Source organism: Melanotaenia boesemani, chromosome 17, assembly GCF_017639745.1.
Source record: "Melanotaenia boesemani isolate fMelBoe1 chromosome 17, fMelBoe1.pri, whole genome shotgun sequence".
NCBI lineage: Eukaryota > Metazoa > Chordata > Actinopteri > Atheriniformes > Melanotaeniidae > Melanotaenia > Melanotaenia boesemani.
The window spans coordinates 25,137,673-25,426,030 of NC_055698.1; the positions used below are offsets into that span (position 1 = coordinate 25,137,673).

Consider the following 288,358-nt stretch of genomic DNA (forward strand, 5'->3'; position numbering starts at 1 on the left):
GGTCATTGTCACCTGTGAGTCACGTACCAGTCTAGCCAATATGTGAGATCACATGATTCAAGGTGACAGTGGTTGGGAAAAGACACAAGGATGGGAGTCAAGGCTGTACTGTAAATGTCAGGTAGGCAATGCAATTTACACCTTAAATCTTTTGGCCCAATCACATCTGGTCAGGTAGATAAGGGTACAGCTGGCTGTGAAAACACAACAGAGCACAGGATTTACCACACCACACCAAAACTCACAGGGCACAGCTAGCCAAGTTGACAGTGGCCACCTCTAAAATCTGATTGGACACCACAGTTACCACCTCAGGTAATTGAGGAGGACAGAAATGTCTTTCCAGATATGAATCACCAGTGTCCCTACATCAGTTTAAAGTGTCCTTTAAAAATATTTCCAGAGAGATTTTAAGAGATTTCTGTCCCTGTGCAAGTACAACTACTAATGTTATGCAAGGCTGCCCCAAATGTTATCCTGAAGCTATCAGTGCTAATCTAGTTATATGGAAGCAGTAGATTAGTTTTAAGATAATGTAGGGAAGGCCAGCAAGGCTGCTAGTTGATTTCAAAGTAAGCTAGGTCATAAAAACTTGGAGAATTATAGCTTTTAACCAGTTTATAAGATAAAAGACAAAAAAATTGCGATATTTCAGACTTTTTTTTGTAAAGAGGAAGGACACAGATCAAACCAAAACAGACCACTGGTGTCAATAAATCCTTTCACACACCAATTCCATCCTATGGATGCAATGATGAACCACTTTCAAAGCCTTATTTGTCCATTCACACATAGACTAAACAGCTGGTTTACTCCTATGTCAGTGTGTCATTTTACAACTCGTTTTATTATTGCACAATCGCAGGTGTGACATTGTTGTTGTATAGCAGGAGTGCCCAAGTCCAGTCCTCAAGAGCTACTATCTTGCAACTTTTAGATACATCACTTCTCCAACACACCAGAATCAAACATGGCTCGTTACCAGGCCTCTGCGGGGCTGAATGGCAAGTGTATTGGAGAAAGGTTGTATCTAAAAGTTGCAGGATAGCTCTCGAGGACTGGACTTGGGCACCCCTGGTGTGATGTAAAGAAGTAATATCTGAGGTATTAAACTGTCCAAATAAAATGTTAAACTATTTTGACATATGTTGTAGTGCATGTAATTCACTGCTGATAGTTTACACGTTTAAATCCTGTGGTGTGCCAGTCACGTACACCATATCACACGCTCATGCCGCAATGCTGCCTAGATGTGTGACAGCACACATTAAGCAGGATGGTTCTGCCTCTGTTTCCATCTCATCTATCTGCTCAGAGCCAAATTACAGACGGTCAACTTTGAACTCCTATTCCGTCTCTTCACAAATCATAGATCTTAAAACAAAACAAGAGACTGAAAATGAAAATATCAATATCCTAAAAATCCCTAATAAATAAGAGAACAGGGTAATGACTTCAACTAAAGAAAAGAACCAAGTTCTCTTCATTAAAACTCAGTCATTTGTACCAGCATTTAAACTTTGCTAATTACATGAGAACACCACATAAACTGGTGTTTGAAAAGTCAAGCTTTCATAAACGTCTAAGGTCAGGTTGTTTAAAACATCTCTTTCACTTGCACAAACAATAACCAATAAATAGCCCAACATTATCCAAAATACTGTGTGACAGAACAAGCTAAGGGATAGTGGTGGGAAATTAATGCTGGGTTTAAATATAAGCATGTGTGCATGTTTGGTTTAGATGCATTAAGTTGACATGATACAAAAACAGTGAGGAGCACAAGTTGTACCCTTTGAAAAAGGCTGTGTTTTATTGAAATACAGCAGACATCAACAGGTTGTTTTGCTGACCTGGGCAACAGAAACAGAGCTTGAATACTTTTCAAACTGTGTAAAAACAAGTATTCATGGCTATTATTTTATCATTTTAACTCCGCAAACTTCAAAGACACTTTCAACCCAAACTGAGTCAACTCCACTTCATTTTGGGCTGATCAACCAAAGTGTTGTGAACAAAACAAAAACAAGCTGGTGCTCAACATCAATCTGGGTTTTCATTGCAAAAATGCTGGTACAGTAGGCAAAGTTTAAGGATCTGAAACAGCATTCAGGCCCATTTTTGTGCCCAGGGCTGGTTGTTTGATAGTAGCAGTAGTAGAAGAAGCAGAACCTCAGTTATGAAGCAGGGCTGGCCTCAACTCCCTTTATGAAGACATTTAAAGCACCTGGTTTCCTCAAAAAGGAATAAGAAGTTGTCTCTTTAAAAAAAAAAAAAAAAACTTTGACGTTATCTTTACCTTCTTTTGCCTGAGGGGAAAATTCACTTTAACCTTGTGAAAATGCTGCTGGTTGCTTCTTTGACAACTATTTTTATAGTACAAGGACACTTTCTTCCTAAAATAATGGGTTATCTGATTTGAAACTCAGGAAAGTTTTTGGGGATCATGATAAGTTGGCTAAATGCACAGCTTGCTCATTTGCATGAAAGAAGAAGAAGAAGAAAAAACAAATCAATCTGGCATAAATGGCTCAAAAAGGCAAAAACCTTGGGTGGGATCAGCCTTCCACTTTTCTTATAATAAAATACTTTTGTGCAAGTTTTGATTGTCTCAATTCTTAAAAAAATCAAGTGAAAAGTGATTTTAAATATAGTAAAGGGAAGATGATTGAAGCTTTAATCCATTGATTCACATGTGAAATGCCAGACATAATTTGAAAAAAGTGCCAGTGTGATTTAACAACTGAATACAGCTTCAGACTTTAGATGGTTTGAGACCCTCAATGTTTATTCAACAACAGGGGGGATCAAACAAGTGATTTCTTGTAAAACAAAAAAAAAATGCCAACATCTTGCTGCAGTTTTTTAGCACGAACGAACGAGTAGATACTGCTGAGCGTGAGTTTACGATATGCTCGAAAACAAAGATTTTTGGTTGCACACAATTGTTTTTTTTTTGTTTTTTTTTTTGTCATACTGACATTTCAGGGCCGTGATTAACAGCAAAATATCAAACAAACTGTAAAAATGCATTTTTCTTTTATGACTGGATTTGGGAAAAAATCCTTTACCACATTTTCTGTGAAAAATGAGCAAATGTGTGCTATCAAAGCAAATTTCAAGGAATGTCAACTGGTTTGTCCCGCGCCCTCGCTTCGATTGTAAGAACAGGAACTTTGCTGGTTATCGATACCTTAATTGCATAAAAGCTTTTGGAGGAAACCAGGTGCAGACATATATAAATTTCAGCCTGAACAAACAGAGCAAGTTTAAATTAAATAGAAGAAGGACTTGAGCACACAAGCTAAAGCTTAGTTTTCTTTTAGTATGAATAAATCCAGAGGGTTTGCCATTTATGAACGACAAACAGAGATGCTAGCCTACCAGCTAACCAGCCAAACCAGATTTGTGATTAGTTGCTAGCATGTTTGTAACAGAGCTGCTAGACTCCTTGTTAACCAGTCACAACAGTTCTTTAGCGTTGCTCACTTTTAAACTTTAGCAAGATTGTTGCAGAAGCTTCAGAGGCAAATTTTTCATGCTTTAAGTTTTGAGTCATCACTGCCAGAGGTCCTCAGTTCTGTCATGAAGCAGCTAATGCTCTAACAGACAACTTTTAAGTCATATAAAAGCAAAAAGAGCGTCACTATTAGCTTAGTAGCTTGTTAGCTTTCAATGGAATACCAGAGCCAATTTAAACATTAAAGTGAATTTATTGCTTTTATTCAAGCAAATACACATTTTACCAGCTGAGTACTGATGTAATCCCAGTAAATCAAATGTATTTATTCATTATTTTCTTTTTTATTTTTAAATACTTTTGACACTAGAGCAAAAAAGGCACAATTTCCAGTCCTGTTCCTGGTATGCTCAATTCTTTCCTCTTTCCACATTCAAATCCATGACATTTGTGTAACTCCTCAAAGCAAATACATTCAATCATTCATCAGAAAAATATTCAATCTAAACTATGCACTTGCAAAAATAAAACTCTCTTTGAATGCTTTCTAAGGCTGAGCGTCCACCAGGAGGCCCTCGCTGCAGCGCCGCTGTTTTGTTCAGGTTTTTGCAGAAGGACGTGCAGCAGTACAGCAAAGGAGAGCTCTTGGTGATGCTAAAGTTTATAAAACCACGAACACTTTAATCAGCAAAAGAAAATCACTTTTATTGACTCATACCGGCATTTGGAGCTGTGCACGAAGCTCCAGACTGCCGCTGAGCAATGACCCAGTGGACGGAGTTGAAAACCCTCCCCCCCAGTTGTTGAGGCCAGCCCTGGTTTGCATTTGTAAATACAGTATTTCAGATATATGTAATCTTATCTTTAAATCTGACCAGGACACTACAGCGGCAGAAGCAATACATAAAGAAGCTCATATTCTTTTTTTTTTTTTTTCTCTTTTTACTATTATTCTTTTTTTGTCGGAATGGAACTAGTTTCAACTAAGCCTACCAAGCCAACATGTAGTTATGTATCGAATAAAAGGCTATTTATCTTTTTTTGTTTACTTTTATTACAGGTGTGTATGATGGTGTGCAGGACGACAAAGAGAAAAAAGAACAAAGGTGGAAACAGAAAAAGGAAGAACAAGAACAAGACAAGATAGGGACAAAGAAAAGGTGAAAAGTAAGACAAAGTGAAAGAACATGAAAGAACAAGGAAAGAGAATAAAGTGTGATTCAGGCAGCATGATTCTGGATTGTGGGTTTTTGCTGTCGAGTTTGTGTGTTGTGTGATCGTTACCATTAAATCCATCTGCATTTGCCACCATTTGGGCAGTTTCTTAACTGCTTTTGTTGTTGTTGTTGTTTATCTCATGTTGTTCCTTCACGGTTTTCAACAAAGATTCACGACAGTCACTTGGTCATACAAGCATGTTCGTTGGAACAAGAAGTGCAGATTGGCTTAAGTTTCTTTTTCTTTTTTTTTTCCTTTGCTTTTCTTCAAAAAAAGGGTTCCAGACAGAGTGGCTACAATAATAATAATAATAATAATAATAATAATAATGATAATAATAATAATAATAATAATAATAATAATAGCACTTGACATTACTTCAGCACAGTAAAATAAAAAAAGAAAACAAAATCCAAAGGTGCTTTTCTGTGTTTTGTTCTTTTAAATCTGATTTGATGTGAAGTGAAGCCCCCCTCTTCCTCCATCCTTCCCTTCCTCCTCCTCCTCCTCATCTTCCTCCCACCTCTTCTCCTCTCACCAGGGGAGTGGCGGGCGGAAGTCCAGTGCTGGTTAGACGAAGAAGAAGTGATTGAAGTATTGCCAACTGGTCTGTGTCTTTTTCGTTTCTGTAGTGGTTCCACTCAGCTTCAGTACAAAAAGACGAGAAGGAGAGATGGGAAAAGAAAGAGGAGAAGAAAAAAAAAGGGATGTTGCACGCATACCGCTGCTGGCACCATGATTGTTTAAAAGTCCATCAACAACAACAACAATAAAAACAACAACAAACAAACAAAAAAGAAATGGTAAAAGAGCCGAGAAAGGGGTTAAAAAAAAAAGAAGGAGGGTTCTGGGGGGACGAATTGCTCCCATTTTACAAAATGTAACAAGATTTTTCCGCAAAATTTTACAAATCTGTATCAATGCAGGAAAACCAAACAAACAAACATATATATCCTATTTACAAGAAGAAGAAGAAGAAGAAGAAGAAGAAGAAGAAGAACCCTTTTTTTTTTAAAGTGTAGTGAGAATGCAGCAGATCCCAGCTTTGGCACTCGGCGTTTTTGTTTTTTTTTTCTTGTTTGTTTGTTTGTTTTAAATCCACCCTGTCTGTTGATTGGTCGGTGTGTAGTCACACTGCTGCAGGCACACATTCAGTACTCCGGCTCACCTTCCTCCTCATCCTCACATCTCCATGGCAACACAGGTCATGCACAACATCACCTCAGTCACGTCTGGTGGTCCATCCATCCGTCAAGTTCACGACATGCCAATTCCCCAGTTTCACCGATTCCACCAGACTAACTTTAAGGTAAAAGTTTGAGGGGCTTTTAAGGGTCTTATTGTAAAGTGCAGATCATCAGTTAGGTTGGTTATTAAAGGCAAAGTATAGAAAAAAAAAAACAACAACAGATTATTCAGGTCCAGGATGATTAAAAAAAGCAACACTTTCTTTAGAAGGGAAGGCAAGAAAGATTAAAATCTGCTTGTTAATTAATAAAACTTCCACTTAAAGGGAATGTTTGAGCTCTTAAAAGGAAAATTAAATATTGCTACAAAATCAAATAGGGAAGCTGCCTAAGCCTTAACATGTCAAACCTTTTCTTTCAAGTGTAGCTCAAGAGTTAAATATCAAATGAACTGCAGTTGTTAAGCAAATTTAGTGAACTGGTTTGTAAAGATAAAGGTGAAGTTTTGAATTGCTGACGTTTAAATAGATATTTTCATGTGCAAATAGCAAATGTGCATACAAATAGGGAATGTAAATGCACCGTATTCATTTATAATTTAAAATGACTGACAGATATGTGCTACACAGCTCTCCATTGGCACCAGGATGCTCATAAAAATGCATGTTAGGATACTGAAAGAGCTTCTGCTTGAAGAGAAGTTGAGAAATTTGATATTTTTGATAATTAATGATGCTGTCTGCATGGAATGTCATTTGTGAAATTGTGGAAAAAATATAAAGTAATATGACTTTCACGATAGATCTAAATTAATACTTTGAGATGAGTCAGTATCACTTAAGTTAAAATTATACATTAGAAAAACGTCGTAATTATGAGATAAATCAGAATCTTGATAGGACTCGAACCGCTCTTGCCTGGGTGAAAGTATGAATTTGCATATGAATTATCCCACCATGCCAACAGATGTCAACTTTGAAATTCTGGTCTGATGTCACAAAGTTTTGTTGCAGAAATTCAACAAAAAGTAGATTTTTACATGCCAGTAAAGCCATGTCATCAACTAATACACAACTCACTAAAGTAAACAACTATAAGGATTTTTATCAGTTTTATGACAGAACTATTTAACCTAACTTTAAGAAGTCATTAAAGTTAAATTTCACAGATTTAGGGTTGGATTTAGAATAAAAAGATGATTGAGGAAGGTTTGAGAAAGACAAATAGAAGGGATAATTTTTTTAACTTTTTGTACCTGACAATACATCAGATACAAAAAAATCTTATGCACTTTGACAAAAAGGAAACCATTAACTGTTCCCACCCAGTTAGATGTTCAAATGACAGCATTTTCCTGACCGCCTAAATAAGATTCAGCCATGGTTCTACTTCTCTAAAGGGAAATATGAACTTAAACCTGATAAAGTAAAACAGTAAATGCCTCAGAAAGAAGCTTCAGCACAATGATTATCTGCCACATCTTTGATCACTATGATTGTTTACAGCATTTTTCAAATCAGCCTCTCATTTAAAAGCTGCACCTCTTGGTAGTGTCTATGCACAGAGCCTTGCCTCTGCATATCCAGGGTGTGGCCTTGCTCCTACTTTGTTTTGTAATATTCACATCGCTGTGTGAACTCAAAGCTGAAGGGAGGGAAAGTGTAATTATCTTCAGGGATCGTGACCCTGAATTTCTCTTTGCACTCAGATTTCAATTTAGGTGCATGTTTGCTCATCTCTAAAATAAAATCTGCCTCCTCAGAGACCTCATCTTATTTAAACTCACTCTTTTGTTGCAATCGTTGGGGGCATTTCATGTCTAGAACAATGACGACAGTACCAACAACGTGACAAAGGAGGTTGCCGTGCATGACCTTGGATGCGACAATCAATAGCTAAAAACTGGTAAAAAAAAAAAAGAAAAAGAAAAAAATACAATATCTGTTAATTAAAAAAACTCTTTTTTTCTGTTGTTCCATTCTTCATTTTCTTTCCTCCTGTATGTTTCCAGCAGCAGTGACGGTGATGGCGGCAAATCCGATTCGCACCTAAAATCAACAGATGGGGAAGAGACAAAGAAAAGGAGAGGGGGGATGGAGAGGAAAATGAACTTAAAACTGTCAAACATTTTTGAACATAATAGAAATATCAGACTGACATGAACTCTGATCATTTTTTACTAAAAAACAAGGAACAACAAAACAAAACCGAGCAAACAAACAGTAACAAAAATCAGGAGAGAAGGGATTAAAAAGCAATTGTTGTGCCGGTAGCCGATGATCTGGTGCTGTTCTTAACTGGGACATGTTGTGAAATAAAGGCCGATCTGACCAGCCGGCACACTCCCCCCTAATCCATGTAAGAGGGAAAGTGTATTTAAAATTGCATTTTGTGTGGAAGTTATTTAAAAAGCCCTACAGTCGCTGTGATTATAGAAACACATTAAAAAGACATAGATTGGTTGTCGTTAAAAACACGTTACAACAAAATCCAGTATCTTCATATTGCTTTTACTAGGATAATGTACAGAATGATATTTGATTTTAAGAGCATATTAAATGTTATTTTACTAATAGCACACATTTCTAAAGCTTTTGTGATATTATTTTTGGTTTTATTTACATTTTCTGTCTCAAATTATCTACTTTGGATCCTGTCTTTTTAAAAGAACTTAAAAAACACCTGTCTGCTCTGATTGGTTAGCTTTGGCAGCAAGAAAGGTCCCTTTCCTTTAAGAAATTCCATCCAAAATGCAGAAGCTATGCAAATGTGTTATTATGTGACAGAAAAAAAGCCTGCAATCAGAAATCTATTCAGGAGCAACAGTATTTACCTTCAATAAAAAGCATGGAACACAAAAAGAAAATAAAAAGAGGAGATTCCCAAATATGTAAAAGGTCATTTAAACCATCTGAACATAACTGCTTTTTTTTAACTTTGCAAATGGAAGAAAGAAATTTGAGATTTGATGCTTTCTAAAGTGCTACCATTTATTTATACTGCCGATGCCAACAGAGCTCATTTAAAGTGGCAGTGATTATTTATTTTTATGTTAAAAATACATCAAAGGACATTTTTTCACACTGTCAAAGTTTATTTATGATCCACAAACTTTCTTAGAAAAATTTAAATCTTTCTCTTGACATTAAATAATGCTGCCGTTTTGGTAAACACTATCTCCCTGGTTCACGGGCCGTTTATGCTAAACGCGTAAGACAGATACGCAGACAAGACGAACAGTTTTGTCCATCTCCTGCGTTGGTTATATGTGTAATTAGGAGCTTAGCCCTCTGTTGCTTCACGCAGAAAATAGAGCAATACCGGAATTCGGGGGGGGCAATGCTCAGCAGAAGAGCTGACATGTGACCAGAAAAAAAGATGAGGAACAGGTAAATGGTCTGCACTTATATACTTATCCAAAGTGCTTTACATATACGTCACATTCACCCATTCACACACTGATGGCGGAAGCTGCCATGCAAGGCGCCGGCAACCCTTGGGCTGCAGGACGGCCACTCTACCCACTGAGCCATGCCGCCCCATGAAAACAAAAGCAACAACTGTAGAAATTGTGCAAGCTTAACAATGACTTAACAACAATGGCAACATAAAAGACACATGGAAGTATGAGGACAGCGACTTAACATATAAATAGATGGTACCTCTTCTGTTCAGCTGCTAACCTGTTTATTCAGTCATGCAACTGGTCACTATGGCTAACAAGAGCTGATAATCCGATACGACTGGTGGAAGTTGTGCTTCATCAGCTTCATATACACAAACAGCAGATGGAGCTGCGTTTTGGAAGTCTACATCCTGTCTGGATTATTGGAACACCTACCAAAGGGCTAATGATCAAATGGACTAGTAGGCAGTTTAGCTTCAGCTGCATGATGTCACTCAAAGGGACTTGTCAATAAAGAGGTACAAAATGGCATCAAGACAAACATTATAACTCAAAAGAGATGCAGAATTGCCACAAAGGAGGGATATATGAGGATGCATATAAACAAAAAAATAACTTTAAAAGTTGGACGAAACAGTTCCATCTTTGAAGAAACTAATGATCTTACTGTTGTTTTTAGGGATTTGTGCTCAGGATCAACCAATTTACAAGGTTTTAAAATATGTTACCAAGAAAAATAATAATTATTTAAGATCAACTTTCTTTTTTCCAGTGAGCTAACCGAGAAAGTTCTTTTCTTTTCATTGTTTTTCTATTTTTTTAAGCTGAATATGTCAAACTCCAATCATATTAAAAAATAAATACCCCACAAATTCATGCATTACCCCAGCTGCAGCTCTGACATTGGACTATTTTCTCCTGAAAAAGTGTGCCGATATTAATGGAAAACATCTGTGTTATGCTGATCATTGTCCTTTCTGATACAGAACAGCAGATAACAATAAAAAAAAAAAAATTCTGTAACACCTTTTTTATTAAAATATATCAAATTCTAATTACAAGGAGTGTGCGTCCTTTACAAAGGCTGTTGCAACACATTCTACTTTTATAAACTGATTATCTTTCCGCCATATGAATACACTACTTTGACAATACAGTTCAGAGCACAGTAGGAAATAATACAGATTTGATTAACATCGGGACTGTTGCTGCTTCAGGTAATAAGGCCCCTATAATTTGAATCTCTCTTCAAATCTTATATTACTGGAAAGAATTGTTACAAAAATTCCTTTTATATTAAAACTGATGGCACAAATCTATTAAAAAATAATGATTTTTAATCTTAATACACGTGGAAACAGGTAATTTTTGTGTCTGGTGCCTCTGTGTTTTACTTCATAATGATAACGGGGGGAGAAACACTGCAGCATTTTGGCAATTAAGCCTTCATCTATAAGCTATGCTGTTGATAAGTTATTATGGGACGCTGTGCTGTGCTCTGCTGATTAAATGACGCCTTGAGCTGCTGTGATTAGTGAGACAGGACAATGGATGGTGCACTTACACACACACATAAGCTGGGACATCGCACCACATCAATTTTCACTCCAGGGAATTTCTCCATAAATTGTTATGGCTCTCTAATATAATAATTTTTTATCACTTGTTCTTGGGGTCATCGTACCACTGAGATATATGTATATATATATATATATATATATCATCGCCTCTCGTTCATTTCATCCTGTGGGACTTCCAGATCCAGACGGACAAAATGGTAAAGGCAAACCAGCCGGACATTGTGGTGATGGACAAACAGCAGAGGAAAGCCATTGTGGTTGACATCGCAATACCAAGCGACTGCAACATCAGGAAAAAGGAACATGAGAAACTGGAGAAATAACAAGGCCTGAAAGAAGAACTTGAGAAGGCCTGGAAAGTGAAGGCAACAGTTGTGCCCGTGGTCATGGGAGCACTCGGGACAGTAACCCCCAAACTAAGAGAGATCCCAGGACAAACCCCAGACATCTCAGAGATGTCCTAGGAACAGCAAAGATACTGCGCAGAACCCTCAAGCTCCCAGGCCTCTGGTAGAGGACCCGAGCTTGGATGGATGAGACCGCCCACAGAGGGTGAGGGGACAAAATTTTTTTTATATATATATTTATATATATATAAATTACGAAATATATGACTGATGGAGAAAAAATAAAGTAAAAATAAAAACAGCAAAATTTTGATGAGAGGTAAATAAAATACACAACATATATGTTCACTGTTATGCTGAAGATTCCTGACTTAACTAAAATAATGTTTCTGAAATTACAAGCCTATGTTTGAGACATCACAGCCTGGATAACCTCTTTTTTATTATTATAAAACTGAAGACACTGCTTTTTAAATTTAAAACTACTACTAAACTCCTTCCATCCTCTCTTCTCTGAGCCCTCTCTAGCCAGTAAAAGTCTGTCAAATGTTGAGTCTTGGTTTATTTCTTGCTCTGCCACTTTCTCTCTTTCTTTTCCTCACTTCCTCTAATAACGTCTTCTTTCTTTGCTGAATCCACAATGGTACACATTTAAAACAGCCAGTATGTTGATATCCAGTTGCTAGCGTGTGACACAGCACCTTAAAGCAAAACACAGACGTCACATGATGGCCAGGGCTAGAACAAAAAGTTGTGCGATTTCTCAGCACCTGGATGCTGCAAGGCAAGAAATGCTTCGGGAATGTGCATAATGACTGTCAGTGTGCCATCTAAACAACTGATACACACAGAGTTCGCCTTAAAATTCGGAGAAAGATTCACATTAAAACTGAGTGGAGGTCTGTTCATGGTCCTTAAATTTTCTGGGCTTAAAATTGGTCTTTGGCTATCAGGCCTGACCTTTGTGAAACCAGCTCCAAACCTTAGTACATTGCACACATATAGGTATAATGTTCACAGTTTATGAACTTTGCTTCTTTGTGTGTTTTTGTGTTGGCAATATTTTTTTATTAATTAGTTTCTGCTTTTTTTAGTTGCTTTTAACCCTAAAAAGTGCTTCAAAAGTGTTATTTAAACAGTCAAACCTGAACACCCAGTAACTGAAGAGATCGATATTCACTACTGGAGATGGGATGGGAACTCCTTAAGTAAGAAAAACACCTTTAACTCCAAAGTTTCCATGTTACTTTGAAGACAAAGAGCAAAAAAAAAAAAAAAAAAAGGTTTGGACAAGAAGACACTCTTACTGATGAAAAGCACGAGCTGTTCCAAGCAACTGAACCTGCTGCTTCTCCAAAAAGTAACCACGTGGTTACAGATGCATGAATTAAAAGACAGAATTACCTCCCAAAACCTAAACAGGAATCCACTGACATGAAATTAATGTTAGGGCTATAAAAGACAGTTAAAAAAGTTGCAACAAGTTTTTGCAATTACTAGGCGATGAAAGAGGTTGAGAAAGTTAATGGTGTGGAAATAAAATATGCAAAGAATTAAAAATTATACCTGTAATTTATCAGTCTGAGTAAATGCATCTAAAACTTTCCTCAATATTAATAATGTTTAATTAAGCCTTTCTTCTTTTTATTTTTTATTTTTAATGGAGGGACATATTTCCTTTTTGAGGAAGGAAGCACCACATGAATAAATTTCAGCATTCTGGTATGACTTCTATCTGGAGCAAATTTTCGCATCAGCAGTGTTTGGTGGATTCCTGTAATCCACCTGCCACAGTTGGCATTCTGCGAGTCAAACTGATCCTGAAAGCGGACTTCAGCCTCAAATAAAAACTGGCACCTGAACTGAGAAGCTGCAGCCAAACTGCTTGAGTTTAGATAGCAGCTCATGTACATTTATCATTCTGCTCATGAATTGAATCACGACTGCCACGACATCTCCCCCAGCTCCTCTGATAAAACTACAATAAGATGAAGTTTTTTATGCATGTTTCACTTTGCTGCTACTGGTGATATTTACTGGAAAATGTCACAATTTGGCTGAACATGCATTAAGACATTAAAGTTTGATCCTATAATTTCTGTAGAAATATCCTGTTTGTAAATATATGATGGTGTGTGTGCTGTCCTTCAGTCTGACGTGAATGTTTGTGCAGAGGGGTGGAGGAGTTTGTGAGGCAGCTTGAGGAGATGGATTTGTCCTGCTGTTTTGTAGCAAATTAAACTACTCATCTGCCTGAATAAGACTTGAAATTATGCACCATTTTAGACAGGGTCACTTCACGAGAGAGGTGAGTCATCAAATAGATGTGCATTGTATTCTCAGGTTAACAGGCTCATCTTTTGCATTTTTTGCAGCAAAACCCAAAATGGTAATGGTTTAAAACAGCAGCAACAAACCAACCAAATCCACTTTTTCATATTATGTCTGGGGCAGCTTTCCCATGAAATGTTAGATGTGATTGTTAGTCAGTGGACAAAGCTGTCAAGAAGTCCTCAGAAGTCCACTGAGTTATTAGAAACAGGGATCCGAGTTAAGTTAAATGAAAAATGTACCTGATATAACTGCATCAGACTGTGGCCTTTTGTAGATATAGTTAAGTTTATATGAAAAAGTACAGAATGTCTTTCAATCTGGTTAAAATAACCATTCATCATAAAGATCCATAATAACTAAAGAGAACTACCAAGAATTTTGTGTTTTTTCCAAATGTGTGACAAACTGTACCCAATAAAAAGTTTTTGGTGTTTGGTGTTCATTACAACGAAGCTACATTACCACACTTCTGCCCCTCAGAGACACCATGCATCACCTTACCTTCACATTTACAGCATGCACTGCGATCCATTAGAGCAGTGTTGCCAAACTTTTTTCTGTTAGACCCCCTTTTTATTGGCAAAAATAATGCCAAGTCCCCCCCATCCCACTATCACATGCACCCCGATGCTTATGTCGAAATATGTTGAAATGTGCCACAAAATAGTCTTTTGTTTATTGGCTGATACTTCATTTATTGCAGTTAAAGTCATGTCAGTGGCAAAAGGAATTATCAATTCTTCTGCTATAGTGTGAGGTGTTTTAAACCAGGGAACTCTCTGCAAATTATTTCAGGTGAGTTGAGCTTTGAATGAGACAGATGCTGCTTTAGTAACACTACTCTATATGATAGTATATGATAGTTGACTGTCATTTATTTCTAAAGTAATCAGCAGGATTGTCTGTGTTCAGGATGTGAAGTCCCAAGGTGGTGCTGTAACTTGTTTGGCTTCATTATATCAGATGCTGATATTTTGAGACATACAACACACTGTGGTCTCACTTCATTATCCACCATTACCATTACTCGGTCAAGCTTAGGGCAAGATATGCCTCATCCTTTTTCCTTTTTTTTTTTTTGGTAGTTTAAATGTCTGTTGTTGAGTCATCAACATTTGTCCATTGGTACTTGGACAAATTTAAACATGATTTGCAAGCAGTGCAAAAACTATGAGTTTTATTTAGCCTAGCTAATTTAAAATTTGATGTCTTTTTTTTTAGCTTTACTTAAAAACTGGATTTTATCAGAATAAAAAGAGAAATTAGAATTAATCTGATATGAAATATTTGGATTTCATATCAAGCTACACTGTGGGTGCGGGTAGGCTTCACTTTACTTTAGATATTAATTCATAAAGGACAGTCAGACAAGATTTTTTAACCAGCACAGCTCTATAGGCGTTGCCTCTCAAACCCCCCTCTACCAAGGTTACCTTTTTCTTGTTTTATTTTTTGAGTGAAGAATTAACAGTGAATGGGACTGAAATCTGTCTTTATAAATTATAGCTTGACCGTTTTGACCTAACTCATGTTTAACAGCATTTCAGTTTTGTTAGAGAAAAAAAATTAGACAGCAGTCTATTTATCTTTTCAAAAGAAGAAATATTTTCACTCATTCCAACATTAATAACCTGAAAATGCAAACAAAAACTAGACCCCCGATTTGAAGTGTGTAAACAGAAGATACAGTAGCTTGCAAAACTGTTCACCACTCTTGGCATTTTTCCTATGTTGTTGCTTTACAACCTGGAATTAAAATTAATATTTGGGATGTTTTTATCATTCAGTTTACACAACATGCGAGCAACCTTGAAGATGCAAATTGCTTGATTTTGTGAGGCAAGCAAGAAATGATAAAAACTTGTGTGGTTTGTGTGCCTAACTATTCATCATCCTTAATGCCAGTACTTTGTAGAGCTACCTTTTGCAGCAATTACAGCTGCAAGTCTCTTTGGATATGTTTCTTTGAGCTTGGCACCTCTAACCTCTGGGATTTTCGCCCATTTACTCAAAGCAAAGCTGCTCCAGTTCTTTCAGGCTGGATGGGTTCTGCTGGTGCAATCTTTAAGTAATGGTCTGGATCATTCCAACACATTTAACCACTTGAGAGTTATTTTTTTTGTGTGTGTTTTGGTGGATGAACCTCTCCAAGCAGGGCTGTTGTAAGGCCATATTCTTTTTATTTTGTGACGATTGAGTTAATGGTACTCTGTGGAATTTTCAAGGTTTTGGACATAGACAGAGAACTTTGTCCCTGACCTGTTTAGAGAGCTCCTCGGCCTTCATAGCCGTTTGATATGAGAACATCTTTTCATTTACTGAGGCTGTATGATACTTGGATTGCATACAGGTGAAATTTAATTAATTAAAGGGGTAGTGCACCCTAAAATTTGTTTTCTTGAGCTTTAAATAACAGAGTATTGATTAATTGTGCTGAAAACCACCTATACTGTTGATAAAAATTAGTAATTTTTTCGTTTCTTTAAAAAACAGGATTTTGAGGGTAAATAATGGCTCATAACCAACCCTACAGGGTAAACCAGGTTTTGTTTGTCGTAATGTAGAGCCATGCTTGAAATAAGGACGCATGATAACATCATCTTGTCATCGATGATGTCTAAAAAACTTTAAAATTCAATCAGGATCAGATAAAAACTCAGCTCTGACTTGCAGGTAGGTAATTTGAGTAAGTCGCATTTGGCCTGGTTGTGGCTAGTTTTAAGATTATTACTGGGGAGGATCACCCCAGCTTATCAAATAGAATAGAAGTCTACATATCTCCCTTTAAAATGTTATGTTATTTTATGTTTTAATTTAATATTGTTCTTTTCATAAGTAACTGTAAATTTGGGTCATTGGGATAATACAGAAATTAGTAATATGTCAGATTCTCTGTTTACAAAACATGGTCAAATATTGGTATTGGCACTGGTAATCAAAACGAGTTAGAAAGTATCAGTCTGCAGATATATTGGAAAAATGCAATATCATTCACCCCAAGTGTTAGCTGGTACATATATATATATATATATATATATATATATATATAATGAAGTTAAATGAAGTTCCTTTGAATTCATCTGAGGGTGGAAAAAGGAGCAGAAATCCTTCTAAAATACCTCTGACATCAAGTGTTTCATTTGCAAAAATACATTCTTTCTTTTGGCTTTTAAGAGCGCTGCATATTGATTATTGATTTTAGCTGTCAGGTGCTGATTTTAAAAGCTTTAAAGTAGTGACAATCGTCCAAAACTGACAATGTAAGAAGTTCTGTTTTCACCTGCTTTCCACAACTGAGGAAATCATTTAAACAGATTGTATTTTTGATAAGCAAAAGGTAGGTAGAGACATTAAGACATTCAATCTTCTGTCAGAACAGACAGTGGATGGAACACGAAGCAGACTCTGTCATCACTCTTTGCCCTAGGCGGAGCTTTTTATCTATCAAACTTTGCCACACCAGGGGGTCTGCTGCTATTTTCGGCCTCCAATAAGGTTTTTTTTTTCCCTTTAATTTTCCTGAACTTAGTGTTTGTTACTGAGGAGTTGCAGCCAAAACTCAATCAGCTCCACACACACAGAAAGTGACTGGCTGGGGTACATTTGTTTGTTGCCTGGGATTGAGATGTTGGCTTCAACTCTAACAGAGTGGGGAGTGGAGGAGGGACACTGGGGACCAAAGAGGGCCTCATCAAGTCAAATCAGTTCTGGGTGGAAAAACCTGCAGCTACACATTCATTTTTACAGAAAATCTGTAGATACAGAGAGCGTAGCTTTTTTTTTTCAGATAACAGCATGAAAACAGTGTGATGGAGTGAAAGGTGTGTCTGGTAGTGATGACCTCACAGTGAAATGTCAACCAAACCTGCCGCTCCCTGCAGCTGTTTGGAGCTTTATAGAAAATTTCATCTTGCTATGGCTGCAGAAGGCAGATGTTTTTTAAATTAGAAACATTAAACAGGGCCACTGAGGGCTGTTTATTGAGAAGCATACAGAAAACAGGTACAGTTGGATAGATGCTGGTAAACACAATGGAGCAATTATCAACTAAAGAGCCAAATTTCTTTCCCAGGCATTACTTAGACAGGGAAAAAATAGCAAAAAAGTGTAACTGTTGGACGAAGATAATCATGTTTGATTAATTTGCTCCATAACTTCAGATTTCTGACATGTGTCATATCAATGCTCATGTTAAACTACTGATTTAATTTTCTTTGCAGAAGCTGGCTCTTTTTTTATTTTTTTAATAATGTGGTTCTTTTAGTCACAGAAGAATCTATTTTTAAAAAATATTCCAACAGATTGTCATTGCATCATGTCCACTGTGCAGTTACAGCCATCATATAAATTCAGTGCAAACTACATTGTGTGAGAGACACATGATGACCTGGCTACAATATTGTGTATGTAAGCTGCTGATTTCTGCTGAAATGTGGCAGCAACACACATACAACATGAAAAATGTCATGCATGTATTAATGTGCTTGCATTAGAAGTTGCAACTCTTTCTGTCTCTCCTTCTGTGCAGAGTTCTTTGTGCGGTCATAATAGGAACTACAGTCCACATAATACAGATTTCTGATGCCAGATTTGCTTCTTTGAATTTAAAAAGCTACATTTAGCTTGTTTGACTTTAATCTAGCCCGTTTAGGTTTGTTTCAGCCACTGTTACATTAATCAGCACTTAATACTATGGTGCTGTTAGCTGTTTCCTAACCTATTTAACCTAAGTTGGGGTGGCCAACTATGTGTGTGTTTTTTTTTATTTTTGACAAAGGATAGATGTTTCAAAACACTGCTGTATAGTAGATTTTAATGACCCAATTATTCACTTGGGGGGCCTGGTTTCAAAAGTTTGTGTTTTTAAGCTTCCAAAAATGCTGGTTCCATGTGAACAAAACATTCAGATGATAAATACATGGTGGATACACCTGAACTCGTCTACAAGCAGACATGACCTTAATTTTAACAATCACATAGCTTGTGTACAGTCCAAGCCTTGTGGACCCCATGCTCTTTGGGAGACCCTCTTGGGGATTTAGGGACTAGCTATATTACAGTTGGAGGTTTAATCAAATACACTGGCCTTTAAACTCAAACTAAGTATTTTTTGTAGAACTCAGGGGCTTTATCACTTCTCAGAGAACCTGAGAAAACCAGAACAAGAGTAGCTGTGAGTTTTGTTAACCAAACATACGTCAGATGCAAGAAAACATCCAACAAACTCTCACCGTTTATCCAGTCAGTCTTCCAGATGTGTCCTCTGCCATCTTCCTCTCTCTGTCCAGAAGCAGGTCTCGCCCTCTCCTTAAATGTCCGTCCTCCAGCCAGCTTCCGAAGACCTCCTGCGCTCCTCCCAAGACTCCCCCGTTCTGTCCCCCGTTCTTCAGCTCCGCCACGCTCTGCTGCCTCAGTCTGTTTGACCAGTTTTAACAGCACAGTTACAGTCACATCACTGACTCACATCAAGCTACTGAATCACTGCTGGACACCACCGATGAGTCCCACATGATGAATGTTTATGTGTTTATGCACCATCAGTGGGTGTTGTGGAGCAGACATTGATTAATGGTTTCCTGCTTTATTTGGACATCCTCTTCCTTTTGGATGTTCACGAAAATAAACATTCTTTTAAAACAGAATGTGAATGATAGTTAAGAATAAGATGTTAACTCAAGTCTAAACATACATATGTGATATCTGTGACATTTAAAGTATATCCAGCAGAAGTTGTCACTACTGAGTCAGTGTTATGTTTTCACATTGATCAGCCATAACATTAAAACTACTGACAGAAATGCTGCTTATTTAATTTAGTTGGGGAAACCTGCATCCTGACACTCATGTGAATGTTGTTTTTTTTTATTATTTTTAGTCCTATTTGAAATGAATTCATAGATCCATTATGATCTAACTTGACAATCAACTTCTTGCTCAGCTAAATACCAGGTGCAATAATTTTTTAGAAGGGCTAAATTATGGAATAACATTACTTATGTAGCAAACAAGTGCCCTAAGGTAGAAAGTTTTAAGAGATGTTTAAAAGATAATTTGGTTGCTGATGTATATTCTTTAATATATGCATGTATTTATACAAACATTGCTCTTTTTGTACAATTTGCATGTTTAATTTTAAATTGCCTAGCATAGGATATGTACCCCGATGTCTCCATGCACAGAACCGTGGGACTGGTTCTTTTTTTGTAGGGAAACCAGCATCCTGTTTACAGTAGTTCAGAAGTGGCCGTATTTATTTATTTTTTTATTTCTATTTATTTTTTTATTTTTGCAGAATATCTGATGAGTATTTGGTCTTTTTAACTTTTCACCAAGTCGTATCCTCGGCTGCAGCAGCAGCTTGTAATCAGTGGACAGAAAGGAAATAAACCAGCAGATTTTCACCCTCCTTTTCCCGGTTTCTTAGGCAGTGCAATGATAAATGCTTCACAGAGAACAGTAGACTTCTGCAGAAACTCTTCCAGGTGATGTGCTCCTGGCTGACCATAGTTTGGATATAAAGAAAATATTATTATGGATATAGAAAATGTTATTGGCTGCATCTGCAACAAGTACTGGATTTTAAATGAAATCGTACTGACCTGAATAACACTTGTGCAAAAGAAAACATCTCTTTCCTCGACAAGATTGTGACTCTTTGTGCTCTGATTAACATAAGTCCCAGTGTTCTATCATTCAGAACATTAAGGGCTGTTCACTCTTTTCAGAGGTTTAAGAGTGGAACTGACATCAGATCAGGTAAAGTTTTTTGGTATATTTTATTGTTCTAGAAATACTTCATCATATTTTTTCTTGCTTTCAAGTTTATATAACACGTGGCTGTCACTGTGATGTAAACTGGAACAAATGTATTTTACATTAGGAAATTAAAAAAAGATCACTAATCCCTCATTCCAATCTTCTCAGTTTTCTTTACCAGTGTTCTGCCATAGTTGAGTGTGTGTGTGCGTGTTTTTTTTTTAATTGTTTATAAAATCAGCAGCAGCCAGAATGATTTTAATGTGCTGTCAGTGCAGATTCATGCCGTGGTGTTTTGTACGGAGTCTGAAATCGCAGCTGACTCGTGGGAAGAATAAAACGCTTCCCCAAATTATTGTGTGGATATTGCTTTTCAACCTAATGGCTGTATTATCTGGCCAAACATGTCCCAAGCTGCTTGACGGAAAGGGAGACTAAATAAAGTCCTGTATATTCCTAGGTTAATGTCTTGAAAACAATGTTAATATGGCAACAATAACATAACAGTTTAAACCCATGAAGGGGAAGGAGGAAATTTATTTTGGGTCACAAGAAAAAGTGCCAGTGGATAGAAAATCTGAAACTACCATGAGAGCACTTAAATAAACACTGACTACACAAAATACTGGGGAGAAGTGAAACTGAAACTAAATTTTGGCCAGTATAATTAAATTTTTATTGACTTTTCTAATGAACTGTTGTCTTTTCTATAGTTTCATCTGTGTAATAAAGTGTTCATACTGATATATGTGGATTACGTTATACAGCAATCATGACACCACATCACTTGTTTGGGGTTTAATTATATGATTCTCAGCTAGCTGTATCAAATAATTCAAATAAGTTAAAAGTAAGTACAACTACAACAAAGTTTAAATGCTAAATTATCAGTCCTGCCTCCCTTTCTACTGTACTTTGCCTCAGTCACAAAGGTTAGTAACTATAGAAACTGAAGTCATGGCAAAGGTGGATGCCAACTACAGTACATTTATGTGTTTAAACAGGTTTTTAAAAAAAAAAAAAAAAAATCTGCTTAGCAAGTTTATCATCAGGCGACAACTTCCTGATTCACTAAATTTTAACTTCAAAGAGGAAAAGATTACTCTGACAACGTATTCTACAGGCTGTGAGTTTGATAGAAACGACAATGGAATAATCAGGTTAGTTTACAACTTCTAACAGGACCGTTTTAACTTTTCTCTGAAGAAATCAGGTTGCCCTAGCTGCAGCATCCTCAGCTACAATTAGCTTAAACACACGGGGGTTGTGTTATCATTGATGCTGAGCTGGAGCCAATTATAACCAATTAAAATCTGCATCTGCTGCAGACTCATTTGAAGTGGTACTCATTTAAACACTTTCACTTTACACTCAGTCAGATGTTAGCAATAGCTAGTAAGAGATATGATTGTTTAAATTTGATGGATCAAAAATATTTACTATATCGGAGTGTAAAAATAGGATGGGATATATTTGTCTTGTTTTCATTGTGGGAAAAATGTTGAAATCAAATCCTACTCGCTGAATTTCTTCTATTTGGATATAATGATTTCTATTCAAATATGTTAATAAAGTAGGTTAAAGCGAAAAGATAATTATCAGATCATATTGGTGAAGCAGTGCTAAAAAAGCAAAAGCCAAACATGGAGATGGTAAACATATTTTTTATGTGTTATATGAAAGTAACATCAAATGTATTTGACCATAATAGCATCCAACTTCTGAGGGTTAAAGGCTCCTCCTAACATTTACAGGTTTTATGAAGGCATGTCATCATCCTCTTGAAATGATATCCTAAGTCATTTATTATGTTTTTCTAAAACAAAAACTAATTTCTTTTCAGTATTTGGTTCACTTTTTAGTGCTTTTAGAAAAACTTAAAAAATAATTGCTTATGTTATTATTTTAAGAGGTTGACGATGGATGAAGAAACCGGACTCTTTCATGTAACCTAGTGTTGTGAAGAAATATCTAACCCCAAGATGGCAGTTTATCACAATGTTTCTCAACTGGGTGTTGCTACTCTAAGGCAGTGGTTCCTAACCTGGGGTCCCACAAGAGCACAGGGGGTCCCTGAGGCTTTGAACATTCACAGTCATTGTGATTAATGTCCACACACTTGCCCTATTTTAAGAAAGAAAAAAGTAAGTCTATATATGTTGTTAATTTACCTTTGGCTTAATAGAAGGACAGGACTCAGCCAGAATAGATTATTTATAGTGAGAATCTCACTTCTGAAAGTATAAAACCCAGCATGGTTTTAACGCAGGATGGGGAAGAGGTTTCATGGCTTTTTAGTATTTGCATGAAGGGGGTCCTCAAGGAAAATAGGTTGGGAACCACTGCTCTAAGGTATCATATAAAAAGAGTTAACTATGAGTAGTCTAGGTGTAACAGAGTGTGTGTAACAATGAGAGGATGTATACCGACACAAGGACAAATAAAAAAATCATTAAATGTGACAGAGAGACCCATCAACAAACAGTCAAACAAAATACATGAAAAACTCAAAAACTTTGATTCAAGTACCTGCCAGCAAACCGCTCTTGGAGCTCAGCATGCTGTTGACTCTTTGAACGCTGGTCCATCAGCCAGCCCAATTCAACATCCAGCACCTTACTGTTGTTTTTTACAGCTCCTTCCTGGCAGCGCTGGATGATGCTGGATGGAGTATTTTCAGGGGAACACACAGGCTGCCCCTGCCCTCCATTCATTCCATTGTTGTGAAAAAGTTCTGTCAGTTCCATGCTGCTGCTCTGCAGCCTTGTGTCTGTGAACCAGCGGGCGAGTTCGGAGCGTCCCGTCCGACCCTCCAGTTGGCTAAACTCCTCAGGGGAAGGCCACCGTGTTTGAGCAAAATCGTCCTTGAGGAGTGCCAGGGATCGGCTATCTGGAGGCACTGAGCAGGAATTCAGGTTGGGGATGGAGGGTGAAATGATGTTTGGGGCAATAATGGAGAGGCTGTGCAAAGGTGGAGGAGGGCTTTTTAGATTACCCACACTGGTACTTGTTTTGTGAATCCCATTTAGTTGTATAGTCTGAAGCTGCTGTTGCTGATGTAATGATTTCCCAGTAATGCCAGCAATACCACCGATACCCATCTTCTTGGTACCCATGGAGTTGAGAAGGGCTTGTTCCAGGTTGTCACGCAGTGCACGGCGCTCCACAAACCAGCTGTTGATTTCCTGATGAGACAGGCCAGTAGTGGCAGTCAGATTGTCCACATCACTATGTGTGGGGAAGCTATTTCGCAAAAAATTCTCCTCTAAGATCTTCAGCTGTTTTGCTGTTTTTCCTTTCATTCTTTCTAGCAAAGGGAACTGGGTCAGCACAGAAGACTTGTGGAGAAAATCTGGTTTTCGTGGTGCTGGTGTCTCCCCGCCATCAAGATCTATAATACCGTTGTTGTGGGTATCCTGGGACCATTTACCATTGGCTTCTGCAAGAGGACTGGCAACCTTGTCTCCTTTCGGGTAACTGGCTTTCAGCTCCATTCCTTGCTGTTCCTTAGGGAAGCCCTGAATCTGGGAAGAGGCTTTAGCTGGAGTGCGAATGGACTGAATAATAGTTGGCCTCCGTATTTGTGAGTTAATGAGCGGAGGGGAGTTCGGCAGATTTGAATCAGCAGCTGGCAAAGTGTGGGTATTAGCTTGCTTTTCTTTGGAAAAGATGTGAGGAGTACGAGGAACAAGTAAAGCGTTTTTAAATGGTGGTGCGAAGATAGGTGGAGGAGCTATCATTGGCCTTGTTAAGGACTCAGGAAACATCATGGAGGGCAGAGACACCAATGGTTTTGTTTTATGGTTTCCTGTTGTGGAGAGATTTTTCCCTTTGGATGACATAGATGGCGATGAAGACGATGGAGGTGGTGGTGGCATTAAAGGCACAGCAACTGATGGCCTCTTCATCTCTGCATTAACCAGAGGAGCTGCTACAGGTCTCTTCATCTCCACAGGAACAGGAGGTGGAGCCATTGGAAGGCGGTCTTTCTGAGGAGGAGGTGGTGGAGGAGGAGCCATTAGGACCTTGTCTTTAGGGTCACCAGAATGGGGGGCAACAGCCATGATGGGTCGCTTCAATTCTGGGCTGAATACTGACGTTAGGTGTGTTGTCAGGGATCGTTTAAGGGAGTGGCTGGAACCATGAGAGACTCCAGAAGTAGAGTTTGAGGTGACAACATTTAACCCATTGGATACACTCGTTCGAATGCGACCCGGATGCTCGACTGTTGTGTGGACAACGGGCTGCTTTGAAGCTTTGGTAGATGACTGAGAGATAGGGCTTGTAGGCAAGATGGTGAACGTGTGATGGGCAGGAGGAATAGAACCATTGAACATTTTCTTCCTGGCTTCCTCCACCTCCTCCGGGGACCAGGTGATGCCTTGCTTCAGCCGCTGGGTGGTGAACCAGACTTTGATCTGTTCCTCAGGGTGCTTGGAAGCAGCTGTAAGCCATGAAAGCTCAGCATGTGTTGGGTAAGGAAACTTATTAAATGAAGTGATCAGTGTCAGGTTGTCATCTAAAGATGGGTTATATTTGGTGGTGTTCAAGGGAACGGCTATTTTTGGTACAGAGTTAAAGTTGGGTGGGCGCTGGAGCATTGGGGTGACGTGGGAGAGCCCTTGGAGGATGGTAGGTTCAGGGAATATGACTGTTCCATTGATGTTCACTGCTGTGATTTGATCCTTCTGGATGAAGCCGTTCAGCTGGTTTTTCAGTTCAGTCCCTCCACAGAGCGACTGTACATGACCTGGGGTTTTTACCGTGGTAGATATGCAAGGTGAAAACACAGAGCTGCTGTCACTTTCACTTTGTTCATTTGTCATTTCGCATTGAGCTGAATTGTCTATGCCTTCGATTGTCTGTTCTAAGATAGTCTGATTGTTCATTTTTATCCTCTTAAACTTGAAGTTCGTCTCACCTGGGTGTTGGGTCTCATTGTGCTCTGTGAGCGAGTCAAACTTCTTGGTGTTGAAGTTACACACAGCACAGAGATACAGAGGATTCAGAATGACATTAGGGTGGCTGGAGTCCACATGTTCCTTAAAGTCATTCAGGTTCTGCGTCAAAAACGGGCAGTATTTGCACTCGTAGCCCCTTGGCTGCTTTTTCTGGGAAACCTGGTCAGATTTCATTCCTTCCTTTTCTTTCACCTCTACTGCTTCTGCACTTTTAAAGATCGGGGATTGATCCCCTTTACCGGTCTGCTCTTCTTGTTCTAATGGCTCAAAGTTTTGTTTTTCCACTTGTTTTGGAAACGTCTCTGGGTCTGGATTCACTAGAATCTCTTGCTGCATTTTTTCTGTTGGTTCAGATGAACCTGATCGTTCTTTTTCTGCCACAGTGTTGCCGCCCAGTGTTTCTATGTCCATCACCTCCTCTGGTTCATCTTGTTCTTCAGGCAGGTCGCTGATGACCTGGACCATGCGAGGGTTGGAGGACTTCCTACGACTGGACATGATGGCTGCTGCTGGTGGCGGTGGTGATAATGGGGGTGCTGGTGTTGCTGTCTGAATAGACGATATTGTGGTTTTTGGCTGCTGCTGCTGGTGGCCGAGGACGTCAGCGTGTCGGTTTTCAAGCAAACCTTACTGGGGTGGATTGTAGTTGATGGCTGTGGATACTGGCAGGTGAGTGGAGGTGGAGTCTCCAGCATGCAAGAGGGAGGGCGAGAACCGGCTGACGGTGCAGGCCCAGGACCGGCTGTGCAGTGGCGTCTCCCGCTCACTGGCAGCGTCAGCTACCGACCAGGGCGTCATGGGAGGGCATCACAGACAGCAGCGGCGCTCAAGCTGCAGATAAGAACAAAGATTATTTGTTATTACAGTTTGCATCAGGGATGTTGCCACTACAATAGAAAAGCTTCTACATTAGACAAATTGTTTTGAAGATATTGTATCATAATGTGCACTGGTTGCTTCAAATGCTTTTCCAGAAAGTGGAAGTTGAGGTAATAAATAGTTTCTAACATAATTATTGTGTTTTTAACCTCTATTATAGACAAATGAGTCTCACTGAGATGAAAGAGTACAATGAGAGTTGTAACATACTACGTTTATAGACATTTAACAAATGCATAGGAAGTTTATAGTAAATTAAAGAGTGAAATATCTTAATAAATTATTATTAAAACCAAAAAAATCAAAAGTTAGTAAAAACAATAATTATAATAATAATAATAAAATCTCTATATATCGTATAAAATTACTTTAAGATTCAGCTTTTGTTTGAAGCTATTCTGAAATTGTTTCCATGCAGAAGAAGCAGCATAATAAAAATTCAAGCCTTGTGACAGTAAACATTTAAAGAAAACATAATCAAACCAGATTTCTCACAAAGAAAAAAGAACTCTGAGTTAATCTGCTTCATCAGAGCTGCAGAGCAGCTTAATAACGTCTCAGAAAGCAAATAAGCCATTTTTATCCAAACTTAAACAATTGGAGAAGCTGTGGAGGTGATTCATGTGTAGCTTTTAATATGATAAGGAACCTTTTACACAGTGTGGCTGTCTGGTCATGACCTGATAACGCAACCAAAAATTGAAAAATGAAATTTAAACATAACCTGATTGATGCTTTCTATTTTTAGACTAACACCAGTATCAGTTTTTATGACAATAAACAACAACAAATATAAAGAAAATGTATTACTATTTGGAATTTTGGTTAGATACAGGTGAGTTTTTAATGGTTAAAAAATAAAAAACAACAACTTTGAAACCAGTTTATTAAACCTAAACTTATTTGCCAACATGGAGTTTCTATCAGTCCACAGACTTGACCTGCAGAGCTTCAGTCAGGTGTGTATAATTCAGAGACTGACAGTACATATGTTATTTAAGCTGATTATCAAACTACAGAAGAATTTGTAATTTTATAAGCTTTGATTTGAGGGTATTTACATATTTACATCCAAATTGGAGGATTAAACTCTTTAATATGTAGACATCTCTTTTTAAGGGGCTCAGATGTAACAGGTTAACTGAATCAAAGCTTTTTATTGACAAGTCTCAGATGTGTTTTCGTATTTTATCATCAGTTCAGCAGGTTCAGATAGAAGCAGCCAAGAAGACGGATTGGTGCTTACAGGATGGAAAGAAAATGACCCAAAACATACTGCAAAAGCAACCCAGTGGTTTTTCTGAGGATGAGAAGTGTAATGTTCTGCAGTCAGTCATCTGATCTCAACCTGATTGAGCGTTGTTTCACTTGTCAGCAAAACTAAAGGATAAAGACGCACAAAGAACAAGTCATCTGCAGTGAAGGCCCTGCTAAGCTATGTGAGAAGTATTTGAGACGTATATCTGGGGGAGAAAGTCAGAAAAACAAGCAGTTACTAAAGTTACCGTCCATAAAACATGGCAACACCATCTGAGGCAGAGCTAATTTATTTGTAACAGCTCGTTAAATGTGGGAGCTTTCAGCGCTGATTAGCAACATGACTTTCCCTTTCCTCTAAGGTCTGAACCAGATTTTAGTGTCTGTGTTAGTTTATATATAACAGAAGCTATGTCAGGTTGAGCGTAATCAGATAATGGCAAATGGCAAAGCTAGAAAGGCGGGAGTTAAAAATGAAGCCAGTCCAGCTGACGACTGACACGAAGAAGCTATTCTTTAAAAATAAATAAATAAATAAAATAAAAATGAGGGTGCCACTTAATCAGGACACTCTGTTCCAGGGCAATCACATGTAAATGCAATAAATTTTAAGAGTCCACAGAAAGTACAAAAGACAAAAGTCTCCAAACTCCAAACCCCATTAAAAAGACATTAGGTGTCTTTCATAGATCCGAGCAAAGACAACTTCATAGGATAATTACCCTGTAATCATGTAATAAGAGAGACTCAGTGATGAGATCTCTTGACAGCTATCATCCACACAATGGAACAGAGACAGTGAGGTAAAAACAGATGGGGAGGGAACGAAGAGGAGGGAGGAATAGGTATATAGGGATGGATAAATATGGGAGGAATGTAGGGGGTGGGGGCTATGGAGTAAATATACATGGATAAATAGCAAAACCTGGAAAACATGGAAATAAAGAGAAAGAAAAATAAGAAAAGTGATAAAAACTAGAATGAGAGATTGTGCCATGGGAGCGCAGGGATAAGTGAAAAGAAAGAAGGAAGAGTCTAAAAACTTCTGAGTTAATAAAGGAGAACAGGCACAAAGCAGATGAGGTTGTAACTAGGCCATGGCCTGGCAAACGGAGAGAACACAGGGAAAGAATGGAAACGAAGACGGGTGAGAAAAGGGAAGTACATAAACAGAAAGAGAGCGAGAGAAAAGAGTGCTGGAGTTTTTCAAGACGCCGATATGTAGAACGAGTAAGAGACTGAAGACAGGAGGAAATTTAACTGATAAAATTAGGTTTTGGTGTGTTTTCTATCAGTAAAGTTCAAGCTTTGAAAAGGTGCCCTAATCAGCAGGGGGGCGAGGGGTGGGTAAACATCCAATTGCCAGAAAAAAAAAGGAAACTGGGTATTTCAATGCTTAATTAGTAGTGGGCAAGCTGTTAATTTATCCCACGTGTCACTTAATGTTGAACATGTTTCATGCTTTCGCAGTCTTGATCAGCTTCTCATCGTCTGCTCCGGAGGGATATTTTATAGCTGCTGAGTATCCACAGCTTAGTCTGAATTGGTGCATTGTGCAATGAGACTGAACTAATCCCATCTTATTATAAATCTCATGCATTTACATTGCTGCTTACTTCCTACTTCAACTAATAAGATTTCTTCATACGGCAATCATAAAAATACAAGTGGTTCTGACTAGAGGTGGACAATTAGATGTTTAACTGATTGACAGAAAGCTGCTTCAGATGTCAGGACTTCATTTTTTTATAAGAAAACTAAACAACAAGATCAGTTGATTCAGCTGACCTGAGGATAAATATGGGAACCAACCCAAAGAGAGAAAATAGATGCTGGCAGCAACATTGTATGACCAGATACAGATCTTTATTTATTTATTTTTTACTGCTTTAGAGCAAATATTTTCCAAATTCCTGCAGCAATACAATATGAGAGGCAACAGTAATGGTAGCAAGCACGGGGCAAAGAGCAAGGGAGGAAGTGTGCAGCTTTAATAGACTGCCCGGATTGGACGTGTATAGTTGATATGTAGCATGAAATGTTTGAGGCAGATCACATGGATGCAGCACAACAGCTCCAATTGTCTGCCTGTACTAGCTCGCAGGCGTTGCTTCATTTCTTCACAACCACTACTTAAAGCAGCTTAGCACTGATGTTACATGGACGCATGATGTTATTTTCCAAAATGATGGTATAAAATACAAAGATTAAATATCAAACCTCATTATTGCATCTTAAATACGATCCTATAAACTGGCTATGAGTTGCTGTATATGTAAATTTATTTTGTGTTTAATTCCTTCCACAGACAGTGGAAATCCAGGGAATATGTTACATTTCAAATGAAACTGTCATACATAACTCCTAATTAAGAACACTCATGATTAAATATTTTAACCAGCACTGCCCCCATCAAGAAGACTACCTTGTTTAAGCATAAATTATTTAGATAATGCAGGTTGCATGGTGGTGTGGTGGTTAGCACCTCAGCCTCAAAGCAAGAAGGTCACAGGTTTGAGTCTTGGTTGGGAGAAGGTTCAAACAGTGGCCCTTCTTTGTGGAGTTTGCATGTTCTCCCCCACGACCCTGAACTGGAATGTGAAAGTGGTATAAAAGAATGAATGAATAATTAAATCATACAAAATGATAAATTATATTAAAATGATATATTACCTATACAACGTTCCTACTTGTGTCTTGTAGGCAATTACTGAGAACTGGTTGTGTTTGGTTAATAGCCTGTATAACAACAACAGTAATAATAATAATACATTAAAAACAGCTGAAAAGTGGAAATACAGCAGACAAACAGAAGAACTGAAAATGGGTTAAACATTGTATGCTTCAATTAAGTGCATGTGAGACCTTAAACTAATGAAAAACACGTGACCCGAGGGTACTCTCTCATTGATTTTGTAATGATCCTCTATGCGATGCAACGCTCTGCGTTCTTGGCCAGTCAGCATTGTTTTAACTTCTTTATTTATCCAGTAGGACTGGTCCTACACCTGTCAATCAAAATCACATCCCTAGTGCCCAAGTGTGAATGTGACGATGCTAAGCGGGTGACGTGTGACCAACCGATGGGAGCAGACAAAACTGAGTAAAAAGCGGCAGCTTCGTGGGAAATGAAAGAACATTTGGCAATTTCTTTTAGTAAAAATGGGAGATTAATGAGCTTGTTCCAGACCAACCTGATCTAAAAACTCTAACAGGTAAGTTGATTGACAGGTAAGTGATTTAGGAAAGACCTAAAGCCTCACAATTAGTGAGAGTAAATAAATAAAATAAGAGAACATTAAATAAAAAATAAATAAAAGATTTAAAAAAGGTGGTAAAGAATAGGTGCTAAGCTGGACTTCAAATACTGTGTACAGATTAACAAAAAGAAAAATAAATCAATCATCAGGTCATCCTAACGTGTAAAATTCTTTCAAATACTGTATTTCCATCTCCATTCATATATTGTCCTTCTGTGCATCTCTGTTTGCTTTAAATACTTTGCCAGAGACCCAGCTGCTGGGCAGAGGTAAAGTGGGAGTAGACAGGAAGGCAAATGGGAAAAGAGATAAAACAACAGGAAAACAAAAAGAGTGTAGGAGGATGAAGTGAAGAGCACAGAGAGCATTTGTATAGGAAGGGGTGGAGGAAGATATGTTTGTGTGCAGGAGCCAAAGAAGTAGCAAAAAAAGTACTGAGGATCAACCGTAAAGAGTTCAAGGAGAGAGGACATGGGAGTGTGGGAGGAGAGACAGAAATGAGAGATTAGAGGAGAGGGAAGGTCAGAGTAGGAGACTGAAAGAAAAGACAGAATTAAAAAAAACACACACACACACAAAAAAAAAACAAGAGATTGGATGGATGGGGGGGGGGGGGGGGGGGGGGGGGGGGGGGGGGGGGGGGGGGGGGGGGGGGGGGGGGGGGGGGGGGGGGGGCAGACGGAGCTGCAGGCCTGAAGCATTTAATTCAAGCAGCGATGGCGACCTCGCTTCCTGAGAAAGAGCGCTGTGGCTGCCAGCTCCAGAAAAAAAGAGAGAAAAGAAAAAAAAAAAAAAACACAACAGTGTCATGTTTTGCTGCATCACTGGATCGGCCTTGAGGACTCCGGGCCAACTTCTGACGAGAGGGAGTCATATGCCGCTTGGCTGCGTCCCATTTTGTTGGGCCCAGCTCCCCTCCGTGCAGCCTTGTAATTACTTGTACAGTATTTGTGTGCAGGGTGTGTTTGGAGCGCTGTAATTATAAAGGAAATAATAAAACTGCAGCAGTGTAAACAATTATTTGTCATTTTTGAGAGAGGCAGCAAATTTTCCTTTTGAGAAAAATGTGATAAAAAGCTGACAAACCTTTGTTAAAATCTTTCATTGGCAGAGGTTTAGCACCAGTTAAATAAATATATAAAAAAAAAGATCCCGGATTCTTTTCTTCTAAAGCTCAACACAACCAAATTTAAACCGGAATGTGGAACCAAAACTCTCCACTGAAAGTGACACCGAAGTAACTCGAGTAGATCGGCAGGGTGAATCAGGGTTCACTCAAGGTTTTACAGACAAAAAAGATGTGATTTTCTCCTCCATCAAGGGCAAAGAAAACCATCAGTCTAACCACAAAGTGTATTCATCTATCTATCTGACTTCAGGTTAGAATCAAAACAAGAAAGGGCACAGAAGAGTGTAGAAGAAGCTGAAAAACAACTCAAAAGATGAAAAAAAAAAAGGTAATGAGGAGATATCTTGGGAAATGAAATGACAAATTAGGAGGATGAAAGTCAGACTGGAAAGAGCCAAGTGTGCTAATAGGAGGGGTTAAAGACATTTCACTGGGACAAGGGCAAACTGAAAGGGTGATCGCTCAAGTCAAGGCTCTTCTTGTGATCAGCAGATACAATGATCCCACCTTGTGTGCACTTAAACTGTAAAACCAATCACCAGAGCCAGTCTTTGTGAAATGCGAAAAATGCCAGAATCATTCCTATATGTGTGGCATCATGAGGCTGAACCTTGAAGCAAACAATAATCAGAAGCACAGGACTCATGAGATCTCACCCAAACCCCTCCAGCTGTGCTTTGTTCCACTTTTACTCACAAAATCAACCTGCTGGCAAACCATTTCCTACCAAACACTTTAACTCCTAGTCCTTGTTCTCGAAGCTGCTCATCAGTAAGCCGTTTAACGATCAGTGTTGCATCCTTAAAAGTTTAATGTGCAAGGATATTCTTAGCAGGAAGTGTGTCCAATAACTTGCATTTGTGTTGCATGCTTGGGTTAAAATCTCTGACATTCAGTGTAAAGTGAGAAAACTGCTAATTCTTTCATTTTTTCTTCTAGATAGGATAAAACTTTGTCCCATCATGATAAAAGGAAGACATCACCAGAGCAAAGGAGCAAGTTGGGTGATTTGTTTTGAAGAGTGTCCATGCGTGGAAGAGGTCTGGGTGGTTGGACGGAAAGGCAAACCTTAAATTAGGGATAATTTTGTTTTGTTTTTGACAAGAACTGTTACAAACTCTTTGTGCATTTTCACTTTGGAGGATTGGACTGGGTGTCGGTTTGTAATGTGTCTGATCCACATAGAAGTGTGGCTGCAGGGTGTGGTCAAATCATGCATTTAGTCTCTTAACCCATTAAGAGCTGTTGTGTTTCCATTTGACAAGCTGTTACAATGGAGCACTTTTTATAAGACACATTTTTAAGGAATGAGAGCTTCATGGGGTATCAGTATCAGCAGTTGTATAAGTCCAAAAGATTGATACTGATCTAACCCACTGTTCTCACTGGCACCTTGGCCAGTACGACTTAAAAGACAGGCCAGAAACATTTACACAGATCAATGGGAAGAACCACCTGGGACCAAAGGAAGGACTGAAACTCGTGAATCTGCTTTCTTTTACAGTGGCGTTGCTCGGAAACTAAAAGCGCCCTGGTTTTGGAGTCCCCGTGACCCTCCTCCTCAGGCAGAGTCCTCATGAAGCACAAAAACTGCCAGCTTTATGTGTGTGGGTACGTGTTTCAATATAAGTCTGTGTGGATGCTAAATGATTGATCAAAGGATGCCTTTGTGTGGGCACCTCGTGGTGCTAATGCATCATTAACACAGTTGGTAGTATGACCCAGCTCTTCTGAGAGTGCCAGGCTATTTCCAGCAGCATGCTCTTCAGCTTATAGAGATCCAAATCTCACTTCTGTTACATAAGACTTCCGCGAAACCTACCAAAAAGGATGTCATGACTGGTTTTACCTCAGGTTATTTTAGCTGACTCTTTTGCAGGAGAGAAAAGGGGGGCCTGTAGAAATTACTTCTTTAATTACAGACAAAACTGCAATCCCCTCCTGAAAGATAATCCACCATAACAGGATTTTAAGTACATCTGGGCGATGCAAATAAAATCCAATCTCATGATAGTTTACCAAGCAGGTAGGGCCCTGAATGGTGGGGCTCTGTTTTAAATGGTGTAGATGATTTCCTTGTTGGGTTAAATGATTATGTGATGTCAAAAACTGAAAGAAAATTGTCAAGTGCCACAGCCCGTTAGTGACAGAAAAATGGCTATTAAATAATGACCATACCGTCCAACTGTTTTTCCACTAATTTGATACTAGTTACAGAAAGGCCTACTACCCCAAATACAAACCACTATTTAAGACTGATTATCTGGATAAAGTAAGATGCAAATTAAATTGATTAAGCTATTTGCACAGCTCCTGGATTAGATTTAAATATATTATTCCCCAGAACATATGGATAACCAGGTCTTAAAAAGAAACAATTTTAAAAGCTGCCAAAAATGGTTTGCACCTTACATGCACAGAGAAGTGGCAATTAAGAAAAGTGAGCCATATTTTGTCAAGGACCCTTTAAAAGGTGCCTGACTGGGTTCCAGTATCCCATGCTAGACAACAATAGCACTTTAAGTGTTAGATAACTTGAAGGCATTAAATATCAATAGATCGCAGCCGCACTTGACTGACAGATCTTGCAAGGCAATTTGGTGCACTGATCAGAAGGATAATAGTTTTTTATTGGCAGAAAGCCTTGACAAGAGTTGTGGACGACTGACTGGATAATTGGAGCACTGTTCTGTGCTTCGAGCTGACGATGTGTGTACAGTTGGCCAAACTCATGTAATGTTCAAGGTCACGCCTGCAGAGCTGAATATGAATGGCATAAATTAATGTATCCCCTTGTTGTAAATGTCCAATAATTTGCCCACTTTGCCTCCATCCGTCCTGACTTCATGTCTCTTTTTGTTCACTAGCTTTTACACAGATTAAAACTAAGCGTGCAGCAAACATTTTTCCACTTTTTATTTTAGAAATATACCTCCTAATGTTCTGCAAGTTTTACCATAGTCTAATCCATTTTTCTGGGGGGCAAGAGGACATCAGCCCTCCACTTTACAGCCTTGTCCCAAGCCTTGTTAGTAAGAGATCCCCACAGCCTCAAGTTTGATAATTATGAGTAGAATTAATGGAATTAATGGTTTTCAAGAAATGTTACGCCTCTTATATCTCACAAACAATCTTTGGCAGTAGTTCAGGAGTTCAGACTACACACAAACTGTACCAAATGCAAGTATTATTATTTGGTCTGTTATTTACTTGCATATGGAGTAAGTGTAAGTTCCAGCTGATACAAGTTGCCTTCAGCCACCTCTTTTATTTCAGACAATGAAAGTGAAGACCAGCGGCTAAAATGAGAAACCGCTTTCTAAATTTTTCTCATACTCGTCAATTTTTCCCCCATTAATTAATTGCAATCTTCATTTTCATATTAAATGAAATGGTGCAGACTTAAGCACACTGGTATGCTGCCCATACAATAACCCAGAGGATCCACTTTGATTCAAATAAATGCAAAAAAAAAAAACAGAAAAACATTATTTGTCAAATAATCAGCCTGTTGTCTGTTTGTAATGCCTGAATGTCATGCTTTTATTTCAGATTTGTGCAAAACTTGATGATGAGCTACTCTTCATTCCTTTATATTTTGATTCCAAGATTTTTGTAGTCTTTCAAAGTGTCCTTAAGTAGAGGCTCTCCAGATTTTCTGAAGGTCTTTTAAGGATTTCAACGGGACTTTTTTTCTTTTACTTCACAAATAACATTGACCGATGAATCATTTGCACATAAAACTGATGAACCTGTGTTTTGTCCACACATGCCAGATAACTTAACAAAGACCAATGTTAATTCTTGGCAGCTTGTTGCAAAGACATGATTTTTCCAAATTTCTTTAGTTACATCTATAAAAAACAGCCAACATCAACACAGTTTGACAGGAATAAAATAGTATACTGACATGAACAAAGATATTACCAAAGTTATTAGTTGAAAACTTAGCACACCTTAGTGTGTTGTGCAGTGTGTCCTTCAAACATTTGAGGAACTCTTTTAATCCAGCAAAAAACTGACACAGGACCTGAGCGATCAATCTGGAATTTCAGTTGTATGTTTACTGTTAACTGAAGCCTCAATTAAAATAATCTCCATAATCATTTTTGCCTATATTATAGGCCTCTGCTTGCAAAATTGCATACACATGATGAAATAATTATATCTCTGTTGAGCAAATGTTAAATACTGTTAAAGTTATAGTAAAGGAACACTTGTGAGATTTATTAAGATGTTTAAATAAATATTTATATACATATGTGTTACTGGTGAAGACTAAATGGCACATAGCACAAACGAAAAAGTTTCAGGCTTGCCTAACCCCCCCCCCCCCCCCCCCCCCCCCCCCCCAAAAAAAAAAAAAAAAAAACTTTCAGGGTTTATATGAAAACCGTTTAGGAATGATGCAGCTGCAGCTCTAAACCTCTATCAGATCATAATGCAATATGTGAACATTATTTCCTCAAAGATCAACTCAGATGAAGTGAAGCAAAACTAAATTATATAGATTTTAATACAGATAGTTCAGACATGGTCTCCAAAATGGTAATTTTGGCACGATTTGGCACCATTTTTGTCAAGGTCCCCAGTTGGAAAATCGCAGGTTTTAAAAGGCTAAGGAAGGGAAAGAAGTAGAAAAGACTGAACTGACTCCAGAACTGGACTGCAAATCTGCAGCAGCAGGTCTGTTAGCGTGATGAAGCCTTACAGAACTTAGAGAAATGACATAAAGGCTTTTCTCATACACTATGTTGACCTTCAAGCTTCTAAGTATTGTATAAACGCTGTTTTTACCTAAGACTTGTATTTCTATTTATGTTGGCACATTTCAGTAAACTACTTCATCCATTGGTTGTTCTAAAAAAAAATAAACAAGTAGCTCGAGAGTTCATGTAGACGTGAATGTGTGCATGCTCGTCTATGTTCACATAGAAACACAGACTTTAAAAGGTAGGGTGTAATTCTGTTTTCCTAAAAGAAACACTGAAAAACTAAATGTTTTTAGGAGTTTTGCTAAAATGGCAACTCTGTTCCTACACACACACACACACACACAGTAAGAATAGCTATTAAAAGCTACACTAATATGCTGATTCACACACATATGAAATCTCTGCGACCTCCAGCTGTCATGGTAGATGAACACAATACACATACAGAGTCACACACAGACATGCAAAGTTACACAAATACCCACTGGCTTCCATGGTTTAGTGATGCAGTGTGTGCACGCATGCACACACACAGACACACAATACACCTGATATTCTGTCAGTTCTCCCTCTGCAAGCTGCCGGTGCCCTGTGACAATGAAATCTGAATGAAATACAATTAACAGTTTTAAAGAACTTCATCAAGGCCAAAGTCTTCATCCAAACAGCCCAAGACCCCCAACATACAGGCACACACACCCCAGTGAACTCTGTCAGACAAAAAAATAGATAAATAAATAAATAACATCGTCCTTGGACGGAGAATCCAATCACTTCCATCTGTTAGAGGAACAGATAAATAATCGAGGCTAACAATGGCTCAACATTTTTAAAATTAATGACTTTCTCTTCTCTATTTTTTTTTTTTTTTTACTTTTTTTTTAACTTTTTTTTCCCTTTTCTTAAATGTGAGTTTACTGTTGTTGAAGCGTGCTGCTTTGCCCTCGTCAGTCCACAGCCATCCTCCTATCCTAAAATTTAATAGATGCAGTGACTCATTAAAAAGTGAAGGGGGGAGAGGAGGGAGGGGTGGAGAGGGAGGAGAAAGGTGGAGGGTGTGTGTGTGTGTTGGAGGGCGGGAAATAAAATTAGGAGCAACAGAGACAGCAAGAGAGAGGAGAGAGAGAGAGAGAGAGAGAGAGAGAGCACGATGCTTCAGTTCCATGGAGTTACCATAGCAACAGCAGCGCAGGAAAGCCGGCGAGGTGCCCTTCTGCCGTCGCAGCACCTCGCCGCCGAATATTAACCAGGCCTGTACGCTCAGGTGCTAATTAGGAGAAGAGGAGGGGAGGAGGAGGAGGGAGGTCAGTAGGGAGGAAGGGAGGGAGAGGAGAGGTCAGGAAGGTGTGGTAAAAAGGGAAGAGAGAAAAATAACATAAGAGGAGTAACAGAGGAGGTGTATAGAGGAGGTCAGGAAAGGGCAAGGATGAATGTAGGATAAAGATTCACTGATCAGCCAAAAACATAACAAGCTCTGACGGGCGAGGCTCGTTAGGATTACGTTCTGTTGGGAAGCCTCGGGTTCTGGCATCCATGCTGAGGAAACTTTAAGACATGCCAGACACCTGATGGAAATGCCGCTCCTCAACAGCAGAAAAAACTACTCACGACTGAGGAAACACCACCAAAAAGCACAAAGAGTGGACAAATCCAGATCAGAGTCTGATCCATGGAGGCCAGAACCAACAGGGCCCAAATGGTTCAAGACACCACATCGGATCAGAGCTGTTTTGTAAAATATCATGCAGGAATGTGTGGGGGGAGGGGAATTTAAGAAAAAATAAATGGAATAAGATATACGCGAAGCAAGAGGAAGAGATAGCAGGGCCAGGAGGTGAGAAAATTGATAAATGAAGAAAGATGAAAGGTAAAAAAGAGGTAATTGAGAGATGAAGGTAAGAAATGACTTGATAACGGCAAAGAGAAAAGAGGAAGATCAGAGAAAATTGGATCTTGTGGAAAGAAGAGAGGAAATTGAGAAATATAATGTCAAAGGTGAGAAATAAGGAGAATGAGAAAAATAGAGCGCAGGGTTTAAAATGTGAATATGAAGGAGGATTGAAGTAAAAAAAAGATGAATTAAGAAAACTGTACATTGTAAACAACAAGAAACACAAATACAGGTAAAAAGTTAATTAATTTCTTGGCAGAGGTGCTGGAAAAATACTGTAGAAAAAAATTCATTACAATATTAAAAATACAGGTTACACTTTTATATATTTTGTTTAATTTTTGCTTTAAAATGTTTTATTAAAGACATAACCGCATATAATATTAACACAGTCCATGGCAGGTCTGAGGACTTAGGCCAACACCAATTTAATATCAGAAATAAACTCATAGTAAAATAAATGAACTGAATAACTGAATAATTGAAAACGTACCACAACAATCTTTTTATGTTAAATGAAACTATATTTACTTTAAATATGATTTATTATGTAGAAATTTGATGTGTTTTCATAGTCACAGACATGTAAATTTACAGGTATTTTCTGTAATATTATTGACATTCACTCATATTTAAAAAAATACAGCAAAAAAAGAAAAAAAAACTGCTATAATATAGAAGTGTAGCTAATGGAGAAGTGAGGTGGAAGCATACGGTGAGAAAGTCAAGAAAAGTGCAAAAGTAGAGGAAACAAAATTAAGGAAGTCTCAGGTCAATCTGTTGGGCTGTGAAACGTCACAGGACAAAGGAGGTGAAAAAAGGCCAGACTGTGGAGTAACGATAGGAAAAAAACTGACGAGGATGACAATTAAAAGAAGGAAAAGAACAGGAAATGACAAGGTTTGTGGAGGTATAGAGAACGAGGGGATGAAAGGAGGTCTGAGTACATCTGTGTGCATGTGTTTATGTTAATCCTTCAAGACATTTCCTCCTCCTCCTCCTCTGCATGTTGTCATAGCATGTGTTTTAGCCTTAATTGTGATTTAGGTTGGTACATTTGAATTGTCACATAACATGTACATTTATCTGAGTGTACATACACCTGTCTCCGCAGGTGAATGTTCATGCCTTCACATAAGTGTGTGCTACCCTCTGTTAACGCAGCGACGTCTCCAAGCAGCCTTGAACTCCTACAAGCCCGGAGAGTCCATGCTATGACACAGACTTATATCCACTTGTAAATAGGTCAGAGCAGCCCCACCATGCTAACAACCGCTGAGCTGCCATTCAGCTTTGTATCGCATCATTTAACTCTGTGGTTCTCAAACCTTTTCTACTGTGCATTGGCATTTCTTCTTCTTCTTTATATTTTTTGGCGGTTGGCAAAAATTAATTGGTGCATTACTGCCACCAGGTGGTCTGGAGTGTGGACCAGAACGTTTCCAAAAGCCCACGTTGTCAAAACATTTGTCTGCTATATTTTCCCAATCCCATGCAGCCCCCCGTCATGTTGCCGCACTCCCCCAGGGGGCCCGCCCCCCAGTTTAAGAACCACTGATTTAACTAAATATTGCATGATGGTCAGAAAGAATAAAACAGTTTAAATGTACAAAAAGTAAGAAAATAAAAAAACCTGCGTCTCCTAAGATGCCACCCAAGCAACACCAAGTTGGGTACACCTGATCCACCTCTAACACTACTTACAGGTGGGATAGTGGTAATTAACTCCAAGAATGCAGCATGAGCTCATCGCTCACTCAAGTGCTGCATGCTAACACTTTAGCACTATGCTGACTGATGTCAAACTCAACTATAACACTGACACTAAAGTGGCAGTCCTCCCATGGCTGACACTTCTGCTTTCAGTTTGTACGTGTAACAGTGCACTCCTCATCCCCACTTTCATTTAACATATGAAATGACAGCCTGCTAAACTCAAGAACTCCAGTAATGGACTTTTTCTTGATGAGAGAGAAACTAACACATTACTCTGGAGAGTGATAATAGCAGCTGAGGTCACACTTCAGGTTTTATTTTACTGGGTAAAAGTTGACACTGTGTCATTGCTGGTATCCACTTTAAGCGATAGGGAGCTCAGTATCTTTAGTGAAATAAAGACACAAGTACACAATCTGGAAAGGTTCACATGCACTCAGTTTAATGTATTTGGATCAAAGGTTCCAACAAATGGCATATTTAAGAGACAAGCTAAGATGAAAATAAACTTGAGGAATTTTTCATATTCCCATTTAAAAGGAGCAATGACCATAGGAATCTATGCAGGGCTGCATGATCCAGTTCTACTTGTACTACACTGGCATGTGCTTCTTTAAATGTCTGGCTGGAGTTCAAAGTGTCACAATATTGAGCTCTAGTGACATTTGAAACCAACAATCAGGACTGTTAACCGTCACCTTAAAGTCTCCTTGCACAAGTACAATTTCCCCATTATTATGTTACACACCTCTCAACCACATAAAGTGTCAAACATACAGCAAGACCATGAAATAGCTGGAAAATGCTCTGTTGGCTAAGGAGAGAAAATTCCCTAAGGTACACCTCACAGGCAGACCTTTCTCAATCATGTTAGTTGACCCTCAGGACTTGAATTAAACTGTTTTGCTTAAGAAGGCTCTACATGCATGCCTGGGTTCCCTGATGACTTGAACTGCATGACAAATGCTGCACAGTTTATTTGACTTCATTTCATAAAAAATACTCCATGGGATTTGTGAATCCTTTTTTCTGCAGCAGAGATGTAGCAAAGACAGCATGATCTTACATGTTTATTGCACTGAAATTGTTTAATATCAAATGCAACTTTGAAGAACGTGTCAAACCTCAATTTTAGCAACACTTGCTATGTCATTTTTACTTGAGGAAGATCTTCTATGTGATGGCAAATGATACAAATTGAATATAGAAAATAAAGGTTCATACAGCCTTCTGGGAAAATGCAACTTCCATGAGCCTTAAGCCTAACACATCCATCTACACACTTTTAATCAGGCCATTTTCTCTATCATATACACTCACCTGCAACTTCATTTGGTAAAATTTTAATAGGGTGGACCTCCTCTCCCTTCAAAACTGGCTTAAATCTTGGTGGCATACATTCAACAAGATGTTTACGCTCCATACTGACACAATAGCATCATGCAGTTGCTGCAGATTTGCTAAATCTTCTATTGTCCAATTTGGGTGAGTCTGTGTAAATTTTAGCCTCAATTTCCTGTTTTTACCAGACAGTTATGGCACAAAGAGTGGTCTTCTTCTGCTGTAGCCCATCTGCTTTAAGTTTTAACATGTGGTTTCTTCAGAGATGGTCTTCCATATACCTTGGTTGGAACCAAGGCATGGTTGAAACCAGTTGTTATTTGTGTTACCATTGTCTTTCTATCATCTCCAACCAGTCTGCCTATTCTCCTCTAAAATACTTAGTCCAGTCTGTCTGACAACAACAACCATGCTGCATTGAAAGTCACTTAAATCCCACTTTTCCCCTCATTCTGAAGTTTGAACTCCAACAAGTTGTCTTGACCATGTATGCATGCACTGAGCTGTCGCCATGTAATTGGCTGAACAGAAAACTGGACTCCTGAACTTCAGGCATCCATATTACATATTGCTGACTTTATTTTCTGTATTTAATCTTAAAACAAACTCAGATTAAATAGCTAAATAAACTAGATTTCTTTTCTCAAAAATACTAAACAAAAACCTTCTGATCCTCGCCTCTGCTGATTGGCTGCTAACATGGCTGTACCACATATTATCCCTCAGGAGTCATCACTGAAATAAATGAAAAAAGGGTAAATTTGCAGTTTTGCATGATTACAGTTCTACATTTTGTCTAACTCTTTACAAAGATTTAAAGATAAAGTAAAATAAAGAATAAATTGAATTTTCCAGCCCTGAGAGAAAGATTTAAGTCAGTTTAAAGGACAGTTTAAGGCCTTGGTTCTAATTGCCTACGATAGTTAATGTTAGACTTCTTCAATATGCTCAGGAAAGCTCTCTCTCACTCATGCCTGAGTCCCTGCAGCCAACAGTTTAACATCAAACTAAAACAGTCACATGTGGGCTTAATGCTAAGTTGCCCACAAACTTTAGGCTGTACACAGTGAGCCATCTCATGAATACAAGGGTTGACATGTTTTTTAGGAGCGGAAGCGAGAGCTGGGAGGTCTAACTTTGGATTAACAAGTTCCTTTTAAGGTACAAAAAAAAACCAGAGTCAGTCTAGCTTGCAATCATCATCAAAAACAATTGATCAGTCTCTTGTTGCATCTTTGTTTCAACTCTTACTTCACACTCACTAAGATTACAGAGTGTTTCCTTCCTGCTGGGCACGACTTCGGCTGCTGTTTGAGGAATTCAAGCTTCATCTACTCGCCTCATTCAGAGTTTCTCTGCACAAGACTGCCCAAAATGAAAATGTAAATGAAAATAACCATCCAGCGATGGCACTCGGGCATGAAAGCGCTGCTGGGGGTGCACTGCATTCTTTCGAGGTAGGGTGGCGAGAAATGGTGGGGGTGGGGGTGGGGCTTCATCCTCTTCATCTGAATGGACAGGGATGGGACACCTCGCCGGAGAGAATTCCATTAGCATGGTTTCTGTGGAGGGTTTAACTGTCACATGGGCTGTAATGCTGCCTCAGAGGGACTTTACGGCCTGCCAAGAAAAATTTCTGGAGCCAGCCGTGGAGGGAGTCCTGCTGAGGAGGAAAAAACCCACTCAGGACTCCAGACTCCACAAAAAGACTTCTAATAAACTTTTATCAGTCACACTGCTTTACTCCAAACAAGATTTATCCCTGCATATTTCTCTATTCCCACTCCTTTTTTCCCACAGTTGCTTTTGAAAATATGGGGGGTTTGGCTCTGAAGTGATTTTTGGTCAGTCTGATCATGGGTGATGTCTGTATGACAAATGGAGGAACGTGATACAAATAAACAGGATGATGTTTAAACTGAAGTCGGATAACAAAATCTTTAATTTTGGGCTGGTTTTGTTGCCAAAGACCATCTGGTCAGCTGTCCTAAATGTACCACCCACTCATTATTTAAACAAAAGTTTTTTAACTGATCCACTGATGTTCCAACACCACTAACTGGTCTAATTAACCTTGTGAGTCTCACACAACTTTTGGTTTTTAAGGGGGATTCATGTTCACAGATTTAATAAGACCATTAAAAAACAGTAGGATGAAACATGAATATGAAAACAACACTTGGCATGTTTTTTTTTTTTTTAAATATATATTAACACAACAGTTTTTTTCACAGCAATACTGATATGAGACACAGCCCCCACAGCAGAGCCTCTTCCCTTCTTTATTCTTAATTTACACAGGGGAACAGTGAGGTAGAAGCCTAATTTAAAATATACAGTGCAACTAAGCAATTCACTACAACAGAATGAATACAATATGAACACAGAGAACAGTTTTAGTAAAGGAGGGGGCTGGGGAGGTGGGGAAATGAGCTTTAGTGCTGAATTAGTGAGAGAAGGGGCTCCATGGTGAGCACCAAGGTTTAATGAATGAACTCTGCCCCGAGTTATAAGGAGTGCTAATTTGGTGGGATAGACTGGAGTTGCAAACAATTGGCCAGAAAGTGATTTTTGACCAGAACTGAATTTGTCTGCCTGAAATGCTGCGAAGCTCCACTTCTGCTGCTGATTAATACATCTGAGATGGCTTTCTTCTGCACAAAACTGTTAAACACCAGCAAAAGCCAACAAATAAAAAGTTTCTCTTAGTAAAGAACAATGCAAAATGTTCAACATTTACGTTTATCAATATATCAATAATATACAGATAATAAGTTTATTATTTAGTAGGCCAAAACAAAATGAGCAGATATTTATAGACATCTACGACTGACACAATGTGTACAAACCGAACGAGCAGACTGTACTCAGCACAGGCTTCTGACTCTGCACCTCACAGAAAAGAGTTCAAATCTGAACTGAGGAATATCTTTGTGCTAAATCTTCATTTCGTATACATTAGATCCACTTAGCTCACTGCCAAAATAAACGTAAAAATCCAGTGTAAACATGTTGGTTATATGAAGAGAAGTCACTGTGCAACCATCACAAAAGATACTGCACTGAACATGTAAAAAAACAATGAGTATAATAACTTGGGAATTAAAAAAGGTTGGGATTTGCTCCTCTACACCTCCTCCAAACTACACTCAACTTTCTCCTTTATGTCAATGACGGCATTCAGCAGCTTCGTCCTGCTTGTTTCAAATGCTTCACGTCCTCCTCTGGTTTCGCACCGCTGTCGTGTCAACCATGTGCACGCTTCACGCACGACAGCAGCAGCTGACGAGGCAGAGGTGTGGAGAGAGAATGTAACCAAGCTTTGTGGGGTTCGCCTAACTGAGTAGTTAATAACAAAATGATAGACAGAGACAGGACATCTCGTTCTGCAGGGATCAAAATCTTTTATTAACGTGGAACTACAAATCCCACCAGCCTGTGCAACAGTCTTCCTCTTTACGGCAACTGAGAGGGGACACACTGTACCTCCTCCTCAACCCTAAAATATAACAGAATGAGATGGTATGTTACAGAAGGAATATTTATACTATCATGGCAATCTACACTATTATGGAGCTAAAACAAGTATTTAGAAGTCCTAGTCAGACAAGATCAGGTCTCTGCTCTTGCTGCAGCTGCACGGCCTTTGCCTCATGTGAAATCATTCCGCTTTCAGAGATCTAAAAATGCTGATGGCGATTATATTTTATACCAAACATAATTTATTTAAGTGCATTCTAGCCCCATAACAGAGACTTGAGCTTGAAGTTAAGGTGGATTTATACTCTGGAGTCTGCGTAAGGTCGGTTAAAGCGTCACCACCATATGCTCTGCGTAGGTGCGCGGAGGCTCAACTCGCACCTCTTTCATGACCTGAGGTGCATCCCTGCCTACAGCGCGGTTACAAGGAAGTGCTCCCTTGTGATTGGTTGGTTTGTGATTATGTGTTTCTGGATTTTTGAAGCTTCTTGCTGAATTTTTGTGGTTACCAAGGAAGAGAAACGGCAACATGATGCGGAACCATACGCTTGAGTACGAGAGCACATTTTCTGTACTGCGACGCTGAAGTATCTCCGCAGCAACAGACGCTGAACAGCGAACTTGCTCCAGAGCAGGTTGTGTTCTGGATAAGAGATCAGCGAGTATAAAAGAGCCACCTCCTGACCAATCAGATCTCACGAAAAATGGCCTGCCCATTTTTAGAAGATCCTGATGATGTTGGTGCACAGATAGTGAGAGGAGCACTTAGGAGAGAAAGAGTCTTTAGGGACACATCCAACCCGTTGGACTTTCCTGATGACATACTGTACCAAAGGTACAGATTTTCAACATGTGAGATACATGTGTCAGCTGAATATCAGATGACTTGTGCTCCTTTCATCCATACAACAGATACAGTAATAAAACCTTGTCACTGACCTCTCTGAATTATGTTTTTATATTTGTTCTTTAGTTGCTCCCAAGTCCTTTTAGCTCCACTGGGGTTGCTTCTGAAATGGAGGTTAATAATTATGATAAAATCTTTTTCACACATGACATAAGTACAGAACCATTGAGTTATGGAACACACAACTACCCGTGCATTCATGGTGGAGGAATTGATATTCCTAACATATAACATGCTCACATGGGAGTGGATCCTTTAAAGAACTGGGAAATATGACGTAAATAAAGCATTCCCAGACATGTTTGTGCTGTAATACAGAGATCTGAGTGCTGTCAGTTTATATTCTCCCATTAATTAATATTGGATAATCTGACAAACTTACGCATTAACGGAGTGGGCAGTTTTCTGCAGCATTCCTTTCTGGCTTTTGCTGCAGCAACAGTGTTGCTTTTAGCCTGAATTATACTTTTAAATTCTTCGTATTTTTGAAGAATAATAGTCTGCTCCTCCATGGTAAAGTACACTGCTCTGCAGGGTTTGCATGTTTGCGATTGGTCAGAACTTCCAAACACCACCCCTTTTATGTGAACGCGCACTAATTTTAATGGGAAAACCTTGGGTTGAGTTATAGAGTTGATAACCAGCTTCGTAGTACAACTTATCCAGATCCTGAATCTCTGGGTAAGTCAAGATAACGGAGAGAAATCCAGGGTATGTTAATCATGACATGGTTGTCAAGTCAATTCCTCCACTAATGGGCAATGCTAAGTTCAGAGTCCTGATCTTATTCTCTTGTTTGTTTCTTCTGCTGGTCATCTATCAGGTTTTCTGCTCAGCACTGCCGCTGCGATTAACCGTCGTATTGCTCCGTCTTCTATGTCAAGCAACAAATCGCTAAGCTCCCTGAAAACGGACCAAATTACATGCGTAACCGACGCAGGAGACGGACGAAACTGTCTGTCTGTCTGCATATTTGTCTTTTGTGTCAAGCATAAATGAGCCTTTAGACCTGAGGGGTGGGTGCAGAGGAAAGCGTTTATAGCGCTAATTAAATGAGAACAGGTAGTTGAGGAGGTGTTGATGAGCCGCCGGTTTTCAGCTTTAAGAAATAAATTAAATGTTAAATAATGTGGACACCCATAATATAAAGCCCTGCGGTTTTCTACCTTTTTATAGAGTTGTCCTCATCTTGTTATGCCCATGTCTTCTGGTTTAAATATCTACAATGAGCAACTTTTTGTTCATCTTTAGCTGTTTTTTTTTTTTTTATATATAACTTAAATGTTTACAATGCCAGCAGTCTTATATTACTGTCATTAATTAAATGCAAGACTATTTATTGATTGCCAGCCAATAGGAAAGTCTAGAGGTGAAACAGCAACAACATCTGAAACTCGACTCATCTTTAACTGCCAATGAAAACTAACTTGTTTACAGCTGAATTTATTTTCCAACAGGTTGAGGATTGATTCACACATCAGCATGAAATTAGTGTCTGCCACACTCCGGTCTGTCATATTTGATTGGCTGAATGTAAACATATTATCTGCTTGGCAATAACTTGGACAAGCTCTTATCTCACTTATGAGAAACCTGAAAGAGATGCGCTCCTGAGATTAGCCTGAATGTCGAGGCATTCACCTTATCTTGTTTACTGTTGGGCTTCTGTATCCTGCCTAAGCTCTGTTTCCATGGCAATATTAGGATTTTTTTCATCCTGAAATAATATGAATATTGTTTATTTGTGTTTAAATCAATTGGATATTGCCGATGTTCTGACTGGACTGATTTCTGAAAAGGTTTGATGTGCCTCATTTTTTCATTCTCACTTGTTTTTCCCCCAATTATTGATTCCCCAAGGTTTTCTATTCACCAAATTAAAATAAATAAATATACATAATTAAGCCTGTGGCCAAAATATGCTGTTTTTCTTCCATCTCTGGGAAAAAAAAAAATTGAGCGAACAAAATTCTCACTTTGCAAACCCTAATTTCACACAGGAAGGTCAGAGGTTAAAGTAGGCATTCACAATCTGTCTGAAGGACCACTGAGCAAGGACACATGTCTACACAGGGACCTTGAACTTGCACTGAGTGCAGCACATCAAGACCTTCTTTATCCTCCCTACTCAATCCCAAATAATTAACAATGGGAAAGCAAATATAAAGAAAACAAAAAGCAAACAAACAAGTGAAGAGCTGCATCTCAAAAAAGCTCATTTTAATTTCTAGGTATGAGCAGTGATGCACAAATAAGAGAGAAAAGAGGGCAGGAGGAGGGAGGAAAAAAATGCATCAAGGGGAGTGCTCAGGGGGCAGAGGTGGAGGAGAGAAAGTTGTGGGAGGAGCAGGAGAATAAGGAGACAAATTGAAAAACATGAGGTCAGTGACACAACACACATTACATTTACTATTTCTCTTCAGTTTCTATTAGACTTTAATCAAACAAGTTGCACCGCCTGCTCAGACCTGAATCACCTTCTGACAAGAGGAGGAAACACTCAGGGAGCAACTTTACTTTTAACAGTGTTTTCACTTTGAATGATGTATTAACACTCACTGGCCACTTTATTAGGCCCACCTGTTTAACTGCTTTTCAACACAAATGTCTACTCAGCCAATCATAAGACCGCAACTCAATGCACTTAGTCATGTAGACATGGTCAAGATGACCTAATGAAGTTCAAAGTGAGCATCAGAAGAGGGGAAAAAATTTGATTTGAATGACTTTACAAGTTGCATTGTTGTTGGTGCCAGGCGTACTGGTCTGAGTACTTCTGAAACTAATTAAATACTAGGATTTTCACACACAACCTTCTCTAGGGTTTCTGGAGAATGGTCTGAAAAAGAGCACAAGAAGCAACTGTAGAAAAAAAAATGCTTTGAGAGGTCAGAGGAGACTGATTGAAGAGACAATAGAAAGACAGCTGGTTTCCACTTTATTAAAGTTATTTTATTAAAGTAATTAGATACTAATAAAACACAGTTTTTAATGATATATTAAATGTTCCTGTCATATATTGTTTTATTTTGTTACACACTGCACCTTTAAATGTAAAAGAAACTGAGCAACAATGAAAAGAAAACATTTGGTATTTTGGTGTTGCTCAAACAGTTTTTGCTATGTCACTTTTTGGTAAGTATCAAAGTATTCAGCTGTTTTCCATCATGCAATATTTATGATATTTACTTTCTTTTTTATTCAACAGCTCATAATTCTTCTTTCACATGGCTTGCAGAAGGTATTTGTTAAAGTTGAGGGAATTATTTATTGGACACATAATATAATAATAAGTGATAAACCTTTTTAACTGATTTCAAGAAAATAAACTTTTAGTTAACATGAACAATACACAAGCTTTTTCCTTGACACACAAACTGACATATAGATATAATTTCCATTTGTTTTACAAAATAAAGGAACGTAGTGAAAAAGCCAAACTGTTGTCCAAAGCCTGAAGATCTTCATTCAACAATAGGACAAAGAAAAGCAAAAACTGAGATGTTATAGTGCGGAAATTTAGATGTTTTTGCTTTCAAACATTATAATTATCTCATCTCTGCTACATTTACATAATTACTCACAGGATCACCTGAGTTCTTAAGCACACAAATGTTTTAGTTCTGTTTTCCAAAGTCAGCTGTTGACCTTCATTAAATACTGTTGTCAGACTAAAAGAAATGTTTTCAGTTCACAGCTGGAACTCTTATCTTCACTTTTCTAAACGGCATACGTCATTAGAAATAAACTCTGCTGTACCAAATTGGAACCAGGATCCAGAAACCTTCTTGTGGTCTTTGCTTATTGAACTTTCTAACTGCTGCAGGTGTGGATTAAGACGTGAAAGACTCGACGTGAGATAGGAAGTGTTAGACAGCTGGTTCAGATTCAGCTCTGCAGGGAGCGCTCATGCTCAAAGCGCTCGTCGTTGAGATTTTATGCCACTATAATGTACACTGGCCAAAAGACATCCACATGGGGTTTTAAAGGAGCCGGTGATCAATACATCTGACCTCATTTCCTGAGCAGGTGGCTTTGAAGATTCACGTTTTGGTCTCTTCTGAAAACAAAAAAACATGCTTGTCTTGGTTTTTTCAGCTAATGGAAAAAAGAGAGCTGTTAATGTTACAATCCACAGCATCAACACATCTGAACTGATTCAAGGGTTTAATGGACCTAAAAATGTTTTAAATTTCCTGGATTGGTCATCATAGCAACTCCAGCTCTCCATCATCAATAAAAAAGTAAATGAGCATGCAGTTAATGTTTGACGTAGCTCCATATTCTTAGAGAATTAATAGGAAATCTGAAGAAGTTGTTTTTGTGGCTCATTGTGTACCCTCACACACTATATGCTGTTTCTTTCCTTTTTTTTTTTTTTGATTGGCCACTCGTGTGTAATAACTCTTCACTGATGATTCATAATGAACTTATTTGAGTGAATTACAGACCACTTCAAACTGATGGATGAGTGAAAAATAGAGAAAAAAGAAACTTTTGGGCTTTTATTCAAAGATACAAGTTTGACTGTAACTTAGTATCAAGAAGCAAAGTGGGAACTTTAAAATTTTTAAATGAAAATATAACTTAGAATTTATGATATACTGAATATAATATAATATTCAGAACAAAAAGTAAGGAAATTAGTGTTTGTTTAAATATTTCTCCCCTTTAATAATACCAGCTGTTGTATTTTACATTGTAGAAAATCCTAATTAGTCACCTTCACAAAAAAGTATAACTCATGAGGCTCATGCGTGGTATGAGCAACAAAGATAAACATGTGGGTAGAGCCCCAGCCATTTTCTCCCGATTGCATTCCCTCTGGTGTTAAGATTCAAGTGCTGCCAGGCGTTCATCCGTCACAGATGAATGACCAGCACCTAACCGAGATACATACATATCATAATGAGATTATGAAGGCAATAGTGATCCCTTACCTCCAGGATCTGGGACCTATCCCCATCCTTCAGGATGACAAAGCACTCCCCCACAGAGCCAAGGATTACAAAATACCTCCAGAAATACCTCCAGAGGATGAAATGACCTGCTGGGAGTCCAAACCTTGGGAATGCTGTTTATGCTAAAGTGACCAACACAACTACAGTGGATGACCTTCCACAACTCCTGGTTGTGGAATGGGATGCCATCCTTCAGCTAAATGTGACCAGGCTGGTGACCAGCATGAGGAGGAGGTACCAAACTGTTGTGGGTGCACATGGGCACACTACTGCAATCATCCAATCCACCCAAAAAACTCCAAACAAGCGTGAACACCGTCAGGAGAATATTGCTTGGGATTTTGGCACATTTTTTGAGTGGCACTACCCACACCTGTGCTGTGTTTCTCATTTTGCAGAAGCACAATCCCTACGAGTTATACCTTGTTGTAAACATGACTAATTAAACTTTCCAACGATATATATTACAAAACCAATTAGCAGTATAAATGGGGAAAAGCAATTGACCAAACACAAATTTACTTACTTTTTGTGATAAGTTTATTTTCTTTAAGCCATTTAGAGGATCAGGGACGGTATCCAGACACATGTTTCACGTGTGTTGCAATTAATTAGCAACCTTTCTAATGCACATCCTAAATGAACTAAAATCTTATCTAAACTACTTTGATGGGCACATTGAAAACAGGTGGATGGAACCATACTTAATCTTGTTGTTGTGTATATGCTATAGAATCTGAAACTATTAAATATCTAAACACAGCACATGATAACTTTTTTTTTAGCTTTTTTGTCTTTGCTAGCATAAAACAGAAAACACCATCAAACACATGCATCACCTCTGCACATTTCCCTGACACGCTGACAAAAACCACAGCGCAATTATAGTGCATTTGTCATTTCTCCCCGTGAGAGGACCATGGGGTCCGGGTTAATTAGGTTAAAATTCACCAAGAGTACACTTTGTTTTTGCATCTCAGAAAAATGTGCAGTACCTGGTGTTCTCCTGCTACATAATGAGAGTGTTAACTCACTCTGGAAATGTTTGATTTCAAGGTATCTGTACTGATGAGCTGCTTGAGTCCTCTGTTTGCCAGAATTTGCGCTCCAGCCGTTCAGGTTAGGAGGTTTTATGAGGGTTTCCTCGCATGCTCTCTTGTCATTTGGGCTTGTTGCAGCTATTTTAGTCAAAATAAAGTGATTATGAATATGCAAATTGAGTCATTTGCTAATTGTCACAGTCAGTCCCTCCCTGTCTGCAGCTCTTAATTAAACAGAAATTTTAGGAAAAACTCATTCTGAGCCAAAACATCCCTGTCAAAATGATGGTGGAGGGTCGTAGGTACACTGACTGTCCTAGAGTGAGACACTTAACTCAGTCTTAGCCCTCCTGCAGGCCCAGTCACCCCTTGATCTGGCTGCTACAACAAAAAACAAAGGTGGATAATCATACAACTTTCACACAAAATGGCTTCAAAATTTCTCAGAAGTGCCAAAGAAAAAAAAAAAAAAAAAAAAAAAAAAAAAATCACTCGTGCAACGACCTGCTGAGCATCTTCCAACATGGAGCATCGTCGCCGGCTGTTACCGAGACTCAGTAACTGGCTTTATTTACTGAGCGGTTTGTGAAATTTTGGCCAAAAACAGCAGGCTGCACGCAGCAGAGGACAGCACTGAACGGTGGCTGGTTTTAATAACACACACACATATACACACGCACACACACACACACATATCGAAGCGCTGACAAAACAAGCACGTACACATTAATATGCATGCACAATCAATGGGGAGCATGCAGGGATGCTGACACACACACACACACACACACACGTTAAGCTGCTCATTCTGATAGGTTAAGCTTTACTCCATTTGGTTAAATGTTTTGTTAAAGAAGAGCTACACCAGTGGAGGGAGGGAAAGAAAGGGGAAGAGGTGTAAATGGTGGGGGTCTCTGGCAGGAGGGGAGCAAGAAGCGAGGGGAGGATGAGAGTAGGAAGCAGGAAAAGAGCATACAAAAAAGGAGATGGTGGAGGTGAGAGCAGGGAATTGGAGGGATACAGAAATGAGATTTTTTTTTTAGAAAGAGAAGAAGGGAAAACAGAAAAAAGGACAATGGAAGATGGAAAAGAAGAAATAAAAATAGGAGGGATGTAAGGAAAGATTAAAACTGAGGAGACAAAAACCTGTTTCCATAGAAATATGGGGAAAGACCACTTGATATCACCTTACGTGGTGGTGGCACATAAGGGCCAATTCATCACATCTGTGCTCGTCTTTCTGAGGGTGCACCGTCTTAAAATCTGCTGTCAGCCCTCATCTGCGGGAGTCCACACAGATTCCCAAAATTCACTCGATAAAAGTTCTACTTTTTAGATTTGTGTGCAACAAGGTGAGGCTGTGCAAGAAAGTCTGGCATTATACACGCATTTATCTCTCTGAGGTGTACTGCCTTGTTTGATTGGTGTGGAAGCTGCAATGTGGTCCACAGAGGAAAGTGTCAGAAGGGAGCCACACACCTCAACACACGTAATATTTCCTAATCTTTCAGTTCCTGGGAGAAAAATCCCCTGTCGGTTTAAGTTTTGAATTCATTTGATCAAAATATATTTTAAGGCAGGAATTTTACTGGCTTAAAAAAGTAAGTCATTATTACTCTTTATTTCAGGCGTTATTTTGTCATGTTTAGGCTTCTAAATTACTTGATTAGATTTATGATGTTTTGACCAATGAAACCTCACAAAAAAGTAGAAAATAATTAAATAAATAAATGATAACAGAAGTCTATAGTTGCAGTGATGTGAATTAAAGTTATCCAATCTTAGAAGTGCTGGTGTCTCACCAATGTCTGGGGTGGGGCTTATCGCCGTGGTTACCTGGACAGTGTAGGAAAAGCTTGTTGTTTTCAGTGCTGCTTGCTGCAGCACCTGTGTGGTCCTATGTAATGTAATGTCAAAAGATTATCATTTCATGTACTTTTGTGAGATCAGGATTGGGAGGGACGGACTGAATGAAGAGCAATAAAAAATGATTAACATAAAAGGAGGATTGGCGTCAGAAGAAGAGACCGGAAGAACGGGGGTGGAAAATAAGGTGCAAGAAAAGCAAGGTAAGAGGGAAAACAACATGAAAGAATGAATACAAATACTAAGTCAAATGAATGAGGTAAAAAAAAATAAAAATAAAAAAAAAGACTAAAGGGAAAGGAGGAAAAACGGAAGAAAGTTATTCAGGCTGCAGCAAATGAAGGATAAAAGAGGAAATGAGAGGTAAGAAAGAACGATTGGACAAAACTGGATTGAAAGGAGACATTAAGATCTTCCTTTTTCTTCTTTTAAATAATGGAAGGAAAAAGACAAAAGAGGGAATAAGTAATGATAAAGGAAGGGAACAGAAAAGGAAATCATAGGAAGAAAGAGAAAGAGGAGGAGAGGTGAAAAAAAAGAGAGGTTGTAACCCAAAAGGAGATGAAGAGTCGAGGAGGTAAACCAAACAAGAGGAGTAGAGGAGCGCTGCCAGAAAAAAAGCAACAAGGAAGAAAATCAGGAGGAGGAGAGCTTGATGGAAGAAGTGAAGGAAGTAGGTTTGTCACGAGCTGGAGTAAAAGAGGAGTAGGAGAAAGAGGAAAATAGGAGGAGACAAGGGGGATAGACAGAAATGATGAAGGGATGAAAGGAGGGGGGAGAGTTGGGCTGGAAGGCCAAATAATGGAGCAGCTCATCTCATGGTGAATTTGAATGGAGGCTGAATTAATTTAAATCTCATCACGGCCCGCCCTCTAATACCTTATCAGTTCTGCACGGAGACAAGGGACGTAATCGCATTAGACCCGCCACTCTGCTCTACTGTGCTCTGCTACAAACACACACACTCACACACTCTACAACACACAGACACACACAGTACCTGTGCTGCTATGAGCAGCTGTTGTACACACACTGTGTAAGTACTGGTGAGCACACTGTCATGACGGTGGCGTGTGTGTGACTTCATGCTGTGTGTGCACGTGCATAAAAAGCAATACACCAACAAGCAGTGTGAAGAAATATCCCCAATGAGCACAAATCAGGAAGACAGCAGCATGAATGTAAAGACTCACACGCACAAATGTATTAGTGCTTCTATCATTGTGAGGACTCCCAGCAAAATCAACCCCCTAAATAGACCTGAATTCAACCACACCTAAACCTGATGCTGATGAAAACTAAAAACAAGTCCGAACTCTTAAACTGCCTTTTGAAATGCTGCCATAAAGTGCCAGAGGCCCGAAGAAGCTGACCGTCCCTATATGTCCTCACTAGCTAGATCCAAAATTCATGGTCCTCAGAAAGATGTACATACTATAAACTACAAACACACACACACAGAAACAAATAAACTAAAACACAGACAGCATGAAACACACACCCATTTGTGCAAGAACACACACTCAACACGGAAACACACTGACGAATGGGTGTAAAAGCACACACACTCGCACTCACACACGCTTTCGTATGGAGCAGGACGAGCCGAGCAGTTACCTTCTAGGGGAAAAGGCTCATGGGAAGTTATGCGCTTGGCTGTTGACATTGGCTGTGATGGGACAAGCAGCTTTACAACGCTGACTCCTCATACAGTACTCATGCTGAAATGGGCACACACACCTCGACTGTCGCCAAAAACACACACACATTCTAAACAAGATGGCGGGTGAGTTATAGGCTGCACACACTAAATCACACACACCAAACAAGATGGCTGAGAAAGTCTGTAAGGATGTCTTACCACTAAATGTTTTAGGTGTCAGGAATTGGAAAAGGAAAAAAAAAATACTCAAATATGCACCAAAATATAGATAGCTGAGGTTTAGAGAGTTGTTTTTCTGAGTCCTGTACATTTTGAAGATTTTTTTTTTATATATCTTGCTTATTACTACCAAAGTGATTCAATCAGTAACACTATATAATATGATAAGGGGGCTAAGACTGTGTTATTCTTGAGCTGTAAATTTTAATGAAAAAAAAAAAATAAATTGTACAAAAAATAAAAAGTATGAATATATCAGCATTTCAAACCAAAACTTCATTTTAAGGACATAAACAACTCAAATGCAACTATTGAGCTCCGAGGAATCAAAGTCTGTTAGGAGGATGGAGGGGTGGTAGTGGAGTAAATATTTTATAGCAATTACTCAAGAATAATATAAGGAAAGGTTGATTGTGTTCATTTTGCTGATAAAATATTTGTTATAAGAATAATGTAGAAAAACGAGAAAAAGTAAATAACAAAAGAGGGTGTCACATCATCCAGCCTAAAGAATGCTAAATCAAGTACCAAATGCATTACATTTTCAACAACCAATAGCAAGTGTTGGGTTAGGATTAGCACTAACAGCTAATATAATACTTGAAGAGTAAAAATGAGAAATATTGTCAAAGAAATGCAAAGTCAACATTTCCTGTGATGTCTGTTGCACATGTAAAGTCCATCTGTATTAAAAAATTAAAAGTCTGATGTTTAAAGTTTTAGAAGAGTTTTATTTCACTTTCATCTGAACAAAATGTCTTGCCAAATGTAAGGGGGGATAAGAAAGCCTTATTCTGATCAGGGACTGAGCAGTGGTTATCTGCGAAACCTCAAAAATTAAGGTTATCCAATGTAACAGGATGTAATAATTCAGCTCTGACATTAATGTTAAATGCATTAAAACTCTAGGAAAGCTTGAAAACAGCATTCACATCCAAATGCTATAAACGAGGTATAAATAGGTAGTGTATGAATTTCAAGGCTGGCTGAGAAAAGGCCAGCCTGCACTTGAACTTAGTGAAGGTTTTCTAACCTTTTTCAAAAGCCAAACTGAACGGTACAGCTAATTATAATTTTTGGAGAAATGTCACAAAAATTAATAGCTCCTGGCATTGAAACAAATTATTTCAATATTGAGGACATATAACAGTGATTTAATTTCTTAGTACAGCAAAATTTAAAAAAAAAAAAAAAAAAAAAAAAAAATGCTGAGGTCATTCCACAAATAATTAATTTATCTCCGAGGCTCTTACAAGGGCAACAGCAGAATAAGTCCCAAAACAACCAACTTAAATGGTTAAAAAAGAAGAGGTCAAAGACCAGAGCAGCTCTGTGCTCATAACAAAATTTAGTATTTTGGTAAGGAGAACCACATTGAAAAAAAATATTATAACTGAAATTTTAAGTTTAATGTCTAATTAAAATTTGATAACTTGTATAGCGAGAGATGAGTCAAAGCCACTGAATTTTTCCTCTGGTGTTTTACTTGTGCTTACTGAACATATCTATTGTGCGTAATGCTACATGATCAGTGAAATAAAGATCAGTGACAAGTCTGAAAATAATCAACTCAGAATTTCAACAGAGAACTTTTAGCTACCAGCTGTAAGCTGGTCATGAATCATGAATCTGCTTGCTACACACACTATGCATGTATTTTACACCTACCTGTGTAGGTTTAATCTTGACCAAATACTTATACAGCCTAAGCTCAAGTACCTTTAAAGATGCACTATGGAACTTCGGCTGATTTTTTCACTAACACGCTCCCTAACGCCCTAACGATGGCATCCATCTTGCATTCTATCTGTACTGTGAGCTCTCCAGCCAGTAAAAGACGGTCTTATGTTCCTCCGATAAGTTTTCTTGTTTTTCTATGCTAAATCAGCTGGTTGCTTGCATATGATGTGGTGCATAAAGCAAAACTCAGCCGCGACATAACGCAGTGTCCTGGAAGCAAAAGTTATGAAGTGGGGCTTCTCAGCCTCCGGATGCTCCTGGGCAGTGACAACTCCAGAAATGTACATAACAGATTTCACTGTGCCATCAAATAAGTCAGGAATATGGAGTTTTAAGGTTGGAAAGTTACGTAGTGCACCTTTAAAATTATGTCGCAATCTTACTAATTGTAAACAAAGCTGAAGAGTTTTTGTGACTAGTTAGCTGGCAGGTTAGCAGCTCTGTTGTTAACATGCAGGCAGTGAGTGACAAATCTAGTTTGTCCCACTGGATTTATTCACACTAAAACAAAACTAATTAAGATTTAGCTTGTGTGCTTAAGTCCTTTCTCTATTTCATTTAAACTTGCTCTATTTGTCCAGGGGGAAATTATACATGTCTGCATCTGTTTTTCTCCAAACGCTTCTATGCAATTGAGGTAACGTTAACCAAGAAAGTTCCAGCTTTTACAATCTTAGCTATGGGATGCGATAAACTAGTTCAGAAACACAGTTTAAAAGTTGGAAAGTTACACAATGCATCTTTAAATTACAACAAAGTAGCTGCAGTGAAAAAGCTATAAAAAAAAAAAAAAATAGGAAGTAGAAAAACAATACTCCAATGTTGTCTCAACTCCAAGGCTTGGGAGTTGGTAAACTATCCCCTGCATCCCTTTCAGCATTTTTACATGAACTGTGTGTTTGGTTGTTAAACAAGCTCTGAAGAATGATGTTTTCTGTTGCTGCCTATATTGGCACAACTGGATCACTGGTCTCATGCAGCTGTTGTTCCCTTCATATCACTGAACGTGATGATAACGGCCTAACCTGTCTTTTAAAAGGTGATGCTACAGGCTCTGAACCAGGAACAGAAATATGTTGTTAAAACCTGTTTTCATTCAGGTCTTCTTTATTCCGACATCTATTCTACAGCCATTTAGCTGACGCTTTTATCCAGACGCTCTTTTAATTCTTAGTAATGTTATACACTGCCAGTGAATAGAAGCAACCACATAACTTCTTGTTATTGAATGGCATCTACAATTTCTCCATGTTTATTTGGTCGAGGTGGGGTTTAATACCCTACACCTAACCCAGACTGCAAAAAAAGGTTCTTAAATACTTTCTCAATTGGAATTTAGGTTGTAAATTCCTGTGGCAGCGCCATTAAAAACCCATTAGAAGGCACATCTTTTAAGAATTACCACACTGGCTCAAGTGTAAATAAAATTTTCCAAGAAAGAGCGAGAAGAAGAAAAGAACACATCTCACCGCTGGCAGGTGAAGATATTCTGAGGATGGAAAAACTTCATCAAAACCAGATGAACTTTGGAAGGACTTATGCAACGAAACTGGCTGCTGTTTACTACATGTGGTAGTGTAAAAACCACTATTTCTTTCTTGAGTTCGCAGAATCAAGCTGAGCAGAACACACACACAGAAAAGCATGTGCGGATGACCTAATGAACCAGCCATGAACGTGTGTGGTTTACACTGCGGTTTATTCTCCCCTGAAAAAGCTCCTTGTAGGCTTTTCTGCATTTAAACAGTGGACACACGCCTGATGTGGTCAGTTTGCAAATGTTTTCTAAAAATCTTATGGTTTTTCTAATGATGCACTACAGCCGAGATAAGGTGAGCTATGTGGAAGTGCGTGGCCCCATTTAAAAAAGAATTCTTGAAGCAGGAAAAATTGTGAGAAAAAAAATACTCTATGAAAGTGTATTATTTTTCTGTTAAAACCACAAGTTACTGAAGATTAATATAATGTATTTTCCCTAAAAATAATAACTAAAAGAAGAAAAAAAAAACCTTCTATTTGATTTGTAATTTGGCTATAAGCAAGGTATTTTTGTAGATAAAAAGGACTCCGTTTGACTCAGAAATGTTATTGAATGCCACTTCAGTTCTTTTTAATAGCCAGAAAATCAATTTGAGCTCTTTTGATTTCTGTCTGTTGAGACTTCTGTAAAGTTAAATGCTGGTAAAAAAGAAATAATCAAAGAAAGATCGCATGATTCCAAAAGAGTATATTGAAATATAATAACAGATATGCTTGAAAAGATGATTGAAATTTACATTGTAACCTTCACAGTGAGTTGAAAACAACTTAAAGGCACTAAAGATCTGGGCTGAAGACTTAAAGTCAGCATATTAATCGATACTAGAAAACACGATAACAAACACACTGATTAAGACAGAGTTTACTGCAGATGATATACTGTTTAAAAAATCTTTAAAAATCAATATGTCAATTCAGTGTTCCTAGCTAGTGCAACATAATATTACCAGCCACTTTATTAGGTACTTTGCTAGTACCCCCCCACCCCCCTTCGCTGTCAGAATTACTTTAGTTCCTTTGGAACAATTCAATGTGTAGGAAACATTTCTCAGATATTTTGTTCCATTATGACATGATAACATCAAACAGTTGCTGCAGATTTGTTGCTGCACATCCACGAAGACAATCTCCTGTTCCACCACATTTCAAAGATGCTCTGTTACGTTGGGATCTGGTGACTGTGGAGGCCACTGGAGTACACTGAACTCATTGTCATGTTCAAGAAACCAGTTGGAGATGATTTGAGTTTTGCGACATGGTGCATTATCCGGCTGGAAGTAACCACTGAAAATGGGTTCATTGTGTTATGAAGGGATGGAAGTTGTCAGCAACAATAATTAGGTAGGCTGTGGTGTTAAAATGATGTTCAGTTGTTATTAAGAGGCCCAACGTTTGCCAAGAAAAATCCTCCACAGTATTTCACCACCACCAGCCTAACACAAGGCAGAGTGGATTCATGTTTTCATGTTGTTTCCACCAAATTCTGACCATAACATCAAAATGCTGCAGCTTGTGATTAAATCAGACTGAATCTGCAACATTTGCCTTTAAGAATGCATGCATCACTACTGATGCAAATTTCAAAATGTACATTTCAAGAATAACATTAAAAACTGAAACTCTGTTGAGCTCGAATTTTGTGTAGAGTTGGAGATGCACCTTTCAGGTGCTTTGATTTCTTTCTTCCTTTCAAATGTTCTGCAACAACATTTTCATTCTAGTTGATTGAGTTTTTATATTCTACAATCCTATATTTCTTGCTGCAGCTTCACTTTTCACTGTTTTAACATATGATTTGTTTAATTAAGACATCTAGAGTAAGGGTAATGCTTCTTCTACTTTGTAAATGTTTTAAGCTCATCTAAATAGTTGAAGCGAGTTAAAAATTCTGTCTTCAAACAACCTTACATTTATGCTAAACATATCTACTGACAATAGCCGTATTTACATGGATAAGTTATAATCAGTTTAATCAAGCCAATAAGAATAAAAAATGCCCCGTATTAACACTTAGGTCATGTTAAACTGATTTGATTCAGCTCAATCAGATTTGATTAAAAGTAAAATGGCAACACATACACAGTTAATCTGAATATTTTTTCTCTTGTAGGAATGAATATATTAGTTTTCCTTATGTGATTAAATCATGCAGCTTTAAGGTAACTATAACTAGCGATAAGGCTCACTTTCACATGTCAATCTGACTAAATTCTCTGAGATGTGTAAATACACATTAAATCTCTTTTTATAGTGAAGATTTAAACGCATTTAAATCACTAATCAGAATTATTTCACATAGAGCAAAAAGATACGTGTGTCTTCAAACATGATGTGAGAAACACTTTTCTAGAAGCACTGCCTCTTGCATGTCAAGGTAACACTAAATCATAGCCATGCCTGAAAACCTGCACACGTCTTAAAGACACACATCCTGTGTGGTTTGGATGAAAAAGGCATCTTTATAAACCATTCCAGCAAGACAAAAACGGCTGGATAAACCTTTTCCAGCTGACACTTCTGACATTTTACAGACAGAATGATAGATCAATTATAAAAACCTGCTGTCCGACTCAGCTGCGAGTCCGTACCAGAAGTTAGCTTAGAAACAGACCTCCTCTTCCCAAACCCTTCTATGTTTAAAGCCAACCAAGATGCACAAACAGCTACATGCACATACTTCTCTTGTAATAAAGCATCAGATAATAAGTGATGGATTTTTGTTAGCCAAGCCTGTTGGAGACAGAGGAAGACATGCTGGCTGCCAAATCAGTGTTTTCACAGCCTGAATCACAGCTTATCACTGATACTAGCCCAGGGAGGAAAACACACACACACAAACACACATAAATGATATGAGGCACCATAGGAGTGATATATGTGCACATGCATACATGCAACTGCTTCTGCACACGCATGTTAACATGAACTATGCATGTATACCTACCTACGTACACAAATGATACCTCACTACACTAACTTGTACTTAAACACACACACACACACAAGTTGGTGATCCCATGAGAAAGAGTCCAACCAAATCATAAACCTCCACAATGCAGGGACACAACTAAAATGTACCTGCATAGATGTAGAAACACATGACTAAAATTCAGACAGGACATGTGCAAAAATAATAAAAAAAAGCAAAAATCAGATAGTCACACCTGCATTTCTCCCCACCCTGTCCAGTCTCTTTCTTCAACACACACACACGCACACCAAAATATTCATGTTGAGTGGAGAGGAACAACAGTCGCCATCAGAGGGCCTTCTTCTCAGAGAAAAAAATGTCCCCCCCTTCTTCATCTTAGTCTGTCTCTGTCTACCTCTCTCTCCCTCTTTCTCCTGCTCTCCCCCTCTCAATTACTCCTCCGGTGCAGTTTGGGCTGTTTCCATGGCAACTCACCGAGTCCCATGGTCGCTTGAGGGAGAGAGTACTACCCCACTCGTCATGCCCAAAACACACACACACACACACACACACACACACACACACACACACACACACATATATATATATATATATATATATATATATATATATACATATGCATGTGTGTGAACCTCAGTCTCAATGCTTATGTGGTATTATTGCATGTGCTATCGGTGTGTGTGTGTGTGTGTTTTATTTTTCCCCAAATGATTGGAGTGGCCACCAAAAATAAAAAAAAAAATAAAATAAAAAAGAAGAAGAAAAAAAAAAAAAAACAACCAATTTGAGTCTGCCTCCGCCTTTGTCTTTGTGAGACACAGAAATGAATCCTGTGTGCTGCTCTTGTAGATGTTGATGATTACAGATTATAGAATCACAGATATTTGGAATCTCACTCTGGCTTATTACACAATAATAATTACAAACACATGAAACAGTCACGTCTAATCTAATGCGGTTTGACTGATTATTAGTATTTAGTGCGAAGCTGATCATATCTGCATTATTAAGGGAGCTACTCTAATCTAATTTCACATTTTTATGTATGAAGTCATTCGTCATTATTGGTCTGCGTTTCTGTTCAGAGCCCCGCCATGGTTTTGAAACCCTGGCAACATCTTCTTTCTTATTTGCAAAAACTGTCAAAATTTGCAATATAACAAGAAATTAATGAGCAAATACTGGCAGAAAGTATCGTGATTAAAGAAAATTTCATTATCTCCCTTTAAAAGAAAAGCAGAGTTAATGTCAAACTAGTGATTAAATGCTCTCTTGATTGATAAGATTTTACACAAAATAAAAAAATGATAATGAGATATTCATTACTTTATCACATGTCTTAAAAAAATGCTGGCATATTTATGTTCTCTTTACAGGAGGAAAATGAGAAAGACAGATCATCTTTCATTCTCTTTTTTTGTTAAAATCATTCAACAGGCAGTCTGAGAGGAGGAGACCGAGGGGTTGTAAAGAAGAAAGAAGATGGAGGAGACAGATAAAAGAAGAAGAGAAGAAGGAGAGGGCTAAGCAGGGGGGAAGCTGAAGATCTGTAGAGTGGTAGGAGGTGATGGAAGAAAGGAATGAAGAAAGAAAGAAGGGTAAAAAAACAGTAGTTAAGAAGAAGAGGACAGAAACTGGTTGGGAGAAGGAGGAGAAGGTTAAAGATGAAGGGAGTGGTATGGGGTAAAATAAAAGGTGGGCTCAGAGTGGAGGAGGAAAATGAGAGAGGGTGAAGGGAGGGGATGAAGGGGAGGACAAAGACAGAAAGAGATGGAAAACAGAGTAACAAAGGGAGTTAAAAGATAAATTTGAAAAAAAGAAAGTGAAAGAGGAAGAACTGAGAAAGAAGAGATGGGTTAATAAAATAAAAATGAACAGAAACAGAGGGAAAGGAAGAGGTTAAAAGATGAGGAAGGCGATAAAAAAACGTGATAAAAATCATTAAGAGAGGAGGAGAGGACAGTTAGAAAAGATTAGATAAAATTAGTGGGAGAAAAAGGAAAAAAGAGGAAGAAAAAGTAAAGGAAAAGAGGAGGAAGATGAGAATGATAGAAGAAGAAGAAAAAAAGGCAGGCTGGAAAGAGAAAAGATGAATGACTGACAGTTAGGGCTAGATAACGCCGCTAAGTCCCCGAATCCATTTGAATTTTAAATACTTTCTCAGATCGGCTAATCGGATAATTGTAATAATCTTTTATGCCGTGTCTACATGTACTTCTGAAATACCACATCAGAAAGCTCATTCTCTTCATTTACCGTCTGGTATCAGATTTATTTTGGAGCGCTTGTGTGTGTGGTGACGTCACTTCTTGTTAATTTGAAAACACTCTGTTGAACATGGCGGAGCCCACGGTCGTAGCGTTAGCTGCTAATGTAAAAGCTGCGAAAAAGCAGGTGAATTCAAAAAATCTGAATTTGGCGTCATCTCGGTGAAAGAAGCTGCCATTTGGGCATATAGGTGCCTGGTCACAGCTGTCTATCCTCCTTATTTATGAAGTTTCCTAGCCTTACATTTAGAATTTTTATAAACAGGTTTTTACGAATGCCATTTGAAAAATCCAAATTTGGCATTTTCTTAGCAAGAGAAGACGATTTTAGGCAGAAGGGACACTTGAAACCTTTCAATGTGTATACATATGTTAAGATCTTGTGGAGCATCAGTAAGTCATATGAAAGTAAGGTAACAGTTGTCACCGGAAAAATAGATTGATATTGGATTAAATACATTTTAATTAATAAAATCAATTAAGTAGATTTTTTTTTTTTTTTTTTTTTTACAGTTCTAAGAAAAATGTCCTAGTCTTACTCTTTCCTAATCCTTTCTCAACCAAAAAATTCCCTCCAACTTGCTCTCATGTTAACTTTCACCCACCTTTGTCTCATCATTTCTACCCATTTATTTCCTCCCTCCTCCCTCTCTCTCGCCCCCCTACTTCTCTTTGATTCGTTTTTCAAAAGCTGCCCAAACTCCTGCATCCTCCTGCTGCGTCTGTTTGTTTGTACATCAATAATATCTGGTGACAAACGGCGGCCTTTTCATCGCTTACATGCCAACCTGAAGCCTGACACACTCACTTTATTATTTCTTTTCATTTTCCTCTCTCTTGCCTTTTTTTTTTTGCAGAACGGTTGCTTCGACAGGTAGATGTCAAGTTCCTTTTTCTGTTGAGATAAAAACTCCTCCCCCTACAAGAAAAATCAAGTCAGATGATGGATAAAAAAAATAAATAAATAAAAAGAGCTGGACTCCACAGAAACAAAGACTTTAAAACATGGATAAAAGAATTAAATAATGTCAAAGTTCTCAAATGTTGTAAGACAGACAAATATAACGATAAGTAAAGCAGTCTGAGTGACAGTAGGTGAGTCTCACAGTTCAGTGTTATTTAAAGTTGCTTTGTTGTGTTCAATATGAATTCCATTAGAGAACCGCATGACTCAAACCAAACAATACAGATTCAATAAATAAATAAAACAAGAACATTCAGGCCTCAATGTTACACTTTTCAGCCACAAACCAAACTATATTCACAGAAACAAAACATTAAAATGGCACAACTGTGATTGAGAGGGTGTTTTTTTTCCCCTTTGACAGAAATTAAATAAAGGTTAACAACTTGTGGTGTGTTTACAAAGTGGCACTAGCTGTTTTATTTTTAAAAACTACTACCAACTGCTATATTAGGCTTGTTAACGCCAATAGCTCATTGGCCAATCAAATGGCAGCAACTCAATATATTTAAAAATAAAAAAAATTACTCATTCATCCATTTCTGTATTTTTCTCTTAGTGCACTTTGTATGTTTTTATTCCTCATTGCCTTATTTTTAAATGTTATTTTAATGTTGTAAAGTGTCCTTGGGGGTCTTGAAAGGTGTTTTGAAATAAAATGTATTATTATTATTATTAGTAGTAGTAGTATTATTATTATAGTCAAGATAACTTGCTGAAGTTCAGTCTATAAGAGGAAGAAAGGGGATTTTAGGATGCATTCACACCAGGATAGTCCAGAGACTCAGTTCGAGAGAAATGTCGCACCTTCGTGGTTTGTTTTGCTTTCAAATTGCATTTTACTCAAGAGGACCAACCCACTATGACCATGCCACACAGTCACAACACCTGCTTGCTATTGGGGGGAGCAATTCCCTGATATGACTGCTGATCAACAAGAGAGAAGAAAAAAATCAGGCTTATCGATCGACCAAGGCCAAAAGCAGCTCATTCACTGCAAGTAAAAAAATGGAGAAACAATAACTTTATTCAGTCTCGGGGCTCCTGCTTTTACTAACGTGGTTTTTACCAGAATCTGTCCAGTATGAGCAGCAGGAGAGGCAGGAAGTTATCCACCATGTTGCAGCACGTTGTGTCATACGTCATTGGAGATGATAACAAGACCAGCCACTGCTGATTCAAAGGACAGGAGGTGGAGAGGGTGAGCAGCTTCAAATAGAAGTTGGAAAAACGTTGACTAGTCCAATGAGTCTCCTTTTCAGCGCCACATTCAGATGGTAGCATCAGAATTTGGTGTAAACAACATGAACGCATGAATCCATCCTGCCTTGTCTCAAAAGGTCAGCCTGGAGATGGTGGTGTAATGGTGTAAAGGATATTTTCTTGACACGATCTCTTACCAGTTGAGCAAGATACAGACACCACAGCCTACCTCAGTATTGTTGCTGACCATGTCCATCCCTTTATGACCACAGAGTAGCATCTTCTGATGGCTACTTCCAGCAGGATAATGCACCATGTCACAAAGTTCAGATCATCTCCACCTGCTTTCTTAATCATGACAATAGGTTTACTGCACTCCAGTAGCTCTAACCTGGGACTTGCAGCTTGTACCTGATAAAGTAGACGGTCATGGCATAGAACACTTTCACTCGTTTTTCATATTTTTATGTTTATTTAGATATGGGTTGATAATGAAGAAAATTAAATCCGACAGGTGCCAAATCGATATCTTAACGTAACTGAAACCAGAACCTATTAACCAGATGCTTATGTTTTCTTTTTTAAGTATGGATGGAAAAGCTGGACATGAGACAATATTCTGATGATATAATGTTTACTCAAGTTCCATATAGTGCAAACCCTTCATATTATTGTTTGCATATTACTTGTGTGTGTTTCTCCTGGTAACACAGCGCTTCTTTTGCCTTTCCCTCTGTATTAGTCAACATCAAGTTTAGCTGCATTTCCTTATCATTTCTCCTCACTGTTATTAACTCAGCAATTTTACCCAAAACAAGTGACATTTAAAGAGAAAAAGAAAAAAAAACACAACCATAATTTTACTTACGGCAAGCAAACATCTTTATGTCCTTATGCTGTGAAATATATTGTAAATTTATTTATACATGCATTGTAATTACCAAGTTTAACTCAGTGATAAACAGGAAAAGAAAATCATAGATACATTTTTATACAACTTATATATTATGTAAATATAAAAGTGTGTGCATGTGTAAATATATATATATATATATATATATATATATATATATTTATATAATAAAAAATATTTAAAAGCCAAAAGTAAGATTTTTTTTATTTGATAAAATTTCAATTAAAAAACAATAAATTATGATAATACAATGAAAAACAATCCAAAGGAAAAAGAAATGTAATGCAAATTTTAAGCGGAATCTAGATGCACGCTCACAAGTCCTTTGCAGGACACTTTAATTATTCACTGATTATGATTAATAAAGTCTGGGCACAAAGCATCAGAGATGACTAACAACAACTTTCAGTAGCATAAAATATTGTTCTAATTTGCCCAACCTAAAACCTGTACAAACTTTCTATTTCCTTGCACTTTAAGTTTAACCACCCTGAGTATGAATCGGTTTCAAGCCTGGATGCATAAGAATTCTGTTACAATAACCAATAATTGTAAGTCTGACTGATCCCCTGACTGATTGGACCTATCTAAACGTATATGATCTAAAAGCTTACATGTATGAGACTGCACATCTTTAAACTAAGTTGGTTGCAAAAAAAAAAAAAAAAAAAGCTAAAAATGTTTTAACGGGGCAGATGTGTGAGCAGAACAGAAGCACTGGGACTCAGACACCTGCACACCTTGTGCAGGTACCCTACAAACCATTAGGAACGTGAACAACTTAGACCAAATCCCTCATTGGTTTACCATCTGTGAACGTAGCTAGGTGTGTTTGATAGAAAGGACGTTAAAAGCTGAAAATGCTGCTCTTTGCTTGAGATACACAACAGATCAAAAATGTATTTAAAAAAAAAAAGCCCGTTGTGAAAATGTTCTGCCTTAGGGGTTACACACACTGAATAAATAAATGTAGTACTTGAAACACAGCACTGAGGGTGTTCCAGGTGATGTTCCTGTTTTCTGAGACTAAAAAAAATGTGTCCCTGTGGACCGGCCTTAAGGCTGTGTTATATATGAGCTTGTTATGCATGATCAAATCCAAGTTTGTGTGTGTTTATGTGCATGTGTCCCTCTAAACTAGTGGTACCAACTGTGGAATAATTTTTCAGCCAAGTACCCCCTACAACCAGGGGTGTCAATTCAGTTTCAGTTTATTCACACACACACAGAGAACAACAACATTTGATGTGTACATTTTTACAGAGGTAGGGAAGTAAATGGGTCCCCCCAAGGTAGCTACTTATAATAGGGGGCCCAGTTTTCAACAAATAAAAGGTAATGGACATAAGAAGGAGCAAATATTCTGTGGTTATTTAATAATAAACAAGTAGGGGTGCAACAGAAACACAAAAACTAAATAAAACTATACTGTATAATCCCAATATTAAAGTACATTATATTAATATTTATGGTCAAAACATAATGGAACAATGCAACATAACAGAGGGAAGTCCCAACAACACAGTAATCTTAGAATGGAAAACTATTCATTAATAGACAAGTTCAAATATAATTATGAATTAGCCCAAGATTATTTGAATGATGATAAAAGTTGCATTTTTAGTTTTGTATGCGATTCCCTGTATACAATGCTAAAGATGGTACATTTAAGCATTTGTTTTTCCTGGTAATTTGTTTTTTATTTTTAGTGGCATAGGTGTGTGGAGGAAGGAAGATTGAAATGAGGTTGCACAATTTATGGTTACCTTTACGGACAACCTGGTATATTACACAAGCATTTTAAAAACAATTACACGCAGCAAGCCTTAAGAGATTAAAATTATGAAAAAGGGGTCTTGTAGGAGAATTAAACTTTGACCATGACAAGGCACGTATAACTTTCTTTTGAAGAATTTACAGCTCTTTTAGGGGAGTTGAAAATGTCTTATGCCATTAACATTTTTGCTCAGAGGCCATATACAGCACAAATGGACTGGACCAGTAAAACTACACCATAAAAATCTACAAATAATGAAAACTCTACATTTTCTGTTCTGTCTTAGTGCACTGTCATGTGTAGATATAAATTTACTTAAATAACTAATGAGAGCAAGTATACATTTTTATATTTGTTGTTAAAAAAATACAATTGTTTTATATATATATGTTTTTTTTTTTCTTTTCAAATACATCATATTTACTTTATATACTCTGCCTGGCCTAAAAAAAGTCACCAGCTGGGTCTAACCAAGCAAATAGATACAAGCCTCCTATTTAATAATTACTGCATGGCGATTATCTTTCAGCTGGAATCAAGTTATTTAACCCCAACTAATGCAATGAGTAGCTTCTCATTTCTTAAACAACCATGTAGAAAAACACATGCCATGGTCGTGGAAAAGATGTTACTCTGTTTAAGAAGGGTCAAATCATTGACATGCATCAAGTAGAGATAAAAATAAAGGAAATTCCAGAAACTACTAATATTGTGTTGAAAACGGTCCAACACATTATTAAAAACTGGAAGGAAAGAATTTCAGGAAAAAATGCGGTCGGAAAAGAAACCTGAATGATCATTTAAACATCTTGTGAAATCATTTAGAAGAAAAACAACAGTAGAACTCGGAGGTATGTTTAACAGCAAAAGTAACAATGTGAAGGAAACTGATTGGGACTGAATTTTGGGAATTTGCTGGGGTGCATAAAAATTGGACCTTGGAGCAATGAAAGCTCATGTGGTCTTGCGAGTCCAGATTTTTCCAGTTCCAGACTGATGGGCAGATCAGGGTCAGAAAAGAGGCAGATGAAGTGATGCAGCCATCATGCCTAGTGCCTACTGTAAAAGCCTGTGCACAAGATGCAATGCCTGGATTAATCAAGCTCATATTGTGAAACAGTGGTTCATTTTCACACATGGACTGGCCACCACGGAGTCCAGACCGGAACCCCACTTGACGATCTTTGGAACATGCTTGAGAAGGCTTTGTGCAGTGGTTGGACTCTTGCATCATCAACACCAGATCTTGGTGAAAAATTATTGCAACAATGAATGGAATCTTTTGACATTGCTGAAGTTTATTGAGACAACACCACAGCAAATGCTGCTGGAATCTACGCTAATGGTGGCCCAACAAAATATCACTGACCTTTTTATTTTGGTGGCAACATTTTTTTTTTTTTTTTTTTTTTTTGGGAAAAGGTCGTTTGTATTAAATCCATTTTATATTTGATAAAATACATTATATTTCTATTTTATATTTTAAGATATTTCAAGTTTTTTTTTTTATTTTTTATTTGTTATAGGTTTAGGGTTACCTGTTTGACATAATGTTGTTCTTATTTACCTATTTTACATATTTATATTACACATTCAGAGCAACTTACAAATCACAAAAGATCTACTAAATCCCAAAACATTTAATCACAGGTAACTGGTACTGAAAAGTGCAGTATATCACTTTATGATTAGAGTAACTTTTCAGTTATTCCAGTAACTTATTTCAAATATACATACATGCATTTCAAACTAAGGTCTATTAAGTAAAAAAAAAAAAAAAAAAAAACATAAAAAAAACAAGCTATCCCCCTTTTCCAGTTTCTTCATGTACCCTCCTGGAGTGTCGGGAAGAGACAAGGGACCAAGAGGTACATGGACCCCCATTTGCAAAACATTCTACTAAACTGTAAGGTAAAAAGAACATGTGACAAGCATTCAGTTCCCTATATCTAACCACACACACAAACACACACAGAGAATCGGCAGCCAAGCAGAGAAAATAGTTTGGCTGCACATCCTGTACTGCTTGTTTAGGCTCCACACAGAGAAACACCAAACTCTCTCGTCTCTGTTTCTTTGTCTCTTTTTCACTGTTTTGTTTCCTTTGTCCTTCTTTCTTTCACACACTTTACTTTCTCACACACACACACTGCTCTCCATGTGGACAAAGCCTTCATTCAGAGGAGGTTTTGGTCAAGCGGCTCGGCCTGCTGGTGAAACACAGGACCTGATCCAGATCTGACTGACTGGTTTTCATGTCTGATCGACCAGTTTGAACTTGTTTTATAACCTGGCTGACTGGTTTTTAGACTCAGCGTTTTCTACGCTAATTCAGCAAGATTTGGCAAATCTGGTTTTTCATTTGGAAGCTGGTTTATCTTCCCTGTTTTCTCTTTTTGTATGAGCCATTGGCTGATTATGAAGACTCACCTGCTGTTTTGCTCACTGCTCACTTGACAAAGTTTTTTCTAGTACTTATTAACTTGGAAATTTTGTTGATTATTTGACTTGAGTATTACTTGCTTGATTAATATTATCTAATATGGAACATAATCTCATTGGATTAAGAAAGAACTTAAAGGCCCCATATTATACAACAATTTCATATGGGTGTCAGAGGTTCAACAACATTGTTCTAAAGTATTTTACCCTAAATTCAGGCTTTGTCCTTAATTTCAGCCATTCCAAATGTGGCTCTAGTGAGCTCTATGGAGAACAGGCTGTTTCTGTGTCTGAACTTGAAAATGTTTGAGTGGTGCCTGTGCACGCCCCTCTCTGGGAAAAGATCTGGCTTTTGCTGGTGCCCGCTGGGTGATTTTAAAGGGCAGGTTCCCTTAGCCAGGGTGAGGGTTCAATGGCAGTATCCACTAACGGGGGCAGTGGTTATTTCCCTTTGTGAGGTCATAAAGGGAAAGATCTCAAAGTCACCCATTAGAGCACACATTCGCTAAAAAGTGGAGAAAGCAAGTGAGAGAGGTGACAGAATTTTCTCATTTTTGGGTCTCATACACAGGCTAAGAGGACACATATGACTGTTAGAAAACCTTTAGAAAGTGAATTTTGCATAATATGGGACCTTTAAAATAATGCTGATTGGCCTGGGATACAGGGAGCAGTGTCCAGGGAAGAATCTTAACAGAACCAATGAGAGAGCAGCCTCAGATCACTTATTTGCCAAAAGGTCACACATACACACCCATTCAGCTGGTGGTCCTTGTCCATTGAACTTACATATTTACATAGGTTATTATTTACCAAATTAAATTAATACGTAGGTATACCATATAGGTAATTGATTTAAATGTACTTAATAATTTTGCATTATCTAATTAATTTATTTTTAAGGGAGGTAGGTGTCTTGATGGGGGCGGTGCCCCGGTGCCCAATGCTGGTTAAAAGTACAATTTAACTAAATTGTTTTTTTAATTAAACTGACTTTATTATCACTAGAAGTCCCAGGAATTTTGATATCTCCCTAAAGTCCCAGAGAAGGGTCGAAAGACCTTTAGTCCAAACTGACGACTCTGCTGGCAAAAATTAGCATCTCTTCATTTGTAAATGCAGCCATTACCTGAGGAATGCACCCATTGCATCCAGCCCCTCCTTGTTACCTTGAAACGTCTGGTAAATTCTGTGGCAGTGGGGGATGGTGGGCTGAGGGGGATAAATAGTAGCTAGCTTCACCTCCAACAAATAGAAGGAAGCAAAATGCAGAGGCGGCTTACAACTCAGCAGGCATTGGACCTGATCCTCAGCGATACAAACCCTTGTGACTCAGATGGAGAAGAGATACAAATTCAGCTGGATTCGGACTCTGACTCTGAGCAGTCTTCAGGTAAGATTTGAAACTATTATTGAACTTTTTGGTATGACAAATTTCTTTCTTTCTGCTTTGTCCTGTACTGTGAGTTGCAACACTGGAATTTCTCCATTTTGGTACAAATAAAGGATTTTTTTAATCTTATTTCCAAAACATCCTATTTTCGTCCTCTGAAATTGTGAAATTGTTTACCTTGCAGATGATGAGACTGCTCCACTGCCAGAAAAGAGGGCTCGGTTGGGAAGTGAGAGGACAGAGATGGCTAAAGATGGCACAGTGTGGCATGAAGAACAGCTGGGGACATGTCTCAATTTCACCCCAATAGAACCATACGGCACAGATGGAGAGCCAACTGCTAAGGCCAGAAGAAGTATCCGGACTCGTCTTCAAAGCTTCTTCTGTTTTATAACACTTGAAATGCTTCGTAGCATTCAAGAATGGACCATTCAGCATGCACGGCAAAAGGAGCAGGCAGATTGGTTCATGAACCTCCCAGAACTAATGGCATTTATTGCAATTATTATCTTGCGGGGGGTGAAGAAAGTTCCATCACTACGTGACAATTGGTCAGCAGAGCTGGGAAACCCACGAATCATTGCTACTATGGCCCGAAACCGCTTCCAAAACATCATGCAACACCTACGCTTTGATAACATGTTCACACGCAGTGAGCGAGTGGAGACAAATAAGTTTGCTGCAATTTCTAATCTGTGGGAATCTTTTGTCAATAACTGCATCAGATCTTATAACCCTGGTCGACACATCACTATTGATCAACAGCTTTTCCCGACAAAGACTCGCTGCAGTTTTCTGCAGTACATTGCAACAAAACCGGACAAATTTGGCATTAAGTTTTGGCTGGCTTGTGACTTGAAATCAAAGTACATTTGCAATATCCTGCCATATCTTGGCAAGGACCCCAGTCGTCCCAGTGGAGAGAGACTCTCTGAGAGTGTAGTGATGAGGCTGATGGAGCCGTTCATGGATAAGGGCAGAACTGTAACAACAGACAATTTTTTTACATCGCTGTCCCTTGCGCAACGACTGCTTAGCCGGAAAACCACCATCCTTGGCACAGTCAACAAGATTCACCGGGAAATTCCTCAGTCAACTAGACAGAAGGACCACACTAAATTCACCACTCGAGTGTTTTCCACCACTGGTGCAACACTCACAGTATATGCGCCGAAACGGAAAAAGACTGTCTATCTTCTCAGCAGCATGCACAATGTGGTTGAGACTGAGAATACCACCAAAAGGAAGCCAAACACTGTCACACAATACAACACCACAAAGTGTGGTGTGGATGTGATGGACCAGATGGTGCGGGAGTACAGCGTGCGTGCAGGAACACGGAGATGGCCAGTCGCCGTGTTCTACAACATGATCGACATGGCGGCACTGAACGCTCATGTTCTTCATAAGGAATGCACCGGAGTGCAGGAGAGAAGAGTGGACTTCCTGGTTGAGCTCGCGAAAGAGTTGGCCAACTCTCATGTGAGTCAGAAGAAGGCACATAAGGAGCAACTGCTTCAGCAGCAACCTCCCACACCTAGCCCTGGGAAAAGGGCAAAATGTCAGGTCAACCATCGATGCAAGAACAATTGCGCAACTGTAAGATGTGTTGACTGCTACAAATACACATGTGGCAAATGCAGGATGGAGATACCATGGAAGTGCCAAGCATGTTTGGACTTAGCACAGACGGACTGCTGAAAGAGCAGAAAAGCCATTCACACAAGGGCATGCCACTGTAGCCTTGTGTAAATATTTGTGAAATTGTTTCATTACTTGCATTATTTTAACTGTTTTGTTGTTTTTTTTATGACAAAAATAAAAAGCATTGGAAAAAATTCACAGTTGTTCTTTTATATCTTTGTCATGTTGACATTTATGCCCTCTTGACTTAGACACTAATGCTTCTGGACATTTTACTCACAGACCCTGCCTGTACCACCACAATCAAAAAATGTTCATTTTAAATATTCAAAATTGTTCATTGCTTGGGCTTTTTGGACATAAGGTACATGAACATTGGGTTAGAAAGTTTGAAAAATTGGTCAAAAATTTTGAAAAATTTGTATTTTTTCATTTGTATGAAAAGAGGAGAGCTGGACCTTTTAAAGTGATTTTTAAAAAAAATATGAATTCATCATTTTGTCATATCATTCTAAATTGTTTGCTTTTTTATTGAAGGCCCACAATGATTATCTTTTTTTTTTCTTCTAAAAGCACACAAATGTGTCGAGGAGGTATATATCATATATCATATCAAATATATTTTTAATTATTTGAAATATACCAGAATGCAGGAAAACCTTTCTGAATCTGTTTGAGGTCTACTCCAATCTCATACTCAGGGGACCAAGCAGTGTCTCAAGCCAAGCTTTGGGCAAAAGTTGACAGTCAGGTTTCAAGAGTCTACAGTGTCTCCCCTAAGTATGCGCCCTCCTGGGGTGTGCCAGTAATTGACTCGTCTACAAACAAAAGAAGCTGTTCACAGCTTAAGACAGGATTTTAGCTAAAATCCTACTGGTCAATCGACCCATCTCTGGGTTGTAAAGGTAGAAAGGTCAATTGACCCCTCTCTGGGACTTCTAGTGTTAAGCACTCTGATTGTCTGTTATGGTGACTGACAGATGCAAATAGTGGGTGTTCTACATAAATTTAAATTTAGACAAATACATTGTTTTTTTTTTTTGTTTGTTTGTTTTTCTTTGGGGGGGGATAAACAAAGTTCAAGCTTGCAAAACTTTTGCTAGTATGAAAAAAATTTGAATTCCTGTGACTACCAGTAGAGATTCTGCAAAAAATGGAACCGCTTTAGTTACTGATTCTAAACTTTACTGGTTGCTTGGCTGCTACAGACTGCTGACCGACTGCATTTGCTGCCTGTTTGTGTGTCTGTGATAAAAGTTGCGAGAACAATACACACCATTTACTGCCAGATTGTGATGCAATCTGTGAGTAAGTATGTACATGGGTGTACATACAGCTTTTCAACATGATGCAATTATGAAACAAATATGTGACTGTCTATAGATTGTGGATACAAGTGTGTGTGTGCTTATGTGTGCAGTATGATGCAATGAAGATGCAGAGCAGCCAGCAGAAAGCAACTACATACTCCAATAAACAGATATCCTGGCATGGGGGGATGCATGTGTGGGAGAGGGAGTACTGTATTACTGCAAGTGTGTGCACTGTTGGTGCGTGAGTGACTGTGTAAACAAGTGTGAAAGAGAAAGACAATGAGACTGAGTACTACTACACATGCAAAGAGGAAAGAGTCTTAACAGGAGGCTCGTTACAGCAGCAGGGGAGATGAATGCATGCGTGTGTGTGTTAACCAGCTGGTGTTCCACATGTGTCCTGCAGAGCCAGTGAATCCAGCAGCGATCCACTCCTACGGTGGATCACTGCCCAGTGTGTGCATGTGTGTTTGTTAGCAAGGTCTATAAGTGTGTGTGTGCAAGCTTAAAAAGGACCTGCCATTTGGTGGGAGTGTGATGAATGTGTTAAGTATGTATGAGTCAGTTTATTTGTATACGTGTTTATCTAACCACTTGGTATCAGTGCAGTGAATCCCCCAATAGAGAACAGTACCTACAATACCCATACAGAGTTGGAACAAAAGTCAAGCTCAATGCAGTGATTTGAAATATGGTGAAACACAGTCATGTTATTTTGGAGATCAATAAAAAGAGTTAAATTGATGTGCTGTCTTAATCCGCCACACCGGAATGTGATTTGGCAACAATACATAAAGCATGATCTTATATTATTACTTTCTGTTTCTTAAATCGGCCAAAATGCTATTTACTATACTTATACTTCAGAATCAGACTGGAATAAAAAAAACATAATTCAGAATGAATCCAGTTAGTGAAGTTGAGACTTAAGGTGACTCCTTAACAAAAAACTATGTAACTAAATAAATAATTTAGTGAGAGTCAAGGCATGGCTCAGAGTCAACATAGTCTCTAAAGTTTGTTAAATTCACTGTCAGAAGCCAGAATTTTTTTGTTGTTCTCAAGGTGAGAAGAACTTTGTCTGGTAGTGGTGGTGCTGGGGGCTTTATGTGCAATGGACCTGGTGATTACTACTTAACAGGAAAATTCGTCCATGGCAGGGCAAGGTTATGCATGCAGCAGTATCAGTGTCTTTATATGCGTGGCAAATAAAACACTCAGCTTCACGTTTTTCTGCATTAACCACACCCACTTCAAATATCTGACCAATCACACAATGGATCTCAGATGCCCTATGAGAACACACTACAGCTCATGAACTCCCAAACCAGTCAAGAGAACAAAATGACATCATTTTGTTCTTGAGGTCTCAAGAACCCAAAGTACACAAACAAGTGTGATGGTTCGGGCGGAAACACAAAAAAATGCGTACCAACCTGTATCGAACCGGACTTGTTGGTGGAAACAGGGCTTACCTTACCTGTTTCCCCAAACTGAGAGTCCTGATGGAAAAGCTAAGCTAAAACACTGATTGAAGAGCTAAGCTAAAAGCTAATTGGAGGGGGTCATGGTAGGAGTAAAGTTTTTGTCAGCTAAAATCATTTAAACAAAAGTTGAAATTGGTTCGAGCGAAAGTTGTATTGTATATTTTTTTTATTAATGTGACAGCGACATGCTAAGCTAATGGCTAGTCAGAAGAAAATGTTATGATTTTCTAAACAGAGAATTGTGTGAAAAATAAACACTCAAGCATACTGAAACAAATGCTGATAACTACTGTAGTTTCTTAACCATTTCATACATAAATGCTTGACACCAACATATGATCTGGCTGTAATAAGTAAACAAATAGCTAATGTTAAGATTAGCCAGTAATGAAACGTCTCTCCTAAGTTTTTCATCTAATGTTCCTTCTGTATCGGTGTTTGCTCCTAGGTGTATGGTTATATTATAGTCAACTTTTGCCTTTTGTATGTATCAAGAGAAGTAGTGCAGAAGGGATGATCACTAACCTTGCAAATTTGCGCCGTAGTGTGATGTGCCACAGGTGAAAAGACTGCCGATCAAGAAGAGCCTCCAGCAGCTCCAAAACCTGTCATACAAATGTAGGTTTATAAGTAAATTTTAACAGTTTCTTAGCAACATAAATAATAAACCTATATTACTTTTATACATTAAATAACTATGACATATCTTATGTACAATATCACTTTTTTAAGGGACATAGATGAGCTATGGCAATGAAATAGTGAACCAAATGCAACATGATTACTGTAGATTACCACACAAAACATATAAATGTATAATTAATAACCTGGTGTGTTAAATTGTACAGCAGCTAAAAAGTCTCCAATGGTGCTGAGGAACTGACCAAAACCATGTTGGAAGTATTTTTTTTTTTTTTTTCACCAAGATCATTCCATCATTTAATCCTCTACACACAACTGCCTGTGCATTCAGCAGGGATTAATGAATCAGAGTGATTTTGGATCATCTGTTTCCACCTTCTGCAACCAGTGTAACTTTCCCTTTTCATTTACATTTTTATTTCAATTTCCATTGTCATTAATTAGTTTGACTTTGCATTCACCTCCCAAATATATATTTTAATAACAGTTTAAGCCTGGCTTTGTATTGTGTATCTGAGATAACTTATTTTTTACACAGTTTTATTCCCTGAATTAAAATAAGTCCTAGGATTAATACAGTAAGTCAGTTTGATTTAGTGTTGGAGTACCAATAAATTATAGTATAATGATGTTTAAGAAACTGATTGAGAAAGTGCTAATATAATTCCCATATTGATCATTTATTAACACAGTGAGAAAGCTTCAGTGTTGGTGAATCACTAAAATTAGTCACAGCATAAGTCAGTAAGTCAGCGTACCGATTGACTACTACGTGTGAATACAAGTTATTTTCTGGTGTAGTACTTCTACAGTGCAGATATATCATGCACGTACTAGAAGTATCTGTTATCACATTGTTGTACTTAAATATTTTCTGCTTGCAAGGTCAGATATTTACGAAGTGTAACTGTGTGTGCGTGTGTGGGGGTGTGTGTGTCCAGAGGCAGTGCAGTGGAGGGAAGCTAATCCACTAAAGTAACAGAGAACTGACAGAGTCAGGGGTCATTATCATTCACACATCGACGAACACAATACTCACAATGGTGGATCTGCAGGATCCATCCTTAACACACACACACATCAGATTTTGTTACACTGACACACACAATGTGTCTTAATTTTCATCTTGCTGTATCTATTTTCCTCCTCCTTTCTCTCTTATATACACACACGAAGCTGGAAAAACACTCCTTCCCAATTCAGCTCTTGTTCTGTCTGCACCTCCTCTCAACCAAACTAAACGTACAACAACCCAACCACCCACCCACCGACACACACACACACACACACACAACAGATGGGTTTTAATCTCCTGTTGCCATAAACAAACACAGAGAAAGAGACCACTGTGAGTCGCTGTAATTTCTTGTCATCCAACATCCTGTTAATTCCTTCAACAGCGTCAAACAAAACTCCTCCGTGTCCCACACACAGCAAAAACACCAAAACGCAAACAGGCATTGTCTTCGAACAGAGACGAGCAGAAAACAAGCTAATGCAGCACAGATGTAGGGCTGATCAGCTGATACTGCATGAAATCTGATATTTAGTACAAAACAAATTCAGTCGGTTAGTTTTTGCCACAACAACGTAGCAGTAAGGCAGGCCGGAAAACCTGCAGTGGTGCTTCCATGTTCTGCAGTCTGTACTGGTTTGGTTTCTGAGTTGGAAACCAGTTGCCATCCTGATAGCTGCTCGCTCAGTGTTTCCACAACAACAGGCAATTCTGGCATTAAAACAAGAAATCCCAAAGCCCCAACCCTCACTAAGTTAGCATCTGGACTGGTCTTAAAGAGCAATTTAACACAGTTCCCAAAGTCTTAATCTTGTTGCCAACCTTGTGGAGATAAGAAATCATAAATGAAAAGTTCTACTTAAAAGACTATTGCACATTGTAGAAATGGACACATCAGCATGCAGTTTTTTGTCATAAGAAAATGTTTTAAAATAATAGTGCTTTTAGTAAAGAATGAAGTTACACTCCCTCAGTGTGCTTGTGTTGTAATCCAAGCATCTCTGTTCGAAGAGAATTCCCACACCAGCTGTTTCATCTGTTTCTATCCAGATGCTGAGTGAATTGGAACCAAACATTTAAACAGTCGTTCAATGCAAATTTTTGCAAAAGGGCACTTCTGGTTTCATCTGGTTTGGGCTGAATAAAATAGTTCAGGCTGTAGTGTCATTAAAAAAGGCATTGTATAGGCAGTATGAAAAAAAAAAATCTGAAAAAAACAGGCAACACCTCAATATGCACAAAGCGGTTATGTTTACATTTAGACATTTTCTTTAACATACAGTGTTCTAATTTACAACTTGCAACTGCTAAACAGTGGAGAGTTGACTTCAAAGCAATCCTACTGCTTTGATTGTTACCCACTAAAGAAGTAAAATACTTTGCCAATCAATACTTCAGACACAGAGAAGGCACAGAAGAAAAGCAAAGACTAGTAAAGGCCTCCAAGTTGGCTCGTTTTCAGGTTTGGAACGCTGTATATTGCACCTTTTAATAAGTTATTCCTATGTGGCAACACTAGGGTTGAGTCAAGGCTTCCTGACTACATGCCGAAGTGTCCTTGGACAAGACACCCCACGCTGCGTCCCGATGTGTCTATTGGGGTATGAATGTATGTGACCGAGCAAAAGCATTTAGTAAATAATAGTAGAAGAGCTGTATGAGTGTATGCGTGAATAGGTGAATGTTACATGTCTTGTAAAGCACTTTGACTTATAGTTAGGTACGACTTATATATAATTTAACATTTTTTTAAATCCTAATTCATATTGACGGACATGAACCAAGTGGGGCTGGGCGATATGGCCTAAAAATAAAATCTCCGATTTTTTTTAACCAAATCCGATTTCCGATTTTAATCGATTTTCTTTCTTTTCTTTTACAAAACATAAATAAACGTATTAATAACATTTATTTGTTTATATAGATGAATGCCAGCAAAAAAAAAGCATATAATGTCATAGCTTTTCCACCATATAAACGACTTCATATCTTAGAAATATGCGACACAACTGCATCCGTGATCTCTTTCCATCTGGATCCCTATCATACAGGATCCACTGCAGAAATAATTCCACTGATGAAGGTTGTCTCTTAACTAGAGTTTGTGGGCTAAAGTTGACTTCTGCATCTCGTAGAGAGCAGCATTTCTCACTGCAGTTATACGCACAGTTAAATCCCAGGCATGAGTGAAGGGTCACTTTGCTGAAAATCTGTCAGACAAACACTGTTCTGGTGTGGAGGGAGGGCTAAGTCTGCTGCTAACTAACTATGGAAAAAAATCCAGATTTTCATAAAAATAAATCTCTAGAAATGGAAAATTCGATTTATTGGTTTTATCGATTAATCGCCCAGCCCTAGTACCAAGGAGTAAACATTACCATCTACAGCTACGAGAGAACGCTCTAGGCTTGTGATAACTACAGTATTTACTGGTCCTGTACAACTGAAAACTTAAACATTAACTTAAAGACAGCTGTATGTGTCTTTAACTTCAATAAACAGTTAACCTGGTTATTTAATATTTAACGTGAAACTTCATCAGTGGCAGGGTTGTGCATGCGGTGGTGTCGCTATCTTTAAATTGCAAATGCGTAGACATTTTCATACTTTCTCAGCACCTTAATCAGCTGTTTATTAGGTGTCTTAATAAAGTTTAAAAAATCCTAGAGAAAACCCTGGTGTTACGTTAACATACCAGACACATATCCAGCCTGTTGTTCTGTGTGCTATTGTGTAGTTGAATAACATGCCATTCCAGAAATCTTTGTTCTTGGTATTGGATTTTATGAAATTAATTTCTAAATAAATGCAACTTAAAGTCCAGTCGGATTTCTGTCTGTTTTTTTTTTCCTCTACATAACACATTTTATGACTGATGCGGCTTATACTCCAAATAAAACGTTAAATACAGTCCATTTACTAACTGATGGGAAAAGTTTAAAATTGTGTATTACTTTGTTTTGATCAGATGCACCGTAACATTGCATGCTTGGCCACAACTATTTATTGATAATACTGGATGGCTTTAAATGTGCATGTTACTATGTGCTACTTTGAAACTTATTTGAACCCATCTTAGTTTGCAATAGTTACTTGACATGTAAAAAATGCACAACAATGAGGCTGTTTTTTTAATTTTTTTTACCTTTTTTTATCTTTACACTACAACATGGGCATCCATTAAGTGTTAATTAAAATTTTTGTTTTCAAGATAAAACTATCTTCAGGTGAAAACTATTCATTGTTTTAAATGGCACAATTTCATTGTGCCCTTTTTTGTTTTATTGTTCTGAACACTGGATAACTGAAAAACTATCGTATGAATGTATGAAAATAGACATAATTTACAGGGGTTTTTATGTATTTGTTTATTTATAATTTTTATTTTAGCTTGTCTAAAATCTGCACATGTGGACGTAAATCTGACTTATAATCAGGGCTCTGAATGAACATCCGGCGACCCCTCAAATATGAGGCAAAATTAATTCTGGTGGATATAAATGAAAACTTACTGGCCAGTTTGGCAGGTGCTGAATAAAGCTAATTATTGTAGTTATTTGCCCTGGCAGTGTTATTGCTACAATGTCCAAGAACACCACTCCATGACGTATATGACGTATCATACATCGTCTGGTTGCATGCTGTTTACAAGCTACTGTATGAACAAAGTGCTGCCAAATGAGGAGCGAAATTTAAACAAAGTAAGTGCTGTTCAAAATTAACATCAAATGAAAATCATTTAGAGAAACAAGAATGATTAAATGCATTTAATTGCACCTATTATATGACTTAGTAACCCCCTAAAAAATTGAGCTACAGGGAATTGAATGTCTGGTAACTTTGGGAATCTACCAACTATGGGCTAAAGAAGTTAATTTAGAGCCCTGTTTATGACATCTATTTAAGTTAGGCATCATTGTTTTATTTTTATGAAAGAGTGCTAATAAAGTAATTCAATTCTGTCTAGAGTCCAACATGATGGCTGACTTTTTGGTTTAAATGGTGATCTGTTAAAGCAATGCACCAACTTTGCCTGATTCACTTGAACAAAAGCACAAAGGCAAGAGGAAGTGCTTCGGAAGATATCAAAGTTTCTGTACAATGCACTGCTGCTCTGCTGGAACTCCTCTTGCCCCCCGCTGGATGAATTACTTGAAGAGAATCAAGATGTTGTTACAGAGAAAACAAGCTCTGGCTTCTCAGAGAACATCAGCGAGTGTAATACTGCACAGATGTAGGCTCAGTACAACTCCCACTCTCTGCTCTGCTTTCAAGTAGAAGAAGCTGCTCGGAGAACAAACACTGACCAACACAATCATACTAAATCTCTGCTTTTCAGACCATGTCGCCAAGTACGAGTCCTTCTATTGTTTAGAATGTCTGTCTCTATTTCTCAAATGCAAAGAAACATGCACCAAATTCTTATTTTTAGCTGAAGGAAGAAGATCTAAAAGATTAGATGTAGTCGAAAACAAAACAGTGTAGCAGAAATAAACCAATCAGCTGCTGACCAGAAGCAGAGGATTTTCACCTTGATTGGTAGTCAGTTGATCAGTGTCGTCAGGTATATTTATGACTCTTTGCAATACACAAACAAATTCTTTCAGGAGTTCTGACATGTAAGTCATAAAAACCCCAGGCTTCCTCCAGGCATAGAAAAATAATTACTCATGTGTTACATTATGTATGGCATTTATATGAAGTTTTTACCTGGATGAAATCAGAAAAATCTTAGAAATCCATTAAAAATTCTATTGAATTCTTAAGGGTTTCTAACATCTGTGTAAAGACAGTTTTGATTTGAACCAAAACCATACTAAAGTTCAGTATCCAGATCCTAACGTATACAGTAAACTGCTCCAACAACCCAAACAAACAAGGCATGGTGCCAGCTGTTGCGCAACAGTGTTCAGGTTGGATTTCGCCTGCAGGCAAACATACTATTACTCAGTCCAGGTCTGGCTGCTTCTATTGTTTCAACCCTTAAGGAGTTTTTGTTGTTGTTGTTTCCTTTGGTGGAAAATTCATGCAGCATTAATGTAAATTAGATTCTCAGAAATCCAGCTTACAAAGGGGGAATGAGCAGGGGTAATACTGTACAGATGGAGCCTCAGTCCAAGTCCCACTTCTCTGCGTTTTCTACACTGATATTGCTCCATGCTCTAAGAGGAGGAAACTGAGCGATCAGGAGGGAGTTGAATTCACAACCGACCCCAAACAACGTCCAATCTTTGTGTGATTATACAACAGCAAAAGAAGAAAACAACACAATAAATCTGCTTTGAAAAGCATGTGCAAGTGTAAGAAAAGTCCATATTCAATGAAAACAGACAAGAAAATGCTACAAGAAATATCTAGAAATGTAGCACCACTCTTAACAAAAAGAGTAATTTCCCGGACTAGACTGTCATTTATGTCTCTTTCTACTCTGTTAGCCCACATCTAACATCTGAGAATTGAGAAAATCCTGCACTGCAAATGGGACTGAGGAAGAGCTCCTCCCCAAAAGCTCTTACCATCCTCCATCTTTAGCCCGCTCCCCTTAAACCTTCACCTCCAGCCCCTAAGCTGGGCATCTCAGGATTTAAAAAAAGCCAAAAGCCACTGCTCTAAAATGACTATTTCACTCCACAGTAACAAGCACAAACCAAGAGTCAAAAGATGACAACATAGACTGTACAGAGGCAGTGAGATTTATCATATTTGTCACATTTGTTGCATCAATTCTCACAAAAAAAGTAAATGTAAAGCAAATATTCACTGTTGCATCCTCTATGAGTTCTGGTTGTGCAAACACAATGTCTGCAGGGAAATGATGAACTTTCTGTGGAATCTGAAACCTTAAGATAACAAAGATCATTAGAGTTTGGCAATTTTTTTTTCTGCAAGAACTTAAAAAATTCAACAAGTTGCATGTTGTATTTTTTATCTGCACTATGTTTAGCCCCAGGAAAGATTTATTAGTTTTATAGTCAGAATGCAGAAAAAAAAATCTGACAGCGACAATCAATAGGGCATTTTTTTTCTCTACCCAGCTATCCTGTAACGCAGGGCATAGCCAACTGCATATTTCACTAACAGGCTTTGTATGTTTGAAGTCTGTGTAAAGAAAAGTTAAAGATTTGCTTGGCAACCCATTATTTTGTGCATATTAGACAGAAACCCAGATCTAGATGTAAACAATGGAGTGACAGCTTTTCAGGCTCTGGAATCGGCTCCCTCATGATCCATGCATTTTTAAGTTGAAACTTAAAACTTATTTATTTATAATTGCTTTTAATAATCAGTAGTATAGTCAAAATTTTATCTTAGTCTTTTTTATTCTGTTGGTTTCTCACTTTTTTACTGTTATGTTTTATTATTATCTAGTGTTTGCTTCTTTTTACTCATTTATATTTCTGTATTTGCTAGTGCAGTTGCTTTGATGTAGTATGTTTTCGAAGTTTTTACTTTTTCTATATAAAGTAGTATTATTATTAACTTGAGAGATGATTGAGAACTATTTGCACTGAATTGTAGAATTTATATCCAGTATTTACAAAAGATATTCCCTCATGTGGCACATTGAAGATGATGGTGGAGTGGACAAATGCTGAAACCAATTCATAAACCACATTATTTTTCACATTCAAACCATTCAGAAAGCCCTTGTGTCTGGTATTTATTTAGGCTTTTCCAATAATTTGGTCACACATGTATTCTGAAGACATTTCTATTATTTCCACCAGCTACAACATTGTAAATGGGCAGAATAAGACAAAAAAAAAAAGAAGTCCAGGAAATTAAATATTTCTGGAACAAAAAGCCCATCTGGGGTGCACTACAGCAGGCAGTTAGCAGATTGTGCTTCTGGATTAATCAGTGGACATAAAGAGAAAAATAAAATGAAATAAAAAAAAAACCTCCAACTGCATGGTGAAAAATAATCTGTTAACATTAAATCCTTAAATCTACATGTTAGGAAGCACTATGAGTATTCTGTAAAAGGGTGCTTTGTTCCATCAGCAGCCATATAGACAAAGCTTCAGCTGGATGTGCAGAGTAAATGCAGGTTGGGGAATCCTTCATAATATTTACCGAGTTTACTGACTTGGCTGATGGCTGTGTTTTCTTATCCTCTAACAGAGAGGGTGATTTGACTGATGCTCGTAACAGATTGCATCACAGCGGGGGACGAACTGAAACGGTTTACGCACCGCAGCTCTCCCTAAACTGTCTAACAGTGGCACCGCTCCACCTTGTAAATTTGGAATAGCAATTTTAGAAATTTCCCAGCAGTCCATCTCCAATTGGCTTGAACTGGAAATACTGTTTGATATCAGAGAGGTATCTCTGCTCAGAGTGAAGACCACCTCCGAAGAGCAGAAAAGTGATCTCAGCTTTTGGAAAGCAAACACACGCCACAGTCTTCAGGAAAACACCTGAGCACGTTAAAAACCTGTTTTTTATTCATAACCCAGTTACTTTACCAAGCCTTCTTTTTCCTCTTTCAGTCAGAGCTCTTAACTCCTTAACGTGATTTCATACATGCCATATAAATATGTATACCGCTTTGACATGTGATCCACAGCGAATCAACTGACATTGAGGTCTTTCTGCCACCACAAAAATGAAAATCAGCAAGAATATTATAAAACATCACACCACAAAATAGTGTGGTGAAGTGTCAGCAGAAAGCTAAAAGAAGGCTTACGTCTCATTTATAATAATGAAAACTAATTACTACAGATGTGCCGAAAAAACATCCAAAAGGCGCTGGTAGCGAAGGTGATAGTCTTTGCAGCTTCAGTTTGGTTTTCACACCAGAATCCGTCTTAACATCATCTTATCACGGTTCAGCCGCCACAAGGCGTTGATAAAGATGAGATTAAATATTTACCATGCTCTCAAGAGCATTAACCCATTCCACCATGGAAATAAAAATGCAACAGCGACTTTCTGAGGGTCGCAAAGCAAAGAAGTTGTCTCGTTCTACTGTGACTGCAATGGATGCAACACATTTGTTATGCTTTAAATGGGTAGAGTAATGCTATATATACTCTTTTAAACTGCTTTAATAAAATCACTGTCACTGCTTCATTGTGATGATAATAGTTGCCATTTACAGTTTAACTTAAGTGGAAGTAAATCTGTTTTATTGTTCATACATGTGGACATTAAAAAAAAAAAAAGGGGGGGGACTTGAGGGTTAAGCAACTTGTTTAAGCAGCAGGATTTACTTCATAGGGCCCATTCACACTGACACTGTTTGGCTCACTTTAAACAAACCCTGGTCTGCTTCTGCGGGTAGTATGGTTCTTTGGGGTAGTGGGAACATTCTCATTCTGGTGCTGGCCAAACAAGCACACCTGTAAAAATGGGGGTTGCGGTTCATTTGGAAGTGAACCCTGGTGCGCTTGGCTTGCAGTGTGAAAGCAAACAGGCCCTCCAGTGAACCAAAAAAAGGAAGTTACATAAAATATGATCTAGCACAACATGATGAATATCTCGCCGCCTCTCCTGCTGCTCATACCGGACAGACACCAAAGTATAAACAGAAAACCCAAAACCCAAGTTCATGCCCTTACCTAGGGTCACAAGCTATGGCTAGTAACTGAAAGAACATGATCGTGGATAGAAATGATTGAAATCAGTTCACCGGAGTCACCCAGTCTGTCACCCAGGTGGGGCTCAGAGTAGAACCTCTGTTCCTCTGCATCAAGAGGAGCCAGCTGAAGTGGCTTCTGACAAAGCATCTGGTTAGTACGCCTTCCTGGAAAGCTGTTTCAGACCAGGCTGATAGACTATGTCTTCCAGCTGACCAGGAACCCCCTGGTTGAGCTGGAAGAGGTGGCTGGGGAAAAAGGAAATCTGGGCTCCCCTTCTTAAGCTGCTTCCCCTGTGATCAAACATTGGATAAGCAGCAGAAAATGGATGGATGGATGGATATATAATTTTTGGAATCCACGTGGCCCAAAAGTTAACCCCTTCCATTTCCTTTTAGCACCAGATGTGGACCTCAGCTGTGTCTTAGTTAGAATAAAATAATTTAACTTACTTTTCAGCTCTAAAAATAAGCCACAGAAATAAAGGTATAGTATTCTGAGGGCCCAAACATGGCTCATATGATTAGGCCACCCACCACAGACTGAATGGTTTCCGTGAAGCCAAAAGAGATTCACTTCTATTAGGAAATAGGCACAGAATTTTCCAAATATTTCACCAATTAAAAGAAAAAAGAAAATTGGTGCTGTTGTATTTGCAAACACAACTATGTACCCAAAAGTCTTGTCTTTACTTTTCGAATGAATGAGTACTCAAGTGATTTACTACTGTACTCTCACGACAAGTAAGACTTGAAAATGACTGGTCAATGTCAAGGAGGCAGGAACTGCGACACTCAGAATTTTTAGTCTCTTGTTGAGCTCCACAACACTGCCTCCTTGACTCCTCATGGCATCTTTAGCAGCACGCTTTCATCCTATTAAATATCTTTCAACTCCACGCCTAAACTTTCTGCTGCAAGTTGCTTTTTTGTTGGGAATTTGTAGAGGTGAAAATTATCTTGATGACCATGAGGGTTTTTTTTTTCTTTCTTTTTTTTTTTTAACCCAGAATTCACTAAACATAACCAGATGCTTCATTTATATTAATGTAGGAATTTTTTGTCCATCTGTTGTGTGAAACCAAACCCGTGTCCTTAATAATGTCTCTCCTTTCCACTACCAAACTTCTAGCCTTCATTTCTAAAACGATTTGCCAATTATAAACAGAATTTCATTCAGACACCTTTGATCTCTAACAAATACAACTAAGAACTGAGTGCTTTGTTGGTGATTAATAAAGGGGCTAAATGTAGGTCATTTTAGCTTTCTCCTCCTCCATTCTGAACTCAGAAGAAGCATTTTCTCCATCTCTAATTGGATTAGTTACCTTTAAAATCTCTATTTCTACTCTCTCTTAAGCTTTTAAAAATGTGTAAAATATCCACCTTTCTGACACATCTCTGCCTAAAAGAGAAAGAAAATCCAGCTGGAAATTTGTTTTTTTTATCTTTATTTTTGAAGAAACACCCCTTGAGTGGCACTTAACAAAATTGAACAAATGTGTTGTGGATGGATGGGTGTGTGTATGGATGGATGATTCGGGGGAGGAGGAGAAGAAAGCTGTGAGGCAGACCTACCTTCCAGACTCAAATGGTCTAACACTCATTACTCTGAAAAACACTTGACTTCATCGTGGCCTCAATTATGCGGTGCTGGATAAACTCCACGGTTGCTGCTGTCGACGGACAGAGGGGGGCGTCTGGCGACAGCAGCTCGGCGGACTGGATGGAAAGTACATGCTGCTGCTGCTTAAACCCTGATCTCCTTATCTCTTATGGTGGAGAATCCCGAGTGGCTGAGAGCCAAAGAGACACCCCGACCTCCAGAGAAATAGAAGAAGAAAAAAACTAGAGCGTGATTTCGAGCTGATTCAAGCAGACCATTACAGATCCCCCATCTACGTACTTATAAACATAACATAGAAGTTTTTATAAATGTTTCCAAATGGTTTAAATTAATTTTGCAACAAGACCATCAGTATCAGAAATATTCTGAGAGATATCGAAACATTGCTGTCAAAGAGCCTAACCCTCTAGAAAGAACCCTCTTCAGGCTCAGGAAGAGTAAGGAAACCAAGGCCCTGATCTCAGCATTATGTTGTCTGTCTGAGAGACATGACAAGTTCTCCAACATACTAATCAGCCAGCTTGCTTTAAAACACTGTATGGAAAATGGACCAAAAAGAAAAATAAGATAAATGCTAAGCTTTGACCCTGGTGTGATAAGGTTTTTTTACAAATTAACTCAGAAAATGTCACCATTTTAATTATATCCATTTGAATTTAACTAACAGCTACACAAGCTGTGTTGATTTTTGTCAACAATTTAACATATTTGATAAGGAAATAGCCAGAAGAAATAAAAATACTGATTTTTTTCTTGGTAAATCGATTGACTGGCCAACAAAAATGGCCTATTTCTTAAATAATTTAGCATTTTTTAAGCAAAGTGGTTTAGAAAGTTTCTAGTTCAAGTTTTTAAAAGAAATTTATAACCCCAGGTTTATGGTGAGAGCTCTGATCTAAGAATTACTAATTTAATTACTAACTTAAATTTGCATAATGTTTCCATGTTTTGTATCAAACAACCACAAAACTAGTTTTCCCTAACTAGTTATTGAATTTATTTAATTACATACTTTAATGCAAGGGGTCTAACCCAAAACTTCCATGTTCACTCATCCCTCTGATGAAGGTATAAATAACTAAGTGACATGACTTTTCTGTTCATGCTAAAGAAAATTAACGTCAGTGTCATAAATTAGTCATTTAAAGTCCAATTTACAGCATTTGTTTGGCATCTAAAGGGTCAAATTACAGACAGGAACCAACTGAAAAGTCTTTACCTAACCCCACTGAGGAGCCAGTGTTTGTTGTGTCCCTTCTAGGCTATTGTAGTTACACTATAAGTGAGGGATCTTCAGTCCTGGTACTCGAGGGCTGGTGTCCAGCAGGTTTTAGAAGTTGCTTTGCTGCGGCACATCTGATTCAGAATCAGACTTGTGCAGAGCTTGACATCAAATTTGCACAAGTCTGCTAGTTGCTCATTGATTTGAGTCAGGTGTGTTGCAAAGGGAAACTTCTAAAACCTGCAGGACACCGGCCCTCGAGGACCAGGATGGATGATCCATATAGGTAACATTCAGTGTCAATGTTAAGGGTGACCATCCCGCAGGTTTTAGATGTTTTCCTGACTCAAATGATTGGATCACTGTACAGAACTTGACAAAAAACTGTTGGAGAAAACCATTTCATTTGAGTCAGGTGTGTTGCAGCAGGGAAACATCTAAAAGGACCAGAGTTGAAGATCCCTATCCCTAACTTCATCAAGTACAGCAGAACAAAACGTGCCCATCAGATTAACTTGTAAGTAATGATCACTGGACACTGCTGATATTTATAAGACTCAATCTCTACTTGTCATGAACTACCTGCTGCCTTTATCTGCTTTTTCTAAGCTTGAATATCTCTGGCTCACAGATTACATTGTGTCCTCATCTAACATTTTATCTCCTGCATCATCACTTAGACATCTGATTCCTTTTATTGTAATGCAGTGTGGTGCAACATGTTGTTTGGTTAAATTTAGTTAATACAATGTTTCTGAGACCTTATGTGTCACTTTATGGTAAAAAAAATATATATATACTTTCCTCAAAACCATGTTAAATTCAATCTGATACTTGTCTTCTGCCTAAAAGTTTAGGCAGAATACTTTTAAAAAACAAGGAGTTTCTTGGGTCAGGCATTAAAGAGTTAAATCACAAAGCTCTCCCTGCTTCATGTTTTCATTTCTGTAAACTATTAGCCTTGCAGGTTGCAAATAGTGAAATGAGTCCAGAGTTTATCCTTTCGGCAGCCTTGGTGGAGTTTCGTAAGAGTGAAGCCTAGCAGTTAGCACTGCCTTTCAGAGTAAAATTAGTAACAAAACATCCTGCTGTCATATCTGTGGTTGTTTTCAGTCATGTTTATGGTCAATACTCTGGCACAGAGGCGAAGACACTGTGTTCCTTCATATGTAACCACTGCACTTTTGATTTGATATAACTTTGAGATATTCATGGGAGCACTACGTCTTGTGATGTTAAAATGGATACAGTGTCTATGTAGATAAGAAGGGACACTGTGGGACAGATGAAGCTGATGATGAAGGCTGTTATATAATTCACAAAACAAGTAACTAATCGTTTCGTTACAGCGTCAAAAGTCACTTAGTGTTGAAAGGAACTTTTCATTTGACGATTATTCTGCAAGAACTTTTAAATTTCAGTATTTACACACATCAATGTGCAAAAGAAGACCAACAATGGGGGTTTGTATCTGTCCAAAGAGTTTAGATGGCACATTCTCAACTCACAACACCCACAAGCACATAATTTTACACAAGAAGGAGAAAAAAAAAGACGAAACCCAAAAGTTAAAAAAAAAACAACTTAGAACTCAAAGATCTCAGAGGAAGAGCCATAATCATACAACCACCAAGCAAAAAAAAAAACAAATTGATCAACCAGTCAAGTGTCTCCTGCTATAACCAGCTCTACTGAAGGTGCTCTGGTGGAAAACACACGTGTGCGCGCACAAAAACTCAGTGAAAGAGGCCAGCAATAATCCACCCGGCCACACTGACTGCCCACTCACACCTCCTCCACAGGTGTGTGTATATCTGTGTGTGGTGAGTCATTCTCTCCCACGTAGCCAATAACTCTAGCAGTGGATGTGGAGATCCCATCAGCCCTCGCACAATACCTGCTCCACTCCTCTCACTCCCACCGCTGACTCAGATTCTTGCTTGCTTCCTGCGCTCAGATTTTCAAACAAGCGTGCAGCATTTGGAGGCAACAGATGGCCGTTTTATGAGCATTATGATCAGAGAGTGACAACATTAGGGCATCACGTTAATTGTGCAGCCTTTGTTTTCTACATCTATAAACAGACAAACCAGGAGCATGCAGACATTCAGATCTGCTGCTGCTGAAACTGACGATGTGCAGTTAAGTATTTTAATCCATTGCATAATCAAGAATGAAAATCTCATTCTGCAGCCAAACATTATATACATGATATGTCTCTGTGGTAATAAAATTCTCACAGTTTTCAAATGATACAGAAGGTTTTTAATCAAATTTCAAAACGCTGAGGGTCGTGAAGTCATTCAACATGAAAACAATGAGCAGAGTTGCAATGGAAATAAGCAGAAGAGAAAACACAGCCAGTTATCAGGTGCAGAATGGTTTCTACAACCCCAGCCATTTGGTGGAAAGCCTTCAGTCGTGGTGCTTCATAGCACCTTAGATGCAAATATTTTTAGTCAGGATGACCCATGTGCAAACTGCACCCATCACCCCAGCGGTGGTAGCGTGGTGCTCCACCCCTTGAGCTCCATACAGCCAATTCAACAAAGCAGAAGGGCCATGAAAGCAAGCTGTCCTGGGCACCCAGCAGAGCTGGCACTGGCCTCCAGGTTGGCTGCAGCCCAGCAAAATTCAGAGGAAAAAAAAAGCACTGGACGGCAGCCAAATGGTGGTAAAATTTGGCTACAGTTGGTCAGGTTTTCTGCACTGGTAAACTCATCTGCAGCTGGTGGTCAACAACAGAAATCCACAATTTACTATGGTTAGGTGATAAAGTTCATTATAAAGAGGATTTAGAAAATTCTGGTATTTTTAGTAGTTTTCCAACATCTCCAAGATGTCACATGTTTCTGTTTTAACTCCAGAGACATTTCCACCGCACCAGTGTTTCACTGGGTGATGAAAACAAGTCCCTTTAGTGGCTCTGAATGCGACATGATAATTGATGGGTAATCCCTCTATTTCATCATCCTGTGGTTTTAAGTCATGTTAACTTCTTGTTTGTAGAGATGGCAGCGTTGCTCTGTCTGTTGGCTGGTGCACCAAAGAAAAAATACCTTTAAATCCTTCCCGTGAGCCTCAGATGTGAACAGCAAATACAGAATAACTAAGATGGTGATCAGTCTATCAACTAAATGCAAACATATTCATATTTTAAACCTGACTTTGCATTTATTTCCTCAGATTTGTGTTAATTTTAAACCCAACCAGTCAGCAGAGACTGATGTACTTTACTTATGATGCAGCATCATTTTGCACTGAAGCTGTCTTTGCATTGTTTTAAGTTTAAAAAACAAACAAAAAAATTTGATTACAGTTGTTATTGCACAAGTCAGCTCATAACCTACACAGCTCTTACAAGATCAATGACAATTCTTCCTGTTTTTGTCCTATGAGATACAGATTACTGAGCCTCACAGCAGAATTACTGAAATCACAGAGTAAACGAATCTTTAGGTGGAGCGTCAAAAACTGCGAACAGGACGCAATTAAGCGAAACGAAATAAAAGTGAATGTTGAAGCATGTGGCTTCTTTCATAGCTTCTGATGTTTAAAACCTCATATTTCCACCTGCATCAGGTTCTTTTAGCGTTTATATATTAATGCAAATGGATCACAGTTTTATGCATGGATGAACAGTTCACAAGTGTTACACTACAAAAGTCACTCACTTTACAGCCCGGTGGAATATACTTTAAAGTTTGCATGTTCAGTAGCTGAGTGCTGCGACATTAAACCTCATCTGGAAACACATCAGACGTCTCAGAGATGGAAAATAAATCAAAGCCTCAAATCAGCAAAGAAATTAAGAAAAAAAAATTGAGATCCAACTATTTAACTTTTAATTTTCTTGTTTTTAACCTCTTTCAGAAAATCATTTAACAACAAAATAGTCGCATTTTTTTTTTTCTACTTTTAAACTTTAAAAACAAAACAAACCAATTTAATTTCGTAATTTTTATGTAGGCACAAACTTTTGGGTTTTTATTGTACATTATTGCCTACTCCCTCAAAAGAAGCCAATTTAAAAAAATCAAATGTTTCATCATTTGCCCTGAAAATGAAGTTTCATCAAACTTGAGAAGAAGAAAAAAAATGCAACATTTGAGCGAAGAATAATACTGCTGCTGAAAATGGTATTAAAAGCCCCACCTTTATGAAAAAGTGTCAGAGTTAAAACTGAAAACCACAACTCACTGACAAAAGTAGCCCATGTTAAAAAATGGAAAGCGTAAAAACAATAAAAAACATTGTTGGTATAAATATTTGTTTGCTTGTTTAAAAGAGTTGTTTTCTAAATATCAGTATTTTAGTTTTTCTGTATTCATGATTCAATGCCAAAGTTTCTGCTTTTAGTTCAAGTTTGATTTTTATAAAGTCAAATTTTATGTATGAACTGTTTCAGTCCCATATGATGTAAATTAGTTTACTAGCTATTAATTTTAACTCTTTAATGTCTAATAAATCATATTTGATACATTCTGAGACCTATTGCATCACTTTAGATAAAAGGTTTGCTCAAAAACCTGTTATATACAATCTGATACTTGTCTTCTGCCCCCTAGTGGAAACCTTTTGCACTACAATTATTCTGACAGCTATAAATAGTATAAATTTTTGCAAATTATCAATTTTTTTTTTCCTTTTTTATTTTTTTAAGGTCAAATGAAAATTTTGGATTAAAAAAATACATACTGCCTATAATTTCTCAGATCAGGTGTTCAGGGATCAATGTGTGTGATTGCAAACAAGCTTTAAAGTGAGCTGAACTTGTGATTTTAGCCTCTGAAAAGTGAAAACTAAGCTAAAAACAGAAGCTAATTTAATAACTTGGAGTTGTTACAGGGAAATTCAATTCCGTTCATAATCCGCAGAGGCTAAAATTAACCATCCTTTCCATCTGAAGATAACAGCTTCCTTTTCTTGAGTTTATATTGAATCACAGACTTCTTTAGAGGTAATTACTTTGATTTGAGGGCATTTTCATTCTTTACAACTGCTCATTTTTCTGCAAGTTATTATTGCCAAACATAAACTGAACATAAACTGCAAAAATCTAAAAAGCACCACAACTGCTCCATGTGTGGTGACCAAGTTACCCCAAATATTTACACCCCCCATCTAGAGCAGCAGGCTGGACGCTGCCATGTTTGAAGCATTCATACTGGACCAGCTGAACTTCAGCTGAGGAGGAATCTACGCCCACACACACAGAAAACACACTCCTACCTGATTGAAAAATCATCTCAGAGTCTCCTCTTCCTTCCAGTCATCATTCCGGTTAGGAAGTATATGTCTCTTCTGCTCTTTTCCTCAAGAATCAAATCTATAGTTGTAATTTGGTCCTTTTACAGCTGGATCATTTCATATTTTCTCTCTAATATGACTTTCCCTTTTCGTCTTGTTTGCCTCCTCTCCAAAAACCAGCTCCCCCTCACTTCTACAGAATAGAGGAGCGCTGTGTTGAATTTTGGAAATGTCACATCTTTCAAAAGTTCCCCTCTGACTTTTTCCCTGAGGTACGTTCAGTAGAAAAACGGTGTCCTGGCCTACTCATCCAAAAAATAAATAAAAAAATCTCTCTGCCATCCAGGTGAGACTCTCTATTCCCACCATTACTCACCCTTTATTTGCTCTCTTCTCTTTTCACTTTTCTTTTATGTGCCTTGCATTATTAGCTGACTTTAAGACAACACTTTCCACTAAACATGTCACATTTTAGTCGTTAGGCTATACTAAAGCAAGACTGAGTAAATACATTCCACACAGAAACTCTCAAGTGCACACTGGTCCCATAAAGTAAATATCTAATGAGAGTTCAGGATTTTTAAGTGTTCAACAAAATTCTAGTTTTTGTCATCCCTTTCTGAAGAGGAGAAGGATTCAAAAGGGACAAGAGGAACATGGGAATTTGAGGCTAATGCATTACTCCAGTATAAAAAAAACATGTTCAAATACCTCCAGAGACGGAGCATATGAAGTCAAGACAATCTTCTTTTCAGTTTGTGTTGGGACGTTTTCCAGTGAAGCTTTAATTTCTTCAAAGGAAAAACTTCATTTCCTGTGGATGCTGATTTTTGCAGCTCTGTGTCGTGTCTTTCATCCCGTTTATGAACTGTAACTGGATAGGAATGACTCTTTTAGTAAATTTAATGTAAACAGTACCTCCTCTCTTCCTGCACCCTGACATCCAGGAGGATCTGGATCAGTTTCTCCTCCTGGATATTTCACTTTTCTGAGGATTCACTGCTGCAAACTGAGGCTCCAAACACATCTCTAGGATTTACACCAGCTTGCGTACATCCTCATCACTCTTCATTAAATCACAGAAATTTCACAGGTTTTAATCTTATAGGTTTTTCTCTCCATGCTTGATGGGATGTTATGAATAAAGTCCAGCGTTGACTTTTTGTCTTTTCCTTGTTTGATCTTGATATGTGCTCTGGAATCATTTCTAGCTGGAAGAATTTCCAGGAAAATGGAAATAAATGCAGAAAGGAGCCCTAAGAATACACACCAACGATTCAAAGAAACACGCAAACATAAATGTAAATATGATTTTTAAGGCAAAAACGGAGTTTGTACAATTTTTATAAGCTTGAAAATCAATATTTGGCCAAACTGAAAACTAGCTGAACCCTCTTAGAGAAACCACCTTGTAATTTATATAAGGATTCTTTAGGCTCTTTGGGCTTCTTGAAGGACATTTCAAAGCTCTTTTCTTGATATTCACTGCCATTCACAGATGATCCCACATGGCTTCAACAATGTTGAGGTCCAGGCTCTGGAGAGGCTCATCAGGTCGGTTTCAGACGATTTTCAGTCCAGTTCTTGTGTCATTTGGCATCCTTTTTCTCCCTGGTTTCATCCTCAAAATGACATTTTGACAGCCAACCTTCCATAGAGTCCATTTCTTAAATATATTTATTCTTATATATATGTATATATTTTATAGATGACTTTCATTTTTGTCTTTTTTTTATAGACCTGATACTTCTTATGTTGTCCTCCACTTGACCCTTTTTCCACATACTCTTTAAGGACACACTGCACAACATACCGAGATAGACCAGATTTTCAGTTAAAAACCTTTTCGGTAATTACTTTGTTGGTGTAAACATACCATTTTATTCCTGTCTAACTGTGTTAACATTGGCATTTTTCATAAATTCAACTAAATAAATTGGAGCAAATTATGTGTTTTTGCGTCAGTCTGCCTACAATTACAACTGGCTCTCTGCTAAGTTAACTGTTATGTGTGGACACAACACTGGTTCATCAGTTGAGTTTTCTGTCTTTTCTATGTTTGAATTATTTATATTTTAGACTTGAGTTGTCACAAATTTTCAGACATGCCGCTTCTTCTTTTGTCCTCCCTTTGTCCAGCTTCTTTTTCTGTTTTTTAATCGACACACCGCACACCAAGCTAAGTTTTCAGCTAACAACTGTTTGAGAATCACCCTGTTGGTACAAAAATACAATTCTATGTCTGTCAGATTGCTTTTTTCTTTGCAACCTAAGAAACAGAAACAAATGACAAGTCTTTGTGACAGGCTGCTTGTAACAAATTACCAGAGGATGCAAACTAAAATTGGTTTATTGCTCCATTTGTCTGTTATGTGTACACAAAGCACTAATTCATCCCTTGAGTTGGGTCCCCTATTTGTTCCACTGAAAATGCTCAGGTATGAGGACTGTGGTGAAAATGAATGAAAAGGCAGACAAAGCTCTTTCTGGGTTTATTTGTGCAAGTTTTAAACAAGTAGTCTGGCTATTCAGCTGAATAATAAAAGATCAGGATTTATTGGTTATTAATCGTTTTGGAGGTAAATACATTATGCTAAATCTGCAACACGATGCAATGAATGCCAATTTGTTTTTGCACACATCTGATGCTGACTTTGTTTTGTTGTCATGGGCAACTCAAGCCATCCAATTTGTCAACAAATCAGTAAATATCATTAAATCATTTCTCTGCTTTCAACATTCTGTCTCAGCACGACGCCTTTTGCTGTACAAATGCTCCAAAATCTAACAAACACATTATTTCGTATGGATTTTAAATAAATAAAACAGCCAAATCCTGACATGGAAAAGTTTAAATATTTGGAAGACTCAAACGAATACAAGATATTTGTTAAATTGATTTGAATTACCTGACTTTGCGAGTGAGATACAGTTAATGCGACCAAACATCTGATCCTCTTTCATACAGTTTAACACACCCTTTCAGGATAGAAAAAAAGGTTTGAGTTTGGCAAAGGATTTAAAAAAGGTCTACAAATTAGTTGAATGAAATGACTCCACTATTAAGTAAATCGTGTATAAGAGTCATTGACTTCAAATGACTGTAAGTTTGTTCTATAAAAAGAGAGAAAAAAAAATCTAAATTTCATCACAGGGTCTTTGGGGAGTTTTTGCAACTACTGGTGTCAAAGTGCTGCATCAACGATTAGACTGAGATTGCACAAACATGTCCTGCAAGGCAGACGTGCCAGGAAAAAGCATTTGTTGTCCAAAGAGAACATGAGAGCATTGTTTTTAACAAGCTGCACATACAAGATAAATAAAAGATTAATAAAATAAATAGATATTCTCAACTGAAGGAAGTAAAAGCAGATGTCAGAGACTAAAGCACACTGGAAAATAAAGAGGCTTTGCTTTTTAAGCATCAAATTTTAAGCCAAATTAAAAAAATTGTGCAGTAGCTAAATTTCACTTTTTAAGATGCATTTTAAGAAAAAATATATATTTACATCATCTTATTTCAAGCAAGCTAACTGAATGTAGATTAGTTAGATCAACATGAACTGTGTCTTTGTGATGAGCGTTATACATTTTAAGCTGATCCACTGATGAACCACACGACCCGTCCTTCAGCACAACGGTGAGAAAGGCTACGTTCACTCTGCAGGCAAAAAGTGAGCATTAACCAACTAGTTTTATATCTGGATACGTATCTGATGTTTTTCAAAGGGACTTCGGTCTGAACGGTCATGTCGTATTTTCTCCAACGTCTGCCATTGAAGGGAAACAGACGTCCTGAGGTGGGACGTTGCAAAGTGTAAACGATAGGTGAAACAGAGCATAATTTTGCCAGATCCGATTGATCCGGCTGGTATACACATGCTGACGTGTAGCGTCTGTGTGGGCCGTTAGGTCTGCTACAGATGGCGGTCGCTTCTGGGCTGTACGCTGTTCACACTGGAGTCTGATGCAGGTGGAATTTAAATTTATAATGTTAAAAAAATGACAAAAATAACATAAAGGATCTCAGGAAAACCCAAAACTGAGCATTAAGACCTACAGTGCGTAGGTAGTTGTATCAGTCTAGAAACTGTTTTAAAATGCATGCCCTCTAATTACCACTAAACACAGACAGGAAGCAAACTTTTTTTACATGTGGGGGGGCATCGGGTGCTTGAAAGCAGAGATAATTATTTACTTAGTAAGTTTTAAGTTTTGTACTACTTTCCATGTATAAATTTGACAGTATTAACTTGTATTTTTCCTCGTTTCTCAACTAACAAAGACGGCTGTTAATGGAAAGGGGACGTCCTGAATACCTGAAGCATGTAGCGATAACCTCTTCTTTTAATTCAAACAAATTATTGGTAGTTCGGCTACACGCAGGAGGTCAGTGATGGTTCTTCGAGGGCAAAGTTGCTTTGTCCGAACGAAGAATGAAAAGGTTTAAAATGGCTGAAGTTGACTCTGCAAAAAGGGTAAAACTTTGTCCATCTATCAAAAACTACAAATAGTTTGTTAGAACTACAAGATGAGGTCATCGCTCCATTGTTTGTGGTATTTAGGAAATTGTCTTTGCATTAACAGCCGACTTTTCTTCATTTATTTCAGGATTCGCATTTGTGTTTTACCACTTGCTGATTGAATTATGACATTTATGAATTAAAAGTTTGTTTTCACAATGTAAACATTTCCTAAATGTAATTTTACTTATTTATTTAATGTAAATGTGTTTTGCACATCTCAGCCACCGTAGTTTTTCCTTCCTGTTAAAAATCTGTAGCTGTCGCCCTCCGCCTGCGGGGAGTCAAGATTCCCTGCAATCTGATGATTTTCCTTAGCCAGGCGATTATTTTTTATGAATTGACTTGTATAAAAACTGATTAGATGACAATGAACTGACTCGAATTAATTTGTCTGTAAAGAGCCCTGAGATGATGATGTTGTAAACTAGCGTCATGCAAATAAAGCTGAACTGAATGGAATCGATACAAGTCAAATATCTGTATTCAGTCTTAAGTTATTCTTGACTAATCTCAAGAGTTTCAACAGATTTATTCAGCCCCTCTTTGTCTGTCCTCAGCAAATAGCTCACACACAGATACACCAAATCAACATATGTGGAAGGCTTGTTGAGTTATTTTAATATTTGTTGTAATATTTAACTTTTTATCAATAAAGCTCCTTCCAGCATGTTGTTGCTGCTGCAGGCAGAGAAAAGGAAAAGCCTGAGCATCGTTAGAGTAGCAGCCTGGCATCGTACAAACATCACCCTGAGTCACAGCAGATGGAGGTTCTTATTGGCTCGGGTCCCGCTAGTGGGTTTCTTCCTGTTGAAAGGAAGTTTCTCCTCTCCACTGTCGCCCACAAAGCAACTGATTATAGATTGGACAAATGAATTGGATTCATTGCATTATAATTAGGCTGCAGTGAATTACTGATCCTTTAAATTGCCTTTGGTCATGAATTGGGATGATAAAAATAAAACAGAATCTGAGCTGAAATTTCGACTTTTGTGAGACTATTTTACACCCACATTACATCAAAGCTGTTATTGCTCTCATGTGGTTTGCTTTTCCATCTATTTGCTTGTCCTCATGTTCATCCTGGTGTTCCTTATCAAGGTGGTCCATTTTTAAAAGCGGTTTTTAACTGAATATATATATTTTTTGTATTCCTATAGATACTTACTCACTTACACCTTGGCTATATCATTCCTGTATGGGTGCAGAATTATTCTCAAGAGCCTTTAAATTATTTGTACTCCATCGTAGATGTGTGTATTAAGAGTTATAAATCAATGCAGAATAAATAAAGTCTTTTCTGTTCTTATATTAAATAAAGTAATTGTGTTGCTTATATGATAATGTTTAATGAAAATAATACCGTAGTATTAAAACTGTTATTTTCTGCTCAAGAATATTACCACCTTCATGTTTAGGACCATGTTTCAAAGAGGATCAAATGTTTGCATATAGCTCATGTCTACTGACAACTGATTTATATTTTTGCAACAAAAATACAAAAGATTCTTTCCTTCTAATAACATTTTATGCAAACTTCCCCAATATTCAGTCTTAACAAGGCACACGGCTTTGAGTGTTTAAAAAAAAATGCTCTCCAGTGCCTCGCATGAGGGAAGAAGTTATAAACCGAGACTCAGATGGTGCAGGTGCTTCGCCCAAAGTAACATCTGTCATTGTTACTCACTGCGTCTCTGTTTACAAGTGCTTTTGAGGAACTGAAAGCCTCTTCTGAATCACAAGTGCAACATATTCATCAGCTGGAGAATGCACTTTTACACTACAGCGTTGCAATCATCTCCCCGGAGACTTTCATCAAAGGCAGCTGTGTATTTTAACTCCGTCATTATACTCCCAAGAAAAATTAATCTCGAGTTGTTCACACAGATAAAATGGCAGGTTTGAGACATAAAATGAAAATGCAAAGGCAGATTCCACTGCAGCTACAAGAGGAGGCTCAGCTGGCAAAATTTCACATAGCTGCAACATCAACAGCTCTGCAAAGTCATTTAACTTGTTTGTTCTTGGCTTGAGAAACACAAGACGCGACTCCTGGTGCTCCCTCCCGTGGGGCTGCCATTAAACAAACCAAACTAGACTCCTGCAAGCAAATGCCGAATGCCAAAATGTCATTAACTCATTTTGCAATCAAAGTTCAGCAACCTGTAAAAAAAAAATGTCACCCCTAAAAGTGGCAGGTACCAGCCAGAATGTCCCCCTCTGTGCTAAAAACAGGGTGAGTTAAGGTTTCTAAAGCCTATTTTTCACTCTTTCACTCAGAAAAATCAAAGAAGAAAAAGCATTTAATTAAATTATCATGCAAAGCTACTACAGGAAAACTGAAGTAAACAGGACATAACTGACAATGTCACTCTAAAAAGATGATCTAAAATAAAATAAAAACAAAACTGAAATACATTCATTTGAAACTGTTAATTTACATATGTGTCAGGTCTCTAATGTGTTATTAAAGCTGTGTTTCTCAAACCTTTTTCAACACTGGACACCGTGTGGACTCATTTTTCAGCCAAGTACCCCGTAAACCAGGGTTTCTATTTACATTTCAGCTCAGGGTCCACAAACAGCACAATCTGATCTCCAGTAAAATAACAGCATAATAAATATATAAATTAATTATATAAATTATGAAAAACTTCTCATTTCTCCCTTTGTTTCCGTTCCATGTTACAAGATCATTATCAAGAGCTTTAAATTTAGTGAACTATTAGAAAACATGAACAACCTGAAATTTATGGAGAGAAATAAGTACAGTTTCAACATTTTGTAATTATTCTTATTTACATATTTTATATCTATTTATTATTATTATTATTATTATTATTATTATTATTATTATTATATATTTCAGTTATATATTATTTCTATAAATATATACGTATAAATTAGTAAACAAAATATTTTATTTAAAATGTATTTATAAAATATTTTATATATTGAAATAAATTTTATTAACAGAAAATAATTATAATTTATATTTTATTATATACATTTCTATTTTATACTGTTTTTTTCCTTGTATGTATTCATCTCAGACCTATGATGTAAAATGTGAAAAACCTGTCAAGCATGTTGAAACTTGCAGCTTCCTGTTCTTGTAAAAACATCTCACCTTGTTCTGCTGGCGTATGCATGGTGTCTGCAGATCGATGCATTCAAGGACATGTTATATGTTTTAGTCACCGAATCTGGCAGTAAAAGTGTTCCAGCAGGAAAACCACAAAATATTTTTGTATGAGGCACCAACCAACCAGATTTAAAACCAGTTGTTGAGCTCACTGCACATTGTGTTAATGTCTTCTTGTGTGTCTATAATAAAAATTAAAAAGAAAAAAAAAAATACAAAACTTGGTACAACAACATTAAAATAAAGCACCTCTCACCAGGTGTCAGATGTGGCCGAGGTGCTGAAGCTATAAATGATATGTAAAAGATTTAAATCTGATTGTTTTCTTGTTTGAAAAAGCACCAAAAGAAGCGTGATAGAACCTGGCTGGCATGAAATTTGTTCTGGGATATGGACTGGGATTTTCCGCAATAGTTGGGCTGTGACTGATGAAGATCCAAAACAAATAAACAAATAATCTGTGTAAAATTTTGGCACTTACTCCACTTCCTCTAAGAGAAGGGGCTTCGCTGGAGGGGGCGGAGCTCTTCCTGAGATGTGACCTCCTCCTTCAAACACTGTCAGTTCTTCCTGATTTCTCTCTCTCTCTCTCTCTCTCTCTCTCTCAGTCTGCCGTCTTCTCAGTGGAACGTTTCTCAGACCAGTGGCACTCTGGGTAATCTGCCAGATTTTAAAGAGAAAAAAAGAGAGAAGGATGTCAGCGAAGGTGTCAAAGCAAACTGAAAGCTAAAGACAAATCAGATGTTCCGTACATATGCTGAGGTGTTGCTGTGAATTAAAACGCAGATTTGAAATTAATATATAGACGTGTAGCTGATGGTGTGTGTGTGTGTGTGTGTGTGTGTGTGATAGCAGGTAGGTGTGTATGATTGCATGACAGTATGTGTGAATGAAGGAGCAATTGGAACTTAGTATGTGAAATTAAAGTTGCTGTACAACTTGACTATAAATAATAATAATAATAATAATAATAATAAAGACTGTAGTTACCATGGAAACATGTGCCATAACAAGAGAAGCAATAAAGTGATAAATAAAAAGTGGGAAAGAAATACTGTAAGAAAAAAGCAGCAAATCAGAGGCCAGAGAAACCCTGTAGCAGCAGGACTCCCAAAGATGCAAACATCAACTTCATCATAGCTCCCAGCTATGATCTTTTCAGCAGGTGGCCTCTTATTGGTTAACAAAGACAGCAACACCTGCGATTCTGCATCCCAAAGTTTCTAGCTACCAGGTTTTAATAAAATGCATCTCAAAGTTACCGCTACTGGCGGCACTGATTTATAACATACAAGCTTAAACTCTAAACTATAAATCAAAGGGTCCATTCTCGGTTTAAAACTTCTGCATGTTTGCTAATTTCCACCTGCATCAGTGAACAGCTGAAAAAAAAACACCTGAAATTTTTTGGTTTCAAACCACCAGCAGACTTGGACCATAGCGCTTAGAAAACACAATGAAATGCGATTAGTTTATCACAAGATGGAGCATCCACACTATGCAAAACCTGATGGTGGCTTGCAGAGGGGCTTCATTGTTTTCTGTATTTAGCTACACAACGTGAAAACGCACAACAAAGAACAAGCAATACAAAACATACACAGCATGTACCCTTTATCCTAAACAATAAAAATAATGAATTTGAATGTTATAGTGCTTTTCAAGGCACCTGAAGCACTTAACAGTGACTCTATTATTCATTCATGTCACATTCATAATTGCAGACGGTAAGCTATATGTGCAGCTACAGTTACCCCGGGGCACACTGATGAAAACATGGCTGCCTATCACCACCATCGGCCTCTCGGACCACGACCGAGCACTCATTCATGTACCAGTGATACAGACAATGGATGAAATGTATTGGCCAAGGACACAATGACAGGTTTACTGCAATTTTATCTGTGTGAATATATATATATATATATATATATATATATATATATATATATATATACATATGTATACTTAAAATGAAACGTGCAAAGCTGCTGCAGGCTGATCCCGTCCTGGCTTACCATCAGATATTAATGCCTATTAATGGAGAATGTGGACAAAAACATTTAAAAAGTAGTGTAACCTGTTTCAGACTCATTGGAGAACAGACAGAGGTGAAAGTTAAAGTATGTAAAATAAAACTTTTACTTGAGGTCTATTCGGTTTGAGCCAGGGATATATTTTTTTTTATACTGTTTGGAACTCAAATGCAAATAAATGCATTGTTCCAGATATTACTAAAGATTGAGCTTACAATATTAATGTCTATTATTTGATTCAGTGGTCCACTAAAATACATTAAATTTAAAAATATGTGCCCCTTTTTCAATGGGCAAATATAATATATAAATATATATATAAAATATATAATTTTTCAATAGTATTTTTTCAAATAAAATACTATTAACAAATGCTTTTTGTCAACATCATGAAAACCAGCCATGTTATGCTACAGAAAGAAGAAGCTGTCATTTACCATAACAAGGCCACTGCATTAAAACAGCAGGGATCCGTCAAAATATCAAACCTGCCTTAGATTTTTTTAATTTATTTTTTTTCTTTTTATTGCAGTTCAGCGTGTTGCAAATCAAACAGGATATAATAAGACACCCAGCAGTGCAACATGTCAAGTTCAGAAAGTTTTATCTTTATGCAAAATTTCCCGGAGCACAGATTGGCAACCAAGGGTTCTCCTAAGCCTAATATAACACAAATAATGGCAGGAGCAGGACCTGCTGGAGCATGGATACAGCACTGCAGCGCCAATCAGCCCTGCCAGCTTGTGCGTGATTGCTGTATTCCGAGCTTTCAAGAAGCCATTCTACACCAGCAGGAAATGAACCACTTTTTCATTTGTCATTAGTGGTCAATCACTTTTAAATCCACATGCATGTTGTAAGAGGGAAGGAAAGATGGAGGGTCGACAACAAGCGAATGAACAAATGACAAGGAGAAGAAAAATGGTGATTTCAATGCCTGGAGAACAAATGTGTTGATATGTTTATCAAACACGGAGACCTGATGTGTCACATGTTTGTCTCTCATCAAAGCTTTGAATCATCATTTAGCACTGATGGTATAAATCGGATTAATTGCTCCTCTAAGGCTGTTTGTTTGCCTTATTATCTTATAAACTGCTCTTACACACGACTTTGTTTTTTCACTGCGGTGTGATTGTGAGTGTTGGTCTAATTGCTCGCAGCTGTCTGAGCGTAAAGCATGTGGCACCTTTGTATTCACATGCCTTGCATTATTTTAGTGCACAGCTCAGGGTCACATTGACTTCTTTTGAACCGAATCCTCAAATTTTTCAACTTCAACTTGAAACAAAAACGTCCTTTGGGGAACAGAGCAGTCATCGTTCACTACAGGCAACGCTCAGCAGCTTTTTGCTCTTAAACAAATTATTACTCCACAGAAAAAAATAAATAAATAAAAGCAAGCGATATTAGATTTCTGACTTTATTGAGTCTGATACAAAAACAAAACAGTGTAAAATCAATTCCAACCATTTTTAAATGTGGGGTTGTGTAATAAATCGCCACTGTGTATAGAGCTGTGTGATATGAACCAAAATTTATATCCTGGTGATCCTGGACAGCCACTCTGATCGCAGCTTGTAATCGCAATCTCACTCTTTCTGTCACTACCCACAGCTTGTGACCATAAATGAGGGTAGAAACGTAGATCGACCGGTGAATCGATAGCTTTGCCTCTCTGCTCAGCTCCTTCTTCACCTTGACAGACTAATGCATCACTACTGATCCGCCTGTAGATCTCCAGCTCCTACTAAATGTTCAGATTTAACTAAATGCCACATGTACAGCTTTACAATTACTTGAATTGAAATGATTACACTGAATTATAAAAATTGTTTGAAGACTAAATAAATAAAAACTATTTCAGGATTTCTTCTATATTTAGCCATGAACCTTTTCCAGTTTTTTCCTGTACAATTTCCACTCATTATTTTTACATAAGAAAGGTCAGAATGGCTTCAATTTCCACTCACATTTATCTCATTTGCACTCACCAAACTGTGAACGAGTTTTCATTTTATTTATTGTTCTATTTATTTTAATACTTTGCTCTACAGGGCAATATTTTGCATATATATACAGATCTTCCGAGTCTGAAATGTCCTATACAAACATGTCTATGCTGCAATACATTGCACAAATGGCAATGACACCTACAGAGTCTCCGTGTCCCCATCTCTGACCCTCCTCTAAAATCTCTGCTTAGACTAAATTTTATGCATCAGAAATAAAAACTACAATGTGGCATCTATTTCAGTCATTAAATGACTACAGATATAGCCTGACTCCACGGCATGTTTAAACTTAATTCTGCAGAAAATGTGTCCAATGTGATCCAACGATTTAATCTAGTTAAAATATTTCAGAAAATTATTTATAATTTATCAAGACCTCTTAATTTAACCCATCACTATCTAATCTAATTCAAATCTAAAAGGTGTGAGTAAAAGAGACTTTATTTCATTCACTTATAGTTTACACCTTTAACCTGCGCTGTCAAAAGGAAACCAGAGCCTTTCTGTGTGAGAGCTGCACTTATTTTACAATTTAGATTTAAAAAAAAAAAAAGAAATCATCATTAAAGAAAGCAAAGTATTATTTTTTTCACAACCATCCTCAAGTTATCGAGCTCCTTTAAGAGGGAATCACCAGCAGTGTTTTCCCCAGGATGTGATGAGTCCATGTGGTGTGTGTGTGTTCATCTGTGTGGGTTACTAAGGTTCTGTGCGTGAGTGGATGAGATCATCAGAGGACTGCAGCACCACAGAGAGAGACACACAGAGAGGGAGAGGGAAAGCACAACAGGTCTTTTCCAGAGAGTCTGGATCCCCCTCAGGACTGACCTCATCCTCCATCCGTCACAAACCTGATGCTAACCAGCTCTGAGTGTGTCTGCGCGGTACCCACACAGTGTTTGAAACTCCGAGGTGAGCAATGCTACATGTATAGAGGTTTTAAAAAAAATTAAAAGTGGCTTTTTTTTCCCCCCTGGAGTGGCTGTTCATACTATTACATCAATCTGAGAGTTAAATAACAAAATGTGGATATTTTTAACTGACAGTGAAATGAAAGTTGCCCCATTATTACCATTTTAGGACTTTATGTGTTCAGATAAAAAAAAAGGTAACACAAAGGTGTAATGTCAACTAGATGAATGGGATGTTGAGCAATAAGGTGAGATGGTACACCTGAGAAGCCATTTAGGGTTATTGGCTGCATCCACAACAAGCACAGGATTTTAAATGAAACGGTAGAGATCTGGATGACAATTCCATGTACACATGAGAACATCTCTTTCTTTTTACTTAAACAAGATGTAATAAATAAATTAAAAATGTGAAACTTTCATAACGTCCAGCCGACGTCCAGCAGCCGACAGTTTGAAGTCTTGCAGTTCTTCAGCATGAACATTTAATAATTACGAGTCTTTTGAAATCGTGACAGGTGTAGGAACTTATGTCTGAGGCTGAAACAGGTGGCAACGCATCTGCATCTGAACTTGTTCGGCAGCTTGTAATGATCAAGACTGATCACTGTGTGACAGATGTCTCCTGCTTTTTGGTTCTACCCCCCATGAGAACTGGATTCTGGGAAAAGTTATTTGACTGGTTCTTTCAGACTTACAAGAGAACTTTCTAACCAGACGTTGACCCTGACTTCTATAGCTGCTCACTGGCTGCAGCAAGCCTACCTACCTACAGCAACGCGACAGTCTCTGATGATTATAAACTTTCTTTGAAATACAAATACCTTCTTAAACTCGGAAACCTCTGGGATCCTGATACATATAAGCTGTATTTTGCTTTTTTTAAATAATTGAATTAAGAACATTTATCTTTCAGTGCTGAATGTAGGGTCTGATCATCTCACACATTTCATGTTATCTTCTTATTTTACACAAATCCCAGACTAACTTCCTTTTTTTTCTATTTATAGCAGCAGTTAGCAGATGATGTAATTGTGGAGTTTTTATTTGAGCTACTGTGACTGATCAGAGTTTAAGTGTCCGGTTTGTGTTCTGGCAGATATGGTCTTTGTCCTGCTCTGGTTTTTCTTTTAAGTGAGCTAATTCGCCATCATCATTTGCCAGAGCCAGATGTTTAGTTGCAGAGAAATAGCCATCGGAGGCATCTGTGTCCAAAAATGGTTGCAGCGGTGCTCCTCACTAAATCTGACATGTGCTGCACTTCCATGTTATTGTGAAGACGGATGGACATTGACAACTGAAAAAAATTGCCACCTGTTGTAGGCTAGTAGGAGCTGAAGTATTAAAAGGCTCTGGACAAACTGCTTGATAAGAGTTTTGACAAATACTGGTTTTGATTTGCAGTGTTGGTAGAGATACCAACCCTTAAACAATATGTCAAAAAGGTGGAGTATTTATATCTTATGCATCTTTATTTATTTATAGAAAAAGAAAGAAATCAGAGAAAAAGGACAACCTGCTTGATCGTCGTGCACAATTGTGCATGCTACTTATCTACTTATGGGTAACTGGGGAGATGGTATGGCCGATATATCAGGTGTGCAACATTGTCATCATCACGCCTTCTCTGATTCACACACATCTTGCAGAATCAGCACGAGATAATGCCAGCTTGTTCGGCCCATGTGTAAATGGCCAACGGTGGTTTAAAGAGGGGCTCATCATTGCAGCCATATGGTGGAACTGATGTGTTTCGCCATATGGCCATAAGGGGTTTGTATTTCACTGTCATTTACACACACAAGAATCTTACACCCATCTGTAAGCAGTAAAAACAGCCATGGCAGACCCTATTTTAACACCAGAGCTGTACTGAAGACAAAAAAATGGTTAAAGGGACAATTCAACATGTTTACATAAAATATTTCATTTTGTTTACGACTCAGAATCGAGCATTGGTGGAATACAACTTTGAGAAACTTGTAATATTCTAGTACACAACATTGTTTAATAATGTTACTTTTCATTCGAGTAGTGTTAATTTTTTTATATGATCTCATTTACATAAATGTTGGAACTCAGGATATTTCTGAGACCAAATTGACATTGGGACAATGCTACTGTTTCATGTTTATTAAAAGACTCAGATAACACTGTTACAAATTATGGTAAATCTTAAAATATAATGAAAAGAAACTAATACATACTTCACATTACATGCTGTGGAATAAACTACAGGATGTAATAAAACGTAGTTTTGTGCAGTTTTGCAGAAATATCCAACCTTTCTTGAAACATTGTAGCTTAAATGGTGTGAAGCATCTCTTTGCCTGGAGACAGCTAGGATAAGGATTTCCTGTTCCACCATTTGCACCATGCTTTGTCTTTGCCTTCTTCATTACTTTTTACGAGGTCCTGTAAACATGTGATTGAGGCATGATTCATAGCAACTGGTTTCACAGTCTGTAGCCATCTTTGTTTACTTTGATTCAATACAGAGGGACGCCTCCACAACCATCAGCTTCAGTCTCATATCCATAATTGGAACACTAAATTTCAAAAAGGTGTTGGAGAAGTAACTTTATTTTCCCAGATGTAATCACTGAACATCCGGCTTGACATTTGTTTCTTGCATCACTCCATTGTAGCCACCATAACCTACAGGCAATCTTTGCTTTCTAAAATCCAAGATATTGAAAATTTATTGTTACCAACATGTGCAATATCCAATATCTCAAAATTAATCATAATATTTCAAAGTTATTATGACTTGGAATGCAGCCCTCATCAGTGCACCCGCTGGGTGCACAGTATATTGATTTGTTTATATACCGTATTGATGCAATATTCAACAATGTTGCATACTGTACACTTTTATCATTGCCTTAAAGACTATTTTACCGTTTTGATGTTTGCCACATGGGCAAATCTAATGACACATGTTTAAAATCTTACATTAAATAATTTGTCTGAACAATCCATACAGATAATTCATTCGTAGCATATATTACTTTCCTACAAATGCAACTTTTCACTTTAGTATCTGTTAAGTGCTTCTGGACTGATGAAAAATCAGAACAGGCATTTTAGTCTGCCAAAGCGGGACGAGTGCAGAAATAAATGCATCTCTCTAAATGACGTGACCACCTCTCGAAGTCCTTTTAAAGAAGTTGAGGCTTCAAGCTGCACATGCAGCTGTGATGGTTTACATCAAAGGAAAAGTATGGAATGTATTAATGTCAGTGTAGTGTCTCAACGAGGACATATCAAATGTGTGGGTGTGATTCTTGTTGACTGATTCCGAATTAAGCCAGATGTTTTTGACCCTTAATGCTACATAAACTGATTTATACATATTTTTCTGCCCAAACATGTTCATGTTAAATCAAATCTTCCTTCAAGCAAGTCACGCATCTTTCCAGCTATATCACTGCCCTCTCACGTTCATCCGTACTGTACTGTGCGTTGAAGATCTTGCAGGCTGTTTGCATCATATGTGGGACTCCGCTCTCTCTGCTCTCTGTCACTACATGAGATGTATTCATATGTAAGTGTCAAAGTCACAGAGACAAATTCCTGCACGTGCCGCTCTTCCTGCAGCTCTGACGCAGGAAGCCTCAGATTAATGCGACAGTGGAGGACATGGCCTCAATCTATTTTCCTGTCCATACCTCTGCGCCAAAGAGTTGCTTAAAATATATTTAGGCTGCGCAGCTCATCTGGATATTTTGCATATCTTAATTAGAGCTTGCAAAAACATGCAAATGAGGCAGTCGGCCCCGATTAATTAGCTTTGTGGGTTTTCTCTTTAAGTGGCAGTGGTGAAGGGGTGTCTATCTGTCTCCCTTTCTCCTTTTTTCTTGACCTAACCTGAATTTAATCAATCAGGTCAATTAGTGAGGGGATTCTTGTTCACAGTAATAGACAGAAGAATGGATCTGAAAGTGCAGTGCCAGTTCATGTGAAACAACAGTGTCTGACTGGTTCCTGTCTTTTCACAAGTTTTTCTTACAATTACAGCATCACACTTCTACTCGCTGCCATAAAATGTTTGAAATTTTTTTGCCATTTCCAAAGGTCCACAGATACACATCAAAATATTAAATGAAAGACTGGTAAACTGCTATGATGAGTTGACCACAAATATACAGATATTTGCTTTAACCTCTTCCAGGCTAGGCCATTTTTATTTGCCTTCCTTCTGAAATGGCATTACTGGCATGACTAATTAAATGAAGTATATCACTACTACACGAGCTATATGTATAATCTTGGCTTAAAAAGAAAGCTGAGACATGTGAGATTACTACAGAAGTGTCAGAATCAAGATATGTGTTACTGTTTATACTCTATGCTAAATACAGGTATGAAGCTTTTTGTCCGTCTTCTGCATCTTTTACATGCGTAATTTGGTCAGTTTTGGGGGTTCTTGTGAATGTGTACACTGATGGAGCAAACAGAGTAGTACCACCAGAAACCGTGGGGGCAGTGTTGAGCATTTTAGCTGACGTGCAACCTGCAAAAGGAACAAAAAAAGAAGCCATAAGATATTTAATGGCCACACAGACCACCGCCATCTACTGCACTGCCTCTTTCTGAGAATGTACGTGGGGGCAAACTCTGGACTCTGTACTACTGTCAAGTATTGGCTAACAACCATGCCAACGCAAGGGATGCATGAAAGTATGAAGGCAGTGACATTTAAAATGGATGTTCCTTATTACATAAGTGAAGGGAGCATAAATGGACATTAAATCCAACTGGAACACAGTAGAAAATGTAAATGCTTATCTCCAACTAAAAGAAAACGCCATTGCTTTCAGTAGAAAACCAGAGGAAAGCAGCCCAGTTCATCTAGGAATTAGTAAAGTCTGGTGAGGAACTGTGCACAAATAGAAGTTTAAAAAAGTGAACCTGAGTAGTTTACACATTTTAAAGTAGGTATTATGCAGGTAGATGTTAGGAAACCATCAACCAGGTTCAGTGATCAACACCCCAAACAACCATCAGTCAGGAGAATCCAGGGATAGCCTCCAAATTCGCCTTAGAAACACCGTGATGATCCAGAGAAGTGAATCCCAAGATAGTACATCACAGGAAGAGTGAATACTTCATAATAAAACCACCTTCATGAGTCATTTCAAACAACGGCAGAGTCATAGGAAAGCACATTACTGAGTTTTTAGAGGTTGAATATAAGTTTTGAACACAAAAAAGCTAAATTAAGACATTTTGTGATGTTTTTATTTATTTATTTATTTTTTTTGGCTGCTAGCTCAGAGTTTTTGTTGCACAGTGATGAGACCGATATCTTTGTAATCAGCAGTCTGATGTCGTATGACACCTTGTTTGTGTGGTTTGCTTGAAATAGAGAAATTAGCAGAAGCGCTAAAGTGAACAGCGCTGTTCTCATGTTTTTGTTTTTACATAATTGGTTGGGGTTTGAATGGTGTTTTCTTTGGATAACAGTGCTTGGTAGCGCCTTTTAGCTGAGTTTCTCCAGGCCATTTTTGGTATGCTATATGTTAGGATTGGTGCTTGCATCTCATGCTGCTCCCTGTACAGGAGACTGGTTGAGATGAGGTTAAAGACAAATACTTTGCCCATTATTTACTTTTAAACCACAACTTTAAATTGACTTAAAATTTTAAACCACCACTGCTGACTGACAACATTTTAAATATTAAGGAATAGAGAACCAAAAACTTCCTGCTTGATTTTGGCTATATGACATCTCGTTTCAGAAACTGGGGGATTTCCACACAACAGTGATTCATGACCTGCAGGGAGACAACAAGCTCAGAATTTCTGAAGGAGGGTGTTTGCTGACAGATACAGTAATGCAGATGTATGTTTTCATTGTTTGATTTTTATTTTCTATTCTTGTTCTGTAATTTTACCTTAATCAAAGCAGTTTACATCATTTTAAAATAATTAAGACATGAAAACTTGAATATTCCCCAATATAAAAAGTGATGATATTTATATAAAAAAATCAATAAAGATGTGAAGACTAACAAAGCCTCACTCAATTATCTTTTTGAACTAATACATCTTCAGCCTGGCTTGACAGGATTTCATCCTGAAACACCCCAACCATAAAAAACAGTATTTTCTGTATTTTTACGTACACAAGTTTTTCTAATGTTCAGATACATATGTACTAATGTGCATCAAATGAAAGTCTGTTCATTCCTTTGGGAATCTTCCACCTTCCGTCTTTTACACACCTAAGATTTAATCTTTTAATTTATGCAGTGAGTTTTAGAGAAGTTTTATAAATGAAGTGGTGTTTAGGTAGCGAACTACTAGCTTAACAGCTAAACTGATTAAAATGTTCCCATCGTATTCAGGGAACATTGAGACTAAAATAATAGGAAGCTGTTCAGTGTATGGGGTACATGTTTTAATGTCTTTTGTTGCCAGGCAGACAGACCACTTTTAACTTACCTCTCCGCTTGCATAATTTCTGTTTCTGTAACTTCATGCCCTGATGATGCATAGAAAAAGTCTATTGCTTCTATTCTACCACATGACTTTTGTAGTTCAGCCACTTCTGGTGAACATATTGGTGTTCAAACAAACCAAAATGGCTAACATACAAGGAATAATTGAGCTGTTTGAGTATTTTCACAGTTTAGATTCAGGTTCTTGCACGAGCTACCTTAAAAAAAAGTTTATGATAGCATAGATCATTGTGCATTATCTAAGAAAGATGTAAGCATGAAAAGCTCAGACGTTTATAACTTCTTTCTGTGTGGATGGGTGAGAGCAGTTGGGATTAAGACCCTTCATGGCAAATCCTGGTTTGTTTCTGCTTGTGTAATAACACATTTTGGTCTTTTTACAGCTGCATTGCCATGTGTGTTTGGCATAAACAAATAGAGACCGATCAGGGTCTAGATCAGGGTTATTTAGGTCCTACGAGGTCCGCAATCCAGCAGGTTTTCCATGTATCCCTGCTTCAACACACCTGACTCAAATTAATTAGTCACTGTGCAGAACTCCATTGGCTGTTAGATCCATTTAATTTGATGCATATTTGCATTGAATAACCCTGGTCTAGATTCTTTGTAGGAGGCCAGTCTGTGGTGAAAACCATTTTTACTTAAGTTGAAATTAGCTCAACCCACGTATTTTCAGAAGCTTTTTGCTTAGCAAATGTATATTTGACAAAAAAAAAAATAAATAAATAAAAAAACAAAAGAAGAAAGCAGCTACATTTTCTAATTGCCCCATGAGATTCAATTTATTCACCAAGACAAGGACCTCAGTTGAAGTTCAGCGAAAACAAAGCGATCACTGCAATGTGGATGTGACTATATGTTAAATCCAGCTATTCCATAAAACTGCTTATATTATTATCGACCTCTGCTCAAGTTTATAAATCCAAAATAAAAAGCCTTAATAATTTACCTTTAAAGAGCATTTTTCATTTATCAAACTGATGTTCAGACCAAATATGTGGTGTTAAAGTAACACTACATAACTTTCCGACTTTTATGGCGCATTCACAACAGGACCGTACTGCAGACTCCGTTTGATAAGGTGGGGATTTCCAAAAAAGCTTGCACCTTCACTTGCTTTGGCTTGCTTTCACCAAAGCTCCTCGACCATGTCACACAGTAGCAACAGCTACTCAACAGGAGATATTCCCTAAACTGACCCCTAACCAAGAAGAAAGAAGAAAAACAGGCTTATTGATTGGCCAGGGCCAAAAAGTGTGAATGCATAGTAAAACGGCATGTTTCTGATTTGTTTTGATGTCACATTAAAATCCATTATGCATATCCCTGAAGCGGCTGTTACCCAACAGCATCCAGAGGCTGAGAAACCACAGCTCAAAACTTTTTATTTGTTCCGCTCCGTTACTATACAGCAGTATTCCACTTTACTGAACCGCACCACATGCTAGCAACTGGATATCAACACACTGGCTGTTTTTAATCGTGGCTCATTCAGGAAAGTAACCCAGGAGGATATCATCAGAGGAAGCGAGGAAAAGAAAGACAAAGGGACAGAGCAAGAAATAAGACAAGAGTCAAAATCCGACTGATTTTTATTGACTGAACATTGCTCAGAGGAGACAGAAGACATAAGACAGATGCTGAATTAGCCGTCAGCGAATCAGCGAGAAAGATGGTTAGTGGAATGCTTGGAATTTGCAAAATGAAAAGAATAAAGGAATAAGAGAGGCGTGTTTATGACTTTAACAGACAAAACCTTAAATATAATCAGCTTATTGTTACAAACTGGAAAAAACAGCACAAAACTCATTACCTTCAATACTGGATATTTGAGCTTTCAAAATTACTTTTAGTATTTATCAAAAGACAACAAAAGCTTTTTTTTGGGGGGGAGGGGGGGTAATAAGTTAAAAAAAAATAATCAAATAACTATTTCAGACAGGGTGAAAGCCATGATTTATTGATGATTATTTCATTGGCTCGTTCATTCCGCATTTAAATGATTATTCTTTTGATTTATAATACATTAAGAATCATACAGCTCTCCTAAAGGGTGATGTTTTCATTTGGGAAGGTTGATTTTATGCAACCAGCAGACTAAAATCTTAATGTCTTGAGTTCTTTCATATAAAAGCAAACATGATAAAAAAGGATCAAATGTGGGAAAAGATTCAAACTCCTGTTTCGGAATTTTGAGAGCATGTAAAACACCCGTTTTCCATCTGAACATAAAAGATCAACTAATGTAGAACACATCCTTCACTGACATATTGAGACAATTAGAGGCTGTTACAGAGAACAGTGTGCTCTTCCTTACTTCAAATCCTAACAATGATAAGGGCGGAATAACAAAGAGGCCACAGATTTCATTACTGATCTGGACAGCGGCAAATTCCTAGACAGTTATTGGTGAACAATAGCATAAACCTTGTGTTTGTGAGGACTCAATATGTTGGGATGACCAGTGCTCGACTGGGCTAATAACAGGATGGGACAAAGAGGCAACGAGCTGAACAAAGACGGTAAAAAAAAAAAAAAAAGCCTTCCCCACATGCTGAGAAAGTAATAAAAACAGACACAACAGCTGTGACTGATCTGGAAACATCGGGTTTGGAGGCACGTGTAGAGACACGCACACACACATAAATTTAAAAACATCTAATAAGATTTCATTGATTGTATTATGTCTGCTTGTGTGCCAAAGGTTTCCAGTGTAACAAATCTACAACAGAGTAATACCGTCTGAAAATGCCAATAACTGTCCGGCATTAATTCTGGAGCTACAAGCAGATGTTCGACTGTCCGGACAGTATATTTTCTGTTCTGCATTTCAGTCTTTGCCATCATCGTGACCAAAAGAACAGAGTGATCGTTATAAAGATTAAAGTATAAATGTCCTCTAATGCAGCTTAAAATGTTAGCTTGAACTCTAAATGACCCAGTCACAAACTGTGCTGTTGGCAAACTGCCATCATTGAAAGTATGTTGAATTTACAGTAGCATTTCCTCTGAACAGTGAACCCATGAGCAGACAATAAGCACTAAATTATTTCCTAAACTGAAGAAAAATTAATTATCTTGTCACTCCCAGGCAAGCTCTTAAGAGAATAAAGAATGTTTACTTTTTTCCTCTTTTCTAGATTTTTTACAATTTATTTGACAAAGACATCATGGATGTTGGCACATAGTTGAAAAATATGTAAATCAGGACTGAGTTCAGATTTGACTGAAATATGAGTCAGAGTTAGTGTGATTTTTGACAGAAATTGCAGCAATCAGAGGTTAAAAGCTTTAAAAATACTGAGGCAAATCAGCCGGCTGAACTACGAGTGGTTGAAAATATCTGTGGAAACAATTCATTGTCGAATTTGCAGTAAATTTAACTTAATAAATCAAAAGAAAAAAATCTATAAGTTAAACAATAAAAAGTATAATTTAACAAGCCTAATCATAAGGTCAATAAATTGAATTGATAATTTAAAGCCATTTAAATAGTAATAATAAAATATATTAAACAAGATTTTGTTTTTAATATTTTAAATTAATACAGCTCACTCTTATTTCCAAAAATGCAGCAGTTTTGTTGGAGATTCTGGTTTGTTTTAGCAGTAATGGTTAATGGCCACCAGGAGAATTGAGGAGCGTGGGTATGGTTACTCACTTCTCACCTTTATATTCCTGTTGTGGCATCACTTAACTCTTTGAGCCATGTGCTCATTACTTAGGCATCTGCTGAGAAATTGCACACCTATAATGGATTGAGTACATTTCTGCTACTGCAAGGTTTATTTGAATACTTTTGAAGTCATACTCCACATGTAACACTTGTGAGATTTGTTAAGATGTGTAACTATCTGCATGTCTGTTAGTGGTGAAGAATAAATTGAAATGGCACAGAGCACAACTGAAAAAGTTTCAGGCTTGCCTAAAATAAAAAAAAAAACAATGAGGAATAATGGAATGATGCAGCTGTAGCTCTGGAGTCCTGTTCATGACTAGTTTTTGAATCCTACTCCCACTAAAATTCTGACCATTACCTCCAGCTACAGCTGCCCGTCTCAGTCACTGCGTTCAAACCCAAACCACTCGCGCCGACTCATATATAGGCCAACTAAAATAAGTTTATATGTACTGTTCTATTAAAACAGTTTTATTAGTTGGACTATAATTAAAAGAAGAAATCAGAAAAATCAATGTATCAGTGCAGGGCTCTGCTCTAAATGTCTATCAAACCAGTACAATATGTGGACATCATCTCTGCATAGATGCAAAGATGCAATATCATTATTAAATACTGCTGTAACCATATGACCTACAATATACAAACAAATCAATATATTGTTCTAATCTCAAGTGGATCGATGAGGATGACCAGTGTTTCCACTACAAAAATTTGCAGCCATGATGGTACCAATGGTCGAAGGAGGTGGGGGTCACTGGCACTTTACCTATAAAGTGCCAAGTTGTGAAAGTTGAAAAGTGACCAATAAAGAATATCAGGGTCTGAAATTAACACTCGCCAGGCGCCAAATGCGAGTAAATTTTTCGTTTGGTGAGTAAATCTCAGAGGGCTATCCGCCAAATGGCAAGAAAATGTTTGTACCAAATTAGTCATTTTTTAAGTCTTCTTTTTGGTGGATTTCTTCTTTATGTTGCTCTGCTGTCGACACGCACGTACACAAACACGTACTGACGCAAACACTCGCACGAGACGCGAGAATGCGCTGCTGTATCAGTTCTGTTTACCGTTTAGCTAAGGATAATTAGGTAGGGTAAATATGTGGAGATTTTTAGCAGGAGCCGGCCAGCTTTTCAAAAGAAAGCATGGTGAACTGGAGGATAAATCAGCAGCTTACAGCCCCAACCAGAAAGTTCAGTGAAAAGTGATGGTTTGGATATAGCGGCTCCTTCTGTCTGCTTCACGGCCCGGTTCCGCTCGCTTCTCACACACTGACTGTAGGCGGTAACACACCTGCGCATGCTGCGCTGTCAGCACAGCAGCACTCTGTTGGACGCGATGTTAGCCTGTTAGCTTAGTTTAGCTGTTTTCAACCTGAAGGGTGACGACAGCTGCATAACGGGCGTGTTGTGACTACGATCAGCTGTCATCCGATTAACTTATCAATATAATAATAATGATACTTATTATTATTGTTAAAATAATAAAATAAATTTGCAGGACTAAGGAAATTATTACCCTACCAGCGAAAAAGGAAAAAAAAGGAAAACATTGCCATAAGCTAAAGGGACGTTCCACAATATTTACAAAGTTCCAAGAAAGGGTGGAAATTTCTGAAAAAATGCACAAACTATGATTTATGACAAAAAAGCTTTGCTGACTGACACCAAAACTTTAGGCCAACTGTGAAGCATGGTGGAGGAAGCATTGTGGTTTGGAGGCGCTTTGCTACCTTCAGGTCTGCAGCACCTGCTATTGTTCAGGAAGAATTAAATGAAAATTTGGAGCAGGAGTTTGCACACACACACACACACACATTATGCATTTGGGCACTATCTATTAACACAGATCATTCGCTTGCCCTTAACCCTAACCTCAAAAATGATTAAATTCTTAACCAGACCCTAAAAACAATTCTTAACCCTAAATAATTCACTTTATATAGCCAGCAGGAAAAAAAGCCAACTGTCCTCAGCAGAGGTTGTGCTGGACTTCTTCATTGTCTGTCATTTTGACTGACGGGGTCATAAAAAATCTGTCATAATCTATAAATACTGGTCACTTTCATTTTTAAACTGATCATAAAGACATATTCAATAGCACTTAATTTAAATTTTTTAAACTATTATACAGTCCAAACAAGCTGAACAGAAAATCCACTCAAAATAAGAACAGACGCACAGTCTCACACCTTCCTCCTGGTCTGCATGGACTTGAATTGTGTGCCCGCTTGTGCATGAGCAAATGTCTCAAGTGGGATTGGTGCAGAGACAATAATAATAATAATAATAATAATAATAATAATAATAATAATAATAATAATAATAATAATAACAAAATTATTAATAATAATAAAACATTTTATTTCTGGGCACCTTTCCTGACACTCAAGGTCACCTTACAGTCAAAGATACATAAAATACAATGAAAACAATGAGTTAAGTTAAAAGAACAAGAGAAAACATTAAAAATGAACAGCAGGACACAAGAGACGTGGGAGGATCATAGAGTAGCAGAGTTTGAAAAAAAGAGTCTTAAGTCTGGATCTGAAGACTGGAAGTGAGTCAGTACTGCGGAGGTCAGGGGGAAGTGAGTTCCATAACTGGGGAGCAGAGTAACTGAATGCCCCCCCACCCCATGGAGGTAAGATGTGAACGGGTTTATTGATGAGATCTGAGATATATGGAGGGACGAGATTATTGATGGCCCTGTAAGTGAGTAGTAAATTTTTAAATTGAATGCGGTATGAAACTGGAAGCCAAAGGAGCTGCTGCAGGACAGGTGTGGTGTGATGGGAAAATGGAGTCCCAGATATGACACGAGCAGATGAATTCTGAACCAGTTGCAAACGCAGTTTTGGACTTTTAGCTCAGACAGACGACTTTTCACATCTGTTTGGATGTTCTGGAGGCTGAATCTGTGCTGTGCTGCCACACTGGAAACTGGAATCACAAGTGCCTTTTCAACCAAAGCTTTAAAATCCAGGAATATTTCTCCAAGTGGAAGTGATCAGAAGTCGGCAAGAGGGGTTTCCTGATCCCTCGAGCACTCACTTCAGCGGGTGGAAATCCCGCAGCATGCGCTCCTTCTGCACCACCTGCACCGGTCTGTGACCTGTAGTGGTCACTTTTCCATGTAAAGCCAACGAGGTCTCGCATCAAGCGAGACAATAGCTAATCAGTATGTTGACTTGCTACCAACTGGTCAGAGGTGTAAATAGCAATCTATCAAAATGAAAGATGGCCTTCAGATATTTTTGTTAACGTTTAAAAATAAAAAACATTCAACAATGGAAAATATTTGGTTAACATGACCCCTGGTCCTCAGATTTCCAGCGGGTCCCCACAGGTTGGTGGGCAGTCACATTTTGGTCCTCATCATATAAGATAACAATCGGACACCCATCAGATAGCAAAGTTAACTTATATTCAACAAAAAGTTATGGTAAATTATTAAGAATCAATATTTCATGACACTAAATTTACTGCACTGAAATAAATTTACCTCTTTTATCTCAAATGTATGTAAGATATTATTATTGTCATCTGACAGCAAAAACAATGACTTCAAAATTGGCTATATTGCTGGCTATTGACTGGCCACCTACTGTATATCAGGGGTGTCAAATTCATTAAATTCCAGGGCCACAAAACAATTTGATCTCAAGTAGGAGGACCAGTAAAATGACAGCATGATAACGTATAAATAAAAATAACTCCAAATTTTTTCCTTTGTTCGAGTTCAAAAAATGATATTATCAGTATGTTTATATTTAATGAACAATTTTTTAACATAGACAAAACATAGACAACCTGAAGTTTCTTGAGAAAAATAAGTATATAAGGAGAATGTTTGTAACTTACAAATCATGATGGATCTAAAAAAGAAAATCACAAAACATTTAATCTCGACTATCTAGAAATAAAAAATAAAGAATTTCACATTATGAATAGAACATACATGTGCATTTCCACGTCTGTGTAGTAACCCTGACCACCTGAACTGGCTCACCTCGTAATACTAACAGAAGTAAGAAAGATTAAAACAAGCCATCTCCCTGCCTTGAAAATATTTTGTGTTTCAACATTCTAATATAAAATCTCATGTGGCCAAATTTAAAATTAAAGTATTTTTATTTTTAAAAATGAAGTTAACATCATCTGCAGTATTTCTCCCAAATTTCCCCGAGGACTCTCCAAAGGGATTAATAAAGTATTCCTATTTCTATTCTATTATTTTCACATTCACCAAATTCATCCTTTGGGCCAGATTAGACCCTCTGGCAGTCCGTTTTTGGACACCCCTGACCTTTGTCATCTTTACCAGGCTGATGACATCTACATATTTTCAATAAAATAAGATTAAAATGTTTTTTTTTTTTCTTTTCATTTCAACTGAATGTCATGAGGATCAGCATGAAAAGGTGATTTATCAAATATTTAAAGGAGATAAACCCACCGTTCTGCACCGCACAGACTGCAGGGGCCCTTCTGATAATGTCACAGCCATGACGACATGACTGTATCATGACCATCAGGAGTGATATGATTTCAAAATGGCATCTCGATCTTCTAAACAAAATGAGGTGCTCCTATGAAAGTGTGCAACGAAACCGTTGTCAAATACTGCACACACACTGAGCATGCCAAGATTTTAAATTTACTTTCAGTTCATTTGTATGCTAATTTATAGACTCAATAATAAAATCAAATTGTGAACAATAATGCATTTTACCGATATATGGGTATATTTACCCAGAAGAAATTATTGTTTGGGCATTTTAAACTTCACTAGATATTAATAGTTACAAATCAACAAACAATGGGGACTCTGTGAGCAAGCTGCAAAGAAACTCCACTTAATTTTTCTCCTCTATGTGTAGGAAATGACTTTGGTAAAAATGTATTTGATGCAGGCACATTTTGTCTTTGAATAACAAAGCACGAAAACTCACTGTTCCAAGTATTCAACACAACTGTACTCCATGTACAGCAGACAGGATGCAGACGGTAACCCTGACCCACATCAGAAAGAAAAAACACATTTGACAAATGAATGAGTCGATTAAGTGTTCTGATTTAATACTTAAATAGGCCGTCCACTGAAAGCTTTTAAGCCCCCCTTTAGATTTGTATAAATACAGCATCTAAATACTCAGGAGCTCAGGACATACCGTGCTGCTGGTTGGCGTTAATCAGGGGAACTGTTAATGGTGCCAACGTCACTGCTGCAGCTTCTCGCACATTCTGCGTTCTTTTAGTGATTAAACTGGCTGTGGCAAGGTTCAAGCTCCAGCTCAGGTTTGCTAATGAGCGAACAAACTGCCTCTAATAGGGCTGTGAATGCATAAACACACTAATGTGGCTGGTTGAAGTCCGACTGGCGCAATGTGCTGGTGCTGCCCAAGCCTGTTACCAGCCAATTACAGGACCAGTATGGCAGAGCTGAGGACTGGGTGAGGAGGATGGGGAGGAGGGGGTGATAGGCAGGGGAAGAAGCTCATCATTATAACTGCACATGCTCAGTGTGGCTCTGCTGAAGGGGGTGTGGTGCTCGTAGAGTGTGTGTAAAGGAGAAGAAGGGGGAGAGAAGCATGGGGTGGGTGGATGTTTGACTCCATTCCTCCTCGTCCATCCCCAGGGGATCACACATTGTTTGTACTGTATTTTTGCACCACATGACTTGCAGATTTTTTTTCTTTTTAAACATTTTTCTCCCCACCCTCCTTCTCCTGTCTCCCTCTTCCCACTGCGTGAGCACCGCTCTTGCCAGGCAGGAAAAGCTAAACAGCTGTGGCAGTGCCGAGCAGCTCCCTATTAACCATGGAATTATGCAAGCAGGAAATTCAAATAAGATGCAGATGAGTGGAAGAGCAAGGCTCCAACCAAATACCTCTTTCCTCATCAGAAAAAAAGAGGAAAACCTGATGGGAGCCTCCAGACTGCAGACCGACTCTGCCCTGCAGTATGTTTCCAAGTCCAGCAACTCTCCAACATTTCAACTCATTTAAAAATGGCATGCATTAGTAAAATAAATAAGATTAATGAATGCCTCCTTTGACAAGAAGCCTCTCGGCGCCAAAGGAAGGCAAAGAGTGCGGCTGTTTAAAGACGGAATATGTAATATTTTCACACCATTTAATGATCAACACATTAATCTTGAGACATTAATTATCTAAAACACACAAAACCGTCAACAGCGAGACAGTCAGGATCCATCAGTGTGTGCTGAAATTTTAATGTGATGATCCATCTGTCCGCTTCTAACATGAAATCTGCTGAATAATTGGGAAGGCAGTAAATAAAAGGTGCAGGACAGGAATAAAGGAATGATGGAATGTGTCAGTGTAACGAGAAGGTAATGCAGAGATACACAAGAAACCAAGACAAGAGGGGTGTGTTCACATAAGCCAACAAGCTGGTATGCTGCCAAAACAATGTGAAGTATTACGTGTCCACACTTCCTGTTCAGCTGGAGTATGTGCTCTTGGTTTAATGAGAATCCTTTTTAATACCACTAAAAGATAAATGACTGAATTTCCTGGGATCCTTTCAAGTTAAGTTTTGACTTTGTAGGTTGTTGTCATCTTAAAGAAGACATAATATCTTCAGGGCCTGCCTCTTTTGAGATCTGTTGTACTTAATAAACCTTACATAACTTTATTAGTAGTTTATCACATTTTTATTAGCCACAATCTCACTGAGAATCATGTGTTGAACCGGCCCAAGTTGTTAACGTAATTGCTGCCGGCCAGCGAATGACGTCACTGAGGACTCCTGTTGTAAATCTTCCGTCACACATTGACTCCATGAACTCTAAACTTCCCTACATTCATCTCTGGTTTAAGTTTTAGCAGCTAACACTGAGAAGTGGTACTTATATTTCCAATACTTCACCAACATTTGCATTTTCAACAGCAGTCACCTGTGATGTACTAATGGAGCATTCAATGAAAAATTAGGAACTTCAATTTCTAACTGGTAAAAATAGTAATACAAATAAAAAGGTCAATAAATAAGAAGCCAGATTTCCATGTCAGGGCATAATTAATAAAACTGGTAGAGCATAACTAGCTATATTTTTTAATATAGCCTATATATAATTTTAACATAATAGATAATGATGAGATCTGATGTCACCATTCAAAATGTGAACTGAACCCACTATGCATTTCGCATGTGTCCAAACTTTTGACTGGTACTGTGCAGTAAATGCAGCATCATCTTAAGGGTGCATTCAAACCAGCCTTTTTGATTCAAATCCTTGTCCGTTTGTTCGGAAAGTCCGTTTTGTTTGTGGAGTTGTGTGCGCGCAAACACTGGACTCGGTCTGCCTACAAATGCTAATCTTGATCCACTTCAAGTGGACCAAATACAGGAAGCGGACTACACAGTGAATTGCATAGTGGGTACAGTGCACGGCATTATGGGTAAATACAACCAAAATATCAGTGCATGTGGGAGAAATGTCTCACGGTCAGACGCGGAAGAAGTTCTGATGGAAATATGATCAACCCAAGACCGCTAGGATCTGATGCAGCTTCATGTTTTGCCATTCTGTGGTAGCACCAGAAGCCTAACACATGTCACGTTATTGAGACGATAAAATTTTTATGTTTTGGTATACCCACTGTTTGTTTCAATAAATTGTTCAAAATGAAGGACTTATCATTGCATGATTCTACTGAAACGCCCTACATCCATGATAAAATATCAGTGTAGCATTAACATTTTATATTTTCTGTAAATTTTACTGAAAACTTGAATAGCCCTAACTTGTTTTTAAGAGAAAAATTGCACCTAAAAAGGTGCAAGACAATAGTTCTTCCATTGCAGAATAAGCCTAAACAGGATGTGACTGGCTCTCACTAACGCTTTGAACCAAAATCAGCATGTTATGATGTGCAAAAGAAGGTCTTAGATCTCAGCTTGACCCATTACTGCCAGTAAATCAGTAAACACAGCTAACAAAGAAGAGGACAATCTGTTCTGATTGGATCATCACAACTCAATACTTTCAGTGAGTGGAATAATTTTAATATTTTTGCTGCACACATTAAAATAACCATGAAGAAGTAGAGGAACACCAGCGACAATCTTTCCTGCCTCCATTTCCCTACAGTCATCCTATGTAGAAGCCTGTAAGAAGGGCAAGATTTATATGCAAGGACATGCATATCCTTGCACTGATTTAATGATTGGCTTTCAGTCTGTAATGACAGAGATGGAGCACTATTACAAAATTCTGAAAAAAAAAGCAAGCTAGGGGGTAAGATAATCTCTTTGACCACAGACATTGCTGGAGGTTGGACACAGAGTGTGGCTACATTTTTATAAATGGATTGCATTTGATTTAATGCATAAAAAATTACATAGTAAAAATGAAAAGTGACTGTGGGACATCACTGAAATATTTCCACATGAAAAAGAAAACCTAACTAGGGCTGGAAGATATGGCAAAAAACGATTTATCAAAATAATCTTTACTATATTAATCAATCTTGATCAGAGCATAGAGTTTATTAATGTTAGTCATTTTAGAAGTGTACTAATATTGACTAATAATAACTAATAGAGTCTCATTTATGGTAAATTGTATTAAGGTGGTATGATATATTTATGCTCTACACATCTGCATATGGACATAGCCTTCCGTCTGTCTTCAGCATCTTCTACATGAGTAATTTGCTCCGCTGTTGGGTCTCTCACGATTGCAAATAGATCAGTACCACTGCAAACTGTGGGGGCAGTATTGAGCAGTGTAGCTCACACATGACCAGCAAAAGGAACAAAAAAGAAGAAGAAGCTGTGATCCAATTATTGGTCACACACTGCTGTCTACTGTGCTCTTTTTATGTCTCTTGTTGAGAATGAACATTATCATTACCCCCCACCTCTGTTTCCCATTGTCTGCCACTCACACTGGAAATCAGAAGTGAACGCTGATCTCTGCATTGCCTAACAACCATGCCAATGTAAAGTGAACTATCTATGAGTATAACACACTATGAGTATGTGCGCAGTGAAATATTTGATGTTTGACATACATAAAGACAGCATAAATTAGATTTAGGGGCATTGTTTTTTAGCGATGAAATATGAAACTGCTTCATTTTGAGGAATTTTTATAACGGGGTTGGCAGCCACAAATGATGAAATGATGATTATCAGTTTGATGCCTGCACTGCAAGCACTGGTGTACAGACTCCACATGTTCATAATAATCCAATAGCGTCTATAATTTTATATAGCTGATTTAGTTCTTATGTAACTTAAGTTTTAAGCGTACCTGACATGTTTCAATCACCAAAGTTGGGTCATGGAAGCAGTGGAGATCAGAAAGCGAACCCACGCAGTCATGAACGGGGATGAGGGGGCTTTCCAGCTTTCCCATACCTGGAGTAACATCCTTCAACTGCAAGCCGTATTTGCGGGTTCCCGCTGCCTCAGTGATGATGACATAATAACTAAATCCAATTTTTCGTGCTTTAGATGTAGTCACTGACCTTTCTAGCAGATTAAATAAATGAGTTGTTTCCTGTTTGAGGTAATCAACCAACGACAAGTTTGCACAGTTTTACTGAATCGAAAGCACTTCCACATTGCTGACATAGCAGGACCTTTGTTGCCAGCTACTTAGACAGTTTGGGACAACATTGTTCAGTTTCGGACTCACCCCTCTTTTCGTGGCTCTCTTAAGCTACAGTTGCGTTTTCCTAAGTTTCAGCTGAGTTTCCTTCCTCAGTCTGCAGGCAGCTGGCGGTTAGCAGCCATCTTAGAGGTGCATTACCCCCAACTAGTGGATTTAGAGTATTTAGCCTGATGAGCAGCTGACTTTGTACATGTATCAACTGAAAACGTGTCATGCGTATCATCAAGTTTAATGTCAATTTTATTGCTCAACCCTGGTCCCAATCAGACTGATTCAAACCATTTGTAATTAGCTGTGCACCAGATCATAATCTTTTGAGGTCTAAGTAAATCAATGGTACTTTAGATTTTTTTTCTCCAAGTTAAATTATAAATAGATTCCCCCAACAATTTTTTTTAAAGGTTCAGAACATTTTATTTCAGTCTGTATATCCACAATAACACCTGTCAGATTTTGTCACTGAGAACATGAAAAAAATGTGTATTTTCCTATTTTTCTGCTAGAAATACATTAAGAAAAATGTATTCGATACAAGCTGCCCACTTTTTATCTGATCCATCAGCAGGTCCTCTAACATGCAAAAGCATCTGCAAGGAGTAGAGAAAGAATGTGACAATATTTTCTTTTTCGAACCCTCTTGTAGGAAGTCTTTTCTCTGACCTTTGACTAACTCTCACTGTGGTTATTTGACGCAGTAAACTTCCGTTTCTGTGCTTCTCGTGCAGAAAACCTTGTAAGAAACTAATGCATTGTGACATTAAAAACCAGCCGACGTCCCAGATGACACAGCCGACTGACCTGACTTATCGTTATCATTTTCCCCTGTAGGATGAAGTGAGGTCTATTAATAGCAGTGTAGAAACTTGGCCTATAGCCGTACATTTGGCCTGGTTTCAATGCCGCACTGCACAGAACAGTAGGGAGAAAAAACAAGCTCACAAAAACGTATTGCCTGCCTTATATACTTTTTTTATACTATGCTTTTTTGTGACAGTAATAATGCAGTGACACTAATGTGTGCAGAAAAGCTTTAATATGGCTGCACAGAATCTAACAAGAGCCAATATGGAACCACGTCCTGAGCAACAGAATAATTATCCTTCAGTGTTGTTGCTGCAACCAGGCAAAACTCAAGACGGTGCTGTCGGTAAGGATCAGAGTGATGACACACACACACACACACACACACCCAAAACAGCGTGAGACCACTCTGATAGGCCTGAGAGCTGCAGGGAGTGAAGATGGAAAAGCAACCAATGGGACAGAGAATAGGTGGTCAGCCTACAGCTGCCAGCCAGTAAGAAAGGCAGATCCAACTCCCAAGAGGTGGAGCGTTCCGAGTTCTGCCTTCCTTGTTTTGTGTTTTTGGCTGGAACTGGGAGCCACATTCCTGCCGTTCCCTCTCTTCCATTCCTGGGCTGGTGGCTGGGTTCAATAGGTGAAGCAGGGAACTGTGGGAAACTAGGGGGAAGAGTGAATTGTGTATGTGTTGGGGGGGCAGCAGTGGCACGAACATGCATGTTTGAAAACCTCAGGAAAAGGCGCCGGTCAAGCAAAAATTAATGCCAGGGAAGAAAACACAAATCGGAAGGCAGATGGACTTCCAACAGGAACACAGTTCAGAATTTCAAGGACGATCATCAAATAAAACCTTGACAGTACTGTCAGAGGACACTTTGAAGGGCTCTCAGTTGGAAAACATTCAGTAAAATCCTTCAGTGTTTAGCACACAGACTGATCAGTCTGGTTACAACATTCATCTTGCGTATTTTAATTGCTCTGTTTTTACCACTCACAAATGTGCCAAGACAGTCCAAGAAACACTTTGGTTATGAGCTGCAGGATAACAAGTAATATCTTATAGGCATATCAGTCTGCACATACATGCATCTTAAACACTGGAATCCCATACTAAGTTTGCATTTATTTTTGTCCACGTCTCTCTGAGACTTTAACAAGGTGTGTGCATCGAGCAAGTTGGCTGATTAAACCAGCTTCAAGTCAGCCGACTGGGTCAAAATGATCTCAAGGTTTTATCTCAAAGCGTATGAACATAAATTCACCTTCTCTATTGACACTTGGTACATTTTTGCAATACTTTTCATAAAAAAAAAGTTTAAAACTCTTAACATTTTACCTTAACAAAAGGAGCTTATGCGGTTGGACCCTTAAAATCAATAAAATATTTAAATTGTGTCCTTGAACACAGCAAAACTTCCTGCATGCTGGAGCCATCAGCCTAGAGCAACTCCTAATAAAGTGTTGGGTCCACTGAGAGCACAGAGGTCAAAGGTCAAACGAAATATTTTTCAATGATCTTGGATGGGTAAGAGAATTGTGGAAATAAATAAATAAAAAGGGGTAGGAGGAGAGAAAGGTTTATATTTTTCCTTGGGGATGGAGGAGAGGGGGAGGAATCTGGAGACGGGAGGATGATTGAAGAGGAGTAAAATGGGGACGTGAGGTAGTTGTCGAACAGATTAGTTTTCAACCTCTAACACTCAGAGGAGAGCGGCAGCACTGTTCTGACAGGAGAGGGAAGGTCATTTCAGCTTTAAGGAGGCAGGATGAAAACTGGGGATTACTGTTGAAGACGAGTCAGGTTTAACAGGCTGGTCACAGCCTGATGATGCTTCTGTCAGACTATTCACCAGTCTGAGCAGCTTGTTTGCTTCTTTTTATTTAAGATTGTGTTTTTACAATATGAACAAGGAGTCTGTAACATCTCTGAGGTCTTTGCAGGTCCGATAATTCATGCCTGCAGATCCATCTGGTACACAAACTTCACACTTTATTGTTACTATCAAGTTAACAGCTAAATCCGCTGTTATAGATCATAAACTCTGGTCCTCGAACGCCACAGTCCGGCAGGCTTTAGATGTTTCCCTGCTGCTACACACCTGATTCTAATGAGATGGTTCTTCAAGAGCTTGCTGCCAATCTTTGCACAAGCTTCTTATTGACCCATTAATTCAAGTCATTAAGGCTCATTTATGCTCCCTTCCCAATGTAAATTGGGAAGTCGTCGTTATCATATGTCACCATCCTCATACTTCCACGAGTCTTTTAAGTTGCCATGGTTGTTAAGTCAATTCCTCCACTAGTGGGCAGTCCCTCGAGCCCACATCAGTTTAAAACACCAGTTGGTGGCAGTAATGCTCGGCTATAAAGTTGTTTCCAATCACCAAACACTCTAAACACTCACATTTCCTTTCATCAAAACTTTGAGCAATTTCTACAGCTGCTTTATTTTCTGTTTTTTTTTCTTCTTCTTCTTCTTCTTCTTCTTCTCGCCGATTGAATATCAGCTATGTGCAGCACTGCCCCCACAATTTCCAGTGGTATTGTTCCGTCTTCTGCATCAAGTGACGGCTAGCTAAGCTCCCTGACAACGGACCACATTACGCGGTATCCGACGCAGAAGACTGACAAAACTGTCCGCCCATCTGCGTAACCGCCTTCTGCGCCGAGCATGAATGGACCTTCCGTCTTTCACTCTGGCTTTAGTCTGTAAAACAGCTCTGTGCATTTTACACCTGACGATTACATATGGCAGCCCATAAATGTGTGTTGAGACAGCATTTCGAACACTGGCTAACTTAATGCGCTGCTCACGTCCAGTATTGTCATACAGGTTGTTCAGTCTTGTGCCAATTGGTTTCTCTTGGTGGGACTCTAAATTCAGGCTTAACCAATTCCATCAAACATGCATGTCTTTAGTTATCATCTTTGAGGTCCACTTTTTGTTTTTCACGTGTAACATCCAACTGCGGCAACAAAGCTCGTTACTGTGGATGGACTCTCTGTGCATACATACTAGCATTATCTGATACAAGTTACAATGGACCTCATTTCATGAAAGTGGTTCTCATATTTGTACTCCAAGATCTGACAATAGTGAAGCATTCTTCTGTTGTTTCTTATGGTTGACTTACAGTTTGGCAAACTGATCCACCTTGCGGTTGGAGTAACGACATACCACCAGCTGCTGGTTAAAACAAGACAGTCACATTCCAAGATTTTAGTAACATTAACTCTTCAATTTCTTGACTATTCCAAATATTGAGACTCATTACTCATCCCTGGCTCAAAAAAAAACATTTTGGGTGTGTATTACAGTGTGTTTAGTCCTTTCCTAAGTGCTTGACCAAAACATGTGTGTTTCATATTCTCACCTGAGAAAGTTCATGTTACTACTCTCTAGATTTCTTGAATTAATAGTTCACTTCCTGTCTTGCTGGCAGATGAATGACACATGCAACTTATTTTGAATCATCTTTCATCAATCATCAATCATCTTGTATATTTTAAAGAAGAAAGTTTAAATCCTATGGATACAGAGTTTGGTATTAGGCACCTCAATAAAAACCACTACAGATAAATAATTTGAGAACCTAAAACTATTCTTGTTTGTAATTTCTTTCTGGATCTGTCCACTAGACTGTCAGGTCTTGTTTAAATTGGTTATTGATTCACTCTCTGTCAAATCTACCATAATTCTTATGGCGTTCATGAAAATAAATGCAACTTTACAGTAGAAGTTTAGTTTGAGGTATGCTCAGTCATTTTGAAACTGAAAACAGACAGGAGGTTACTATCGGTCATAATGACTCAGTTTGAATACATCTGGTGGATCTCTGCTCCACTTACTATTCTGTCATTTTGGCAAGAAACCAACAAAGAGGTCTGGATGGTCTTTGGGGGGAAAAAAATTAAATTAACTTGGCAAATAAAAGAGCAAGGAGTGGCTGATGAATTTGGGAAAACCCATCTGCTGGTGAGGAAAGACAGAAGCTCATTTCCTGTCATGGTGATGAGTCAGGCAGAGAAATGGCAAAGTTCTGAGCTGCCTAAGCCTATAAATAGTCCCCATGGTTCACGCCTTGTCTACACTTCACCAAAACGTGGAATTTTCAACCAATAAAGCAGGAAACTGACGAGCCTGAGTTTGCACGCTCTTTGCTCAAAGTTTATATTTTCACTGCGTCTGTGAACACTGACAACAGCACACATACCACAGCGACGACAAGAAGACAGCCAGCAAAGTTAGAAAACACCACTATGATTATGTTGGACTAGTTTTCTGTCCAAGTTTACATTCTGCTTCCTCTGTAAGCTTTCCTGCAAGATTTCTGTTGTATACATATTGTCTAATGAAGCATAAATGCAGTCAAAATAACTATGAGTTGCAGAAGTTGGAAAAAAACCCCATTGTGTTAAAGTTCTATTAACTTTACGTCATAGTTCTAATGAAATTAGGATTTAAAACACCAGATGGAAATATTTGAGGCATGTTTCTAAAGCTGACATACAAGTTAAATCACTTTTCCTTTTCTTGACTAGCAGGACTTTAAATCCTCGTGGAAATCAAGATTTATAACATATTATTATAATTATTAAATAAATAATAATTTCTTAAGTGCAGCATTAGGCTGTATGTGATATCTAAACACAACTGATAATTTCACAATTTCATTGGACAAAGTATGGAATCATAGGAGTGCCTTAAACAAATAAATCTGGAAAAGAAAATAAATATAAATAAGAAAAATATAGACAAATGAAGCTATAAACAACATGAAAATAAAGAGCATATATAGCAAAATAGAAATAATTAATTGTAAGAGCCATCTAATTTTCCATTTATGGTTATTGTATATTTCAGAAAATTTTAATATATATATAAATATATATATATATATATATATATATATGTATGTATATTTCTTTTTGTGTGTTTAAATCACTATTCTTTTTCTTACATTGTTAAAAATATTTTTTCATTGATTTATATTAACATTATATGAAATGTTTATTTTCCCCATCCTTTTCTCTGGGGCCCTGTCGGCCCTCAATACATTTCCTTTTGGTTTCTTTAGGATTTTTAACGTATAAGCAGTTTAACAGACAGTTAAACATTGTGACATAAATTTATATTTATAGTATGTTTTGTTTTTATTTTATAATTTAATAGCACATTAATTGTTGAACCATATTTTTATTTCTGATTTACTTTTAATTTAGTCAGTTTCAGTCTGTATGCTTAGAAATAAAAACATAAGGAAATATGATAACAATTTCAACACAAAGACAATTATATTTATAACAAATGTAAAAAAAAAAATTCACACAAATATTTATAATTTATTTATTTGTTTTCTGGCACCCCTATAGTTCCATAACAAAGGAGAGAACTTAAGAGGAATTTAATCTGTGTTTATTAAAGATGCCTCATTCAGAGATGCACACACCAAATGCTTGCAAACTTTCTACGAAATACTAATTTAAATGGTAAAATAGCACACGGTGGGAGTTTAGCTCTCTATAAAAAATAAATAAAGTAAAGAATCCGTTTGCTCCAGCATATGCAGCAGTGCCTCTGCAGATGGAGAAAGAGGTCACTATGACAAATACCTGCAGAACACTGACCTGCATACAGCACATCTCTGCAGGGTGGAAACTAGGGGGAGGGGACTGTCCTGGGACTGTAGTTCAAACAGACTGGGGCCATGTTCACACAGCTTTACTGTAAAATTCCCTTTATGTTTGAGAATTGTTGACAACTACATTTAAAAAAGGAAAACAAAGTGAACTTCCTTCAGAAAACAAAGATGCTCATTAAACAACATACAAACATTCAACTATTTTTTTTCACCCTTTTTTTTTTTTTTTTTTTTTTTTTGTTTTAATCTGCTAAAAGAGCCAAGGTGGAGATGTGTGATTGCTAGTTTGTCTAGTTTCATCAAACATTTTGGAGTGTTTTTTGTAAGGTAAGAACCCACTCAGTTTTTTAAATCTCTTTCTGTAAAGTTATAAAATGCAGCATTAGCCTTGGTGAAGAAATGCTCCTCTTTGTCATTTTGATTGCCACCCAGTGATAAAACTCTTTCAGATATCAATGTGATGGAAATAAAGGGGGGAGAAGGAAAAGCAGGTGAAGTGAAGCTGGCATGCTCCAGTGCTGGATGACTCTTCTCTGGCAGGTGTTTTGGTTTTACTTTTTGTCTGCATCCTTTTGTTACATTGGAGTGAAAAGAAAAATAAATCCACCAGGTTGGTGAACAGCTGCTAGAACACAAACATCTGCACAAATGTCTTTGTGGCCATGCCGATGGAGGTCTGATCATCAGTCTGCTGCCCTTCAAAGAACTGAAACCTGAATCGGGCTTTTTTCTGAGATTTTTGGTGAGGATGATGCTTTAAACATTTAAAGGTGTGAGGTTTGGGTTACTCAACATGAAACAGCTTTAGACTTTCCCCTTTTTCTTTTTTTTTCTTTTTACAAGCACATGGTTTCTGTCTATTCCCATCTTCAAGGATTTTGCTGATTGGAGATCAGATTAAGCGTCAGTCAGCAGCTGAAGAGACAAATACCTCTTGTTTTTCCCTGATGATAAAAAAATGAATTTATTATGGCCAGTACATACAAGCAAACTCATGACTCACGCAGTTATGAAATTATCAGATGATTATCAATGCATTTTGAAGCTATTTTTTTTCTCTAGCATTCACGGTAATGCCTAAATTATTTACTAGCATTATCTTTTATTAATAGAAGACACAGAAGAGATGCAACCAGTTTGGTTGCATTTGACAAAATATATTGAAGCAATGAAAAAAAGAGTCAAAGGGAAGAGAAAAGTGTGTCTGTGACATATGATTCAGTGGTAAAGAGAAGGGGTGAGGCTCTTCAAGCACATCCCGATTCAATCCGATTACAATTCAGAGAAAACGTTTACTGACCACGAGCTATTTCTCCCAGCCAGGGTTGTATGTAATGGTTGTGTTTACCCACAATGCCTTTCACTGAACCCCCAATGACCTTTGGGTTGTAGTCTGCTTCCTGTATTTGGTTCACTTGAAGACAAAGACGCTCGAGAGTTAGTGACGTCATAACCAGGCGATTAGTGTTCCTGCTGCATCAATTCGGAATAAACAGCTCCAAAATAGCCTCCAAAACTGAACATCTACAATTACGCCGGATAAAACTAGAAAATCACAAACCAACTGTAAAAATGTGCAACATGTAATTATTAATAAGCCACACATACTGGTGCAACTTTTCAGGAACAAACACCATAACAGCATAATTAGTTATCAATAACAACAACTCTGTACTATTTACACAAGAAAATTAGAGGATACATAACATAATAGAAAAGAATTTAATAAAGACAACAAAGGTGCAGCCGTCTATAAATCTGGAGTCTCGGGGTCCTCTGCAACTAATGAGCTTGCAGTGAAAAAACTTCATTATTTTGTAATTTCCTGTTTGCAATTGCAAGCTGATTTCGATTTAAAAACAATGAATTGTTCAGCCCTACTGCTGGCCTTTGCCATCTTTTGCATTTGCTTCTTCTATATAATCATCATCATCTTTGCATTTAATATTAATTAAAAAAAGGAGAAAAGTTACTAAACTCTTTACATTTTTGGATCAATCCAGAATTGTCTATGCGTGCATCTTTATGCATTAAAGACTTGATTATTTCCCCACCTCTAATAATGACAAATGGATAAACCCTGTGCCTGCCACCTTTTCTCTGCAGCACACCACAGAAACAGCAGAACAGGATGCAGCAGGCAATGCCAGGCTTTTGGACATTCCATTAACAAGCTAACTCACTATATTTTATTACTGTAGTTGACACATTATTATCAGTAATCTTTTTCTTAAGCTCACAAAGTGGTACAGCGTGTTAGGGGGTCCACAGTGCATCTACAAGGCATCAATATAGAAAGTACATGCACAAGTCACACAACATAAAACAGGGAATTCACATGACTCACATCTTTTTAAGTGTGAGCCAAACTTAACTACTCTCATTTCCTGTGACTAAGCTATAAAAAGTATGAGATGTGTCAGAGAAATAATAATAACCAAAAAAATCCATTACAAAATAGTTTGCTGTGTTTGTAGTTTGGCACAGCTTGTGCACATGCACCAAATATGAGGTTAACAATGCATAGACAGAATATTTGGTGCATGCAAGCATTTATTTATTCATATGAGGGACGATGAAGCCTCTAATTAGGATTAAGAAATTACACTCGGAGTGAAGCAGAGCGGCTGCCTGGGATCACGAGTCATCACAGCTTTTCTGCTGGACCCAACACCTGTGCCTCCATCCCTGTGGGGACTGTGATTGGTTGGTTGGGCTCATCCTCTCACCGTGCACCTTTCTTAACCCATTAAGAGCAGATGCAACATATGGGTACACAGCACAGCACAACAGGTTAATAATCAGAGATTTGGCCAAAAAAGAAAAGCCAAAAACAAGCGACAATTTCTTTGCGACATTGCTGAGAGCAGCACTGGATAAAGAAATAAAGGTCTTAGTCAGAGACATACAGGGGCTTCTTCTCTTCTCATCAGCATGTTGAAACTGATTGCGCAGTTTTAAAAGGGGTTGAAAAAAATGATGTATTATGTGCGATCTAACGAAGGTGGACTTTAAACCAAACCAAGAATTGTAAAATAATCCATTATTTCTACATAAATCAGCTCAAGTTATATTGTGGGGCTTCTTGTGTCGTTTATCATGAGATAATCAGATAAAAAAAAAAAAACTACAGCTGCTGCAGAAGAGTGGGGCAGAGTTTTTAAATAAGGCTATGTCTTCTAAATACCGGTATCCACATCTGGAGCACCCTGACAAGTGATTCAAATCACTGACAGCTAAAGCAGCAGCGAAAGCCCTGCTCACATGTCTCATGCACAAAACACCAATTTAAACTCATAAATGAAAATGTCAGTAATATTGTTCTGAACACGCTGGGCTCCAGTAATCTGGTGTCTGCAGCTCCAGTGGATCATTTCAGAGTTCAGCGCTTTCCTCAAAGGAACTCCAGGGGATGAAAACCAGCAGTTAATAGTGATCTGAATTGGTTCTAATTTCTGACTCATTTCAGCTCCACGTCTTGGCCTCTGAAAGGAAACCCTGCCCTCATTCACACTGCTCTTTCTTTCTTAAGCTCTTTCAGTGCAACATAATAATAAAAAAAGATTTTCTTATTATTATTCACACAGGCTGCGCATACCAGCACATGTGAGCTTCATATCCTCAACACTGCAAGTAGCTCTTTGAGTTTACACTTTTCATTCACCCTTTCTATAGATCTTCCTGCTGGCTCATTTTTTTTCAAACCATCAGCTCTCTGATAACATACTCACATTTAATCCATTTCTCTTGATTGATGCTCCTAATCAGAGATCCTGCAGTTATTTAGGCATGCTCAGATCAGGTTATGTGATCGATGGGAGTATCACTTTTCATCCCAACTTCTTTAATTCCCCTGATATTATCTGTCTTTCCCAACAACTTCCCCTCTGAAAATCTAAAAAGGGGGCAGTTTGTGAAGTACAATAACGCTTTCACCGTTTGCATGTGAAGCAGATGCTTTCATTTGAGATGAATAAGTCTCCATCTGGGGGTATCGCATTCAGCACGTTTGGTGCGATGGTGGCCTCGGATGCAGGATGGTTTTGTTCAGCTGAGTGACTGAGGGCAAAAAGTGTCTCTACTAGCCTGAGATACATTTGTGCCCTTTTTCCCCCCTTTTACAATTCAGACAAAAACTTTCTTCTATAAAAAAAAGGGCAGAATCATTTCATTTTCCATGAAAAAGCCATCATGTGATTTATTGTCGACATACTGTGATGAAGGTTTGCTGGAAGCAGTTAATCCCTTCACGCTCGCTGGCCCAAATATAGGCAGAATGAAAATTCTGCAGCTGTACTTTGAATGGTATCTCTCCATACTTGGTCACCATTTGAAAAAGCACAAAACCTCACAATTTAAACAAAATATTAAAGATAAAATGCAACAAAAAGTAAGAGCACATCCAGCAAAACAGCAGCTTCTTACCTTCTTTGTGTGTAAAGGTGCTGAGCATTGAATCCATATGTGTCGCTCCCTAATTTAACTTGAAGAATCCAGTGATAAAAATGCCTCACAAGGGGGTCAGTATGACATATCTGGCTTCCCCATTCTCACTTAATAGCACCTTTTTGGCAATTTTCCCATCAATGTTTTCTGGCTGTGGCAGTGAAAGGTGTCATACACATTTTTAATCCCACCTAAAATGCTCTGATTGGTCAGCTGTTTTTTTTTTTTTTTTTTTTTTTTTACTTGGATGTGGGTGGTGATTCAGGTGGGACATCCTCTCAAGTTTTAAGTCACAGCTGTGAGTTTCCTCTGCAGTAAATTACAGGCCGCAATTGAGACACCTCTTATTTAAGCAGGATTGTTGCTATGCATCATGGGGGAAAAAAAAAAACAGCACGCTTCATTCCTCTGCGAGTCCCACCTGAATCAGACTACAACTGCATTTCGTTTCAGAAACCTTCCCTGGGCTTTGAAACAGAGCTGTTTTGTTTTAGAAGGCTGCAGCCAAGAAACAAATTTCCTATTTACACCGAGCCGCTGTGAACCACAGATGAAAACTGAAAGGACCCAGATTCCTGCGATTCCTAAATTTGGAGAGCAGCAGGTTGGCGTGATGTGGCTAATTCAGTCAGTCCAAAATGAAAATAGAAACTGACCAGAATTACATCCTCTGCCAAGCATTCAGGCTGCTGTGTACGTTCCTCCAACTCCTATTCCTGAGTTTCACTAAATAGACGTCCAGGAAAGTGTTTGACCCTTAAACTATGACACTTTAACACCTCAGTTTAAGCCCCGTGTAAAAACTTTTGGGTTTAAAAATCTTGATTTATAGCCAAAACTGCTGCTTTCTGAGGTCATAGTGATCTTGACCTTCGGACCGTCAAATTTAAATCAGTACATCCTCAGCTCCGAGTGAATATTGGTGCCAAATTTGAATTAATTCCTTCAGGATATTCCTGATATATTGTGCTCATGAATAAGAATTAAAATGGACAGCCTGTAATATTATGCAAAAAAATAATAATTAAAGAAAGAGAAACTTATTGTTATGTTTTGTTTACAGAATCACATTTCTACCCCGCAGGACTGAGAAATACCCATTTAACTCCAAGTTATACAACCAAAATCTGTCGGGCTTTGTAGGCGGACTTTGCAGCCGTCATGCTATAGTTTTCAGGAATGCAGCATTAATATTTGCATTGCACATGATTATATAAGAAGCAACGTGTCATCATTTCCCTCTCTCAAACTCACATGTACATCTCCATCCTCTGCTGCGCTGCTGCTTATCCTTTGCTGCTAACGGACCAGATGGCAGTAAAGACTGTTGTGACATCTATTTGCTCAAATTTCCTCAGAGCACGCCCACGTTTTCATCTCATCATTAATGCATAAGAACCACGTCTTCCTTCTCTGTGGCTATAGTGGAGATGGGCAGAGCCAGTTTGCAAGATTTGTTGGTTTTTTTTTTTTTTTTTTTGGTTTTTTTAAAGAGTTGCAAAAAATGATTTGAAAAGTTGCTGAAAGAAGCAACAAATACACTTAGCAGGCAATGGCAGCCAGGATCCGGTAGCCATTTCTGATTCGCATTTAAGGATGGAAATGACAAAAGGATTTTTAAAAAGAAAAGAAAATAAACTGTTGGATGGATCCATATCTAGGCATGTTTGTTTTTGTTATTTAGATTATATTGTGGTAACAGACAGATGATTGGCTGGATGCTCTGGCTGTACGGATCCCCATCTGCGATTTGCTGGATGGTTTGCTGTTCAACCAATCCCTGAGGCTCCTCAGCTCTTTAACTGCGCGGCTGACATCCATTCAGTGCAGCTGAGGCAGTTTTTAACAGCTTGCCATCTGAGGAATTTGGCTTTTACCGATGTGATCATATGATTTTTAACTACGTGGATTGTAAATGCTGGTGTGAATCATTAGTTTGGCCTCAGCCACTTGTACCAAGACTAAGTAGTAAAGCTTTATTTATTTATTTTTACCAGATTTCTGGACTGTTGAGTGAAGAGTTGGACAAGCTTCTAGCATAGCATATCTCTCTTTTTTTGTGATGTTTAACCCTTATTTTTGACCTGCCTGGTTTTTTAAATGTAAAAATACCTTAACAACTTTATTTATGAAACACTTTCATACAACCTCAGCTGAAACAAAGTGCTGTACATCAGTAATAAACAGTGTAAAAACATAAAAGAAATAATAAAAGGATAAAATACAACTACAAGTAAAAATGCATATAGAAGCTCAATTTTTTCAAGCAGTCAACATATTATTTTTTCTTCTTTAGTCTCCAAGTCTCATTTCTTAGATTATGGGGCTAAAATTATGTAAAATGAAAATTAATCAATAGATAAAGCAACATAAAGACCAATGAAAACAAAAAACTAAATTTATTACGAACAGTACTTTGTAGAAACAACACAGAGATTAACAGTGAGAAGCTTTATCTCTTCTGAATATCATTCTCAAAAGTCTTAGTTTTCATGGGGAAAAATGCTGGCATTAAACCAAACACACAACAGAAACTATTTACATATTTACACTTCATCTTCCAGGCATTTTTTGCTATTTACAATTATTTATGCTACTATTTACCTAATATATTCACAAAACCAACTCTAACTCAACTTGTTTTTGGCTCCATCATACATCTAAAACTTCTTCTTGGCTTTATTCCAGCCACAGAGGACCATATTTTTTCTCTTTTCTGACAAATAACTTTCTTGTCACTAGTTGTACTTTGCAAGCTCCTGATAGGACGTTACCACCAATTAGCAATCTAACTGGTTTAAAGTTTGACAGAGTGACATCATAATTTCCGAGTCAAAATAGAGGTGTCTTGGCAACACGATGGTGATAGCGACCTTTTTTTTTTTTTTTTCATTAATAAAGTGTTATAAATAATCATGTTATCGTGGATCAGTCATGGTGAATTTACCATATAGCAGGGATCTGCTGCTCCAGTCATTCTTTTATTGATGCTTTTCACAAATCAATAAATTAATCAGCTGATCCTGGTCTTAATGAGGTAGTTTTTAAATTTATATCTCATGAAAATGTTCTCCTACTACTTTCAGAATTTGACCACAAGTCCCCCCTAAAACACACACACACACAGACACACGCACACACAAAACTATATTTAAAGGACATCCGGGATCTTCTCTTCATTTTGGCATTCGAGTGGAACATCTTTGCATCCCTTTATGCAGCCACTCTGCCTCTCTGAAATACTCTTTAGTATCCATCTCATCTGCATTTGTAGTGAAGTATGCACTGGCCAACAAACTAACCCCCCCCCCCCCCCCCCCCAAATACACAACACACACACACATGCACATAGACTCTTTGGAAAAGCAGCTGTAACGTGGTGAATCCAAGCTTCGTGCTCTGTACGTCACAAACAGAACAAAATTTGTCGTTTTTCATGTTCAAAAAAAGAAATTGGAAGTCTTGGTTTTGCAGCTTGCTACAGATTCCTCTTTGAATATGCTAATGAGCAAATGCTGTATAGGCCAGAGATTGCAGGAGAGTGAGGGATGTTCAGGAACGTTGAAAAGAAGGCTGGAAATTTTAGTTTGGTCTGTGTGTCACTGAGCAGCTGTTCATTTAAGAGGTGTCATCTTGTAGTTAGTATCCAGATCTTCTTAATACACCCACTCCTGAGATCCCCAAAACAAAGGGTCCCAAAGGAGTAGGACAGGTCAGATGGGATATTCTGATCTGTCCCATTTTTTGCTTGTAGAAACTCAAGAAAATGCATGCTAACCCATCCCGTACCAACACAGACCTATTGGTGGAACCAGAGCTTGATACTCCCTTTACATATGTCTGTTTCAAACATCAGGGTCCTCACCCTGCCATGCATCCTTTACATTAGCAGTGCAGAGCTTAGACTTCACCTCCCAGTTTCCACACCAATAGTGAAGGTATCATAATAATGTTCATTCTCAGTAAGTGCACAGTAGACGGCAGTGGTCTGGGTGGCCATTATAAACATGGCAGCTTCTTCTTCTTTGTTCCTTTCATGGGTCACACGTCAGATATACTGCTCAACGACTGAGCAAACAGAGTAGTACCACCAGAAACTGCGGGGGCAGTGTTGAGCAGTACAGCTGATGTGCAACCAGCAAAAGGAACAAAGAAGATGCATTTAATAGCAATTTAATAGACCACCACCCTCTACTACGTTGCTGCTCTATATCTTTCTGAGAATGTACATTATGATAATCGCCTCCATCTTCGGCAAGTTTGCACTCTGAACTTTGCACTGCCTACTACCCTAACAACCATGCCAACATAAGATACATAAAAGTATGAGAGCAGTGGCATTTGAAATGGATATACCTCTTTAAGAATGTAAAGGGAGAATAAATAGGCCTTTAAAGTGACTGGTAATTTTTTCATGCCAGAAAACCCATGTTTCTACAGCTTCCACGTTCCCCTTCAGCTGAAAAGAAAGGCTGTAGTTTTATGTCACATGGAGTCTTTTTTATTACTGTCAAAATTTGATCCATTCGAGGTTGTCCTTTTTAAAATTCTAACGGAGACAAATTTAACTAGATTCTTATGTGGAAGTCATCGATCTTGGCATAGGATGGACTTTCTCTTGTCATACCATCATATAAATGACATCACATTTAAAAAAAAGTAAAAGTAACAAAGAAACAAGTGCAGCAAAAGAATTTTATAGTCTCCCAGTAGCCCAACAGAGTATGTAGGAAACTCATTTGATTTTCCTGCCACAGTGTGAGCGTGTTCATTAGCGGCTGCAGCTGAGGTTTTCACTTCGTTTCGGCAGTTTGAGGCGGCTCAGCGGAGGATTTGCTGTCAAGCAGCACAGACAAAGAGAAGATAACGGGCCGATGCAGATTCTGAGAGACACCCTTTCGCCTGCAAAAGTTGCCGGTTAGGAGCGCGGATCAGCTGGGAAGTTCCGGGAAAAGATCTGAGGATACTGGAAAACATCTCCCGTTACATTAAAAATGCAGAGCTCAAGTTCTCTTACGCAAGGCAGCTTCTTCTCCTGGTGGAGCTCATTGCAAAGCGGGGCCCGTGGTGTTAGCGGGGCGGCCTCCAGGTGTGAACACCAGGAAACATATGAATATCAATGAGGGCGCTGATGAAAATAAAGAGGAGGGGGGGGGGGATGTGCTCAGTGAGCTTTTTCTGGATAAATGAGGGTTTGAAACAAGGTTTAAATTAACGATCCAGACATGAAGATATTGGGGGGGGGTTCTCCAGCAATTCACAGTATGAGTGGGAAAGCTAATCTAAGATGCTTTTTTTTGTTTTTTTGCCCATCAGTGTTGCTGGTCACTCATGTGTTTAGTAATTGAGAAACACACACGCTGCTGGCTTTAATGAAAAAATAAGCAGTCTTTTCTATCTTCATGAATAAAAATGACTTCTTGGAGATTTAAGAAGCTAAATAAATAAATAAATATAAGAAGTGGTAACAAACGCAGCATCTGTTTTTGAAGTGGTTCACACTAAAATTAAATAGCTGAGAGAGAAAAAAGTGACACCTACTTTCACCAGATGATTGATGGCATAAAGCAGAAACAAATTTGGCTACTTTTTTTTTCCTAAAGAGTGTTAAAGCATGTCAAAACGACAGACTTTCAGCAGATCCTGCATACATTTAAGATCATTTTTCCTCCTTCAAAAGCAAACTTGCATTATTTTGGATAAGATCTGCTCCTTTATCTTTAAGCTGATTCCTCAGAAGTGTGATTGAGGATGCAGCATCACAACAGCGACACTTCTAGAAGCATAAATCCCGTTTTCTTTGCCACCCTGTCCACCGTAAAACTTCAGAGCAGGGTAATGATTTTTGGCACACTTCTCACTCTTAGGTTAAGACCAGACACATCCCATTAATACCAGATTTGTGTGTTAACGTTGGCTAAAACAGAAAACAGCCAAAAAAGATGCATCATCACACAAAGATGCAATGCTGAGAACAGACTTTTTGCACCAGAAAAAAAGTAAAAAATATACAGATTAACTAAAACTGACTGTGTATAAAACTGCATCTGATTCTTTAAGCTTGTGTGTCCCCTGGAAGGTGTTTCAGGTGTTTAGATGCTGCTGATGAAGCTCTGGACTACAGATCAACGTTAAACCAATTGGCCTGGAGGAGAGAAAACTGCAGCAAAAGCTAAAAAAAACAAACAAAAAAAAAACAAAAAAAAAAAAACAAGGCGACACACTTGTCATTGATTGGCCCGGACAGACACTTGATCATGTGGAGGATGACATGTTTACTTGTTGGCTTGTTTTCCTGTCGTACAGCTCCCTGCAGGGCTGGACACGGACCAGCTTTCTTTACCGCTCTTCCTGCAGACGGAAAGAAGTGAAGCCCATTTTTTTTTCATGTTACATTAATATTAATTACTTTACAGAGCTCACAGCTGACAAGCACACACCCACCACTGAGCTCGTCTCATCTCAACCAGAAAAATAACTCATTTGCATTTCTCTTTTTGTCATTATATTGAAGTTTGCTTTTATCCCTGCTTAGGCTATATTTTTGGGAGAACATGACATTCAAATGTAAAGTTAAAAAAAAAAAAAGAAAAGAAAACGATAAGTTGTCTACTTCACTTCCTGGTTTGACCTGTGTGAGTTTTCAGTGCTGGACAGGATTTTTTTTTCCTAAAAATATGAGCTCAGCTTGCAAAAAATTGTCCATCAACTAAAAGATTTTACTTATTTTTAGCAGCCAGGACGAGTTACTAAAACAGGACTTTTGCCACAGGACTCTCATGCTGTATTATCATGTCAATATGATGGCGGTCAATCATTTGTCAACCACACAGGTATTTGAGACGTCTCTGCTCAGCGCCAAAGCGACTGCAAAAAAAGGTACCTTTGAGCTGCTTGTGCAGCCTGTTAAACCAAAAAGATCACTTCAAAGTTGTCTTGTAAATGAAAATGGGATTGCAGAGGATTATTAAAGATACATTTCAAACTCTTGAGTAAAGTGGGTAGATAAATCAATAATGAAACAGTCTCTGAGCTGAATCATTCAGCGTGGCTCCGTCTGAGTCTTCTGAATCACTGACCACAACTCTCTACTAACTGATCCATTCAAGTATGCAGATTGAGGGCTCGGCTCATTGACTCATTCCCAGTTTGGAAAAACTACCAAGCAATCTAAGCTTCTAAGGGCAGAAGGAAGAGTGTCCTCTTCCTGTGCCAGAACCAGAAAAATTCAGAATGGTTATACAGGTTGCTGTAAGCTGACACATTTCTCCAGTTAGCTTTAGAAAAGACACTTTAAGCCTCTCAGGATTTTATCAGGTCAATCAAACTGTTCTTTTACAGGCAATACCTGGCAACTTTCCAACATTGCTGAGCTGAACCACTGTATACATATAATATAATATAAGAGATTAAAGTGTCTTCACGGTTAAATCTGACTTCTCATACCAACAGCTACAACAGAGTAGAGTTTGGGCTGAAGAGCAGTGTCATTCACAGCTGACTAGTTGGAGTCTACACCAAGATATTGGATTATTTATACAGATGGATCACAACTTTCTCAAATAGCCAAAATACTCCCACCTGCCTCTTTATTAGGTACTATTAGCTATTTGATTGTTTGTTAACACAAATAGCTCGTCAGCCAATCACAAAGCAGCAACTCAATGCATTCGGTTATGAAAACATGGTCAAAACAAGTTGACCTTGACTTAAATAACCACTGGTTCCAATCAAGGTATGCAGAATACCATTTCTGAACACAACACAGCCAACCTTGAGGTAGATGGGCCACCAGAGCAGACCACACTGGGTGCCACTGCTGAATCTGAAGCTACCCACAGACTCAACAAAACCCAATGCCTGGTCTGATGAGTCTCCATTGAGATGGTAGGGTCAGAACTGGGTGTAAACAACATAAAAGCATGGATCCATCCTGCCTTGTATCAACAGTTTGGGCTGCTGATGGTGTAATGGTGTGGGGTCTATCCCTTTATGGCCACAGTGTGCCATCTTCTGATGGCAGCCTCCAGCAGAATAATCCACAATGTCACAAAGCTCAGATCATCTCCAACTACTTTCTTGAACACGACAATGAGTTCACTGGTCTTCAATAGCCTCCACAGTCACCAGATCTCAATCTTTGGCTTTGGGATGTGGTGGAACATGAGATTCTCCTCATGGATGTGCAGCCGACACACCTGCAGCACCTGTGTGATGCTGTCATGTCAATAAGAAGGAAAATCTCTAAGGAATGTTTTCAACACGTTGTTGAATGTATGTCATGAATAATGAAGGTATTTTTGAAGGAAAAAAGTGACTCTAACCAACTACTAGCAAAGCGTACTTAATGAAACTGGCAGGCGGCTGAATGTGACAAAGGTTCCTGTCAAGAGGCGGGATATTTGGGCCACAAGTTAACGATCACTTACTGAAGAAGTGCTGAAAGCAGAAAAAATGAGCAAGCACAAGGCTCAACATCTGCAAGATAAAAGAACGGATTCATAAACAAGCAACATGGTTGTGGTTGCTACAGCAACGCAGGCCAACATCATTGTACATGAAATGAATGGCCAGGTTGTGTGCTTTATTCACCAGGAAAGACGTGGCAACAGGTTGCAATGTGGGAGTAGAACAAGCTTGTGGAAGTGATACTCCTTAGTTCCTGGTATTCATACTTATGGACCACCTACTATAACAGTGTTGCAGACTAAATATACCCCCTTCATGTCAACAGTATTCCCTGATGACATTGGCTTCCTTCAGTAGATATGTGGTCTGCAGCACAGCTGAGGCTGTTTAGAAATGTTATGAGAAACCTGACAAAGAGATCAAGGTGTTTTCTTGATGTGGTTGTACAGATGCAAACTCTTCATGCAAAACTTTTTGAAAGTCAGTATGGAAAATTTGCCAGGCAGAAATTTTTTAATGAGAAATCTTGAGCCTTATTCATTTCAGTAAAGTGAGTAAAAACATATCCTTGAAAGAGATATCCAAATTAATTTCAAGGAATCAGGAATAAATTTTGCAGAATGCACCAAAAAAAGACTTAATTTCTTGTTTGGAACGATATCAGGTGAAATGTGGCTGCTTGGTGTTCATGTTGACACAAAATCCCCCCTAAAAAAAAAAAAAAGAAAAAAAAAAAAACCTCCCAGTCGACGTGGAAAGTGGGTTTGGTCCAACAGCAGCAGCACAGACCCGATACAGCCAGCATGTGCGTCTGCGCTGAGTTTCCCCACGAAGAGCTCCAGCCACGAGATAGGGTGGACGCTATGACATACACACTCACACACAGAGTTTCTGGCCAACCCATGCTCCAGTGACTCACCACACATACACACACACACAGAGAAAATCACCACCACTTCACTCGCACACAACCGGACGTGCTCGTACTCTCCTTCCCAAACACACACCTACACACACGCAGCCTCCTACTATTTCATAAAGCACCAATAGCAACAGAAGTGCATGTGTGTGTGTTTTGAGCGTATGACTGAAATAAAAGCAACAAGGAGTGAGTGGCAGGAAAAAAAGAAAAGAAGAAGGCTGAACATGTGTGTGTGTGTGTGTGTGTGCAAGATGCAGCTGTTATGCATGCTTTCAGCGTGTGTGTGTGTGTGTGTGTATGTGAGAAATTAATAGCAATTTGACAGAGCGACAAAGGATGTGTGTGATGCTAGTTGTCGGATGGTGTATGTGTGAGTGTGTGAGGCTCTTATGGCTGTCATGAGCCCTCGTGACTGAATGCTGTTGAGGGCAATGCAAACCCAGAACGGAGTCCTTTCTTGTTGTGACAAATAATATGGGAAACACAGGTCCAGCTGAAGTTTTTCCACAATTTCGTGTCCAGCGCGAATGTGTAGATGTATAAGGAAATGTATATTGGGGTGACAGGTCAGGTAGCAATAGCAAATCACAGCTGTGCTTCCTAGGAATTGGCAAAATGTGTGTAAAAGACACAGCGGCTGTCAGAGCAGGAAGAGGAAAAGAGTGTGCGTGATGTGAGAGTAGTAGTGAGGAAAGGAAAGGGCACGAGAGCTGCATGCTGCGTGTGTGTGTGTGTGTGTGTGTGTGTTTGTGACAAATAAATAGCAGCCAAAGAGCAAGTGAGCACGGTCTGATTTGGAGACTGGCAGCATGACTGACTGATCCCTGCATCCATATCATAGGATTAAAAAGCTTGACACGGCACAGATACAATAGCATCAAAATATGAGACAAAAAGTCGGTCAATGGAAAAGGAAATGTGATTATGAACCAGAACAGGGGAGAGGAAGATAATATTTAAAAATAAAAAAAAATAAATAAAAAAAAAATGGCACAGTTTGAACATGAGCCATACAGTGGAGTGGCTGTTGGGAGGTGAATGCTAACGCTGTCACCGGGCAGTATAGAGAAAGGAGGAGGAGAAGGAGGAGGAGGAGCTCCTGCCAAATATGAGCCTCTCCAATGATTTCCAAGAGCCAAGACACACTTCAGTCACACTGTCAGGGATGTGGCGGAGGGTGAAACCTGCCCAAATTCAGTTTACACACCTGTTCTTCTAAGCCTGAAAGAAAAAATCCTCCTCCTGTATGTCCTTCAGTGTAAAATCTGACTACAGCAGGTCACACAAGGAATAAAAAAAAAACAAGGTTTTTATTGATAACATTTGTCTGACTGGTCACGATGGCATTTTCACTCGCAACCGCATCTCTGCATATGGCTTAAACCAGCCTGCCAGCTAGCTGCACCTAATTATTCATGATTTTATGTAACAAGATTTTGGGTAGGAAATTAGGTCAGGGAACATACAGCGCACAGAGTGTGTGAACTTGGAAAAAAAAGAAAAAGTTTGACTATAGACAGAATCAGGAGGAAGGGGGCTGCCATATAAACACAGTTCCATATACGCTTTCTAGGTCAACAAACCAGCTATAAATAAGTTTGTACAACAGTCAATTCCTTTATAAAAGCACCTGAAAGCCAGACTTACAACACTAGTTTCAGGCTACAGATTTTAAACATCTGATTAAAACGAGGTTAAATGCAAGACAAAGCGCTTCTCCACATGAACTAACTACAGATGTGCTGCTTTTCTCAAAATCTCCTTTAAAAGCTACCAAATACAGACTGCTGCTATGTACAGCGGTGCTTCAATGTAAAACCAGTAGAAAACCAGTCTGCCATTAACTGGCACCAAGTCAGCGTCTGCTTACCAAACAGGCAACCAGTCTTCTGGACCAAACCAGCAGCCGTTTGTATATTAACTTACACAAACACATAACCCAACAAACTTATTTTACTTATTTGCCTCCACATATTCTCGAAAAGGACGTAAATCCAATAAATAAAGCAGTTTAATAGCAAACTAATCTGCTGTACGTTACAACCGCGACTGTGGCACAGTTTTTATACGAACAATCCGCTTGGATATAAAACAGCCCGAAAAGCATCTCCGAGATAAGAAACAGTTTGTTTAAAGGCAGGTAAAAGGAAGAGTGAGTGAGTAACGTGAGCGTCTGCTTCGGTAAACTGTTTAAAAACAGTCCGCTGTAAGCAGAGAGTCTGTTTCTATACAGCCCGCTGACGGCGGCTTCACCTCAGATGACCCAACCAGCCAGACTGGCTGTCTGCTAGCTAGCCCCGTTTGAACCTACGTACAGCGGCAATAACAACACTTGAACCGACACCGCAACCCTAACAGCCACTGGCTCCGCCGTCACTCTGTCACCGAAAAAGAATATAAAAAAAAAAGAGAAAACTGCATTTTGTTTTTCTCTCTACTTGACTCGGCAGACTAACGCTGACTTGGGAGTGGAAGAAGTGAAGAGGAAACCAGCCAAAACAAATGCATTTCCCGACATGAAAGGATAACATCCAGAAACGGACAGCCACGTTTTGTGCTGTGGTGTGCGGGGGAAAGGCTAAAGCTAAAGCACTTAGCTTCACGGGGTTGCCCATCATTAGCGGGGGCTAACTGGCTAACGGTTAGCCTCCGCTGGCTAATAAATTTATTATGGGCACTTTCTCCGGGGGTGGAGGGGGGGACGGCAAAAGTTGGCTACCAGAAACATCGCGAACCGGATGACATTCACTTGTCTGACAACTGTTCTAAAACATAACCGAGGACTATGCAGTCACACAGCAACTAAAGTTACCTGACAACCAGGTATCTAACTGTTTTGATTCCAGTTTGGCTGCCGTGGATGTTTGCTGGGTGATAGCAAGGTGATTCCCACTCTGAGCGGCTGTGATGGAGGGGGACGGTCGCTAGCAGCAGCAGCCTGGGCAGGGAGAGCCAGTCAGCCAGGCTGCTAGTCTGGCTGCAAACAAGCCGCTCTAATAACTTCACTTTTGCGGTCACTTTGGTTAGGATTTCCCTCTAGGAGTTGAAAAAATAAGAAGTTTCCCTTGTGTCCTACCTGTGTGTAGTCTGTGGTTGCGAGGTGCGACAGGCTGGAAGTTGATTATTCCCAGATATCCAAAGTGGTGCGGTGCGGGGCGCATATAGCTAGCGCTGGGTACAGTAAAGATTGTAGCATAGCTAACCTAAAGACAACAGTAGAGAGGAGAAAAAAAACACCTCCTCGTTGCTCATAGGGGGGATCGACGACAAAAACCACATGATCTTTTACGTCAGCATATATTTGCATAGGATGCCAAATTTATGTTTCGCGTCCAGGTGACGTGAAAATGTACAGAAAAGTTTGGATTACAGCTTTGCCGGACGCTGGCACGGCTGGTCGGGTTGCGGTGGAGAGACGCAGGCATGTGAAAGCCATGCACCTCTGTTCCCCTCCAGCAGCCCCGATCTGCACCACTTTGCTGTTTCATGACTTACAGCATGGATGACTGTGATTAGCACTGGAAGCTTCCTATATACAAACAGCCGCTGTAGTGCTCCGCTCTGACTTTATAATGAATTTATTTAATGAAATGCCACTTTTATCCCATATTGTAACACCAATTTGCCTTTGCATCATCTTTAATGGGTTACTTCTCAGATGCGATGTATAGCAACCACTTATTAACTTGTTTATTTTCCTCAAACATATATATACATGCTACATTTAGAAGCGCGTGTTTGTGAGTTTAACACTTATTCAAAAAAAAAGAAAAACAACGCAAAGAAAAGACATGACAAGAAAATGATTTTTAGAAAAAGAAATAAAACAATAGAGGAAATACCAGCGCTCAAATTTCCTTGTAACACCTGTTTGATCCTGTGGCTGACCTCGCAAACAGCATCCTGCTCTGGTGCAGCAGCAGCATCTTCAGCCCGTTAAGCAGCTGGTAATAAATGAGCATCTAAAGAATTATGGAGTAATGCTTTAAAGGGAAGTGATGTGGGAGTGGTAGTAAAGTTTCTCCCCGTTCGTCAGACTGCTGTTTGCATTTCACCAGCTCATGCATTTTTGATAAATGGGCTTGTTGTTGCAGATCAGATGCAATAAATGTATAAACGTCTCCTTTACGCCGCTCTGAAAAGATGTCAGAGAGCGACACCGACAGGCGAATCTGGGAACTACACCATAGTTATTGTAAAGATCTTTATGTTTATTTTTAATTTAGCAAGTAATATCAAGATCAGGGGTGTTTTGTTAGCTTATTTTTTTTATTAATCAGATAATTAATTAAGTTTTAACTGAAATTCTAAAAAAAATTTACAAAATTGTTCCTTATTAATGATTATAATGAATCACTTTCTACCTTCACCAACTCACTTATTATTGATGAAATTAGAACTTTTTTTGTCAGTTTGATATCGCTTAAATATTGTTTAATGGTTTTGATATTTTCCTCCATAGAAAATCTTTGTCAATCACTACAACAAATACCTGGAGCTGATTTGTTTGGTTTGCCCCATTTGATTGTGTTTTATTTTTATTATTATTATTTTTTAAATGCTATATTTGCCATTCATATTTCTTTCAGAGACACATGTCTACATAATTATAACTGCTTGTACTTGTTGTGTTTTATATTGTCAGTATTATGTAAAACATTCTGAATCACTAGATGTTTAAAAGAAATTTTCAATCCTAATATAATTGATTGCATTTAATATGTTGCTGTAAATGAATGGTTAGGAGTTTAAAGTAAAATTCACCAAGAAACAGCCCATTAGGACATTGCCTATTTCAAAACATCAAATTATTTCAGGGCAAGCCTGTGAAAATAACACAGGGCCTTCAGAACAGGATCGATGTCACAGTCTGAACCATTTTTTGCTGAAGAGTTTTCAGCAATTGGAAGCTCTTGCCAGTGTCTCCAGAATACACAATCAGGTAATGTTGCCAGGCAAAAAGTGCCAGCTCTAACCAATAAGCACAGTTTTGGCCAACATTGCTTAGCAACAAAAGTTAAAAACTGAACCACTCAAGGTTTAAAGTAGTCTTTAAAATAGTAATCAAGAACCGCAGATCTCTTTCAGCAGATGAAAAGTGTTGGAGGAACAAATTGCCCTGCAGGACAGTCGAGACCTGGAAAGGAAAAGTTTGTCTCCCTTTGTGATTAAAAGAGTTCTTACTGTAGATGATTTTACATAATTTAATGATTGTTAAAGTTTGTTTCTCCACCACTAAGGACACAAATAAATAGAAGAAAATTGGGCTCCAAGGCAAAGATAAAAAATACAAAATCAGCGACATTGTTTATAGTTTTTGTAGCTGTTTTGGTTTTTGTAGTTTGTGGTTTTCTGGGGTTTTTTCTCCCTTTATTTATAATAGTCATATTCTCTTCCCAACAATATTTATGTTCAGACCAAATACTGGGGCTTTCCAGCTTCTAGGCCACTTTGGACTCCTGTAGGCCTGTTCTGTGATCCTTCCATGTCCAAAGAATTTTTTTTTTTTTTAAATTAAGACCCCTCAAACAGAGAACTTAAAGAAGTCGGCTTTGGTGACGAGCAACTTTCAAATGAGGAACCTCTGCTGAATGAAACCACTCTATAATGTTTCAGTTAACATCCACTAATTAACCAGGTGGTTATTAGAATTTTTTACACCACAGCATAAAACATGAAGATGTGTGAAAGAGAGAAAGAGATAATTAGCATATTACTGTGGTTTGGCAACAAAAACTATGACTAAAAAGACACTTTAATAAAAGGGGAAATCAGAGGAACAAAGAAGAGTTTTTAGCAGCGGTTAAATTAGTCAAACTATGACTTTGAAACTGCACATGATAAAGTGAAATCAGTGTGGTTTTTGGAGGTTGTGAGCTTCTTTTCTTGTCTTGTGACAGAGACACTTGCAGCCTCTGGCCTCCTCGTTGCAATTAATCAAATGAAGCGACCTGAACGAGGAAAAGAGAAGTTATTATTTGGTGTCACAGCTCAGCACACTGCCGGAGTGTTTGCACTGATGTGCTGAGGGCCTGTTTTCTTCCCTTTTTTGCCACTTTGAGCAGCTGTATTTGTAAGAATATAATAATGTGTTTATGCTGTTTGAATGTTACACATCTGGTAGACTGTTAACTAAACTCATGGGGATAAATAAAGTTGTTTGAATTGAAATGAATTTCTAAGAGCTGCTCATTTTAACATGATTTTTTGTTCAAATCTTTACAGTAATGAAAATGTGGTTATGGAAAGTAAATTTCTGCCAGTTTGCTGACATAAAGGTTACACACTGGAACAAAACAGGATTTAAATGACCTGTAGCATCATGATCCGGTACTAGGAAAGTAATGAAGCCCAATTAGGAGTTTCCATTCTCACATTTGTTAACCCTTTAAAACCAAAGTCTCCCAAGCTGTGGACTTTGAGAATGTGTGATGCCACACTGTGTTAAATGGTCTTTGTGAAGACTTCACCTGAAATGTCTGCTAAAATATCTCTAATTTAGTTCTGCTTCATGATATCAGAGTTGGTCTTTGCAGAGATAATGTTCACTTATGTACTATTTAGATCATCTAAAGGGATATTCAAATTCATCCTGAAAGTGTTTTTATTTTCATTTTAGACAAGCCTGATTTTCTCTCTCATATGTGCTATTTGCCGTCTTCATTTATTCTATACACACACATACTGGCATTCACACATTGTAGAGGTTACTCTGTCCGCCTCTGTGTGGATGGCAAGTGTAAGGATTTCTTTATCCAAACTTTAGGGTTCCTTTGGGTGATGCTTCCGTTTATTAGAAAATTTTAAGTTAAAAACTGGATTTTGTTCGTTACAACCCAAAAAGAATGAAAAAGTGCTGCTTTCGGTGGGTTTCTCATGGCTACAGTAAGAACTCCCCCACCATCCACCTATTCTATTTAAAATCACCTGTAGATAAAACGAAACCCATGCAACACAACCAGCTCAATACCCTCCAAACACAATACTATCCCAATTTGGTAAACAGATAAACTAAAAAAAAAGGTAAACATAAATGGCTTTTACACATATCTTAACAAATCTTATGAGTGTTCACTTTACAGTAACTCCAAAAGTGTTCAAATGGACCTTGTGGTTGCAGAGATTTATGCAACTTTTGCAGCAGAGGCCTAAAAGTTGGCATAAGGCTCAAAAGATTAACACAAAAATAATAATTTCCTAAACTTTACCAACTAGTTTATTTTCCTTAACCTCAGTCAAACACAACAAAAGTAAACTCCACTTTACAGGTGTGAGGACACCTGTGATGAATACTTTTCATCAAATATTTTGGGCCAGACTGTTTGTTGACAGCCTGGTTTTGGATTTATTTAAACCTGTAAAAAGTTTCTGTGGAAGTGTTTGATTTTTATCTTCATAATTTCCTTCTGAACACATTTGTTGTGAGTCATGAACTCCTGTTTGCAGTTTGATCGGGCTGCTGCAGAATCCTCGGCTCATGGAGGTTATGAGCCCTGGCTCTGGGCTTTTGGGCCGACACAGCGCTGCTCACTTTGACTTTGCAGACTTTATGTCGCAGCCAAAAAATCCAAAGCTTTTCAGAGGGATCGGAGCCAAACCAGATGGAAGTTCCTGTTTTTACAAAAAAACAACTAAACGATGACTGCAAAGTTACTCACACATAGATGTGCTTTGTTATCTAAGTTTGCCACAAAAAGTTTGTTAAACACAACCACAGTAATCTGGACTCGTGACCCAAATTGCATGAGTAGCTTTAAATCATATTTAGTCTTGTGAAGTCTAGTGAGGTCTCCTAATGCTTCTAATTGAAGGTCTTGGTGTCAATAGTTCTATTGTTAGAGTTAAGCCAAGCACAATCATTGCATTTAATGTGATAAAACAATAATTTAAGGATAAGCATGCAGGAGGCATTTTGTTGCATCAAGGTCATAGGAGTCTAGAGGTAAGACTTGTGTCTTCACGTGATCAAAGCAGAATGTGTTAAACTGGACTGGAAACAGTTAGCAAAAACATGACAGTAGAGGCATAAAACCTACGCTGGTCTCAGCATGTTTTGTCAGGTGATGTGATTAAAAAGTAATAAATGTCACCACGGCGTCGCCCATTGGATTGCGGGTTTATGTTTGGAAGCCTTTAGTTTAGCATTTTGGCCATTGGCATCTAGATTTATTCTTTTTTCAAGCCACATTAAGTGAGTAAAAACATTTGAAATACTCGACATTTCTCCGGGAGGTTCATTTTCATATCCTGTCATGTTATTGACCTGACCAAGAGATTATGTAAAACAGCAACATGGTTCCCTGAGGCAGTTTAGAAATGACCTTAAAAAGTTTCTAATGAGAGGAGTGATGGTATGCTGATGGTATTCTGCAGCCTATTTGTGAACCCTGGGAAGATTTAAAAGAATTTGAGTGGTAGATGTGGTAGCTGGAGACAAGAGCAGGTAGTTTGTCTAACTTTGTCAGGGTAATAAAATGTCACATGAGTGTAATATTCTCCTCTTGGCACAGAGATGGCACAAATGTGGTACAAATTTAATGCATTTTTTCATGTTTTAGTAGTTAAAAACATGCACATGAAAGGAGCTATATAAATAAACTTGCCTTCACATCAGTATAATCTAATTTAAAGGGTTTTTGATGAATTACTTTTTTAGTTTGTCATCTTTAATTGATAGAGTGATCAATACATTTTCTACAGACGCTTTTTATTTTCTTTGCAAGCTTATTCTTCAGTTTTCAGTTCTCCAATTTGAAGTAAAATGTGCATAATAATAATGAAAATGTTCAATGTTTAATTGCAATACAGACACTGTTCAACATATTCTGCTTGACTGCTGCAGAACTGTAGAGAAAAGAGACAAACATGCAAATGTGGGTTCATACAAAGACATAGACTAAATATAAAATCAGTCTTTTATGGACTTTAATAAAAAGACATTTGTTTGGTTGGTTATGTGTCATTATTTTCCACATCTAAAAGGATTAGTTTTTGAACAACTGATAATCACCTTTGGCACTGGCTTCAAAAATATTGTCTGATCTCAGGATGATATGTTGGTGGAGATTCTCAGTCATTCAGGTCCTGTTAATCTTAGGAACCTGAATAGGAACAATCAAATTTCTTTTATTGGTTCTTGAAGATGGTTCACCTCTTCTGAGAAAAAGGCTATTTCAGTTCTAAAGCAGCCTTTGGGATGAAAAGTAAAACATCTCCTCTAACAGGGAAAAGAAGTCCAGGTGCTTTTATTCAAACTCTTAAGATTTTAGGAGGAGAAAAAACGGTTGGCTTAAAGAGTAAGTTTTATTTAAAAACTGACATCCCACTCAACACATTTCATGTCTGTATATTTATATGACATATAAACTAACTGGTCACTTTATTAGGTCTACCTCTTTAATTGCTTAACACAATCACACGGCAGCAACTCAGTGCATTTAGGCATGTAGACATGGTCAAGTTGTTTGTATCAAACCGGCTGGTCTAAATATTTCAGAAACTGCTGATCTACTGGGATTCTACCATACAGCCATCTTTAGGGATTACAGAGAATAGTTCAGAAAAGAGAAAATGTCCAGTGAGCAGCAGCTGTCTGGACCAAAATATCTTGTTGATGTCAGAGGATTATAGGCAGACTGGTTGGAGATAACAGAAAGGCAATACTAACTCAAAAACTCACACTTGTTAAAATCAAGGTATGCAGAAAACTACCACTGGATGCACAACATGTCAAACCTTGAAGCAGAAGAGCTACAGCAACAGAAGACCACTATTAAATCTGAGGCTGCAGCTCAAATAAACTCACTAAAACTGGACAATGGAAGATGTAAAAATGTTGCCTGGTCTGATTCAGTCATGATTCAGCTGCAGCATTCAGATGGTAGGGTCAGGATTTGGTGTAAATCGCATGAAAGCATGGATCCATGCTGCATTGAATCAACAGTTACATTTTTTACTGTACATAAATATGGGAAACTGGGGTTGTTGTAAATCTACAACATAAATTGTAGGACTTAAACAGTTCAGGCTGCTGGTGGTGGTATAGTGGTCTGGGAAATATTTTCCTCTTATCTTGAAATAAGTAGAATTCAAGTAAATAATACAATTGATTCAGTTCAGTGAATTAATCATTTTCAAAATGATCCAAGAACTTTGTGCAAGTCATCCATCTTTAGCTAATTATTATGGAAACAGGTCACTGGGAGAACAGTCTAAACAGAGATCAGACCTTACTCTTCCCAGCCACTTCTTCCAGCTCTACCAGGTGGGGAAACTGAGATATTAAATGGGCTGCTGGGAGGTCTCCTCCCAGAGGGAATGTCTGAATAACCTCCTGCAGGTGGCAACCAGAGGGCATGTTGACCGGCTGCCTGAACCACCTCAACCAGCTCTTTGTAGCACAGCGGAGCAGTCACTGCATTCTGAGCCTCATTCCAGTAACTGAACCCTTCATCCACTTTCAAGGATAGGTGCATCTTTTAGAGGGAGCTTATTTCTACTTGTTGCACTTGTAATTTCATTCTGTCAGTCATTACTGAGAGCTCAGTGTCAGTCTAGGGTAGGAAGCTTTGCCTTCTGGCTCAGCTCTCTCTCCACAGAGATAAACTGTTACAGCGTCTACATCACTGCAGATGCTGCCCAAATCCACCACTTTATCTCCTGCTCTCATGAACAAGACCCAAGATACTTAAACTCCTCCACTTAGGGTATCAACTCACTCCTGACCTTGTGTGAGAAATCCACCTTTTTTTCAAATTTAAGACCATGGCTTCAGACTCGGAGGTACTAATTTTCATTCTGGCTGCTTCACATTCAGCTGCAAACCACCTTGCAGTGCTCTCTGGAGATTTCTCCCGAATACAGCTATCAATATCGTGTTCAACAAACACACATGCAATCTCCAGCTGACCCAAGTGGCAATTATATTCAAATGTTATGAAGAGAACCCCTACATTTTTAAAATAATATTTTTTTCAATGGGCTTCTGTTTCCTGATTTATATCCTAAATCTTTGTATTTCCATTTCTCATTATGAGGAGTTCTCATGTTGAGTCAGTCGGACAAAGAATCACCACTATACCAGCCATCTTTATCCTTTTACCTACCATTTCATTCATTCTGCATACTGAATATGTGTATCTTTCATTCTGTATATTCAGACAGTACAATGTAGGACAATGTGAGTTTCAGGGTCTTGGCCAAGGGCACTTTTACCTGCTGCTTTTGCCCACTAAGTCAGATAAACACACACCTCCATTTAGATACAAGATATAAAAATGACTGGGAAATAAAAAAAAAAAACAAGAAAAGAAAATAACATAAAAAACATAAAAGGCCCTTAAAGTAAATAAAAATAATAATATATATGAAAACTTTATTCAAATAGAGCTTATCTGAAGAAATGTTAGAACATAGCAGCAAATAAATCATAACTCAAGTAAGACAGTATATAATATAATAAAATTGTAAGGCAACATACTCAGTTAATGAATATAATCAGAAAAGTGAAATTAGGCCATCTCCTAAAAGTTAAAAAAAATCAATATACTGCATATATATATATATATACCTTTGGCAATGTAGATATAGAAATAGATAGTTTAAACCAGGGCTACTCAGTTCAGTCCAACAAGGGCCACAGGTTATTGGATCCAACAGCCTTTGAAGTTCAGGACAATGACTAATTAATCGGATAAAAAAATGAAAAATATCTGGAGCTCACTGATGGATTTATAGCTTTATTATGCAAACTTAGAGTACTAACATTTCGACACTTTCTGTGTCTTCATCAGTCACAAACACACCTGACTCATTAATCTGAATCAGGTGTGTTGGAGCAGGGAAACATTGAAAACCTGCAGGACTGCAGTCTGCGTGGGACCAAAATGAATAACCCCGGTTTAAAGGTAAAGTGCGTAAGAATTACTGGCAGCCTAAAGAGGAGCATTGAAATTCTTTCAAATGCCAAGCATAGTTGTGAATGGATGATGGCCGTCCAATCAGACACAACATAGTAAAAATTATGGCACAAATATGGCAGCTGCCATGAGTGCCATGTCCAGTCCTCGAGATCTACTCTCCTGCAACTTTTAGATGCATCCGTTCTCCAACAAACCTGAATCAAATGGATGAATTCCCTCTTCTGCATACCATTCAGCAGAGGCCTAGTAATGAGTCAGTAATTTAATTTAGATTTGTTGGAGAAGGGATGCATTTAAGCTGCATGATAGTAACTCTCGAGGAGTGGATTTGGCACCCCTGATGTAGACCCAGGGCAACTATGTACAAATGGCTCATTCCGAGAAAATGAAGACATACCAATTATTTTCATAAAGTGATTAGATAAAAATAAAAACACAGTTTTAAATATTATCTGATTATCTGATTCTGATTCTGATTATATTACATTTCTCTGTCAATGATCTTTGATTTTGTGGCTGATATGAAAAAATCTAATCAATGGCTGGTGAGGGTGGGACTGAAAGACAGCACAGAGGCTCTAATCATGGCAGCACAGGAGCAAGCCTTAAGTACTAGGGCAATAGAGACCCAGATTTACCACACCAGGCAGGATCTCAGGTGCAGGCTGTGCAAAGAGGCCCCTGAGACAATCCAACAACTAACAGGGTTTAAGATACCAGCAGGAAAAGAATACACAGAACACCATAAGCAAGTACCCGGCATAGTGTACGGAAACATCTGTACAGAATATGGACTGAAGACCTTGAGGAAAAATCTCCCAAGGCAGTGAAGAATAACAGAGCTAAGATCCTCTGGAACTTCTAGAAGCCTAAAGCTCCTAGGCCTCTGGTAGAAGACCCAAGCTTGGTACTCTATGTGTCATGGGTGTCAGAGAGTGTTTGGCAACGACAAATGTTGCACTTAGTTAATCAGAGCAGAGCAAGCTGTGAAAATAGTTATTTCATCAATTGTGGGGGAAGTCATAAATAAGTTGATTTTAAATGAAAGAAAGGATATGAATTTACTTAAAGGGTATCTTCACTCTCATGAAAGACTTTACCCAAACTTGAAAATTTGCAAAAAGATCAGGATGAGCTAACCGTTATGTGAGGCATCCAAGCAACAAATGGAATGAAGGACCATAACAATAGCGATTAAACCAGTTATTAATTTAGGACGTGGTCTGAAACAGACAACAAATCCAGCTGTGGTCTGTTTTCTCTCCATAATGAGGAGCCTCCTCTTCGTCTCCTCCTGCAGGTCACTTTGAGTGGCCGGCTTGGCTCGTCTTCTCTGTCGATGCTCATTAGGAAGTCACCTGCCTCACTCTGCTGCTCTGCTGTCCTCCTTGATGCTTTATTCATCACGAGGAGGAGGACAAGAGCAGTCTGCTGTCTGGACACATTTACATACAAATGAACTGAGGATTCATTATTAATGCTCTCTCACACACACACACACACACACACACACACACACACACACACACACACACATACCTACTTAGGCCACTTTTGGGGTCATATGACAGAACTCCCTACTTTTGGGGACACCACTTTCTGAATGGTTTAGAGAGAAGCTGCCACCATTTTCAGATGTGCAAGGATGCCCCCATTACCAAAATCACTTGATATTTTGGATTAAAGCAAGTTTTTTCCCCATCTGACTTTTAACCTGACCTTTGGGGACAAATCTCATTTAGGAAAACTTTGGGGACTTGGGCTAAACACAGATTCTGACAGAAGTAATCTTTGGGGTCTTTTGCAAGCCAGGGTGTTTGAGCTATTTATATATTATTAGAATTTGGTATTGTTTAGTTAGTATTTGGATTAGATTATTCTGAATTGATTTATTTGAATTTTATATATGCAATTTCCTCCTGGGATGCAAGTTCCCATGGGGATCAATAAAGTATTATTCTATTCTATTCTATACGATTACATTACATTAGAGCATTGGTAATGGACCAGAATACACCTGGATAGGCTGTTTTTTAAACCACAGGAGAGGCACAGATTAATTTCTTTTGTTTGTTAACATTTTTTGTTGGAACTTAACACAAAATGGGCATTACGTTTTCTTTGACATGAGCACACGCACAGAAGGACATTTGTTGCAGCCTCACTGATCTTTAATTCATTTTCATTTCATATTGAAGCTGAGGACAACATTGAGCTTCCAGAACTTCCAGAACTGTTTCTACCAACATATTTTTCTTCTTATGTTTAGTACATAACAAATGACTTGGTTAGTCAAATCTATAAAAATGAGGCAATGAATAATAAAAATGAATAATAAAACCTACCGAACCTACCACAACTTCCAAACTGAACATTGTCTAGCTTATCTTACCTTAACATTGTAGATAGAAGACATGTAGTATTATTTAAGTGCTTGTCTGCCTCTTCAGTGCAGTGATTCTATTTCTCACATAGTTTTTTACATCTGTCCATGTTCGTCCCTTCAGTGTCTCTGGTTCATTTTGCAGGCATAGCATGCAGTCGCGCTTGGCAGGAACTGTGAATGTTCTGATGAATTTCATCAGATGTTTCTCCACAGAACAAACTTCTCCTGCTTCCCATTTACGTCTGCCGCGTTTTTCTGCTGGTTCTGTGAAGAAAAGAATAAATTCAGTTCTCTTTCATAATATTCCGCTCGATGTCTCACTATGGGATGCAAGCCTCTCTGCAGCCCTCAGAAGCATTAATCTCATTACGCCAATCCTGATTGGCTGATGAACGTGTTAACGTATCCGTCCGCATCACGTAGTGCCATCTGCCTTAAATAGCTCATGCTGATGGACCAACTCATTCAAAAACCTCTTCTCACTCGGAGCATATCTTGCGTCCACGGCTAGTTAGCTCAACTGCTCACAGGCTGATCCTTTGGCTTTGGTCACCGAGCGCTACCTAGCTTGGACTCTTGGCTCTTTGGTCACACCATACCATAGTGCTTCCTTGCCCCTCCACGGTTCGGTCGCACTATCCTTGTCGCCCCACCACGGCGTCTCTGATATGGGAATATCTAATTTGTGTCCTAAAATGACCATCTGTATACTATTGGTGTTATATAACTGCTTGTTTTGTCCCAAGTGACCACCTGTATACTGTTTTTGTTATATTATTCTGCTTGTTTTGGGAACTGTGTAACTGCCTATCTTTGGAAGGGTGAGAAAAGGGTGTCTTGTAAATATGTTTATAAGACAGGATCTCAGGACTCATCCTCGCCTGTGGGAAAGGACCGGCCATCCTCTCTCTCATGCGATGTTGTGTTTTTTCTAAATAAGTATAAAGACGGGGAAATCCCACATCTCGGTAGAGTCTGCTGCGGGTTACGTACGAACGCCCAGCCGGGGTTTTCTAAGCCACTCTACCGGGATTGTTGGCTCTCCAGTCCGTGTCAAAGGTAGGGCAAGCTATGCTATGCTTATAAGGCTGAACCCATTGAGATGTAATGATGAGTGTCATGAGCTGCGGGGAATAAACCTGACACATTTATTCTAGCACTCTGACTTTGTGTGTTTCATCTGCCGACCACCACGAACCTCTAAAATCACACATTACAGTCTCGAGCACCGATGGTTAGCACACCAGCTAATTTCTCGGCCTCCCCACGGTTAGCACACCAGCTAGCTGCCTCTACTCCCTGCCTGCACACCAGCTTGCGAGGAATGGAGGCTAAAACCCCACACACCAGTGGGCTCGGAGACTCTGGGGCTCGTCCCTGTCACTGCAGGAACAAGATATCGAGCAGAGACCCACACCAGGTCTGCTCGAGTTGCCTGCGGCTACAACATGCCCGACTGGCCATCAATGTTCCCAGCTCGTGTCAACACTACTCGGTGTTCACTACGAAGAGTCTCCGCAGACGGCTAGCCCGCCAGGTTAGCCTGTCTGGGCAGGACCCCTATCTCCCCTCCGCCGGTGCTGAGGTCGAAGAGGAGGAGGAGAAGGGAGCTGCCGCGGTGGTGGTATCGCAGGCTGGCGCCAGCTGGGGCTCCCAGCTCGACGTAGCCACGGATTCCCCACCGTAGGAAGACGTCCTGGACTTGGACTACGGGGAAGAAGAAGATGTCGCCTCAAACCTCCTCATTTCCGAGGATGAAGAGAAGGACGACGTCTTCATCACTCCTACCCATGCTGCACAGCATGCGGCCTCCGTTGCTTCTCGGGATGAAGATGAGAGTGGCACACCAGCTTCTCCCCTCCCCAGCTCGGACATGCTTGACGTGTGTAAACGTGCGGCCGCCCGACTGGCCATCCTCTGTCCCGCGGTTGTAGCTGAGACCACAAGATCCCACTACAAAGGGAAGAGATTGCCCTTGGCCAAAAGTGCAATGAAGCAACTTCTCCCCGTCTTCCCAGAGCTGCTGGATGAAGTGACACGTTCATGGAAGGACCGTCCTTACAGCAGCAGGAGCCCGATTCCCGGGGCCTCGTCCCTCGATTGTGAGGCGTTGGAGAGCCTGGGCTTGCTCCGCATGCCTCCGATGGAGCCACCTGTTGCAGACCACCTTTACCCCCGGCTGTCTGCAGTGTCCTCCAGGAGTCCCAGCCTGCCGTCTAAATCTGACCGTTTTCAGTCGACCCTGACTGAGAAGGCTTATAAGGCAGCGGCGCTTTCGGCCCGGGCACTTAATGTCCTCTCCCTGCTCACTGCTTACCAAGCCGAATTGTGCGAGGATTTTGGACAAACACAGGACCCAGGAACGTGGGAGGAGATTCCGGTCATCACCGACCTATGTCTCTGCGTCCAACGCTGTGCGGTTCAGGCCACAGGCAGAGCGTTTGGGAACTATGGTGCTGCAGGAACGGGCTTGGTGGCTGAACCTTTGCCAACCTGTCGAATAGGGAGAAGGATGACATGCTGGACATGCCCACTGTCCTGGAGGGGATTTTTGGCTCTGCATTGGCTTCGATGCAACGGCGTTGTGAAGCCAAGAAGGAGGATGAAGCTCTCCAGCTCTGCCTCCCTCGGAAACCTCCTACTCCCTCTCCGCCTGTGCAGCGCAAAACCTTCATGCCAGCTGTTTCTCAGGTTTCACATTTCAAAATACCCAAACAGCCAAGGCCCCAGCCTGCCCAGCCTCCTCCACCCGGTCGGGCCGGCTGGTCTAAGAAGCCCTCGGCCTCTGTTGCAGCCCCGCCGGCTCCGCCCGCACAAGCTGCTAACTTCCAGGCCAGGAAGAAGAAACGGGCGGCCTGACAGCCCTGCATCTCGCCAGTTCAGCTAGATGTTCCTCGTTCTCTAGCTCCACCTGTTTGGCTTCCAAGCGTGCTCCCGGGGATATCTCTCGCCCCCGTCTCCCAGCTGCCACGGACCGTGCCGGAGCATGGGGAGAGGAACGGACATTTGTCAGCAGAGGTTTTGGCGGTTGCCCCTCTCAAACATCCACAAGCACGCACACACACATTAAGTTTGAAAATATTAAAATGTGTCCCCCCGCTGCAGCATCCAGGCCAAAGGCCGACGGCGCAGCTACCAAAAAAAGCCAAAATCATGAACAGCGCGGTGGCGGCGTCTGCCGCTGTCCCGGTGGAGGGCGGTTGCCCCTCCCGGGACAGTGGTAGCGGTGCACCCGTCACTGCGCTGTCATCTCGGACGTGGATGCACGGCGCAGTCCCGGAACCATTTCGCTGTTTCAGCGAGGGAGGGCGCTACCGCATCACAGATGGAGCCTACTATGGTGGACGGGCTGCAGGGTGCGCCTCCTCCCTCCCTCAGGTGGGAGAAGTGGGCCGCACACGCAGCCCCACCCTGGGTGTTAAGGACGATTTTGAGGGGATACAGGTTGCAGTTCGCCACCGTTCCCCCTCGTTTTGCCGGCATTTTGCATTCCCAGGCTCGAGGGGAGTCAGCCCACGTTTTACAGGGGGAAATCAGCTCCTTGTTAAACAAGGGAGCGATTTGTGTTGTACCTCCTGCACAGTGTCAGAGCGGGTATTACTCCAGGTATTTTCTGGTCCCCAAACGGGATTCGCCCTATCCTGGATCTTCGTGCTCTGAACAGATATCTCCGGAAATTAGGGCTGGGCGATTAATCGATAAAATCGATAAATCGAATTTTCTGTTTTCAGGAGATTTATTTTTATGAAAATCGGGATTTTTTTTACAGTTAGTTAGCAGCAGACTTAGCCCTCACTCCACACCAGAACGGTGTTTGTCTGACAGATTTTCAGTGAAGTGACCCTTCACTCATGCCTGGGATTTAGCTGTGCGTATAACTGCAGTGAGAAATGCTGTTCTCTATGAGATGCAAAGTGAACTTAACTCACAAACCCTAGTTAAGACAACCTTCATCAGGGGAATTATTTCTGCAGTGGATTCTGTACGATAAGGATCCAGATGGAAAGAGATCACGGATGCATTGTGTCTCATATTTCTATGTACGTTGTTTATATGGTGGAAAAGCTATGACATTATATGCTTAATTTTTGCTGGCATTCATCTATATAAACAAATAAATGTTTTTAATAAGTCTATTTATGTTTTGTAAAAGAAAAGAAAAAAAATCAATTAAAATCGGAAATCAGATTTGGTTATAAAAAGTCGGAGATTTTATTTTTAGGCCATATCACCCAGCCCTACCGGAAATACAAATTCAGGATGCTCACACACGCATCACTGTTGCGTCTTGTGCGACAGAACTATTGGTTCACTTCTGTCGACCTGAAGGACGCGTATTTCCACATCCCTATCTACCCTCCTCACAGAAAATTCCTGAGGTTCGCTTTCCAGGGGATTTGCTACGAGTAACGCGTGCTCTCTCTCTTAGACCACGGGTGTTCGTGCGGTGCAAGGAAGCGGCAATAGCTCCGCTGAGGAGCCAGGGCATCTGCTTGGCCACATACCTGGACGACTGGCTGCTGCTGGCACAGTCGGAGCAGGAGGCCAGGGCGCACACGCATGTTCTCGTGGAGCACCTGTCCGATCTGGGTTTTGTGATAAACACAGAAAAAAGCGTGCTGGCCCCAGTGGGCGCGGACCTACTGTCCAGAGGCGCGCCTGTATACGGGGAATGGACTCTGCATCCAGAGGTTGTGGGACAGATTTGGACTCGTTACGGTTGGGCCACAGTGGATCTGTTTGCATCAAGAGAAAATGCGCACTGCGCTCTGTTTTATTCTCTGCGCAGCATGGATGCTCCCCTGGGCGTAGACGCACTAGCGCACGTCTGGCCGCCCGGGCATCTTCATGCATTCCCTCCCCTGGCGTTGATACCCCCCACTCTGGCCAGAGTGAGGGAGTATGGCCACACACTGATATTGATAGCTCCGCTTTGGCCTGCCATGCATTGGCTGGCAGAGATATATCAGTTGTTGCATGCTCAGCCTTGGCAACTCCCACTACGCAGGGACCTGTTACTTCAGGGGAGGGGGACTGTCTTCCACTCACACCCAGAACGCCTGGCACTGTGGGCTTGGCCCCTGAGTGGCTCAGTCTGTCAGCTGTGGGACTCCCACAGCGGGTGATTTCCACTATACAGAGTACTCGAGCCCCCTCCACTAGATCTCTGTATGGTTCTAAGTGGGGGGGTCTTCGTGGAGTGGTGCAATAGACACAGCCACGTTCCTCTTCAGTGCCCAGTAGGGGTGATTTTGTTATTCTTGCAGGACCTGATTGACAGGAAGAAAGCCTTCTCCACGGTAAAAGTGTATTTGGCAAGCTATTGCTGCCTGTCATGTGGGGTTTGAGAAGCACATGGCGAGTCAGCACCCCTTGGTCTGCCGCTTTATGAAGGGCGCATGCAGGCTCCTTCCTGTGTCCAGACCGCTGGTACCACCGTGGGATCTGGCTGTGGTTCTGGAGGGTTAAGGGCTTAAGGGTCCTCCCTCTTACCGGGTATGATGGCGCCTGTGTTTGGCTTTGCCGCTGCCGGCAGCTGTCTGTCTAGCAAAGCGGCGTTACTGCTGCTTCTTGCTCTGCTGTTTTTGCTTAGTTCCACTAACGTTTTTGCTGCTATAGTTTACGACCGCCTGACACTTTTATCCATCGGATCTTTCATGATCGGAAAGGATACCTCATCTCCATGCGCTGGTGTTCTCCATTCTCAGCTCCCAGAGGCTGGTTTCTCATCTGGCGTCTCGGGATCACGCAGACCGCGGAGGAGAGGAAAAAGAGCTGGTGTCCAGGTGATGATCAGGTTGCTCTGGAAGCGTGGAGTGTCCGGTAAGCGACGTCGAGCGTTCATGGTCAACTGTGCTCGGTCGTTTTCCATGGGTGAGAGTTTTTCCTCCGCGTCCCTGCCTGGACATGCAGGGCCTGGACTTCTGAGGCCTTGCTATCTTCGGAGTGTTCATCCAAACTCTTCGTTTGCTTGGTCTCATTTTCCCGTTGTGAATGGATTACCAGAGAATCATGGAGTTAATCCACAGTTCCTGCGGCCCTTGACTCGGGCTGTCTCTGTAAAAAAAACAGGCCCCTCTGAACTTGGCTCTCCTGAATGCCCGATCTACATCAAATAAAACTTTTGTGTTGAACGATTTAATTCTCTCTAAAAATCTTGATTTCCTGCTTCTGACTGAAACCTGGCAGCGTTCCTCGGACTTTTCATCTCTCATTGAACTCTGCCCAGCTGGTTACTCCTTCATCGGTCAGCCTCGGACATCTGGCCGTGGAGGCGGAGTTGCTGCAGTTTTTAGGACCTGTTTTGCATGTCGATCCGTGAACGTCGGACACTTTGCTTCGTTTGAACTGCAACTGATTAAAGTGGGCGATACAAACCCCTTTTACTGCGCGATTGTCTACCGTCCACCTGGTCCAAACAGTCGGTTTTTAGTTGAATTTAGTGACTTTTTATCCTCCACTTTGAAGCTGTCCAGCCTGGTTATAGTTGGTGATTTTAACATACATGTTGATGATGACTTTGACCTCTTTGCCAGAGGTTTCATCAGTGTCATGGATTCTTTTAATTTTACCCAGCATGTGTCTGTGCCCACACATGCCAAAGGCCACACATTAGACCTTGTTTTTACTTTGGGGTTGAATATTGATTGTCTTTTTTCTGAGGACATTTTTATTTCTGATCACCTCTGTATTTTATTTAACTTGTCCTTTCCTTTTTTTTCGATCTCTCCTGTTCGGAGAGGTGAGCTCTCGTATCATCGACTCCTCTACTGCTGGTGTTTTTTCTGATGCTTTTGATTTAGTCTTAACCTCTGATGACGACTTTGATCGCTCCATTGATCTTTTTAATGATTTTAGTCTTTCCATTTTAGATAAAGTATGTCCTGTTAAAACTAGATTTGCTTCTGTTGCTAAGTTATCCCCTTGGTTAAACGACAGCACTCGCTGTCTAAAACACTGCTGTAGAAGAGCTGAGCGGTTGTGGAAGAAAACTGGTTTGCATGTCCACCTGCTTTGCTTGAAGGATCTCCTGGCTTCCTTTAATGACGCTGTTAAAGATGCAAGGGCTGCCTACTTCTCAGATCTAATCACAAAAAGTCGTGGTAATCCTAAAGTGTTATTTAACACCATTACTAAATTAATTACTCCTACTGCTCCTGCTGTGCCTATTGCTTCAAATGAGGATTGTGAAAAATTCCTAGCCTTTTTTTCTGATAAAGTAAAAACGGTGAGAAGCTCTTTGTCTCCATCAGCTGTGTTTCTGCCAGCTCCCAGTCCAGCTCGGCCTGTGATTATAGATAAATTTTCACCTGTTTCCTTATCCGAGCTGGTGACATTAGTTGGCTCAATGAAGGCATCTTCCTGCTCTCTTCATGTTCTACCTACATCCCTTTTTAAAGATGTCTTCCTGGCTAGTGGTCCCTGTGTCCTCACAATAATTAACTCCTCTCTGCTGCTTGGTCAAGTTCCTGACTATTTCAAGAATGCTGTCATTCATCCACTCTTAAAAAAACCCAAGCTCGATCCCTCCCTTTTTAGCAGCTATAGACCTATTTCACATTTGCCATTTATCTCTAAAATTTTAGAAAAAAATTGTTGCTAAGCAGCTTACAGCTGCTTTAGAGACGCATCATATCCTGGATCATTTCCAGTCTGGCTTTCGCAGGGCTCACTCCACTGAAACAGCCCTGCTCAGTCACCAATGACATCCTGATACAGAGCGATGCAGGTTGTTGCTCTGTGTTATTGTTACTGGACCTGACCTCAGCTTTTGACGCTCTAGATCATCGCATCCTGCTGGACAGGCTGAAACACTGGGTGGGGGTTTCAGGATCTGCTTTTAATTGGTTCTCCTCTTATCTCTCTGGGAGATTAGTCTCCGTGGCTGCTGCTAAGTTTAAATCCTCGTCTTCAGGTCTTGATTTTGGTGTTCCACAGGGGTCTGTTCTGGGTCCTTTATTGTTTATTTTATATTTGCTGCCTCTGCAGCACATTATTGGCTCTTTTAAAGATATTTATTATCATTGTTATGCTGATGATATTCAGCTTTTTATTTCTTTTAAACCTCAGGATGTTTTTAAGATTCAGACATTGCTTGGGTGTTTGGATGCTGTCAGGAGCTGGATGAATGACAACTTTCTTCAACTTAATGATGAAAAAACCGAGGTCCTTGTTTGTGCCCCTGACAGATTTTTACCTGAAATAGCTGAGAGTCTCGGCCCACTTGCCTCATGCATTAAGCCCTCGGTCAGGAACCTTGGGGTGACCCTTGACCCTGCAATGTCCTTGGATGCACATGTAAAATTACTTGCTCGCTCTTGTTTTTATCACCTCAAAAACATTGCTAAGCTGCGCACAGTTGTTTCATCATCTGAGATGGAGATGATCGTTCATGCCTTCATCTCATCCAGACTGGATTACTGTAATTCCCTCTTTACATGTTTAAACAAAAAATCGCTTGACCGTCTCCAGTTGGTTCAGAACGCTGCTGCAAGGCTGATAACTAAATCCCCCAAATTCACCCATGTCACTCCTCTACGAATCCAGCTGCACTGGCTGCCCATCTATTACAGGGTGCATTTTAAAATTCTGGTGTTTACCTATCAAGCCCTACATGACCAGGCACCTGAATACATCAGGGATCTCCTAAAGCTCTACGTGCCCAGCAGGTCCCTGAGATCGAGTCATCAGGATCTGCTGGTTGTTAATCCAACACGGCTGAGGACTAAGGGTGACAGAGCCTTTGCAGCAGTGGCTCCTGTCCTCTGGAACTCCCTTCCTCTAGGCCTGAAATCTGTGGACTCCATGATCTCTTTTAAAAAGCAGCTAAAACCATATCTTTTTAAATTTGCTTTTACTTAGTTTCATTTGTTTTTATTCTCTCTGTATTATTGTTATTTGGTGTTTTATCTTGTTGTTAAGCACTTTGTGATTTTATCTTGAAAGGTGCTATATAAATAAACATTTACTTACTTACTTACTTAGCCACTGGAGGGGGCAGATTTAAAACACGTCTCCCTCAAGACGGTGTTGTTGCTGGCTCTGGCGTCAGCTAAGCGGGTCAGCAACATCCATGCGCTTTCGGTGCACCCGACATGCGCCCAGTTTTTCCCGGGCGGTGTGAGAATGATTTTGATGCCCAACCTGGCTTTTGTGCCTAAGGTGGTGGGCTCATGTTCTCCTATTGATCTTGTGGCTTTCCCTGCCTCGTCAGGGGAATCGCGGTCACGTGATGCGGACGGATACGTTCACACATTCATCAGCCAATCAGGGTTGGCGTATTAGATTAATGCTTCTGAGGGCTGCAGAGAGGCTTGCATCCCATAGTGAGACATCTCGCTCATATTACTCAGAGAACCGGGGTTATGTAAATAACCTAAAGCTTTATGTAATAATATTGTAAGACATCACCATGAAGTGTTTGTTTTGTGTCAAACAATGTGAAAGCAGCTGATGCATCAGGCTAGGTAAAAGCCATCATTATGCTGTTATGGACTCTCTAGCAGTGGTCTTCCAGTTTGAATGCTGCTTTGCATGTAAAAGGTTTAAAAAGTGTAGCACCAAAAATAAATATATCCATTCTGTCTAAATCTGAACTTCTGTATGGAGAGAGATTAGCTTCATAGCAACCTTCATCACCTTGTTATAAGAGAAAGGACAAAATGATCATCATTCTCTTTGCACTGCATGTTGAAAATTTTAACCTTGTATAGGAGGAGTAGCAGAACGTGCTGGTGCTGATGGTGCCGATGATGCAGATGTGTCCACTCTGTGTTCCATTTCACTGCTGTTACATTCATCTTCTGAAGTGTCACTGGATTCTCCTTCATTGGATTGTGGCACTTTCTCTGGCAAAAGAGCAAGATGAATTTATAAAAACAGAAATATAAAATCAAGTATCCATACCCATGTTAATTACATCAAAAATTAAGAACATGCTCAAACCTTCAGGGTCTATTTCGATATCATCCAGCGTCATCCCTTTGTACTGCGACACAGTCCCCCTCTCCATGGCCAGGAGCACTTTGCTCATTCTAGCAAGCTGCAGAGTTCCCTGGGGCAGCCGATAGTATTGTCGGTGGATGCGAATATCATGGCCTAGGAAGTCAGCCAGTTGGTCAGACTCATTTTCCTCAAGGTTCAAGACCTGTGACATTGTTGCAATATGTTTTCGAAGTTTTGTTGAAGTCAGTGCTTCAGGGTGTTTGGCACCGCAGAGCTTGGTATACTTTTGAAGGCACTCGCCACCTCTGTAGGCTGACAAGGCTTCTGGTCTTCCAAACATGAATACATTCTCACTCGGTACATTGCAGTTTTCACGCATCTCAGCTAACAGCTCCATAGCAGTCACCATAGATGGTTTTAACAGGACAGGGACCATCCTCCCCCTTTTCCCTCGGATCTCCACTCTTGCAAAGTACTCACACATCTTCCTTTCGAAAGGAGTCAAGCAGATAGCCACATCATCATGCAACGCTGACTTGCTCCGGGACTTAAAGGCGGTCAGTAACATCCGTGACACCTCTCCTGCTCTTCGTCTGTTGAATGTAATGGCTAAAGCAAGCGTTACCTTAGCCAGGGCAGCATAGTTTTCTGGAGTGGGGGAGATTCTCAGCAATCTCTCTGAAACACGTTGCTCATTTTCCATGTAAAAGTTCAAGAGCTTCACGTCATGAGTAAATGGTAACACCTGTGGCATATTCCACTTTGCCTCCTTAAGAGTGTTTAGTGCTCCGGAGGAGATGAATTCTTCCCATCTACTGTCATGTATAGCTCTGTACCTTTTGGCATATTCTGTTGTGACATCATCCCCAATCATCATGGCATCACTCTCAACAATACTGGATATTTTTTTTAGACTGTGGCCAAGCTTGAGTGCTAAAGATGGGGTTTGGTATGTGTTGGTTTTGGTATCGTATCCTGCTGCCTTTTTCACTGCAGATATAACATGTGGGAAGTTTTTAGGAATGAAGAACTCCTTCACTTTCTTCAGTGGTGTAACTTTTTGAGCTACAAGGACCATTCTTCCAACTTCTCTCATCTTCTGTCGTATATAGTCGTCATAATTGTTCCCTTTATTTTTTAGTTTATTGAACATATATTGTCCAAGCTGCAGAATGCATTTATCATTCTGAACAACATTTGACACTTCATCATAGTTCATGTGTGTTAGTATTTTCTGCAGGCCTTCACTTATCTCAAAACCTACGGGCGTTGTCAGAGCACAGAGGGATCTAACTCTTTTTCGTCCCACTCTGGGTTCATCCTCTCTTGGCTTCTCATCACATGTTTTGATATGTTTCCACAGTGTTTTTTTTGAGTAAAGACCTTGACAATGAATACAGTGGATAAAGTCTTTCCCATTTCTAATGTCTTTTGTTCTGTAACGTGCAATGAGGTCTCCTCTTCCTTTCCTCACCACATCTGTATTGTGAGCAAAGTTTCCTCTATTCCTGAGAATGGCCAGCCGAACTCGCCGTTCTTTGGAATTTTGTGGATAAAAGAGTGCTTTTGCAACATCTGGTTTGTTGCAATGAACAGTTTGAAGGTGTCGGGAGATTTTTGCTGTTGGCTTGGAGCAATAAAGGCAGTAGTTTCTCTTGTCATACACTCGACGTCCCTGAGTACTTGTGGTAGACTGAACTTTAATTGAACTTTTGTCTTTCTCTGGGCTGAGAATCGAACTACTGTCTTTCTCAGGGTGGCAGTCGTTCCTCCTTTTCTGTGGGCTGAATGTCCATTTCTTCTTTTTTTCTGGGATGAATGATGATCCCATCTTCTTACTTGCTATATTTCTTTTTGTGCTACTTTCTTTGTCTGGGCTGTCTGTTGAGCGGCTTTCTTTGTCTGGGTTATTCGCCATCACCAATTGGGAAAATCGTACCCTCTGACGTGGTTTTTCAGGGGACAAAGACATGCTGACATCAGAGTCAACTCCATCAGTGTCAGGTACATAATCAACATCACTGTAGTCAGTATAACTGCTCTCATCCATTGATTCATCTGAAGTATCTTCTTTGCTCTAAAAACAAATGATGGCGTTTATGGATTATTGTAACCTTTATTTTTGCAACCTGTAATAAAGAATGCCTTACTCTAAAGCTATGCCCGCATGTTATTGCAGGAATCAGCCTGATTCAAGCACGTTCCAACAAAATGAAAACATAATGAATTGTTTTTGTGCAAAGGGGAATCAAGAATTGTGTCATAAAGGGTGAATCACTCTAAAGAAATTCAAGGTGATTTTCTTTTTATCATTTTTCCTTGAATTGAATAGGATTAGAGAAGAAAAGATCAAACCTGTCTTTGTCCAGACTTTAGTCTTGGGTTACACTTATGGTTCACTGCAGGATTAGAGGGAATATTCATTTCTGAGAATTTGGTAGTGGATGGTGGAGAAGTACAAACCTGGTAATTAGAACAGACATTGAAACAGCAATTAAAACTGTAAATTTATAATTTGGATATTCAAAATGAGAAGTAAATAAATGGAACATATAATTAATACGAATGGCAATTAAAACTATGTATATAACTGAGTTCCCCACCTTTAACCTAATTCACTTTATCAGACGGGAAAAAAGGTGTGTGGGAGAGGTGAGTAGCAAAGCAAGATTTAAATAGTGTGATACTGATATTGTTGGTGACAGATGTATATTAAGGCCAAGTAATAAGAAGTTATTGTCCATGCAAAGTAATAAGTCGTACACCTGGACTTAACTATAGCCATTTCCCACATATGCTAATGAATAAAAACTGACTTATCTTTCACAAGACAGACAGAAGAAGAAAGAAGAAGTAGTTAAAATGAGAAATGTAAAAACAAGTATGGTGATATAATTCTACCTGTAAAGACCTATATTATACTCACATTATCCAACTGTGCTAGCTGTTGATCAAGAAGCTCTCGCTGGCGCAAAAGAAAGGTACGGTGTCTTTCAATTTCATTGCGTTCTTCCTCTGAGGCCATGGAGCGTTCAAATGACTGAAATAAATTGAGTGAAAAACAATAGAATCAAATAACATGTGTCAATAACGTGTCAAAAAAAGACACTTAAACTCCCATTTCAAGCAGTTGTTGATTCCTAATTATAGTAAACTTTGATGATATTAAACTAACACAATGCAGAATCAGTTGAACTGCGTTTGTGTTGCTGCAAAGTAACATACCATATTGACGTTGGAAGACGAGTGTTCCACATGTTCGGCTGGAACCAGCGACTGATGACTGGTGTCTGAGTGGTCACCTGGTGATGGGGTGGCCACAGAAGAGGTGGAAATCTGCAGCTGGACAAAGGGAGAAACACCATGAGTGTTGTTGTGCAGGAAATTAATGATGGTGAGATGTTGTTCTGAGATGAAACCTGCTGAGACTCTTGTTATCTACGTCTTACCTACAATTGGGGACACTTGACACACATACACTTTCTAATTAAACCAAATTGGGGACACTCATGTATTTTTATGTCTTCACCAAAAATACAACAACATCTGATGCAACAACTCAACACAGACGATCACTATTTGGGCAAGAGAAGCACACTGAAGTATACAGCTCTCATAGCTACTGATCAAGTGGTTATTTAGGTGACTATGCGGATTAGGACCATATTTGTGGACAATGATACTGTTCATCCTCATACACTAGTGCAGAATTAGTTGAACTGCGTTTGTCTGTGTTGCTGCAAAGTAACATACCATATTGACATTGGAAGACGAGTGTTCCACATGTTCGGCAGGAACCAGCGACTGACGACTGGTGTCTGAGTGGTCACCTGGTGATGGGGTGGCCACAGAGGAGGTGGAAATCTGCAGCTGGACAAAGGGAGAAACACCATGAGTGTTGTTGTGCAGGAAATTAATGATGGTGAGATGTTGTTCTGAGATGAAACCTGCTGAGACTCTTGTTATCTACGTCTTACCTACAATTGGGGACACTTGACACACATACACTTTCTAATTAAACCAAATTGGGGACACTCATGTATTTTTATGTCTTCACCAAAAATACAACAACATCTGATGCAACAACTCAACACAGACGATCACTGTTTGGGCAAGAGAAGCACACTGAAGTATACAGCTCTCAATAGCTACTGATCAAGTGGTTATTTAGGTGACTATGCGGATTAGGACCATATTTGTGGACAATGATACTGTTCATCCTCATACACTAGTGCAGAATTAGTTGAACTGCGTTTGTCTGTGTTGCTGCAAAGTAACATACCATATTGACATTGGAAGACGAGTGTTCCACATGTTCAGCAGGAACCAGCGACTGATGACTGGTGTCTGAGTGGTCACCTGGTGATGGGGTGGCCACAGAGGAGGTGGAAATCTGCAGCTGGACAAAGGGAGAAACACCATGAGTGTTGTTGTGCAGGAAATTAATGATGGTGAGATGTTGTTCTGAGATGAAACCTGCTGAGACTCTTGTTATCTACGTCTTACCTACAATTGGGGACACTTGACACACATACACTTTCTAATTAAACCAAATTGGGGACTCTCATGTATTTTTATGTCTTCACCAAAAATACAACAACATCTGATGCAACAACTCAACACAGACGATCACTATTTGGGCAAGAGAAGCACACTGAAGTATACAGCTCTCAATAGCTACTGATCAAGTGGTTATTTAGGTGACTATGCGGATTAGGACCATATTTGTGGACAATGATACTGTTCATCCTCATACACTAGTGCAGAATTAGTTGAACTGCGTTTGTCTGTGTTGCTGCAAAGTAACATACCATATTGACATTGGAAGACGAGTGTTCCACATGTTCAGCAGGAACCAGCGACTGATGACTGGTGTCTGAGTGGTCACCTGGTGATGGGGTGGCCACAGAAGAGGTGGAAATCTGCAGCTGGACAAAGGGAGAAACACCATGAGTGTTGTTGTGCAGGAAATTAATGATGGTGAGATGTTGTTCTGAGATGAAACCTGCTGAGACTCTTGTTATCTACGTCTTACCTACAATTGGGGACACTTGACACACATACACTTTCTAATTAAACCAAATTGGGGACTCTCATGTATTTTTATGTCTTCACCAAAAATACAACATCTGATGCAACAACTCAACACAGACGATCACTATTTGGGCAAGAGAAGCACACTGAAGTATACAGCTCTCATATAGCCACTGATCAAGTGGTTATTTAGGTGACTATGCGGATTAGGACCATATTTGTGGACAATGATACTGTTCATCCTCATACACTAGTGCAGAATTAGTTGAACTGCGTTTGTCTGTGTTGCTGCAAAGTAACATACCATATTGACATTGGAAGACGAGTGTTCCACATGTTCAGCAGGAACCAGCGACTGACGACTGGTGTCTGAGTGGTCACCTGGTGATGGGGTGGCCACAGAAGAGGTGGAAATCTGCAGCTGGACAAAGGGAGAAACACCATGAGTGTTGTTGTGCAGGAAATTAATGATGGTGAGATGTTGTTCTGAGATGAAACCTGCTGAGACTCTTGTTATCTACGTCTTACCTACAATTGGGGACACTTGACACACATACACTTTCTAATTAAACCAAATTGGGGACTCTCATGTATTTTTATGTCTTCACCAAAAATACAACAACATCTGATGCAACAACTCAACACAGACGATCACTATTTGGGCAAGAGAAGCACACTGAAGTATACAGCTCTCAATAGCTACTGATCAAGTGGTTATTTAGGTGACTATGCGGATTAGGACCATATTTGTGGACAATGATACTGTTCATCCTCATACACTAGTGCAGAATTAGTTGAACTGCGTTTGTCTGTGTTGCTGCAAAGTAACATACCATATTGACATTGGAAGACGAGTGTTCCACATGTTCAGCAGGAACCAGCGACTGATGACTGGTGTCTGAGTGGTCACCTGGTGATGGGGTGGCCACAGAAGGAGGTGGAAATCTGCAGCTGGACAAAGGGAGAAACACCATGAGTGTTGTTGTGCAGGAAATTAATGATGGTGAGATGTTGTTCTGAGATGAAACCTGCTGAGACTCTTGTTATCTACGTCTTACCTACAATTGGGGACACTTGACACACATACACTTTCTAATTAAACCAAATTGGGGACTCTCATGTATTTTTATGTCTTCACCAAAAATACAACAACATCTGATGCAACAACTCAACACAGACGATCACTATTTGGGCAAGAGAAGCACACTGAAGTATACAGCTCTCAATAGCTACTGATCAAGTGGTTATTTAGGTGACTATGCGGATTAGGACCATATTTGTGGACAATGATACTGTTCATCCTCATACACTAGTGCAGAATTAGTTGAACTGCGTTTGTCTGTGTTGCTGCAAAGTAACATACCATATTGACATTGGAAGACGAGTGTTCCACATGTTCAGCAGGAACCAGCGACTGATGACTGGTGTCTGAGTGGTCACCTGGTGATGGGGTGGCCACAGAAGGAGGTGGAAATCTGCAGCTGGACAAAGGGAGAAACACCATGAGTGTTGTTGTGCAGGAAATTAATGATGGTGAGATGTTGTTCTGAGATGAAACCTGCTGAGACTCTTGTTATCTACGTCTTACCTACAATTGGGGACACTTGACACACATACACTTTCTAATTAAACCAAATTGGGGACTCTCATGTATTTTTATGTCTTCACCAAAAATACAACATCTGATGCAACAACTCAACACAGACGATCACTATTTGGGCAAGAGAAGCACACTGAAGTATACAGCTCTCAATAGCTACTGATCAAGTGGTTATTTAGGTGACTATGCGGATTAGGACCATATTTGTGGACAATGATACCGTTCATCCTCATACACTAGTGCAGAATTAGTTGAACTGCGTTTGTCTGTGTTGCTGCAAAGTAACATACCATATTGACATTGGAAGACGAGTGTTCCACATGTTCAGGCAGGAACCAGCGACTGACGACTGGTGTCTGAGTGGTCACCTGGTGATGGGGTGGCCACAGAAGAGGTGGAAATCTGCAGCTGGACAAAGGGAGAAACACCATGAGTGTTGTTGTGCAGGAAATTAATGATGGTGAGATGTTGTTCTGAGATGAAACCTGCTGAGACTCTTGTTATCTACGTCTTACCTACAATTGGGGACACTTGACACACATACACTTTCTAATTAAACCAAATTGGGGACACTCATGTATTTTTATGTCTTCACCAAAAATACAACAACATCTGATGCAACAACTCAACACAGACGATCACTATTTGGGCAAGAGAAGCACACTGAAGTATACAGCTCTCATATAGCCACTGATCAAGTGGTTATTTAGGTGACTATGCGGATTAGGACCATATTTGTGGACAATGATACTGTTCATCCTCATACACTAGTGCAGAATTAGTTGAACTGCGTTTGTCTGTGTTGCTGCAAAGTAACATACCATATTGACATTGGAAGACGAGTGTTCCACATGTTCGGCAGGAACCAGCGACTGACGACTGGTGTCTGAGTGGTCACCTGGTGATGGGGTGGCCACAGAAGAGGTGGAAATCTGCAGCTGGACAAAGGGAGAAACACCATGAGTGTTGTTGTGCAGGAAATTAATGATGGTGACATGTTGTTCTGAGATGAAACCTGCTGAGACTCTTGTTATCTACGTCTTACCTACAATTGGGGACACTTGACACACATACACTTTCTAATTAAACCAAATTGGGGACTCTCATGTATTTTTATGTCTTCACCAAAAATACAACAACATCTGATGCAACAACTCAACACAGACGATCACTATTTGGGCAAGAGAAGCACACTGAAGTATACAGCTCTCAATAGCTACTGATCAAGTGGTTATTTAGGTGACTATGCGGATTAGGACCATATTTGTGGACAATGATACTGTTCATCCTCATACACTAGTGCAGAATTAGTTGAACTGCGTTTGTCTGTGTTGCTGCAAAGTAACATACCATATTGACATTGGAAGACGAGTGTTCCACATGTTCGGCAGGAACCAGCGACTGACGACTGGTGTCTGAGTGGTCACCTGGTGATGGGGTGGCCACAGAAGGAGGTGGAAATCTGCAGCTGGACAAAGGGAGAAACACCATGAGTGTTGTTGTGCAGGAAATTAATGATGGTGAGATGTTGTTCTGAGATGAAACCTGCTGAGACTCTTGTTATCTACGTCTTACCTACAATTGGGGACACTTGACACACATACACTTTCTAATTAAACCAAATTGGGGACTCTCATGTATTTTTATGTCTTCACCAAAAATACAACAACATCTGATGCAACAACTCAACACAGACGATCACTATTTGGGCAAGAGAAGCACACTGAAGTATACAGCTCTCAATAGCTACTGATCAAGTGGTTATTTAGGTGACTATGCGGATTAGGACCATATTTGTGGACAATGATACTGTTCATCCTCATACACTAGTGCAGAATTAGTTGAACTGCGTTTGTCTGTGTTGCTGCAAAGTAACATACCATATTGACATTGGAAGACGAGTGTTCCACATGTTCAGCAGGAACCAGCGACTGATGACTGGTGTCTGAGTGGTCACCTGGTGATGGGGTGGCCACAGAAGAGGTGGAAATCTGCAGCTGGACAAAGGGAGAAACACCATGAGTGTTGTTGTGCAGGAAATTAATGATGGTGACATGTTGTTCTGAGATGAAACCTGCTGAGACTCTTGTTATCTACGTCTTACCTACAATTGGGGACACTTGACACACATACACTTTCTAATTAAACCAAATTGGGGACTCTCATGTATTTTTATGTCTTCACCAAAAATACAACAACATCTGATGCAACAACTCAACACAGACGATCACTATTTGGGCAAGAGAAGCACACTGAAGTATACAGCTCTCAATAGCTACTGATCAAGTGGTTATTTAGGTGACTATGCGGATTAGGACCATATTTGTGGACAATGATACTGTTCATCCTCATACACTAGTGCAGAATTAGTTGAACTGCGTTTGTCTGTGTTGCTGCAAAGTAACATACCATATTGACATTGGAAGACGAGTGTTCCACATGTTCGGCAGGAACCAGCGACTGACGACTGGTGTCTGAGTGGTCACCTGGTGATGGGGTGGCCACAGAGGAGGTGGAAATCTGCAGCTGGACAAAGGGAGAAACACCATGAGTGTTGTTGTGCAGGAAATTAATGATGGTGAGATGTTGTTCTGAGATGAAACCTGCTGAGACTCTTGTTATCTACGTCTTACCTACAATTGGGGACACTTGACACACATACACTTTCTAATTAAACCAAATTGGGGACTCTCATGTATTTTTATGTCTTCACCAAAAATACAACAACATCTGATGCAACAACTCAACACAGACGATCACTATTTGGGCAAGAGAAGCACACTGAAGTATACAGCTCTCAATAGCTACTGATCAAGTGGTTATTTAGGTGACTATGCGGATTAGGACCATATTTGTGGACAATGATACTGTTCATCCTCATACACTAGTGCAGAATTAGTTGAACTGCGTTTGTCTGTGTTGCTGCAAAGTAACATACCATATTGACATTGGAAGACGAGTGTTCCACATGTTCAGCAGGAACCAGCGACTGATGACTGGTGTCTGAGTGGTCACCTGGTGATGGGGTGGCCACAGAAGAGGTGGAAATCTGCAGCTGGACAAAGGGAGAAACACCATGAGTGTTGTTGTGCAGGAAATTAATGATGGTGACATGTTGTTCTGAGATGAAACCTGCTGAGACTCTTGTTATCTACGTCTTACCTACAATTGGGGACACTTGACACACATACACTTTCTAATTAAACCAAATTGGGGACACTCATGTATTTTTATGTCTTCACCAAAAATACAACAACATCTGATGCAACAACTCAACACAGACGATCACTATTTGGGCAAGAGAAGCACACTGAAGTATACAGCTCTCAATAGCTACTGATCAAGTGGTTATTTAGGTGACTATGCGGATTAGGACCATATTTGTGGACAATGATACTGTTCATCCTCATACACTAGTGCAGAATTAGTTGAACTGCGTTTGTCTGTGTTGCTGCAAAGTAACATACCATATTGACATTGGAAGACGAGTGTTCCACATGTTCGGCAGGAACCAGCGACTGACGACTGGTGTCTGAGTGGTCACCTGGTGATGGGGTGGCCACAGAAGAGGTGGAAATCTGCAGCTGGACAAAGGGAGAAACACCATGAGTGTTGTTGTGCAGGAAATTAATGATGGTGAGATGTTGTTCTGAGATGAAACCTGCTGAGACTCTTGTTATCTACGTCTTACCTACAATTGGGGACACTTGACACACATACACTTTCTAATTAAACCAAATTGGGGACTCTCATGTATTTTTATGTCTTCACCAAAAATACAACAACATCTGATGCAACAACTCAACACAGACGATCACTATTTGGGCAAGAGAAGCACACTGAAGTATACAGCTCTCAATAGCTACTGATCAAGTGGTTATTTAGGTGACTATGCGGATTAGGACCATATTTGTGGACAATGATACTGTTCATCCTCATACACTAGTGCAGAATTAGTTGAACTGCGTTTGTCTGTGTTGCTGCAAAGTAACATACCATATTGACGTTGGAAGACGAGTGTTCCACATGTTCGGCTGGAACCAGCGACTGATGACTGGTGTCTGAGTGGTCACCTGGTGATGGGGTGGCCACAGAAGAGGTGGAAATCTGCAGCTGGACAAAGGGAGAAACACCATGAGTGTTGTTGTGCAGGAAATTAATGATGGTGACATGTTGTTCTGAGATGAAACCTGCTGAGACTCTTGTTATCTACGTCTTACCTACAATTGGGGACACTTGACACACATACACTTTCTAATTAAACCAAATTGGGGACTCTCATGTATTTTTATGTCTTCACCAAAAATACAACAACATCTGATGCAACAACTCAACACAGACGATCACTATTTGGGCAAGAGAAGCACACTGAAGTATACAGCTCTCAATAGCTACTGATCAAGTGGTTATTTAGGTGACTATGCGGATTAGGACCATATTTGTGGACAATGATACTGTTCATCCTCATACACTAGTGCAGAATTAGTTGAACTGCGTTTGTCTGTGTTGCTGCAAAGTAACATACCATATTGACATTGGAAGACGAGTGTTCCACATGTTCAGCAGGAACCAGCGACTGATGACTGGTGTCTGAGTGGTCACCTGGTGATGGGGTGGCCACAGAAGAGGTGGAAATCTGCAGCTGGACAAAGGGAGAAACACCATGAGTGTTGTTGTGCAGGAAATTAATGATGGTGACATGTTGTTCTGAGATGAAACCTGCTGAGACTCTGTTATCTACGTCTTACCTACAATTGGGGACACTTGACACACATACACTTTCTAATTAAACCAAATTGGGGACTCTCATGTATTTTTATGTCTTCACCAAAAATACAACAACATCTGATGCAACAACTCAACACAGACGATCACTATTTGGGCAAGAGAAGCACACTGAAGTATACAGCTCTCAATAGCTACTGATCAAGTGGTTATTTAGGTGACTATGCGGATTAGGACCATATTTGTGGACAATGATACCGTTCATCCTCATACACTAGTGCAGAATTAGTTGAACTGCGTTTGTCTGTGTTGCTGCAAAGTAACATACCATATTGACATTGGAAGACGAGTGTTCCACATGTTCGGCAGGAACCAGCGACTGGTGACTGGTGTCTGAGTGGTCACCTGGTGATGGGGTGGCCACAGAAGAGGTGGAAATCTGCAGCTGGACAAAGGGAGAAACACCATGAGTGTTGTTGTGCAGGAAATTAATGATGGTGAGATGTTGTTCTGAGATGAAACCTGCTGAGACTCTGTTATCTACGTCTTACCTACAATTGGGGACACTTGACACACATACACTTTCTAACTGAACCAAATTGGGGACACTGCTCTAATAAAGCAAAATCCGAAAAAAAAATTATTTAAGCCCCATTATTCAGTTTTGCACAATAGGTTGTTGGATGTCCAGTGAATAATTTTTGGGCAAGATGCATGCATATTTTAAGGACCCAACATCAGAAGAATAAAAAAGATCATTTACAGACATCTGTTGCATTTCTTTGGACATTGTAAATTAGAAGATGGGTAACCACTTGTCATACCTGTTTGCGCCAAGGCCAATCTGATTCTCCATAATTGTAGGTAATCTCTTCCCCTGGCAGAATGTCTCTGATTGCAAAGAGACAAAGGTGCGGCATGCCATCCACTTGAATTTGTCGCATTTTACAATTTGGGGTTTTGTGCTCATCATTCACCAGTCTTCCAAGTGACTGGTCCTCCAGAGATGCATCAATACTATTTAGAAATAAATGGATTAATGCACAACAAAAACATTTCCTATTTAATTGAATAGTGTCATTCTACGTAAAGTATCAAAAATTCTAACAAATCAAAATACAAACACAAAGTCTTAATGGATATAGTTTGTCTGAGCTCACCACAGTAATTACTAGAGCAAGTTTTTAATCTTATTAAACCTGTACAATAAAAACACTAAACACGAACAAGACAATGCATCATAAGCATACAGAAAACAGAGTCATAGATACAGTGACTGATATAACCAAAAATAAAATGATTAATTAATTGGTTGTGATATTTTAAAATACTTCATGTATTAACTATCAAACTGTAAAAAATAGGGAATATGTACTACTGGACCAAGAGTTGATAGTAGCAGATACTCAATATTATATCACTTAGAGACAACCCTAATTGGGACTTGGACTGGAAAATTGAATATTCAGCCTTACTTACCACCAAGATTTCCCTTTCCATTGAAAATCAAAGAGATATGTTGCTTCAGTTTCACTGTATGTTTCGATGACAGGAGGATTGTCTGGAGAATGTAGTTTCCCTCTGTACTCTAGCACAAAATCTCCTTTGCTGAAAGGTTCTGAAGTAAAGACACCTCGCCCTTTATGAGAAAATGAAAAACAAGTAGGCTAATGCTATCCTTGTATCAACCAGGCCAGTAGTAGATCTCTTACACTGAAGCTCATATTTAAGCACAATTAATACATGTAGGGAAAATAATACAAGGGAAATAAAGACTGACCTTTGTAAGAGTTCACATACACCTGTCTAAGACCCGCCTTGTCAGCTTTCAGTCTTATGTGTTTTTCTGCATCATTCTGCGGTTTCATCCGCACCCTCCTGGAAGAATTCTCTTTACCAAGTCCATCAGCCATCATTATCTGTTAAGAAAATGTTCAGAAACAGTTTTATGTGGGCCACTGACCACCCAATAAAAGTGTTAATTCAACAGTAAATAACAAAACTCCATCTACTTTTATTAATGGGCCTCATCAAAATCAGAACCACGGACAAACTAACTATTCACATTCACCTGGGTAACATACAATATATAGTTGTCACAATTTGTTCAGGAGTAGGATCTAAACGTTCAAATGTTTAAACATGCTTAACAAATCCATAAAATACCCCCATAATGCTCATTTCTAGTAATCAAAGTCACTTACAGTGTCTACATGCCAACATTTAAAGTAATGGGTTCATACGTGCAAAAGAGGCTACATCTGCACAGCCCACATGCAGGAACACATGCTTCCCAGGCAAAGACAACCCTCCCAACTCGCCGACATTTTCTTACCCGCAGCAACACTTACAGAGTAGACCAGTTCCGCGGGAAAACCGCGGACCTGGCAATCATGAGGGTGCTACACATTTAAAGTTCAGCTAACTCTAGCTAGCAAAACAGAAGGCTAGTTAAGCTATCCAGAAGAGCAACATGAGGAATAATTATTGTTTTTGGCCGGTAAATATTATGAATAACTCGCTAATTTTAATTTGACTACGTTATACAATGGCGCTACAGGTCTACAATCACTTCAGTCAAACATAACTTAGTTAATTACCTGTCATTGTCGTGTTGACTCCGACTGCACGAAGGAAGCCACGAGAGGCTCTGCTGCGTACCATTTGGATCAAACCAAGTATGGACGACAGGGAGGGGTGATTCCGAGATATGTTATAGCTATCGATAGATAGATCGATAGATAGATCGATAGATAGATCGATAGATAGATCGATAGATAGATAGATAGACAGAGAGAGAGATAGATAGAGTATGTAGTAGTAGAAGAATAAGATAAAGCGAGTTGCAGACTGCTGCAGTAGTTAAACCATGAGAGGCTAGGCTTGCATACCTTTTGGATCAAACCAAGTAGTAACCAAGAGATGATCGCCGAGGAAAATGCAGATAAAACACTATACTATATATAAGTATAGTAGTATAGTAGAAAATATAATTATTAGTGCTGGGCATGTTAACGCGTTAATTGCGCGTTAAGGCAACGCTTAATTAACGCCGTTAATTTTTTAATCGTGCGTTAATTTTTTTTTTTTTTTTTTTTTTTTTTTGCTGGCCGCTGGCTTTGATGACAGAAACATGGCGTCCATGTCTCCCTTCCCTGCTGCACCGGTGCGTCTGACGTGATCGGGAGAGAACCGACGTTTCTCTTTGTCAAAATACATGCAGATGGACAGAACATCGTAATTTTTGGATGGGAAACTTTTTTTTATTATTAATTTTTTTAATAAATGCGGTTTTAATTTATGCAAGACAGCAAAGGTAAGACATGCTTTCTGACTAATACAAACGTGAAGCATAAATCAGGTCTTCTTCTGCCTCTGGTTCGGTGAATCTTGGTCATAGCGAGATGAAACTTCCAGCTGTGGAATCTGTGAGATGTGAGCTTTCAGTAGAGGAGCCGTTTGTTTGTGTTCATGCCATAGGGTGGGGAGACATAATTTGTGTTTACATATTTTTCTATCTTTGTGTTGTGTCTTTAAATTGTTTGTTGTCTTAACTGTGTTTGTTGGTGATAGAAATGGTTTTGCTGAGCTGGTAGCTGAGATTCTGGACTTTTTGTGGATACCACACATGTTTATAGTTACATCTACAGACCTGACCCCGGAAACAAGATGTTAACCCTTAACTCCCGGTAGCGGAGGCTGAAAATGAAAGTTTAGAGAAATTATATCCAGAAATCTGGATAATGAAGCAGTGAAGGTGCATGGATGGAAGTTATTGTGCATATTGTGAATATTTCTCTCTCCTCACCATCTAGAAGCTGTGAGATTTTAATCCTGCTTTCTGTCTGTTCACCTGATGCTGATATTCATCACATATTGTTCCTTCTGTGTTTAGAAGGAAGCAGCTTCACAGCTTTAAATTCATCCTGCTGACTTTTTACCTTTTAGTTAGTAAATCCTGAACATTTCATCCTTCTTTCTCATAAATATGTGTTTTTATATATGAAGAAATATTTTAACTGTTGCTGTTTAAAGAGAAAACTGCTGCTAAACCTGTTTATGTGTTTAGTTCAGGGGTCTGCAGCCTTTCCAATCCAAAGAGCCATTTTTCCCTCAGGAAGCTAAATAAAACTCCTTTAGAGACGCAAATGTTACGAGACTTTTAAAAAAGGAAACTTAATATATATTTTTAATGAAGAGCCACCATAGGATATTTGTTATTTTTGAAGAACCACATTTTTATTTCCATTTTTAAGGTTTTAAAATAAAGAAAAACATAAAACCTTTATAAAAACAAAGAGGATAGACAGACTTTCTGCTAAGGAATGTAGATATTTGTGGAAAATGCTGTAGAAGAAAGGAAAAAAAGTCCATGGTTTCCAACCTAATGACAAGAAAGATAGATTTAAAAAAATATTTTAGCCACGTATTTAGAGGCATTGTGGAAGGTCCAGAGAGACACTTGCAGCTCCAGAGTTGCAGGTTAGAATCCCCTGAAGTCGTGTTTGTAAACCAAAACTTACTGCATTTTCTTTATATAACTGTAGGCCTTCTTTTAAAGGAAAGAGACATTTTGCGCGTAACGATGCGATTAATCGCGATTAAAAATTTTAATCGTTGCCCAGTACTAATAATTATGTCAATGTTTAATTGTATGATTTTGAATATGGATCTTTAAATTGGCTCATAACAGACAGGCTGGAGTCTGCCTCTCTCAAGTGCACATCTGGAAGTAAGGGACAATACTGTTATGTGATATCTTTTGTAATGTATGTGACTAAAGGAAGGGATGGCTTTGAGAGTACCATAGGGGCCACTGCTGGGGGTGCCATCTCTGTCAGCATGGGAATCAAACCTACAAGCTTAAGGTCAAAACAGAGCTTATCATATAGACCTTAGCTCAAATGAACTTGGAATGAGAAGTGATGAGCTTTTGTGATGACTTATGTAGGGATGTAACAATATCAAATCCTCATGATATCACAAGACCTCAGTAGTCCCCAGTATGATATGTGCTGTGGTATTGCATATCACCTGCTACCACAAATGTAAGCTGGACTAAAAGCTCCTTTCCCAGCCCACAAACAGGAGAGAACAGATGAAAGAGAGTCCCATCTGGACTATGCACATGATATGATGCTCTTAACCTGTTTACATTTACTTATCACATCTACTTCATCTGTTGTATCTCTCATGCACAGCTGTCATGGTCTGGGAATCATGGTTATGGCCTTAATGTCCTGGGGCCCGTTTCATGAAGCAGGTTATGTGGAAACTCTGAGTAAGCCTGAAATGAGTTAAACCCTGAGTTATCCTTTTCAATAAGGGCGGTAAGTTAACCCCGAGATAGGGGTAAGTTAAGGAGTAAGCTGAGCCTATTTCATAAAGTGAGGTAACTCATACTTGGAGTCTGTTACCACGGTAACTTAGTCTGTGAACATAACCTGGTCGGGAGCAGGTTTTATTCAGAAACCCCGAGTTTGTCTGTGACTCATCCCCTTTCCAGAGCAGTGTTACGTCAGCTGATTATTGGCGCCACCTGACTCCAATCCTTGGTGCAAACCTCCGCTCTTGGTACCTGCCCGGGATTGGTTGGAATGGACCCACCGCCGCCTTCTCCATTCCTATTGGAACCTGTTGGACCAATCACAGCTCCTGAAGGCGCCCTCCAGGAAATAAAGCCTGAGGTCCCAGTTCATTCGGGGAGCAACTGTTGACACAGGCAATCTGCTCCCGGCCTTCGGATTTACGGTGTTGGTGTTCTAATGAATCTGTGTCTTTGGATTGGTGGCTAGTATTGTCTAGTTAGGCTGTAGGCTTGTACTTGTCTTGGATTATTTAAGTTGATAGAGTAAGAGTTGTTGTTGTGATACCTGTAGTTAATTGTGCATAAACCTCAAGCCCTTTTGGCTTCGATTTCTGTTGTTGTTACGTTTCGTTTTGCTTACGATAAGAGTTTCAATTAGTCAGTGTTAAAACTAGTATATGCTGGGCTAGATACTCCCGTTACACGTAATTTCTTTTTAGTTTATTGGAGCTGCCGCCTCACAGTTATTAGCTTGGTAAGCCAGTTTATTTTCACCTGTAATGGATAACTTTGCTTTTGGTTTCAACTGGCTGGTTTTGGTTTAAGAGTGGTTTTGTTTTGTTCGTTTGTTTGGGCAGCTTCGCCAACCCCAGCATTTGTTAATTGCCACCAGCAGACCTTGTGCTTCCTGTTCCGTTTTCAACAATAAACGTCCTTTCCTTTTAATACCTGGCCAACGTTTCTTTTGTTACGCCCTTCCTCATACCCCTGACCCTGGGTCGTAACAAGCAGACACGCTGCTTCACTTCCTCATTCATTCTGTGGGGGACCCACAGGCATGTTGGGCATATTGAGATGAGTGGTGGACTGTGGACCGTGAACATTTAGCATTCACTTCCCCCTCTTTGTTCTAAAAATGTGTTTTTGTTAAATTGTTCATCTTCTGGGTATGTTAAATTTGATTATATTTATTTAGATCTAGTAGACAATGTGTATACTCAAAGTAATAGCAGTAGTTTTCTGGGAGGTAAATTAAAAGAGTGAGCAATTTCACACAGGCACCTTGGGCAGCTTAGGGGTCCTTGAGGCTGAAAAACGGGGGAGTGTCAATCAGTAAGCCCCAGTAGTCTGCAGTGTGCAGCCACATGTTCATGTGCTTGTGTTTCTGTGTTGCAGGTAAGCTAAAGCAATGGGAAAACAGGAAAAGGGCAGCATTACAGGTGTTTAATAGGTTTGCTAAAAGTGTCAGACTTAAAAGAACACATTTATGACGTTCATGTGAAAGTTTGCAAGTTAAAATGCTGAATGTTGAACTTGACAGTGCTTTACCCGGCTAGTAGCTCACCAGAAAAACTGGGTTGTAATCACCGTGGCCTGCCAGAGTACTATGGTTGTGTGAGTGTATATAATATTGTCGTGTGAATGTGATGATTTGGTTAAAATGTGGATGTGTATTCAGTAAGCCCCAGTAGTCTGCAGTGTGCAGCCATATGTTCATGTGCTTGTGTTTCTGTGTTGCAGAAATAAAAGAATAAGGATGTTTTTCACACCCACGCACGCTTGGGAGTAAATTTCTTTGTCCAAGTGTGCAACAATTCATTCAGTTCTTATCAGACATGTTTCGGACTCACTGTCTGATTTAATAATGATCAGCTGTCTGTTCTTTTATCGCAGATCAGACAACAGGAGGCTGAATCACTTCATAGGGACATTTATGTCGCGAACGGTTTGAGACAGACCAGATTTTTAAATTGAGATTATGATGAGTCTTCATTATATTACACCATACGGTCTATGTATAAGAGCAGTCAAATAAATGAACTACAAATTATTCACACTGCATTTGTTCTTTATTTCTTACAGGAAAAAAAAAACATTTTATTCCATTCGTTTTTCATATTGATCCAATAATAGATAGGATCCATTTATAACCACACACTATAATAAAGGATGTGAGGACATTTATTGGTGATATTCAGCTACTTTAGTGTGTCAAATGTTATTAAAATGAAGTACTACCATAATGTTATTTTTAATTATATATTTCGTTTTAGGTGCTTTTACATCTGTATGAAAATACATTTTAAGTTCAATGTTTTACCAGTTTTCACGTGTATGTAGCCTAGTATTATTCAGAGTAATTAAATAATAAAGCTCTGCTCTGTGTGGAACAGAAATGTGCTCCCACCTCCTACTCCTCACCTTTCTGTCCTCATCCTGCAGCTGTTTGACTTTTTTGTTTCTCAACTGTAAACCTGTGGTTCAAACTCACTATTTGACGGCATTTTAAGAGAAAAGTAGGTGGAGCCTCTTTGTTTCAGCGTCTGTTGCCATGGTGATTCATGGAATCGGGGCTCCATTGATGATGGCTTGAGTGAACATACTCAGAGTCGACAGAACTAAAGCTAATCAGCTGTGTTGAAACAGGAAACTCAGAGTTTTTAATCTCAGGGTTTTTCAACTCAGAGTTAACATACATACTCAGAGTTTGTTGAACCTCCTTCATGAAATGGCCCCTGGACACTTGTCTTTTTTTTCCTTTTGCCAATCAGCTCTGTGCCTGCCCGCCTCTCTGTGGTATCGTTCAAAGAAGTAGCCGTGACTTACTTTACTCATTTTATTCAGGCAAAAGTAAAAGCAGGGAGGACGTTGCGTGTAGCACACCAGACTTGACTGATTCAAGCAACTGATGTCAGTCTTCAGACAGCTGATTGGTCAAACTGTGTACTCTTGGCTGGTTGGAACAAAAACCTGCAGCCACACCGGCCCTTTGTGGTATAGGTTGCCCATGCCAGGTGTAGCACAACATCAGGTGGTAACTTCTTCTCTCTCTCTACCTTTCCTCTATACACTTGCTCGCTCTATTTTTTACTCATAGCTAGTCTTCCAGCCTATACTGATAAACAATAAAGCTTTCTATTCTATTCTATTCCAACAGATAAGTTATATTCCACAAGGAAAAGTGACACACTTTTATCAGATTGTTTATAGGGAAATCGGGGACATAATGACGTAGTTCCATACACATCCACTAGGGGCAGAATTATACACAGATTGAGGGGGGGGGTGGGGGGCAGCTCACACACTCACACACTAAGTTTGAAAAAAGTCATCTTGGGGGACTGCAGCCATTTTTAGACAGAAATGCATGTTAGAGCCTGTAGAACATGATTATAATGAAAACCAAATGGGGACGGTGAATTTTGTCCCCAATTGAAAAGCCGTCCCCAGTCTACTGGTGTGTATTCTGAAAAATGTCCCCAGTTTTGGGGTAAGTACACACACACACACACACACACACACACACACACACACACACACACGTGACCATCCTCTGCTGCAGTGAGTGTCAATAATTACAAACATCAGTGACTCGGCACAGTATCGTTGCTAATTCAGTGTGTGTGGGGGGTGTGAGTGAGCAGGAGTTTATCACATTTTGCATGGTTGATCATCCAGACTTGTTTACAAGACAGACTCTTGTGAGCTTACAGCAGGCAGGACTTTTCTGCTTGGCTGCCTCGTCTGTTTCTTTGTTTTTGTGTTTGTTCTGAGTCAAGAGGCGAAGCTGAGTGGTTTCACCTGCTTTGCATAATAACACCAGAGTCAAACCTTTGAGCTCAATAATGCGCTGATGAGTGGTTTTGGAGCTAAACTGTTGTGCTTTTTCAGGTGAAGCTGAAGAGTGAGAAGTTGCGTCACAGGGATTGGAGGGATCCGTGGAGATCTTGGCGTGAAATTAAAAACCTCCCTCCTCATGTCTAAGATTTAGGGAAACTGCAATGTCAGAGTATGGGCAAGAAACACAGGTTGTAAACAAGTTTATAAATCCAGCTAAGCATTAATGGTAATTCTTAACTTTGATTAAATAATCCTAACTCAAGTGAGCATAGCAGTGTCACGGTACACATGCAAGGGAGGGCAGTCAAGTTACAACCAAGGCTGCAATGCTACGGATCGCATGTGTAAATGTTCAAGGCCTTTTTCTGCTTCTAACCTTCTCTGTGGCAGATCTTTGTTTATATAAGCAAAGCCAAATTCACCGTGCACACATTTTCCTTAAGTTACATGGATGCTGATTTGGTCAGACGAAGCCATGTTGATACACTCATCAGCCACTTGCTTTGCTACTACTAGGTTAGATCCCCTTTTGCCTTCATAACTGCCTTCATGACATACATTTTACAAGGTGTCAGACACATTCCTCTGAGGTTTTGCTCCATTTTGACATGACAGCATCACACAGCTGCTGCAGATTTGTGGGCTGCACATCCATGATGAGAATCTCCCGTTCCACCACATCCAAAAGCTGTGCTATTGGATGGAGAGCTGGCAACTGTGGAGTACAGTAAACTCATTGTCATGTTCAAGAAAGCAGCTGGAGATGATCTGAGCTTTGTGACATGGTGCGTTATCCTGCTGGAAGTAGCATCAGAAGATGCTACTCTGTGGTCATAAAGATATGGACATTATCAGCAACAATACTCAGGTAGGCTGTGGTGTTTGAATAATTCTCAATTTGTAAGGGCCCAAAGTGTGCAACGAAAATTCCCCACACTGTTACACCACCCGCTGCAGCCTGAACCATTGATACGATGCAGCATAGACCCATACTGTCACGTTGTTTCTGATCCTACCATCTGAATATGGCAACCTTAATCAGAAGACATTTTTCCAGTCTTCTACTGTCCAGTTTTAATGAGCTTGTATGAACGGTAGTTTAGTAACAGTAGTTGCACCCAGTGCGGCCTACTGCTGCTGAAGCTTATCTGCTACAAGGTTGGACATATTCTGCATTCAGTGATGGTCTTCTGCATATCCTGGCTGTAATAAGTGGTTATTTGTGTTGATCAGTAGTCTCTCAAATCAACCCAACTCAAATCTGGCATCAACAACCAAGTCCCTTAAATCTCTTTTCTTCCCCATTCTGATGCTCGGCTTGACCTTCAGCAAGTCCAGTTTTAGTCAGATTTACTGGAGACTTTCCCTTTTCTAATGTCATGTAAGCATGTTGGGTGTCAGGTCTGGTCTGGAAATTCCTCTTCCTGTTTCACTAAGAGTTTTTCGGTTTTTGCTTTGAATTTTCTTTAACCCATAAGAGCCCCACGTGACATATATGTTACATACAGTTTCTGAGACATTTTGCTTCAATTCATGGTATAAACTTTGCTCAAAATCCTGTTGAACACAATCTGATACTTGTCTTCTGTCCCCTAATAGATACCCAGAAGCAGAAAACCACATTATAATATTTTTAATGTATCACATGGTAATACATGGTAGATATCCCTCCCAAAAAATGTTAATTTTTTGTTACATTTTGTTAAATTGCCAAATAAAGACCTCATATTAAAAAAAATTGACTTTTCTTACCATTTTTCATTGGTCGGGCCTTAATGTGTTAAAGTAAAATTCTCAGCTTCTATTGATTTTTATCCATTTTTAATCTTTCTGTGTTCCCTGTAAAAACCGCTGCAACAGAAGCCCACAAGCATGATCAGTCCACTCCTGAGGACTTAGGTTTCAAACAGTTGGTGCTCTTTTCATTTCTGCATCATATGTTCTTCTATCCCCGTGACCCTGAAAAAGATGAAGTGGCATAAAAAATAGATGGATTGATGGTTTTCGTCCATCATGCTTTTGTTCAACATGGCCAAACTGATCTATTATAACTTATTCTGCAATCCAAACTTGTTTAAAAAGTGCACCGCAAGGGGTCTGCTAAATCATCCTGATGGTCTCCCACAGTGCTTTAAAATTTGATTTAAAAAAAATGTCAATAAAACAAGGGATTTTCCATAGCTTTCTTGGTTTTCTGTGGGCCTCCAGAAGAAAAGATGTTTAATATCCTCTGGGCAACTTTTAAGGTACTCCAGCAGTTAAAAACTTGCAAAGTAATGCCCTGATACTTATTATTAGCTTGGTTGACCCAGGTTTTCTGACACTAGAATTCATTCAAAAGATACACTGTTGGCAGCTGATGACCATTTACAAATATGGATGAAAGTTAATAAGATTTGAGGTCAAACTTTCACATCATTAAGCCACAAAAGGATGTGACTGTAGTTAAGGTTGTGTACTAAATTAAATTAACATGTTCCAGCGAAAATATGGCATGTACAGTTATTCTTTCAGTTGAAACCCTGCCTGTACTAAACATTTGGGACTTAGTAAAGAACTGGCATGAAATCATAACAAAAACAAGTAAGCAGGCTTATTTGCAAATATTTGAAATCATTTTCCATGATATCCAGCATGCGTTACTCCCACTGACATAAGTCTCATAAAGAAGTTTATTAGGGAAAGTAAAAGGGTTCAGATGGTTTTTTAAGAGAAACAACAGAGTGAAGGAGCTTACATCTCGCTATACATCTCAGAATCCTCATCTTAACTGAAGCTTAACCTCGCCCTCATTTCATATCAAATCTTTACGCCTCAATGAGACAACTGACATGATAAATACTTTATGTTCCCAAAAAAGCGGAAGTCCTCACAGCACGACTATGTGAACAAATTCACAGTCACCCAGCTCTTTATTAAGAGCACATGTACCTGTTCATTCAGGAGTTTATACAATTAGACAATCATGTGGCAGAAATGTGGTGCAATAAATGACGCAGAACTGGCAGCGAAGAGGGAAAAGTTCAGCAGACAGAGAAGAGGTTGTTGATGATGGAGCGCAAAGTGATCAGACTTTTTACACTTGGCACAAAAGCTGCAGTAACTCCAGTAAACATGTTTATCAACCAAGTTGATTAGAAAAGAGTTCACGCTTCTTCCGCTTATCCGGGGTCGGGTTGTCGGGGCAGCTGCTTAAGCAGGGAAGCCCAGAATTCCCTCTCCCCAGCCACATTCACCAGCTCATCCAGGAGGATCCCGAAGCGTTCCAGGGCCAGCCGAGAGATGTAGCCCGTCCATCAGGGGATGTCCTGGGTCTTCCCTGGGGCATCCTCCCGGTGGGATGTGCCCAGAATACCTCAACTCTTTAACATTACAGGGTGTGCAGAATTATTAGGAAAGTTGTATTTTTGAGGATTAATTTTATTATTGAACAACAACTATGTTCGCAATGAACACTAAAGACTCATAAATATCAAAGCCGGAATTTTTGGAAGTTGGAGTGGGGCTTTTTTAGTTTTAGTATCTTAGGAGGATATCTGTGTGTGCAGGTGAATATTACTGTGCATAATTATTAGGCAACTTAACAAAAACCAAATATATACCCATTTCACTTATTTATTTTCACCAGGGAAACCAATATAACAACTCAAAATTTACAAATATACATTTCTGGCATTCAAAAACAAAACAAAAACAAATCAGTGACCAATATAACCACCTTTCTTTGCGAGGACACTCAAAAGCCTGCCATCCATAGATTCTGTCAGTGTCTTGATCTGTTCACGATCAACATTGCAGCAGCAACCACAGCCTCCCAGACACTGTTCAGAGAGGTGTACTGTTTTCCCTCCCTGTAGATCTCACATTTGATGAGGGACCACAGGTTCTCTATGGGGTTAAGATCAGGTGAACAAGGAGGCCATGTCATTATTTGTTCTTCTTTTAGACCTTTTCTGGCCAGCCACGCAGTGGAGTACTTGGATGCGTGTGATGGAGCATTGTCCTGCATGAAAATCCTGTTTTTCTTGAACGATGCTGACTTCTTCCTGTACCACTGCTTGAAGAAGGTGTCTTCCAGAAACTGGCAGTAGGACTGGGAGTTGAACTTGACTCCATCCTCAACCTGAAAAGGTCCCACAAGCTCATCTTTGATGATACCAGCCCATACCAGTATCCCACCTCCACCTTGCTGGCGTCTGAGTCGGAGTGGAGCTCTCTGCCCTGTACTGATCCAGCCATCCATCTAGCCCATCAAGACTCACTCTCATTTCATCAGTCCATAAAACCTTAGAAAAATCAGTCTTATGATATTTCTTGGCCCAGTCTTGACGTTTTATCTTGTGTGTCTTGTTCAGTGGTGGTCGTTTTTCAGCCTTCCTTACCTTGGCCATGTCCCTGAGTATTGCACACCTTGTGCTTCTTGGCACTCCAGTGATGTTGCAGCTCTGAAATATGGCAAAACTGGTGGCCAATGGCATCTTGGCAGCTTCACACTTGATTTTCCTCAGTTCATGGGCAGTTATTTTGCGCCTTGCTTTTTCAACACGCTTCTTGCGACCCTGTTGATTATTTTGAATGAAACGGTTGATTGTTCAATGATCACGCCTCAAAAGCTTGGCAATTTTAAGAGTGCTGCATCCCTCTGCAAGACATCTCACTATTTTTGACTTTTCAGAGTCCTTCAAATCTCTCTTCTGACCCATTTTGCCAAAGGAATGGAAGTTGCCTAATAATTATGCACACCTGATATAGGGTGTTGATGTAATTAGACCACACCCCTTCTCATTACAGAGATGCACATCACCTGATATGCTTAATTGGTAGTAGGCTTTCAAGCCTGTATCAGTTGGAGTAGAACAACATGCATAAAGAGGATGATGTGGTCAAAATACTCATTTGCCTAATAATTCTGCACACAGTGTATATAATATCCCAGTTATTCACAGTGATTCTAATAATTCCTGAATAATAAGTCTTTACATTTTCATCTTGTAGATGTCCACCATAGCTTTTTGGTTCCTTGAGATTTGTTTCTATTATTCTACTAAATAACACTACTTAGCCTTGTATGTTCAGACCAAATCAGTCAATGGAAACATGCTGAATTCACTTTTTTTTTTTTTTTTTTTTGGTGGCTTTTCTAAAGCTCAAAAGAATAGAAATCTGGTTAATGGGCACAATTCCAGCACTTCTAAATAGCAAAAGATTGGAAAACCACAGCCTGGTCTGATGACTCTCCATCTCTACCGAGGCTGCAGATGGTAAGCTCTGGAGTCAAAAGCATGAATCTATACAGCCAACCTGTTTTTGCAACTGAGAGAGGAATTTCATCCTGGCTTACTTTCCACTACAAATCAATCATAGCCTGAATGCGGCCGCCTCAGTAGTCCTGCTGACTACGCACACCCTCAGTTTACCCTCTTTTACCTGATTCTTCCAGCAGGAGAATGCACTTGGCTGCAACAAAGCTGTCAACACACTGGATCTGGACCCCATAAACTTTTGAAAACAAGCAAAAAAGCTTTCACAGATGCAGGGCATAGCGCGGTAAACGCCCTTTCAGTTCATCCAGGAGCAAATACAGATGTTAAACTATGATCGGCCAGAAAAAAAAAAAAAAAAAAAAAAAAAAATATATATATATATATATATAGGTCTATATATATAAATAATCAATCTTCCAGCCCACATGACATATTCATTATATTTTGTGGTTAGAACGATTCAACTCAACTCTTTATGTAACTCATGCAGATATTTGACACAAGGTTCAGGTTTCTATAACGAGAGTTTGAGTCACATGCATTTTATTTCACTGTGATTCCAGCAAAACCTGATGTAATGTAATTTGCTGTGGCAGATTTTGACCCAAATGTGAACCGCATGTGTCAGATTAAAGATGATTTCACTGCAGTTATAAATACCACACATGGCATCTGCTTCAGGAGTCACATTCATTACATTAATTTGTCCTACATACGTGCGCCAGACATCGCCCTCATGGCGTCCGTGCTGACTTTCAGAGCATACAGCTGATTCAGATGAGCCCGTTCAGACGGATCTTTCTCAGTTCAGACGACTCTCTCATCTCTGACTTCTGTTTGCTTTTGACAGAGATGGTTAACTTGTCATGTAGTTTGCTTAACAGTCTTTGTTTTCCCACTGAGACATTGCAGATATTTACTGATCCCTAACTAAGTTAGAAAAATAACATTTGAGTTTAATCTGTTTACACGAAAATAAACTGTTGGAATGATTTCCATGTAAATAACATTTTTAAGGGAGCTGCAAGGAGCTTGGGATTTTTTTTCCTGATATATGGTAATTTATGCTACGCTTGTTTACCCTTAATTTTGATTAATAAAAAAGGAAGACATAGAAAGTAAGTTGAAGAAAACAAACAAAGGAAACAAAGTGGCATAAATGATGGAAAATATTAAAATTAAAGGGATCTATCCCTTGACATTTAGCATATTTTCATATTTTCTTTTCAGATTTAATTAAATTAAGTCTCAACCTTTGATGTTATTAAATCTCATTTAATAACAACAAAGAGACACTTTGGTTTAAAACAAAATCGAAATATAATTATTTTGTGAAAACAACATAATGAAACCTAAAATAGTCCCAACTTCTGAGTCAGACATCCCTTAAAAGTTAATCACTACCTAGATGTGCCACTGCTCTTTAATAACTATCAACACTAACTTTTTCTCAGTTTCCTCAAGTCTGTTTCTGCTCAGTTACTTAAATATGTCCTTTTTCACTGGATAAAAGAATGAAGTCACAGTTTTATGTAAATAAGTATCATTGCTTTTTATTATGACTTTTATTATCTTATTTTGTTATGACTTATTTGCAGTATAACTGGTTCTCAAACATTTTTTTACCTGGTTAAATAAAGGTTAAATAAAAATAAAAAAAATAATGAGCCCCCCTCCCATGCATGCTGGCTTTTACACCTTTCTCTGATAACAGCCTGTATTGTCTTTTCTCATCCTTGCCACTAAGAACCAGATGTTCATGGTCTCGTCTCATTACAAAACACAAATCCTTCATCTTCCTGTCCACCTGAGATGGCCTCGTGCTGAGAGAGCAGGGTTGATATTTAGTTTGCTCCTTATTTAAAACAGTTTTAGATTTTAATCCTGGGTGCAGTAGAGGAGTCTGAGGAGTGATTATGGTTTTCCAAGGTACTCCTGACCTCATGTGGTTATACTGATCATAGCAGCATGAGGATTTTTATAAAAATGCTGCCTGAGGCCTCAAAGGAAATTTTTATCCAGCAGCAGTTTCCATATTTTTTAATCTTTTTGCAGTATTTAAGGCTCGTATGATTCCCATTTGCAATTTTTGCATTTAGAAACTTGTTTTTGGAATTTAATGTTAATTTTCTATTTTTTTTATGTGTTTCTTCTATTCTTTTCTTTTCTTTTTGCAAATTGTGGTAGTTGTTACAATGCAATTGTGTAGGTGACAATGTGTAAACAACAAAACAATAAAACGGTATAGTACAAAGTAGAAAATATTTAAACAAAAAGGGAAAAAACGTAAATCAGACAAAAAGAGAAACTGGGGGCGTTGAGTGTTGATGTCATGTGGTGTGTAATAATTTAGTTTAATTATATATAAAATAAACATCCTAATTCTTTTTCCATAGGTAAGAACATAAACAATATATTCTTAATTGCATTAATGTTACTGATATTAACAGCATTCATGACCACCAAAATAATACTAAAAATAACTATTGTAATTTTAACGAAATAAACAATAATAATAACAACAAAAATCAGAGTAATCACAGTAATAACTATACAAACAACAATAATAATAATACCAGTTACATTATTATCATGACTGCCACAACCATCATCACTACAATGTCAATAATATTACATCAATAACAGCTTTTTAAATATTATTATGACTATCAATTAAATAAATAGGGGCTTATAGCGTATATATTATAATTTAAAAGTATCTTCATGAATGGGCCCATGTGGGCCTGTTGAGTCATCTGCAGGCCATAATTAGCCCTAAAGATAAACACCAAGATTGTCCTTTTGTAGCCAGCTGTGACACCCTCACCTGTAAAGATATAAGAATCTTCCACAAAGTTGTCACTTATATATTTCATCAACTGTTTTATCTTTAAAAAAATAACTGAAATCCCTGCTGCTGCTGTTGATCAATGAAAATCCTGATAAATGTATTTTTTTCTCATGTCTGTTATATAGAAGTCCAAATAAACAAACAAAGACCAAACAAACTTTGCAACTGTTGTGAAATTGGGGCTTTGCACTTCACTGCAATGTGATGAGAAGTTCCACCACTAGAGGGCAGCAAAACCATGACTACAAGTCGATCCACCATCAGTTTGTCAAACCTACTTTATCTTGTTAAGAGTAAACGCCTGAAGTCTCATCCAGCTGGGTACACACTCCTGACAATCTCCTAAACCATCACTAGGCTGTAATTATTTACTAGTCATTAAGCAACAATTAGAAAAAATATTATAATGTTTAAATTATATCACAGGTATCTGCAGGTATCTGCAATACCTATATTTTTTTTTCATATTTTCCATTTGTTCTCTATAAAACACAACACAGGACACATCTGTCCAGAAGATACAAATCCCCCAAATTTACCCCACAGCGGGTCTATATGAAAGCATTAATGACTCCTTATTGGGATAAACTGTAGACTTATAGTTATACTGTATACTTGCAGATATAATGTAGACTTGAAAAACTACAATTTATCTCTACTAATTAAATTTGATTGCAATATTACTATTACTTATATGCATAAAGACAAACATGCAGCAGGTACCTATAAGTAGACGTATGGTGGGGGATCAAAATGACTAATAAATCAAAGAAAGTAAGTACAGTTCAAGTCCTTTTTTCCCCACACATCTATCCATATTCATGCTCTTTCAAAATAAAGAAAGACCAGCTGTATGTCTTGAATCAAAACGCTGTCCTTTTTATCACCAGCTTCACCACACAGTGGCAGCATTTAGTTACTTTGGAGGCAGATGTGAGGGACTTTATATGCTGGCCGCTATGCAGCTCCATTTATAGATAAACTCCACAGCTAGGTCAACAATGAGGAAGATTAAGTTTAAATCTCATATTGAATAAAACTGAATGTAATGTTTTCAAAAAGGCTTTTAAAAGGGAGAGGACATGGAACAGATGTCAAAAAAAGATACCACGTAGCTTATCAAACTTTAAATATGTTTCCAGTGGGCTGATTCCACTAAAACAAAACATTAAAAGAGAATAAACATCTTCATCCCACGTTGTGCTTCGAAGCTTGCTTTAACTGAAGCAATAATTATAATCAACTGCATCAGAATTAAAGTGCAGTAATTACTGTATTTAAGCTCTCTGAGCTGACAGGCTGTCATCAATGTCCTCGCTTTAAACAAAACATCCACATAATCAGTCCATGAATAAAGGAAGATGATGAACAGCTGGTGGTATTTTTCAAGCAGCAGTTATGTTTTATTTGCATTGTTCAGTAGAAAACAAACATCTTAAAATAAATGGTTTAATTATTGTGAATTTATGTTGGCTGTCTCTGTGTGCCAAGATCGCAGCCAATCTGAGAGAATAAGAGGTGGTGGTGTGTCTGTGTATTCTCTGTTGATATCCACACCTCCAGGCCTTCTGAACCGGCCGATGTATACTGAACTAGTTTTAATTCAATGCACAGGATTATTTAAAGTTTCACTCGATGGGAAAACAGGATGGTATGAAAGTAAATCATTTGGAGTTTGATGATTCAGCTTTTCTCCTGCACCTTTCAGCATGACCGTGCACTTAACACACATCTTAGCTTTTTATTTTCTTTCTTATATTTTTATATGTTGGTGTGCGGTTTTCACACCACATATACTCAGCACTCCGTTATCCAGTGAACATATATTTTTTTAAACATTGCCGGTTTTTTATTAAAGAACTACAACCACTTTCAGGCTGAACTGTTGTTATAAAGATTGTATACGGTCTTGTGTCAGTCATTTCCAACAATTAAGGTTTTCAACTAGAAAATTTCTAAATAGATTTCCAATATACAAGATACTCATATAGACCAGGTTTATATTTCAGACTATGTTCATATGTTAGGTTTATATTTAATTTTGTGGAGTGGTATCATTGTGGTCATGGAGTTGGGCTTGGATCTGGATGACCCCTGGGCATGACCCTTCAAATTTCATATTTAAATCATTTTGAGTTTTTTATTTAATTTAATTTAATTTAATTTATTTATTTTTTTCTTTATTATGTTTGGCCTTGAACCCAATATGAGACTTGATCTTATTTGGTTTATAATTTATTTTTATCTTTTATTTTTATTCATTTTAATTGTTTTATGTTTTTTATGCTTTTTATTTTTCCTACCTTATATGTTCTGCATTTCGTTCACCTGTGATGGGTGTTAAATTACTTTATAAACTGATGATGATGTTTTCAGTATTATAGAGCTGAAAAATAGAAACTTTCATCAATTTAAACTGTGGAGGTATCCTACCTTATAAATATGGATGGCACAGATTTACCTATAAATTCAGCCTGCGGTAGGATGTTTCGACAAGGTAGCACATTTCAACAGTACAATGGTTAAAAAGTAAAAGTAGGAATGGAAATAAGCTGAGTCTGCAGTGTTTGTGTGCAGTAGAAGATGGAGATGTCAGGAACAGGAACTCTAAAGTCTGAGAGATTTTGCCCTTCTCAAATCCCCAGAAAGTTAAACCATTATCCTCAGAAAACAATGCTTGTTATAATGAGGTTGTGATGTGAAATAAATCTTTCATGTTTGGCTGTTCTCTGCTTCAGCAGGGCAGGGACATTTCCTCACATACATTCCTGAACATATACACAAGCAAAGAGAAACACAGGAATACAACTTTCTTATTGAAAGAGAATTGCAGATTATGAGAGGCATGAACAATGACCCAAAAATAAACCAAAAAAAAAAGAATATATTTATTGTCTTTCTAGGACCATCTGGCATGTTGGTGTGAATGAAAAGATTAAAAAGCCGCTGATTTTCTCTGTGTGTGGTCTTTTCTCTCTCCTTGTCTCATTCTGAGTGATGTGTGATTTATGAGGCAACGCTGTGGTTTACCATCGCTAACCACACGTGAGTCTGAACATGAACTCCGTGATGCTGCGACCTCAAGCAGTGACTGATGGTGTCAGTGTTGGCCCTGTTTTTCTGCACAAAACATCAGAGCATTTATTAAATCTAAATGGAAATTTAATGGAGCAGGCATGAAGCAGGGATACTCCATGGCAGTCTCAACTCTTCTTACACTGATTCTTACTCTAATTGATTCTCATTTGCTTTTAACTTTAAATTTAAAATACCCTCCAGTTTCCTCGGACTGCGGCCTAGAGTGTTCTGGTGCCAAGTGCACATGTGGACACTCTTATGCCTGAACAAGGTGTTCGTTATGGACAATCCATGATGAGCACAGAAGTCCAACAACAAAACACCACTCGGATTCAGATCAGGAGAGCCATTCCTTCCAATCACACCCCTCCAGATCTTGCTGTCATTGCCCACGTGGCAATTGAAGTCCCCCAGCAGAACGAGGGAGTCCCCGGAAGGAGTGCTCTCCAACACCCCCTCCAAGGACTCCAAAAAGGGTGGGTACTTTGAACTGCTGTTTGGTGCATAAGTACAAACAACAGCCCCCCCCACCTGAAAGCAGAGGGAGGCTACCCTTTCTTCCATCGGGGTAAACCCCAACATACAGGCACCAAGTCAGGGGGCAATGAGCATGCCCACACCTGCTCGGTGCCCCTCACTGGGAGCAACTATAGAATGGAAGATGGTCCAGCCCCTCTCAAGGACAGTGGTTCCAGAGTCCAAGCCGTGCGTCGGAGTGAGTCCAACTATATCTAGCCGGAACCGCTCAACCTCGCACACCAGCTCAAGCTCCTTCCCCGCCAGAGAGGTGACATTCCACGTCCCTAGAGCTAGCTTTTGCAGTCGAGGATTAGACCACCAGGGTCTCTGCCTTTGGCCACCACCCAGCACACACTGCACTGAACCCCTATGACCCCTCCTGCAGGTGGTGAGCCAACGAAAGGGGATGGTGGGCGGGCATGTCATCCTTTCGGGCTGAGCCCAACCAAGCCCCATTGGGAAAGGCCCGGCCACCAAGCGCTCCCCTTGGTGTCCTCCAGGCCTGGCTCCAGAGGGGGGCCCCGGCGACCCATGTCCGGGCAGGGGAAACCTGGGTCCATGGTTTGTCGTCATCAAAGGGGTGTTTGAGCTGTGCTTCGTCTGGTCCCTCCTCTAGACACCTATTTGCCATGGGTGACCCTAACATGGGCATAAAGCCTCCGACAATATAGCCACTAGGATCGTTAGGACACGCAAACTCCACCACCACGGTAAGGTAGTGGCTCAATGCAAATTACTCAATGCAGTAATGGTAATTTATGCTGATGACAAAACCATATTTGCCTCAACCTCAAACTCTGAGCAGGTTAAAGAAACACTTAAAGGGAAATTATGTTGGTTTCCAAGTGGGTAAATGAAAACAAATTGAAATTGAATCTTTTCAAAACCAAATGTCTAGGTTCTAAATATGCCCCAAGGTCAGATAATAAGTTATCTCTCTCCCTAAATGACGTTGTTATTGAACAAGTTTAGGAGGCTAAACTGCCTAGAGTTACTATGGATGAAACACTCATCAACATCTCATACTGAAAACATGGTCAATCAAATGAGCTGGGTATTTCCATTATCAGAAGAAGTGCTAGTGTCTTAAATGAGTCATAATTAAAAATGATAAAGGCACACATCTGGACTATTGTCCAACAGTCTGGTCGTGAGCATCACATACAGAAATGACAAAATTCCAATTAACGCAAAATAGAGCTGCTTACCTTGTACTTCCGTGCTCCAAAAAGGAGAATGTGTCAGAAATACATACCAGACTGTTGTGTTTAATGATAAGAGAAAGGTTGACATACAGTAGAGTACATACTGTTTTTTATAAATATATACTGCATGTATACTTACCTCCCCAATTAGTCCAAACTAATAATGGACACGACCACAAGACAAGACAAGCAGTAAACAGCAGATTCATAGTACCTTTGCCGAGAAACAATGCATTGATGAGAACAGTGATGTACAGAGCTGTGGTGGAGCAAAACGGGCTTCCACATTAGCTTATATCACTGGTTAACCAAAGTACTTTTAAACATAAATTAAGATTTTTTTAGAAAGGTAACTAAAACCTCTGATTTCTTAATTTTTTTTAATTGTTATTTTGCTTTAGTTTTTGTCTTTTTTGTAATACATGGGTTTAGGTGTTTTTGCTATAGTGTATGCTGTGGTAAATTAATAGAATGTTATGTTGCTTTATTTTTACATGTAATTACCTTGTATTATTTGAGGTTGGTGTTTTTACTTGTTTTTTTTAACGCATAGTATGTTGTCCTCGGACCCTAGGAAGAATAGCCATTGCTGGAGTGATGACTAATGGGAATCCTAATAATTAAACAAAGAAACCTGAGGTAGCACTTGAGGAGGCCAATCAGATTTCAGAGGTGGCCAGTGCCACCCTAACCATCCCTCTAACTCCACCTCTGCATACATTTACTGTTCAGGAACATGTATTACATTAAAATGGAAAACTTTGAATAATTAAATATTCATTTCAGTCCCAGGTTTGAGTCAGAAGTTAAACTTAAGTCGAGTCAAACACATTGCAGTCGAGCAGCTTCCCTCCTTTTGGTAATTAATATTTTAAAAGCTGATTTGTAGCCTGGTTTGTGCATCACAAGCTGAAAGCGGAGGTGTGATATTTAGCCAGGTGGTCCAGCCTTCCTGCAGGTTTCCAATCAGCTTCCAGCAGCTTGGAGCTCCAAAAGGTTTCACGTCTCCCCTTAAAGCTACCTGCTCAGTTCATCTTTAATTAGACCTCACAGCTCAGTCACATCTCCTGCTGAGAGAACGCAACATGTTTTCCAATCAAACACACACGGATACACACGCAGACACAGACAACACCAGCGCTTGTACTTCATAGTTTTATTGTTCTGGAAAAAAAACAAAAAAAAAAAAAACAAAACAAGTAAAAAATTAATGAATTCTTTAATTTATTTTAAAACATCCTGGTCAGAGGCTGTCCTCGCAGACTGAAGGCCCAGGAAACTAACTCAACTGAGATGATGTTAGAAAAATGTTAAAATGTGCTTAAAATTCTGGCTCATGTTATTCACAGAGAAAAAACAGTTCCAAATAACTGGAGTTTCTTTCATCAAGTCAGTCTCCACTTCCTGCATGCACAACTTAACAGAAGCAGAAAACATTTACACACACACATAATCTCTCTCTCCTGAAGTAAACTATCATTGTGTGGTTGTTACATAGACTTTTATCAGCCTTCTGAAACACTGAGCATCATCAGATAGAGCTTAATACTGTAATAACTGCTCATACAAACAAAATATATGCAACTGTAAAATATTTCTATAAGATCTGAAAATAATACAAACTAAATGAAAAAAAAAAAAAGGAAAACATAAATAATTGCTCTAAAACTGTAAAAATGGTTGTGAAGTTTCGGAGCCTTCAATACAAAAAAAATGGAGGTGATTGATACAAACATGAACATACCAAATTACATTGATTTAAAGGAAAATGTATCTTAGCAGATGGTTTTATATCAAATCCCTTTAAACTTTTTACTTGTTAATCAGAAAAGTTAAATAAAATATTTCAACATTAACAGAAATGAAAGGATAATGCTCAGCAGTTCACCATGACACCTTCGAGGACAAGATTTTTCCAGACATGAACGTCAAGTTACTTGCATGCCGGCTGGATTGAGGATAAGTTCACAGTATTCTTACTTACAGGCTGAAGTAATCATCAAAGATTATGTTGATAATAGCTTAGAAAAGATTACATGGTTGGGAAGACTATGATCTGAGTAGCTGATGCAGGTTTCACTGACAGTAGGGTTTATTCTTGCCAGTTTTGTATTCTTATAAAATTATTTTACCTTGCATTGGATTAATTGATTAAAGGCATATTTGGAGGAGGAATGATCTGTTTGTTTCATGTTCAGGTCAAACTCTGATCACATCTTTATTAGGATGGCAGTTCGGCCATCTTAAACATCTAGATTCTTACTCTCACAGCAACACTGGTCGAATATCAGCAGGTTATGGTTCGGCATTGAGCTGCAGTGTAATATAAATAAGGCGGCCCCTGAGAAAGATAATAATGGATTAAATTGTTTGGGAACTTGGATATATCCCCAAGCATTGTTGTGCAGGAAGGTTGGTCTGTCTGCTTGAATGTTTTCTTTCTTTCTTTCTTTCTTTCTTTCTTTCTTTCTTTCTTTCTTTCTTTCTTTCTTTCTTTCTTTCTTTCTCATCCAAATTCAATGTTTTCCCTAAATTCTGTGTTTTATAATGAGACCTCATGTTTTTTTTTTTTTTAAGGAAATGTGTCTATTCATGTGGTGGGTGTATAAAATTTAAACAGTTGAGGAGGAAAATATTCTGTTTTCTTATTTCTAGAGATAAAAAACACTTGCTTAAGAGGAAAGATCGTTAGAGGAAGGTGGGTATAAATATCACGTTCTTCTTTTTCTTCTTTAATACATGGCCGTCTCTTGTATCAATAGTTTAGTCAACAATGATTTATATATTAATTTAGCCACAAATCTTCAAGAGGACAGCCTCCAGGTGCAGCTTAAACACACGGGTTGAGTTTGATGAGATTTTCTGGCGACGCTCCTCATCCCAATGCTTCACCAGAAACAGACACAGCTTTTCCATATTTCTATAGACACAACGCTGAATTTATCATTTGTTTTGGCAACTCAAGCAGAAAGGTGAATCAGCCTGTTTTTCTCTACACATTGCATGTAGATTGTCTTGCATTTCTCCAATTATTTGATTGTTTTAATATGTATGACTTACTTTAACTTCAGCCTTAAAACATTTAGTAAGTACATTTTAAAGGTTGCTACTAAAATCCAAAACCAAATAAAAAAAAAGTCATATTAACCCCTGTGGGTAACACTAATTTACTATCCTTTCAGGTCGTCAGAGGAAAAAAAAAAAAAAAGTCCCTGATTACCCATAACGGTTAGGAATATTGGTGGCAGATTTCATAAGAATTTATTGCCAGTAATTCATCTACATGAGAAACTTGCTGCTTCTGCATTTTCAGTATTTTTAGTGTTTAGAGTTTTAGTCGAGACTCACTGTGGGTCGTGAACATGTTCAATATTCCCGATTGTTGGCTATGACCCGTTTTGAAGCGGATTACCGGGACAAATCAGCTGGTAACACAGCACAGACCAAATGATAATTGGACAGGGAACTCTCACGATGATTGGCCGTTTGCCGTCCGAGGTTGGGAAGAGGCAACATCGGGACAAAAGCAACCCAAAAATCGTTATGTGTGCACCAGGCTTTAAACTCAAGTCCAGATCTCTAAATCTGTCATATATATATATATATATGTATATATATATATATATATATAGTTGTGGTGATATGTCTATAATCCCAGATTAAATTGGGTGCTGTTGTGTAGACAGCTGGTACCTGTGGTTCTTGCTGTCCAGGATCACCTTTCTTTCCACTCTCTCCTTGAGCGCCCTGCACATAAAGTAACATAAGTTGGAGCTGAAGACTGAGACTGGAAAGATGAAAACAGAAGGCCTCGTGTTCTACCGGAGGTCAAATAATGGAGTCCTTGTGGTCCAGGGGGTCCCTGAGGTCCAGGTACACCTGTATCTCCAACAGGACCAGCTGGTCCCTGAAGAGAAATAGAGACAGGGATGCTGGATGAGTGATAACATAAAAACTGATTTACATTAAAACTTCTACTTTAAATCAAATCCATTTTTTTTTTTTTTTTTATTTGATTCATGTTTATTTAAAATGTACAAACTATATTTAAAATTCATCTTTGTTACATGGACGTCATGCAAATATTAAAACACAAGAAGAATACTTTCTCTTTCTTTGCAAGTTAATGAGAAGCTTTGGTGAAACTAGCAAATCAAATCTTTCTGATCAGTGAAGATTTGAAGGTTTCATTTCCTGAAATATTTAGTATCAGAAAATGATGGCGGTGAAAAATATCTGATAAGCTCTCAGCACAACACATTTGTGGTAAATATCAGACAAAAAAGATGTTGAACATTGTTACACAAAATTAGACATCTAAATGTTGTGCAGTTTATTTTTTCTGTAAGTATTTTCTGTTTCAATTCAATTCAAGATATCTCAGATCACTTTACACACAATCTGTTATGCATGGACCTCATGGAGACAGAAGACAGTTAACTTTATTAGAACTTGGAATAAACGGGAATCTTCATACTTAGGCAGGTAGTGGAAAGGCTGATACAACGTCCAAGGAAGGGGAACAGGAGAAGAGACAGGTCCATGAGGGTAAGAGCATCAACGTCCGACAGGGAGTAAGTATGGTGCTGGGGAATATGAGGACTGGTGAGTAAATGGGAGAAATGTGTGACTGATCTGTGGAGATTGGCTGTAGTGCAGAGCTGGAGTGAATGGGGCAGAGTGAGACGATCAGGGACAGGTGTGGATGATCAGGGGAGTGATTGCAGTAGAATGGCAGGACAGGCTTGGCCAGACCAGGTGAGGGCATGACACAATCAAACCGAGCCAATTCATTGTCATCTAATTTGTATTCGTATAAGCCAGATCATAATAATTAATGGTCTAGTTGAGGAAAAACCAACAGATTGTTTTCATTGTCATTTAACTTGTCTGTAATTCAAACAGTTTAGTAATGTAAACTAATATTTACTCCTCTGCAGTTTCATCTATTAACACAATATAAAAGAAATAATATGGTGGAATAAGGTGGAAACCAAACATCAAAATGCAATAAAATAGTTTAAATCAAGTTTTTATTCAAGGGGGGAAAAAGCAGTCATCAGTTGGGCTTACAAGAATTATTTTTAGGTATTGCTGTTCAGAGATGAAACTTAGGTTGTGTGTGTTTATCTCTTCCTGCCACAACTTCCTCTGTACTACATGTTGAAACCAGTGTAGCACAAAACAGAAACACACACGGAAGTCTTGGTTCTTGTTGGCCTGAAGATGCCTTCAAGAAGCCAGATTTTACTGCAACTGTGCGATACAACAACGGAGTTTGGGAAGATGACGGAATAAAAGTGGAGGGAGGTGATGTTTACGGGGGATGCTGTCACCTTCACTGGTGGTCAGGCTGGTCCACCATGGAGGTAAATCTATGCTGGAGTTCACCAGTGAATATTTAACATGTTTAATCTGGTAAATATTGAGGATCCAACATTTTCAACAGCACAATGACATTTAAGGATTTTGTCTACAAATTTGCAAACATACAAGGAAACAAGAGAAAAATTATTTCTACAGATGGAAATAAATTGTGGACTTGTTGATGCATGCAAATATTTTTCTCTGAAACTAAATCACAAAACAAGTTTTTACTTCAGTTAAAATAATCTGGATTTTGTGCCACATTTGTTAAATTATCTGATGATCTTTGTTTTACTATATGACATACCTCACTGTCTCCTTAGTTTCTCGCTGGGCTCTGCGCACAACGATTCGGCTTCTCCTGAGTTTTCTTTTGTTTTGCATCAATAATGTTTACAGTTATTATTTTTTTTTATTTATTTTTTTTTTATTTATTTCATTCAGTGTATTTTTTAAACTAAAACTTTGGATTTTAGGCAGCAATTTATTTAGTTTCCTGTATTTTTCAAATGTATTTTACCTTTCATACAGGTAGTGATATTGAGACACACAGGCTCATTTACAAGAGAAAATTTAACAAATTAAAGTTCACATAAAAGTTTAATCTGGTTAAATACAAAAAAACAAGAACAATTCAAAGAGGTTATCTCCAGTTCTTTTCTAGTAACTTATTAATCAAGGTGGGCAGCGTTAGATCCCGTGTCCTGTTCTAGCAGTATCAAAGTCCTACTTTATACACACACACACACACACACACACATATATATATATATATATATATATATATATATATACACATATATATATATGCAGTTATTTCTGCTATGTTGTACAGTGAGTGGCAGGTTATTGGATGACATGCATATCTTGGAAAATAGCTATAAACAGGAGTCCATGAAAAAAATAATTCTTCAACTTAACCAGCTGGAAAACAAATAAACTGAGTTTTTCAAACTGAGTGTTGGGTCAGCTGTAATTTTTAAGTGTGTCTGGAATATCCTACAGTGATTCTTTTGTTTAATAGCTTTTATGTCTAACAGTATTTTGCTTGTTCAACAGGGTCTGGGATGTTGAAGTAAACATGAACCCTGAGGAAACTCCAAAGTTGACCCACATGGAAACTTGAATCCCAGAACAAATGGCTCAAAATACTGGATCTGTGAGAGGAAGCTATATGAAGTTGTAGCCTAGCATGTATTATCTAAGTCCAATTACTAGATATGAATATTTGCAGGTGCTTTTTAATGCTTTGTTGTTTCTATTCTTCATTGAAATCCATGTAATGAACTCAAAAAAAAAAAAAAAAAAAAAAAAATAGAAAAAGAAAGAATTGAATATTTACATTAAAGGGTGCAAAATCATTCAATTTTGTGCTAGTAAATATTAAAAGGAATGGACGCTCTTGCATAACTAGCAAATAAAATCGTTCTTACTGATCTATGAAGTTTCCTGTTTCATGTCCTGTCAAGGTATCGGAAAATGATGCCAGTGAAGAATATCTGCAGCGATAAGAGCTCAGCACATTACACTTACGATAAAGATCAGATAAAGATTAACAGAGTAAACCATTTCATTTTTACACATTAGAGACTTAAATGCATTTTTAGTTTTTATGCAGTCATGCCTGTAAATTTTCATTGTTTTTATGACATCATATAACTTGGCTGTAATTCAGAGTTTAGTGATGTAAAGTAATATTTACTCCTCTGTAGTCTCGTCTATCCACGTAAAATCTGACAGTTGCAAATATTAACTTTGATTCCACTAGTGTCGCTAAAAAAACAACAATAACATTTAAAGTGGAAACCAAGAACATCAAAATACAATTAAACAATTTAAATCAAGTTTTTTTTAATAAAGTTTCGCTGGGCCCAAAAAGTAAAAACCTAACTCCATCAAACAGTTAAGTGGCCTTTACTGATCAGTGATAAAAATTTGGCAGCGTTTGTCTTCCTGCCACGACTTCCTGTTTAAGCCTGAGCAGCACATGCAGTAACAGTGCGACACTCACGTCTCAGTACTTGTAAACATGAAGATGTCTTCAAACATTTATGAGGATCCAGATTTTGCCATGAACGTGCGACACAGCGAAGGAGTCCGGGATAATGATGAGGAGAGAAAGGAGAGAATGGTCGATATTTACGAGAGCGACGTCAATTTCTCAGGTGGTCAGGCTGATTCTTCAACACATTGTGGAGGTAAATCTGCAAGATTTCAGAGTTAATATTAAATATTATTTTAAATATTTTAGATTTAGAGATAAAATATTTGTTTTTGCAAGGTATATTTGATGTTGAAATAATAATGATAAAGATCGTAAACTTTCTACATGTTAAATTTTACAGTTTGTCTCACAAAATTTCATTGGTTCTTATTTCTTATTTAACCAGTCTTATTTCTTCCCTCAATGTTATTCAGACAGATGTTTCAACACAACCTGCAGTTTGCTGAATATCATGAGTGAATATTTGAATTACTGAAGATCCATAAATTTATAGTAGCATAATGATATTTGGGCCCTGCGATGGGTGTACCCTGCCTCTCACCTGTTAATGCTGGGATAGGCTCCAGCTTACCCACAACCCATCATGGAATAAGCGGTACAGAGAATGAATGAATAATGATATTACTTTTATATTTTTACATAACATCTTGGTGTCAAGGAAAAAATAAGAATATTGATATTTATTACTGTGGACTTGTTTCATGACTTCAAAATTCTGGATATCAGTGGGAGGTTTGTTTTCTTCATATACCACATTTTTATTGTTTGTAGAATAAATTAATGTACTTACTAGTGTGAAGTTAAAATTTAGTGTGTCTGAAGAATTACATTTTAATTTATCAGATTCAGCAAAATCAGCTGAAACATCACTGAAAGTAAAATTATTAACTCATAAAGTCAGAACTTCCTCATCTGCCCTGCAGAGCTAAGCATGGCAGTCCCATCTGCAAAGGTTTAAAAGCTGCAGAAATAAACATGTTTATCTGCCTGTGTGTCAGTTTGGGAGGCCTCTCAAATGATGGAGCGAAAAGAGGTTGTAGTGCTAATAATAGAACAGAATAGAATATAATATAATATAATAGAATAGAATAGAAATACTTTATTAATCCCTTGGGAGAGTCCTCAGGGAAATTTGGGTACCAGCAGCAATACAACACCAACAGCAAAGCAGGACAAGCACAAGACACAATATATACAGGTACAAAGCAAAATAGATGCAACAAGGTGCAAGAAAAGCACAAATAGAATGCAATAAATAACAATAAGATAAGTTAAATAAAACAATATAAACAGTATTATATAATAGCTAGCCTGATCAGTTAGCCCAACATTGAGCAAAACTGAATGGTTTTCTTTATGTTTTTGTTCTTCCTGGTTCACGTGTTGCAATTCAGAATGATACAATATTTTAAACTTTAAATGCTCCATTATTATGATTGATCATTAGCCCAACTTCTTAGGAGCCCCTTGTAAGTTTGTGCCTACGTGCAGTTTGAGGAGTGTGTGCTGGTAGTGACAGCTCTGCCAGCTGTGACTGTTATCAGCTTCAGTATCGTGCCAGACCCAACTCCGGGTAGCAACCTCAGAGGTAAATGAAACACAGTGTTTCTCACATGAGGTGGAAGTCATACAAATGTTTATATCAGAACCAGCCATGATAGCCTCCCCCTCCCAAATAACTAGTCTAAGATCTTATCAAATCATTGTGAACATATCAGTGACAGAAAGCAAAAGCAAACAGGAAGCAACATTAAAAGAAATGCTCCAGATAGACAAACCTAAGTCAGCTGGAGGAGAGTTGTGTGTTGTTTTGCAGCCATCCCGTGAGCGTGCTTAAGCAGACTGGTGCTGATTAAAAGTTGAATTATTCTTTCACTGTTTCATTCATCCTTCCTCCTGAACTAAAACCTTGGACTTGGACAACAGCTTCTCTGGTTTCCTGGTCTAAGGGCTCCATCTTTCAGGTTAATGTTGCAGCTCTTTCTTCACATGAGAAAATGTTTCTACTTGGTTAGAACTTTGCTTTTACCAACGTCAAATATCCTGGATCTCACCTTCAGGATCCAGGATATTTGGATATTTGGAACTCAAAGCGATTTGTGTCTTTCACCTTGTCTTTGCAGGAACACACACACACAACCATCTTCCAGCTACCAAAAGGAATCCTTTCAAAGCTGCTGCAGTAATTCTGGGCATCCTGTGTCTCCTGCTAATAGTGGGAATCAGCATCCTGTTCAAACTCTGTAAGAACCTGTTCTCCAATTTGAGGTTCTCAGTTACTCAAAGCCTTGATGAAAGTCTCTTCGTATCTGTTTATTTTATGGTTTTTCTCAGATGTTGCAGCTGTTTTAAAAGAAAAAGAACCAAAAACAGAGTCTGAGGAGCCGATAAGACACAGTTCTGATGACCTGAGCAACAATTTCTGCAGATTCGGGAAAGAGAACCAGACAGACAAGGAAAAAGCAGGTGAGAAATACTGAAGAAATCTTGTTAAATGTCTTATTAAAACATGACTTAATAAAACCTGATTGACAAACACATCTGTTTGAAGAATGGCACAGGATTGAATGTCATTGTTACTACATGTCTACTGAGAAGAAAAACTGGACTGAGAGCCAGAAAGACTGCGAGAGAAGAGGAGCAACCCTGCTGATAATAAACAGCAAACCTAAACACGTATGTATAATAACTGAATCATTTCTAAGTTATTCAGAAATTAAGAAAAAAGACCCAAAACATTAGAAAAAGAATGTGTTTGTGTTGTAATGTAAATCTGTTCATGTGAGTGTAAATGATTCACTTTGGTAATTAATGTTAGAATTATTATTACAACATTGTTAACAGTAAGGTTCAAACACTAAATGTGATTTGATTAGTAATAATAAGTAAGTATTAAAATTATAATTTTAAAGATAATCTGTTTCTCTGAAAAACTGCAAAGGAACTTTTAACTAATCTGGTTAAACGTGGAGATAATGAAGATTCCTGGATTGGTCTGGAAAGAGTAGAAACCAAGGAGTGGAAGAAGAAATGGCAATGGGTGGACGGATCAGAGCCGACATATACGTAAGAAGATATTTTTCTTTTGATGTTACATTAAAGTCAGACACATCTATAAAAATACACTTTCAGGTAAAACTGTGAACACATTTAGATTTAATGGGAATTCATGTTCAAACTTTTGACTGTTACTGTTTGAATATTCATCATCAATACCTCTGGCTAAAACATCTAAATCAGATGAAACTGTAATCATTTACAAGCAACGTGAACTGAATTCAGTCTAATATTTGATAAAAGAATCTTAATTAACATTAATTTGTAATTAAGTCTCTTGTGACAATTCAAGGGGACGCCTACATTTTTGTATTAATTTTTTTTATTAATCAAATCTGAAATGACAAAACAAACAAACAAACAAAAGGTAACTTAATTATTCAACTAAACCAACTGTAAGAGGCATAAACTGTTTTGTGGCTTTACTTCTGACGTTATGATTTTCATTTAACAGGGTCTGGAAAGTAGACGTTAACGTGAACCCTGACGAGATTTCCAAAGTTTACACTGAACCACATGGAACATGGAATTACGTCACAAATGGCTCAAAACACTGGATCTGTGAGAGGAAGCTATATTAGGTTTCTTATGAACATGTAGCCCAACATGTACCGTTTAAGTATAAATTTTGGATCTGAATCTTTGCCAACTACTTTTTGTTTCTTTTAATTTAAATTGTCAATTATTTCTGTTCTTAACGAAAACCATCTAATAAAGCCAATAATAAGAAAAAGGAATGAATGTTGTCACTAAAGGCTCCTAACAGGGAAAATAACATGTTGGCTCTCAGAGGAGCAGAGGCTAAAACTGCAGTTTGTCCTGATGTAAACATATAGAGGGAAAGAAATGCAACAGATGGCAGGTTTTAATTATTCTTTCCTTACTAAGCCTTTTACTTCTACTGACGGTAGAAGTAAAAGGGTGTAAAATTTGCTTGGAAAGTTGTAATACGGTGGTAAAAATGTACTAAAACCACTTCATATTTTGTCAATGTGGTACATGTGTGAAAACCATACATATCAACCAAAATTAGCATTTTATATATCAGACGTTAGCAGACGATGCTTTGAAAGGTTGCAAGTTTAAAAACTTTGATGTGAAATTTGCAAAAACTAAAAAATCTTTAAGTGGGGAAAAATTTGCCTGCATGTTTGTTTTAAATGGTTCAAAGATGGCTAACTGATGGCTTTGGAAATTTGATGCATATCTAAAATGTATGTCAGGATTGGAAAAGCAAACTTGTGAAATGTGTTTTTTTAGACTTTAGTGTTTCAGGTCCAGAAATGTGAAAATGATAAATCAGTGTGTAAATGAAAGAACACAGAAAAACATAGTTTTGAGGTTAACGTTTTGTTTTCCAGTGCTCCTATGAGAAAAAGCAGAACGTGGATTAAAAACACTTTCAGTTTCTTTAAGTGATAGAAAAAAAAAAAAAAAGAATGAGACAAAGTGAAATTTCCCAATTTGTGCAAGTTGCTAATCTGGTGTGCTGGTGTGTTCATGTGTGCCACTGTCAGCATGAACATAGCAGCAGCTAAGAAGAAATCAGCAAAATCTGTTTTTCTTTCCCAACAAACACTGATGTGTTTATTTGTAAATGGTTTCACAAAAATCTTTATTGAAAAGAAAACCCAAAAAATTAAGCATATGAGGGGTTTGTGCAAAACCATAACCAACACACACGCACGCACACACACGCACACACACACACACACACACACACACACACACACACACACACACACACACACACACACACACACACACACACACAAGCCTGCTGCTTAAGTTTTAGCCACTTCCTCAAAGTTCGTCTAATAATATCAGACTGAAGTGGGTACAGGAAACAATGGCTGCACCAATAGTATTGCTGTTAACTTCCTTAAAAATTACAGGGCGTATCTGCCAGTCAGTGTTGCGTGTGGTAGAAGAACAAATAAGGGCATCAACACGAAGCACACAGCAAGTGCAGCATCTGCTCAGCTGTCTCAGTTGTTCCACAATGTCCTCAGATATTTATGCCAAACCAGATTTGTCAAAAAAGGTGAGATACACCAGAAAGGAGCGAGAAGGCGGAGAAGAATGGGAAGAGAGGGAGGTGAGGATCTATGAGACTGCAGGCGATGTTGTGGATAATCAAACTAATTTTCACTCACAGGATGGAGGTAAATAAATGACATGATGTTCAAAAAATTTAATTCAAACATGGTGGAGGAAAGTATGAACCCATTGTTTGCTTTAATCTGTGATCTTTGTTTCATGTAGCACCACAGACTCCAAAGCATCCTACAGTCCAGAGAGGGCTTGTCGGAGGTGTCGTGTTGTGTTTGGTGATGCTAGCTGGGATCATCACTCTGTCCATATACAGTAAGATAAAATGCAACACCTCAAAACCAAATTTAAATGACAGTAATTGTTAAGTCAGTCACTGTCATTGTGATTTCAGGTCTGTGTTCAATGTGTTGTTAGCTTTGGGATAACAACTGTTCAACAGTATGGTGTTTTTGGTTTTGGCTGCCCAGTTACGCAGACCGGTGTTCATTTGTTTACCTTTGTGTTGTTTTAATCACTCTGGGCTTGTTGTCTGCTGTGGAGCTGCTGTTCTACTACACTAGTATGCTATAAGATAACACACTCTCAACAGAGCAGTGATAAAAGGACAACAGCAGGTGTTGTTGCAAGTTAATTTTACTGAGCAAGTATAACAGGAAGAATAGATGCTGCCTTGCCTTTGTGATCAAACATTGGTTTGTGGGTCCATGTGAAGTCCCCTAAGAATTGTGTGCACAGGAAGCTGAAGGTTGTCACAACCTACCATTTAAGGCTGGGTGAAAAAAAAAAAATCCTTGGTAGAAATCACCAACTATTATAAAGACCATGTTTGCAAACACTCCATTGTTACTAGTAGCAGTTAGCAAATAGCCCAAAGCTATGACAGTGTTAATCTGAGGGGTTACATAAACACTGGTAATCAGAACAGCTGTGTATTTTCTCAGTAGATAGAAAGGGCAACACTTTACAGTTAGATACTCCAGGTCTGGGGAGAGCAGAGAATGTTGATCTTAGCATCTGTGCACAGCAGTTGTTTATGTACAGACAGATGTGTCCCAGCAGGAACAGCTGTGGTTAAAAATGTCCTTTTGGACTGGGAAGATGGCGGAAATAGCAGTTGCTTAGTTAACCTTGAAGTCGGTTGAAACTAAATACTTAATTCAACAGCCAAGAGCAAGGATATGGGTGAAGGAACTAAACAGAGAAGTAAGACAGCTAACCAGAAGCAAGACAAAGCTAAAAAGCCACCAAATATAAAGCTAGCGAACTTGAGGAAGACACAGCCGAGGAGATGGGCCCAAGGCCACAACAAGACACTGTGTATAGGTCAAGCTTCAATTAGCAAAGACACACAAGAGCTCAAGAGTTATGACACAAACTAACTAGGAAAAGGGGATAAGTTTCCAGACACCGCTGACAAGGATATGGATACACTGGAGCTATGGAGTAAAAACGTATCACAGCGTCAGGGAAGCTGGAGAAGATATGAAAGAGAGTCGATCTGTCTGGTGATGACGGCACATCAGCGACAGTGGGAAGGATGCAAGTCACTGTAGTTTGGCCCATTTCTACATTTAATGTGGACTACAAAAAATATACAGAAATAATCTCTAAACGATTAAACTCTTTTATATCAGAAATAATAGAAGATCAAACAGGATGTATCAGAGGACGTCAGACGCATGATAATATTAGGAGAACATTACAGGCGATAGAACAAGCAACAAAAGACAAAAAGAGCACAGTGTTAAGTATAGACGCTGTAAACGCTTTTTAATGTGTTAACTGGAAAATTCTGTACAAAGTATTGAACCTATTTGATTATAATAATAAATCAATACAGTGTGTAAAGACACAATTCAGACCCAACCGCTGGAGTAAAAATCAGTAGAAGTTTGACAGACAACATTAGACTACAGAGATCGACAAGCCAAGAATACCGTCTATCACCCACTCTGATTGCTCTCTTTATAGAGCCTCTCACGCAGGTTGTTAGACAGGACCAAGAGATCAGAGGAGTGATGGTGAATGGCGTAAAACAAAAAATAGGACTTGTTGCAGATGATGTCATAACCTACACCAAATAAATCACTACCTATATTGATGAAACTTTTCCAAACATACGAACAGCTATCAGGATATAAAGTAAATATCAGTAAGAAACAAAAATAAACAAATTCCCTACCAGTGTAGTCATCGAGTCCCAAATTACGAGCTGGAATAGAATAATATCAAGGTTTGTTTGGGAAGGTAAAAAGCCTAGAATAAAAAAGGAAACTCTCCAGCTGCCAAAGGACAGAGGAGGAATGGGACGCCCATATCTTAAAGATTACTTTTATGCAGCTCAACTGAGATATACCGTAGGTTGGTGTAAACCAGATTATACAGCAAAATGGAAGGAAATGGCAACAAAATGCAGAGAAAGGCCAATATGGAGTATTATAGGAGATGAAAATAAAAAAAAAAACAAATAGATCCAAACCCAACGTTTACATTGAGGCAGTGGTTTAGTATAATTAAGAGTTATAAGATATAGAAAGACACCAATTTACTAAGGTGGATAGCATACAGCAATTTTTAACTAAATATGACAAAAGGTCTGAACAGTGAACAACCAAGGGAATTATGGCATGTTGTGTCTCACTGAAAGATGAACAGCTGGAGCGTTTTCGAGAAATGAAAGAAAAGTTTGATTTGGATAAACATGAATTCTACAGATACCTGCAACTTAGAAGCTATTTTAGGAAAGAGATCAGGATGGACCCCACCAAAGAAGTGCATAGTCTGGTATAAATCATAAACAAAGCAAAAAAAGAAAGCAATATCAGAATCATACGTAAAATATATTAATAAAAAAAAATACATAAAAGAAACATGGGAATCAGAACTTAACATAAAAATTGCAGATGAAGATTGGTTAAATATTTGGAAAATGTATCATTCGTCCTCTAGCTCACAGATCTGGAGGGAGTTGAAAGTAAAAGACAACGCCAACAGGAAGCTCAACTCAAAGAGAAAAGAGAAGAAGAGACTGTATTTAAATTAATACAGCGATGAAGACCACAGGAAAAACTCTTGATTGACTAAGAAGATGATAGAAACAGATACAGTTTACTGTAAGGACACCCCCACATCTCTGTACAGTTGGTGTTTGCAAAAAATGTCTTTTTACAAGCAGATATCAACATTTAGATGTAACTTCCCTGATGAAAAGATTTTTAAAATTTGTTGCCAGTTACATCAAATTTATGTCTTTTATATTAAACATGATTTTTCAGCTTATTTTCAGCTTTACTGCCAAGTCTCTGCTGTAAAGTTAAAGGCATGTTCAGGTGAATATGAGAATATATTTTAAATGTGATGAGCTGCTTCTAAAAATAAGCTGCATAATCAACCGAATGTGACGTGGTGACTTGGTCTGAGTGTCACAGTGGAAAAATAGACCTTCACACATTTAACCAAACTGCATTAAAGAAACCACAGCAACAGTACAACAACGTTCTTCTCACAGCTTAATTTAAAAGTGTGAAGCACTTCTGTTTACTGTCAACTGTCATGAAAAAATGCACTTCTCCATTAATTCTAAGCATTCTTAAACTCTTTGAGCTTCCTTTATTTGTACGTCACGTGACTTGAAAAAGTAGCTATTGATATGTTTTTGTACGTTTGTTTCTCTGTCAAAACTGAGACAAAGTAAAAACTGTATGTAGAAGCAAACTATCTGTACCAGGTTGAATTGCAAAGCATCTGATAATTTTTGTCTTTTGTTCAGGTTGTGTCTCTTGTGTTAATCTTGTACCGTGTTGTATTTTCCAAAGTATTTTTCCTTTGTGTATTTGTTGTTTACTTTCTATTCTATGGTTTCACCAGGTTCTTAATATGATCATTAGAAAGCTTTATTGTCATTGCACATAGAAGTACAAAAAAATTATGTTGCATCTCCAAGTTGTGCTTGAAGATATAAAACAAACAAACAAAAAGTAAACATGATTTTCAAGCTTATTTTCATCTTTACTGCCAAGTCTCTGCTGTAAAGGTAAAGGCATGTCCAGGTGAATATGAGATATATTTTAAATGTGATGAGCAAATAGATATGAGCCTCCTATTGGATAATTACTGCATTGGTGATTATCTTTCAGCTGGCAACAAGTTATTTAACCCCAACTGTTGCAATAAGCAGCTTTTCATTTCTTAAACAACCATGTGGAAAGGCACCTCGTGGTCATAGAAAAGATGTTAGTCTGTTTAAGAAGGGTCAGATTGCTGACATTCATAAAGCAAAGAAAACATCTAAGAACACTACAGAAACTACTAAAATTGGGTTAAAAACTGTCTAACGCATTATTAAAAATTGGAAGGAAAGTGGAGAACCATCATCTTTGAAGAAGAAATGTGGTGAGGAAGAAAATCTATTTATCTTTAATTTATATGTTTCATTATTTTGTAAAAGGACCATGTAAAGATTTCAGATGAAAATGAGACTTTTCTCCACATTTTTTCTAGGGATGGGCTTTAAAGGGTTAATAGCGAAAGTAAGCACATTTCCGCACACAATGCGAAGGGAACTCAAGGGATTGGGACTGAACAACTATGTAGCCATAAGAATACAGTTGTGGAAAATGCAAAAGAAAATATACTTTTAACTCAAAACAAGCTATCTGGATATAAACAATATTCCCTCCTTCTATATTGCATCTGATAAAGTTTCGATATATTTGAAAATCTCGATATATTGCCCAGGCCTAGCCAGGACTCATCTGGGTCAGACTGTAAAACAGTGGTTCAGGGAGCATGAGACTTCATTTTCACACATGGACTGACCACCACAGAGTCCGGAACATAACCTCATTGAGAGTATTTGGGACGTGCTGGAGAACACCTTGCACAGTGGTCGGACTCCCCCATCACCAGTACAAGATCTTGGTAAAAAAAAATTATACAACACTGGATAGAAATAAATCTTGTGACACTGTAGAAGTGAAAGGAATTATTTCTCAAAGAATATTGCATATGAGCTCTTTATATACACACAGACACACTTAATGTGCTAAGCATTTAAGAGATGGTTTAATAGTCATATTGCAGTTTATATGTGCTCCGTGTTCTGACAAGGCTAATGCTTTTTTGAGCTGTGCAGACCATTCATGTTTGTTTAATGCTGTGATGCATTAACTGATTATGCTCTTGATATGGAGAGGAGTGTAACCTTCCTGTTCCTCCTGAAGTCAATGATGCCTCTGTGCTGTTCAGGAGTAAGTTGTTGACGTGACAGCATTCTGTCATCATAACTGAGGTCTCATCTGAACACTTGATGTAGCTGTTGTGGCGAGAGGGGACACATTTATGGTTGTACAGGGCATACAGGAAGGGGCCCTGCCCATAATTAGTGTGTGTGTGAGGGGGGGGGGGGACTCCGGTCCTCGAGAGCCAGTATCCTACTGGTTTTCATTGTTTCCCTGATCTAACACACCAGAATGAAATCAAATGGATCCAAGAGCTTCTTGTCAACTTCTTCACAATAACCCATTAATTTCAGTCAGGTGTGTTAGATCAGGAAAACAATGAAACTTGCAGGATACTGGCCCTCGAGGACTGGAGTTTGACACCCCTGCTCTAGAAGCATTACATCATCAGAGACATTAGGACAATGGGCCAGGAATTGCTGTGGTCACTGTTGCCTGGTGCCTTGAGGATGGGGGCGACAGTGATGGTTTTATCATACAAAACAGAAAAAAGGATTACCCTGTTGTAGGTTATCTATTAATGAGAGTTTGTGGATGGTTGCTGTCTTGTACAGCTTGCAGAATCCAGCATTTCTCCCACTTAGCACCTTGCCTCCATTTGAGGTGTTAAAAAATTTGTTGTGCTATCTAGGGCTGCAAGGATTAGTCAACGTTGTCAACAATAAAAATAGTCGACGAATTCAGTTGTCAAAAAATAAATTAATAAAAAAAAACTACAGAGTGAGACATTGTCTTCTTTTTTTTTTTAGAAAAAATAAAAAAAATTAAAAAAAGAGACATCGTCTTCTAATCCTATCTCTGCTGAGAGTTGCACATGCGCAATAAAGTCTGCCAGGGCACAAGGGAGCAAAACGACAATAGAGAACATCAAAAGTGTGGGATAACTTAGACTTCTAAAATAAATTAAATACATATGATGGAGACTGTGATTCATCCATCCATCCATTTTCTTCCGCTTATCTGGAGTCGGGTTGCGGGGGCAGCTGCCTAAGCAGGGAAATCCAGACTTCCTTCTCCCCGGCCACATTCACCAGCTCATCCGGGGGAATCCTGAGGCGTTCCCAGGCCAGCCGCAAGATGTAGTCCATCCAGCGTGTCCTGGGTCTTCCCCGGGGCCTCTTTCCAGTGGGACGTGCCCAGAACACCTCACCAGGGAGGCGTCCAAGAGGCATCCTAACCAGATGCCCGAGCAACCTCATCTGGCTCCTCTTGATGTGGAGGAGCAGCGGCTCTACTCTGAGCCCCTCCCGGATCACAGAGCTTCTCACCCTATCTCTAAGGGAGAGCCCTTCCACCCTGCAGAAAAAACTCATTTCGGCTGCTTGTATTCGCGATCTTGTTCTTTCGGTCACTACCCACAGCTCGTGGCCATAGGTGAAGATAGGAACGTAGATCGATCGGTAAATCAAGAGCTTTACCTTTTGGCTCAGCTCGTTCTTCACCACGACAGACCGATGCAGAGTCCGCATCATCCTATTGCAGACCCGGAGAGAGCACTCCACCCTTTTCCGGCTCAGGACCATGGTCTTGGACTTGGAGGTGCTGATTCTCATCCCAGCCGCTTCACACTTGGCTGCGAATCGCTCCAGTGAGAGCTGAAGATCACGGCCCAATGAAGCGAACAGAACCACATCATCCGCAAGGAGCACAGACCCAATCCTGAGGCCACCAAACTGGATTCCCTCAATACCTCGGCTGTGCCTAGAAATTAAGTCCATAAAAGTTATGAACAGAATCGGTGACAAAGGGCAGCCTTGCCGGAATCCAACCCGCACTGGAAATGATTCTGATTTAATGCCGGCAATGCGGACCAAGCTCTGACACCGATCGTACAGGGACCGGACAGCTCATACAAACGGGTCAGGCACTCCGTACTCCCAGAGTACCCCCCACAAGAGTCCCCGGGGGACACAGTTGAATGCCTTCTCCAAGTCCACAAAGCACATGTAGATTGGTTGGGCAAACTCCCATGCCCTCTCAAAGACCCTGAAGAGGGTGTAGAGCTGGCCCTCCTCTCCAGCACCCCTGAATAGACCTTACCGGGGAGGCTGAGGAGTGTGATCCCCCTGTAGTTGGAGCCATTCCTCCCAATTACGCCCCTCCAAGTCTTGCTGTCATTGCCCACGTGGGCATTGAAGTCCCCCAGCAGAATGAGGGAGTCCCCGGAAGGAGTGCTTCCCAACACCCCCTCCAAGGTCTCCAAAAAGGGTGGGTACACTGAACTGCTGTTTGGTACATAAGCACAAACAACAGTCAGGACCCATCCCCCCACCTGAAGGCGGAGGTAGGCTACCCTTTCGTCCACCGGGGTAAATCCCAACGTACAGGCGCCAAGTCGGGGGGCAATGAGCATGCCCACACCTGTTCGGCACCTCTCACCGGGAGCAACTCCACAATGGAAGAGGGTCCAGCCACTCTCAAGAACAGTGGTTCCACAGCCCAAGTCGTGCATCGAGGTGAGTCCAACTATATCTAGCCGAAACCGTTCAACCTCGGGCACCAGCGCTGGCTCCTTCCCCACCAGAGAGGTGACATTCCACGTCCCTAGAGCTAGCTTTTGCAGCTGAAAATCAGACTGCCATAGACCCCACCTCTGGCAGCCGGCCAGCTCACACTGCACCTGACCCCTATGGCCCCTCCTGCAGGTGGTGAGCCCACGGGAGGGGAGGCCCATGTCACCCATTCTGGCTGAACCCGGCCAAGGCCCCATGGGCAAAGGCCCGGGCACCAAGCGCTCGCCTCCGTGCCCCACCTCCAGGCCTGGCTCCAGAGGGGGGCCCCGGTGACCCACGTCCGGGCAAGGGAAATCTTGGTATTTGCTTTCTTCTCATCATAGGGGTGATTTGAGCCTCACTTTGTCTGGTCCCTCCACCAAGACATCTGTTTGCCATGGGTGACCCTACCAGGGGCATGAGCCCCCGACAACATAGGATCATCAGGAGGCTAGGATCATCAGGACGCACAAACTTCTCCAAAAAAAAAAAAAAAAAACACCTATACTGTTCTTAAAATTTGTGTATTTCTTCAATTTTCTTTTAAAATCGGGATGTTGTGGATCAAATTGAATTAAAACGCACCTGTCCTCACCAAGGTTATTATAGTTAACGAAAACTAACGAAAAAACGAAAACTAAAATAAAAAAAACATTGTCATTAACTGAAATAAAAATAAAAACAAGAGTTTTTAAAAAAAACTAAAACTAACTGAAACTGTATTGTGTGTTTACAAAACGAACTAAAACAAACTAAAATGAAAGCAAAAATGTCCTTCGTTTTCATTTTTTGTCAATTTATTTCATACATATGGCCTCGGGGTTGATATGAAATCTATTTACTTCGCTCTGCTGGATTTACACCAGGTATCTGCATCGTACGGCACCTGAAGGTCCGTGACGTCACATGTCAACAGCGTGTCCTGAGAAAGGCCATAGGGGAGTCCTATTTGGGATTTCTTTCATTATGACCATGCCAAAGATAAAGTGCCTTTTAGTAGAAGCAGGTGGTACAATATGTGGAAGGAAAAAACACGAATCTGAAATTTGAAAAGCTGCACAAGAAGGTTAACCAGGAGTACCTGGACCAGGTAGCCTTTCTGCCCCCCTCCACGGATTGATAAGCTTCAGCCAGGCCAAGCAGCATGGGGAGGGAACGTGAGTCACAGAAACACACTCAGTTACACGCACGCACGCACACACACACGCAAACAGACCTACACACACAGTCACACACAAAATCTTGACAAGCTGAATTTGAGAGGCTTAAATTCGTTTTTGTTTACAGTGTTGGACAGTAGGTTATGTATGTTTAGCATAGAAGGAAAGGCAGTTTATTTGTACAGCACATTTCATATACAGGACAATTCAAAGTGCTTTACATAAAACAAAAGCATTACAGATATTAAGAAATAATAAAAGGCAGCAACACATAACAAGAATCACAATAAAATAATAAATTACATTAAAATGATTAAAAGCAAGATGAGTTAAAAAGTTTCCGTGCAGATTTCATGCCTAGGCGCATGAGAAAAGAAATGTTTTTAACCTGGATTTAAAAATGTCTACATTTGGTGAAAGTTTAATCTCCACTGGCAGTTTGTTCCACTTGTTTGCAGCATAACAGTTAAATGCTGCTTCTCCATGTTTAGTCTGGACTCTGGTCTGGACTAGTTGACCAGAGTCTTTGGATCTAAGAGCTCTGCTAGGTTTATATTCTCTGAACATATCACAGATGTATTCTGGGCCTTAACCATTCTGGGATTTGTAAACAATCAGAAGGGTTTTAAAGTCTATTCTGTGACTGACTGGAAGCCAGTGTAAAGATTTCAAAACTGGTGTGATGTGTTCAGATCTCTTAGTTCTGGTTAAAACTCTAGCAGCAGCGTTCTGGATGAGCTGTTAAAGTCCTGTTAAAAGACCAGGGTGCTCATTTATAAAACTCTGCGTAGGATTCCTACTAAAAGTGGACGTCCGCCAAGAATCCAGAGTTTGCGTAAGCAACAAAATATTCTGATTTATAAAACCGTGCGTGCGCACAGGTGCAAGCAATTTTCCCTTTATAAATCACACTCTGCCTGAAAGCTTGCGCAAGTGAATTCTGCTGCTAGCCCGCCCCCTACACGCCCACATTCTACTATAAATGGTCAATGCAAAGCACCTCATGGACATTTCTGCATATAAATGAACCAGCTGATCTCTGCTATTTAAACCTAAATCATGGCAACCGAAAAGACGAGGAAGCGTAATTTTACGGAGACGGAGGTGGAGGTACTTGTTGGTGAGGTGGAGGCTCGCAAAAACATATTATTTGGCGGCCTCGGTAGTGGCATCAGCAACAAACGGAAAACAGAAGAGTGGCAACACGTTGTTGCAGCTGTCAATAGTGTGGGGGTGACGGAGAGGTCCGTGCCAGACATTAAAAAAAAGTGGTCGGATCTCAAGGTGGAGGCAAAGAGGCCGATGGCTCGCTCCACAACAGAGCGCGCACGAACGTGGACGGAATTGAAGCGCGCCTCCTCTGCGCTTTGCGGGTTCACAAAAGGCGTGAGGAGCCAGCGTCTCAGGGGATAGCCACTGTCACCTGCAGGTTATGGAGATTAATTCAGAACAGAGACTTTGTTGAGATTTCCACAGTGTATGTTGATACTTACCGAGAAGCCACCCATCCCGCGAAGCACCTGCCTGCAGTCTATTCCCTACACTGCTGTGTGCCAGGATGAATGAATCATGGGTTGACCCAGGCCACCGTGCCACTAAATTTGTCAGAAGCAAGTTTGAGTCGGAAATGACTTGCACGTTAACTGAATGCACATTTTTTCGGTTAACGTAGACAAACTCATTCTGACTTGGAGCCCTTATAGCAACGTGAGTGCAGTCAATCGCGCCGATTACATTTGGGAAACCAGTTGATGCTGGAAATTGCCTTTTAATGTTGGCCTGTTCCCCTACAGTGTATGGAAACTTTATGTATCGACTGCTCATTTTTATAATGCCATCCAAAACGGCAGGCATTACATTACTCAGCGATGGCTGAGATATTCCAGACCTAAAATGGAATGTAACAACTTATTGAAACCCACTGAGTGTTGGGCTGGAACATGTCAGCTTAGATTAAATTAAAATTACCTGTCGGCTAATTCCCGCTGGAAAGAGCCGGTTGCCAGAATCCCGAGAGTTGTCAGCACCTGCATATGCGCGGGTATGGCATGGTTCCGGCGGGTTGATCGCTCCAACACTGGGCCCAACTCAGCACATAGATTTAAGAGCACTGCTCTAGGAAATCTAAATCGGCATATCAGCCAGTCATCATCGTTGGCCAGGAAATCTTGATGGTCTCTAAAAACTCTCTCCATCCTGATCCTGCCGTTTGCGTAATCTTCAAGGAGTGCCAGCGCATCCATTGTGAAGTTCTGCATTACGCACGGTCGTAATTCACCTATTTATGTTTACTCAGTAATTACACTCATTACTACACACCTTGTCACAATTAGGCTTCTGTGAACAAATGAGTGCATTTGCTTTACGATCAAAACAAGTAAGACCATACTGCACTGACAACATTAAATTCCTATGGGGTGCCTATAAGTCGGCTACAGGTATGATTTCAGGAACGCATCTATATTTCAGGCTTCTGTGTTTATGATTCTATGGCACTAGTGTCGGATATGATGGCATGATGGCATGCATGAATGAAGGTGAAGTTCATCACCTCACCAGCAGCACCGCCAGTTTCCCGTCTCCAAAATGTTCGTAAGCAAGTTTCAGAGTTTACGTACCGGTACGCACATTTTCCCGCCACGTTAGTTTTTATAAATCAGAAACTTTCCGTAGAAAGTCACTTACGCCGCTTTTTGTGTGTAAGCAAGCTTTATAAATGAGCACCCAGTACAGTAATCCAGCTACTGGAGATGGATTCATGGATGATTTTCTCCTGGTCTTTCTGGGAGACTAAACTTTTAATTCTGAAAAGAAGAGAAAAGCACATCAGCATCCAGTTGAGATAGATCAGTATCTTAACCAGCTGCTGGCTCTGTGTTCTATCAGACACATGCACTTTCATTGTCAAAAATATTCACTGCATTATCATGTCAAGTATAACGTGAGGTCCTGTGCTGATAATCAGCTGCAGTGATTTGTACTAAAGTTGCTGCAACTTTAGTGCAATTCTTTATGTAGTTAATTGTGAATTGTTTCGTCTGAATGAATTAAAGCTCTGCTTTAGAGTTTGTTGGATTGTTGAGGTTGTTCATGATTAGTCAGATTGAGCTCATTTAGACTCCTGGCTGCTAAGGACTGTGAATTGTCTCTTAAATATATTCATGTTATGTTGATGTGTGTCTTTAGTATGTTGATTTTTTCCTAGCACACTATCTCAGAAGCAGCAGTGCTTATTCTGATTATTTTGAATTTTGCACCAGTCAAATACTCTAATTTAGAGAAAACAAACAAAAAACTAAAACTAACACTAAAACTAATAAAAACTAAACAAAAACTAAGCATTTTTTAAAAACGAAAACTAATAAAAACTAGAAAGTGTGCTCTAAATACTAATCAAAACTAACTGAATTTGAAAATAAAAAGTCAAAACGAAATAAAAACTAAAACTAATAAAAAAAATCCAAAACTATTACAACTTCTTCACTCTAATATGATGTAGAACCGTAACTTGTGCCCCTATACATCACAAGAGTAATAAAAAGACTCACAGGCCCCTCCCTCCACATACAATAAAGGCAGGTCCTTGTCTTGTAGACATAGAAACCAAGCCCACCAACGCATATGTGCGGATGTGAACTAGTTATCAAACGTAGATTCACTAGTTTTAGACTTTTAGACTTTTACAGAACTTTTAAGAACATATTACTGCAATGTGAAGGATTTGTGCTTTTGAGGGTGTAAAATTAATACTGGACTTTATTCTTTACCTGTTGATCCTCATCTGGCGACAGACAGCAGCTCAAATCATAGCAGCAGCAACTTCCAGCAGCTGCCACAGCCACCGTGAAGTGGAACAGCTTGCCAGAGCCTACCGGACGGCTCAAACTGATGCAGTTCAGGACCAACTTCTTCCAAGGAAAATTCTTCACTTCACTACTTAACTTCAAAACACCACAACTTAACTTTAGATGGTGTCATTAATCGTTCAACAACAGACAAGTGGAACAAACTACCAGTGGAGATTAAACTCTCACCAAACGTAGACTCTTTTAAATCCAGGTTAAAAACATGTTCTTATGCGCCTATGCATGAAATCTGCTCTGTATCTTTTACCTTTTCTAGAGTGCTGTTTGGTTTAAATTATTTTAATTTAGTTATATTCTATTATGATTTTTGCACATTTTTTAAAAATATGTCTTAACATGTTTTAAATATTTCTATATTCTCTTTTTTTCATTCTCTAAAGTACACTGACTTGCATTCATATGTGCAACACAAATAGAATTGCCTTGCCGTCTCTGGGCCTCAAGAAGGGGAAGTCAGCAGTTCATCCAAATCATTTCCTGTGTCAGAAGCTCTTCCTTCAACTATTAAACATACTATAAAACAGTAACTAACAAAGATTTCTAGATGCATTGTGTTGCTGCTGAGTAAAGTCTAATTTGTGCATTGCTCCAATCACAATATGAAATTTACAAGCAACCTTTTGAATTTATACAGTCCAAGTTAGGAGTTTGGGCAAACCCACTGGTTCACTGTGAATACTGATGCATAAATATTTTTAAAAATGACATCATGGTCTGTACTGCTACTTCCTCAATGTTCACAGTTGAAAGCTGCACAACACCAAAAGAAAAGAACAGACATTGAAGTCGGATCAGTTATTTGTCAGCAAGATGTCTGCAGAAATTCACCCTGAGCCAGATCTGAGAGTGAAATACAGGACAAGGATCAATGAAGATGAAGGAGGCAGAGAGCAAAGTGAGGTGGAGATGTTAGACGATGGAGAGCAGCACTCTGACCTCGGCTTACAAAGACCTGGTAAGCAGGAAATATTGAAAATAGCTCAACATGAAGTTAAAAAAACAAATTATCAGATCAACTCCTTTATCATCCGTTTTAGTTCCTGTAACTTCAGCCCAAACACGGCTGAACTTATATGAATCATTATCATTTTAAACACAGTCTTAGAAAAAAAGTCCTTAAAAAAAGAAATAACAGTTTCTCTGTGTGTTTTGATTCTGTAGAAAACAACAACCAGAAGCACCTTCAAGCTGTGAATAGAAGCCATGTTACAGTTTTCAAGGTGTTCCTGGGAGTGATGTATCTTCTGATTCTGGCTGGAGTCATAATACGCTGTGAGGACTTGTATTTTTTTTTACCTTGAATGTATAGATGGAGTTACTTAAAATGACCTCAGAGTCTCTCACCAGTCATGAACAAAGCAACAGGCGACCAACAGATGTTACATTGATGGCTAGGACAGCTTGGACAGCTAATAGAGATGTATATGGGTGGTTTTTATTCCTACACAAGATTAAAACATAATTATGGCTTAATTAACTCTATCATAACTATCATCAGTTCCTACCACTGTGCGCAGTGCATAATGAAATCAGTGAGTGTGTCTCAAACCGCGCACTTACATGAGTGCACTGGAAGGTAGAGCGTAGTGCACACTATCGTGGGTTAGTGCTGATCCAAATTGAGCACTAACGTTTTGCACTTACCGGTAGTGACGTACCAGCTTTTGATGGTGATTCTTCTGCTGCCTTAATTTACAGAATGAATTTCCAACTCCTGATTTTGCTTTGTTTACTCTTTACTTAACCCCACCTGTAAACTTTGTTGCATCCAACGCAGGATCCTCCTCGAGCTGCACATGAATTAGAACGTATGCTTATTTATTTTAAGGTATATGACCCTCCTACATGCTGCCTAATAGCAGCGCCGCTCCGTTAATATAATTTTTTCGGACAATCTGTCCAAGTTCTTCCAAAATCCAAAATCGCGTTAACATACGTGTTTGCATGTCATCATACTTTCATGCTATTAAATGCCTTTTAACAGGCCTCATGTGTGAAAGAACCGTGGCCTCCACTCTATAATCTATCTCAGTTGATAACAATAGAAACCATCAGCACACGTTCATGTGTCTTTGCATGTCTCCCCATACTTGTTAGTATAAAGTGCAATTTAAAACACTAATAAAACAGCTTTTAAATATGCAAAGAAATCTTCACTGAATTAAAGTACTTTACATTATACATCTGTTTTCATCGGTGTTTACACTGATACCGTTCACGTCTGCAACAGGAAACTGATTATACTAGAATTCATCATTTAAAATATGAAATGCAGTAATGAAGAAGGTAAAACAGGGATGCAGAAAACATTTTATTTCAAATTTTTACTAAAACATTTCTCTCTTGCCGCCTCCTCGTCTCCACAGCAGCGTCCTAGCCCGCAGGTGGTAAGTGCCTCAGTGCCACTGCTGGCTCGGTAGTTTGATGCCACAGTGACCTACGGTGAACACACAATGGCAGTTTACATAAAAGCAAACAATATTATATATTTATGTGCTTTATGGGTACTTTGCAGGCGCTTATCTAAAGTGATGTACAATCAGCTACGGCTTAGTCAGCGGTACCATCGAAACGGGCCGGTTCTATAAACCAGCGATGTTTCCTAATCAGTTTTCAGACCAAGGACCATTTCGTTTACGCCAGAGACCCTGCAGTGCTTAATCTGGAGGTTCAACAATCATGACTAAACATACGGAACCCATAGCATTAATCATTTTTAACACTTATAGCCCATCTACATCCATGAAATCGGCTATAAAACTGCTAACATTTACGTTGCTAACTCTACTGCAGCCTCCAACAACTGATCAGATCCATAACTGTCATCAGGGATAGAAGAGATAAGAAGCATGCTACAGTTTATATTAGAATTATGATCAAATAACTTCATACTTATATCAGTAGAAAACAGCCTCCACCTGCATCGGTGCCGCTGAGTCGGTGGCTGCCATTATTCAGCTCTGGAAAGCTGGTTGAAAGTCCCTCCCCTTCCGCTACATCAGCAAGATGGCTTCCGTTTAGTGCATGTAGTGTCCATCGTTTCGCACTAGATAGAAGTGCGTGGATTGGGACACACCCAGTGTCATAGTTAGCATTAGCATCGCTGCTTGAATCAGAACTGGATATAACTACATCTGTGTTTACTTCAGACTTTCTGAAAGGGTGTATTTATTTTTTTATATCTCTTGGACATGCTGATCACTTTTAGCCTTCATTGTAAATGAGTGAAATCTCTAAATCAATGAAAGAAATAGCTGTTGTTTTATATTCCCTCTGTGTGGTGCGCCACAGTGCGTCACAGATCTTAATGTGGATGCTCCTGCCTTTACACTCAAAAATATATACATGATGGATGAAGTCTCCTTCAAGTATAAGATATAATTTTACAGCTTGCGAAATGTAGATTTGAACAAACTTTATTTATACTGCCAAGACCCAATAGAAATCGACAAGATGGCTGTGAATGGGAGCTGGTGCATACCACAGTTTTACTACTATGGACTACTACTCTGTGAATTTTGGTCGAAGATCAGTGTGGATAGACTGAAAATGACCACGAAACAGTAAGGAAATAAAATATATTGCTTTTGGTAGGAATAGTTTTGGGGTTTGGTGACGTACTCTGGCTCTAACACCAACACCGAACCTGCACTGGTTCGTCTTTGGTCAAAATGGAGCCATCGATACTTCTGGTTAAAACACCTAAATCAGATGAAACTGTAATCATTTACAGGCAACGTGTGGTAAACCTGAATTTTGTTTATTATTTAAAAAAATTACACATCAAACAATCTTAATTAAAACTAATTTGTAATGAAGTCTCTTCTAACAATTCAAGAGGGCGTCTACAATTGTGTTTTAATTTTTTTATTATTCAAATCTGAAATTACAAAACAAACAAACAAAAGGTAACTTAATTATTCAACTAAACCAACTGCAAGAGACATAACTGTTTTGTGGCTTTACTTCTGACAGTAACAATATTTTTTCCTGGCAACATGTTTTGCCTCCACAAACTGTCTTTAAAGCTGATAAAATTCACTGCTTTGTGTTGGTGCATTACCATCAATAAAGATAAAAAGAAATAAAACGAGGACAGCTAACCAGGAGCAAGACAAAGCTGAAAAGCTACCAAATATAAACTCTGAGAGTGAAGCTAGTGTAACGGGTACTGGAACCCCAAAACCCGTTGCAGCAGATAAGTTGGAAAACAGAGTGTAAATTATCGCACTGAAGACGTGGTTAATGTTCTTCCAGAATCTCTCAGCTTATTTATTTAACACATGAACAAATTCTGCTGTTGACATTGTCCAATTTTTACTTCAGCACTTCACTGTACATTTTAATTGTCTCTGTAGACATTTGATTGTGCAAAAACAGAAGAAAACACCAACATTGGTTTTAGAAACCTCCACAATAAATCAATTGCATGTCCTTCTGTCACAACTGCATCAACTTAAAACAAACTATTAATACAGCTGCACTCAAAATGCACTTACATTCACATATTGTGATAAACTGTTTTGGACACGTATTTTACAGCTTTGTAAATTATATGGCTGATTTGTCTTTTAACCATAACTATTGTAATTAGCTAACAGTTTAACAGTTTTAATCAATACATAAAAATAACAGTTTTAACCTTTAATCATATACAGAAACAAAACTAAACTAAATCATGGAGCCTCATTCACATATATATCAAACCAAAAATTCTGGATGTGTGGCCCACGTTCATCCACAACTTATTGTTGTTAATAGCTTAACAGCTCAGTGGATATAACTAGCATTAACCTCCTAGCTACTGCTAGTTAGCTGACCAGTGCTACGCTTCAGCAGCCATTTGAGCAAGAAAACAAACCATAAACAGTCACTTCTAGACTCATATGTTTCCACAAATCAATCCCAGGCATTTATAAGCAAGATGCAGTAACTTCCAGTAGTTTGGAGGGGTTTCTTATCTGGAAAACAGAGTGTAAATGATCGCACAGGAGACGTGGTTAATGTTCTTCCAGAATCTCAGTTTATGAGAAAAACGGTGGCACACCAGTCACTCACAGTCTCCCTGCGCCACCCACTGGCAAACTTGTGTTACTGCATCTCTCTTACTGAATGAATGTCAGCTAACTAAGCATATTTCACAGGAAATAATATAATATTTTGCACAAAACTCAAGTCACTCCAACAAAAATAAACGCTTTGTGGGCACACATTAGTGGGCATCACACTAGCGAACTTAAGGAAGACACAGTCAAGAAGAGGGGCCCAAGACCACAACAAGACACTGTGCATAGGTCGAGCTTCAATTAGCAAAGACACAAAAGACCTCAAGAGTTATGACACAAACTAACTAGGAAAAGGGGATAAGTTTCCAAACACCACTGACAAGGATATGGATACACTGGAGCGATGGAGTAAAAACGTATCACAGCGTCAGGGAAGCTGGAGAAGATATGAAAGAGAGTCGATCTGTCTGGTGATGACGGCACATCAACGACAGTAGGAAGGATGCAAGTCACTGTAGTTTGGCCCATTTCTACATTTAATGTGGACTACAAAAAAATACACAAAAATAATCTCTAAAAGATTAAACTCTTTTGTATCAGAAATAATAGAAGATCAAACAGGATGTATCAGAGGACGTCAGACGCATGATAATATTAGGAGAACATTACAGGCGAGGGATCAAGCAACAAAAGACAAAAAGAGCACAGTGTTAAGTATAGACGCTGTAAACGCTTTTTAATGTGTTAATTGGAATGGCATGTTGTGTCTCACTGAAAGATGAACAGCTGGAGCGTTTTCGAGAAATGAAAGAAAAGTTTGATTTGGATAATCATGAATTCTACAGATACCTGCAACTTAGAAGCTATTTTAGGAAAAAGATCAGGATGGACCCCACCAAAGAAGTTAATAGTCTGGAATAAATCATAAACAAAGCAAACAAAGAAACCAAAATAAGAATTGTATCTAAAACATATGAATAAAATAAAAAAGAAAAAATAGACATTCTACAAAATACATAAAAGAAACATGGGAATCAGAACTTAACATAAAAATTGCAGATGGAGAAGGTTAAATATTTGGAAAATGTATTATTCATCCTCTAGCTCACGGATCTGGAGGGAGTTCTGGAAAAACCTGGTATACTTTTTATTATTTTAAGGTCCAGGGCAAACAATTAAACACAGACATACCTTGTTGGAGAGAAGGTGGAGTTCTGAATACAGATCACTCACATTTTTTGGAATTGTGATTAAATAACACAACTTTGGAAATTTTATGAGTTTTATTACTGAAAATACTTGGTTATATGATCCCTTTCTGTTGTAAAGTACTGTATTTCCATAACCTGTCAGAAGGAAATGTTCTGTCAAAAGACAGACACTTGGTTAAGAATCTATTAATAGCTGGTTAAAAAAAAAAGTATCACATAAATTAGGGTACACAACACTCTCCTACTCAAGATCAATGAACACTGATTACAAAAAGAATCTACGTAATGGAAAAGCTGGAAAGTAAAAGACAACACCAACAGGAAGCTCAACTCAAAGAGCAAAGGGAAGAAGAGACTGTATTTAAATTAATACAGCGATGAAGACCACAGGAAAAACTCTTGATTGACTAAGAAGATGATAGAAACAGATACAGTATACTGTAAGGACACCCCCACATCTCTGTACGGTTGGTGTTTGCAAAAAATGTCTTTTTACAAGCAGATATCAACATTTAGATGTAACTTCCCCAATTAAAAGATTTTTAAAATTTGTTACCAGTTACATCAAATTCAGGTCTTTTATATTAAACATGATTTTCAGCTTATTTTCATCTTTACTGCCAAGTCTCTGCTGTAAAGGTAAAGCCATGTCCAGGTGAATATGAGAATATATTTTAAATGTGATGAGCAAATAGAAATGAGCCTCCTATTGTATAATTACTGCATGGGCGATTATCTTTCAGCTGGCAACAAGTTATTTAACTCCAACTGTTGCAATGAGCAGCTTCTCATTTCTTAAACAACCATGTGGAAAGGCACCTCGTGGTCATGGAAAAGATGTTAGTCTGTTTAAGAAGGTCAAATTACTGACATTCATCAAGCAGAGAAAACATCTAAGAACACTACAGAAACTACTAAAATTGGGTTAAAAACTGTCTAACGCATTATTAAAAACTAGAAGGAAAGTGGAGAACCGTCATCTTTGAAGAAGAAATGTGGTGAGAAAAAAAAATTATTTTCTTTAATTTATAATGGTTCATTATTTTGTAAAAGGACCATGTAAAGACTTCAGATGAAAATGAGACTTTTCTCCACATTCTTTTCTAGGGATGGGCTTTAAAGGATTAATAGCAAAAGTAAGTAAGCAAATTTCCACACACACAATGCAAAGGGAACTCAAGGGATTAAGACTGAACAACTATGTAGCCATAAGAATACAGTTGTGGAAAATGCAAAAGAAAATATGCTTTTGACTCAAAACAAGCTATTTGGATATAAACGATATTCCCTCCTTCTATATTGCATCTGATAAAGTTTCGATATATTTGAAAATCTCAATATATTGCCCAATGCAAAGGGAACTCAAGGGATTGGGACTAACAACTATGTAGCCATAAGAAAGCCAAGATCAGACTATGGAGCAATGGAAGAAGGTCATGTGGTCTGATGAGTCCAGATTTACTCTGTTCCAGAGTGATGGGTACATCAGGGTAAGAGGAGAGGCAGATGAAGTGATGCAGCCATCATGCCTAGTGCCTACTGTAAAAGCCTGTGGGGGCAGTGTTATGATCTGGGATTGCTGCAGTTGTTCAGGTCAAGTTTCAGGAACATTATGCTGCTAAAGAACGAGGTCAGCTGATACCTGAATGACCCGGTAATTCCATCAATGGATTTTTTTCTTTCCTGATCGTACAGGCATATTCCAAAATGACAATGCCAGGATTCATCGGGGTCAGATTGTAAAACAGTGGTTCAGGGAGCATGAGACATCATTTTCACACATGGACTGACCACCACAGAGTCCGGAACGTAACCTCATTGAGGATATTTGGGACGTGCTGGAGAAGGCCTTGCACAGTGGTCGGACTCCCCCATCATCAATACAAGAGCTTGGTTAAAAAAAAAAAACATAATACAACACTGGATGGAAATAAATCTTGTGACATTGTAGAAGTGACAGGAATTATTTCTCAAAGAATATTGCATATGAGCCCTTTATATACACACAGACACACTTAGGCCCTGATCTATTAACGCTTTGCGTGTACTAAAACAGGTGCAGACGGCTTTGCTCCGCTAAAATCGGCCCAAGCTTATCTATCAAAGCCGCAAACATGGAACTGCGTCAGTTATCCTGGCAAAACTGCGCCGCTCTCCACTTTGCGTTTCTGAAGCTACTGCATATGCATTATGGGCGTTCTGGCCAGAAAGTGCACATTAGTGGGAGGAGACTATGCAAATAAATCTGGTTTGCACAGCAGTGGGATTCATGTAGCCCGCAAATAGTTTGCGGTGTTTATGTTTGCTCTAAAAATAGCGTTTCTGAAAAGCAGGTGCTAATTGGCACAACAGTATACGCGCAATGGCTGCAGTAATAATTTTAAGGAGGAGGCACAGACACCATGAAAGGCGACTAAGATAATGCATTTTTTTCTATTATATTAATATATTTAGAATGCCAGAGAAGAGGATTGTGGAGACGATCCAGCGTTGCAATATTAGAATTGCTGGATAAGTTTAAAGACTTTATCATGCCTGTCTTTTATTATTATTATCATTATTATTATTATTATTATTATTATTATTATTATTATTTCTTTATAGCTTTTAAACCTTTATTATTTCTTATTTGTTCCTTGCATGTTTTTATATGTACAATACCTTGGTTCCTAAAGGTTGTTGTTAGTGTGCCTTATAAATAAATTGAACTTGAATATGAAACTATATTGCAGCATTTCTGGTGACATTTAGATTTTTTTCCTCGACTTCCGCAATATTTTTATTTGTCTCCTTTATTTGTCTCAACTTCTATCGGATAAAAGTTAATTTTGCGTTTGCGGTTTTCTTGCTCTCCAGAACCTTACATGACAGAGCAAACAGCGCCGCTAAATCCTCATTTAAATACTGCTGTTTGCTCCGCAAATGATAACAGGAGCAGTCTTAATAGATCAGGCGCTAATCGTAGAAACATAACCAGAGCAAAACTGCGCAGCAAATGTTAAATAGCGCAGCAGTTTTGCCCTCGTCATAACTCAGCCCCTTAGTGTGCTAAGCATTTTAGAGATGGTTTAATAGTCATATTGCAGTTTATGTGTGCTCCGTGTTCTGACAAGGCTGATGCCTTTTTGAGCTGTGCAGATCATATGCTGCAGACCTTTCCTGTTTGTTTCATGCTGTGATGCATTATGTGAGTATGCTCTTGATATGGAGAGAACCTTCCTGTTCCTCCTGAAGTCGATAATGCCTCTGTGCTGTTCAGGAGTAAGTTGTTGACCTGACACCATTCTGTCAAATATAAGCATCATAACTGCGTTGTCATCTGAACACTTGATGATGTAGCTGCTGGGGTGACAGGGGACACATTCATGGGTGTACAGGTCATACAGGAGTGGGCTCAGCCCATGATTAGTGTGAGGGGGGAGGAGAGGTGGGGGCTGAGCTTCACATCCTGTAGTCTGTTTGAAAGAAGTCTCTAATCCAGGAGCAGGTGGAAGGTGGGAGGTCCAGGTACCGCAGTTTCTGTACTAAGATGTCTGGTGTGATGGTGTTGAAGGTTGAAGGTCTATGAAGAGGACTCTTACATAGTTACCATGGTGTTCAATGTGGCTCAGCATGGTGTGAAAAGTGATAGTAATGGTGTCCCCAGTGCAAGGTTTGCTTCAGTAGGTGAATTGGGAGCTTCAAATGTTGGTGGGAGGCAGACCTGATATGCTGCTGGTCCAGCCTCTAGAAAAGGGGTGTCAAACTCCGGTCCTCGAGAGCCAGTATCCTACAGGTTTTCATTCTGTTGTGTCTAGTAATATGTGCTACTCCGTACCACTAGGTGGTGTCGAGAGAACTAGAACTGCAGAAGAAGTGTGTAAGATGGTGGACTAATAAGGACGGTGAAAGTGTTCATTAAAGAAAACCTCATTGGACGTTGAAGAGTGTTATTCTGATATTACCCGGAAATACAACAAAATTGGCGACGAGAGAACCTACGTTTCTTCCCCTTTTTTATCAACGTCGTCCTGCTACTGACGGAACATGGCTGCAAACGTCCATCCGCCTACAGTGTTTTTACCGTGTCCCGGAGAACCAGCGCTGCCCTTCGACACGTGGATGCGTATGTTCAACAATTACTTGCTTGTTATTAATGCATCAAGAAAATGCCTGGCCTGACGCCAGCGGAGAGCAACCTTACTTCACTGCTTAGGAAATGAGGGACAACAGATTTTCTACTCTTTACCAGATACGGGGGACACTTTTACTTCAGCTGTTACTGCTCTAGAGAAGCACTTTTCACCGAGAGTTAACGTGGTTGTGGAACGACATGCTTTCAGGAAGCGGAAGCAGGCACTACACGAGACTGTTGCACAGTATGTTGCCGCACTATGCGACCTTGCTTCCAAATGTGGATTCGAGGATAAAACGGATGAAATGATCTGCGACCAGTTAGTCGAACATGTCATTAGCTCTAGCATAAGAGAAAGACTTTTACTTGAACCAGAGCTGACGCTAGATAAAGCTATAACACTTGCAATACACATGGAATCAGCAGCCCATCAAGCTAAAACAATAGCTGCAGATGACAGTGCTCCAGTCCAAGCTGTACAGCCCCAGTTACACTCTAAAAAAAACAAGTACAAACAAAATACTAGTCAGCGTAGCTCTCCTGCTTCTTCCAAGCTTGCCCAGAACTGCTTTAGGTGTGGCTCAAATAAACATCTTGCTAACTTTGCCAAATGTCCTGCTGCTAAGGTCACATGTAAATCATGCTACAAAATTGGACACTCGTGTTTGCCGTTCATCCAAGTCCGGAGAGGTCCTTGAAGTACATTTACCTGACCTTCCTGTGTTATATCTGAGAAATTCCTTGCATGCACCTAAGAAACTACAATGTGGGATTAAAATCAGTACACCTGCTTGCCCCACTAAAGACATTGAACTGATCATAGATACAGGCTCTGCAGTATCTATCCTGCCCCATCACATCTACTCGAAATATTTCACCGACGTACCACTGCAGCCTCCAGAACTTAAGTTGGTAACATACACCAGAGAAAAAATTCCTGTAACAGGCTGCTTATGTGTCAAAGTGACTAGAGGTACTGTAACTGCCCCAGCTACATTCTTCGTCATGAAAAAGGGTACACCTCTTCTCGGACGAGACCTGATGGAAGCCTTAAACATCTGCATTAAAGGCAACACTGTTCTCTCTCCGTAAGCAGTTCCTCCTGCACCTGTGATGACCACAGACTCATCACCTTCACCTTGCATTCCAGTTGTGCCTGAGATTGGCTGCGCACGTGCCTTTGTGCACAAAATGAAAATTGACCCTTCAGTCAGACCTGTTCGCCTGAAACTACAACGTCTGCCATTTGCTGTGAGAGCTTCTGTGCCGCAGAACTAGCCCTCTTAGAAAATGCAAATGTCATTGAAAGGATTGATGCTTCACCCTGGGTTTCACCCATTGTGGTGACAGGACGTAAAAATGGTGGCATACGAATGTGTGCAGATATGCAAGAACCAAACAAAGCCATCATCACCGACTGCTACCCCTTTCCTCATATGGAGGAAATCTTCACAAACCTACAAGGTGCAAAAATGTTCTCCTCAATTGACTTGGCCAATGCATACTACCAGCTGCCCCTACATGAGGAGAGCAGAGACCTTACAGCTTTTATCACACACGAGGGACAATTTCGATTCTGTAGAGTTCCATATGGGCTAGCATCTGCCCCTTCTGCCTTCCAGAAAATGATGGCAGAAATCCTCAAAGATCTCCCAGGTGTCCAAAGTTACCTGGATGACCTCATCGTGTTAGGGAAAACTACTTCAGAACATGATCAAAACCTCAGTGCTGTCCTCCACAGGCTCAGAGAAGCTGGATTAGTGCTCAGTGAGGAAAAATGTCACTTCAGGAGAACATCACTGCGTTTTCTAGGACATGTCATTACAGCTGATGGTATCCTTCCGGATCAGGACCATATTGACGCTGTTCTTAAAGCTCCTTCACCTTCAGACACTGCTGCTCTAAGGTCTTTCCTGGGCCTTGTTTCTTGGTACTCTAAGTTCCTGCCCAACTTTGCAACGGTTGTGGCCCCTATGCGCACATGTGCCAACGACAAGGACAGTTTTACATGGATTCCTGCAGCACATTCTAGTTTTGAGGAAGTTAAGCAACTCCTTGTGAATAACAGCACTTTCACTTTTTGACTCTTCCTTGCCTGTTGTCATCTCCACAGACGCCAGTGACTACGGCCTTGGAGCTGTCATGGCTCAAATACAACAGGAAAAGCCAGTAGCTTTTGCCTCCCGCACGCTCACTATGACAGAACGTAAGTACTCAACTGTCAAGAAAGAAGCCCTTGCTTGTGTATGGGCTACAGAGAAATGGCATACATATTTGTGGGGACGCCCCTTCACTCTCCGCACAGATCATCAGGTGCTAACAACGCTCCTGAGTACATAGGGAATCAGTCGAGCTGGAATGCGTATCGCTCGCTGGTCAGTGCGGTTGCTGTGTTTCGACTATGACGTCATCTACCGCCCAGGTTCACAGAACTACACAGCTGGCTGTCTTTCACGTCTTCCCTTACCTGTGTCTACCGACTCCACTCTGGACCCAGAACCTGAAATGGTAGCACACATTTCTACTACTTTATCTGCACTTTCTGTGACCGACTTTGACTCGGCATGTTCTTCTTGCCCTGAACTGTCTGCGCGCCCAGATTGGAAATGGTTGGCCGTCATCCACTAAATCTGTTTCTGACATTCTTGCCCCTTACCACAAAATTAGAGATGAGCTATCTACAGTGGATAACTACATTCTCAGGGGTTCCAGACTTATTGCACCACTTTCAATAAGAGCTGCACTCATCACGCTTGCTCATGAGAGTCACCAGGGAAGATATGATTGTTAAGAGATCTCTACTGGTGGCCAAAAATGGACTCTGACGTACACTCTTTCATTGCTGCATATGTCACTTGCCAGTTAAATGACAAGACTGCTCACACACATCCTGCTGCACTTCAGCCTATTCCACTGCCTGATGGACCATGGAAAAAAACTTGGTCTAGACATTGCTGGACCTTTTGAAACTGCTGACCCTGCTTGCAGATTTGCCGTCACCCTTACTGATTATTACTCTAAATGGCCTGAAGTTGCTTTTCACCTACTGCCACATCCGGTGATGTCATTAAGTTTCTGTCTTCTGTTTTCAGTCGTCATGGAAACCCTGAAAACATTGTCACAGATAATGGTACACAGTTTACCTCCGTTGCTTTTGCTTCTTTCCTCCAGCAGAGAAATATCTCTCACAACAGAACATCAGTGTACTACCCGGCTGCTAACGGAGCCATTGAAAGGTTTCATCTTGCACTCAGATCATGCATCCAAACTGCAATACAACACTCCATGCCATGGAAAGAGACGGTTATGGATTGGCTTCACGCCTACCGTGCAACACCCCATGCAACAACATCTACTTCTCCGCATGAACTCTTGTATGTTTGGAAAATGCCTACTAAACTGAACATTCTTTCCTTGCCTCCAGCTGATTCTGCTCAACATGACTTTGCACGCCGCAGAGTTCATGAACATCAGCAAAACATGAAAGCCTATACTGACACCAAACGTTCCGCAAGAAAGCCGCTTTTCCGGTCAGGAGAGAGGGTGAGGATAAGAAAACTACATTGTGTGGCTAAAGGCCATCCCAGGTTCACACCTCCTGAAACCGTAAGGAAGACCAAAGGCAAACACTCCTTCTTGCTCAGTGATGGAAGGATTTGGAATGCTTCACACCTTGCCCACTTCCCCACAATGACTGAACAAAACTCTGATACTTCCAGGTTTTCACACACTAGTGATGCTACATCTGCTCCCAAGAAACTGCCGCATACCAGATATAAGCCTGGTTGGTACAAGGACTATGTGATGCCATAAAATGTATTAATGTTGTATATGGTATTTTGGTATCAAGATTGTACTATACCTTGGGTTACTTAAGTTATGTGTAAGTGTTATAAGTACATAAGACTTAATTTAGTATATGCTGGTAAACTTACATATTTTGCCTAAGTCTACAGTTGCATTATTTCATTCTGCTTAAAGAGATAAGTATAATGTATTTCAGTTGCTAAATTGTTTTAAATATGTGTTTCAGAACTGTTTAGTTTACAGGCTAATTACTTATTCTACTGTTCTGCTAATTCTTTTAAGGAAGGTTATTCTTAAAGAGAGAGAGGAGATGTTGTGTCTAGTAATATGTGCTACTCCGTATATTCTTTCCCTGATCTAACACACCAGAATAAAATCAAAGGGATCCTTCTTGTCAACTTCTCCACAATAACCCATTAATTTCAGTCAGGTGTGTTAGATCAGGAAAACAATGAAAAACTTGCAGGATGCCGGCCCTCGAGGACCGGAGTTTGACACCTCTGCTCTAGAAGCATTACATCATCACAGACATTAGGACAATGGGCCAGGAATTGCTGTGGTCACTGTTGCCTGGTATCTTGAGGATGGGGGCGACAGTGATGGTTTTATCATACAAAACAGAAAAAAAGGATTACCCTGTTGTAGGTTATCTATTAATGAGAGTTTGTGGATGGTTGCTGTCTTGCACAGCTTGTAGAATATAAGTATAGTATATAAGGTTTATTTACAGGAGAAGTATTTAATACAGAATTAAGTAATGAGAGTGGTCGTCCCGACTCATGTGAAGTTGAGAGAGACTCTAGGGAGGCAAGAGGAAAAACAATAGTTATACATTTCTGTAGAAAGAATCCTCCTTCCTGAAGACCTTGGGTGGATACACAACTCCAAGAGCTGGCGTCAAAACCACCTCACATAGTTGTGTCTCCACCAGAACCAGTCTGACTAAGGGTCTGAGGAAGGACCAGATAAAGGTCATCTTACCGTCGCAGTGAACTTTTAACAGAGCATGTATATGAAGAGAATAAACCTTAAAAGTGAATCAGTGTAAATACAATTTATAAATGAATATAGTAAAGTAAATAATTAAAGGTGTGAGTAACGTTATATATGGAGCATAATAAGTAAAATTTCTTCCACGAGGGGCAGGTGTAGAAAAGTCCTGATGGGGGTGCCAGGCAGGGGCACTGACCAGGAAAAGGTTGTCACAAATAAGATATATATTTTAAGGTTTAATTTTATATTGAACTGATTATTACAACTAAGTGATCATCTAATGTAAAAAAGTTTAGAAAAATCCAAGAAGAGTTTACATTAAATATTTCTAAGCACTGTCTTGCTCTTTCTGTTGATACAATATGTTAAAAAATACATAGTTGAGAATGGTGATTAATCATGATTAATTCATTTCTAAGCTGTAATTAATTTGATAAAATAGTTTAATCATTTGACAGCCCTAGTATTAACATATGAACAACAATATAATTAATCTTATACTCTATTCTATTCTTCTATTCTACAGTCATTAAGCAGACGCTTTTATCCAAAGCGACTTACATTTGAGAGTAAGAACAACACAAGCATGAATTCAAACAAGATGGGACGTCATAATTAAGTGATAGTCAGACCGCTTTTGAGTCCAGTTGGACCCAGGTGCTGTCATGTAGTGCTAGTGCAGTGATAAAATGTTTTTTTTTCTAAACATCTACACAGAAGCACATTTTCACCCAAAAGTATCAATCAGCAAAAACTATCTGTTTAATTGACTTGTTATCATCATTTCATCATAACTTTGTAATGAGATTGTAGTTCAGCACTAACTGTCTCGTATGGTTCCGATTTACTGGATTTAATGGGTCTTTACTCACCACCAGTGTTGTGGTTGTTACTGAAAAAAAGCATGGTATTAAAAAAATTTAAGCAGCTTGGCCCAGTGTCAGTTGGGCTGCCGATTTCCTGTTCTATGGACCAGTTGGACCAATAAATAAACTGTGTCAGCCTAAAAACTGCTCGGCCCACCGGTATGCCAGATGGCCAGTCCGTCTCTGCTCATATTGCAGAGTTAACAGACAGAAAGACCAACGATCAATCAGTCAACACAAGTGCAGGAGTTTTTGTAGCTGCTGGGATCCACTGACTGAAGTGTGGTTCTGACTTCCAACCATATTTTACTAAAGTCAGTTATAATCCTTTATTTTATTTCTTAAGGTGAGCTGTCTATAATCAGTAATGTGACATTTTGTGAGCAAATATATTTAGATTACTTCTCAAGACTTGTTTTAATCTTTTAATCTTTATTACAAAAAAAAACAACAGTTCCAACGATTTAAGATACAGGGTATATACATGCATTTAATTAATTTTCTTCTGTTAAATAAATTAAACAGATTTTGTGTTGTTTGTTTTTCAGTATCCTTTCAAATAAGCGAACTAAACTACAGTAACCATCAGCTGCAGGACAAATTTACAGGTGAGAAAGATTTTTATCTGAATAAACAAACACTAATATCACACTTCATAATATTTACCTCAATCTTGTCATGTTTTACATTTTTAACTATGGTTGTTTTAAAGTTATGGAAAGTAACTTCAGTCAGCTGCAGGCCAAACTTACAGGTAAGAAAGATTTTTATCTGAATAAACAAACACTAATATCACATGTAGTGACTTCCACAGTCACTAGTGAGGTAAAGGATGGGTTTGGTCTATTTGTATGACACACCGTTTATGTCTAAAACAAACACTCTTAGACCTGATGCATTTCTCCTTTTATTGATCGTCTTTCATGGTTCACAGAATTAACACACTGGGCAGGATGCAGCAGTAAACTTGTTGAACTTAACAAGTGATTGTGAATGTAACGCATTTAGACTTAACATACACGCTTTGGGCTATTAAGCTCAGCGGTCAACAAAAATTACAGCTACCCAGCCCTCCTCTCTCTGGCAAAACCATCCGTGACTGACTGACAACTTCTTAATAGTTCATCCCGTCACCTACCACATCCACATGACCCCACCCTGCACATCACCATGACAACCAAATAAAACAAATCATCCACCCAGTGATCATTACTCCAAACATGTTTTATGGCTCCTACATCACACTTCATAATATTTACCTCAATATTGTCATGTTTTACATTTTTAACTATGGTTGATTTAAAGTTATTAAAACTAACTTCAGTCAGCTGCAGAGCCGTCATGAAATCCTGAGTAAAAATCACAGCCAGTTAATGGATGAAATGATGAAGCTGAAGAAGAAGATTGACGGTGAGAGAAGAATGAAAACTAACACATAACATCACCTCTGAACATGTGACATGAATCTAGCTTTAAATTAACTTTTATTTTAAAATCAAATGAAATGAAATCAAATCTGTCATTTCAATTAAACTTTATTGAACGATTTTCTCTTGTAAACTGTCTTTATTCTTTACCATGGAAATTTGTGACTAAATTTATTTAGATTCCTTCTCTTGAAAATTGTTTTTTTATCGTTATTACAAACAAAGTTATTATAAAATTGATGATTAACACCATCTTTACTTTTTAAAGATAAACAGAACAACTTGACAGGATAACATTTATAAAATAGGATGAGCCAGATTACGATTTAGGCAGCATGACTCCAGGAACTAACTGAACCTCACTGGTGTCACTTTGGAAACAACTGATTGTTTTATTGATTAAAACTTGCTTTGTTGATCTAAAAACAGCACCACAAAAACAGCACTGCACGGCACACGCATATTGGTATTAGATATAGATGGAAAAGATAACATGAGGGGAATAAGATAAGGCCTATGGTCCGTGTGCCATATTTTGCTTGACAGATTTACTCTATCATTGTAGACATGTTATATACATGGCTGCCCTTATTATTTTTATCTTATTTTCTTTAGTCTTTACATGTCAGTGCCGAACCTGACAGGGAGATAAGGGAAGAGGGGGAAAAAAGGAGAAAAGGACAGGATTAAAATGTGGAAATAACAGTTGTCTATGCTGCCTAAAACACACCACAAAAAAACAATATAAACTACCACAGTACTACATGATACATAAAGAAAAATAGGATAATGATTTGAAAAAGTAAAGTAGTCATAAAACGTACCTGCAGAGAAACGTACCAACACACAAACATCAGCAACATCTAATCAGAAGCGGATGGAGAGATGAGCATGTTTGTGAGCGTGTAGGTGTGAACGTGTGTGTGTGGCCATGCAACAAGGAAGAAATGTGTGCTTGCAAGGGGGCCGTGATCACGTCGCACCCCGAAGCATCAGCAGGGGATGGGGGGACACTGAATCATGTTATAACACACAGCCCCCTCAGGGCTACCTCAGTGTGTGTGAGTGTGTCTGTTATAGGGTATAGTGCAATACTGTTAAATGTGGTAATGTCTAACGTGTAAATAAAATCGGGGGGAGAGAGGTGACAAAGGGAGGGGATGGAGGAAGGGCCACCTCGGTGGCTCCTGTCCACCAACCCACAGCCCATGTGCCCGACCCCCCCGAGACCCTAAATGTATATTGATGTCTAGGTTGTGATTAAAATCTAGTGGAGCTGGCAGTCGCAGCTGTCCACAATGGGGACCCCTCAGCCAAACGCACCGCCTCCACCCGCCCCACAGAGCCCTATCTGTGGTGTGTATGATGTGGGGTGGCGGGGGAGGGCAACCGGGGAGGGGCACAACCCGGAGAGCGATCTCTCTCCCAGACAGCCAAATCCTGAGCTGGCCACTGTAGGCGCCCGCATTTCCCGAAGACCACCCAAGGGCAGAAGGGCAAAGGCCCGGCCTAGAGCCCAACACATCAGCACTCCAGACGCTCACCCACCCCCAGCAGCCCACGCCACCACACCAGGGGAACAAAAAGCCCCAGAACAAACAGCACCACTTCTTTCTGCTCATGACTGATAAGATGTGAAGACTTTTATGGACCACAGAATGTTCACGTTGTTGTTCATCCTGAACATCATTAAGCTGCGTAACATTAAATTTGTAATGTCTGTCTTCGAAAAGAGAAAACGGAGATGGGAAATAACAAAGATGGACCTGGTTTAATATGTTTTTCATCAGAGAATCTTTGTTATAATTGTGAAAAACCTGCAAAACAGTTCCGATTTAAAAGTTCAAATTAAGAAGAATAATTACTGGATGTCTGAAGATTCTCATTCATTCATTCAGATTCATTCATGTAAACAAAGTGGTCTCCAACAGTGACTGACATGGGTCAAAGCAAAGCAGTGAAGACTTTCACTGATTACATCAACTATGTGGACAAGAACATCGGAATCACATGAAAAGATGTGAACAACAACAACAGCTGTCTTTCCTGGACTGTACTGTCCACATGATGGAGGACAGGAGCCTGCAGACTGGACAACCCTCATCCTTTAAAACACAAGCTCGGAGTTATCAGAACGCTTCAGTACCGGCGAGAAAACATCCCCACCAATGCAGAAGCCCAGGAGCAAAGAAAAAACATCTCTTAGGATGATAGAACTTATGGATTGTTTCTACCTGGACTGGACCTTTATTAAAGCTGCAACTAGACCCAGAAACACCACCGACACAGGGAGAAAGGAAAAGAAGAAAAAGGAAAGGGAAGCGTTGTCATCCCTGATGTGGCTGGAACATCTGAGAAACTCAGGAGGATTTTTAACAAACAGCAAATAGCCATGTTTGTCAAACCCAGCCACCCCGTCACACAGAAACTGACTCATCCTAAAGACCCGACTCCACACTCTTAAAAAAGCAACCTGGTGCTGCAGGTCAGTGCAGTGAGGACTGCAATGAGCTCTATATTGAGGAAAACAATCACTCAACAGATGGATGCTCAACACAGGAGAGAAACTCATCAGATCAGGACTCAGATTTTCTCCTTCATTCATTTTAAAATACAGACTTTTGAGGACCTCAGTGATAAAATCTTGGACAGAGAAGACGAGTGGTTTGAGCAGCAAGTGAAAGAGGCCATCTATGTCAAAGTAGAAAAAGCTTCAGTAAACAGAGGAGGAGGACTGAGACATCAGCTCTCCTCCACCTACAGCAGCATCTCTTCAGCCATACCAAAGACAATGAAGAGACTGACCCCCACTTAGCCTCAAGTGAAACTCCTGACAATAGTTGCTATTAATGACACCTCAGCTTGTAGACTCACTACTTCAGTAAAACTTTCTCCATCAGAACTGAAGAAGCTCTTCTGGATGAGAGCAAAATGTTTTCATGAAACTAAACCAAGTCCAGCTGACTTGACCCAACCTACGTTGGATACGATGACTGAATACTACGGCAATACTTCCTGAAAAGGAGAAACAGGGAAACAGATCATACTTCAGTGGGTTTCTGGAGTCATTTTAAGAAGAACTAAAGATTGAAAATGAAACTTAATGGAGCATGTCAAAATGTAGAGCATCGTCTTCATTTGCATTACATTACACTGCATTAAATCACATTTCACTGAGACAAAGTGGATAAAAACACACTAAACTACAATACGAGTCACGTTTTCACATTTGCTGGTTAGTTTTTGAATTCATGTGAATTTACTGTGATGTATCGTTGGCAGCAACTTAAAACTAACATCTGATTTAATTTTTCCTGTATGAATATTTCTGTGAAGGACCAATATATATAAATGAGAAACTTGAGCCATTTATGGAGTAAACATCCTGAAAGTATTATTGATTTGACATTAAATAACATAAAATCTGATTTTGAAATACTTGTTTGATATTCAGAGATCTGCTGTCCTGTTGGATGGATAAGATTTGGAAGCAGTTGTTACTTTAAATCCACTAAGAGGAAAATCTGGTCAGAAAGCAGGAAAGACTGTCAGGAAAGAGGAGCTGATCTGGTGATCATAAACAGCAAAGAGGAACAGGTGGGTGTGTGTTTGATTTTTTATGTCTGTGTGATCTTTGATGTAACTGATCTGGTACTTTAGTCTTGATCTTTTGTCAGTCTGCTTCCTGTCCTGATGGATTTCACTTTAAATGGTTTTCAAGTCCTAAAATCAGGATCAGCTGATCAATTAGATCCATTTACTTGATTTACTTCATGAACTCATTTCAAAATGTAAATATTTTCATATTTCAGTACTTAATGTTTTTGTTTTGACTCAGTTCTGCTACATTTGTTAAAAAAAAGAATAATTGTTAAACATGTAGTAAAAATGTGATTTATTTACCAGAACAAAGACCAGATCAGTATGAGTGAAAAAATGTTGCTGAATGAATCATAAACATTAAAAATTATTTTCAATAACAACAAAATCAGTGAAAACTGTTTTCTGATCAAAGGAAACTACAGGAAACTAAAGTCAGTAGTTTTAATGAAATTTCAACATTTGTTTTAACAAAGACTGAAAATTATTCATTAACATTTTGTTGCTTTTGGTTTTTGCAGAATGGAAGAATTAAAAAGTTTGTTTTTCTTTCAGATATTGTTACAGTTATGTTACTACAACAGACGAGCAGAATAATGATTTTTTTTTATTCTACATTTTCTTTGTCTGTCCAGGAATTTGTCAGTAAACTGAGTTCATGGTTCTGGATCGGTCTTCAATGGAAAGAACATGGATGGAAATGGGTGGACGGATCTCCACTGACAGTAACGTAAGAAATTCTTTACAATGTTAATTAAAATCACTGTTTAGAGACGTAAAATCTAAAATGTAGAATCTTACAATTTTCTCCTGATAAATATGAAAAATCAGGAGATAATTTTAATTTGTTTCAACAAGTATCTCTCTGAATGAACAACTTGAACTTTGTTCACTAAAAACTTCCTGCAAGCCGACTGAAAAACTACAACAAAACATGTTTACAACTGACAAAGTATTTTACTACATTTAATGGCTGAAAAGGTTTTTCTAGTGTCTGATGGTTCACAGTGAAAAGTCATGGAGGAGGACAGACTGATCAGAAATAAAACCACTAACAAGCTTAAAACCAGGAAGCAGATCAGCAGAGGAAACATTTCTGGAGGATTGAGCAGCTTTTACAGAATTTAATGAATAAATAGAGACAATGTTGGACTTTATCAAGAGTCCATAAATGATCTATAATCAGTCCAGACCCATAATCCTGTGTGTTGTCACATGTGTGTACGTTATATAAGAAGATGAGAAAAGAAATACAGAAAACATCTGAAACTTATAAAGAGGAAGTTTATCTGAATGTGGAAATAATCCTGAATTTCAGTCCAGTTGAATGTGATTTTTTATTTCTCCAACAGATTCTGGAAAGATGGAGGGCAGAACATATACAACAGTTACTACAGTTACAACATAGTGTACAACAATGATCAAGGGAAATGGGAAGCAACATATTCCAGTAATACCGCTAACTGGATCTGCGAGAAAAACTCTTCTGTCTCTCTGGTATAAATGGATGTCCAGTGATTAAATTGTCAAATCTGACCCCCAAAAATATTAAGAAAAGTTTTCGTTGTTGTAAATTTCAGATGTCGTTTGTCACTCATAATCTACATATATCGTCCCTCTGTAGTCTAATATATAGACAGAGTAGTGAAGGTGGAAGTCATCCATACAACAACAACAACATATAAACTTTGTTCCACTCATTTATTGTAAAACTAGGAAAACTGCAGCCTCTCTTTACTTTGTTTACTTGCTTGATTTATGATGTTTTTCTTGCTAAATCTACAGTCAGTATCATCTTTAATTTATCTGGCACACATGAAGGTAGCAGCTGAAGATTTTAACAAGAAGAAAAATCCTCAATCTTAGTTGTTTTAATCTGGATTATGTGAATAACTGCAGACTGATCAATGGAGGAGAACTTTCCTCCTTCTGATAAATGTAAACAGAAATGTGTTACGTTTCTTTTGCAAACAGCAGGATGTACTGGAGAATGACGTTAGTGGATGCTTCTATGGGCCACAACTAATGTCTACTTTTTACATGTAGTACAATTGTAAGGATTGTGTTTTTATACTGAGATGTGAAAAGTAAAGATACTGAGCTCTGGACAAATGAGAATTTGTGTTCTACAAAATTTAACTAAACACTGAAAAACAACATATTATGTTGGATGATATAGAAAAAAAAGTTTGACTTGTCATCCAGACACTAATGTGTGGACATTTCTAAAAGTCCCCCAGTTACAAAACAATTTTACTTTTTGTTAAATGTTTTTATTTCTTATCAGTATTTGGTCCAAGTGTGAACATCATGTTTCTTTGTCAGGAAAACAGTTTCATGTTTCTCGTGTAAAATTCTCTGATCATTTTTTGACCATGTATATAACCACTGCTGTTCAACTAAAAACTAAAAATTTTGGGTTTGCTTTTATCCGTACAGTCGCATTTATGAAGCAAAGTCATTATTACAATTCATGTGAAGCTGGGTATAAAGAAAGCACGAAAGTCCAAATACAATTTGTCTTTGTGGGATCTTGGTTTCCCTATTTTTTTACTTCCTGAGTCTTTTACTCATGGCTACAAAAGAACAAACAAATGATGCGTCCATTGTGTAAACAACAACAACAACAAAAATATCCTTTAACATTATTTCCTTACTTGATTACTAAATAGCAGAGAATTAATATGAATTGTTCCTCACCGCTAACATGTGCATTCCTTCTCCTTCCGAGTGCTTTCTGTTCACTTCCTGTCAAAATTTTCACATGAGCACTTCCAAAACGTGGATACTGATAGTTCCCATGCTGTCTGAACTCAGTATAAATCTTTAACCTGCTCTAACCAGTAATATTAAACAAAGTGGATTTTAAGATTGTGTCCGTACCACATTTTCATTCTTTCACCACCTGGTTACACATGTTTTGGGGAGGAAATGCAGGACAGAGCAGACAGGTGGAAGCCAGATGAAGGTGCAGGGAGCTTTAATACACAAAACCAAAGATGCTGACAAAGCAGCACAAAACCCGACCTCATGAACATCTCCAAAGATCTGAAGCTCTGACTTTTCAAAACATGTTACAATTTGTTCTGTGTTAAAATCTCTGTAATTAACAGAACTGATCATTTTCCATAATTAAAACACATTATTTTGTGATTGTCTGCTGGTAAATAGTGAGGGGTCCCAGTCAAAACCTGACCCTGGCAAATTTAAACCTCAATATTACAACCAGCTCTGATTTACTACAAACATCTTGATACCATAAGTAGAACATCATCCCTACAAACTGGGACTAAAGAACACAACTAAACCAGCAGCAAACAGACAGCACACATACACACAATAATCAGTAGAAAAATGTGTTTATAAATCCAGATATTCAGGATGAAAGTGAATCTATATGAAATGTCTTGATTAACTCCACCCCTGATTCAATGTTTCAGGCTTTTGAAGTAGAACGTTCTAGTGGTAGAGACTTTCTGAAACTGTGCTGAAGGAATTCTGCAGTCAAAGAGAGGTTTAGTGTTTATGTCCAAACTTGTGGTGTGGTGTGGTACATCATGAGGTTTAAATACATCAGGCTTTTTATTTGTAAAGATGTTTATTTCTTGTCACTTTTTAAATCTTTATCTACATTTACTATGTGTAGTTGCTCATGCTGCATAACGTAGCTTTAAAATAAATCAACTTCTTTAATTTTTTCTGCAAGGTGTGGATTAGCATGATGCTGAGGCTTCTACTGGAAACTCAGTTTGATTATTTGATTAATATGTAATCTTTTAATAAGTAATAGAGCTGTAAACAACATAGTTTTACATGAACCACCAATACTGTTGTTAAAATGTGTTTCTTTAATTTTCTTTTAAAATCTAGATTCTGTGCATCAAACTGACTCAAAACACCCGTCTTTACACTCAAATATGATGTAGAACCGTAACTTGTGGCCCTATACATCACAAGAGAAATAAAAAAAACTCACAGGACCCTCCCTCCAGATACAATAAAGTGAGGTCCTCATCTTGCAGATATAGAAACCACGGCCACTGACGCATATGTTCGGAGAAAATATTGCTGCAATGTGATGGATTTGTGCTTTTGAGGGTGTAAAAGTAACACTGGACTTTATTCTTTACCTGCTGATCCTCAACTGGCGACATACAGCAGCTCAAATCATAGCAGCAGCAACTTCCAGCAGCTGCCACAGCCATCGTGAAGTGGAACAGCTTGCCAGAGCCTACCGGACGGCTCAAACTGATGCAGTTCAGGACCAACTTCTTCCAAGGAAAATTCTTCACTTCACTACTTAACTTCAAAACACCACAACTTAACTTTAGATGTTGTCATTAATCGTCGTTTAACAACAAACAAGTCGCACAAACTGCCAGTGGAGATTAAACTCTCACCAAATGTAGACTCTTTTAAATCCAGGTTCAAAACCTGTTCTTATGTCTCTATGCATGAAATCTGCTCTGTATCTTTTAACTTTTCTAGAGTGCTGTTTGGTTTAAGTTCTTTTTATTTAGTTTTTTAAACATGTCTTAACATGTTTTAAATATTTCTATATTGTCTTTTTTTCATTCTCTAACGTACACTGACTTGCATTCATATGTGAAACACAAATAAAATTGACTTGCCTTCTCATGGCCTCAAGAAGGGGAAGTCCACGGGTTAATCCAAACCATTTCCTGTGTCAGAAGCTCTTCCTTCAACTATTAAAACTATAAACCAGTAACTAACAAAGATTTCTAGATGCATTGTGTTGTTGCTGAGTAAAGTCTAATTTGTGCATTGCTCCAATCACAATATCTGAAATTTACAAGCAACCTTTTGTATTTATACAGTCCCAGTTAGGAGTTTGGACAAGCCAACTGGTTCACAGTGAATACTGATGCACAAGTATTTTTAAAAATGACGCCGTGGTCTGTGCTACCACTTCCTCAGTGTTCACAGTTGAAAGCTGCACAACACCAATAGAAAAGGACAAACATAGAAGTCGGATCAGTTATTTGTCAGCAAGATGTCTGCAGAACTTCACCCTGAGCCAGATGTGAGAGTTCAATACAGGACAAGGATCCATGAAGATGAAGGAGGCAGAGAGCAAAGCGAGGTGGAGATGTTAGACGATGAAGAGCAGCACTCTGATCTTGGCTTACAAAGACCTGGTAAGCAGGAAATATTGAAAATGGCTGAACATGAAGTTACAAAACAACGTGGTACATGTTGACCTCCTTAATTTATCATCTGTTTTAGTTCCTGTAACTTCAGCCCAAACACGGCTGAACTTACACGAATCATCATCATTTCAAATATGTATTATTCAGTTCAGTGTAGAGAAAACACAGTCTTAGAAAAAGTCCTCAAAAAAAAGAAAAAAATGATTTCTCTGTGTGTTTTGATTCTGTAGAAAACAACAACCAGAAGAATCTTCAAGCTGTGAATAGAAGCCATGTTACAGTTTTCAAGGTGTCCCTGGGAGTGATGTATCTTCTGATTCTGGCTGGAGTCATAATACGCTGTGAGGACTTGTATTTTTATACTTTGAATGTATAGATGGAGTTACTTAGAATGACCTCAGAGTCTCTCACCAGTCGTGTACAAAGCAACAGGCGACCACCAGATGTTAAAAAGACAGCAAAGATGCCCAGTTTGCCACATCTGGGTAGAATGTGATGGGAGGGGGCTGGGGGTGGTGGTGAGAAATGGATTTGGGACAAAGCAACAGGCGACCACCAGATGTTACATTGATGGCTAGGACAGCTAATCCAGATGTATGGGGGGATTTTTATTCATACACAAGATTAAAACAATACAATAATTCTCTAATTATAAGGTCAATATGCATAATCATGGTAAATGTTCATACGTCTGAGCAAATTGTGATAAAGGAAAAAAAAAAAAAATTATCCTCACCTTGTTTTTTTAATTTACATAGTGGAAAACATGTTAGAAATTCTTCTAGGCATAAAGATGTCTATGCATGCATACAGCAACACCTTGACTACAACTGTACCAAGTTAGTTGAGAAAAGCACAAAGATCATTCATTTTATTAAGGTTTTAGTGTGGATAGTATCAGTCGGACTATGTATTTGGCCACTTTTATACCCAAACTGTGCCAACGTGTGCCACATAGGTATTTTACTCCTCGGTAGGGAATCTGGCTACAAAATACGGTGTGCATACAATTCACAAACTGGCCCTGGAATTTAGTCACTATATCATCAGTTCCTACCACTGTGCACAGTGCATAATGAAATCTGTCATAGTTAGCATTAGCATCGTTGCTAGAATCTGAACTGGATATAACTACATCTGTGTTTACTTCAGACTTTCTAACAGGGTGTATTTATGTTTTTATATCTCTTGGACATGCTGATCACTTTTAGCCTTCATTGAAAATGAGTGAAGTCTGTTGTTTTATATTCCCTCTGTGTGGTGCGCCACAGTGCGTCACAGATCTTAATGTGGATGCTCCTGCGTTTACACTCAAAAATATATACATGATGGGTGAAGTCTTATTCAAGTATAAGATATCATTTGACAGCTTGCGAGATGTAGATTTGACCAAACTTTATTTATACTGCCAAAACCCAATAGAAATCGTCAAGATGGCTGTGAATGGGAGCTGGTGCATACCGCAGTTTTATTACTATGGACTACTACTCTGTGAATTTTAGTTGAAGAACAGTGTGGATAGACTGAAAATGACCACAAAACGATAAGGAAATAAAATATATTGCTTTTGGTAAGAATAATTTTTGGGGTTTGGTGATGTACTCTGGCTCTAGCATCAACACCGAACCAGCACTGGTTCATCTTTGGTCAAAATGGAGCCATCAATACTTCTGGTTTAAACATCTAAATCAGATGAAACTGTAATCATTTACAGGCAACGTGTGGTAAACTTGAATTTTGTTTATTATTTAAAAATTACATATCAAACAATCTTAAAATGAATTTGTAATGAAGTCTCTTGTAACAATTCAAGAGGGCATCTACAATTTTGTTTTAATTTTTTTTATTATTCAAATCTGAAATTACAAAACAAACAAAAGGTAACTTACTTATTCAACTAATCCAACTGCAAGAGGCATAACTGTTTTGTGGCTTTACTTCTGATAGTAACAATATTTTTTCCTGGCAACATGTTTTGCCTCCACAAACTGTCTTTAAAGTTGATAAAATTCACTGCTTTGTGTTGGTGCATTACCATCAATGAAGATAAAAAGGAATAAAATAAAAGGACAAATATTCCCTTTTAGTAACAAGTAAAACAAAATTTAATTACTAATTAATTAATTAATTACTACAAACTGCACACATCCACACACATTCACACTCCATCACACTTTCACACCCCAACATGCGATGTAAGTATAAAGTGTATTTACAATGAAAAAATGCCCATAGGTGTCAGTAATAAAACTGCATATAAGGTATTGATGCCATGATACTAGTCAATATTTCACCGTAATAATTACGATAGTGGTAAATTTAAATGAGAGTAATTGTTGTTAAGTCAGTCACTGTCATTGTAATTTCAGGTCTGTGTTCATTGTATTGTTAGCTTTGGAATAACAACTGTTCAACAGTATGGTGTTTTTGGTTTTGGCTGCCCAGTTACGCAGACCGCTGTTCATTTGTTATCCTTTGTGTTGTTTTGATCACTCTGGGCTTGTTGTCTGCTGTGGAACTGCTGTTCTACTACACTAGTATGCTATAAGATAACACACTCTCAACAAAGCAGTGATAAAAGGACAACAGCAGGTGTTGTTGCAAGTTAATTTTACTGAGCAAGTATAACAGGAAGAATAAATGCTGCCTTGCCTTTGTGATCAAACATTGTGTTGTGAGTCCATGTGAAGTCCCCTAAGAATTGTGTGCACAGGAAGCTGAAGGTTGTCACAACCTACCGTTTAAGGCTGGGTAAAACATTTCCTTGGTAGAAATCACCAACTATTATGTACACTATGTTTGGAAACACTCCATTGCTTCCTAGTAGCAGTTAGCAAATAGCCCAAAGCTGTGTCAATAGCACCTGAACTTTATTCCACCAAGGCCTGCAATGAGTTTGTCAAATTTTTCATGGAAAAGTCCAAAATATCAGACAAGTAGTTGGTTTATCAACAGCAGGTTCATCAGACATACTGCGTCCATTGAAAATCAGTTTAAGCACCATGACACAGTTTAATCCCATTAACAGCAAAGATCTGGGCGACAGCTTATGTCAGCTGAACTCCTCTTGCTGTCTGAACATCCTCCCCACAGGTTTCTTCAAAAAAGTCTCAAAGGCTCTGGAAGCCAGACCTGTTACAGATTGTGAACTTGTCTTTAATTTCGGGCATCTTCCCAGAACTTTTAAAAACAGCTGTAATCACACCCCTGCTAAAAAAGGATAAACCTTGACGAGACACAAATGAGCAACTACAGGCCGATCTCAAATCTTCCTTTTCTAAGTAAGATAATCGAAAAAGCTGTTTTTCATCAGCTAAACAACTTTTTAACAACAACTGCTACGATGTCTTCCAGTCAGGTTTTAGACAGCACCACAGCACTGAGATGCTCTGACCAAAGTCATTAAGGACATTTGTTTGAATATAGATGATGAAAAAATGTCAGTCTTTGTCTTACTGGACATCAGTGCTGCATTTGATACAGTCGACCACAATACATTGCTTAAACGACTGGAGAACTGGGTGGCCCTCTCTGGCACTGCGCTTCACTGGTTTAAAACTTATTTAGAGAATAGAAAGTTCTTTGTGTTAATAGGTAACTTTACATCTGAGCAGACAAGAATTACATGTGAAGTTCCCCAAGGTTCCATCCTGGGGCCTCTTCTGTTTAACATCTACATGCTCCCACTGGCACAGGTCATGAGGAAAAACAAAATTAGTTACCATAGCTACGCAGATGACACACAGATATATATTACAATGTCACCAGGAGATCGAGGCCCCGTACAGGCTCTTGGAAAATGCATTGAGGAGATTAATGACTGGATGTGTCTAAACTTTCTTCAGTTACGATTAAAGGTCACCACAGAGCTTCAGTCTGTACACCTAAAAACCACCAACCAGGCCAGAAATCTGGGTGTATTGATGGACTCAGACCTTAACTTTGAGAAACACATTAAGGAAATTACAAAATCAGCCTACTCTCACATTAAGAATATATCAAGGGTAAAAGATCTGATGTCTCAGCAGGACCTGGAAAAACTAGTCCATTGTTACGACCAGAGGTGGGTAGTAACGCGCTACATTTACTCCGTTACATTTACTTGAGTAACTTTTTGAAAAAAAATTACTTCTATGAGTATTTTTAATGGCTTGTACTTTTTACTCTTACTTAAGTAAATTTATGAGCAAATAACGCTACTCTTACTCCGCTACATTGGGCAAAAGTGGACTCGTTACTTCTCTTTATAACGTTTGTTTTTCTCCCGTGGATAACCATATGACCATGTTCCGCCAGTCAAATGTAGCAGCAATAATCACATGACTCCGTCTGACCTATCAGACGTACCCATGCTGCAACTTGCAAGGAAACAAAATATTAGCGGCAGAAAGTATTTTCTTCCGAAGATGAGCTACGGCGAAAAACAAGGGGAAAATGGCAGCAGCAAATGTCTGCATTGAAGAAGAGGACACAACAGAAGACGGCGAAGTTGGCGAACATCCCTGGCCTCATATTCAAAGCATGTTTAGCTTGCGCAAAACGCAAAAGAACAGCTGTGTAATGCGGTGTCTTCTGTGCCTACCAAAACAAACCGACATTTCAGCATTCAAAAACTCGACGTCTAATTTGAGGAAACACGTTGCGGTAAGTATAACGTTATAGTTTTATTACATATCATTATCATTAGCCTACATATCAGTCATAATTCATCCAACAGTTCTTTCATCTGGGCTGCATCTAACGTTAAGGTTAGTACATCTAATAACCACATTAACAATAATAAAAAGGCACCCATCACTAATGTTTTAAAAGTGTTATTGTTCTCATTGTATACTATTCATGCACAAGAAATATTGTAAGTTAAACCTTTTTTCAGAGGCGTAAATTCAGCACCAGTACATAAATCACACAACTAAAGTGCAACTACAACACACTATTTACCACTCTTCCCGTATATAAAACTTTATGACTTAATATGTTATACTTTGAAGCCTCATTTATATTTTTCTGTCAACAGAGGGTTCACACCGACAGCATGAAGAAATACACAGACCTAATTGAGTCCCACAGAAAACGAAGGTCCTTCACTACAAGTGAACCACCTGCAAAAAGTGCAAAGCTCTCCCTTCTGAAGCCCACAACGAGTATCCAAGGCAACATTTGATCATCTTGTAATCAGATTTGTCTGTGAGGCCAACTTACCTTTTTCTGTGGTGGAGACACCATCGTTTAAGACTATGATGGGAACAATACTGCCTAAGCATACAGTAATGACAAGAAAAACATTGTGCTCAAAAATACAGGAAGCTGCCAAAACAATGAAGAACACTATTATAAAAACGCTCAGTACTGTTAACTATGTTGCAACAACCACAGACTGCTGGTCAGCCCGACAGCGCAGCTGTTTAGGAGTGACCTGCCACTGGATTCATGACAGCACCTTAGAAAGGCACTCTGCTGCACTGGCTTGTAGGCCTCTTAAAGGCTCACACACCTTTGATGTGCTTGCAGCAGCGTTAGAAGAGATACATTCTGAATATCAAATAAGAGATAAGGTGACAAGGACAACCACTGACAGTGGTTCCAACTTTCTAAAAGCTTTTCGAATATATGGCGAAGATGAAGAAGTCACCAATGAAGAGGAGGAGATGGACATCACCAATGATGAGGCATCAGAGGATGAGTGTGAGTCGGAGGTGGAGATCCAGGATGTCTCTGCTGTGTTGAATGATAATACAGGCCTTGAATACCAACTTCCGAGGCACCAAAAGTGTGCCTGCCATCTCCTAAACCTGATGTCTACAGTAGATGCTACTGCCACGGCAGCGAATGACACATACAAAAGGCTGTCTCGATCTGCTTTTGCAAAGTGTTCTGCTCTATGGAACAAAACCAGTAGGTCAACCATGGCCTTTGAAATAGTGGAACGTGAATGGAAGCTGCAGTTCCTCCAACCAACTCAAACACGTTGGAGCTCCCTGTTTCTGGCTGTGGAGAGAGTTGTACGCATTCAGAAAGAGCAAGGAGAGGCAGCAATTCGGAATGTCTGCACAGCACTGAAGATAAAGATGTAAGTTGACTTATGACATGTTTTAAACACAACTATGCATACAACCCATGGTTAATTCCACTGTTAATTCATCTTCTCCTGAAGGAGAAGAAGAGAGCCTTTCAGTCCAGGAACAAAGAGGAGCTGAAATTTGTGCAGAGGGAGTTGAGGAGGACGATCAGGAGGGGGAAGGACAGTTACAGGAGGAAGATGGAGTACCAGCTGCAGCACAACAACATCCGTGATGTCTGGAAGGGACTGAAGACCATCTCGGGCTACAAGGAGCCAAAGTCCCAACGGGTGGGAGACCAGGGCAGGGCAAATGACCTGAACTTATTTTTCAATAGGTTTGATCAGGCACCCGCTCTTCCATCGACCCAGTCTCCTCTGCTGCAAACCCCATCAGCTTCTACTGCCTGCAGCTCCGCCTTACCCCCCTCTCCCTCTCTTACAATCTTTGGCTCTGTCATGATGCTACTAGGTTTGGACTCAAGATGACTCAGAATTCCAGGGATGGGTACAAACTTTTATTTGTTTACAATGTAAGGAATGTGCAATCCGGGTCTTCTAAGTTCAGGCTTCTGTGAATATGGAGACAGATGTTAGTAAGCAGGGGGCGGCAGGTTACAGTGCGTAATGGTGTGGCTGACGTACCAGCAGAGTGAGATCCAGCGGGAGAGGGAGGAATCCTCAAGCTCAGAGCCACGGGAATCCGGGGGGGAAATCTGCTGCGTGCTGTAGGAGAAGCTGCTGAGCAAAAGAGGGGTTAGTATCTGGATAGGTTGAACTGCCGGCCAGGCTGACAGAGTGGGAAACGAGAATCCTCGTGGGGGTTAGGGGGAGTAGTCCGTAATCCGTAATCCAAGTCCAATAATCGATTCCAGAGGTCCAGAGCCAGGAGATCCAAACAGAGACAGGCAGAGTACCAGACAGGGGCAGGCTGAGGCAGAATCCAAATCCAAGGCAAACGGGTCAACAACAGACGGGCAAACAGGCTGAGAAATAAGGGCTGGAAGCGTACAGGGTAGAACCAAGACGATCTGGCAACTGAGAGATGAAACAGGCAGGTATATAAAGTGCTCAGCGCAGGTGGAGCGCATCAGTAATCAAGCCAACGTGCGGGGAAGATGCCTTCAGGGTAGCTGGGAAAAACCGGCTCCGAACCACGGAGCATGACAGTCTCACACACCTTCACTTCACACTCTGTCCCGTGTGCCCCTCCCCCATCAACACCCCCCTGCTCTGGTCTGTCCTTCACTACATACCAGGTGAGGGAGGCCCTTAAGAAGACCAGGGCTAGGAAAGCTGCAGGTCCGGACGGCATCAGCTCCAGGCTCCTGAAGTCCTGCACAGACCAGCTGTGTGGGATCTTTGGGTACATGTTCAACCTGAGCCTGAAACTGGGGAAAGTGCCAAAGTTGTGGAAGACATCCTGCATCGTGCCCGTGCCAAAAACATCGCACTCAAAGGAGCTCAACGGCTACAGGCCAGTAGCTCTGACGTCTCACCTGATGAAGGCGCTGGAGAGACTGGTCCTCGCACATCTGCGTCCGATGGTGAGCTCCTTCATGGACCCGCTGCAGTTCGCCTACCAACCTGACATCGGGGTGGATGATGCCATCCTCTACCTCCTCCACACCTCTATCTCTCACCTGGAGAAGGCTGGAAGCACTGTGAGGATGATGTTCTTTGATTTCTCCAGTGCATTCAACACCATCCAGCCCAGGTTGTTGGTGGACAAGCTGCAGCTGGCTGGGGTGGACCATCACCTCACCTCCTGGATTCTGGACTACCTTACCCACAGACCACAATTTGTGAGGGTGCAGGGCTCTGAGTCGGACCGGCTTCTCTGCAGCACGGGTGCACCGCAGGGAACGGTTCTGGCTCCTTTCCTGTTCACCCTCTACACCGCGGACTTCGCACATAACACACCATCATGCCATCTGCAAAAGTACTCTGATGACTCTGCTGTTGTTGGCCTCATTACAGATGGAGACGACAGGGAGTACAGAGGACTTATTCAGGACTTTGTGGACTGGAGCCTGCGGAATAACCTCCAGATCAATACCAGCAAAACCAAGGAGCTGGTGGTGGATTTCCGCAGGCATAACAACTCTCCACCTGTACCAGTGAACATCCAGGGAATGGACATCGACCTGGTGAGGTCCTACAAGTACCTGGGTGTTCACCTGAATGACCGTCTGGACTGGTCGGACAACACCAACGCCCTGGTCAAGAAGGGCAACAGCAGACTGTTCCTGCTCAAGAGGCTGAGGTCCTTCGGAGTGCAGCGTCCACTCCTCAGGACCTTTTATGACTCTGTGGTGGCCTCAGCCATCTTCTATGGGATAGTCTGCTGGACCAGCAGCATAATGGACAGAGACAGGAGGAAAATGGACAGACTGGTGAGGAGGGCCAGTTCTGTCCTGGGATGCCCCCTGGACTCAGTAGAGGTAGTGGGAAATGAGAGGATGACTGCTAAGCTGTCATCCATGTTGAACAGCCCATCCCACCCCCTCCAGCACACCCTGACAGCTCTGAGCAGTTCCTTCAGTGAGCGGCTGCTTCATCCTCGCTGCGTGAAGGAGAGGTACCGCAGATCTTTCCTGCCTGCTGCTGTCAGGCTTCACAACAAACTTAATGCCCGCTAGACTGAAGAATATAACGAACTATACGGACTTGTGCAATAACATATCATTTATCTTACTGTCCATTTTTCACTGCTGTTTTTGCACTACCCATTACCTTGTATATACATCCCCAGACACACCCCCTGTACTGTGTACAGGTTTTTTATTACATTTAGTCATTTATTTAACTATTTCACTTAGTTTTATTATGTTTAAGTACTTACATTTCTTTTTATTATCCTCTTAAATTGTACCATTTGTTGTCTATTGCGTGTCTTCTGCTGCTGTTGCGCTGCAATTTCCCCGCTGTGGGACAAATAAAGGTTATCTGAATCTGAATCTGAATCTGAATTTAAACTGGTTTAGTCTGAGTTTAGTTTTAGTTTAATCCTGGCTTAGTACTGGTTTATTCTAGATTTAGTTTTGCATTCAATAAACTAGTATGTGGAGAGCAAACTATTTCTGAGGTGGTCCTCTGTGTGAACAGTTTGAAAACCACTAAACTAATTTAATTTCTGATCTGTGTGGGTTTTTTCTTTTAGGTTTAATCCTGCTGAATTTGGATTTTTGGCTGAGTACACCGCTGTCATGAAACCTGTTGCCATGGCCCTCAACATCCTTCAAGGGGAAACGTCTGTGCACATGGGATTTTTGCTGCCAACACTTTACCAGTTGCAGGAGAAGCTAATAAGGCTGGAGTTATCCTGCAAAGTCTGAAGATCTCTAGTAGATGCCCTGCTCAATGGGATTCAGAAACGTTTTGGAGGCGCCATGGAGGACCCTGAGCTGATTGCAGCAGCAATACTCTTACCAAGATTTCGAACATTGTGGACAACAAAGGAGTGCATCTTAAAAGCTGGTATCTGTCTATATTTTTTGTTAATTTAAATTTTAGCTTGTAAACTCTGACTTGTCAGCTTTTGAAGTCCATGGTTAAGAATTGTATGCTGACCTATTTATTTTAAACAATTTCCGCAGGACTTGACTTCATTAGAAATCACCTAGACACAGACTCCGGTGATGGCAGCACAAACAGCAGTCGCTATGATGAAGATGACTTCTTTGCATCCATGAAATCAGGAAAACCACAAGCAGGAGAGCTGGAGAGGTACCTTTCATGTCCATCCTCTGAAGGTATGGATCTACTGCACACCTTTCCTCACATCAAGAAGCTCTCACTGAAACTCAACACTGGTCTTCCTGCATCTGCAGCCTGCGAGAGACTTTTCAGTCATGCAGGACTTATGTTTACTGCTAAACGATCACAGCTTCACAGCAAGAATCTTGAGAGCCAGCTACTGTTGAAGCTTAACCGTCAGTTCACTGAGTGAGAACAAGCACCACACATGCACAGACTCAAAAGTGGCATGTACAACAAAAACACTCCTCCTAGCACACACACAATGACTTCTGTTGTGTCCTCTTCTTCATATCAGACATTTGCCATAACAGTGTTGTTTTAATGTTATTTTCTGGTTGCCAAGCATGCTGAGCCATTTGGAGGGCAAAAGTTAATCAGAAGTTTGTTTTGTGACTTGGAATAGTTTGCAGGGTTCTCACATACAGTACATACAATATGTTGTATGTTTTTTGTTGCTGTTAAAAAGCTTTTGTTTGAAAGCTTGTACAAGTTATTTATAAAGATGTCATTTATTTTGTTTTTTACTGATTATTTAGTTTATTTTTGAAAATACAAGAATTTGCACATTTTATTTATTTTATTGTCTTATTTTATAAATACAAAGAAATAAATCCGATGTTACATTTAAACAGTTACTCAGTACTTGAGTAGTTTTTTCAATAAGTACTTTTTTACTCTTACTTGAGTAATTTTTTTAGGTCTACTTTTTACTTTTACTTGAGTAAAAATATTTTGAAGTAACTGTACTCTTACTTGAGTAAAATTTTTGGCTACTCTACCCACCTCTGGTTACGACCCAATATAGGGGTATGAGAGGGAAGTAACATAAAGGATAGTCCCAGGCAGTTGTGAAGGTGGAAAACATTTTATTGTGGAGCGAATAAAGTTAACTGAAATCCGAGTGTTGGGGTTAGCGGGACTGCTGAAATAAACATAAAAAACGTTAAAAGTAGCAAACAATATACAAAGAACCACCAAGTAAAACATCTCGAATGAAACAAACAAAAGGGTGCCCTTAACTTGATGTGATAACTTACTAGCAAAAGGCAGCAGTCCCATAAAACTAAATGCGAACAAAATCAAACACATGTCCTAACTAGCCCAACACAAACACCCAAACTTTAACGCAAAGTGAACATAAAGGACAGAACACACACCAATGGGTAGCGCTGCTCACAATCAAGCCTGTGCCCTGAATGTTCCCCACAGGGAACATGGAGGTAAGCCAAACCTTCAGGGACCATTTTAGCGTCCCAACGGGACAACAACCCGGCAGGATCCATCCTGCTACACACACTCAAATAGTCCAGCAAACAAAAGGCTACCTATTAGCACAGCTAGCACACAACCAGCAACACCACCATACGTCTGCCCAGATGGTCTGAGGTGAGGGGAAACAGCACACGCAGTCTAGCTTCACCCTCCAAAGGTGAGGGGAGGCAGCCTACACGGCCCTGCCTCTCCCTCCGAATGTGAGGGGAGACAAGCCACACAGCCCTGCCTCTCCCTCTGAATGTGAGGGGAGACAAGCCACACAGCCCTGCTTCTCCCTCTGAATGTGAGGGGAGACAGTCCACACAGTCCTGACTCTCCCTTCCGAATGATCCATGCAGCTGGGCTTTATCTCCAGGACTTCCCTAAGCTGCACGGTGATTGGCTGGATTTAGCGCCAATCTGCGGGAGGGAGAGTGGGAGGCACCGAAATCAGCCAGTCCAAGGAGGGATCAGGACCCGGCCTTTGCTGGTGATCATTGCCAACGAGCCCCAGCTGTTGGCAATGATCACCAGCAGTCTTACGTCTAGGGATGTTATGCTCGAGTGGTCTGCTCGATCACGTGTCGAGCATGTGACACGGAAGTGTTGTGAGCATTGTCTCTGAGCATTGATTCAGCATGCCAAATGTCACGTGATAGACCAAACGAGGCCTCGTTACGTCATCAGTGCGTATCGAGCAGCAAGCGGGATCTTTGAAGGGACCGGGCTTGTCAATCTCTCAGATTCCAAACGCTGAGGAGATCGCGGGTTTTTGAGAGGAGATTCTGTAGCGATTGTGCGACATTGCATTTTGAAAACAAATTTAGGAAAAGCATCACATCAGCATGAGCTTATATTGAATCACATTTAGCTTTTAGCGATTTGGGGAAACAAACGTCTGCGCGAGACGCCGTTGCCAGAGTAACTGCTGAAGGAGCTCGGAGTATGAGAGAAGAACGGAGCAGGCGGTGCCTTCAACATCACAGGTAAGCTTTATTCCCCTTTCTTTATATAGATGTTTTTTAAATAGCCTTGCAAAGAGCAGACTTTAAAGTTAATCATAAACTTCAACCAGAAGCATCAGAGGAAATGTCTCAGTCTGCAGCTGCAGAGGAAAAACCTCAACCTGCAGGACCTTAGATACCAAGCTGGTTTCTGATCACCATAAGCAGAGAATTTAATGATTTTAAACTTGGTTAATTACAATTTTGTTCTTGTGTTTCTTTCAGGTGCAACCTCTCCAAAGCTGGAAAGGTAGTGTGCCAGAAGAGGAGCAGATTGAAGCCTGACAGAAAATACGTTTTTAAATAAAAATCTATGACATCACAATGTTGCCAAAGTTTTTTTTTTCTCATAATACATTTCAAGATTCAAAGTGTCTTTGTCATTTGCACAGTAAGGACACAAGTTTCCCTGAACAATGAAAATCTTACTTTGCCGTCCAACCTGAATGCCATAAAACATTATAAAATAAAAATAAACAATTTGAAAAAAAAAACTAGATAGACGATAAAAAAAACTGAGTAAATAATCTATGTAGATAAATGTGCAGTGTGCTATAAACTGTTGTTCCACATTTAACAACGATCAGCTATGCAAAAGAAAACAACTCAGGAGGTAGATAAAAACACGCATTTGCAATATCTATTATAAATAATAAGACACATAAAACAGTAAACAATTTTATTACAACTGTATAAAATAACACAGTCACTATACCCGTTGCACAAACACTCCTTCCCTCATGCCTTCCCACTGAGTAACTACTATCATTACAGATTGGTTTACTTAAGTTACACCACAATTCTGTTACCTAAACAAATGTTACCTAATACCCCTCCTTGTTATTTATATGAACAACAGAAAATAAATATTCACTTGGATGGTAGATTACGTATCGTTTATTGAACACGTATTCAAAGTTCAGATAGGAATGACAGATGTGAGGTGTCAACGCTGTCCTTCTGATACATCAGACACCCACAGCCAGCAGATGGAGCTCTTTGGTTTGGTCAAATGATTCAGAACACTAAGCCATTTTCAAGCATTTGGTTCAAAGTTGGCTCGATGATTCATGAGGCCTCGCTTTCACCATCCCTACTTACGTCCCTGGGGACGTAACATCCATGCTTTCATCTTTAGTCAGCTTGATTATTGTAACAGTGTTTTTACATGTTTACCTAAAAAATTAATTTGACACCTGCAGCTTATTCAGAACTCTGCTGCTCGAGTCCTCACTAAGGCTAGGTTCACACTGCAGGCTGAAGTGACCCAATTCCAATTTTTTGGCCCCTATGCGAGCTGTATCTGATCTTTTCATGACAGTCTGAACGACACAGATCCAATTTTTTCAAACGCAACCCAGGCCACTTGGATATGTGGTCCAAAATCCGATACGTATCTGATCTTTTGCCATGCGACTTCAGTCTGAACGGTCAGGTCGCATTTATCTGACCTACACATCATACACATCATTGTTTATAAACTCTTATCTGTAAAGGCGCTCACATCACTCTCCCATCACACTCCCATCACTCCTGACTGTGACTGCTTACCCACACGTTTCTCTGTATAGATGTTGCTGCCACTGCTCCACAAAATGTCATGGCCAAAAATCTGGCTCTCCTCTTTTGCAATCTCCCCCTTAAAATGATGCCATCGAAAATGTGCTGGCTACGGTTGGATAATAAATTAAAAATTGCAACATAAGCCCCGCTGTTACCGTCCATATTTATTTCCGCAAACACGAAGATGTCACACGCCCACTCACTGTCACGTCGTCGTGTCTTCTACGCATGAGGAACACTTTTGGTGCGCATAAGGTTCATACAGGAGATCACATACAAGTCGCATTTAGTTGGAAAAAAAATCAGATTTCACAAAAAAATCCAAATTGAACATTATGCCATGCGGTGTGAACCTAGCCTAAGACCAAGAGTGTGGACCACATCAGTCCAGCTCTGAGGTCGTTACACTGGCTGCCTGTTCATGAGAGAATAGACTTTAAAGTTCTGCTGCTATAAAGCTCTGAATAGTTTAGGACCAAAATACATCAGTGACCTCATGACCCAGTATGAACCTACCAGAACCCTCAGGTCATCTGGTTCCAGTTTCTTATCAGTTCCCAGAGTCAGAACTAGACATGGAGAAGCTGCATTCAGCTTCTATGCTCCACATGTCTGGAACAAACTCCAAAAAAAGCCTCAGATCAGCTGAAACACTCAGATTATTTAAATTAAGGTTAAAGACCCACCTGTTCTCTGCTGCATTTCACTAGTTTTATTTAGAAGTCAAAATCTACATCTGGTTCTTCTAAGCTGCTTCTGCTTTTATTTCATTAATTGTATTTCTTTTATAGATTTCTGCACCCTGCTGTAATGTTTTATGTAAAGCACTTTGAATTGTCTTGTACATGAAATGTGCTATACAAATAAATTTGCTTAAAGTTGGAACAACCAAGAGCAAGGATATGGGTGAAGGAACTAAACAGAGAAGTAAGACAGCTAACCAGAAGCAAGACAAAGCTGAAAAGCCACCAAATATAAACTCTGAGAGTGAAGCTAGTGTAACGGGTACTGAAACCCCAAAACCCGTTGCAACAGATAAGCTGGAAAACAGAGTGTAAATTATCGCACGGGAGACGTGGTTAATCTTCTTCCACAATCTCTCAGCTTTTGAGAAAAACGGTGGCGCACCAGTGACTCTCAGTCTCCCTGCGCCACCCACTGGCGAACTTGTGTTACTGCATCTCTCTTACTGAATGAATGTCAGCTAACTAAGCATATTTCACAGGAAATAATATAATATTTTGCTCAAAACTCAAGTCACTCCAACAAAAATAATCACTTTATGGGCACACATTAGTGGGCATCACACTAGCGAACTTAAGGAAGACACAGTCGAAAAGATGGGCCCCAGACCACAACAAGACACTGTGCATAGGTCGAGCTTCAGTTAGTAAAGACACAAAAGACCTCAAGAGTTATGACACAAACTAACCAGGAAAAGGGGATAAGTTTCCAGACACCACCGACAAGGATATGGAAACACTGGAGCGATGGAGTAAAAACGTATCACAGTGTCAGGGAAGCTGGAGAAGATATGAAAGAGAGTCGATCTGTCTGGTGATGACGGCACATCAGCGACAGTGGGAAGGATGCAAGTCACTGTAGTTTGGCCCATTTCTATATCTATTGTGGACTAGATTTGGAATAGAATATTATCAACAGAATAGAAAATATCAAGGTTTGTTTGGGAAGGCAAAAAGCCTAGAATAAAAAAGGAAACTCTCCAGCTGCCAAAGGACAGAGGAGGAATGGGACGCCCATATATTAAAGATTACTTTCATGCAGCTCAACTGAGATATACCGTAGGTTGGTGTAAACCAGATTATACAGCAAAATGGAAGGAAATGGAAACAAAATGCAGAGAAAGGCCAATATGGAGTATTATAGGAGATGAAGAAATGTACACGTCGAAAAAAAAACAAAACAAAACAAATAGATCCAAACAAATAGATTAACTAAATATGACAAAAGGTCTGAACAGTGAATAACCAAGGGAATTATGGCATGTTGTGTCTCACTGAAAGATGAACACTTGGAGCGTTTTCGAGAAATGAAAGAAAAGTTTGATTTGGATAAACATGTATTCTACAGATACCTGAAACTTAGAAGCTATTTTAGGAAAGAGATCAGGATGGACCCCACCAAAGAAGTGAATAGTCTGGAATAAATCATAAACAAAGCAAACAAAGAAACCAAAATCCGAATTATATCTGAAATATACTAAAAAAGCATATACATTCTACAACATACATTAAAAAAACATGGGAATCAGAACTTAACATAAAAATTGTAGATGGAGATAAATATTTGGAAAATGTATCATTCATCCTCTAGCTCACGGATCTGGAGGGAGTTCGGGAAAAGCCTGGTATACTTTTTATTTTTTAATTACGCCTAAGGTCCAGGGCAAACAATTAAGCACAGACATACCCTGTTGGAGAGAAGGTGGAGTTCTGAATACAGATCACTCACATTTTTTTGAATTGTGATTAAATAACACAGCTTTGGAAATTCTATGAGTTTTATTACTGAAAATACTTGGTTATATGATCCCTTTCTGTTGTAAAGTACTGTATTTCCATAACCTGTCAGAAGGAAATGTTCTGTCAAAAGACAGACACTTGGTTAAGAATCTATTAATAGCTGGTTAGAAAAAAGGTATCACATAAAGTAGGGTACACAATACTCTCCTACTCAAGATCAATGAATACTGATTATAGAAGGAATCTGTGTAATGGAAAAGTTGGAAAGTTAAAGACAAACGCCAACAGGAAGCTCAACTCAAAGAGAAAAGAGAAGAAGAGACTGTATTTAAATTAATGCAGCGATGAAGACCACAGGAAAAACTCTTGATTGACTAAGAAGATGATAGAAACAGATACAGTATACTGTAAGGACACCCCCACATCTCTGTATGGTTGGTGTTTGCAAAAAATGTCTTTTTACAAGCAGATATCAACATTTAGATGTAACTTCCCTGATTAAAAGATTTTTAAAATTTGTTACCAGTTACATCAAATTCAGGTCTTTTATATTAAACATGATTTTTCAGCTTATTTTTATCTTTACTGCCAAGTCTCTGCTGTAAAGGTAAAGGCATGTTCAGGTGAATATGAGAATATATTTTAAATGTGATGAGCTGTTTCTAAAAATAAGCTGCACGATCAACCGAAGGTGACGTGGTGACTTGGTCTGAGTGTCACAGTGGAAAAATAGGCCCCCACACATTTAACCACACTGCATTAAAGAAACCACAGCAACAGTACAACAACGTTCTTCTCACAGCTTAATTTAAAAGTGTGAAGCACTTCTGTTTACTGTTAACTGTCATGAAAAATACACTCCTCCATTAATTCTAAGTATTCTTAAACTCTTTGAGCTTCCTTTATTTGTACTTCACGTGACTTGAAAACGTAGCTATTGATTTGTTTTTGTAAGTTTGTTTCTCTGTCAAGACTGAGACAAAGTAAAAACTGTATGTAGAAGCAAACTATCTGTACCAGGTTGTATTGCAAAGCATCTGATAATTTTTGTCTTTTGTTCAGGTTGTGTCTCTTGTGTTAATCTTGTACCGTGTTGTATTTTCCAAAGTATTTTTCCTTTGTGTATTTGTTGTTTACTTCCTATTCTAAACTGGGTTCTTAATATGATCATTAGAAAGCTTTATTGCCATTGCACTTAGAAGTACAAAAAAATTATGTTGCATCTCCAAGTTGTGCTTGAAGATATAAAACAAAACAAAAAAAAAGTAAACATGATTTTCAAGCTTATTTTCATTTTTACTGCCAAGTCTCTGCTGTAAAGGTAAAGGCATGTCCAGGTGAATATGAGAATATATTTTAACTGTGATGAGCAAATAGATATGAGCCTCCTATTGGATAATTACTGCATGGGCGATTATCTTTCAGCTGGCAACAAGTTATTTAACCCCAACTGTTGCAATGAGCAGCTTCTCATTCCTTAAACAACCATGTGGAAAGGCACCTCGTGGTCATGGAAAAGATGTTGGTCTGTTTAAGAAGGGTCAAATTACTGACATTCATCAAGCAGAGAAAACATCTAAGAACACTACAGAAACTACTAAAATTGGGTTAAAAACTGTCTAACGCATTATTAAAAATTGGAAGGAAAGTGGAGAACCATCATCTTTAAGGAAGAAATGTGCTCAGAAAGAAAAAAAAAAAATAATAATTAAATGCATTATATTAAATACATGTGATGGAGAAATACATGGCTACTAACAATTTTCATTAATTAACTTTCTTCTGTTAAAAACTGATTTTCTGTCATTTTTCTTTTAGTAACCTTGAAAATGAGCAAAATGAACAACAGTAACAATCAGCTACAGGTCAAACTTGCAGGTTAGAAAGATTTAACTGAAAAAAGAAAAACCAATATCAAGGTAATGTTGTTAATCATGACGCCGTCAGTGATCAGCTGATCGGCTTTTCTGTCGCTAGTACGTCTCTCTTGTTGTTTATCGTTCAGCTGAGAAGGAGGAATCTAGCGGTTCATGGTTCACACTGGCACATGTTTAACCAAAAGTATTGTTTTTGGATGGGCGACCAATAGTAGGCAACATTTATCAGTCTCATGTCAATCAGACACGTTACTGTCACTGAAGCTGAAGAATGAAAAATGTTGATAACATCCTATTTCTCTTAGATATTGTTTACCTTTATTTCATATTTCTTTTCAGTATTAATGAGGTTTGCTATTGAAACTGCTGTAAAATCTGCTAGTCATCCAAGAGCTGTGCACATCTATAAAGATAGATCAGGTTCAGATATGCAGTGAGAGTGAAACAGCAAAAGGAAGCAAGACGATGTCTTCTCTAAATCAGTGATGCTGTACAGATATTGGAGACACAGGTCTGAATGGGCCATGAATGCGGTGAGAGAAGTTATGAACAGGTTCTGAGATAAAAATCAGAGCAGGACCCTTCTCTAACAAAGTAGCTGACAGGTGGTAGAAAGGATTTATACTGCAGATATGCAGGGTGTTGTAGAAAAATTACCAAGAGTCTGGAACGAGTAAAAGTATATAAGGTTTATTTACAGGAGAAGTATTTAATACAGAATTACTTGCAAGTAATGAGAGTGGTCGTCCCGACTCGCGTGAAGTCGAGAGAGACTCTAGGGAGTGTGAAGGCCGCGCTCTTCAATGGTGGCGTGAACACTGCTCCAGGCCAGAGAGCCGTTGCTAAGGCAACGGACAGGGAGCAGAGGCCCTTATCTCGACAGATAACTCACACCTGCTGGAAACCCCCGATTTCTGCTCTCAGTGAGTGAAGGAGGGAGAGAAGTTTTATTAAAGTTTGAATCTATGACTGTTATGGCACACATGATGTGAGATGATGTTTTTAATCAAAAAACTGAGTTTATGGACTGCCTGATTAATACTCAGTTATGTTTCCTATGTGTTATGCATTACCTATTCACATTTCATATATTCCTGTTTGCTTGCTTATTTACATTATTATCCTTAGATTTAGTGATGTTCATTAGGTTTTGGTTTTGATTAATAAGAGCTACAGCTTGGTTGTTATTATTCTGCAGCTTACAGAGAGTGCATTCACAAATAAGATACAAATAAGAGTCAGAGTTTTTTACACTACTGAGGAAGTGAAGAGAAGCCCAGAAGATCTGGGAGACTAAGAAGGGAGCCACCTGTTATCTGCTCGCTCCGAAGCAGAGCGGAATTTCCCAGCAAATTCAGAAGATATTAACAAGCAGCCTTTGTGTGAAAAACTGTAAGGATGGATAGATAACGGGGCAGGGAAAAGTTTCTTCTTTTCCTTCAGCCCTGATGCAATCCAGAAGGAGGGACCACTTTGCAGATGCCCACATATGCTTTATCCGCTGATGGAAAAATACTAAGTGGGTTGGTTCTAAGTTGTTTTCTGTCGATGGAAAATTACTGAGTGGGTTGGTTTTGGGTGTTTTTCTGTTAGTGGGAAGGTACCAGATGGGATGGTTTTTAAGTTATGTATATATACTGGTGATTTTGTGAAGAGAGAGATTGTCCGGAGATTTTGAAGAGCTGCTGCGGAGATTTTCTACAGAGACTTCTACAGATTTTCTACGGAGACTTAGAAGAAAACTTAGTTAGATTTTTACAGAACTTCATCCCTCTTACTGGGATAGATTTTGCCCGTTTGCCAAGGGAGATTTACTTATTATTGAAGAAAACTTAGACCACGAAAGCGGAAAACACTCCTTGTGAGAAAACCTTTTATTTTCTTTTATTTTCTTTTATTTTGCTTTTTAGCCCTCACTGAAAGGGAAGCCCCTAAAAGGGAATTTTATTCTTTTTTCTTTCTTTTTATTTTATTCTTTCTGCATTTTACCAATAAAAGAAAACTTGAATAAAAGGGTTATAGTTAACTTCGGTTAACTTCCCAACCAAACTTATTTCTCTCATATTTGTCCACATCCACTGAGGACAGGAGAGGACAACACAACGAGCAGGTAAGCCCCAGATTCCCCAATACCCGAAGAGACATAAGAATTCGCTAGATTATTATTTCGATACCAGGTAGTTATCCTGTTAGGACGATAGTACGGTAGCTTCATATTCCTAGACCCAAAGGCTGGCTTATCTACCAGAATAACTCCTCAGGTCTACCTCCGCATGAGCGGACGATAATAATCAGGAATTCTAATGGGGTAAAATTGCTTATTCTCGCGCCAAAAGAATCGAGGTGGAAAGGTTCGCCCATCACTTCGCGACTGGAGTCTCACCGGTCGTTAAAGATCCAAGAGAGGAAACAACAGGACGTGAGCCTGAAAGGTCGGTCAAAGAACTGACAATAGGGTAAATATTCGTCACCGGTTTCAACAGGAGGCAAGAGGAAAAACAATAGTTCTACATTTCTGTAGAAAGAATCCTCCTTCCTGAAGACCTTGGGTGGACACACAACTCCGAGAGCTGGCGTCAAAACAACCTCACATAGTTGTGTCTCCACCAGAACCAGTCTGACTAAGGGTCTGAGGAAGGACCAGATAAAGGTCATCTTACCCTCGTAGTGAACTTTTAACAGAGCATGTATATGAAGAGAATAAACCTTAAAAGTGAATTAAAGCATGATGAGCAAAAATGTACAATGTAAAAAGTGTAATATAGTAACAATCAGTGTAAATACAATTTATAAATGAATATAGTAAAGGAAGTAAATAAAGGTGTGAGTATAATATTATATATGGAGCATAATAAGTAAAATTTCTTCCACAAGGGGCAGGTGTAGAAAAGTCCTGATGGGGGGCAGGCAGGGGCACTGACCAGGAAAATGTTGGCACAAATAAGATATATAGTTTAAGGTTTAATTTTATGTAAGATTGAACTGATTATTACAACTAAGTGATCATCTAATGTAAAAAAGTTTACAAAAATCCAAGATCAGTTTACATGAAATATTTGTAAGCACTGTCTTGTTCTTTCTGTTGATACAATATGTTAAAAAATACATAGTTGAGAATGGTGATTAATCATGATTAATTCATTTCTAAGCTGTTATTAATCTGATGAAATATTTTAATCATTTGACAGCCCTAGTATTAACATATGAACAACAATATAATTAATCTTATAAAATGTTTTATTTCTAAACATCTACACAGAAGCACATTTTCACCCAAAAGTATCAATCAGCTAAAACTATCTGTTTTATTGACTTGTTATCATCATTTCATCTTAACTTTGTAATGAGATTGTAGTTCAGCACTAACTGTCTCGTATGGCTCCGATTTACTGGATTTAATGGGTCTTTATTCACCACCAGTGTTGTGGTCGTTAAAGGAAAAAAAGTAATGAGTTACAGTCATTGGTTACTTCATTCAAAAAGTAACTCAGTTTCTTGATTATTTACACCAAAAATGTGGTAGTTTATTGTAAAAAAATAAATAAATAAATAAACGTGAAACTGATCATGTTATAACTTTTTATTGTAAAAATGGACAACTTATGTTATAACGTGACAGGTTTCATGATTTTACAAAAACTATCACGTTTTAATGGCTCCAATGGTTCTTTTATTTGTGTTATTTTTTTTGTTTGTTTTGTTTTGTTTTGTTCTTTTTTTCATTGGGGGGGGGGGGGGGGGGATGACAGCTCTGCGCTTCCATACACTGTGAAATGGTGTTAAAAAATTTAAGCAGCTTGGTCAGTTGGGCTGCCAATCTACTGTTTTATGGACCAGTTGGACCAATAAATAAACTGTGTCAGCCTAAAAACTACTCGGCCCACCGGTATGCCAGATGGCCAGTCCGTCTCTGCTCATATTGCAGAGTTAACAGACAGAAAGACCAACGATCAATCAGTCAACACAAGTGCAGGAGTTTTTGTAGCTGCTGGGATCCACTGACTGAAGTGTGGTTCTGACTTCCAACCATATTTTACTAAAGTCAATTATAATCCTGTATTTTATTTCTTAAGCTGAGCTATCTATATTTAATAATGTGATATTTTGTGACCAAATATATTTAGAGTCCTTCTCTTGAGACTTGTTTTAATTTTTATTACAAGCAAACCAACAGTTCCAATGATTTAAGATACAGGGTGTATTATGATGTGTATTAGATCAGCCTCAGTTATGGAGGAATACATGACTACTAACAATGTTTATTAATCATTTTCTTCTGTTAATTAAATTAAACAGATTTTGTGTTGTTTGTTTTTCAGTATCCTTGAAAATAAGCGAACTAAACAACTGTAACCGTGAGCTGCAGGACAAACTTACAGGTAAGAAAGATTTTTATCTGAATAAACAAACACTAATATCACAGTTCATAATATTTACCTCAAAATAGTCATGTTTTAGAAGACTGAAGGTGAGAAAAGACTGAAAACTAACACATAACATCACCTCTGAACATGTGACATGAATCTAACTTTAAATTAACTTTTATTTTAAAATCAAATAAAATTAAATCAAATCTGTCATTTCAACAAACTTTATTAAATGATTTTCTCTTGTAAACTGTCTTTATTCTTTAACATAGAAATTTGTGACAAAATTTATTTAGATTCCTTCTCTTGAAACTTGCTTTTGTCGGTATTACAAAGTTGTTATAAATTTGATGATTAACACCATCCTTAACGTTTAACATTTATAAAATAGGATGAGCCAGATTAGGATTTAGGCAGCATGACTCCAGGAACTAACTGAACCTCACTGGTGTCACTTTAGAAACAACTGATCGTTTTATTGATTAAAACTTGCTTTGTTGATCTAAAAACAGCACCACTTCTTTCTGCTCATGACTGATAAGATGTGAAGAATTTTATGGACCACTTCCCTTCACTTTGTTGTTAATCCTGAACATCATTAAGCTGCAGAACATTAAATTTGTAATGTCTGTGTTAGAAAAGAGAAAATGGAGATGGGAAATAACAAAGATGGACCTGGTTTAATATGTTTTTATCAGAGGATCTTTGTTATAATTGTGAAAAACCTGCCTCTGAAAAAGAAAAACAGTTTTGATTTAAAAGTTTAAATTAAGAAGAATAATTACTGGATGTGTGAAGATTCTAATTCATCCAGGTCAACAAACAGCAAATAGCCATGTTTGTCAAACCCAGCCACCCCGTCACACAGAAACTGACTCATCCTAAAGACCCGACTCCACACTCTTAAAAAAGCAACCTGGTGTTGCAGGTCAGTGCAGTGAGGACTGCAATGAGCTCTATATTGAGGAAAACAATCACTCAACAGATGGATGCTCAACACAGGAGAGAAACTCATCAGATCAGGACTCAGATTTTCTCCTTTATTCATTATAAAATACAGACTTTTGAGGACCTCAGTGATAAAATCTTGGACAGAGAAGACGAGTGGTTTGAGCAGCAAGTGAAAGAGGCCATCTATGTTGTGATGGAAATTATTGTGTGAGCTTGGCCTAAACTTTATTAAAGCTGTCATAAGATGCAGCATTACTGTCACACTTACAAATTATCATGTGGCCTTTTCATACTAAAAACAAAACTTACAGGCGCTGGCCAGTTCTCTTGTAGCTTCCCCTTTTTCTGTCTACTTGCAGGGTGAAGTAAAGGGCAGAGAACATCTGCTATCTAAAGATGAGTCTAGTTCCGTTTTACGAAGAACTCTCTCTAAGTTGCCCCTAGCAACAGCTTTTAATAGAGATCCCCATCGAATCACGACGATGATGATGATGACAGTTGGTAAAGGCGTCATCAGAGATCTATATAACTTTGTGACACTTCCTTTTTTGTTCAGATTTGTTCACATTTCTCTTTGCTGTAATAAACTTGTAAAAGAAAGTGTGACTCGGCATCATTTTTGATTCTCCCCACGAAGATTTTTCCAGCACAATGTCAAAGTAGAAAAAGCTTCAGTAAACAGAAGAGGACTGAGACATCAGCTCTCCCCCACCTACAGCAGCATCTCTTCAGCCATACCAAAGACAATGAAGAGACTGACCCCCACTTAGCCTCAAGTGAAACTCCTGACAACAGTTGCTATTAATGACACCTCAGCTTGTAGACTCACTACTTCAGTAAAAATTTCTCCATCAGAACTGAAGAAGCTCTTCTGGATGAGAGCAAAATGTTTTCATGAAACTAAACCAAGTCCAGCTGACTTGACCCAACCTACGTTGGATACGATGACTGAATACTACGGCAATACTTCCTGAAAAGGAGAAACAGGGAAACAGATCATACTTCAGTGGGTTTCTGGAGTCATTTTAAGAAGAACTAAAGATTGAAAATGAAACTTAATGGAGCATGTTAAAATGTAGAGCATCGTCTTCATTTGCATTACATTACACTGCATTAAATCACATTTCACTGAGACAAAGTGGATAAAAACACACTGAACTACAATACGAGTCACGTTTTCACATTTGCTGGTTAGTTTTTGAATTCATGTGAATTTACTGTGATGTATCGTTGGCAGCAACTTAAAACTAACATCTGATTTAATTTTTCCTCCATGAATATTTCTGTGAAGGACCAAAATATGTAAATGAGAAACTTGAACCATTTATGGAGTAAACATCCTGAAAGTATTATTGATTTGACATTAAATAACATAAAACCTGGTTTTGAAATACTTGTTTGATATTCAGAGATCTGCTGTCCTGATGGATGGAAAAGATTTGGATGCAGTTGTTACTTTAAATCCACTGAGAGTAAAAACTGGACAGAAAGCAGGAAAGACTGTCAGGAAAGAGGAGCTGATCTGGTGATCATAAACAGCAAAGAGGAACAGGTGGGTGTGTGTTTGATTTTTTATGTCTGTGTGATCTTTGATGTAACTGATCTGGTACTTTAGTCTTGATCTTTTGTCAGTCTGCTTCCTGTCCTGATGGATTTCACTTTAAATGGTTTTCAAGTCCTAAAATCAGGATCAGCTGATCAATTAGATCCATTTACTTGTTTTACTTCATGAACTCATTTCAAAATGTAAATATTTTCATATTTCAGAACTTTATGGTTTTGTTTTGACTCAGTTCTGCTACATTTGTTAAAAAAAGAATAATTGTTAAACATGTAGTAAAAATGTGATTTATTTAGCAGAACAAAGACCAGATCAGTATGAGTGAAAAAATGTTGCTGAATGAATCATAAACATTAAAAATTATTTTCAAGAACAACAAAATCAGTGAAAACTGTTTTCTGATCAAAGGAAACTACAGGAAACTAAAGTCAGCAGTTTTAATGAAATTTTAACATTTGTTTTAACAAAGACTGAAAATTATTCATTAACATTTTTTTGCTTTTGGTTTTTGCAGAATGGAAGAATTAAAAAGTCTGTTTTTCTTTCAGATATTGTCACAGTTATAATAATAACTGAATAATGTTTTGTTTTATTCTACATTTTCTTTGTCTGTCCAGGAATTTGTCAGTAAACTGAGTTCATGGTTCTGGATCGGTCTTCAAAGGACAGGACATGGATGGAAATGGGTGGACGGATCTCCACTGACAGAAACGTAAGAAATTCTTTACAATGTTAATTAATATCACTGTTTAGAGCCATAAAATCTAAAATGTAGAATCTTACAATTTTCTCCTGATAAATATGAAAAAATCAGGAGATAATTTTAATTTGTTTCAACAAGTATCTCTCTGAATGAACAACTTGAACTTTGTTCACTAAAAACTTCCTGCAAGCCGACTGAAAAACTACAACAAAACATGTTTACAACTGACAAAGTATTTTACTACATTTAATGGCTGAAAAGGTTTTTCTAGTGTCTGATGGTTCACAGTGAAAAGTCATGGAGGAGGACAGACTGATCAGAAATAAAACCACTAACAAGCTTAAAACCAGGAAGCAGATCAGCAGAGGAAACATTTCTGGAGGATTGAGCAGCTTTTACAGAATTTAATGAATAAATAGAGACAATGTTGGACTTTATCAAGAGTCCATAAATGATCTATAATCAGTCCAGACCCATAATCCTGTGTGTTGTCACATGTGTGTACGTTCTATAAGATGATGAGAAAAGAAATACAGAAAACATCTGAAACTTATAAAGAGGAAATTTATCTGAATGTGGAAATAATCCTGAATTTCAGTCCAGTTGAATGTGATGTTTTATTTGTCCAACAGGTTCTGGAAAGATGGAGGGCAGAACATATACAGCAGTTACAGAGTGTTCAATTATGAAGGGAAATGGGAAACAGCACTTTCCAGTGTTACCGCTAACTGGATCTGTGAGAAAAACTCTTCTGTCTCAGTGATATAAATGTGTTTGCAGTGATTAAACTGTCAAATTTGACACCAAAAAATATTAAGAAAAGTTTTCTTTGTTGTAAATTTCAAATGTCGTGTGTCACTCATAATCTACATATATCGTCCCTCTGTAGTCTAATATATAGACAGAGTAGTGAAGGTGGAAGTCATCCATACAACAACAACAACATATAAACTTTGTTCCACTCATTTATTGTAAAACAAGGAAAACTGCAGCCTCTCTTTACTTTGTTTACTTGCTTGATTTATGATGTTTTTCTTGCTAAATCTACAGTCAGTATCATCTTTAATTTATCTGGCACACATGAAGGTAGCAGCTGGAGATTTTAACAAGAAGAAAAATCCTCAATCTTAGTTGTTTTAATCTGGATTGTGTGAATAACTGCAGACTGATCAATGGAGGAGAACTTTCCTCTTTCTGATAAATGTAAACAGAAATGTGTTACGTTTCTTTTGCAAACAGCAGGATGTACTGGAGAATGACGTTAGTGGATGCTTCTATGGGCCACAACTAATGTCTACTTTTTACATGTAGTACAATTGTAAGGATTGTGTTTTTATACTGAGATGGAAAAAGTAAAGATACTGAGCTCTGGACAAATGAGAATTTGTGTTCTACAAATTTAACTAAACACTGAAAAACAACATATTATGTTGGATGATGTAGAAAAAAAAGTTCAACTTGTCATCCAGGCACTAATATGTGGACGTTTCTAAAAGTCCCCCAGTTACAAAACAATCTTACTTTTTGTTAAATGTTTTTATTTCTTATCAGTATTTGATCCTTTTTACTCATTCTAGACATGTTGTGTATGTTGCATTGCTAAACCTGAAATTAAATCCTATATCTTAAGCCTCTACTTCTGCAACCTCACAGACCTTGCAGTGCTTGTTTAGCTTCTATCAGAACGTCAGTGGGATTCACTGTTTTCATGAACCCTGTGAAATGTGGACTGAAGGCATGACTGGTGAAACTTGCACTGAGATCGAAACAGCTTTCAAATAAATGTCTGTTTTCATGATTTATGATTTTATTCAATCAAATGAAATTTATTTTTCCAACGTGTGTGTCAGTTTTTACTTTATGTTGTTAGACAGATTTTATTGTACTGGTTAATTATCCAAGGCCATGATTATGTTTCAGTGAGGAAACATTTTAGTAAAATTGCAAACATGTTTGATTAATCAGAAATACATAAATGAAGCTTTTATCTTTTTTCCGTGAAACCGTTTATCTGCACTTCAGATGTTCCTGAATGCAACAGCAAGCAGCTCAAACATTGCTGATTATTCTTTTAAAGAAGTGAAGAGACAAGTGTGAACATCATGTTTTATTGTCAGGAAAACAGTTTCATGCTTCTCGTGTAAAATTCTAATCAAAATAAACTGAAACGTGAAAGAAGCTTCTGATCATTTTTTCACAATGTAAATATCCACTGCTGTTCAACTAAAAACTAACCATTCTGGGTTTGTTTTTATCCGTACAGTCGCATTTATGAAGTAAAGTCATTGTTAAAATTCATGTTTTGGGGAGGAAACAAATGCAGGACAGAGCAGACAGGTGGAAGCCAGATGAAGGTGCAGGGAGCTTTAATACACAAAACCAAAGATGCTGACAAAGCAGCATAAAACCCGACCTCATGAACTTCTCCAAAGATCTGAAGCTCTGACTTTTCAAAAGATGTGACACTTTGTTCTGTGTCCAAATCTCTCTGATTAAGAAAACTGATGACAGCAACTAAGAACTTTTTTTCATCTGCAGTCTACTGAGTTACAGTCCCTTCACTTCAGAGGAACAACTGTTAAAAAAAAAAAAATATGGTAAATGGACTTGTACTTATATAGCACTTTTCCAGCCAGTTTGACCACTCAAAGCGCTTTACAATACTTATCACATTCACCCATTCACACACACATTCACACTCCGATGGGCACATCGGGAGGCAACGTGGGGTTAAGTGTCTTGACCAAGGACACTTCGACATGCAGTCTGTGGAAGCCTGGAATCGATCCGCCTACCTTCCGGTCGAAAGACGACTGCTCTTCCTCCCCATGAAAACCTTCAGGTCTTATTTTCTGTTTTTGTTTCTATTTTTTTTTTTTTTTTTATTCGTTTTGAATTATGAGATTTATGTAATCTTGCTGGACCTGACCTTGATGGGACAGAGAAAAAAGGAGAATAATGATGCTAAGTAAAAAGGAAAGTAGAAAATAGGAAGAGGAGACAAAGACACAACAGATAGAAAAAATAACCAACTGCTACACCTGTACAGAAACACAACAGGGGACTTCCTACATATTTTACAGGCAAACTAAGCTGACAATCATCAGGAGTTCCTAAAAAAAAAAAAAGAAGAACCAAGACAACACCAACATGTATTATAGTTGGGCGATGAATCAAATTTTAATCTCAATTACGACCTGGGTTTTCAACAATCAAAAAAATGAAATGATCCAATTATTTGCTCCTTCTCAGTTCACTCTTCTGCTGTTTTCAGCTGCAAATCGAGCACCACTTGCATTGCAGCGTTGATTCATCTGATGGAAAGTTGTGGAACATCAGCTTGTTGTCTCTTCTAAACTTTGTCCATATAAGCTAGCTCACTTTGCTCCCATATTAGCTCATATTTCTGAAGAAAACTCTGGATTTTATTCATTTCACTGTTGTTTTAATCAAATAATCAATGCAGGTAAACGATTAACAAGCTGCTCTGCTAAAAAAAAAATCAGGCATGTTCCGAACAAACACGAGAGCAGCCGAAGCAGATGCTGCCAGACCCCTCCCTCCCCACCTGAACACGTCCAGGTGGCCTCTGAGGAAGGAGGTGAGCAGCTGAGTGCTGAATTAATGGATTATTGTGGAGAAAAAACATTATATAAGAGAAAAAATCGTCCTGAATTATTAATAGCAAATAAAAAATAGTTTGTATTTATTTTAGACTGATTTGAATGGTTCTCAGCTATCTCTGTAATGTTAGGTTAGGTCAGGGACTCATCATCCTGCTTTGCAGTAGGAACAGAGCACATTTCTAGTGCAGCAGACTGGATGACTGTTTTCAATCCAATACATTTAGATATATTTGAATTTTCTAGATTTCAGAAGATTAACTAGCAACAACCATATAGCATCATATATGTTTTTCCACACTAATCTAATGTTTTTCCAGGGAGAAAGCTCCACGTTGGGCTCTTGGTGAAAAAGGCTGAGCAAGGACAGTGACTCTGAATGAGCTTGCAAGAGTTTGACTCAGCAATAGTGCATCTTTACCTCTCCTTGATATCTTATTACACAAAGTTCTACCTTTTAAAACGTGATTATTTAATTTTAAAGACGGCTCCCAGCCATTGTTTGACTGTAAATCTCCACAGTGGTTTGCTTGTGACCGCATTACATTCAGTTCATATAATACAATAAACCATGTGAGGTCCTGCCATTTTTTGTTTCAGAGCTAATTTATTTTACCATTTGCATCTGATTTAATGATGATGATGGTTGCAGTACAATAAATCATAAAACATTAGTGGCCATTCTGTTTTTGATGGTGTTTTAGGTGGGATTTGATTTGTTTCTCCACAGATTATAAATGCATTTCATTTTCATGGAAGAGGTTATTTTGTATTTAAGTTTTGTCCACTTCAGTTTCATTTCATGAGGCCCAAAATCTCTAGCAGCACCTCTGGTGACATGACACAAGAAAATAGAAAAATGTTCAATTTTTGTGAGTTGCGACTAAAAATCCACCAGCTCCCAGAGACACAGAGAGAAAAGAAACATTATAAACAAACATCACTTTTTTTTTTTTTTTTCGCCAAAGACCTCAATTAACACAGTGAACAACCCAGGATTTAAGAAACTCATGAACACTTTGGACAAACAGTATCACTGCAATCTCATCACCATTTTAGTGGAGTGTCTCTCCTTGCCCTGTATGATGAGAGTCATGAGGGTGGTGTGAAGGACGTGGCTACAGTCCAGTGTTTCGCCACTGCTACAGACCTGTGGTTAAGCCACACCATAGAGCCGTATATGACGCAGATTTCAACATGAAAATGAAATGTTTCCAGACTCATTTTTTCCAGATCACACAGGAAAGAACATTAGCTACTGTTCTGAGACACACAATAGCTACGTGGGACCTAACCTAAACAAAACTTGAGTTTTGGGGCCCTCTATTACTGTATGTAATAATAAATAATTATTTACATGCCTACCATAAACTTATTTAATTCACAAATCTGTCATTACGTATTGACTTAAAAAAAAAACAGATGTGAGAACTTTTTGTTGTTGTTAGACTGTAATCAAGTGATAAAAGGTTATGGAGGAAGACAACAGATTTCTAAACTTAAAATCGTACAATTAATATTCATCAACTCTCCCTGCTGGAGACCAGGGAACAAACATCTTCCAGTTAGGTCCTTAGGCAAGACCCGTAATGCTACTGCCTAACCATTGTAAATACCTATAATGGAAGACAAGGATATTGTGGCTGCTCCGGCTTCACACAAGTCACTGGTGTGAACTCATTTTAAGTTAAGTAAGGAGTAAACAAAGTAAAATCAAGAGTTGGAAATTCACTCTGTAAATTAAGTATCACCGTCAAGAGCTGGTACGTCTCTTACGTCTACTACTACCTGTAAGTGCAAAACGTTAGTGCTCAATTTGGATAAGCACTAACCCACGATAGTGTGCACCACAGAAGGTAGTGCTT

The 288,358-nt window shown here is 39.0% G+C and overlaps 2 protein-coding genes and 2 long non-coding RNA genes across 5 annotated transcripts in view; 1 reads left to right on the forward strand and 3 right to left on the reverse strand.

Annotated features, from left to right (window-relative positions):
- Positions 1-5,141: 5,141 nt before the first annotated feature.
- On the reverse strand, positions 5,142-151,472 carry LOC121657073 (zinc fingers and homeoboxes protein 2-like). 2 transcript variants are annotated; one of them, XM_042012438.1, is made up of 6 exons: positions 151,251-151,472; positions 103,677-103,855; positions 77,713-77,792; positions 22,818-26,080; positions 18,764-18,947; positions 5,142-7,913 (listed from the first exon to the last, which is right to left on the reverse strand). In XM_042012438.1, exons 4-5 carry the CDS (start codon positions 25,745-25,747, stop codon positions 18,767-18,769), a joined length of 3,111 nt encoding a protein of 1,036 aa, XP_041868372.1. In that variant the 5' UTR covers positions 25,748-26,080; positions 77,713-77,792; positions 103,677-103,855; positions 151,251-151,472; the 3' UTR covers positions 5,142-7,913; positions 18,764-18,766. The 2 variants fall into 2 exon arrangements, with proteins under 2 accessions (XP_041868372.1, XP_041868373.1); XM_042012439.1 differs by lacking the exon at positions 77,713-77,792.
- Positions 151,473-208,598: 57,126 nt separating this feature from the next.
- LOC121628345 lies at positions 208,599-210,393 on the reverse strand. The gene is made up of 3 exons (XR_006008152.1): positions 210,328-210,393; positions 209,673-209,757; positions 208,599-208,770 (listed from the first exon to the last, which is right to left on the reverse strand). It is a non-coding gene; the product is annotated as an uncharacterized LOC121628345 (long non-coding RNA).
- Positions 210,394-213,213: 2,820 nt separating this feature from the next.
- The window catches only part of LOC121656682 (C-type lectin domain family 4 member F-like), a 781,688-nt gene continuing 706,543 nt past the window's right edge, over positions 213,214-288,358 (forward strand). Inside the window, exons 1-9 of the mRNA XM_042011801.1 lie at positions 213,214-213,415; positions 215,346-215,465; positions 215,557-215,688; positions 218,175-218,444; positions 218,545-218,646; positions 247,638-247,697; positions 247,802-247,843; positions 248,395-248,499; positions 279,608-279,667. Coding sequence (XP_041867735.1) covers positions 213,247-213,415; positions 215,346-215,465; positions 215,557-215,688; positions 218,175-218,444; positions 218,545-218,646; positions 247,638-247,697; positions 247,802-247,843; positions 248,395-248,499; positions 279,608-279,667 — 1,060 coding nt within the window. The 5' untranslated portion in view covers positions 213,214-213,246. The remainder of the gene's footprint in view (positions 213,416-215,345; positions 215,466-215,556; positions 215,689-218,174; positions 218,445-218,544; positions 218,647-247,637; positions 247,698-247,801; positions 247,844-248,394; positions 248,500-279,607; positions 279,668-288,358) is intronic.
- LOC121656731 lies at positions 263,850-264,442 on the reverse strand. The gene is made up of 2 exons (XR_006013451.1): positions 263,991-264,442; positions 263,850-263,917 (listed from the first exon to the last, which is right to left on the reverse strand). It is a non-coding gene; the product is annotated as an uncharacterized LOC121656731 (long non-coding RNA).

Bases quoted from the DNA above. Each gene is read 5' to 3' on its own strand.
- LOC121657073 (XM_042012439.1), bottom strand. From the start codon at position 25,747: ATGTCCAGTCGTAGGAAGTCCTCCAACCCTCGCATGGTCCAGGTCATC. The intron at 18,948-22,817 runs GTACTTGAATCA...CTGGTCAAACAG, and splicing joins CAAGAGCGGTTTGCTGGCAG to ACTGAGGCAGCAGAGCGTGG.